The sequence below is a fragment of the Sorex araneus genome, chromosome X (assembly GCF_027595985.1).
Source record: "Sorex araneus isolate mSorAra2 chromosome X, mSorAra2.pri, whole genome shotgun sequence".
NCBI classification, from domain to species: Eukaryota; Metazoa; Chordata; class Mammalia; order Eulipotyphla; family Soricidae; genus Sorex; species Sorex araneus.
In genome coordinates, this window is record NC_073313.1 from 233,881,986 (window position 1) to 234,128,370 (window position 246,385).

The window sequence follows — 246,385 nt, forward strand, 5'->3', positions numbered from 1 at the left end:
CATAGCACTGCCAGGAGTAACCCTTGAGCATCGCCAGGTGTGCCCCCCCACATACAAAAAAAGAAATGTCACAGCAGACATTAGCATATCTAAAGAATATAAATACTTACAAGTCAAAACATTTAAAAGCTCAAGAATTTTACCTAAAGACGGATCTGTGAAACGATGTGGATCATAAAAGCATCTCCACTCTGTTTTCCCTCCCCCTTACCATGAATAATTAGGAAACATCAAGCACTATTCCCCAGTGCATTTAAAATCTTTATCCTTATTCTGATACAGTTTTCTCAATGAATTAAAAAGATTTGAACTGGAGCTGGAGAGATGGGACAGTAGGTAGAGCTTGCATATGGCAGATCTAGGTTTGATGCCCACCATAGAATACACTTCTCCTTTCCCCGCCTCCAGCACCAATAGATAGTTGTGGCCGAAGAGAGAGGGGGGTGGGGAAGCCAATGTTTTGAAATGCAGTAAATCACTGTTAGGTTTTAATTCTTAATAACTAGGGGCTAGAGTAGTATTACAGCGGGTAGGATACTTGCCTTGCATGTTGCTGATTGGAGTTAGATCCCCAGCATCCCTTGTGGTCCCAAGTCCACCATGTGTGATTCCTGAACTCTGAGGCAGAAGTAAGCCATGAACACAGCCAGGTGTGGCCCAAAAAACAAAGACTTAAAATACGTGCCTACTATAGTGCTTGACAAAAGAAGTGGTAAGGAAAAAAGGGAAAAAAAAAAATGGTGGGAAGTTAGCTCAAAGAACTGAGTGGCATGCAAAGATGAATATTGCAGGGAATAACCCTTGAACATCAATGGGTATAGTCCAGGAAAAAGAAATTGAATTCTTTGCTTCTGACAACTATTATTTTGAATCAATATTTTTACAAATGGATGTGATTAGAATGTTTATGATAGCATTACATCTAGTTTGAGAGCTGTACCTTAAATGTGTATAGTGAGTTTGGGGTGTAGGATCCACTTAAGAGAATTATTATTTGGTGTATTAAAATTACCTACAGCTGAAAATAGTTTGAGCCTCCCCTTTCTTAAAAATACTAATAACATGAAGGTTGCTTAAAAGTTATAAAGGGGCGGGGCTGGAGCGATAGCACAGCGGGTAAGACTTTGTCTTGCATGAGGCCGACCCGGGTTCGATTCCCAGTATCCCATGCGGTCCCCTGAGCACCGCCAGGAGTGATTCTTGAGTGCAAAGCCAGGAATAACCCCTGGGCATCGCCAGGTGTGACCCCCCAAAAAAAAAGTTATGAAGGAAACCTGATGGGGAAATAAGTTACCTACTTGTAGACTATTTTACTTCAAAAAGATACTCTATTTTCTGATATTTTAAAAGTAATTTATCTATAAATATACCTTGTTTTCATTCTAATTAGTAATGGATCCTGGCATGGCAAACACTTGATGGGAGGAAAGTAATAGCTGGTAGTCCAGATAGTACTTCTCACTGGACAACTTCAAGAACAGCTATCCAAGTCAGTAAACACATTGCTGCATTATTTCTGCGTTTAATTGTGAACTTCTTATCTGTACTCTTGAAATTGAATAAAATTTCATAAGACTCCTTGTTGAGAATAAGAAACACAATGACTGTTGCTTGGTTGTGATATGCTGCAAATGTTTCAGTGTGGAATTGGTAAAAAAAAAAAAACTAGTTCCTTGGCTTCCTACTTTGCCTCTGTTAATACCAGCAAAGTACTAGATGGGTAAGCCATGAGCAAGACAAGCCCCTGAGCCCTTGCACTATGTCTCTGCCCCCTTGAAAAGTTCTCTTGGGGTTGGAGCAATAGTACAGCAGGTAGGGCGTTTGCCTTGCATGCAGCTGACCCGGGTTCAACTCCCAGAATCCTATGGTTCCCCGAGCACCGCCAGGAGTAATTTCCTGATTAAAAAGCCAGGAGTAGCACCTGTGCATCGCCGAGTGTGACCCAAAAAGCAAAAAAAAATAATTTTTTTTCCTTGAAACCACTTTTATTGTTTTACTCCTATGTTTGACTCCTTTTGAATGACCACACTGTTTTGTTGTTGGCTTTTGGGGATCACACCCAGTGATGCTAAGGGGTTACTCCTGGCATCTGCACTCAGGAATTGTTCCTGGCGGTGCTCAGAGGTCCACATGGAATGCCTGGCAGGGATTAAACTTGGGTCAGCCATGTGCAAGGCAAACACCCTGCCTGCTGTACTATATCGCCCTGGCCCCCATACATATTTTTTATCAATGCCAGTATCTCTGTCACTGTCACTATCATCCCGTTGCTCATCGATTTGTTTGAGCTGGCACCAGTAATGTCTCTCATTGAGAGACTTATTGTTAACTTTTTGGCATATCCAATACGCACAGATAGCTTGCCAGGCTCTGCCTCGTGGGCTCGATATTCTTGGTAGCTTGCCAAGCTCTCCGAGAGGGGCAGAGGAATCAAACTTGGGTCCACCGCGTGAAAGGAGAACGCCCAACCACTGTGCTATCGCTCCAGCCTGCCAGTATCTCATTTTATAAAATTTGAATAATGTTCTCTATACTCTAGAAACTTGCAGTACCCTCTCTGTCAGCCCATAATGAATCATTAAAAAAGACTTCCTGCCAGGGGCCAGAGAGATAGTATAGCAGCAGGGCCCACCAGGGTCCAATCCTCGGCAGGAATAATACCTGAATGCAGAACCAGGAACAACCCCTGGACATTGCCATGTCTGTCCCCAAAACAAAATAAATTTTAAAAATTGAAAATAGGGCCAGAGGGGACCAGAGCAATAGTACAGTGGATAAGATGTTTGCATGTGGTTGGCCTGGGTTCAATTTCAGTACCTCGTATGGTTCCCTGAGCACCACAGGGTGTGGCCCAAAAAAAAATATAGAGCTGGAGAGTTCAGTGGGAAAGATGCTTGCTTTGCACCTGGCTGACCCAAGCTAGATCCATGGTACCTTCTATGGTCCCCTGAGCCCTGCCAGGAGTGATTCCTGAACAGTCTGGAGTAAGCCTTGAGCAGGGTTTGGCTTTAAGGAAATCTCTGTCCAGCATTCCTGACTACTAACCTGAGCAGAGATTTTAGAGACTATCCATGATAATTAGTTCAGGAAAATCACTTAACAAGTAATGATTAAAAACAAAAAAATGGAGGAATGGTATAGCGGGTAGGTCACTTACCTTGCACACAGTCAACCGTGTATAGTCCCAGGCACCCCATAATTGTCCCCAAGCTCCCATAGGAGTCATCCCCGAGCACAGAGCCTGGAGTAAGTCCTGAGAACAGTTGGTGTGACCCTCAACTCAGAAGTAATAGTTAAACACAACTACAGAAGACAATACAAAGTGTGGGAATGAGATGTCCTGATTTCTAGAGTTACCGCTGTATTATTTTAAATGACTACTGGGAGTCTAAGGGAATTTATGGGTTTCTGTAGATTGAACTTGGGTTGGCTGTATGCAAGACCTTACCCATTGTCTTATCACTCCAACCCTAGGTTTTGTATTGTTTGGGGTTTTTTGTTTTGGAGCAACACTCGGTGATTCTTAGAGGTTGCTCTCTCTGGGCCTTGGGAGAATGTATGGTGCCAGGGACCAAATCTGAGTCTCTTATATGCAATGTGTGTGCTCCAGCCCTTTGAACCAGCTTCTCAGTTCCTAAACAATGATGATTTTTTTTGGGGGAGGGAAGGGGCGGAGGTTGTGATGCTGCAGCTGACCCCAGGTCTCCTGAATACAAGGTCCGCAATTTTACCACTAAGCCATATCCCTGGCACCTAGACAATATTTTTAATTTATCATCAATATATTCAAAGAAGTAGAAAAAGCTATCTGAAATTTTAATTTATCATCAATATATTCAAAGAAGTAGAAAAAGCTATCTGAAAAACTTAAGGGGGCTGGAGTGATAGCACAGCGGGTAGGGCGTTTGCCTTGCACGAGGCTGACCTGGGTTTGATTTCCAGCATCCCATATGGTCCCCCGAGCAGCACCAGGAGTAATTCCTGAGTGCATGAGCCAGGAGTAAGCCCTGTGTATCACCGAGTGTGACCCAAAAAGAAAAAAAAAACAAACAAACAACTTAAGGTTTGAATCTGTGGCCAGATTCAGTTCTTTATGAAGCAGAGTGATGGAAATGATAGAATTCCATACTTGGCACTGACCACAGTGATAAATCTAACATTGAATCCATTTCACATGATGCAGCAAAACCATAACAGTAGGCCATAGAGATGTTACAAATGCTTTAGCTGCTGCTAAGTTACAAGCAAAGAGAACGCCACAGGATCTTTGTTTTCTTTTCTGTATTGCATACCTGGGACTTCTGCTTTTGGTAACAAAATTATCTGCCAAATAATCTCTCTAAGTAAGAGCAACTTGCTGGAACAAATATGATTTTGACAACACTGAAACATTAGGAAAACAGCAGTGGCTTAAGGAGCTCACATCCCTGAGCCAAGCAAAGGGAAGTGTAGAGATCAGCCCCTCAAATTACCGTGGAATTTAAGGAAGCAGAGATTTCCAAGCAGTCATTGCATGGGACTGGAGGGAAAGTGGGAATGAGTCCTGTCTAGGAGGATCCCAAATTTTTCCCTGCTTGGTGCCTTCAGGCCTTCTCATCAGAGTGAAGGGAGGGTAACTTCAACTGCCAGCACCTCGTTTTCACCTGTTTCTGAAGCTCTTTTAACATTCACAGCCCACTCTGCCTGCTCACTGGGTTGATGTGCCAAGGACTTATTTTCTCCACCCAACAGGGAAATTAGCCTGGCTAGAGTGGAGACTGCTTGTTCTACAGGGCAGAGACAACTCTGCAGCTAAAAGGACATTCTCTGTGGGTACACCTATGCCCGATAACCTCAAGTAATTGCACCCTCTCTGGCCTTACAAAAGCAAAGTAAGCAGGGATTTGGCTGCCTCAAAAGGTATGAAAGTCTCAGCAATTTGTCAGGGCAAAACTTCTAAACCAGGGGCTGGAGCAATAGCAGAGAGGGTAAGGCGTTTGCCTTGCACGAGGCCAACCCAGGTTCGATTCCCAACATCCCATATGGTCCCCTGAGCACCGCCAGGGTAATTCCTGAGTGCAGATCCAGGAGTAACCCCTGTGCATTGCCGGGTATGACCCAAAAAGCAAAAAAAAAAAAAAAAAACAAAAAAACCTTCTAAACCAGCAGGGCAAGAATCTAGAATATGTTGCAGAGAAAAGAGGTAATAAATAGCAGTATTGGGGCCTGAGGGATAGTACAGGAGGCAAGACACTTGCTTTGTACACAGCTGATCTCAGTTACATCCCCAGAACTACATAGTCTCCCAAACACCACTAAGAGTGACCCCTGAGCACTGAGCCAGGAGGATAGCCAGGTGTGCTCCCAACTCCAATAAAATACCCCAACTCCCAATGACAGTAGTGTCTTCAGTACCAATGATAACACTGCAGGCTTCATAGCTCATTGTCATTAATCTCCTGGTATGCTGGGATCAAAGAGATAATACAACAGGAAGGCTGTTTACCTTACAGGCCCCTGACCCCAGGTTTGACTCCCAGTACCCCTTGTGGTCCCTCGACATCCTCCTTCCCCCAAGAGTAAGCCCTGAGCACAACTGGATATGAACCCAAAGATAAAGCTGAACATCCTGATGTGAGATTTACACGTGTGTGTGTGTGTGTGTGTGCGCGCTGGCCTATGCTCAGGGTGACCACTAGTGGTGCTTCAGTTTCTGCTGTAGCCACACTGCTGGGTTGCTTTGGCTAGACACCAGGATAGAAACGGGCTTCCCAATCATTAAGATCTAAAAGTGGTCCAAATATTTCCTAGGGCTAGGGAGATGGCTCAAAGTGCTGAAATACACCCTTTGCATGCAGGAGACCTGGTTTCCATCTCCGGCACTGCATGGTCTCCTGAGGACTGCCAAGATTAGTCCTCTAGCAATGAGCCAGAAATAGCCGAGAACGGCCAGAAAAACGCCAAAGACAAACAGGCAAAAATCCTGTTTCTACTGTTATGATTGCTAGGGTGGGAGGGGGAAAACATAGATAATTTTTTTTTTTTTTTTGCTTTTTGGGTCACACCCAGCGATGCTCAAGGGTTACTCCTGGCTCTGCAATCAGGAATCACTTGGCGGTGCTTGGGGAACCATATGGGATGCTGGGGATCGAACCCAGGTCAGCCGCGTGCAAGGCAAAGGCCCTCCCCGCTGGACTATCTCTCCAGCCCCGGGAAGCATAGATAATTAATGCTTCCTATTAATTATTTTACCTATTAATTATTTTAAATCTTCATACATAGGGTGTTGCCAATCAGCAGAAACAGCTAAGAGTGGAGATAGATAATATATATTAATATATTAATTATATATGTATATATTGTTAATAATTTTTATTTCTAAATTAACATCATTATATATAACATATTGTACATTAATATATAATTAATTTTTAAATGCAATCTAGTTTTTATTGAAATATACTTAGAAAGGTGTGAGGAGAGAGAAGTACATGTTCTAGAAAGAACACAGGCTTCACCAGGGTGGAAATAAGCAAACAAAGAAACAATGACAATCAAATGAAATACGTGCTCAAGGGAGAACACGAGCTTGAAGAGCAAGTCAACTGTTCCTTTCTAAATCCATTCAGACCAGCACTGGAGCCAGGCCATTCTCACTGGTGTTCCTGGGTTTTGTTTTGGCTTCATGTGGCCTACACTTACTGCTGGAGAAGTTGACAACTTAGAAACATCAACAGATGTAAATACAAATGCAAACACATACACACACACACACATATACATGCACATGTACGTGCACACTCACTCAATAAAAATATGCTTTAGGGGTTGGAGTGATAGTACAGCGGATAGGGCATTTGCCTTGCACTCGGCCAACCCGGGTTCAAATCCTAGCATCCCATATGGTCCCCTGAGCACTGCCAGGAGTAATTCCTGAGTGCAGAGCCAGGAGTAACCCATGTGCATCGCCAGGTGTGACCCAAAAACCAAAAAAACACACACACACACACACACACACACATATATATATATATATATATATATATATATATATATATATATATATGCTTTAGGGGACTGGAGCGATAGCACAGCGGGTAGGGTGTTTGCCTTGTACTCGGCTGACCTGACCCGGGTTCTATTCCCAGCATCCCATATGGTACCCCGAGCACCACCAGGAGTAATTCCTGAGTACATGAGCCAGGAATAACCCCTGTGCATCGCCGAGTGTGACCCAAGAAAAAAATAATGTGCTCTAAAGGACTAAGAGAAAAAAAATCTAGCGTGACAGAAAACTTAGCATGACAGAAAACTTAATGAAGCTTTCCCTTCATATAAAATGACTCCTACAGGGAAAAGAGCAGAGAACGGCAGTATGGATGGTGTTGACAAGGGAGGTAGCATTGATAAAGTGTGAGAGGGGCCAGGGTAAACACAGGCTGCCTACCTCAAACCCCGATTCTTATGCTCTCCAAGGATCTTATGGAAAGCACAAAATACAGAATTCTAAATAAGTTTAGAGGTAAGGGAGGCAAGTAAATGAAACTAACTAGCATCTACCTGGGGATAAAAGGAAACTTTTGAGAAAGGAGAGTACAGTTGGGTAAGGCATTTGCCTTGCATGAAGTTGAGGGTTCAGATACGGGCACCCCAAATGAATAAGGAGTAAGCTGTGAACACTATCAGGTGTGGCCTAAAAACAAAAGGGAGATGTTTAAAAATAGATAAATTCCTGCAAATGCAAGAAAGAGTCCAAAGCAGGGAACAGCAATGTAATCTTCTTATCACCTTCTTCTGGTTTTAGAATTCTAGGTCTAAGGTTCTGATATTTGGCTAGTCATGGGTTGCCATGGTAACTATAAATTATCAAGGCATTGGTGTGTGGTTTTGGTGTTAAAATGTTAAGATTGTATAATAAACCAGCTATCACCTAAGACTGGTCTACCCTTGCTTCCCCCAGGCTGTAATAAAGGGAGAGCTTGCAAGGAGTCAGAAAAATCGAGGAAGTGTTTTACTACTGTAATTTAGGACTGGTGCCTGACTTGGAGTTTCACTCGCTGACAGTACAATTTATTATCATTTCTTACCTTCTCCTTACATCATTCGCTTCGAGGATTTTTGTCAAGGACTGTCTCAGTGAAATAAAATCCCACCTGAAGATACCTCCCTAGACTGGACTTGGTAGGTTTGGTGAGGCCATACCATCACTTTAAGGAGAAAGTAGCAGTGTAGTCAGAAAGTGTGTTTTGGATATCTGACAGTGCTCAGGGCTTACTACTGGCGGAGCTTGGGCAAACATATGTGATGCCAGAGATCAAGCATAGGTCTGGTGGATGTAAGGCAAGCACCTTATCTAGTCCTTATCTACTACCTCTCTGATCATGCAAATAGTTTATTATAAACACAATTTGTCAAGATCTTCAGGGCAAATTTTGCATTTAGAAAACCTAAATGACCAATCTGTGGATTATCACCAGTTTACAAGTGTATAATGGTTGAAAACTTGGGCTGGAGCACCGCTGAGCACCCCCAAGAACCTCTCGAGTGTAGATCCAGGAGTAACCCCCTGAACATTGCCACTTGTGACCCAACAACAACAAAAACTTGAAAACAAATTTAAAGCATCTCAAGTCTGGTTTTTTTTTTTTTTTTTTGGCTTTTTGGGTCACACCTAGTGATGCACAGGTATTACTCTTGGCTCATGCACTCAGGAACTAACTCCTGGCCATGCTCAGGGGACCATATGGGATGCTGGGAATTGAACCCAGGTCAGCCGCATGCAAGGTAAACTCCCTACTCGATGTGCTATCGCTCCAGCCCATCAAGTCTGTTCTTTATCAACAATTTAGGGATTACCTTAAAAAAAAAATAAGTGCTCAATGAGCTAGACCACATGCTTTGAGAGCAGAGAAAATTATAGTTCTAAGCATTTTAAATAACATTGGTTTGTCCTTGCTCCTCCCAAAGGGAGCTTACGTTGTTACACCCATCATAGTACTCCCTAATTCCATCAGGCACTCCTAATCCTGTTTATCTTCAACCTCTCCTTTGTTGCTGCTCTTCTCCTGTTAATCACAAATATCCCCAAACCAGTCACTGTAACTTGTAGGTCAAACCTTCTGAGAGCTCTAGATTTTGTGTATGTAAGTGAAATATTGCTCCTCTTTATGTCCTTTGCATAGTTTTAGAGCAATGTCCTTTGTATAGACAGAATTAATGCTATGTTTTTGTAACTTGGAAGTTAACTGACTCTTAATAATATTTACTTCTGGTCATCCATACTATTTACTTAAGACTCAGTTGCCCTTAGTTCTTAACATCCCCAGTGGTTCCAGCGAAGGACTTGAATAGAACCAAGGCAAGGCGTAAGCTACCTTGGTGTCAAAAAGGTTCAGCCTAAGCATCATAAGAAGTGTAAGAGCATGTCATGGAACTGTCATGTCCCAAAAAGAAGTCCCTTAATAAGGACCCTGCTGGGGTTAGGAAAGACGAACCTGGCCTGAGGTGTCCCTAGGAATAGCCACCCTTCAAGCTTAATATTATATCCTACTGTGCTCATACAAAATGACTAGAAACATTAGTACGATGTAAATTTAATGATTGTTTAAATGGATTATTAGCCAACGAAGGAGAGAGTAGTACACCTTTAGATGGAATCCCACCCTTGGGCAGGTTTCCTATAATCTAGAACGTTGAACCCTTAGATGAAATTTTGTACTTGGGTAAATCCCCTAGAACTTCCTGAGGGAAGGTCTTGAAATGTTTGTAGTTATAATGTTCAACCACACTTATGTGTAACTGCTACCCCAAATCCTTCATGATTTCTATTTAACTAAACCTGTGAGATTTGAATAAATGGTCATCAGCTTGTGGCCCATTCCTTTGTTGTCTGTTGCTGTCAGCCAGCCTGGAGAGGTGGTTCGACAGCATGCACCCACATTTGACTTGCAGTTAGTTTGATGTAACTCAAGTTCAAAGTGAATTAGTAAAACTCACTGCATGAAACTGAAGGTGTATAAAAAACACTCAATATTGTGTGGTCCTTCCTCTCAGGACAAATAGTTTACAGAATGTAGGCCTGTCCCAGTTGTTTCTTATAAATTATACTCCTAACTTGGAGTTAATATCATAACCCTCCTTAGCTTTGAATATAGTGGAAGCAGTTCCAGTGGCATTCCAAGGTTACAGTAATGAAACAATTTAATTTTCCAAAAGAAATCTTTATATATGGTAGAGTCTACACATTTACTTAAAATGGTTCACAGTATTTTTTCCTGGTTCTTGGGCCACACCCAGCAGTGCTCAGGAGTAACTCCTGGCTCTGTACTCAGGAACCACTCCTGGTGGTGCTCAGGGGAACATATGGAATGCCAGGGATTGAACCTGGGTTGGCTGAGCAGTTTACAAACTGCACTGTATCTCTGGCCTGATTCACATTTTCAAGTTTCAAAAAACCGCAAAACCCTCTTGTAGAAAATACTGTTTTGGTTTTTAGGTCACACCTGGCAATGCTCAAGAATTACTCCTCGTAGCGCTCAGGGGATGACATAGGATGCCAGGAAATTGAACCTGGTTCTGTTGCATACAAGGCAAGTGCCCTACCCTCTGTATTCTTTGTCCTCCTCAAAATTTGATTCCTGAACATGCCAAAGAGAAATAAAAAAAAAAAAATGTTAAGGGCTGGAGAGATAGCACTGCGGGTAGGGCGTTTGCCTTGCACGCGGCCGACCCGGGTTCAAATCCCAGCATCCCATATGGTCCCCTGAGCATGGCCAGGGGTAATTCCTGAGTGCAGAGCCAGGAGTAACCCCTGTGCATCGCCAGGTGTGACCCAAAAACCAAAAAAAAAAAAAAAAAAAAAAAAAGTTAAGACATTATATTCTTGACATAAATTTTTTTTTGTCCAAATCCAGCATTCATCATGGATCCCTATCAGGGCCCAAGGGACCATATGTAGTGCTGGAGGGGTGGGATTTTACTCTGCTGTGTGCAAGGCAGGAGTCCTACTACTGCTGCTCTGGCCCCATACCTCACAAAAAATTTAAAAATTACCAGATGCAAACATAAAACATCCAACTGGAAAATTCCTAGGACAACTCAACTTGGTTATTATAATGACTTTAGCTATAATTCCAAGAGCATAACGCATGAATTCATAAACCACTTTCAAAAATTAACTTCTCCACTTCTTCAGAAGACCTGGAAGCCACGCCCATGAATCACCACAATCACGTAAACTCATCTACCAGCCCTGTTAAGAGACTGACAAATTCCAAGAGGGGTCAGACTGACAGAATAGCGTTTTTGCCTTGCATGCAGCTAACCCAGGTTCAATCCCCAACATCTCATTTGGTCCCCCAAGCACCAACCAGGAGTAATTCCTGAGTGCATGCAGAGACAGGAGTAAGCCCTATGCATCACTAGGTGCAGTCCAAAAGGAAAAAATTAATCGCAAAAAAAAAAAAAAAAAAAAAGAAAATCAACTAGCCCCCAAAATTTCTGACATTGTTTTCTGGCTGAGACCTCTGGGGAATCTCGAAGTGTGGGCAGGCAAACTCCTGTTCAAAACCCCAGCAGTCCCTCCGCCCCCCGAATCAGTAATGAGTGCCACAGAGAAACTTGCATGCCCAAAATTCCAGGTACACAGGTCTCTGTTACTGAAAACACCGGCTGGGTGGGCTCCCCACACCAAACCATTTCGGTAAGACCTGGCAGTCATGCCCAGTTACTGGAATTTTGGGGGACGCAATCATACATGTGTGGCTACACTGACAGGGTCTAAATTCTATAACACATTTCAGCAGTAGCACACCAGATTGGATGGGATGGATCTAACACAGAAGCCAAACAAAGCTTGGCTTAACACAGAAAGCTTGCTTAACTTGCAACAACAGCTTAGTAAAACCTTAGTAAGGACTTACTGCCCCACGGTGAGATACACATTTTCAGTTTCTTCTAAAAAATATATTTTTGATTATTCCATTAGCCTTTCAATGGTAATCAAGCAATCTAAAACAAATGATTGTGGGCCTGCTATGAATGCCTATAAACAAATCATCATGAACTTAGTAAACCTTGGTGTGCAAATAAACTGGGTAAAAACTAACTTCTGCTCTGGGAGACATCATAGATGAGATGAGAATATATTTGCAATGGGACTTGTGCTACACAAAATACACAAAGAACTCTAACTACAATAGCAAAATAATTAAATGTCAGCGAGGACAAAATGTACTTAAGCAAACTGGGGCCAGAACTATAGTACAACAGGTAGGACACTTGACTTACAAGTGGCTGACACCAGGGTTTGATCCCTGGGCACTGCTGGTGTGGACCAAAATCCAAAAAGGAGAAAAGCAAAACTGAAGAAGATATCAAGAAATGTCTTAAAAAAAAAAAAAAAAAAGAAAGAACAGTGAAATCGTTTCATCTGGAGAAATATGAGAAGGGATCTGTCTAGAAGAGAACAAGGGTTTCTCAAAAGAGCTGAGGAGACTAATAAAGTAAAAGAAAGGAATTTATATACCGAAGATTGAAATTAAGATGTGGCTCTCAAAACAAGAAATGAACCGAGATGTTTATTCTTTGAAGGTAAAAAGTACTACTAAAATCCAAAGATTGATATAAATTTCATAAACACAATGCTGATTCTGAATAAATCATCAGACAGTACAGTAATTACTGAAAAAGGTATTAGCTATGTACTTAAATCAAAATTTCTCAAACAAAATACAACATGGCAATACAAAATTTAAGAAATCTGCAGAATAACTTAGTATTTAAAAATTAGACTGATACAGTCTATACAAGATCTCTCTAAGAGAGCTATAAATTATATATCTATGTCATTTTTTTCAGGGGGTGAAAGAAAGGATGCTTTAGGGCTTCTTTCAAAGTAATCCTTCTAGATGGATCATACTCCAACATTTTCTCAATGAGGTCAAAAAGCAGCTCATGTTCAGCATCCTGAGAAAGCATAAACTCCTGAAAGAAAAAGAAATATTCAACAGTCATTTCTAATAGTTTGCCATAATTCTATTTCTCCACGAGAAAAGAGGAAAACGAGCTCTCAGTCATTGAAGCAATGACCCATACTTACCTTCAGGGGTTTACAGCGCCTTGAAACATATCGACCAGCAGAACTGTGCTCATCCCAGTCTAATCGATCATGATGGAAATATTTACGTTTCCTAAGAAAAAGCCAATATTTATCTTTATGTTATTAAAATTGTTATTACTGATTTTGGGGCCATACCTGACAGTGCTGAGAGAGGTCCATGCAATGATGAGGATCAAAAAGGGCCTCCCATATGCAAAGCCCTCTGAGCTTTCTCTAGCAGCTATTGAATAAATATCTAGCAAAGGTGACTATCAGTTCTATTAACATCAATTTCAAGTTGTTGTAAATGCTTTTCTAGATACTAAAAATACAACCTAGAGATATTGATCCCCTTAGCAACAAACTCTATTTAAATAAGGAAACAAACATTAATCAAATACACCTCATTGTTCTCAAAATAAAAATAGGTCCAGTAGGACCAGAGAGATAGCATTGGCCTGTGCGTAACCTAGCTGGGTTCTATTCCTGGCACTCCAATCGGCCCTGAACCTTACTCAGGAGTGATTCCAGAGCCAGGGGTAAAAGCCCTGAGGTACATTGCCTAGTGTTGCCCAGATATCAAAACAAAGCAAAAAATAAAACATACCTGGTTTTCTGTATCATATGTCTTGGCAATGGTCCAAGAATCCTTTCCATCATTGCTAAGTGTTCCTTACTATCATGTGTCTGAAATTATAAAAAGAAAATTTTTTTCTACAATGCACATCATTTTTGGTCTTGATACAGACAATAAATTTCTAGTCTAGTAATTATCACAAAAGAGAGATCACTAAAAGGGGGCATTTAAAGCTTGCTACAACTAACAACAATGTATAAAGCCTTACAAAATGATTTCCCTAAATAAGGGTAACCTTTTTGTAACAAATGTTTTAAATAAAAGGAAAATGTACAGTAGGATTACATTTGTAATAACTACAACCAATAGTTTTTAATAAGGGGAAAAAGTTAAGTGAATGTATACTAAGTGTTCACTTAAACAGACATTTCTACAGCACACCAGAAATAGATCACTAATACTTACTGGAAACACTGTAAACCCGAGGTAGTATTCTATAAGAATACATCCTATACTCCAGACATCACAAGGTTGGGACCATCCCAGGGCTGCAAAGTAAGATGTACTGTTAAGAGCTGACCAAAAGGAAGTAAAAATTATGGTATGCTTCCCTTAAAGAGTTAAGGGAAGTGTTTCTCAGAAGAACATAATCATTTTGTTGTTGTTAGGTCACATCCACTGGAGTTCAAGACTTACTCCTGGTAGGGCTCAAGGGACCATATGGGATATCTAGGATCAAATCGGGTTGGTAGTGTGCCAAGACAAGTGCCCTAACCACTGTATTATTGCTCCCCTACACCCTTCCCCCAAACCATTTTTAAGAAATGTCTTCCCCCTTACTCCTCTTGGGCTCTGGTCTCAGGACCTGTAACTGGTGCTGGAGATAGAACCTGGACTGGGTCACATGCAAGGTAAACACTCTACCCACTGTACTATCTCTCCAGCTACAAACCATACATTTTAAGGTACCTGCCAACAAAGAGATAGATCGTGAGAGCACAATACCTAAAATAACTTCAGGCGCCCTATAATGTCTTGTAGATACCAAAGTACTGTGATGTTCATCATCATATGTTGCACTTCCAAAGTCTACAACTTTAATATCTGGATTTATTAAGGTCCGTTCATCACGTTTCTGAAAATCATAAACGGTTAGAAGTTTAACAGTAAAGCATGAAACATACTCATTTAAAGTTTTGAAGAAAATTCAATCAAGAATTACCATTTTGGGATTATATGCCTCTGTATAGTCAGACTGCACAAACAAGATGTTTTCAGGCTTTAAGTCTGTGTGAGTCAACTTATTACTGTGTAAAACTGAGAAAGAAACAAATAAGTTTGCTGTTACTTAAAAACAAAACACCAAAACCCCTCAAACCAAAAACCCAGAACAAAAACCCACTCTAAATGCCCATGCATTCTCACTCCATTCCTCTATTATTTATAGGAACCAGAGTAAAAAACAGTTCCTCAATCATACAATGCATATTGTTTACCACTGAGTTTTATCTGCAGTCCCCATTCTTTTTTTTTTTTTTTTGCTTATTGTGTCACACCTGGCGATGCTCAGAGGTTACTCCTGGCTCTGCACTCAGGAATTACCCCTGGCGGTGCTCAGGGGACCATATGGGATGCTGGGAATCGAACCCAGGTCGGCCGCATGCAAGGCAAATGCCTTACCCGCTGTGCTATTGCGCCAGCCCCTGCAGTCCCCATTCTCGTCCCTTACCTAGCATCCCTTACCAGGGATCTAATCCAGGGCCTCCACATACTCTACTGCTAACTTACATCACCCTGTACCACTCCAACACATTCCACTGCCACATTTTATTCCCTTAAAACAACCAAACCAGTCTGATTTTGTTTCAAAGTCACATTTCTGGATATTATGCCAAGTACTTACAATTCACAGATTTGCAGATCTGATATGCCATCTTTCTGATATGATCCAGTCGAAATGGCAGAAAACCATTTTCCTTAATGAAGTCATAGGTACTAAGTCCTAATAGTTCAAACACAATGCAAATGTGACCATGATGCTCAAACCACTCCAACATCTGGACACAGCGGCTTTAAATACATAAATTTAAATGAGCGCAATTTCTCACAATCCAAATCTTTACACCTGAGGCTATTTTCTAAGTTTGGATACTTACAATGTACTGCTGGGATCTGTTGTATTTAAATGTTCCAAAACTTGTATTTCTGAGCGAGCAGCTTCACAGTATCTATCCACATTTTTAACTATTTTTACTGCCACATGTCTACCGCCTCTGTTGGTTGGGGGAGAGGAGGAAAAAAAAAATCCCAATGATGCCCAATTCCATTTTTTTCTAGCAGTCTTCAAATTTTACTATTTTTACTTTGACTCTTACTTGTTTTCTTGAATCTATGATCTGGCATTTTAAAAAATAAAAAATGTCTTGATAATTCTGGGCCACACAGATCTGAGGACCATTCCTGGTAGTGACCAAGAAACAATGTAGTACAAAGCAAAGCATGTATGCCAGCCATAAACCATCTCCCAATTCCCAACTTTGTCTGTTACATGTATACTATTTTTTTTTTCTTTTTGGGTCACACCCAGCAATGCACAGGGGCTACTCCTGGCTCGTGCACTCAGGAATTACTCTTGGCAGTGCTCGGGGGACCACATGGGATGCTGAGAATCGAACCCGGGTCAGCCACGTGCGAGGCAAATGCCCTACCCGCTGTGCTATCACTCCAGTCCCACATGTAAACTATTTCTAACTACAACTTGGCATAAGCCATTACAATGCTTTTAGAGTAAATATGTCACATACTGAATGACACAAATACTTTATTGGACCATGAGTTACTTCAGGACTTCATCTAATCAGTTCTTACTCATCAGTAATAATATTGAACTGAGTAGCTAAAAAAAAAAAAAAAAGGCTAAGCGTTCAGGGGGAAAAGATGTTTACTTTGCATGCAGCTGACATGGGTTCAATCCCCTGAACGAGCCACGAGTTATCCCTAAGTGCTGAGGGATAACTCAGACTAAGTCCTGAGCACTACCAGGTATGGCCCAAAAAACCCTGAACTATATTAAACCTCAATTTCATTCCAACCAAGACTTTTAATTCATTTCATACAGCTCTGCCATTCAAAAGGGGGAGGAGGGAGACAACAAGAAACAAAGGAAAACTTGCTATTTTAACAAAAATTATGCAATGTGTAAGAGTTCTGAGCTCCAGTTGAACTGCCAAAACAAACTGGTTCTTTAAAACACAACAAAAATCAAAACCTCAAAACCATTGTTAGTGCCAACTATCCTGAAGAGTACGTCACTACCTAAGTAAAACTTTAAAGAGTGGTGTGGGGAGGGCAGGGGATAAGCACCTGGCTGTGCTCAGGGTATACTCCTTGAAGGTTCAGGGAACCATTTGGGGATGCCAGATATGGAAGAAGCTTTACGCGCTCTCTGGCTCCATGAGAGCCACCAATTTAAAGGGAAATCATGGAATGGGAGACAACAAAGACCTTTTCAGATTTAAAATTAAAAGGCCACATGTGCTACTCAGAGCTAGTAAATATGAATAAAACAGTGCAATCTCAGATTAGAAAACTTACGCTTTATGATCGATGCACTCCACTACTTTTCCAAAAGCTCCTTCACCTAAAGTATCAACAATTTCATCTAAAAGAGAAAAACAAATCTGTCACATAAGAAGTGGAAAAACTGTTTACTTATAATAAATGCTAACAATGCCTATTATTCTAGTTGATGTTACAAATTTCTTTATGTCTAGGAAAAATTTTAATTGTTCAACGCTGTCAAAAATACATTAACATTTTTTATGTTTAACTTCATTTTTAAACTAATTTCATTAATCTGATTTACTGTTCTGGAAACTGTTTAATAAACATTATATTTCTAAGGAAAGTAAAAACACAACCCCCCTCCCACCAAAAGAAATGAAAAGCAAACAAAAGAACAGAGAAAGAAAAAAAAAGACCTCCATATCCCTGATATCTTAATCTACATAAAGATTGTTATCTGAAAAGTTAATAAGTGTTGAAAAATATTCTATACATCTTGCACTTAGTACGTCTCCACTCTGACAGATCAGGTGACCCTCCTCATCATCCTCTACACTCCTGGATCTTTTCCTTCGGTGACTCTTCTGGAAACGTCAAGTGGGCGGCACCAAGATCATCCAGCCAATCAATATACCCGAGTGAATTCAGGGCAGAATACGAAATTCATTCAGCGGGGAGATATTCAGGCATTCAGATACACGCCAGGCCACAAACGGTTGGCAGGAGCAATTTCAAATTCAGTCCCCAGAAATTCACAGGGCACATAGTTTATGTTAACAGGAGAAAAACATGGCAAGGAACAGATTTTCAGATAAGATACTCAAAGTGGCAAGGCAACAAAACATAATACAATTGTTTAGGTTTAAAAAATGCTTAATTGTAGCATTCACTGAAACATAATTTTAAGCTTCTAAGTGCTCTAATTAAATACTGTACAACTGTAGGATGTAATATTTACTAGTCAAAGTAGACTTTGGCCAAATTAAAACTGCAAAGCTAATCTAACAAAACAAATAAACAATAAAGTCCTAATTTGGGGGCAATTTTTTTTCTGACAAATATATTATGGAATTTTAAACATTATCTAAACTGACCTCCAACATAATACATCATCCATAATGTTAAAAAAAATCTACCAATGGCCTGTGTAGTGGAAAAAGTTTAGAGCATGCTTTGCTAGAACAAAGAGGCACACTCAATTTTCTCAAACATACAAACATATAATGCCTAGCACATTTTGAAGATTAGGTATCAGATTACAAAAACAAATTAGATTTAAGTACTATATAAATTATCTTACCATAATTCCTACAAACTATCTTGGATATTACATCCATTACTTCAGTGGAATGACAATTAGCTGCCAGTTAATAAAATAAAATAGTACTAAATATGTGCTGTACTTCAAGAATTTTCTATCAATGCAAAAATACAGAAAAGAACTCCTGCAAGTTAAAATTGAGATGACTTCATCTTAAACAGTACTGTTCTCAACCAAACATTAACATGCTTTCCATGTGGAAAATAAAAAAACTCAAATGTTTTAAAACAGCGCATACCCCATGTGAACGATGATGAGAGGCACTATGGTGAATCCTGTGTTTTCCTTTATAGCTACTTCTGCCACTTCTACCAGAGGATTTGCTACTATGGTTCTGGTATCTGCTTTCATGGTCTCTATGGTGATATCCATATTCACATCCTTGACTGTAGTCATTTCTGTATTCATCAATGTACCGTCGACTATGATAGTCTTTCTCATTTATAGATCTGCTTTCTAAATAATAGCTGGAAAAATAAAATTTTCAAAACTTTATACTGTTTTAAGTAGCACTAGTTTTAAGCACAAAAATGTATTTTTATTATTAAAGCACAACAGATACTCTGTTTTGCTTTCAAGGCCCCAACAGGTGACACACCCTCCAGGAATCATCCTGGTCCAGACCTCAGAACCACATCTCCTAGCCCAACGGATACAATATTGTAAGGAAATAGCCCTTTCTTGTAATTGTTTTTTTGGCCCACATCCAGTGATGCTTTGGAGCTGGACAGTCACGTGCAAGGCAAATTTACCAGCTGTACCATTTCTCCGGTCCCCCCAAATAACACGTTTAATCCAAACACCAAGTACCTCCTTACCTATCAGAAGTTTTAGAGTGATTATATTTGCAGCGCTTGTTCTCCTGGGCACTGCTATGTGAGCTCCTTTTTCTTTTACAACCACCGCTGCTGCTCCTCCATTTTCCACAATCCCAATGTTTTTCTTCCCAGTCAGGACAGTAAGTTCTCTTTGAGTGTCTCATCTGCAAAACATACAAGGTGTTTTTTTTTTTTTAACCCCATCCATTCGATGATACCCGCGAGTCAACCAACACCCAACAGTGAGAGACAGGCCTTCGTGGCCAAGTCACTCAAAGCTGTGACTTTGGGGGCTGTTCTTCCAAAGCCAAGTTCAAGTCCCCCGACGACGTAAAACGACTGATAAACCCCGATGCCCGTGTCGTCCCATCGTCTGGTGCTCGGACTTGCCCGCACCGGCCGTGCGAGCGAGGCTTTCAAAGCCCATTACCAATGTCCTTCCTATGCCTGCCTGTTTCCGAAACGGGGACGCCGAAACCCAGACTACAGACACCCGTCTCAGACGCGCCCGTGGGGAAACGACACCACAGCTTCTCCTCAGAGCCGCCTTCTGCACGGTCCCAGGGAGAGAGGGAGGCGCCTTCCTCTCGGAAAGGTCTAGAAGCAAATTTTACTGACCCTCTCTCCTCTGGGCAGACACCTTCCAGAAACGACTGCGTCCACCCGCGTTCTCGCCGCCGCAGCCTCTCCGCCCAAACCCTCCAACTGTCACCCCCAACGCCAGGGGCCTGCCGCCAACGCCTGAAATGTCTCAGTCCCCCGAGTCCGCCCATCCGTTCCCCGCGCCGCGCCGCGCGTCTCTCCCTCGGCTCAGGCTCCCGAAGCTGCTTTTGTTCCACCGCGAGGCGGCAAAGACACTCGCGAGTTTCACGCCCTCCGGGGACCCGGCCAAAAGCGCTCGACGCCCCCGGGTCCGCCCAGGCCACAGCGCCCCGCCCCGCCCCGCCGCCATCTTACAGCGCGTCCCAGGCAGCCGCCGCGGACAACATGGCGACGCGGGCCCGGCCCTCCCCGCCTCCTAGGCGGCCTCACTCCCATCCCCGACGACGACAGGCGTCGAGGGTGGAGGGGGGAGCGCTCCCCGCCGGGAACACTCCGGGGGCGACAGTCTCGAGAACGCTCCGAAAGCCCAGCTGAGCTGCCTCTGTGCGAGTCGGGGGCTGAGGGGGCCGAGGGTGGTCGGCGGAGAGGCTGCGGACAGGAAACCGGCAGGACGCACCCCGCACTCCCGAGGCAGACGCGAGACCCTGACACCGGTCCTCGCCACCCCACGCCTTACCGTCCAGGCCAGAGGTTCCAAGCCGAAACAAGATCGTAGAGCGGGCGCCAAGAACCGAACAGCTGTGAGCGACGCGCTCCCACAACAAAATGGAGCTGACGGCCACAGCGTCGGGACGCGGACTCGAAAACACCGTGACGCGGCCGGGGAGACTCCGCCCCCGGGCGACGCGCGAGGGGGCGGGGCCGCGGCTTGGCGCGAGTCACCGCGATGTGCGCAGGCGCACAGGGCCAGGGACTGGGCGGCTGACGGAGACCTCACAGGCTCCTCCTCCCCCCTCTGTCTGTGCTGGTTTTGGGTAGGCTTCGGGAAAAGCTTCCAAGACTTTTGTTCCTGCATGTTAAAGTCTGTGTTGCTACAACTGCAAACTTCTTTGATTCACACCTACATCAATAATAGCTGATGTTACTTTTGGGATTGGACAGGAAGTACAGTGGTAGGACGCATGACTTGGCATGGTTCTATTCCTCCCCCATATGGTTCCCGGAGCGCCACCAGGACACACAGATCTTTGTGTGTCCCCCAAACCAACCAACAACAAAAACTCAAACAAAACATTACACCACCTGCTTTTGATAAGCCACCCTCCCCCCCCCCCCCACACACACCTTTTTTTTTTTTTTTTTTGACTTTGGCGACAGCCGAGGTTCTGAGGCCAATTTAAACCAAGTTCAAGTCATAACCAGAGTGGAGCTCATTGGCAGAGCACAGCTGGCACGTATGAGCCCCTACATCTGTTCTTCCAGCACCAAACACAACTACGAAACTGCTTTTTTTGATTTTTGTGCCGTACCCAGTAATGTGCAGGGGTTACTCCTGGCTCTGCACTCACGAATTATTCCAGGTGGGCTTAGGGAACCATAAAGGATGATGGTGATCGAAATCAGCTCTGCGGCGTGCAACGTAAGGACCTTAGTCGCTATACTGTCACTCCGGCCCCAAACTGCTTAAGTCTTTAGTCACTGTGGCTCACACACTGAAATTAAGTTAGAAACGAATTTTTTTTTTTTTGGTTTTTGGGTCACACCCGGCGATGCACAGGGGTTACTCCTGGCTCTTCACTCAGGAATTACCCTTGGCGTTGCTCAGGGGACCATATGGGATGCTGGGATTAGAACCCGGGTCGGCCGCGTGCAAGGCAAACGCCCCACCCGCTGTGCTATCGCTCCAGCCCCAGAAACGAATTTTTTTTTAAATTTCACCTTGCTGGGGCTTAACTCAGGATGTCATACGTCATCCTAGACAAGTGCTCTACAATTTCTCAAGCTAGTTCCCTGACCTGTTATAAGTTTTTCTTTCTTTGTTGCTATCGCTGCAGTGACCACACACTTGCTGGTTATGCTAACCTGGAGTCTTGAAACTGATTCCTGTGCTCCCACTTCTGTTTGTAATGCTATAGGTGGATTGCTCTCACACGTGCTTGCCTGGGGTTATACTTCTGGGCTGCTGACATGGTGAGGCATGTATCTGTGGATGGAGATGGGACAATGTCGCTGTGCAAGGGGGCCCAGTCAGTAGAGTTGTCAGAACTGCTTGGTGCATGCTCCAGGGATTGAATTTAGGACTTCATACTCTGCCTATGGTTTTAATAGAAGAAGCCAGGGATGTGGCTCAGTGGTAAAGCACATGCTCTGCATGTATGACACCTGTGTTCAATTCACAACAAACCAAAATTTTTGCCCCCAAAAGTGCACATTTGCACAAGAAAGCACCGTAGATGAACCTACCTTATGCACAAGTATAGGACAGTGGTAGGGGAAAAACACCATGAATACCTAAATATTGACACTGTGGCCAGAATGACCCCAAAGTAAGTATTTCAGAGGAAGAGTAACATGAAATTTGTAACTTCTTGGACATATTTAAAAGCAATCCTACCGGAGGAGACAGCACAGGGGTTAGGCATGCCTCAAACCTGGGTTTGTTCCTTGGCAAGACATGGCTCCTGAGGGTTGCTGGTCATAGCATTGGAGGCCCCTGAGCATGTGTGTGTGTGTGTGGTCCTGGAGGTCGCCTCCATTTCAGGGCTTGAGATGAACAGCATCACATCCTTGCACCCTCGCATTACACTCTATTGAATGACTATTTCAAAGACTAGTGTCAGGTCTCTTGAGTATGACTTCAAATGTGTGGCCAACAATCACTTCTCCAAGCCAGCCGATGGTGACTGACAAAGGAAATGGTAATCAGTGACCATTTATTATTATTTTCATCACTGTCACTGTCATCCCGTTGCTCATCGATTTGCTCAAGCGGGCACCAGTAACGTCTTCATTGTGAGACTTGTTACTGTTTTTGGCATACCGAATACGCCACGGGGAGCTTGCCAGGCTGTTGTGTGGGTGGGATACTCTCGGAAGCTTGCTGGGCTATCCGAGAGGGGCAGAGGAATCAAACCCAGGTTCTCCGCGTGCAAGGCAAATGCCCTACCCGCTGTGCTATCGTTCCAGCCCATTTTCATAGCATTAGTTATATAGAAATTGTGAAGGGTGGGGGTACACATAGTGGGGCTAAACAGTACAGTGATGGGTCTTATTCCCCTGACCCTGAAAGAGCCTCCAATGCGGCACTGTTTGGAAGGATGAGTAAACAGAGGCTGCTAAAATCTCAGAACTAGGATGCATGGAGACGTTATTGAGCCTGCTCGAGCAAATCGATGAACAACGGGATGACAGTGATACAGTGAAAACCCTTTCTTCAGGAGAAGTTCTGCTAGGAGATTAACTCCAGGACAAAAATCTCACCTGGGGCTTCTTGCACTCAAGATTACTAGGAGACCCACCCAAGGGCTGGATTCCATCTAAAGGCAGATTGCTTTCTTCAGGGTAAATTCTGCTAGGAGATTAACTCCAGGACAAAAATCTCACCTGGGGCTTGCACTCAAGATTACTAGGAGACCCACCCAAGGGCTGGATTCCATCTAAAGGCAGATCCTGGGAGGGGAGGTGTTCCCGGCGCGCCTTCCGCCCAGAGATGAACCAAGAGCCGCGGCACGAGAAGCAGAGCCTCCCGCCTACTGACTGTGATCCTGAGGTCTCCTAACCCATTTTGGCACCAGAGCAGATTCTTGCAGCCATCCATTTTGACTGCGAACTGAGCCTAAATATTAGAAACCCAAAACTGCGCGGCCGCTATCGCGGCCGCGCGGACTGAAAGTCTTCACCTTTATCAAGGAAGAGAAATTATTAGATGATGCTTATTCAGCAGGCCTGATTGTTGGGGAAAATTTCCAATCAACAATAGTGAGTCCTGTATGGAAATATGAAATGTACTCAATATATACAGAGAATAATGGGAATATCATCAGCTACTTAGATGGGGGAGGGGTGGGAGGGGGGTGTATCGGGGTTCTTGGTGGTGGAACGGGTGCACTGGTGAAGGGATGGTGGTTTAATCAGTATTTGACTGTGACTTAAACCTGAAAGCTTTGTATATTTTTTGTTTTCACGGTGGTTCAATAAAATATTTCTTTAAAAAAAAAAAAATAAAATAAAGGCAGATTGCTTTCTTCAGGGTAAATTCTGCTAGGAGATTAACTCCAGGATAAAAATCTCACCTGGGGCTCCTTGCACTCAAGATTACTAGGAGACCCACCCAAGGGCTGGATTCCATCTAAAGGCAGATTGCTTTCTTCAGGGTAAATTCTGCTAGGAGATTAACTCCAGGATAAAAATCTCACCTGGGGCTCCTTGCACTCAAGATTACTAGGAGACCCACCCAAGGGCTGGATTCCATCTAAAGGCAGATTGCTTTCTCTTTCCCTTAGCTAGTAATCCATTTGAACAATCATTAAATTTACTTACTGATATTTCTAGTCATTTTGTATGAACACAGTAAGAAATATATTAAGCTTAAAGGATGACTCTTCCCTGGCACATTTCCCTATATATCCCAGACTACAGTCTTCAGGCCAGATTAGTCTTTCCTAACCCCGGCAGGGTCTTTATTCAGTTACTTATTTTCGGGTCATGACAGAGTTCCATGACTATGCTCTTAACTTATTAGTACTTTTTATGGTGCTTAGCCTGTCCATTTTCAATGCCAGGGTAGCTGCTTACCCTGGGTCTATCCAAGTCTCTCGTCAGGACCCTCCTTTTGGGAATGTTAGGAAGTAAGGGGAACTAATGCTTAAGTAAATATAATGGATGCCCAGAAGTAAATATTATTCAGAGTTAATTCCCATGTTACAAAAGCATAGCAATAACCTTTTTCCTGTGTCTATACAAAAAGAACATTGCTAAACCATGCAAAAGACATACAGAAAAAAAAAGCAATATATGATTATTAGTGCCTGATGGAATTGGGTGTGCCTCAGGAGCACTGTGATGGGAGTAACTCAATAAACCTTAGCTCCCTGCGGGAGGAGCAAGGACAAACCAATGTTATGCAACACCTGCTGAACATCATGGAAATCCCCAACACCCTTTAAGAAAGGTGAATTTTATGCTCATGTTTTGCATATGTAAGGCTCTAAGTTCAAGCCCCTGCATTACAATACTTAAAAAATAAGAGAATCTGGGTTGATCAACATTATTTGAGTCTTAGTTATACTTAATATATGGACTAGAATATCAATCACGCAATTGCTTTTTTTTTGGGGGGGGGTCACACCTGGCTCTGCACAGGGGTTACTCCTGGCTCTGCACTCATGAATTATCCCTGGCGGTGCTCAGGGGACCATATGGGATGCTGGGAATCGAACCCGGGTCGGCCGCGTGCAAGGAAAACGCCCTACCCGCTGTGCTATCGCTCCAGCCCCAAGCAATTGCTTTTATGAATGTGAATCAGTCGATTTACTGTGAGCAGACAGCTGAAATCCTTCTGGCTGTAACTGAACAGTCATAAGATTAAGTTCTAAGAACTGAAAGATCGTCATATTGGACCCACTGAATAAAATGGAAGAATTCAGCAGCTAGAGACATAATACAGTGGGTAGGATTTGCCTTGCATGCGACTGACCTGAGTTGGATTCCCCAACACTACATATTGTTCCCCAAATGCTATCAAGAGTGATACTTGGGCAGAGCAGGAGTTAAGTCCTGAGAACTGCTGGGTATAGCCCAAAAACCCAAAGGGAAAAAGGAAGAGTTCTGAATAAAAATTGAGGGATTACCAACCTGTATAGAAACAAAAATTTATGGAAAATATAAGCCTCTATATGAAGCATGAAAAAGGGCCCAAAAAAGATAGCTCAGGAGGCAGGAGTGCATGCTCTGTATGCAAGAAGCATGCAGGAGGGGCCTGGAGCAACAGTACACTGGGGAGGGCGTTTGCCTTGCACGCAGCTGACTCGGGTTCAATTCCCAGCATCCCATAGCACCGCCAGGAGTTATTCCTGAGTACAGAGCCAGGAGTAACCCCTGTGCATTGCCAGGTATGACCCCCCGCCCTAAAAAAAAAAAAAAACAAACCCAAAAAACCCAACAAACAAAAAGCATGCAGGAAGCCTGAACCACAGGGCACTACCATGTTCACTCCTAAGCACAGAACCAGGAATAGCTCCTGAGCACTGCTGGGTATGACCCCCCCAAAAAATCAAACATACAGAAATACATGAAATAATAATGGTAGTAAAAGAATACACTCCAAGAATAGGAGTAAAATATAGCTGTCTTCCCTCGGTACCACTGACTCCTTGTAAGTGGTAAACAAGCAGGAAGATGTGGCAATCTCTGACATAATTACTGCTGGGTAAATCACATAGCTGTGTCCCCTGAATAGTCTGCCAAGTATTTGCCCAGGTCTATTATAGCTACTGAGCAAATGGATTGGCATGAATAGTTATGTCCTTAATGTGTACATCATTAAGAGGTCGGTATGTCTTCTCATTTACTGGCAATTTCTCCAATTCATCTAGAGTCTCCAGACCATCTATTACTCTGAAAGAGAAATAATATAGCACATTAAAATTTTCTCAGATTGACTAACATCCCAATTCCTATAGAAATCCTAGTCCTAAGAGAAAGATACCAAGTTTCACAGTTCTATAAATTCTCCAGTGAATTTGGTCTATATCTTCTACACAAAATCAAGTACAAAATAGATATATAGACCAAATAGATGTGGAGCAAAATTCATTTTTATGACTTTATATGGACTGGAGTGATAGCACAGCAGGTAGGGTGTTTGCTTTGCATGTGGCTGACCTGGGTTTGATTCCTCCATCCCTTTCAGAGAGCCTGGCAAGCTACCAAGAGTATCCCACCTGCATGGCAGAGCCTGGCAAGCTACCCATGGCATATTCAATATGCCAAAAAAAAACAGTTAACAACAAGTCTCACAATGGAGACATTACTGGTGCCTATTCGAGCAAATCGATGAACAATGGGACTACAGTGCTACAGTGCTACAGTACCTTTATATAAAAACAATGGGGAGGAATATTCCCACTAAAGCATCTACTACTGTGTTGTCTTAAGCATCTTAAACTCATCTAACCAAAGTATCTAATATTCTATCACACAGAATAGCTGCCTGGTAGTCAACATAAAGTTGTAAGACTTTCTTCTTTGCTACAGGAAATACAGAGAGAAAGATAGATATACATGTGAGTTCAAAGAGTGTGGGTACGCATGACATGTACATTTGATGGTTGAGAACCACCTCCACAGGCCAGCAATGATGATGGACAAACAAAGGACAGGGGTATAGGGGAATGGAGGAATGGGCCACAGACTGGTTGGTAGTCAGGGATCATTTATTTTTTCTCCTTCATTGCTCTCACCCCACTGTGTACCATATCCCCAGAAAAATGCACACTCATAACAAGGAGTTAATGGACTTGAAGTTTTAAGAATCCCTGTCCTAGGAGTAAAAAAGATGGTGTAGAAGTTTGTTACCTTATTCGCAGCTGACCCTCGTTTGATCCCTAATACTACATATAGTCTCCCAAGCACAGAGCCAAGAGTAACCCCGGAGCATTCTTGGGTAACATCCCCTTGCAAACTCACAAGAATTCTTGTTTTAAATGCTTCACTTTGTCACAAATTCAGTAAGACAAGTTTTTGGTAGTTACTGATTAGTAATTTTTTTGGGGGGTGGGGTCTCACCAGTGGTGCTGAGTATACCACCAGGATTACACCTGACAGTGTTCAGAAATCCATGCAGTGCTGAGGATTGAATCTGGTTCTCCGTTTATGCCAGGCTCATGCTCAAGCCCCTGAATCATCTCCCCAACCCCCGATCAATAATTCTGATGGTGGGTTAAAGGGAAAAATAAAATAAAAGAAGCCTGGGTTATCTACAAACACAGACTGGTAAGTTTTCTATTTTAATTTTAATTTTTGGGCCACATCCGGAGTTGCTCAGGGCTTACTCCTTGCCCCACACTCAGGAATCACTCCTGGTGGGCTTTGCGGACCATATGAAATGCCAGGAATCAAACCCAGGTGATATGCATGTAAGGCAAGTGCCCTACCAGCTGTAATATTGTTTTGGCCCCTGCCACTGGTTCTTGAAAAAACGTTCAGTGTCAGGGATCAAATGCAGGGCTCCCACATGCAAAGCATGTGCTCAGTCCTGAGTCATCTCCCAGGTATCGAGTCTTCTGTTTTAAATTAACCTTTTATTCAAATTATTAACAAAGTCTAAAATTATCTCTTGGTTTTCCTGGTTTACTCATTACATAGTAAATATCTGTCAAAGAAATAGACACTTGACTTCCTCCTTAGAATCCATTTGCCACTTCCTGGCTCTATGCTCAGGAATGACCCCTAGTGATACTCAAGAGACTATATGTGGTGCTGGGAACTGCCTCATGTGGTCATGTGATGTCATCTTACCAGGGCTGGTGGGGGGGGAGGGGGCAGGAAGTTGATCACTGGATGAGGGTTAATAGGTTTTATAGACACTCAAAGAAAAAAACAACAAACCAGATTTTTGGTGGTGAAGGTGCAGTAATTATGGACATCAAAACACTTAAGAAAACACTTCTGTCACCATGTCTATGAATCTCAATTAAAATTCATAACTTTTACAAGGGGGGCAGAGTGATAATACAGGGTAGGTGTTCAATAACACTGGGTTGTCTTTGCTGCTCTCACAGGGAGTTTAAGGTCGATTGAGTCACTCCCACAACAGAGCAAGAGGCAAAACTAATAATCCTATATTGCTTTTTTCTTTCCTTTATGTCATTTGTATGGTTTATTTAGCAATGTCCTTTTTGTATAGACACAGGAAGACAAGTGATGCTATGCTATGTAACTTGGGAGTTAATTGACTCCAAAATAATATTTACTTCTGGACATTTGTATTTACTTGACTTAAGCCTCAGTTGCCCTTAGTTCCTAGCACTACAAGAGCAGGGTCCTGACGAGGAACTGATGAACCCAGGGCAAGCTGTGAGCTACCCTGGCATCAAAATGAGCTAGGCCAAGCGCCATAATACTTAACTATAAGTTAAGAGCATGGTCATGGACAAACTCTGTCATGACCCAAAAGAGGTAACTGAATGAGGACCATGTTGGGGTTAGGAAGACTAACCTGCTTGGGGACTGTAGTCTGGACTATATAGTGAGATGTCCTCAGGAAGAACCAAACTTTGAGCTTGATATATCTCTTACTGTGCTTATACAAAATGACATTGTTAGAAATATTAGAAGTAAATTTACTAAAACTATTTAAGTGGATTACTAGCTGAGGAAAGACTGGAGCGATAGTACAGCGGGTAGGGTGTTTGCCTTGCACATGGCCAACCCGGGTTCAATTCCTCCGTCCCTCTCGGAGAGCCCGGCAAACTACAGAGAGTATCCTACCCGCACAGCAGAGACTGGCAAGCTACCCGTGATGTATTCAATATGCCAAGAACAGTAACAATAAGTCGCACAATGGAGATGTTATTGGTGCCCGCTCGAGCAAATCAATGAACAACGGGATGACAGTGCTGCAGTGCAGTAATACTAGCTGAGGACAGAAGAAAGCAACACACCATGAATGGAATCCCACCCTTGAGCAGATCTCTTAGTGATCTGGAGTAACCTCCTTAGATGAGATTTTGTCCTTGAGTTAATCTCCTGGAGGAGTGGCCTTACCTGTTTATTTTATTTTTTTGCTTTTTGGGTCATACCTGGCGATGCAGAGAAGTAACTCCTGGCTCTGCACTCATGAGTTACTCCTGGCAGTAGCCTGGGGGCCATATGGGATACTGGGAATCGAACTTGGGTTGGCCACGTGCAAGGCAAACGCCCTACCCATTGTGCTTTGGCTCCAGCCCCTTTGTTGATTTGTTAATGTTCAACCTCACCTTTGTATCACCCCCACATGATTTCTATATAAACTATGCTGTAAGGGGCTGGGGAGGTCAGGTCAGATGGTTAGAAGGTCGCCATGGTCACAGTCTTAGAAAAGGTCAGAAGAAGAGACCAGAGACGGAAGAAAAAGACAACAACAGCAGACTGCAGAGCCGAAGAGAGAGTGAGACAGAGCACAATGGCACGGACAGAAGACAGAGGACTTAAGAAAAGGGCACAACACCAAGGTTAGAATAGAGGACAGAAGTTAGAAAAGGACAGACTACCGAGACTGGAGAGATGAGACCCGAAGCGGAGACCAGAGGAGAGACTACAGAGACGAGAGTCAGAGACTAGCAGGACAGATAGAAAAGAGCACGATAGCACACACAGAAGCAGAGCACAAAGGAAGAAGATAGAAAGAGCACAGCAAAGAAGAGAAGACAACAAAACGAGGAGGAAAACAGACTTTGAGGTGTGAGGAGATGGAACTCTGATGACCGACTATGCCTGTGCCGTAAAGGGAGAGATCGGACAACACTGGAGAGTCCGCCCATCACCCATCCTTCGCCTGTTGTCCCAGAAGAGCCTGGGGAAGACACTTCTGGTCCACTGAACGCTGTCTCTTCATCCTGCCTGCTTGCGGGCCTGCCTCTGCAACAGCCCACCACTTCTTACTTCTTATGTATGGTTTTGTTTCTTGTATTGCATGTTGAATTGTGTTGAGTTGTGGAAAACTCAACAGGCAGGATGTTCCCTTGAACGAGGCTGACCTAGGATTGACCCCAGCACCCTAAGTGTTCTCCCAAGTCCTGCCAGTAATGATCCCTGAGCACCACTGGTTTCAAATTATGTCCCCCACCCCAATTATTTTTCCCAGAAAAAGAAAAGATAATGGTATCTACAACTTTGATGAAATAATGGAATCACCAGTCTGCTTTTCAGATCTGCTAGTTGCTATAAAATGCTTTTCTTGATGAAAGAAAACAGATGTTATTTGCTATCTGCATAATGATCCTGATCCTGGTGAAAAAAAAAAAAAGTGCTGGTCCTTCTCTTACAAAGTTAAGATGCTGGGGGGGCTGGAGAGATAGCACAGCGGGTAGGGCGTTTGCCTTGCACGCGGCCGACCCAGGTTCAAATCCCAGCATCCCATATGGTCCCCTGAGCACGGCCAGGGGTAATTCCTGAGGGCAGAGCCAGGAGTAACCCCTGTGCATCGCCAGGTGTGACCCAAAAAGCAAAAAACAAAACAAAACAAAACAAAGTTAAGATGTTGGGCTCTGGCTGACCTGGGAGTGATCTCTAGCACCCAAGCATTGCCAGGAGTGATCCCTGAACGCAGAGCCAGGAATAAGCACTGAGCACGATTAGGTATGCTCTAAAAGTCCTCTCCTCAAAAATAAAAGGGGGGAAAATAAATAAATAAAAGGGGGAAGGTGGGGAGGTTCTGAGAAGTTTCAACTTTCCCATGGTCACCGGACTGGTAAGTTAAGCTGAGGACTTGAATTCCAGGTTTAAATTAAATTTAGATTTAAATTTAGTTTTCACACTGTTTTAGATACATCCTTATATTGAAATTTCAAAGAAAACTGTAAGCAGAATACTCACTTTCCAAATACTGTATATTTCATGTCCAGATGTGGTTGCTTTCCATAAGTGATGAAGAACTGAGAACCATTGGTATTGGGGCCATTATTAGCCATAGATACAACACCTCTAACATTGTGCTGAAAAAGATAGACCAAATTATTAAATGGATTTTTTTTTTTTGGTTTGTTTTGTGTTTTTTGGCACATCCAGCAATGCTCAGGACTTACTCCTCTCTGCTGAAAATTCAGGTATGCAATTTTGTGACTGAAATCTCCAGGCTTTCTAGGGGTTGGGATGGCCTACCTCCCCCTACCTCCCTGTATTTCTGGAAGCTCTGGCAGTCATGCCCACACCCCAAAGCCACCACGCAGTTAAAAATAAAACTATTCTAGCTATACCTTCCAGTAAAAACACTGAATGCCTTGAGCAAACATGATGACCTCTTAGTACCAGTATTGCAAACCAAAATGAGAGTGAGAGAAAGTGGTGGGGGGAGCGCGAGGGGGAGAGCGAGAGAGAGAGAGAGAGAGAGAGAGAGAGAGAGAGAGAGAGAGACAGAGAGAGGGAGGGAGGGAGGGAGAGAGGGAGAGAGGGAGAGAGGGAGAGGGAGAGGAACAGAGAGAGGAAGGATACCTGCCACAGAGGCAGGTGGCAGGGTGAGGGTGGCTGGAGGGAAAGTGGAGACATTGGTGGTAGGCAATGTACACTGGTGGAGGAATAGGTGTTGGAGCATTGTACTAGTGAAATTAAATCACAAACAGCTTTGTGATGGTCTATCTTCTCACGGTGATTCAGTTAAATTTTTTTTTTTTTTTTTTTTTTTTGCTTTTTGGGTCACACCAGGTGATGTACAAGGGTTACTCCTGGCTCTGCACTAAGGAATTACTCCTGGTGGTGCTCAAGGGACCATATGGGATTCCTGGAATTGAACCCAGGTTGTCCACGTGCAAGGCAAATGCCCTACCACTGTGCTATCACTCCAGCCCCAATAAAAAAATTTTTTTAAAGCTAGGCTAGCACTTGTGAATGGTGTGCTGCTGGAATTAAGTATACAAGAAACCAATATCAGTAAGTATGGTAAACCACTAAATCTCAATTAAAACATTTTTAAAAATGAAACTTAAAACTAGGCTAGGAGGCTAGAGAGATAGTACAGCTGGTAGGGTGCTTGCCTTGTCTAGGGCAGACCCAGGTTCGATCCCTGGCACCCATATAGTCCTGGAGCCCACCAGGAGTGAGCACAGAGTCAAGAGTAAGCCCTGAGCACTGTCAGGTATGGCAACAAACCAACAGCCCCCACCCCTCAAATCTGGGTACATGGACAAATGTACCCAAATAAAATACATTATGAATAATTCCATCTTTATTCTTGAGGACACAATAGAGACAACATCAGAGATGCAGGTATATCATGCTCAGGGCTTACTCCTGGCTCTGTGGTCAGGAATTACTCCTGGAAGTGCTTGGGGACCCATATGGGTTTCTGAGTATCAAACCTGGGTCAATTATGTGCAAGGCAAACACCCTGCTCACTGTATTATCACTCCAGCACAACATCATTTTTTAAGCTCCCTCAGTAGATTAGCACTGTTGTCCCATTGTTCATCAATTTGCTCGAGCAGCCACCAGTAATGTCTCCATTGTGAGACTTGTTGTTACTGTTTTTGGCATATTGAATATTCCATGGGTAGCCTGCCAGGCTCTGCCGTGCAGACAGGATACTCTCGGTAGCTTGCCGGGCTCTCCGAGGAATCAAACCCGGGAACACCACATGCAAGGCAAACGCCCTACCCGCTGTACTATCGCTCCAGCCCTCAGTAGATCACAGATGAAAAATTGCAGGTTGGACCCAAAGATGAATTAGTAAATATCAACATTCATGTGATCATGGAATTCCAGTATATAATTTCAGCTATATCTGCCATGTCTTTCTGAAAGGAAGGTATATTTATTTAGTAGTGATATTAACTTGATTACTACAGCATAGCAGCAACTTTTTTTTTTAGCAGCAACATTTTCAAGTGTAAGTGGCAAGAGAACATAGATTTTGAACTGTGTATATACCTTAAGATATTCACTATATTCATCCTCAAACTTCCTGCCCCAAATACTGTTACCTCCTCTTCCAGTACCTATAGTAAAGAAAAACAAAGTATTTAATTGAAATTGAAATAATTTTTTATTTTCTAGACCTTATGACCTCATTTACAGTCTGTCTTTAAACACAAATAAACCTTGTCCTCACAATTTTTTTTTTTTTTGCAATGCTGAGAATGAATCCTGGGTTCACACCTGAAAGATACATTCTACCCTGGTCCAAATACAAGTAAAAGTTCCTATGTTCTCTCTTACTTTCCACATTTTAAATTTATTTTATTATCATTATTACTTTTTGTTTTGGGGCCACACCCAGCAATACCCAGGGATTACTCCTGGCAATGCTCAGAAGACCATATGAGAAGCCACGAATTAAAACTGGGTTAGTTGCATGCAAGGCAAGTGCCCTACCTGCTATATTATCTCTCAGCCCCTGAAAAATTTTACTTCAAAGACCTTAAAAATATCTCTACAAAAGACCAAAAGCACTCATGTTATCAATATATAATTTTATATTTTATATTTCTGTTTCATAGAGCTAGATGCTAAGAGCTCTGCTTAAAGTTTTCTTGCTACTGTGGTGGGGGTGGTGGCAGGGAAGAAACTGAAGACATTGTCATTGTCATCCCTTTGTTCATCAATTTGCTCAAGTGCGCACCAGTAACGTCTCCCATTGTGAGACTTATTGTTACTGTTTTTGGCGAATCAAATATGAAACAGGTAGCTTGTCAGGTCCTGTCATGTGGGTTTGATACCTCGGCAGCTTGCTGGGTTCTCTGAGAGGGATGGAGGAATCGAACACAGGTTGGTCGAGTGCAAGGTGAACGCCCTACCGCTGTGCTACCGCTCCAGCCCAACTGGAGACATTGGTGGTGGAAATTGTACACCGGTGAAGGGATGGATGCTGGAACATTATATGAATTTTTCTTGCTACAGTATTCCACATATAAGATCTAGGTAAGTTCTTTTTCCTCCTTTTTTATCTCTCTTTTTTATACCACATACCTAATTTTCTAAATATTAATGAGATAACTTACCCGTTGGATCTCCTGTTTGAACCATGAAACCCTTGATATTTCTATGGAATATACAGCCACTGTAGTAATTACTGGCACAAAGAGCCAAGAAATTCTGGAGTAAAAGTAACAATTGAGAAATTATTAAAGAAACACTTTTAAGATAAAGAACCATTCAATAAGAACATTTTTTTTTTTTTTGCTTTTTGGGTCACACCCAGCGATGCTCAGGGGTTACTCCTGGCTCCGCACTCAGGAATTACCCCTGGCGGTGCTTGGGGGACCATATGGGATGCTGGGATTTGAACTCGGGTCGGCCATGTGCAAGGCAAATGCCCTACCCACTGTGCTATCATTCAAGCCCCTCAATAAGAACATTTCAAGAGCATTGTTTAATATATGATTTTTAGGCATTACTTTGACAATGTAATGTCACCTAGGCCCCTCGGAGGGGACGGTTTGCCTTTCCCTCCTTGCCCCATGTAGAGCCTTGACAGTTGAAGACCTCTGGAACACAGCCACAGCCATGCTAAAGGCCACTCTCCACACACTTGGATGAGCCTCAAGCATGGAGGGACCGGCAGAGGAACCCAGGTGTGCGGGACCAGGGGCTGAGATCTCCAAGCCTGCTCAGATTGGGACTGGGCCTTCCCAGCCAGACCCCCCATTTTCCAGTAGCTTGGCAGCCACACCCACAAACTGCCCCAGCGCCATGTAATCCCACCAACGGCCAATATCCACACTATAAAACCAAGCTCCTGGAAGATAGGTAATAGCCTTCTTCTCCCTCTTGGAGAACCTGACAAGCTACCAAGAGTTTATTGCCTTCGTGGAAGGGCCTTGCAAGCTTCCCATGGTGTAGTCATATCCCAAAATACAGTAAAAGATATATGCATACCTCTCGGAGAGCCCAGCAAGCTACCCATGGCGTATTCAATATGCCAAAAACAGTAACGATAGGTCTCACTCCCCTGACCCTGAAAGAGCCTCCAGTTGTTGGGAAAGAGGAGTAAGGAGAGGCTGCTAAAATCTAGGGCTGAGTGTAATAGAGACATTACTGGTGACCACTGGAATAAATCGATGAACAACGGGATGACAGTGATAGTGATACTTTGACAATATCTGTAACATTTTATTTATTTATTATTATTATATTTTTAGCTTTTTGGGTCACACCCGGCAATACTCAGGGGTTACTCCTGGCTCTGCACTCAGGAATTACCCCTGGCGGTGCTCGGGGACCATATGGGATGCTGAGAATCGAACCTGGGTCGGCCACGTCCAAGGCAAACGCCCTTCCCGCTATGCTATCGCTCCAGCCCCAACTATAACATTTTAATGGCTTCATTCTTTTTTGGAAATAAAACACATTTTATTTGGAACAAAATACATCTTCAGTAGGGCCTAACAAAAACTACATAGACTAACCTAGCTCTGCATCTCGTAAAATGAGTTTCCCTACTGCTTATAAAGTTAACTAAGTCAGTCTCCTATCCTGGAATGTTTTTATATCTCGTTCCATAGAAATACCTTCATTATATTTTATTTGTTTTGTTTCGCAGCTACACCTCTTGGTGCTCAGGGTTTACAATACAATGTTGCTGCACATCACCAGCCTGGCTCTGTGCTCAAGAATCATCCTTGTAGGAACATATGTAGTGCTGGAGATCAAAGTGGGTTATGCAAGGCAGAAGTTCCTTAACAGCTGTAGTATCTCTCTAATCCTTATCCTTTTTTCTTTTAATAAAAAAATGATACGGAGTTTTTCTTTCGGGAGAAGCCCTTGTTCTCTACTAAACATGTATCTTTCTCTTTCCACATATTTCTCTAAATTTCTTTCATAAAATCTGTTCTTCTTGGGGCCGGAGCAATAGTACAGCGGGTAGAGCATTTGCCTTGCACGTGGCCGACCTGCATTCAATCCCTGGCATCTCAATTGGTCCCCCAAGCACCGCCAGGAATAACTCCTGAGTGCAGAGCCAGGAGTAACCCCTGAGCATCACTGGGTGTGACCTAAGAAAGCACTGTAGCACTGTCCTCCCATTGTTCATCAATTTGCTCAGGCGGGCACCAGTAACGTCTCCATTGTGAGACTTGTTACTGTTTTTGGCATATCCAATACGCCACAGGTAGCTTGCCAGGCTCTGCTGTGCGAGCGAGATACTCTCGGTAGCTTGCTAGGCTGTCTGAGAAGGGTGGAGGAATAGAACCTGGGTTAGCCGTGTGCAAGGCAAATGCCCTACCAGCTGGGCTATCGACCCTAAAAAGCAAAAACAACAACAACAACAACAAAAACCCAAAAAAATCCCCCCAAAACCAAAACAAAAAAGACTTATTCTGCTTCAAACACACACACACAAAGTATGTGTGTTTATGTGTGTGTGTATGTATATATATCATTGTCGTCCCATTGCTCATCGATTTGCTCGAGCGGGCACCAGTAACATCCCCAAGTGAGACTTGTTACTATTTCTGGCATATTGAATACATGACAGATAGCTTGCCAGGGTCTGCAGTGCAGACGAAATACTCTCGGTAGCTTGCTTGCTGGGCTCTCTGAGAGGGACAAAGGAGGCAAACGCCCTATCTGCTGTGCTATCACTCCAGCCCATGTGTGTGTGTATATCTCTCTCTCTATATATAGATGTATGTATGTCTGTGTGTGTATATATATATGTATATATCCGTGTGTGTGTGTGTGTGTGTGTGTGTATATACATATATATGTATATGTGAGTGTATGTGTTAACACTAATGTTTCAGGAATACAATGTTGCTGCACATCACCAGCCATCAAAGTACCAGCATCCCTCTACCACTATCTCTAGGACTCGTTCCTCTTTACGTCCACTTAGCAAACTCAATCCTATAGGCAAACTCTTAGTCTACTGTCAGTGGTCATTGTTTATTTCCCCATTATGTATCTTAAAATGCACATGTGAGATTTATTCAGCAACTTGCCCTCTTTTTTGACTCAGTATGATACCCTCCAGCTCTCTCCTAGGTGTTGCAAACTGCAACATTTCCTCTTTAGTACTCCACTGTGTAAATATATTACATCTTTCTCCATGCATCTGTTCTTGGGTATAGATAAAGTGAGTGCCTTGATTATCTTTTGTACTCAGCTTAAATGTCACTTTCTTGGTCAAGCCTGTCCTTTAAAAAAAGAATTTATTATTCTCTACCTGTATATTTTATACCCTATAAGGCATTTTCAAACCCTAGAATTACTTTATTTTATTTTAGAATGAAGTTCCCCAGACCTCACCTATTTTCTTGGCTAGAATATCAATGCCATGAGGGCAAGTAATAGCTTGTTCATCATTATATTTTAAGATCCTGGAAAGCTGCCTTTCATAAATATTTCTTGAATAAATGAATATACGCAGCTAACACACTCTCTCCCTCCCCCCCCCCCCCTCTCTCTCTCTCTCTCTCTCTCTCTCTCTCTCTCTCGTCATGGGGTGTCAGGGATCAAACTCAGGTTGGCTGCATACAATGCCCTACCCACTGAACTATTATTCTGACCCATATAGCTAGCTCTTATTAGCTAAATCTACCATTTATTTGATTCACCTGCAACATCAAGAAAGATAAATGTGGGACTAGAGTGATAGCATAGCGGGTAGGGTGTTTGCCGTGTACACGGCCGACCCAGGTTCGATTCCTAGCATCCCATATGGTCCCCTGAGCACCGTCAGGAGTAATTCCTTTTTTTTTTTTAGAGCATTTTCTTTTATTTATTTAAAAAAAAAATTTTTTTAATTCTTTTATTGATTCACCATGTGGAAAGTTACAAAGCTTTCAGGTTTAAGTCTCAGTTATACAATGCTCAAACAACCAGGAGTAATTCCTGAGTGCAAAGCCAGGAGTAACCCCTGTGCATCACAAGGTGTGACCCAAACAGCAAAAAAAAAAAAAAAAAAAAAAAACCCAGAAAGATAAATGCTAGTTTTTATTCTGGGTACCCCATATGGCTCCCAGAGCCTGTCAGGAGTGATCCCTGAATGCAGAGCCAGAGCACTGCTAGTTGTGGACCGAAAGTCCCATCTCCCTCCAAGAAGATAAACGGAAAAAGGAAATTTTATCCAAAAATTATGATAGTTGATTGTTCATGACAAAGGTTTTATATACAAATCTTATATATATTTTTTTCATGTATAAAGTAAAATAGCCTTAAAGAAATTTACTTAGAGAAATATGAGAGAGAAAGAGACAATGTTTGAGAGAGAAGAGGGGCTTCTCGTTAGGGAGAAAAAGCTGGGAGTACACATCTCAGGTAAAGATGTGGACTTATCAGCACTGTCGGGTAATTCCTGAGTGTAGAGCCAGGAGTGATGCCTGTGCATCGCCGGGTGTGACCCAAAAAGAAAAAAAGAAAAAAGATGTGGATTTATCTCTACGATGGAGAATGAGCCCAGAGAAATTTCTTCTTGCTGTTTTTTTTTTTTCTTTTTGGGTCACACCCGGCAATGCACAGGTGTTACTCCTGGCGGTGCTCGGGGGACCATATGGGATGCTGGGAATTGAACCCAGGTCGGCCGCATGCAAGGCAAACTCCCTACTCGCTGGCTATCGCTCCAGCCCTGTTGCTGTTGTTTTTAACTTAGATAGTTCAATGTCAAAATGGATATCATAATGCATTAATTCAATGTTTATAGCTACATCTTGGCACTCACCTCACAGGTTTTGGGTGTCCTCTCACAGAAGACTTCTATTTTAATATCACCAACATCTGTATGCAATGTCACAGACTAAAAAGGAAACAGAGGAGAGGAAGGGTATGTGTGTATATGTGAAAAAATAAACAAATAAAAAGAAGACAGAATGCAAAAACAAATCAGATTTCTTCAGATACCTTTATGAATAGTATTATTTTCCTGCCTGAATCAGGATTTCATGGATTATCTGTTCAAATAACAGCAATGACATTATTTATACTCCTTGAAAATTTATTTCAGGGTTGGAGAGAGTACAGGAGGTAAGGAACTTGTCTTCCAGGTGCCTTATCTCCTGTACTATCTGAACAGGCCCACCCCCTACTCAAATCCCCATACCATACATGGTCCGCAGAGCACCACCAGGGGTCATTCATGAACAAAGAGCCATGAAGAGCCCCTAAGGCCTCAAAACAAAAGCAAACAAACAAAAAAACTTCAGCTACAGAATATAACTCCAGAAGATAGATGTGTTATGGTACAATGGTATTTCTGCTATAGACTTGGGAGCAAATATTGTGATGGAAATAATTATTTTAAGTTTGACATTTTCATAATCTGAAAGCAACTTTTATGTATTGTCCATTTTACCAACACTATTAATATTTATTGAAAAACAGCAAGAATATCTCTTTTAAGGGGAAGAGTGGACATCCTTACCTTGTACCCAATGTCACAGATAATTCTTTCAGTTTTCCATTACTAAGGATAATACTGGGGCTGGAGCGATAGCACAGCAAATAGGGCGTTTGCCTTGCACATGGCTGACACAAGTTCGATCCCCAATGTCCAATATGGTCCTCCGAGCACCACCAGGAGTAATTACTAAGTGCAGAGCCAGGAGTAACCCTCGACCATCATCTTGTATGACCCTCTCTCCCCGCCCGCAAAAGGATAATACTGGCTGTTAGCTTACTATAGGTGTAGATGGCTGTTATTACATTAAAGAAGGTTCCTTCCAGAAAAATGTCTTTCTTTTTCTTTTTTGCTTTTTTTGGGGGGATCACACCCGGTGGTGCTCAGGGGCTACTCCTGGCTCATGCGCTCAGGAATTACCCCTGGCAGTGCTCAGGGGACCATATGGAATGCTGGGAATCGAACCCGGGTTGTCTGCATGCAAGGCAATGCCTTACCCGCTGTGCTATTGCTCCAGCCCCGAAATGTCTCTTTTCAAAGTCTTCAGCTTGCCCTTTAAGCTCATGTTCTCTCTTGAACATGTATCTCCGCTTGTCTGTCACTATGTTTTTTTGCTTATTTTCACTCTGGAGAAGCCTGTGTTCTCTCCCCTCACATCCGCCTAAATACATTCCAATAAAAACTACCATGCTTCACAAAAAAGTTTTTACCATTCCCCCTAGAACTTAATTCTAAGAGGGTTATCAAAAAATTTATTTTTTAACTGAAAATAACAATAAATCATCATTGTTTCTCGATCCTTAATGTAGAGACAATCTCTTTCGAGTGCTACTTGCTTTATTTGGTGTTTCTGTGACCCCACATACTCTGATAGTTATTCGCTCCAGAGTTTAGTCTAGTATGCAGACTAGAAGGGTGCATGCTAGTCTGCCATTTCCTTATTCATTTCCCCTTTTGCAACAGTATTTAGCAGTTAAGAGTATTGCAGGACTGTAACCAAGGGCAGGTGCATGTGTTGTAGTAAGGGTGCATAGGGTAAAATCATCATTGATTTCTTCAAGCTCCTTATATCAGAGCAAAAGGATTTAACTAAAATAATCTTGACTATAGTCTTCCCACCTCTATCTTGTAATCAGTCTTTTCCCATAAAAAGTCAATTCTGTGCTTTAAGTGAACACAGTAATTGATTTTAAAGTAATTTTACTTTTTTCTGGCTTTGTTTAGAATCATTAGTTTACACTATCATTTTCCTCTCTTGTTATTAAAATTTCCATGCAGTTTTATTTCCCTTTGTTACATTTCTTAAACTTACAATGAAAGTAGTAAAAGAATTCTATGAAATTTACCATTTTTCTTCTTAATGGTGTCAGGAAGTACTGTTCTTTAGTTGCTCACAGGTGGGAAACGAGTCTCTATTCCCAAAAAGAAAAAAAAAAGAATTAAATTCTCTTTCTTGTCAATGCATTCTTCAAGAGCCTCCTCTCCTGTCCTCCAAGTTAGGTACCTGAAGGTTCTGGGGACTAGATACCAGATATTTCCCTGCACCTGAAACTCTTAGTCTCATAACAAAATTGCGACTAAGTTCCTCACTTCTACCTCTCTGCTGAGTTGGTCAAATCTCTTTGACTAAATAACTCTATTTACTTGGTTTTGGGGCCACACACGCAGATGCTCAAGGATCACTCTTGGCTGTAATGGGGAGATCACATGCAATGCCGGGGACTGAACTTGGCAGTGCCTTGCACAAGGAAAGTGCCCTATTTCAGTACTATCTCTAAGGCCCCTAATAAATTTATTTAAAACGACATTAACTGGGGCTGGAGCTACAGCACAGCTGGTAGGGCGTTTGCCTTGCCCGCGGCCAAACTGGGTTCGATTCCCAGCTTCCTATACGGTCCCCCAGCACTACCAGGAGTAAGTAATTCCTGAGTGCAGAGCCAGGAGTAACCCCTGTGCATTGCCGGGTGTGATCCCCCCTCCCCAAAAAAGAAAGAAAAAAAAAAACGACCTAAACTGGGACACCTACCCTATTTACTTTCTCACGCAGCAGTTGCCACCAGAATATTAATTTATTAAGTCTATCGGTTTCAACACCCTTCCTGCCAGTGTTCAAGCAGTCCAAAGAACTGAAACGCACAGTTTTGTTTTTTAATTTTATTTTTTTATTTTCTTTCAGCTTTTTGGGTCACACCCGGCAATGCACAGGGGTTACTCCTGGCTCAGCACTAAGGAATTACTCCTGGCGGTGCGCGGGGGATCATTTGAGATGCTGGAACTCGAACCCAGGTCGGACCTGTGCAAGGCAAATGCCCTACCCGCTGTGCTATCGCTCCAGTCCCTTAAAAACACAGTTTTAAAATTAGTGAATGAACGAATGACATTACCCCATACTTACTAAAAACCGCTGGAGCAAGCACCACGTTTAAAACAAAAACGAGGCGCTCGTAGACCACCTCGAGTGCAAGTCGGCGTCTTTGGGCCACCAGAAGTTGCGCGCGGAAGTTACTAGACTCCAGAAATGCCCATTATCTGTTTGCTCTCTTCTCCCCTCCTCCCTACCTTAAACCGAACGAGTAGAATTAGGGGAGAGTGTAAGTTATCCACCTGGGACAACCTGACAGTCTCACTAGGACAAAAAGCGCAAGGCGGAACTCCGTGCCGCAACCTCCAGAAGTACCCGTGGGTATGTAAAAAGAGCAGGACCACTTCCGGTGGGGCTTTCCGCCCTCAGTCCCTCCCTCCACGCAGGAACTTCGGCGCTGGCCCGGAAGTGACACGTGAGAGTGGAGGGGGAAATCTTTGTAGAACTGGTGAGTTTGGGCATTTAAGGACGTCTCGTAAGGGGAAGGTTGTCTATGGTTCGTGCGGCTGTGGATGTTTCGGCAGTGCTGCCCTAAAGAAAAGCCCAAGCCGCACGGGATTATTGGGCACTAGGTGGGCGGGGCCCGGACATCTCTTGGTGGCTGAGCCTCCTGGGCTTTTTTATGATCCTGAAATAGATCAGAAGTGAAGTGTGGGGTAGTCGGGGGCCCGAGCGATAGTGCAGTGGGTACCTTGGCTGCGGCCATCCCAGGTTCGATCCCCAGCATTTCTTTTAGTACCCCCACCCCCAACCCACTCCACACCCTGTCCTGTGTGACCACTGAGTGCAGAGCCAGGAGTAAGCCCATAACACCTCTAGATGTGCCTCTGGCTCCCAAATGTGAGGTTGATGAGGTAGTGTAAGATGGTGCAGTGCGCTGCCTGTACAGTGGGCCCTCCTTGTGTCACTTAAAGCTAACCCCCGCCGCTCTGACTGTACCAGATTGTTCTCAGTTTGTGGAGCTGGGCAGCTGGGCGCTAATTCCATCCTGCAGAGGGAGATGCGCGGGGGTCAGTAATTTGTAATACAGCGGTGGCTCGGGTAGTCGTTCTAGTTTTAAATTCCTCTTATCCACCTCTTCCGTGCTCCCTCCCACTGCTGTTCTTGGCGCCTTCAAGCAGGTCCTGATTTGTGAAGTGGAGGTGTTCAACCAGGTAACCCTGTACAGGGGCTCTAGCAAATGTAAGATGGTGACAAACTCAAACCCGTTTGCTGGCCCAGGGGAGACCTCCCCTTAGCTCTTGCCAGATTTGGAAGATTTGGAGCAGTAGAAATTGAGAGCCCATGAGGCCCGGGTGTGCCGGAGCAGAATCCTAAACAGGAGATCCTGGGTTTAATCAGCATTGAAAGAAAAACAGAAAGACCATTTGCAGGTCAATCAAGATTCAAGGCTCCAGTGATTTTCTTTCCTTTTCTCTTGAAGTTCCATAACTCTTGAAATCATATTGAATAAAACTCAAGTCTTGGGCCAAGGGAAATAGTACAGTGGGTAGAGTGTTTGCCTTGCATGCGAAAGACATGGGTTCGATCCCCGGCACACATAGGTCCCTGAGCCCACCAAAAATGATCCCTGAGCACTGTCAGGTGTGGCCAAAACAAACATGAAAACCCCACATTTGAAATACTTTTGCTGTAGAAATTTTGGGAAAATATGCTCTTGGTTAATCATCATTTGGTTATATGTATTTCCTTAAATTTCCTTAAATTACTGAGTACTTTCTTTTTGTGCTTGTAATGACTTTGTTCAAAAACAAAATTATAAGGATTAAATTTAAGCATGGAGTCATCAGTGTTACTATTTGATCTTGAATATGCATTTTATAATTTTGCAGTTTTCATATTTAGAGCCAACCATTTGTTTTTGAACTCCTTGCTATCCTTCCACCTTTTTTCTTTTTTCAACCTTTCTAGTCTTGTATAAAGGTGTCTAGAAGGTTCACAGACTGGGCCAAATGCTCACACATTCACTGCTGCTACCTCTTGAGCAGGCCTTGGATAACAAATATTGGTTTTTGAAACCTTTTGGAGTCTTGATTCTGCATCTTTCTAGAGTGATCCGCCTGTCAGAAATTCAGAAATAACATCAGTAAAAACAGCGAGTTGCAGTAGTAATTAGTTTACCATGCACAATCAAAATGACAGTTTTTAAACTGGAACACACAAATCAAAACAGAACAAAACTCAGATTTACATTGTTAGAAAGCAGTTTATATTTTAGGAGGCAATAACCTTTTTTTTAAATAGTGAATAGCTATATTAGATCTTTTTTTTTTAATGACATGAAATTGGTTAGTTACCTCACCAACTTTGGGAAGCAAGTTAAATTTTATGATTTTTTAGAAGTTTTGTAAGAAATGACTCTGATCTTAACGCCCTCAGCCCAGATGAGATCCGGAGCAGCCGTGCACGACACGGCCCCTCTGTTCCTTAAAGACTATGATCCGGGAGGTCTACTAATCCATTTTGGCACCCAGAGACTTAAAGAAATGTATCTAGACTGTAAACTGAGCTAAAACAACAGAAATCCAAAACTGCGAGGCCACTGTCTCGGCCGCACGAGCTCCTATAATCTTCATTCTCAGCAATGGAAAACAAACTGTCAGATGATGCCTTTTCAGCAGGTTTTATTGGTGGGGTAAAATTCCAAATAATAATAGTCAGTTCTCTGTTGAAATATTGAATGTATCCAAAGTATAGAGAGAATAAAGTGAAAATCATTGGCCACTCAGGTGCGGGGGGTTGGGGGTGGGAGGGGGGTATATTGAGGTTCTTGGTGGGGGAACAGGGGCACTGGTGAAGGGATGGGGGTTTGATCATTATATGACTGAGACTTAAACCTTAAAGCTTTGTAACTTTTGTCACGGTGATTAAATAAAATAAAATTTAAAAAAATGACTGATGTAGTTAGTCTTATAAAATAATCTACATTAAGCTTTGTATGGTAACCATTTAAAAATTTTTTTTCAATTTTATTTTTATAAAGTTGTTCACAATAATTGTTTACATTCAATATTTCAACAGCAATCCTATCACCATTACTTTGAATTTTCCCATCACTACTCAAGCCTGCCCCACAGGCAGATGCTAAACAATTTATTTTGTATTGCTTGTTATGAAAGTATGAGATGCTGCACCTGGAATTCTAAAATTTTAAATAATTGGGGTCCAGATGCATCTCTGCGGCATGCTGCTCTCTTCCAAGAATCATTTGTGAGTCTCTGAATCATGGCTATTAATATGCTTAAATCGCACCCAGAGGCAGTTTTTGGGCGTGCCTGCCAGGAAACCAGAAGGGTGGGGAGATGGGGGGGGAAGGTCCCCCATTCCCAATTCCATGAAGCCTGGAGTTTTCAGTCACAGGTCCCGCATACCTGGGTATTTCAGCGGATTCATTCTTGTGGGCGGCGGGGGGGGGGGGGGCTCAGGACAAGCCTGTGAAGGTTGGCCGTGAGTATGGCAGCAATTGGGTTCTGGAGGTTTGCGGCTGCTGGGTTTCATGTGGGGCATGCGGGGGGATATGCCTGCCCATCTCTGAGGCGCCGCAGTGAAATCAGCCTGGTATGGGGTGGGGAGACATCTCTGCAGTGTGCTGCTTTCTTCCAAGGTTCATTTCTGAGTCTCTGGATCATGACCGTTAATGGTAACGTAACGTGTATGGTAACCTTTTGTCTGTGCAGGGAAATCTCAAGGCTGGTTTCCTTGATACAGGATGCCATAAGAGCCTGTGTTTCAACCCAGGTATATTTGACTGTAGCCCCTTTGACTATATATGTTGCTGCCCCACAAATCTAGGTCATATGTATCTCCTCTGAATCATGTCTCTGTTTTGACTTCAGATGCTCAGTTTTACCTGACTTCTGTATGTTGTCATCTTGTGCACTCCTGGTCCCTACCAAAATCCGTCCCCTGATCTGCAGTTCTTCCCGTTCCTTCATGGATTTGAAGGCTCTTCTTACCTCCTTGAATGACTTTGCATCCCTCTCATTTGCTGAGAGTTGGGACAATGTTGGATTACTGGTGGAACCAAGCCCACCCCACACTGTGAACACTCTCTTCCTAACCAATGACCTGACTGAGGAAGTGATGGAGGAGGCGCTGCAAAAGAAGGCAGATCTCATTCTCTCCTACCATCCACCGATTTTTCGACCCATGAAGCGCATAACCTGGCAAACCTGGAAGGAACGCTTGGTAATCCGGGCCCTGGAGAACAGAGTCGGAATCTACTCTCCTCACACAGCCTATGATGCTGCGCCCCAGGGAGTTAACAGCTGGTTGGCAAAAGGACTTGGTGAGAGCCTTTTGTTCTTCCACTTTTAATAATTTTCCTACAAATGTTTAAAATTTTGGCGTATTTGTTCATAAGTGTTCTGTGTTAGCAATGGGGAACGTTAGACTATTTTAATATATTTTTAAAAATATTGCTAAAATCTGGCAAATGAATTGCATTTGAGAAATTGATCAGAAGAATATTTAAAGTATTCACTTCTATACTAAGCCTCAAGGTTTCTCACTCATGCGGCACTGGTGCTTACTCCTGAAGTGCTTCTTCAGGGGCCAGAGAGATAGTACAGCAGGTAAGGCTTGCACCCATTCACAACTGACCCATACAGTCCACTGATGACTGTTCGGAGTGATTCCTGAGTGCAGAGTCAGGTGTAACTCCTCAGCATCGTCACATGTGATCCCCAAAATCAACAAGAACAAAATGCTTATTCAGTTGAATTGAAAGCTTGAGTATCCCAGAATGTCCTTCATATGTATAGACATCAGAGTTTTACTGAATGCTTATTTATACCCAGCACAATGAAGGAATTCAATATTTGGGGCGGGGGGCACACTAGGTGATTTGAAAGGCAAGCCCCCTACCCGCTGTACTATCGCTCCAGCCTAGTAATTCAATTCAGTCTTACTAGTTTACAGACTTGGGGTAAAAGCTTTTTTGGTTAGGTAGCCTTGATGAGTGTGGTCACATATATCTTGAGCAGTTAGAGCCTGAGTTGTGGCTTATGTGAGTAAAGTTAGTAGTCACAAATTTACCTCTTATCTAAAAGTCAATGAAGCAGAGTTTTCTCTTTAAGCTCTGAGCCTCAATGGACTACACCCATTGAGGCTCAGAGCTTACTCCTGGCTTTTTGCTCAGGGATTATTCCTGGCAGGGCTTGAAGACCATATTTGGTGCCGGGGATTGAGTTCAGGTGGCCTGGTGCAAGGCAAGGCAAGTGCCATACCTATCACTCTTGCCCTGGAAGGAATTTTTTTTTTTTTCTTTTTGAGTCACACATGCTGATGCACAGGGGTTACTCCTGGCTGTGCACTCAGGAATTACTCCTGGTGGTGCTCAGGGGACCATATGGGATGCTGGGATTCAAACCCGGGTTGGCCACGGGCAAGGCAAACACCCTAACTGCTGTGCTATCGCTGCAGCCCCAGGAATCCTTTTATGAATGTGAATTTCTTGTATTTTTCCCCTAATAGTTTATTTTTGTTTCTCCCCTCCCCTCCAAAAGAAAAGTCCCACAAAAATCCATTTTCCTTCACATTTTTTCTCCAGGAGTTTGCACCTCCAGGCCGATACATCCTTCCAAAGCTCTCAACTGTCCAACGGAAGGAACGCACAGAGTAGAATTCAGCGTCAGCCACAGCCAGGACCTGGACAAAGTCATGGCTACAGTGAGAGGAATTGCCAATGTTTCTGTTACATCTCTGTCAGCTAGGTACAATGTATTTTTCACTTTTGTGTGTGTGTGTGTGTGTATTTACAAAGGTTTGTAATAGAATCCTATCACTCTGATATTTAGATTTAAAGCAAATAATTTTCCTAGGGGTCATAGGTTTACAAAGTAGCATCTCATTTGCATGATTTATTTTTTTCCGCTTTTTGGGTCACATCCGGTGATACACAGGGGTTACTCTTGGCTCTGTGCTCAGGAATTACTGCTGGCGGTGCTCAGGGGACCATATGGGATGCTGGGAATCGAACTTGGGTCAGCCGCATGCAAGGCAAACACCCTCCCCGCTGTGCTATAGCTCCAGCTCCGCATGAGGATTCTTGAAGAGAGCAATGGGATCCCTTAAAACAATGAAAACAATGCCACATTGACTATTTTCTGTGTGGAAGGAACCCTACTGCTGACTTAACATCATTTATAGTAGTTCTTTTTTTCACTTTTGTTTGGTTTTGGTCACATTTGGCTGTGCTCAGGGCTTACTCTTAACTCTGCACTCAGGGATCATTCCTGATAGGGCTCAGGGGATCATATGTAGTACCTGGGATTGAATTGGGGGCTCCCATGTTCAAGGCAAGCACCCTCACCTCTCTAGTGTCTCTGTACCCATTTCCATGCTCCTTCACCCCCACACACACACACCAACATTTTGTTTTACTGAGTCTGTAGAGACTCTAACAGTGAACATTTCAAAAAGCTAGCTAGATGCTTCTGATACACAGTTGGAAGGTACAGAAATTCTAGAATACCTGTTTCAGAGTGTGGTTCCTAGACCCACACCATCAGCACCAAAGAGGGACTTTTTAGAAAGGTAAATTCTCAGACCCCAGGCAGACCTGCTGAATGGAAAGCAGATGGGCCCAGCGGACAGAGAAGTCTGTGAGGTAATTTTCATGCATGCCAAAATTTGAGAAACTCTTCTAGAAAGTAGGTCGGTTTGGAATTAAATGCAGTATTTCATGTAATTCTAACTAACTGCAGGAATTTTGTATATTATTTACACAGTACATCTTGCTTATGTTTTTTTCTAAACCAACACGTGACTCTTTCTATAGGACAGATGAAGAAGAAACGCGGGTCAGTCTGAACTGTAATCAGCAGGCTTTGATGCAGGTGGTAGATTTTCTTTCACAGAACAGACAACTTTATCAAAAGACTGAAATTCTGTCACTGGAAAAGGTAATTAACAATCTTACATAATTGTATATTTTGACTTGATATTTATTTATACTTTTTAAGTCAATAGGCTATTAGCTATCAACTAAACAGGTACAAAGTGGTGATTGAGGGTATAATATTCCCTGGACAGCATATTGAGAAATGAAGTGTTTCATGGATAGAAAGATGTTGATGCTTGTCGTTGTCCACTTGGGCTGCTATAACACATTTGGGCCACTGTAACAAAATTCATTTTGGGCAGCTTATAAATAACAGCTCTTTATTTCTCACTTCGGAATACCTAGAAGTCTTAAGATCATGGCAACTGTTGATTCTGAATGGTGTCTGGGAGGGTCACTTCAAACGGTGGAGTTAGGAATCTCTCTGGAGCCTTTCTTTTGTTTGGAGCTGGGGGAGGTGTCCACATGTGGTCATGCTCAGGGCTTACTCCTGGGACTCAGGGGATCATATGGAATGCCAGCGATTGAATCCAGGTTGCCATAAGCAAGGCAAGTAACCTGCCTGCTGTATTATCTCCAGCCTCAACACTTACGTTCTGCATACCAAACTATCTGCTCTGCACCTACCATCAGCGTGTGTGTCTTCTGCTCAGTCATTTTCCACTCTTAACCCTAACCTATCACACTGCCCTTGACAGCAATTTTTTGTCAAGGGACAAAGGGGGGGCCACAGTGGGGTGCAGTGGTTGGAGGGCCACACCCTGCACTGTGCAGGGGTTACTCCTGGCTCTGTGCCAGAAATCACTCCTGGCTGTGCTCAGGGATCCATCAGGGATGCTGGGGTTTGAACCCATATATATGCAAGGCAAATATATGCTAAGATCAGTAAAGCATGTGCACTGTGAGCTTCCAACAGCAAGGTCCAGGCTAAAACTTGGTAATGCAAAGTAAAGGGTGCTGGGAGGGCCCGCTCGGGATGGGAGATACATAAATAAAATAAAATAAAAAAAGAAAAGAGCAGGGGTCAAAGTGATAGAACAGCGGGTAAGGTGCTGCAGTTTTGGGGTGTGTGGGCAAAGGGGCTGAAAACAGACTATAGACAGAACATGATGGCCACTTAATACCTCTACTGCAAACCACAACACCCAAAAGGAGAGAGAGTGTCTCTATACTATCACTTCAGCCCTGATAGTTCTTCTTTCTAAGCTCCTTTGTGGTCTTGCTTCAAGACTCAAGTCCTTGTAAAAGTTGTTTTTCCAGGGCTGGAGCAATAGCACAGTAGGTAGGGCATTTGCCTTGCACATGTCCAAGCCAGGTTTGATTCCCAGCATCCCATATGGTCTCCCAAGCACTGCCAGGAGTGATTCCTGAGTGCAGAGTCAGGAATACTCCTGTGCTTCATCGGGTGTGAGTCAAAAAGCAATAATATATATAAAAAAAAAAAAAAAGGTTTTTTTTTTTTCCTCCTTTTTGGGGTGTGTGGGCAAAGGGGCAAGTGGACGGGAGGATTGGACCACACCTTGCTGTGCTCAGGACTTGCTCCTGGTTCTGTGCTCAGGGATCATTCTTGGTGGGGCTTGAACCCGGGTCAGCTGTGCCCTCTCTGACCCAAAACCTTTCACATTTCCTCCAAGTATTCCCTTCCATGAATCTCAGCTTAATTATCTTGCCATTCCTCTGTGTCCCCCTTCAGCATCTATCTTGTATTTAAACACCTGCCTTCCCAGGAGACTGAGCACCCAGAAGACAGTGTTTTGGTCAGGATTGCATTACCCATTTTTTTTTTTTTTTTTAGTTTTTTATTAGTGAATCACCATGAGGTAGTTACAGATTTACAAACTTCTGTGCTTGCATTTCGGTCATACAATGGTCAAGTACCCATCCCTTCACCAGTGCCTATCCTCCACCAGTGGTCCCAGCATCCCTCCCACCACCCCCACCCCATCCCCTCCACCCCACCCCGCCTCTCTGGCAGGCACTCCCTTTTGCTCTCTCTCTCCTTTTGGGTGTTGTGGTTTGCAGTAGAGGTATTAAGTGGCCATCATGTTCTGTCTATAGTCTGTTTTCAGCCCGCATCTCCCATCCCGAGCGGGCCCTCCCAGCACCCTTTACTTTGCATTACCAAGTTTTAGCCTGGACCTTGCTGTTGGAAGCTCATAGTACACATGCTTTACTGATCTTAGCATTTGCTCTTAGGTCTTTTTGATTTTGGGTCACTCTTCGCAGTGCTCAGGAGTTACTCCTGGCTCTGCACTCACAGATCACTCCTGGTGGTGTTGGGGAACCATATGGGGTGTGGGGGATTGAACCCGGGTCAACTGCAGCACCTTACCCGCTGTTCTATCACTTTGACCCCTGCTCTTTCCTTTTTTTATTTTATTTTATTTTGTTTTGCTTTTTGGGTCACACTTGGTAATGCACAGGGGTTACTCCTGGCTCTGCACTCAGGAATTACTCCTGGCGGTGCTCAGGGGACCATATGGGATGCTGGGAATCGAACCCAGGTCAGCCGCGTGCAAGGCAAATGCCCTGCCCACTGTGCTATCACTCCAGCCCCCTCTTTTCTTTTATAGATCTATTTTCTTGTACTAATGATGGACTATGTTGGTAAATTCCTATATTCCTTTAGCCTCCGCTTCTGCGTACTGGAATGGGACGATTGTGCACCCTGGATGAATCTGTCTCCTTGGCAACCATGATTGAACGAATCAAACAGCACCTCAAGCTGCCTCATGTTCGCCTTGCTCTTGGGGCAGGGAAGACTTTAGGTAAATATGATCGTTTTATTTTGTGTTATATACCTTCTGATGGTGTTAGGCAAAAGTTGAAACTCTTGATTGTATTGATGTATGTATGAAATGCAATGTATGAAAGGGGGCTGGAGAGATAGTACAAGTAGGGCACCTGCCTTACACATGGTCAACTGGGGTTCAATCGCCAGCACCTTCTGCTCAGCACCCTGAGTCTGGCAGATTCCCAGAGCACAGAGCCAGGAGTAAGCCCTGAGCACAGCAGAATGTGGCTCCCAAATCGTGTGTGTGTTTGTGTGTGTGTGTATACATGTATGTGTATATGTGTCTATGTATAATATGTGTGTATACAATATATACGTATACACTCATACGTCTATATTATAGAAAATATTTTAGCAGCTCATAGGAGCGGACGGGTTTACTCTATCAGTCAAAGTCTAGGTTGTGCTATAGGCAACACCTCATTAGCTTAAACAGGTTTGTTTGTTTGTTTGTTTGTTTGTTTTGCTTTTTGGGTCACACCCGGCGATGCACAGGGGTTACTCCTGGCTCTGCACTCAGGAATTATCCCTGGTGGTGCTCAGGGGACCATATGGGATGCTGGGAATCGAAACAGGGTCGGTCGCGTGCAAGGCAAACGCCCTACCAGTTGTGCTATCGCTCCAGCCCCTTAAACAGGTTTTTTTACCTTAGTCACAATCCATGTTCATCTTAAGTTAGCAGTGGACTATGAACTGGTTTTTGTTTTGTAGTTTTTTTGTTTTGTTTTGGTTTTTGCTTTTTGGGACACACCCATTGGTGCACAGGGGTTACTCCTGGCTCATGCACTCAGGAATTACTCCTGGCAGTGCTGGAGAGACCATATGGGATGCCGGGGATTGAACCCAGGTTGGCCGAGTGCAAGGCAAACACCCTACCCGCTGTGCTATTGCTCCGGCCCCTGTTTTGTATTTTTTTTTTCTTTTTTGGGTCACACCCAGCGATGCACAGTGGTTACTCCTGGCTCTGCACTCAAGAATTACCCCTGGCGGTGCTCAGGGGACCATATGGGATGCTGGGAATCGAACCCGGGTCTGCCAAGTGCAAGGCAAACGCCCTATCCACTGTGCTTCAGCCCCTGTTTTGAGTTTTAACACAGTTGCTTAAAAATTTTTTATACCTACAGGTCAGTAAAAATTATTTTGGGGGGTTGTAAAGATGGTACAGGGATTATGGTGCTTGCCTTGGATGTTACTGAGATATATGTTCAAGAGAGAATACATCCTGTATGAGCAAGGCATGTTTTTTAAATAAAATTTGGGACAGGAGAGAAAGCTTTGTGGCTGGGAGCATTCTTGGCATATAGGAGGCCCAAGTGTGGTCGTTGGCACCAAAGTCCCCCACTTACCACTGGGTGTAGATCCTAAAACCAAAATAATTTAATAAGCAATTACACTTGGGTGAGGGAGTAGTAGTCCACACTCTTCCCCTGGGAAACACGTGGTATCCTGGCGGATTGAACCCAGGCCTTCTTTTGCATGTGAAGTATGCATCCCAGTCCATTTTTTCTTTTCAGCATCACATTTAGAATTCTTGCTACAAGTTTCGAAAATTTTGAGGCAGTGGGTGCAAACTCAGAGGTTCTCAGGGCTATGCTCAGGGATTACTTCTGGTGGAAATTGGGGGATCATATGTGGTGTTGGGGATCAAATTCATGTGGCAGCATGCAAGGTAAGAGTCCTACCCACCATACTATCACCCTGGCCCAGATACCAGTTTTAATATTAAAATGAAGTATAATTTTATAATACTGGTCTTGTGTTTATTTATATTGAAGATTCTCAAGTGAAAGTGGTGGCTTTGTGTGCGGGCTCAGGGAGCAGCGTTCTGCAGGGCACAAAGGCTGATCTGTACCTCACAGGTAGGTGACTGTCTTGGATCTTTTCTACCCCTTTTTACTGTATGCTTTCTCAAATTTGGTTTGAACCAACTGAAAATGCCTGTGATCATTGCCACTCATGGAATGCCTAATTGTCTCCTCACAAATATAACTTTTCGAAGCTATTTTTTCATTGTATTGCTTTATGATGAAAAAGAGGCAATTCAAAATGTTAAAAATGTCTCTTCAAACAGTGTTGGGATAACTATAAGTCATGTCGTATGCAAAAAAAGAAGAAAAAGCAAACCCTTTTCTATTTTTTTTTAAATGTAGGAGTACTTCTATTTATTCAGCCATTGATTTAGCTGACTGAAGCTGACATGAACTCCACATTACATTTTTTTCTTTTTTAAATTTGTTTATTGAATATTTATGTGATAGACAATTACAAAGCTGTTCATGATTGGGTTTTAGTCATACAAGGATCCAATACCCATCCCTCCATCAGTGTACATTCCCACCATCAGTGTCCCCTATTTTCTCCAACCATCCCCCAACCTCCCAACCTGTAACCCCAGCCTCCCTCTATTTTTGTGCATTATGGTTTGCAATACAGGTACTAAGAGGTCATCGCATTTGTTCAGGGCATTCAGTATTTTTATCGGGACTCTAAGTCTGGGGCAGCTTTTTAACTGGGTGGCAGCTTTGAGATGTGGACATGACTGACAAGGCTTTTGTAAGTACAGGGAGGTGGGGGAAGGTAGCCCATCCCGACCCCAAGAACGCCTGTATGTAGATTCGTCACAAAACCCGCATATCAAGTTTTCAGCAGACTGTATCTTGGTGAAGTCCATCCTGAGACAGTGGAGTTAGGCCAAGGGCATGGTGGCGCTTTGGGAAGCAAGCAGCTGCAGCGGTGTTGTTCTGCTTGGGTAAGCGCTAGGTAAATCCCCTTTGATTTACCCTGGTCTGTTCAGCCTTGCACGTGCAGACCCCATTCTAGCACCATGCACAAGTCAAATCAAAATGGATTAAAATACTTGAGATCAGATCTGAATCCATTAGTTATATCAAGGAAAACATAGGTCGAGCACTCCATGACATTGAAGCTAGATTCTTTTTTTTTTTTTATTAGTGAATCATCATGGGGTACAGTTACATACTTAACAAACTTTTGTGTTTGCATTTCACTCATACAATGATAAAGTACCCATTCCTCCACCAGTGCCCATTCTCCACCACCAATGATCCAGTATCCCTCCCACCACCCCCACCCCGCCTCTGTGGCAGGGCATGCCCTTTTGTTCTCTCTCTCATTTTGAGTGTTGTGTTTTAGAGGCATTGACTGGCCATTGTGTTCGATCTATAGTCTACATTCGACATGACACGCATCTCCCAACCCGAAAGCTAGAGATTCTTTAACAATTCAATGCCTTTGATTAAGCAACCAGAAGCAAAGATTACAATGGGACTATATCAAACTAAGAAACTCCTTTTTTTTTTTTAATCTTTTTTTTAATTTATTTTTATTTAATTTTTATTTTTTTAAAAATTTTATCACCATGTGGAAAGTTACAGAGTTCTCAGGTTTATGTCTCAGTTGTACCGTATTCAAACACCATCCCTTCACCAGTGCCCATATTCCACCACCAAAATCCCCGGTATACACCCCGCCCCCCACCCCAACTGTATAACTGATGAATTTCACTTTATTTTCTCTTCACCTTGATTACGTTCCATATTTCAACACAAAACTCACTATTGTTGTGGGGAAACTCCTTATTTTGTAGAAGAAATAAGAACCAGAATAAATAGACATCCGTCACACTGGGAGAGGACATTTACCTACCACTCATTTGATAAAAGTTCAACATTGGTAGAACTTTACAAAAAAAGAAAGAAAAAACCACAATAACTCCATCTAAAAATTGAGGTGGGGCTGGAGCGATAGCACAGCGGGTAGGGCGTTTGCCTTGCACTCGGCCGACCCGGGTTCGATCCCCAGCATCCCATATGGTCCCGAGCACCGCCAGGAGTAACTCCTGAGTGCAAAGCCAGGAGTAACCCCTGTGCATCGCCGGGTGAGACCCAAAAAGCAAAAAAAAATAAATAAAAAAAAATAAAAATAAAAATTGAGGTGGGGTGGGAAGAAATAAGCAGAAACTTCCTCAAAGACAAACAGATGGCAGAAGCTATATGTAAAAATGCTCTAAATCACTTAACATTAGGGATCTACAAATCAAAACAAGATACTATGAGCCTCGTACATATCAAAGCACAAAAACAACCAGTGTTGGCATGGTTATGGGGGAAAAGAGACCCTCATTCATTGCTGGTAAGTGTCAATTAATTCAGCCTTTTGGAAAACAATATGGACAACTTCTCAATAAACAGGGAATTGAGCTTCCATATGACCCAGCAGTTCCACTTCTTGGCATCTATCCAACGGGCTCAAAGATTATTTAGAAAATACATTTGTACCCGTGTTCACTGCAGCACTATTCACAATTGCAAAAATCTAGAAGCAACCCAAGTGTCCAAGGAGATGACTGGGTAAAGAAACAACAGTATAGGGAGCCAGAGTGGGTAAGGAGCTTGTTTTGCACGTGGCTTGGGTCCCCATGTATGGTCCCCTGAACCCCACCAAGATTCCTGGAGCTTGAGAGGTAGGGCTCTTGCCTTGCATACAATCAACCTGATTTCAAATGCTAGCATTCCTGAGCATTACCAGCTGTAGCCCAATTTTAAAAAAGGTGTGGGGGGGAAATCCCTGAGCATAAAGCCATTTGGTCTGGCCCAAAAACAAATGTACAGTCAAATACTTTACTATAAAATGAAGTCATGCAATTCATGCTGAGATTAGTCAGTCAAAAGGAAAGGGACAGACAGAGTGATCTCTCATAGGTGGGAGAAACACATTAAAGTAACACATGTGACACCCGTTTCTATCCTTCAGCAACATACACAAAAATCCCTAACATTTTAAATGTACTGGGATGGTGATACAGGGGGTTAGGTTACCTGCCTTGTATCTTCCCAGTCTAGATTTGGTCTCTGGTACCACATAACCTCCCCTCCCCCACTCTCAGGCTTTTGTATCAGCTGAATGGCTTGGATGGTCATCTGGAGTAGCTGCAGGCTACTGAGCACTAGTTGGGAGCCTCCCCACCAGACTACCAAAATGTTTACCTGAGACTTTTCTATGTGGAGAGCCTTTGCTTAGGGCTCACTCTTGGCAGTGCTCAGGGGTCATATCTGGTGCTGAGGATCCAATCTGGGCCGGCTGCATGTTAGGGAAGCACCTTACCCACAATACTATCTCGGGTTCCTCTCTAAAACTCTTAGCAGAAGATCACCTACCATCTTAGTTTCTAAGAATTTTCCTACGTCAAAAGGAAATCTCTTGTGTTTAACTTAGAAATAACTTCAACTCATTTCATGCAGAATTAGACTGGGGTCAATAGTAAAAACTTTGATGCTCACTAAGCATAAAGGTATCTTCTAGGACACAGTTTTCAGTTGCTCGTCCTCAGATCAGTGACAGTGTACAGAAATCTGCTGTTTCATAACGTTACTGCTACGTATGGTATGCCTGGATCATGTACTATTACGAATACGTGTGTGTGTGTGTGTGTGTGTGTGTGTGTGTGTGTGTGTGTGTGTGTTGGTGGGGGGGTGAAACAAAAGTTTATATTGAAATTTACTTAGAAAGATGTGAGCAGAGAGAAAGTACATGTTTGAGACAGAAGCCTGTGTTGACTTCGGCAGTGGAAAAAGGCAAGCAAAGGCCTATATATATATATATATTTTTTTTTTTTTGCTTTTTGGGTCACACCTGGCGATGCACAGGGGTTACTCCTGGCTCTTCACTCAGGAATTACTCCTGGCGGTGCTCAGGGGACCATATGGGATGCTGGGAATCGAACCTGGGTCGGCCGCGTGTAAGGCAAACACCCTACCCGCTGTGCTATTGCTCCAGCCCCAAAGGCCTATATTCTTAGCATAATGTCTTTATTTCTCAGTGGCCCATGTGGTATTTTTCTTATCACTGATCTACAAGTGTAAAAGATCAAGTGTGTGTGTGTGTGTGTGTGTGTGTGCGCGTGTGTGTGTGCGCGAGAGAGAGAGAGAGAGAGAGAGAGAGAGAGAGAGAGAGAGAGAGAGAGAGAGAGAGAGAGAGAGAGAGAGAGAGAGAGAGAGAGAGAGAGAGAGAGAGAGAGCGCTCGCGCCACAACCAGTGATGCTCAGGGCTTATCCTAACTCTGCTTAGGGATCACTGCTGGCTGGGTTTGGGAGACCATAATGTGATGCTGGTGATCAAACCCAGGTCAGCTGTACACCTTACTACTGTACTCTCTCCAGCCCTACCTAGGATTTTCTTATGTATCTGTTACGCTTTCTTAAAGTACCGTATTAGTAGTGGTCATTTATTTCATTGTGGAGCTTTCTGAATTTCACAGAATTGGTTCTGGCAGTATTTCTATACTTCATTAGGTATTTGGGTTTGGAGACTTGTAGGCCAGCCAAGAACTTGAAATTCTAAATGAGATGGTGTTATGTAGGAGGATATTTAAGGCACCTGCATCACACTTCCTAGAATTGTTATGTAAAAAAGCTCTGCTGTATTATCTGTGGATTACAAAATTGTTATTTCTGCTCTTCAGCATTCCAGACTCTACATCAGATATTTTAAATAGTTCCTCTTTGCTTTGTTGGCAGGTGAGATGTCCCATCATGATGTTTTGGATGCTGTGTCTCAAGGAATAAATGTTATCCTTTGTGAACACAGCAACACTGAACGAGGCTTTCTTTCTGATCTTCAAGATATGCTAGGTGCCCACTTGGAGAATAAGATTAATATTATCCTGTCAGAAAGAGACAGAGACCCTCTTCATGTAATATAACACATACAGGAACAATAGAATGACACGGTCTACAATTTGATTGGCTCTCAACTTCATTGCACGACACAATAGTGCAGTTGCTGTTCTGGGAGAATGTCTTAGGTGTACATTGTGATCATAGTGTAGTATATATCGTGTTGGGGCTGGACTGAGCTACCACGGCGAGCCCATGTGTACTGTACCGTACTATGGACAGGAACATAGGGACCCATGAAAATGGGCGAGATTTCTGGTGTGTCCTGACTGGTTTGGATGAAGCTGAACATTTTCCCCCTTCAAGCTGCCTTCAGAAAAATAATTTCAGTATACTGAAAAGAGCAGTTTTCCTTCTCTCACAGAAGCCTGGCTGGTCTTTGACATGCAGATGGTGTTAGCCAGGCCTGACCTTTGATATTGTAAATTGTAGGCTCTGGCCCAGCCTAGTCTTTGGGATGCAGATTCCAGGTGCAGGGCCCAGTTTTGTCTTTGGGATGTTAATCGAAGTGCTTTTAGCCCAAGGGAGGTTTCAGTTTTGGTTTTGCATCTTCTTTCCGGAGGCCTAGATTACTGGCCTGCAGATAAAGGAAATAATGTTGCCTCAATGTTCTTCCTGTAACATCTTTTGATGCCACTGTATTGTGCCCTTTAGGGGTACCATGATCAATAAAAGGAGGTCCACGAGGCCCTCTGCTTTTGCTAAGAGCCAGAGAGAGCCTTAGTCCTCCAATCAATACATTTCTTCCGTGTTCCTTATCTCAGCGCCTCCGACCACACGAACGTTCATGCAACAATATAGATATTGAACTATAAAACTACATCTGCAACTTATACAAGTTTATAAGTTAATGTTTCTTTAAAAAATGTACATTTTTGTTTTTGTTAATTTTTACCAAATGTTCTGTAGTTCATAAATACTACCATGAGAAAGAAAATGTTGATTATGAAATCAAATTAAAGAATATAATAAAAGTATATTTTCTTTATAATAACTAGTAAAGATTGACTAGAATCTGCCTGGCATTCTTGGGAAGTAACAACAATCCTCTGTGCTGTTGTATGGGCCCAGTCCATCCCTAAGTGTGCTTAGCCCCTCAAAAGATTTATTTTTAGACAGTAGTTTTGATGTAGGCAGGTAGATAGGAAAAGGCCCTTGGCAATGAAAATTGAGATTTAGCAGAGTCTCTGGGAAGGAGACTCTTAAGATGTGCAGATTCAAGAAAACAAAAGACCCTGAAGAAACCATCAGCAGACCCTGAGGATAATGGACCCCTCCCCAGGAGGTTCCCCAAAGAAGGCCATCACCACTCCCAACCTCCCTGGTAACCTTAGCAACGAACTTTTACCTGGAAAGAAACCCCATGTGGGTGGGGGCAAGTTGAAGAAACCCTATAAAAGACACCTTGAACAAAGGAAGGGCGTGCATATGCTGCCTGAGCCCATGTGCTGCTTGTGCCATGTGGCCGAGCACATGTGTCGCCCGCATCTCCCCCCTTGAGATGTGTACTTTCATGCTTTCGTGTCCAGTGCTAGGATGTGTGTAGAGCTCTCTCCACCCTTGGAGAAGCCCAAGGTCTCTCTTGAGCGCGAATATTCTTACTATTCTCTCTCCCACTTATTCCTTCCTCCCTCCCTCAGAAACTTCTGAATAAAATCTATTTACTTCACTGCTTGTCTACTCCTGAAATTCTTTTCCGAGAGTGAGACAAGAACCCAGTAACCCTGGGTCCCGTGTGGTAGAGGCGGTTGGGGAGAAAGTGACCGTCTTTCTCCTCCCCGCTTCACGTAAGTCACCCGTGGGGCCCACCGACATCAGTGTCTAGAAGGTGATGATTTCCTTGTGGGGGGGAGGCTGAAGGAGGGGTTGTTTAGGTCATACCTGGCGATGCCCAGGTGTTACTCCTGGCTTTGACTCAGGAATCACTCCTGGCAGTGCTCAGTGGACCATATGGGATGCTGGGGATCAAACCCAAGTCCACTGAGTGCATAGCAAGCACTCTACCCACTATACAATCTTCTAAAACCCAGATAACTCCTTTTAGTACATTTCTATTCCTGTATCACTAAAATTCTATGTAAATTTCAGAATCAGGATTTATCAGATTTGTCAGATTTATCAGAATAAACTACTGTAATTTTCAGGTTTTTATTAAAAGATATATCGCCATCTTTCATATAACCTGCTTTATTGATACTTGGGAAAACTAGCCTTTAATGGTCCTATATATTTAACATGCACTGTACAATGTAATGCATATCATACCTCCTGCCAGCACCAGATAATCTCATTGGCCACCCTCCAGAACTCACAGCTGCTTCTTTTAGAAGGGAGCATAAATTGAGGCTCCCATAACCATGCCACCGGACTCTGTGCCAGAGGCTATTTCTACTCGGGGAGCCCCAGAGTGGGGCGTGTGAGAGCCCTCCCTGCCCCAAGGGACCCAGTCCCTGCAGCCTATCTCCACTGGACCGCCCTCGGCCATGCGACACACCATACTGATTTTTCTCTACCCTCTACCCATTTTCCATAAGATCATAGAGGGATATATATTTCAAAGAGCCTGGTAAGCTACCAAGCTATTGAGAATATCCTGCCTACATGGCAGAGCCTGGCAAGCTCCCTGTGGCATATTCAATATGCCCAAACCAGTAACAATAACAGATCTCATTCCTCTGACCCTGAAAGACCCTCCAATCGTTGGGAAAGACGAGTAAGGAAAGGACGCCAAAATCTCAAAGCTGGAACAAACGGAGACATTACTGGCGCCGCTCGAGTACATCGATGAACATGGGATGACATTGATACAATGAATGTGAAAATAATAGTAATGATGACACCAGTGTGTATCACTGGAAGCTCATACTTGAATGTGGTTTAATTAACCCACGGTGCAGTGCTGGTTTAAGTGTGTTAAGAGTATTAATTTTCTACCAGATGCTGTATTTGGTGCTTATAAACATCGTCAGAACTTACAAACAAGCAAATAGGTATTCTCTTATAAATGAGGAAGCTAAACAGATACTATGAAATATTCCTAAGGGTTTGATATCTGGCATCATCCCAAAAAAGAAAGCTTAAGTCCACATAGATAAGTAATGGGAATTAGGACAGTAAGGCAGTGTGGTTCCGAATCCTGATTACTTGTCTTCTTAAAAAGAAACATATATAATAAAACTGACATCACAAATATGAAATAAATCCTGAAGGAAAGTCTTATTTTATTGGGGATGCTAGAGTGGCAGTACAGGGGATAGGGCCATTGTTTTGAACGTGGCTCATCTGGTTTTGATCCCTAGCATCACATATGTTCCTCTGAGCCCTGCCAGAAGTAAGGCCTGAACACTGCTAGGTGTGACCAAACAAAAACAACAATAAAGTAAATGATTTTACTGGGTGGCAAATTGGAAAAAAAAATTTTTGGTTTTTGGGTCACACCCGACGATGCACAGGGGTTATTCCTGGCTCTTCACTCAGGAAGTACCCCTGGCGGTGCTCAGGGGACCATATGGGATGCTGGGATTAGAACCCGGGTCGGCCGCGTGCAAGGCAAACGCCCTACCCGCTGTGCTATCGCTCCAGCCCCTGGAAAAAATTTTAAATGCTTTCATACTTATTTCTAATTTATCTACATGCCAAAAACAGTAACAAGTCTCACAATGGAGACGTTACTGGTGCCCGCTTGAGCAAAATCGATGAGCAACAGAATGACAATGACAATGAGCTTTACTTTGGTAATGACAAAAGCAAATTCTTTAAAATTCTGTCCAAAATAAGAAAGCATAAGAATCATTTGCTGGACACACAAATGAATCTCAGACTCTAGCAACTTGCTGCAGAGATGGCCCTGGACTTTGCAGTAGGCCTTTTCCGCTGGGCTGCTCCAGACGGGGGCAGGTGTTGTCCTTCCGCCTGCCCTATAGGAGCCCTGTCGGCTGCCATTTTCTAGAAGTCATCGAGAAGCTCCAGATACGAGTGTTGGTGACAGCAAATCACAAGTCTCTTGGGACAGGGGAGGAGTGGGTCCTTCTCCTCTCCCCCATCCCATGGGACTCTGAGATGACGCCACATATGCCCACCTTCTACTTAATCTCTGGCCATGATCCAGAGACACAAATGAATCTTGGACCCGAGCAACTTGCTGCAGCAATTTCTTAGACCCTAATTATTAAAATCTTAGAATTCCTAGAGCCCGTGGCCGCAAGAGCATTATGTTATATTATATAACATTATATCATATCCATGACAGCAATACAAAACACATTTTCTAGCATTGCATTTTCGGCAGGTATAAGGGGTGGTAGGACTGGTCTTGAAATATCGAAGGTAACTAGAGAAAGAGTATTTTGCAAATTCCCACACAGGCAGGGGAGGTGTGCAATGGTGGTGTGGGGGGGGGGGGGCATACCGGGGATTCTGGTCGTGGAAAATGCGCTGGTGAAGGATGGATGTTTGATGACTAATGGGTGTTTGATGACTAGATGATCGAAGCTCAAACATGAAAGTTTGTTACTGTACCTCACGGTGGATGAATTTAAAAAAAAAATCATTTACTTCTTTTGTAGGATCTTTCTCTACCAGATATAGAAATCTACTTGAGAATTTGGGAATCCTAATTTCCAAACTAGTCTTTGTGGTTCATTCATAATACGGATGCACTACAGATTACTAAGAACCTTTAAGAAATGTTCATAAATTAATCTACTAACCCCTAGTATTAATTTGTGGTTGCACAATGAGGTTCACTTAACAATGTGGTGGTCCTAAAGTAGACTATAGACCAAACATGATGGCCACTTAATACCTCTACTGCAAATCACAACACCCAAAAGGAGAGAGAGAGAGCAAAAGGGAATGCCGTGCCACAGAGGCTGGGTGGGGTGGTGGGAAGACAAGGTGGGGGTGGTGGGGAGGATGCTGGGACCATTGGTGGTGGAGGATGGGCACTGGTGAAGGAATGGGTACTTGACCATTGTATGACTGAAACGCAAGCACAAAAGTTTGTAAGTCTGTAACTGTACCTCACAGTGATTCACTAATAAAAATGTTTTTTAAAACAACAACAACGTGGTGGTACTGAGAAAAAATAGGCAACAGTCAAGTTTTCTGAATACACAATGACACAAAATTACACAAAATTAAAACAGTGAATCTGAGGTTTTTCTGGCAGTACTTGTTTGGTTGCACTTCCCTTACAAAATGGGGACCAGAGTGGAAAAACTCAAGAAGCCTTGGTTTAATCCAATTAGAGAACCAAAGGATCCCAAGAAGGCCCAAAGTCAAAGAGGAGAAAACATCAATAAAGGAACTATGAAGGATTGGTGTCCAAATGGAATGAGGTCCCCTCTAAGATTTTAAAGGGGTGAGGGTGCTGTGAGCATGTAGTGCTGAGCATCCAACATAAGGCCCTGCCCATGTCTGGCATGTGCTCTATCACTTGAGCCAGCTTCCCTCCAGTCCCCTTGAGATTATCAACCTGACTTTTTGCGCGATTTTTGTTTTTAGATGATGTAACTGTAATTTTTACCTTCTTTACTGGATTCTAATTAATATTCATAAGTAACTGAAAACACCCTCCTTACAACACCACTTACTATATTTTTTACAGGGTTGCAGAGGATTGAACTCAGGGCCTCACATGCCAGTCATGTACTCTACCACTGAGCTACACCCCAGGCTCCACATTCTTTATAGTTTTTAAAAATAAAGAATTATCAATATATATTTATATATTTTCGGTCACACCCGGAGATGCTCAGGGGTTACTCCTGGCTCTGCACTCAGGAATCACTCCTGGAAGTGCTCCGAGGACCATATGGATTGCTGGGGATCGAACCCAGATCGGCCACATGCAAGTTAAACACCCTACCCCCTGTACTATAGCTCCAGCCCCACCAAAATAATTCTTGTCATGTTTTCTGAACTGTTTTAAGGCGTTGACAGTTGTGTTTTTATTGTTGTTGTTGTTGTTTAGTTATTTTTGGGTCACACCAGGCAATGTTCAGGGGTTACTCCTTGCTCTATGTTCAGGAATGACTCCTGGTGCTTAGAGGACCATATGGGATGCCAGGGATCGAATCCAGATTGACTGCAACCTAGCAGACACCAAAGCAAATACCCTATCTGCTGTACTATTGCTCCAGCCCTGCTGACTGTTGTATGTATCATTGCTCTTCAAATGTGATGGTACACAAGAGAATCTGGAGATTTAGATAAAATGCAGATGATGCAAGAAACAAGACTTGATTCAGATAATGTAAGGAAAGCTTGGGCTTTTCCAAGCTCCCAAGAAAGGCTGATTCATCTCCAAATGTGCGAGATTCTCCTAAGGAAGAAAACAATTACAAAAAGCCCCAGCACAAAGTCATTGATATAACTACTCACCTCAAGGATATTTAGGAGCACACACCCTTGTTAGACAAATCCTCCTGACTCTCATCTCTAATGCTTATTTTGAAAACCACACTTTGCATAGGCAGGCTTGCAGCCGAAGTGTATATGCCAAGACTGTTCTGAATATTTGGCAGAGTTGTAGGTTTCACTTACGCTTCAAGTTATATTTTCCATAGCAATGATATTTTAAATTTACTTTATTCAACACATTCATGATACTATAATGTTAATTAAACCTTTATATTTTATCATCATGTCCTCACAACTGACTATCACAAAGCCTATGTAGTAAAAGGTCAACAAACATGAATGAAATAATTTAACAGCAATTCCAAAAATCAAATGTGAGAGACTCCTAAGGAAGAAATCAAGTAATTACAAAAATTACAAAAGGCCCCAGCACAAAGTCACTGACATAACTATTCACCCTAAAGGTATGTAGGAGCATACACACTGGTTAGGCAGATTCTCATGACCCTCCTCTCTGATGGCTATTCAGGGCTAACAGGATAATACATTCTGAACAATGCCACTGGCTCCACTTTCCAGTTAGCCTAGAGGAGAGGGGGCAGTTAGTAACTATAAAATATAAAGTTAATCAAGACCTCTTAGCCATTCCCAACTCACTGATTTTTGTTATGAATGAAATGTTTATCTACTAAAATGACAAACATGATAAGAACAACCCAGTATCATAAGAACTGATGTAGGAATTCGTTATTATACCAGTTGTAGAATGTAATGAGTTTGTTCTATATCCTGTACTTGTTTTTAGCCTGTTTATTTTGCCATTTTTATTAAGAACAGCCAGAAAATTCTGTCAAGATTTCAGGTTTGTTCAATTTAACAGAAGTAAATAACACTCAAAATTTGAGCATCAAGGAACACTGATTCTGAAATACTACTGAAGAGCATATAATTGTGCTAAGACCTTCATCAGATCTGTAAGAGGCATTATATATTTTTATGAAGCACTCCTGAAATATTTTTAGTATAAAGCCATAATGTACATTTTAAAAAGTGATAATATCCAAATTGGCTTAATTTATTATTAGTAAAGACTATCGACACATTCTGCTTGAAAAGAGCAGACACAACAATTATAAAAATAAACCAGTAGGTATTAAAAGCAAATCCAAATTTTGCACATTAGACCTTAAAGGATCTGTGTGTATACACAAAAACATACACACACACATACACACACATACACACGTATTTACATAGTACATTATTATAGACTAGACATAGCAAAAAAAGAAACGTGCAAAACAGCAAGTATATGCTATCATTTGTCTTTTTAAAAGAAGACAAAGACAACTATTCTTATATGTACATAAGTATCTCTGAAAGGATACCACTGATTGGATCAAGTAGGGCTGAAGAGATAGTATAGCAGGTAGGGTACTTGCCTTGCATGCAAGGAATAATCCCTGAGCACAGAGCCAGGAGTAAGCTGGTCTGCACCACCAGGTATAGATAAAAAGCTAAAAACAAAAAACTACATCGGGTACTAGGAAAGAAATTCACTTTTTATTAAATACCCCTTTTGGTACAAATTTTAAAAAACTTTTTAGAAGAATCATATTCATGAATGATTTGCTTAAATATTTTGATATCTCAGCTTAATCCTTAATACATGGACTTTATGTCACAAAAATATATATTTTTTAGCATTTTGGGAAATAGTTTCATAAAAATAATATACAAAGTATGAAGAAAAAATGTGATGTACTCCATACTTCACAACAATGATATTTTAACTACTTTATTTTGACTTCCAAGTATGACATATTTTAGGGAGCATGAAAGACTATAAGCTGACTGCACTGGCCAAAGTTAGCCTTTCTTTCCAGAGAAATATTTAGGAGGGTTGAAATCATCATTTTAAAAAAGAATTATAGTGAGTTTTTTAGTCAACTTAATAGAGAAATCAAGATCAACTTAAAGGCAGCCATTAATATAATGCTCATTTACTTGTTATTTAAGGAAAGTATATCACTATACAAGAAAAAAATGTTTTTCTGCTTTCATATATGAAACATAATTCAGAACTGTAATTCTCTAGCCTGGCCTCTCACCAGGCCAGGTATTCTGAAGCTGACGACACAGACATTAACGGTTCTGAATTTCACGATTTATTGTCTATGCACTAGTTCCTAGGATGACTGGGTATACGCCCTACATACTTGCTTTGCTTTCTTACTATCCCAACTGAATACTGTGTCACACTCCCTCCCTCTCCCAGACCAGTATGTAGTCCAAATCCAAAAAAAGGAAAAATACTAGATTCAAACTACTCTGCTATAAACTTACATGTGTTTTGTGAAGCAGTTTCAGAAAACAGGAAGAGTTATCTGCCTTCTCCATTATACTAACCAGTTCTGACACACAGAATAGCAAATAAAGCAGATTTATGTGATGTCAATCTTTTTTTTAACTTCACACTCTAGAACAAGCACATTTACAAATAACTAGCTCCAAGAGTGCTAAAAAGTCCTCCAAAAAATTAGGATTATCATCTTGTATAAAGCAATTAAAAAACATCTGATTTCAAATAGTCCCTGAGCATACTATTCACTCTAACAAGTCTCCAGAGAGGTAATGAATGAAAGGCACATTTTCTTTTGAGGATCGTTGTACAGCACTAGAGATGGTACACCAGCCAGGCCAATCAAGCTTCTAATTCATGACATCTTCATCCATCCAACTTAAATTCTGTATACTGGAGGAGATAGTCTGATGTTGGCTGTAAACACAACACTTTGGAGCAGTGGCAACCTTTCCATAGAAAATTTAAGAATACAGGATAGCTTCAAGAATCATCCTCTTCCTTTTCCAGGAAATCAGTCAACGTTCCATTGTCAACGGGAATTAATAAATATTCCACTCCATCAGTTCCCTGTAAGATGGAAAATATCTTCAGTGTTAGTCATTTGTAAGAGATATATCTAAATCCTGTTCAGTAAAAAATGAATTTTATTTTCTTCATATTTTATGTCAACATAATTAATGCAAAAGGGTGTCCTTTTCTTATGTTATGCTGGCTTTCTTTTACTTCAAGGGTCTCTTTATATGTAATTCATGCTTGGAACACTCTTTCCTTCCCTCCCTGATAGTTCTCTCCCGTTCTTCCTTTACATCTCAGCTCAGTGGTCTTTTCTGATCATAATTAGATCAAATCCATGAATTTTAATCCTTCAGAATCATAAACCTACTAAACAGTTAAAACTATATATATTTATATATTTATGATGTCATTTTCATATATATATATATATATACACACATATATATATAATTTGCTTTTTTGGATCACACCCAGTGATGCACAGGGGTTACTCCTGGCTTTGCACTCACTGTACTATCGCTCCAGCCCCTCCTCCAATATTTTTAGCTCTGTGAAAAAAGGAGTTAGGTTTTAATAATAGTGAGTTTTTGTTGAAATATTGAATGTAATCAAAGTAAAGTGAAAGTAAAATGAAATTTACCAGTTACACAGGTGGGGTGGGGTTCTGGGGAGGTGGGGGGGTGAGGGGGAGGTATACTGTGATTCTTGGTGGTAGAATATGTGTACTGGTGAAGGGATGGGTGTTCGAGCATTGTATAACTGAGACTTAAACCTGAAAGCATTGTAACTTTCCACACGGTGATTCAATAAAATAAATTAATAAAAAAAAATTTAAAAAAGGAGTTAAGTTTTATTGTATCCCAATACTTAGTACACTGTATTATATATAGTATGATATGATATATATGATATATAGTGCTCAATAAATATAGACCAGATTAATGAAATGGGGAGAAGACATAAGGGAAAAAAGAACAAAATTACTTGAATTTTCTATTAGTCTGGATAAGAACTCAGTATTATTTTTTGCTCTGTTCAATTTTTACAGAATTCAACTGGTATATTACCTAAATGGAGTCTTGTGACCAATCACAGAGCCTGTTTCATAACTAGATTTGAATCAAAGGCCTACTTTAAACAAGTTATACTATTCCTCACATGCAATGCTTTAATTTCAAAGTCGTAATTACCTTCTTTGTTTTTATGAGCTTGTGGTCCCTAAATTCAGTTAGCTGGGCTCGAAGTGTAAGATCACTATTCACAAGAAATGCCTCGCGACACTGCTGGTAAAAATCTTGAAAAGAAAGTCCTGGAGAGTTCAAAAGGAGAGATAGATTTAAGAAAGAATTTAAAATATGATCACCCACATTAGATACTAATAACAAACAAAAATTTTATTACTGCCATAGTATGTTAAAGAAATTATAAAGTATTAGAAATTGAGCTTCCATTTGACCCAGCAATACCACTTCTGGGAATATATCCTGGAGAGGCAAAAAAGTACAGTCGAAATGACATCTACACTTATATATTCATCGCGGCACTGTTTACAATAGCCAGAATCTGGAAAAATCCCGAGTGCCCAAGAAAAAATGACTGGTTAAAGAAACTTTGGTACATCTATACAATGGAATACTATGCAGCTGTTAGAAAAAATGGAGTCATGAACTTTGCATATAAGTGGTTCAACATGGAAAGTATCATGCCAAGTGAAATGAGCCAGAAAGAGAGGGACAGATGTAGAAAGATTGCACTCATCTGTGGAATCTAAAATGGCAGAGTAGGAGACTAATACCCAAGAATAGTAGTTTATAGTATCAGGAGTTTGTCTCCATGGCTTGGAAGCTAGCCTCACACGCTGGGGGAAAGTCATCCCAGATAGAGAAGGGAACACCAAGTAAAATGTGATTGGAAATCCCGAGCGGGGAAGGAGATGCACGCTGAAAGTAGACTAGGGGTATTGATGGCCACTCAATACCCCTATTGCAAACCACGACAACCAAAAGGAGAGAGAGAGAACAAATTGGAATGCTCTGCCACAGAGGCGGAGTGGGGTGGGGGGATGGGATAGGGAGGTGGGAGGGATACTGGGTTTATAAGTGGTGGAGAATGGACACTGGTGGAGGGATGGGCTCTCGAACATTGTATGAGGGTAAAACAAGCACGAAAATGTGTGAATCTGTAACTGTACCCTCACTGTGACTCACTAATTAAAAAATCAATAAATTATTAAAAAAAATAACTTTTTAACCCCACACAAAAAAACAAATTATAAAGTACTGAAAAATTACTGCCAGAAGAAACAAAACTAGAAAATACTCACATATTAAATACTGTAGAGTGCATTTTTAAATTATAAAAAAAACATTTTGGGGTGTTGGCACACTGAGCTGTGCTCTGGGCTTACTCCCAGCTCTGCTCGGGGATCACTCTTAGTGGTGCTCCCCAGTTCATACAGGGTGCTGGGGAATTGAATCAGGTCTGCCACATGTAAAGCAAGAGGCCTAGCCACTGTACTACCGCTCTAACCCCAAAAGAGTGTGTGTGTGTGTGTGTGTGTGTGAGAGAGAGAGAGAGAGAGAGAGAGAGAGAGAGAGAGAGAGAGAGAGAGAGAGAGAGTGCATTTATTTATTTTTTTTGCTTTTTGGGTCATATCCAGCAATGCTGAGGGGTTACTTCTGGCTCTACACTCAGGAATTACTCCAAGCAATGCTTGGGGGACCATATGTGATGCTAGGGGATTGAACCTGGGTTGGCTGCCTTCAAGGCAAATGCCCTACTCGCTGTACCATTGCTCCGGCCCCAAGAGTACACACACACACACACACATATGTATATATGTGTGTGTATGTATGTGTATATATATATTTGCTTTTTGTGTCAGACTGAGCGATGCACAGGGGTTACTCCTGGCTCTGCACTTAGGAATTACTCCTGGCGGTGCTCAGGAGACCATATGGGATGCTGGGAATCAAAACTGGGTCGGCCATGTGCAATGCAAACGCCCTACCCCCTGTGTTATCACTCCAGCCCCAAGAGTATATTTTTTAAAAGAGAATTCACTGGTTGAAAGGAGTCAGCATGCAACTACTTAATGTCAGAGTTGTTGGGGTTTTTTTTAAATAAGTATTTCATTTAAGCGCCATATTTAGAATACTGTTAATGGTAGGTTTCATGCATGAAACATCCCATCTATTAGACTGTCTACTTCACTCCATCTATTTTAGTGTGTATTTTATTCCATCAACATATGCAGTTTTTTTTATTTGGGGGGAAGGGCACAGCTGGTGATGCTCAGGGTTTATCCTGGCTCTGTGTTCAGGGATCCCTCCAGAAGGGCCTGGGGACAATATGGTGTGCCAGGGATCAAATCTAGGTTGGTCACATGTAAGGCAAGCACCCTAGCTATTGTACTTAGTTCTGGCCCCAATATAAGCAGAATAATACAGAGTGGACAATGCGAAATTCTTTATGAACCGCATCTGGCAGTGCTCAGGACTTATTCCTGGCTCTGTTTTTAGGGATTTTCCTGGCGGTACTCAGGGGATGAAATGTGGTGTTGGATTTGAGCATAAGCTCAAAATAAGTAAGGCAAGAGCCTTACCTGCAGTACTATCTCTCTGGCCCCCTCAATGCTGCCTTTTAAAGACTATGAATAAGAATGGTATCTGAATAGTTATTACAATGTGTGTTTAGGGCATCGGGGAGCATGCTTTTGCAGTTAAGAGTTCTAGGTTTGATCCCCAGCATTGCATGGTGTCTCAAGCACTGCCAGGAGCAACCCCCTGAGCACTGAGCTAGAATTAGCCCCTAGGCTCTACCAAATGTGGCACTGGAATAAAAAATAGCAATAATAAAGTGTTTGCTTAAATTAATACTATTTTTTGCAAAGGAAAGAAAGAAAATCTAAGGTGCCCATTATATGAAATATACATAATTAGTAAACAAATATCCATGGTTAATGTTCAGATTTTAAAAATAAGCTGGGCTTCTCTTTTCAATGTACACTGACAAACAGCCTGTTCAAGAGTGCATCTTTAGGATTACTTAAAATTTTGCTATGTGATAGACACACTAGTCAGAGAGCAAAACATTTACTCACTGCAGTCACTGCTGTGACAAACTATAATGCTATAATAATGATTTCAGAAAATAAAATTCAGAGGTCGAAACAAAAGTCAATTTAATAACATAAATATTGTATACCATTGTAAGCAGAGTTATCCTGGTTTTCCAGCTGATACTTTATTAGTAGCCTGAAAATCCCCCTAGAGAAAAACAAACAGGAATTTTAATCCAGAATGCCAATGTCAAAAGATTAACAGCAAGAAGTAAAATACACATAGAGAAGTTAAAATACATTTCCTGGCTGTACTATTCTATTCTTTTCTTCAAGATACAGCATAACATATCACTGGAGTACTTGAAAAGGAAAAGTTTTTAATATCGTTTTACGATAAATCCAGAAATATTTTTTCCCTCTCCTCATACTACAGGTTAGTTCATTACCGAAAACTTGGAAATACATAATAAAATCTGAACAATATGAAGAGGAAATATTAATCCCAGAACTCTAAAATAAGTTATTAACATCTGCTGTGGAGATATCTGTGAATGCTTTCTTAAATATTTATGAAAATGAGGCAATGAAGAAAAATAAATCCATGCATTTATATTTTTTAGACATGGTATTATATATCATTTATTGACTTCCACATGTCTGAAAAATTCTTCCTTGGGGCCAGACGATAGTACAGCGGGTAGGGCGTTGTCTTCGCAGCCAGCCCGAGTTCCATCCCGGGCATCCCATATGGTCTCCTGAGCACTGCCAGGAGTGATTCCTGATTGCAGAGCCAGAAGTAACCCCTGAGTATAGCCAGGTGTGATCCAAAAAAGCCAAAAAATAAATAAATAAAATTTAAATAAAAAATTTAAATAAAAAGTTCTTCCTAAACAATTGTTACTGTTGTTTGTGTTGCTGGGGATTAAACACAGGGGCCTCACACATGCAAGGCAAGTGCTCTGCCTCTGAGCCTTTCCTGTCACCCCCCCCCCCTTCCTCATGGCTTACTCCTGGGTCTGTCTTCAGTGATCACTCCTAGTTGTGCTCAGGAGACCATATTTGGTGCCAGGGATTAAATCAAGGTCAGCTGTCTGCAAGGCAAGCACCTTAAACAAGTTTTATCTCTCTAGGTCCCAAAGCAATATTTTTGTTTGTTTGTTTTCTTTAGAAGCTACAATCTGTGATGCTCAAGGGTTACTCCTGGCTCTGCACTCAGTAATTACTCCTGGTGGTACTGGGGACCATATGGGATGCTGAGGATTGAACCAGGTAGGCCACATGCAAGGCAAAAGCCCTACCCACTAACTATTGCTCTGGCCCCTCAAATAAATTTTTTTTTTTTTTTTTTGCTTTTTGGGTCACACCTGGCATTGCACAGGGGTTACTCCTGGCTCTGCACTCAGGAATTACCCCTGGAGGTGCTCAGGGGACCATATGGGATGCTGGGAATTGAACCCGGGTCGGCCACATGCAAGACAAATGCCTTACCCACTATACCATCAGCCCCTAATGGACACTGTTTATCAAATTTAACATTTTCCTCAATTTTACATTATGTTCATAAAACTGAACATAATTTTTCATATTTTAAAGCAGAATTATGAGTCTGGAAGCAGTATTAAAGATTTCCAGGAGTCTTGAATGTGGCAAGTATTTAAGAATTCTTGGAGTCTCCCAAGGAGACTGGAGGCCTGGGGGTCCCTCTTGGCAATACCTGGATAATTAGGCTCGTGGTTCAATGTAAGAGTTATAGGATATGGTGCTGTTCAGGCCCTCCAGCAGAGACTGGAGGTACCAGGGATTACTGGGGGCTGCTCTGGAAATGCGCAGGAGCCTCCAGGGCTACACCAGGCAATTTCATGGGACTGTGTGGTGAGGAGATAGAATCGGGGTCAGCCACATGCAAATCATGAACCTCAGCCATTATACTACTTCTCTGGCCCCATGATAAACATTTTAAACTCCTGCATTTTCAATTATATGATACTGTAGTAAATAATTATTATAAGCATATTTTGAAACAATTGTTTTATTATAAAGTAATGCTACTTTACTCCACAGATAACTTTTGGTTAAGATATTTAAAAATTTTTTTTTTGTTTTTATTGTATTTTGGACTGGAGCAATAGCATAGCAGGTAGGGCATTTGCCTCGCAAGTGGCCAACCCAGGTTCGATTTCTCCGTCCCTCTCGGAGAGCCCGGCAAGCTACCAAGAGTATCCTGCCCAAATGGCAGAGCCTAGCAAGCTACCTGTGGCATATTTGATATGCCAAAAACAGTAACAAGTCTCACAATGGAGACGTTACTGTTGCCTGCTCAAATAAATCGATAAACAATGGGACGACAGTGCTACAGTGATGTGCTATTATATTTTATTTTTTAGTTTAATTTTTTTTTCTTTTTGGGTCACATCTGGCGATGTATAGGGGTTACTCCTGGTTCATGTATTCAGGAATTACTCCTGGCAGTGCTCGGGGGACCACCTGGGATGCTGGGAATCAAACCCAGGTCAGCCACGTGCAAGGCAAACACCCTACCCACTGTGCTATCACTCCCTCTAGCCTCCTGGTTAAGATATTTGACTAATTAATATTCCCATAAAATAAACATTAAATAATACTGGGTTTTGCAGAATGGCAGAATGAACCAAAAATTTGAACTATGTTACAAAACCATCAGTGGAGGTCAGCACACATTTAAGTAGTGCTAAAAATATTTATATTACAGCAGTGAAGGGTCTGGTGTTAAAACACTGGACACTTGAATCTCAATCATAAATTACTTCATAACTCTGTAATTCATGGTGGTACAATTAAAAACCCTGAGTGAGCACTACTGAAGACACATCTGACCATAGTCATGGCAACACTATCACATAAAACAATGAAGGGAAGGTCGCAGAATCAGGAAATTAAAATAAACACGTTTGAAAGAAAGTGAAAATTTAAAAATAATAAAACTGAGTTAAAAGTAAATTCCTATGTACCTCTTATCTCTACCCTTCCTTCTTTAAGTACTATCGTCAGTACTATACTGAAATAGGTATTTCTTATTTTCACATGTATAAAAATTTTTATTTGTGTGTCAATATAAATTTGCATACTTATTTTTTTTTAAGTATTGCTTTACACGCTTTTTTAATTTATCCTCAACAAAAACATACAGGTCTGCACAAAAACCAACATCACAACACTGTTATATACAGCAGTCAAATTCCTGGCTGCCAATACTGTTTCTATATCTGTTACAACTCTAGACTCAACTCTGATTGCTTTATGACTGTATTATAATAACTGCATTACTTTAAGGTTTTTTCATTGTGTGTGGCTTTATCTTTTCTTTTGTTGCTGTTTATATATATAATGGTAAATATGGCTACCACTGCATAATGTTTGGAATAAAAGGGGATGGATTAATGTGTATATTTATTGTGCCAGACTGGAGTGATAGCACAGCAGGTAGAGCGTTTCCCTTGCAAGCAGCCGACCCGGGTTCAATTCCTTCGTCCCTCTCGGACAGCCCAGCAAGGTACCAAGAGTATCCCGCCCACATGGCAGAGCCTGGCTAGCTACCTGTGGCATATTTGATATGCCAAAAACAGTAACAAGTCTCACAATGGAGACATTACTGGTGCCCGCTTGGGCAAATTGATGAACAACAGGACAACAGTGCTACAGTGCTATTTATTGTGTCATTTTGAACAGGAATGTCCTTATGGGGCTCTTTAAACTCTTTGGGCTGCCAGAGAGAAAATATAGTGGGTAGGGCGCTTGCCTTGCATATATATGTTTAATTCCCAGAACTATATATGGTACCCCATGCCTCAACAGGAGTGATCCCTGATCAAAGAGACAGAAGTAAGCCCTCAGCTCCGCCAAATGTGGCCCAAACACCAAAGAGAAAAAAATATTGTTTGGGTCTGGGAATGTGGCTCAGTGGTAGAGCACACACTTGCTTTGGAGGTGTAAGACCCTTGGTTTGATCCTCAACACCATAAAAGAATTTAAAAAACAAAGACACCAAATTTTCTATAAAATTTAAAACATACAAAAATTATTTACACATATATTTAGATCTAAAACATTTCTAGCGTGGGAGGTATTGCTAGCTTTTTATTTTTTTAATTTTTAAATTTTTTGCTTTTTGGATCACACCTTGTGATACTCAGGGGTTACTCCTGGCTCTGTGCTAAGGAATTGCTCCTGGCAGTGCTCATGGTACCATATGGGATACCAGAGATCGAACGCAGGTCAGCCACACGCAAGGCAAATACTTTACCCACTGTACTATTGCTCAAGACCCTTGCTAGCTCTTTAATTTTGTTTTGAGACCACAACAACTCATACTAAGAAGCTATTCCTGGTTCTTTGCTTAGGAGAGGCTCTGGTGGTTCTCAGGGGTAGCACAAGAGATTTCTGTTTGTTTTGGGGTTACTCCTGGCCCTGTACTCAGGGATTACCCAAGGCAGGGCTTGGGATGTGGATACCAGGAATTGAACTTGGGTGAGCCATGTGCAAGGTAAGCACCCTGTCTACTGTACTATTGCTCTAGCCCAGTCTTAAAATACTCACAACAGCAGGGCACTTGCCTTGTACATGGCAATCTGAGTTCAATCCCTGGCACCCCACTGGGCTCCTGAGCCCTATAGGAGTGCTCACTGAGCACAATGAGGTGTGGCCCAAAAATTTAAAAAAAAGAAAATTTTAAAAAGAACACACATTTTTCCTCTTCTACTTAAACCTTAAATATCTATTCTCAACAAACTTTGTTGTATTTCAACACTGTTTTCATTAAAAACATGTACAGAATTTCACTATTTTTTTTTGTCAGTTTTTTGTTTTGGGGCCACAACCAGCAGTGCTCAAGGATCACTACTGGTGGAGCTCAGGGGACTATATATGGTGGTAGGAATGGAACCTTGGTTGGTCTCATGCAAGGGGAGTGAGCACCCTACTTGCTGCATTCTCTCTCTGGCCCAGAATTTTACATTTTTGAGATAAGGACAGTTTGGTACCAAGAACTCTTCTAAATGATTAATAATTTATGTTTGTTGCCTTATGTGGTATCCAGATATTCATATCTTCTATTAATTCAGATATGCCTTTTGGTTAGGAGGCTCAAAGGAATTTACTGGAGGGACAGTATGCAGTGGTAAAGCATTTGCCTTGCATGTGTGAGGCCCTGAATTTGGATCCTCAGCTCAGCCAAAAAAAAAAAAAAAAAAAGGTTCCCTAGAGACATTACACAAAGATTTTGAATATATAAGCTTTGGAGCTCAGCAGATTTGGACATAATCTCTGTGCCATTAACTGTAGCACTGTAGCACTGTCGTCCTGTTGTTCATCGATTTGCTCGAGCAGGCACCAGTAGTGTCTCCATTGTGAGACTTGTTCTTACTGCTTTTGGCATATCAAATATGCCACGGGTAGCTTGCCAGGATCTGCCATGCACGCGGGATGTTCTTGGTAGCTTGCCAGGCTCTCCGAGAGGGACGGAGGAATCGAACTCAGGTCAGCCGTGTGCAAGGCAAATGCCCTCCCCACTGTGCTAGGGCTCCAGTCCACTCTGGTCCCTTAAACCATAAATTAAAAAAAAAAAATTGTTTCAAGGGTTGGGGCTGGAGCGATGATAGCACAGCGGGGAGGGCATTTGCCTTGCACGCCGCCCGACCCGGGTTCGGTTCCCAGAATCCCATATGGTCCCCTGAGTGATTCCTGAGTGCAGAGCCAGGAGTAACCCCTGTTCATCGCCGGGTGTGACCCAAAAACCAATAAATAAATAAACAAACAAACAAACAAATAAACAAATAAATAGAATTGTTTCAAGGGTTGGAGTGATAGGACAGCAGGGAGGGCATTTGCCTTGCTTGCAGCCAACCTGAGCTCAATCCCCAGCATCCCATAGGCTCACCCGAGCATTGCCAGGAGTGATTCCTGAGTGCAGAGCCAGGAAGAAGCCCTTAGCATTGCCGGGTGTGATCCAAAATGCAAAAAAAAAAAAAAAAGAGAAAAGTTTTTAAAAAAGTTTTTGTTTTTTAAGTGAGGGACATACATTGAGTGCCCAGGGGATCAGGGGGTGCCAAGGACGAAATTCAGGCTTCCTGCATGAGGAACCTGTACTCAGCCCATAGGGTCGCCTCTCAGGTGGCAAGATATATCTACTGATGACCAGTAAGCCCCTGACCTGCAGACCTATTCCATACACCCAAGATCACAAGGAAATATCCCAGGTGACCTACGCACCACCAGGTGAGGCCCAAGCCAACCTGCTCCCCGCCACAATAAAAACAAAAGTGACTGGAGCAATAGCACAGTGGGTAGGGCGTTTGTCTTGCATGTGGCCGACCCGGGTTCGATTCCCAGCAACCCATATGGTCTCCTGAGCACCTCCAGGGGTAATTCCTGAGTGCAGAGCCAGGAATAACCCCTGTGTGTTGCTGGGTGTGACCCAAAAAGCAAAAAATAATAATAAAATAAAATAAATAAATAAAATAATTTAAAAAAAAAAAGTGACCTGAGGATGATTCTCTACCAAGTGAGCTTATGCCTTAAAGAATTCGAATGGAAGAAAAAGAAAGTGCTTGGAAACATGACTATCACACTTCAAAAGTAGGCACAACGGGGCTGGAGCAATAGCACAGCGGGTAGGGCATTTGCCTTGCACGCGGCCAACCCGGGTTTGATTCCCAGCATCCCATATGGTCCCCTGAGCACCGCCAGGAGTAATCCTGAGTGCATGAGCCAGGAGTAACCCCTGTGCATCACCAGGTGTGACCCAAAAAGAAAAAAAAAAAGTAAGCACAACTACAGACCTTAATACTGATCTTGAAGAGTTGGATGATAGTACATTAGATAGGGTGTTTGCCTTGCATGTGGCCAACTTGCATGTGGGTTTAACCCCTGATCCCTGTAATATGTGATTCCTGAGTGCAAAGGCAGAAATAAGCCCTGACCACCCCTGGGGGTGAGCCAAAAACCAATCCCTCCCACCAAAAAAAAATATAAGTCTGTGAAGATCATGAAATGTGCTCCTTCATGTAAAGGACCCCATATTTAAATCAGAATGTTCAAATGAAACTTTGAAAAAAATGGGGGGCTGAAAAGATAGTACAGAGATTAAGGCACTTGCCTTGCACACAGCTAACCCTGGTTTGATCCAGGTGTCACAGGTATTTCTGTGAGCACAGAGCCAGGAGTAAGCCGTGAATATAATCGAGTATAAACCAAAATCAAAGAGAAAAAATATTTTAAAAGAACATAAAATAAAAATCTAAGCAAAAATAAAAAGCAATTTTAAATAAAAAGAACTTATGATAAATAATCAATGAATTATAATATCCAATACACAACTTAAAATGTCTAGGGCTGGAGAGACAGTACAGCAGATTGAGAACCTGCCTATACCCAGGTTCAGTTCATTGCACCCCATATGGTCCTCTGAGCCCTGCCAGGAGTGATCCCTGGGTGCAGTCAGGAGTGAGCTCTAAACACTGTCAAGTGTGGGCCCCTTCCTGGCCGCCCCCCAAAATAAATAAAATATGCATCAAATTTTAAGTAAAATCTTCTATCAAATGCTTCCTTGGCAATAGGACTGTCTTTTTCTTTTTGGGGGGAAACCCCAGCAACGGTAGTGAGTTGTGTGTTGAAACATGGAATGTAATCGAGATAAAGCGTAAACGAAGTGAAACTTATCACGTACAAGGGTGGGGACTGGGGAGGTGGGAGGGGGCGGCAGATATACTGGGGGGGTTGGTGATGGAAGATGGGCACTGGTGAAGGGAAGGGTGTTTGAGTATTGTATAACTGACATAATCCTGAGAACTATGTAACCCTCCACTTGGTGATTCAATAAAAAAAAATTTAAAAAAAAATCTTCCAAAATTCTTTTACCATGTTATAGGCGTGGGGTAAGGTATTTGACTTGCATGCAGCCAACCCAGTTTTGATCCCTAAAACTGGATATGGTTCCCCAGGTACCACTAAGGGTAACTCCTGAAAACCAATGGGTATAGCACCCCTAATTCTTTCATGTCTGTATTTGACACTCAAGTGCTTTTATTCATCTCATGTGTGACATAATAAAGTATATAAAAATTTATAAAGACAAATGTTATATTCTTCTTGCTTTACTACTGGGCAATCTAGTATTAAGCAGTTTATATTATACAGTATTGGAAACTACTGTTATTACTATTTCTCATAGTTCTTCAAACTAAGGACTTAGTAATACTTCAGTATCAGTATTAAACCCTAGCTGTGAACATTATAAAATACACTGAGTTTCCTTAAAAAGAAACGAATTCATTCTTACCTTGCATTAGGGGTAAGGCTTCTTAAGACATGAACTAACGAACTAAGTGGTAGTGATCCAGACTGTTTAACCAGGAGAGAATTCTCATAGGAAGTTTCTTCAGTGTAAGGACTATATGTAGTAGTTTCATACCAGAGCCAGTTATAAAGACTCTGTTTTGCATGATCCCACACTAGAGAACAGGATCAAAGAAAACAAGAATTACTATTTTTATATAGTTATACTACTATATTCTACTCCAAGAATGAGAACACACTAAAAATAAATTCTGCAATCAGAGAGACACCTCATCAGGCTTTGCATATGAGAGGCCTAGGTTCAATCGCCAGAACCACATGGTCACCAAGCACTACTAAAAGCAGCCCCTGAACACAGAGACAGGAGTACCTCTAGAACCACTGGATGGAACCAAACAATACAAAAAACTTGTGGTTGCTCAATGAGCTGAAAGCAGGCTTTGCATGTAGGAGGCTGAGGAATCAATCTATCTGAACTGCCACCTCACAATCTTATTTCATTGTTAATTAACATCTGCTTAGATGTTAAATATAAATTTAACTTTTTATTTTTGGGGCCATATCCATTGATGCTGAGGGCCTACTCCTGGCTCTGCACTCAGGAGACCACCTGGGATGCCAGGGATGAAACCTGGGTTGGCCGAATGCAAGCCAAGTGCCTTACCTGCTGTATTATCACTCTGGCCCCCTAAATACAAATTTAAAATTTATGAGTATAGGCCAGAAATCAAGAGGCCAAGCACATTCTTCACATGTAGGAGGCCAGGTTTTGATCCCTGTATTACATTATTCCCTGAACGAAATCAGTAGAGACTCTGAAGCACAGAGCTGTAGTAGTCCTGAGCATCACCAGATGTGACACAAAAATCAAATAATAAAAATGAAATAAAACAAAACACATGAATTTTATCAAGGCATTCTTTTAAAAAATTTTTTAGTAACTTAGCATTTTGCACCAGAGAAAAAAGTGCAGCAGGTAGGGTCCTTGCTCTGGTCCCAATATCAAATCCTTAAAAAATTAAGCTCTGAACAGGAGAGAAAGCTCAAAGGCATGCTTTATGGGGAGACGGTAGGCATGGAGTGGGCGAGAAACTGGGCATGGATTCAATCCCTGGCACTGCATGGTTCAAAGCAGTAATATTGTTCAAAACAGTGATATTGCCAGAAGCAATCCCTGAGAATCAAGCTGGAAGTAGTCCTGGAGTACTGGGTGTGGCCCCCAAACAAACAATTTTAACAGACCAATAAATGAATAAAGTCCTGAATCAGTTTGAGAACACCTACTTTTTTGGCAACCCATGTAATTTAACATAAAACAGGAGATATACTGAAAAAAAAATTGTGGGGGCTGGAGCAATAGCATAGCGGGTAGGGCGTTTGCCTTGCATGCGGCCAACCTGGGTTCAAATCCCAGCATCCCATATGGTCTCCTGAGCACCGCTAGAGTAATTCCTGAGAGCAGAGCCAGGAGTAACCCCTGTGCATCGCCGGGTGTGACCCAAAAAGAAAAATAAAAAAAGAAAAATAAATTAATTAATAAATAAAGGCTACTACAAATTTAAAAAAAAATTGTGGATTAAAAACATAAGGAAATTAATTTTCTGGGGCTGGAATGCTAGTACAGTAGGTAGTGCATTTGCCTTACATGCAGCTGATCCAGGCTTGATCCCCAGCACTCCTTATGATCCCCCAAGTCTGCCAAGAGTGATCTCTGAGCACAGGAGTAAGCCCTGGAGTAAGCATTGCCAGGTTTGGCCCAAAGAATCAAAACAAATAAAACTTTAAAAAATAACAATTTTCTAAGACTAATCTCAAGAAGGAAAAACAGTGATATTAGGGGGTCAGAGTGATAGTCCAAGAAATAAAGCATCTGTCTTGTAAGTGACTGCACTGGCTGCAACCTTTTGAATCCCAGCACCACATATGGTGCCCTGAGTACTGACAGGGGTCACTCCTAAGCAGAGCCAGGAATAGCCCCCAAGAACTGCAGGGTGTGACTCAAACACAACCATCACACCCCCCTTCAAATTTAACTTACTGAGAGGAGCATTGAGGTGATCAATAGATGCTATAAGGTATATGTTATGTAAAGATGACAACTGTCCAATAATTTGCTGGCTTTTGTCTCCTCTCAACGTTTGACTATCCAAATTATGGATGAGAAGAAAGAGTTTTAAAGAAGAATCTAAAAGAAAAGACAATTATTATTTGTAATGCTTATTTTAAAAATCTACTGCAAAGACTACGCATTAAAGAGTGTATCCGGGATAGGATGAGGGCTTAAGGGTCTAGAGCACATGCTTTGCACGCAGGAGCCCCACATGTAAGCCCAAGCACTATCGCTGGGAGTGGACCAATAATACATCAAAGTAGTACAGGACAAAATAACTATTACACAGAAAAATGAAATATATTTGATAGGATATGTCAGTCACTCAAAATAAGCAAGACATTATTCAAATCTTAGGAAAATATTTATTTTTAAAAAAATTTTTTTTGGGTTTTGTGGCCACACCTGGCAATGCTCAGGGGTTACTCTTGACTCTGCAGTCAGGAATTACTCCTGGCAGTGCGCAGGGGACCATAGAGTTCAAGAGACTTAATCTAGGTTGGCCACATGCTGGACAAGCATCCTACCCACTGTACTATAACTCCAGCCCCTCAACACCTAAGACAATTTTAATAGAAAGAGAAAGAAAGCTGGGGTGACAGTCCACAGTATAGGCTTTCCATTTTCAAGGCCAGGGTTCAATCTTCACCAGGGGCAACCCCTGAGCAGTATACTAGAAGAAGCTCTTGAAGCTCTATGAGGTGTGTTCTCAAAACCAAAAAAAAAAAAAAAGAAGAAGAAATAGAAATTGTTGAAAAAAATAAAAGAAATAAAAGAGAGAACCAGAATGTTTAGACAAAACTGGACTATTAAGTACTTGAATCAGATCACAAATAAAGCAGGTTTAATATAGGATAGGAAATAGGGCAAGCAAGATAACTGTGAGGCTGGAGGTAAATCTGTGCATGCAGAATTGTAAGGTGAGAACAAAAAAAAGTTTTTAATTATCATTATGAAAGAATATAAAGAATTTAATTATCATGAAATCCAAAAGAAACAAGAGGAAATGGAGAAGTACTAGAATGATGCTCAAAACTGAGGTCCGAGAGGTAAAATATGATAAAAGTCAACAAAGAGAGCAAGATGTAGCTCAGTGGTAGAGGAAGTGCTTTTCATGTCTTAGACCCTGTGTTAGATCTCTGGTACCATTGGAAAAAAAGTGAGTGAGAGTAGGAAGATAGCTTAGTGGGCTGGAGCACACATAGGCAGCTTGGGTTCCATCCCAGGCATCACAAAGTCTCCTGAGCACCAAGTTGGAAGTAGCCCCTAAGTACCACCGGTATGGTCTAAAAAACAAAACCCAAATAAAAAAAAAATCAATGGAAAAAATAGAAAGAAAAATGCAATTATCAATACCATTTAAATATTAAGAAGAAATCAGGTAAAGTGCAAATGGCAGGATATGTCTGCAAAAACTCTGACCTCCTATTAAACAGAGAAATATAAAGACTGTGCAGGGGGACTAGTTAGGTTTTTCTCTTAAGATGGAAGACATCTTACATGTTTAAAAACCTTTGGTAAGTCTCTCAGGGGACTAAGAAATGGGACATTTGGCATTTATGAAAAGGATGAGCCTTTTAAAGAAAATAAGCCAATTTCTCTATTGCAAGTAGAGAACATGAGAGACAAATAATGACAAAGATTCTGAGATAACACATTTTGAACATGGATATATAATTATTCATTATGTAATTTAAAGCAATTTAAATATATAATTATACTGTAATGACAATCATGATTATAATATTCATACTAAATTTAGTTATATTTTATGCAAATGTATACTCAATTCTATATTATAAACTGTATATACTGTATATAAACATATGTATAAATGCATCCTAGTAAACTTATGTATGTTCACACAATGACTTAAACACCTACTTTATTTAAATCTTCTTTTGGCTTTGGGGCCATACCTTGCAGTGCTCAGGGGCTACTCCTGGCTCTGTGCTCAAGAGTACTGCTCCATATGTGATACCAGGGATTTGAAACCGGAATGGCAGGATGCAAAGCAGGTACCTTATCTACACTCCCTGGCCCAAGGGACCTATTTTAATGAGCACCTATTTAAACAGGCACCTACTTAATCAGTTGACCATCACAGTGTTAAAACTACTTTTAAATTTGGTGCATGAGGGACTGGAGTGATAGCTCAGCGGGTAGGGCGTTTGCCTTGCACGCGGCCGACCCGGGTTCGATTCCCAGCATCCCATATGGTCTCCTAAGCTCAGCCAGGGGTAATTCCTGAGTGCAGAGCCAGGAGTGACCCCTGTGCATCGCCAGGTGTGACCCAAAAGAAAAAAAAATTTTTTGGTGCATGGGATCAGTGCTTAGGGAACCTAGTGTTTATTTCTATCAGTGCTGGGGCCCTCAGGGATAAAGTCAGAGGTATTCAGGGGACATGGGGTGCTGGGGATTAAACCGAGAGTTTCTGTAAGCAAGACATGCACTCTAGCCCTTTGAGCTATCTCACTGATTGTTTTTTAAAATTTTAATCAATGACTAAATGACAGTTGTTAAGCTGTAAATAATTTCGTCTGTTTGTATGCTGGCACCCAGCACTACTTATTGTCTACTCCCAGCTCTGTGCACTGACATCACTCCTGGTGGTATTTAGGAAATTATGAGAGGCCGGGGATCAAACTCTGGCTTCTTAAATGCAAAGCATGCCCATTGAACTATCACTCCAGCTTCTAAATAATTTCATGTCTAGTTTTCTGAAATGTTCATGTAACCAAAATATTCACACCAAAAATTTTTTCCTGTTTCAGATTTTAGTATATGAAATTATTCAAATGCAGTGATATGTACTCAGAATAAATAAGAATGTTTTAAAAAGTATAGAACAATATAAAAGTACCAAAGATATACTGCTAATCACCTAGATCATTGCACATTTGCCAAACAAAATCTGAAAATTATTCTGAAATAACAGACTCTGAATATAGAAATTCAAGGTAGTATGAGTAACTCTTGTCAGATTAGTGAAGTTTACACACAAAAAAAGTTCATACTAACATAAGAATAAATAGAAACAGGTGTTTTACTTCATTGTAAAGCTAGAGGATCAGATTCATGTTACCTTCTTTAAATTTGTTTATTATCCATTCTAGCTGGTCCAGCACACTGCGGAAAGTACCTATATGATCAAGGACTTCTTCTGTTATAGAATTCAAGATCTATATCATAAAAGCAGAAGATGTACATTGATTATAACTTATTTTATCATATAAGATAGATATAACTAGCAAATGAATCCCTTGTTATCACTTACAAATGAGTTTGGATTTTTTTCATTAAGTCTGGTAGCTCCCTTTAGAAATTCTACTGGTACTTAAGTATATTTAATTCATTTTTTTGCATACATTATCATTAAAAAGACACAGGAAAGAATATCTAAGGAATAAAGATAATATAAATGGCCCTCCTGCTTTCAGCAACATGAAAAATATTAGAGAACTATAGATTTACCCAAGGAACCAGACCATAAATGTTGTGGACACTATAAAAAAGACTGGCTAATAGCCAGCACCTAAAATATTTTAGTTTTAAAATTATTACATATTTGTATTATTTTTAGAGTATTAAAATGATATTTTTGGGTCACACCGGGCAATGCACAGGGGTTACTCCTGGCTCTGCACTCAGGAATCACCCCTGGCGGTGCTCAGGGGACCATATAGGATGCTGGGAATTGAACCTGTGTCAGCTGCGTGCAAGGCAAATGCCCTACCCGCTGTGCTATCGCTCCAGTCCCATACAGTATTAAAATGATATTTAAGCAAAACAAAATTGAGGTCCCCATCATCCTATTCTTCGTATCTGGTGTAGTGAAGAAAGCTGAAATTCCCCTAAGGTTTAAGATATTATTTGTTACATGGCAGAAAATTCAAAGATGGGGTTTCAAAGCTAGAAGAGCTGTCTATGTCTACACATGGTCTTAAGGATGTGCAATCCTACTAGTATTAAGGTTCAAACCAAAAACCTTTCAGTTGAATGCTCCAGAATTGGAAACAGCATCTTCATTAATGTGAGAGTACATACTGACAAGGATATACTCTACCTTTTAACATTTTTGAAACTTACTGATTTCACACTGATTCCAGGAAAGAAGCCATTGATGACAATATGAATGGAATCCTGCAGCATAGTGGTCCGAAATCTTTCTAGTAAATCTCTCTTAGAACCCAAGCCATAAAGCACAACATTGAAGCCCAGGCTGTTAGGAAAGATGACATTCATTCATCATTAAACAGTTCATAATGATTTCTAACTTATACAAGATGAAAGCACAATTTTGTTTTGTCGCCACATAGGACAGTCCTTGGGGCTTACTCCTGACTCTGTGCTCAGAGATCATTCCTAGAGGGGGTTCTGTGGACCATTTGTGGTACCAGGGATAGAACCCAAGTCAGCTGCATGCAAGACAAGTACTTTACCCACTGCAGTATTTCTCCAGCCATAGTGAAAGGTTATGAGTATAAAGTGCCATGATCTTTTTAGAAATACCATACCAAGTGTAGGGAATGCATAGGAAGGAAGAACAAAACTGTTTAAGACAATGGACTTCAATAAAGTTTTACAGAGAAAAATATAAGGTGGTAAGTGATTGATAGGTCACATTATATAGGATTTAAAGTGGCTAGATATGGAATGTGAGGAAAAGAGAATATTTTCTTTCTTTTTTTGGGGGGGGGGAAGAGAATATTTTCAAATGTTTTTTTGGCACTGGCAACTACATGAATGAAATGATAATTCATTCTGCTAAGCACTGCAGCAGAAGGGAATGGTAGATGAAGCTAAGTTGTAGATGGCATGCTTCACATGTTTGAGGCCCTGTGTTTCATTCCTAGTACCAAAATATCATGTACATGCTGAGTGAAATGAGTCAGAAAGAGAGAGACAGACATAGAAAGACTGCACTCATCTATGGTATATAGAATAACAGAGTGGGAGACTAACACCCAAGAACTGTAGAAATAAGTACCAGGAGGTTGACTCCATGGCTTCGAGGCGGGCCTCACGTTCTGGGGAAAGGGCAACTCAGAGAAGCGATCACCAACTATATTGTAGTCGAAGGCCATGTGGGGGAAGGGAGTTGCGGGCTGAATGAGGGCTAGAGACTGAGCACAGCAGCCACTCAACACCTTTATTGCTAAATAGAGAGAGAGAACAGAAGGGAATGCCCTGCCACAGTGGCAGGGTGGGGTGGGGGGGAGATGGGATTGGGGAGGGTGGGAGGGACGCTGGGTATACGGGTGGTGGAGAATGGGCACTGGTGAAGGGATGGGTTCCCGAACTTTGTATGAGGGAAGTATAAGCACAAAAGTGTATAAATCTGTAACTGTACCCTCAAGGTGATTCTCTAATTAAAAATAAATAAATTAAAAAAAATATATATCATGTACAGTATTTATGGGACACAGTCACATGGAAATCTCTGATGAACATTCAAATATCCATGTCTAAGAGTGAGGCACAAAATAGATAGGACAACAGTTATGGGAGTTATACACCTACAAAAGCAATCAAAGCCAAGACAGATAATGAGATAATCCAGAATACCATGTTCTGGGGAACAAACAAGTTCAACTCTGTGACTACTTTACTAAGGCTAATAAGAAACAGTATTTATTTGATGTTCTCTAGCAATGTAGGATAGCTTAAAATAGAAATGTAAAAAAGAAATAAAGACCCCAAAGAGACCAAGGTAGAAGTACCAATTTGGGGGGGCTGGAGTGATAGCACAGAGGGGAGGGCGTTTGCCTTGCACCAGACCGACCGGGGTTCAAATCCCAGCATCCCATATGGTCCCCTGAGCACCGCCAGGGGTGATTCCTGAGTGCAGAGCCAGGAGTGACCCCTGTGCATTGCTGGGTGTGACCCAAAAAGCAAAAAAAAAGTACCAATTTGGGGGTGCTAAGGCAAAGGAATTCAGAGAATTAGCAATTCTATAGAAGTAGTTGGCTATGGTGTAGTTTGGGAAGCAAAACAAATCAAGTTATCAGAGTTGATAAACAGTAGAAATAAGAATTGGTGGACAAAGGGATGATACTAGAATGATGACGTTAGAAAAGTTGCTTTATAAATTTATAAACATACAGTATTTACAGGACACAGTCACATTGAAATCTCCGATAAACATTCAGATATCCATGTCTGTTTAAAAGTGAGGTACGAGTTAGACAGAACAACAGCTATGGAAGTTTAATTTATCAAAAATGATCCATAGGGGCTGGAGTGATAGCACAGCGGGTAGGGCGTTTGCCTTGCACGCGGCCGACCCGGGTTCGAATCCCAGCATCCCATATGGTCCCCTGAGCACCGCCAGGGGTGATTCCTGAGTGCATGAGCCAGGAGTGACCCCTGTGCATCGCCAGGTGTGACCCAAAAAGCAAAAAAAAAAAAAAAAATGATCCATATAGTTTTTGAGAGAACTAAAGTTCTTGGAGAGAAATTAATCATTCTCTAACTAGCATTACCTCGGAAGAGAGTTGGCAAAAGAAAACAGCTGAGAAAACTGATTTCTATGCTCTTCCTGTCTGTGCAGTTGTCACTTTATTTATCCCAGTGACTATGGAACTCTCAGTGCTCAGATTTACTTTAGTATATACTTTTTGTTTTCTTTTGGTAATCATACCTGGCGGTGCTTAGGGATTACTCCTGGTGGGGTTCAGGGGACCATATGCGGTGTCAAGGAGATAAAACCGGCATCAGCTGCATGCAAGACCTTACTCTTATATTTATGCCAGTCCCTTAACATACATTCAAAACACTTTCTGTATTAAGATCCCTTTTTAAAAAAGTTTTTAATTTAATTTATTTTTGTGTCACACTCGGCAATACTCAAGGATGTTACTCCTGGCTCTTCACTCAGGAATTGCTCCTGGCGGTGCTCAGGGGGACTATATGGGATGCCGAGGATTGAATCCAGGTCAGCAGTGTGCAAGAAAAATACCCTATCCACTGTACTATTGCTCCGGTCCCATATTAAGATCCTTTTGAATTCTCTGGTATCCCATAAAGTATCCTGAGTCCTGCCAGGAGTGATCCCTGAGCACAGAGCCAAGAGTAAGCCCTGAGCACCACTGAGAATGACACCCAAACCAAATATATATATATATATATATATATAATTACTTTAAGCTTTATATATATAAACTTTATACATGTGTATATATATATTTAAAGTACTAAATACATATATTAATGTATATACATTTATAGTAATTATAGCCAAAAAAATTGCTTTTAACTAAATCATGAAATGTCTGGAAAGAAAATAAAATTGGAAAACTATTTGAAGAAATAGTTTCAAGAAATAGTAAAATGTTTATAGGACATATAATATAGTCTCACAAAATTCTGGAGATTTGTGACCAGAGAGATAATACATTAGTCAGGGCACTTACTTTCCACATGGTTGATCCCCAGCACCATAAATGAATCCCTGAGCACCAGTGGGTGCAATCCCTAAACGCAAAACCAGGAGGAAGCCCTAGACACAGTCAAGTGTGTACCTTCCCCCACACCCCCAAAAAAGGCTGGAGATTTATAGTTCATATAATAGAATGAGAATAAAAGAAAAAATATTCCAACAATGGAGTTGGGAGTAGCCGCCCCACACACAGCCAGGTGTGGACTCAAGACCCTTCCTTGTTCTACCACCAAAAATCCATAAAAATAAATGAAAGACATATTCTTTCAATTAAAAAACTCTTTGAAAAACTGGCTTAAAATATAAAATTTATTACTTCTGATCATGTTTTTAATTATGTGGGACTACATGATACTCAAAATCGTTAAAAATTTTTAAAGAACTATCCTCTTTCTCATTATAAAAAGGATAGATGCTTATTATAAAAATTTCATAGTCCAGAAATATATGCAAGAAACTAAAATCCTGACTGTACTAAGACAATTACTTTTCTTTATTATCTCGCCACTAAACTTGATATATAGATTAATAAAATTGATGAGCTTATATTTTTTATTTGAGAATATTGTTTCTATGCCAGCTTTGAATAATCAATTTTAATTATTGCAGTCATCACTTTTTGTGTTTGCTATGAATTTGTAACTAGTTAACTAGTTCTCTCCGTAGACCGATTTTAAGTAGCCTACAAAATTTAGCCATTTATATTAGCAAGGTCTCTGTAGAAAAGATTTAGTTTTTCAGTGTAGTGTCCTGTCTTAGAGTGGTATTTCAAAATTATATACATCCAACAACTATTTTCTTACAAGATTGGATTGTACAATTAATAGTCTAATAAATTCAAATACTACAAAAGGAAACAGACTTGATTTTCAAAGGATAAGCATTATCAGTATTTCTTTATATATGCATATATAGGATCATATATGTATGTGTTAAATATACTTATATATTTAAAGGAGCTGGAGTGATAGCACAGCGGGTAGGGCATTTGCCTTGCACGCAGTCAACCCGGGTTCGATTCCTCCATCCTGGCAAGCAACCGAGAGTATCCTGTCCACACGGCAGAGCATGGCAAGCTCCCTGTGGCGTATGACAAAAACAGTAACAAGTCTCACAATGGAGACATTACTGGTGCCCGCTCGAGCAAATGGATGAGCAACGGGATGACAGTGACAGTGATTACTCCTGATATAGTAGATTTTCAAGTAGTTTTATGAGTAATATAATTTGAAGAAAGGTTGTCTTACTAGTGGCTTTAACATCTGACAGAATTAGAAAAGACAAAAATCCTACAGACTACAGATTTTCTTAGAAAGGGCATATAATAATGTGACATTTCTACGCCTGAATTATGAAGTTGGGAAAACACCATTTCCCCCCCAATTTTTTGTTTTCTTTTTGGGGCTTGCTCAGGGGTTACTCTGGGCTCTGCACTTAAGAATCATTTCCAGTGGACTTGGGGGCCCAGAAAGGATGCCAGGGATCTAACACAGGTCAGCTGTATGCAAGGCAAGCATCCTACCCATTGTACTACCTCTCTGGCCCCCTCAACTCTTAAATATAAATAAGAATTACTTATCAGGTTTACTGCAAAAAAGTAAATTATGGTAAGCTTCTTTGATTTTAACACACCTAACATAAATATATACCACTAATTTTATGAGTTTACAATAATAGTACTTACTGTAACTGCAACATCCATTTATGAAATAATTGTTCATATCGTTGATTTAGTTGTTTAAGTTCAGCAGAAAAGGAAGGAGGAACCTTGCTCAATAAGGTACGTAAAGTTTGCTATAAAAAATGGAAGTGAGGAAAAAAAATCACTCTCAAACCAATACATCAAAACAATTCAAATATTTCCTTGGCGGTAGAGATTAAAAGAGGTGTCATAAATAAAATTATTAAAATATTATTTAATCTTGTTTGGTAATGGGTGCAATAAACAAATATACATATTCTTCAAATATGACTTATTCTGTGTGTGTGTGTGTGTGTGTGTGTGTGTGAAGTGCTGGGGATTAAACCCTAGTCTCATGCATTCAAGGTATGTATTTTTCTACATCCCTGGCCTAATTATCTGCTGACTTGAGATTTTTTAATATATTTTTTAATATAAAAATGTTTTAACAGAAAAGTTTTATCTAGAACCACTAAGTGTACAGCTTTAATCTTTAAAATGAAATGGGTAAGGTGATTGCCTTGTATGCAGCCAACCCAGGTTCAATCCCCAGCATTCAATATGGTCCCCCAAACACTGCCAGGAGTAATTCTTGAGTTGAGAGCTAAAAGTAACCTCTGAGTACCATTGGGTGTGGTCCAAAAAACTCCAAACCATCTCCTCCCGAAAAAAAATTACTATGAAAAAATTATCAAGCCTACGTTTCAGTTTTAATAACAATCCAGAAAGGATTAACTTATAGATTTCACCAGCTTTATACATTCTGTACAATCATCATGTATACCCCACCCACTCCCCCAAGTTATTTGAAGCAATCTGTCAACACAGCTATTATGATTGATGATATCAATATGTCATAAATATGTATTCATTGAAGCTATCTGGCTGCATCTAAAAAAAAAAAAAGGTGGAGCAGCAAAAATCCTATCATCCTACTAAAGCTGTGTTTACCAAAAAACCAAAGCTATACTGCACGTACATAAGTTAAAGAAAAGGAACATAGGAGTTGGCGCTAAGTTAAAGAAAAAGAACATAGGTGCTGGAGCAATAGAATAGTGGGTAGGGGCATTTGCCTTGCATGTGGCTGACCCGGGTTCGATTCCCAGCATCCAATATGGTTCTCCAAGCACCACCAGGAGTAATTTCTGACTGCATGAGCCAGGAGTAACCCCTGTGCATCACGGGGTGTGACCCAAAAAGAAAGAAAAGGAACATAAAATCAAGAAACGAAAATAAAGCAAACTAACTGTTTTCCTTGAAACAAATTCATTTCTTTGGTGGGGGGAGGATGGATAGGTGGGGATTGATTTGGAGTCATATCCAGTGGTGCTCAGGGGACCATGTGGTACCACATACACAGCAAGTCAACGCTTAAACTATCAAAAAGCCCCCATCTGGCTTTTTGAGCCAAATTTTTACCTAACCTCTCACCTGAGTCTCTATTAATGAATGAGTCATATAACAAAAACACAAAATACACAACTACACAGTACCATATGACCTTGTTCATAAAGGCTCACTACCTATTGAGACTATTTTTAGATACCTATTTATCTCTTTTGCATAGTTTGTGAACTGTCAAAAGCTGGTATACTTTAGAAAACTGCTCTAAACTCTATTTTTAGAGAACAATAAAATCTCGGTACTCTGAGACAATAACAATATCTCCTCTTCCCCTTTTTTCTGGAGCTGTGTTGAATCCAGGGCCTCATATATGCAAGCAATGCACTATATCACTGGGCTGTATTCCAGGCCCTAAAAATCTCTTTTCAACTTGATTATCAACTCCACTTTACATTATAAACTTATCTCATTTCAAAGGTTCCCTCTGCACTCTAAGGAAGGTTAAAGTCAAAACCCAACAAGTATAACTGTATGCTATTTCTATAAAATGTAATACTGAAATCATATAGTGGGGCTAACTAAGAGCACTAGGTAAATTTTCTGTAATATCAATATGTAGAATGTTCTCCACTTTTTGGAAAGATTTGTAATTGTGATTTGTAACTGTAATTTTTAAAAAAATTTTTATTAGTGAATCACCGTGAAGGACAGTTACAGGCTTACAAACTTTCGTGCTTGCATTTCAGTCATACAATGATTGAGTACCCATCCCTCCACCAGTGCCCATTTTCCACCACCAATGGTCCCAGCATCCCTCCCACCACCTCTACCCCGTCCCCTCCACCCCACCCTGCCTCTGTGGCAGGGCATTCCCTTTTGCTCTCTCTCTCCTTTTGGGTGTTGTTGTTTGTAGTAGAGATATTAAGTGGCCATCATGTTCAGTCTAAAGTCTACTTTCAGCCCGCGTCTCTCATCCCGAGTGGGCCCTTCTAGCACCCTTTACTTGCTGGTCCCTTCTCTATCTAAGCTGCCTTTTCCCCCCAGTATGTAAGGCCTGCTTCTAAGCTGTGGAGTAATCCTCCTGTAATTAAAGTAATTAAAGATAATACTTATCTCTACTACTCTTGGGTATTAGTCTCTCATTCTGTATAACTGTAATTTTTAATTGAAATAAATTACTGTAACCTGAACATTAATTCAGTTTTTGTTTTATGAGCAGTATGAAGTTCAGTGCAGATATAGGTTAAATGAAAACAGATATAACTTATCAAAAAAAAATCTGACATTTATGATTAATATTAAAACAAGCAAGAAAAAATACAAAAAGTCTTACCTAACAGAATTTTAATTGATTGAACTATTTAATGTATATAAGAAAATTTTAAATGTATTAGTTATGCCACAGCAATTTGTGTTTTATCTGATCAACACTTGTGAATAGTCATAATTCTGCTTGTGAATACTCTTCAAATGTGAAACTTTTTTAACTCACAAGAAAAGTTTAGAAAATAATTTTTGCAACATACCTGATCCAGTTTAGCCCTCTTTAATTTCTGTAGTGTTCTATCGGAGGTTAAAACTTTTGAACTGCTATGAGCTTCAAAATATTCTTCTACTAAGTCGTTCTGAAAGTAGAGACACAGCCAAGTCAGTCTTCGGATACAAATATTTGTTTCATATCAAAAGTAGAGAGCCAGGGGCTGGAGCAATAGCACAGCGGGTAGGGCGTTTGCCTTGCACTCAGCTGACCCGGGTTCGATTCCCGGCATCCCGTATGGTCCCCTGAGCACCGCGAGGGGTGATTCCTGAGTGCAGAGTCAGGAGTAACCCCTGTGCATCGCCAGGTGTGACCCAAAAAGAAAAAAAAAAAAAAAGGAGAGAGCCAGAGAAAAAGTACAGTGAGCGCTTACTGTGTTCTATCCCTGGCATCCTACATGGTACCGTAAGCCCACCAGGTGGTCTTGAACACAGAGCCAGGGAAAACCCTTGAGCGTCGCTGGGAGTGGACCCACAACAAAATACAAAAAGCAGATAGTAATATTAGCATAAAGTAGAACATAAAATTATTTGGTAATCAGTATTGCCTTTGTGAAGTGATGATACAGATTAAAGAACAAGAGAATTTAATTTAAGTTTATTAATGAAAGGGAGTAACTCTTAGGATCACTAATGTTAAAGAAATGGGAACCCAGGGAATGGTTCAAAGGCAAAAGTATGACCATGGCAATAACAAAACATGTAAGTATGAGGATGCAAGTTTGATTCCCAGAATGCTGCACATATGCAGTAAGAGAGATTTTTTTTTTTTGCTTTTTGGGTCACACTCAGCGATGCTCAGGGGTTACTCCTGGCTCTGCACTCAGGAATTATTCCTGGCAGTGCTCGAGGGACCCTATGCGATGCCGGGAATCGAACCTGGGTCGGCCTCGTGCAAGGCAAATGCCCTACCCGCTGTGCTATCGCTCCGGCCCAGTAAGAGAGATCTTAAACCCACTGAAACCATGAGTGTATAAGAAACAGTACTGAAAGTGGAGGACCCACTATAGCACTGTAACTAATGATGAGTGAGTGCTTGTGTATCTCTCTGGCCATGGCAATAACAGCAAAGGAGAGGGGAGTGAGAAGAAAGAAGGGAAGGAAAGGAAAATTAAAGAAATGACTAAAGTAATCTGAAGTTGTACAGAGTAGGGTACTTGCTTTGTACCCCAAATGGTCCCTGAGCCCAGAAAAGTGATTCCTGGGTGCAGAGCCAGGGTAAACCCTGAGCACCACTGGTGTAACCAACAAAACCCCAAACAAACAAACAAAAAAATCAAAATTTGAGTGAAGCAGTCTGTTCCCAAAATCAGTGCCTAAGTTTCAACATAAAATCTTTACCCAGACTTATAAATGGCTTTATAGAAAGACCACACCTCACATAGCCCTAACAAAATACTTTAATATTAGTACAACAAGTGAAAGTGAGAATAAAATCAATAGCAAGGTAAAAGATTTTCCCAGTATGTCAGTAAAAAGGGCACAAGGCAGGATTTCCACTGTGAAGTGTGCTCGTACCATCCTGAACAAGACAAACTCAGGACAGCTGAACCTTGAGAGAATGGGTTCCAGCATTCAGAATGGAGACGCATCCCTCGCCTGCTGAAAAAGCCGGGACCCCCTCAGACTTGCAGCTGCTGGGACCTGGGAAGCAGCTCTCCTCATCTCCAGGACCAGCCCTGCCCTTCTGGCTGGGGCCCACACACAGGCTCCAGAGTCAGTGCCCTTTACCTACCCTGGTCCTGAACAAGCTGCCTTCCCACCTGTCATACTTCCCTGACCTGGTGAGGCCTGGCTGAGGGGCAAAACTGATCCACGAAGGTGGGGGTGGGAGAAGGGAGAACCCAAACCTGCTGTTGCTTCCTCCGTCTTGGCTAACCCCTGCCCCACTGAATTCGTAACCATACTCAAAGAGTTCCCCAAGCCCGAGATAAGGGTCAGTAAGGCCCTAACACACCGCCCTCCCTCCCACTGCGGCCTGCCCACCCCCACCCACTCACATAAAGCACTGTTTACACCCGCAAAAATAAATAATAAAAATAAAATTTTTAACAATTCACTGTATCACTGTCATCCCGTTGTTCATAGATTTACTCGAGTGGACACCAGTAATGTCTGTATTCCTCCCAGCCCTGAGGTTTTAGCAGCCCCTCCTTACTCATCTTTCCCAATGATTGGAGGCTCTTTTGGGTCAGGGGAATGAGACCTTTCATTACTGTTTTTGGCATATTGGATACGCCACGGGTAGCTTGCCAGGCTCTGTAAGGGTTAATATCCAAGATATAAACACCGATAAAACATTACAAGAAAGAAATCCAATCCCATCAAAAACATGGGGAAAAGGGATGAATAAATATTTTTTTCAAAGAAGAAATACAAAGGACCAAAAGGCATATAAAAAATATTCTAGATCACTAATCATCAGGGAGATACAAATCAAAACAACAATGAGATATTTTCTCACTAAAACTAGAGACTAGCACTCATTGAAAAGAACCACCACCAGTGTTGGCATGGATGTGACAGAAAAGGGTCCTTCATTCACTGCTGGTGGGATTGTTGTTTGGTTCAGCCTTTTTGGAAAACAACAGGGGTATTCCTCATAAAACTAGCAACTGAACCACCATAGGAGGCAGCAATTCTGCTCCTGAGAAGGGCCCAAAAACACAATGTAGAAATACTTCCACACTCCTATGTTCACTGCAGCTTTACATACAATAGCCAAGATCTAGAAACAACCCAAGTACCCAAGGACAGATAACTGGATCAAAAAGTTATTATATATACAATGAAATTCATCTCGGTCATGAAACAAGATGAAGTCATGCAAGTTGTGGAAACAAGGATGGATCTGGAAAGTAGCACTGTAGCACTGCCGTCCCACTGTTCATCAATTTGCTCGAGCGGGCACCAGTAACGTCTCCACTGTGAGACTTGTTACTGTTTTTTGCATATCAAATACGTATTTGGCATATCATATTTGATATGCAAAAAACAGTAACAAGCCTCACACAATTTGATATTTTATTTTAAGAATTAAAAAAAAATAAAAAGGTATATGCTAAGTAGTAGCCTACCATTGCCCATTCAATATTTGTTTAAAATCTCCTCTTCATATACCTTCATGTAACCCTCAGTATAAACTAAAGTGGTATTAATAAAATATATGCAGATGGGAAAGAAATCTCAGTAATATACAAATAAGAGAATTCATAATTATGAAAGCAAAAACAACAAAAAAATTTATGTTAATTCCTCCACTCATTCTCTTCTCTTAAAGTAGCTTACCTCTGAGACCTTACAGTTGTTTTTTGTTTGTTTGTTTGTTTTTTCTTTTTGGGTCACACCCGGGCGATGGACAAGAGTTACTCCTGGCTTATGCACTCAGGAATTATTCCTGGTGGTGCTCAGGGGACCATATGGGATGCTGGGACTCAAACCCAGGTCAGCTGCATGCAAGGTAAATGCCCTACTTGCTGTGGTATGGCTCCAGCCGCCAGAGACCTTACAGTTTTTAAAGTTAAAGTCTCTCTCTTTACTTACTGTATTATCTCTTTTTATTTTCTTAGAACGTGTTTCGTTGCAAACAGAAGTAGGAACCACTCTATTCTGAGTGTGAATCTTTTTATTCAATATGACTTCACCAGTGTCCTCTTCGTATTCCTGTGTAACCCCTTCATCATCCTCTGAGTTAGAAGCAGAATACTCACTTTCACTGTCAGAATGAGATGCTGTATCTGTAGGGAGTAGGGAAAGCAGGGAAATTGGGTAAACTGAACAGTCTGACAAGAGGCATCACTGAATGATGTAAAGAACATGTGCTTGGGCTAGAGCAATAGTACAGTGGGTAGGGTGCATGCCTTGCAAGCAGCAGACCCGAGTTCGGTCCCCAGCATCACCTAAAGTCCTCTGAACACCACCAGGAGTGATTCCTGAGTTCAGACCAAGGAGTAATCCCTGAGAACAACCAGGTGTGGTCCCAGAACAAAACAAAACAAAACAAAAGAACATGTGCTCACAAAAGTTTTCGACTTGGTTTTATCCAGTTTTACTTAGGATTCCTCTCAGATCTAGTTATTCACATTTTCTTTGCACCATTTCCTTGTTTGTCAACTGAGGCTAAGAGTGCCAAATTTAACAAACCATTGCAAAGATTATTCTGAAATGTACATAAAGCAACTAACAATGTATTAAATATAAGATGGTTTCTGCCAAACCATCTTATATGGCAGAAACCATCCAACATTCTACATCCTTCTTTCTTGTAAAATAATACCAATTTAAAAAAATGCAAATGTTCACCTCCTTGGGTAAACATGGAAAACAACTTTTCTTGTGTCAGACACTTGCTTTCCCAGTCTCTTTTGCAACAAGAGTTTAACTTGAAACTTGAGGGGAAATCTGCATGAATCTTCTGGGAAAGATTTTCCTTGCTTGAAGAACGGAAACTTTGTTTATATCCTTAAAGTTAAAGAAATCAAGGCCAGACCAATAGTACAGCAGGTAGGGAGCATGTCTTGCACGAGGGCAACACAGGATTAAGTCACAGAACTACACATGGTACGTTAAGCCCTACCAGGAGTGATACCTAAGCACAAAGCAAGGAGTATGCCCTGAGTATCAACAGGTGTAGTGTAAAAACGAAGGATAGGGCTTAAAAACATTTTTTTTAATAAAAGAAGTCATTAGCAATATGAAGTACTAATCCTAACTATGAAAATGTGACTCATACCACAATAGCTGCTTCCATGCCTACAGCTGGACTCCAGTGCCTCACAAGTAAGCTCTACAAAGATGCCAAACTATACAAAATTTCAGGTACATTGGGTTTTTGGCTGAGAACTCTGGGCCATCGCAGAGTGGGGATGGGCAACTTCTCCCAGCCCCAGCCAATCTCCATACTTCCAGAAGACTGGCAGCCATACCCTTATTCCACCACGCTGCCATGTCAGCTCTTACCCAGTTAAATATTCTGGATTTTATGGATGTTTACAGCTGTGTAATATCTCCAAACTCTACAATACTAACATCCCAGTAGGAACACACCAGATTGGAAAGGAATGTAATGTAGAAGCCAAATAAGCTCGATTAATGAATATTAACACAGAAGGCTCAAGTAGGAACAAAAGTTTAGTAAATCCTGACAGGATTTAATGTCCCTATAATGAGACAACAATTTTCACTTATTTTCTTTTACTGAAGTATTTTTTTAAATAATTCCATTAGTAATTTAATGGTAACAAGCAATATAAAACAAATTATTTTGAGCCTGCTATGGGGGTAGGCCTAAGTGGTGGTTGGGAAAATGGGAAGAAAGGGAAGGAAAAGACAGTGCTGGTGAGATTTGGTGGGAATGCCTGTAATAAATGCACCATGAACAACTATGTTAACCATGGTGTTTAAATGAAGTAGAGAGTGAAGTAGAAAAAACTAAAGATGAAAAATGCAAACATAAGGAATAGGTCTTTCATTACACTACTAAATTACTACATCAGCCTGAAACTGTGTATTCCTAGACCTCTTATGATGTAGGAATACAACTACAGTAGGATTTTCCATTGCTCCCTACACTAAAAAAATAATTCTGATCCAACAGTCAATAAATGATGACTACTATTATACATACTACAGACAAATACATACCTCACTACAGAGTTGATACATGATTGAAAAGAAACCATTACTAACTCTGCTATTTACCAGAAATAATAAAGCTAGTTTATGTGTATTAAGTAAAGATAAACCTAGTTTTATCCTCTGACCTCAATGCACTGTTGATTCCCAAGTATCAGGCTCATGGTCCCTGGAGAGAAAATATTTCTACTTTATTTTTATGAGTATACTACGTATATTAGTTTTAACAAAGAAAGAGAGGTTAAGGGCTATAGAGATAGGCCCAGGTTTGATTCCTGATACCTCATATGGCCAATTGGAGTCCCACCAGTAGTGACCCCTAGAGCACTGCTGGACATGCACCCCCCGCAAAAAAAGGGCAAACAAAATACCAAGTAGTCTAAGACTAGATTCTGTGTCATCTTTTATTTTTATTTTTTATTTTTTAGCTTTTTTTGGTCACATCCAGTAATGCACAGGGGTTACTCCTAGCTCATGCACTCAGAAATTACTCCTGGCGGTGCTCAGAGGACCATATGGGATGCTGAGAATCGAACTCGGGTTGGTCACGTGCAAGGCAAATGCTCCAGCGATACTTAATCGTTATTGCTCCTTGTTTAGATGCTTCTGTTTATAAAAACTTAGTGGAAAATAAAATACATACCATTTCTTTTCCTTAGATTACGAGGTGTTGTTGGCTGCGATTCACTTTTGTCATTATTCTGCTGAAAAATAAAAATGTATTATAGCTTAAATAGCAAAATAATAATGAACGCATGAAAAATAGTGATAGATCTATGTGAAAAAAGGTTAGGCAGAAGAAAAAAAATTTTGTTTTAAATAGACATCAGAATTAGACTAGTTTCTAGAAGACAATTAGAGATAAATTTATCAGAAAGAAGATATAAAGTAGAACAATAAAAATAATACTATAAATTCCAGAGAATTCCTAGAGGGATTCCAGTAATTGTAATTATAGATATTATAAAATATATGTTATTTTTACTTTTCTTTATTTTTATTTCTTGGGCAACACCTGGCAGTGCTCAGGGATGACTCTTGTCATGGTGCTCCCTGGGCCTTCAACAGTCAAATGTTGTACTTTAGCCCATTGTAACTCTGGCCCCATTATTTTCTTATTAAAAAAAGCCATATCAAATCTTGTTTGTTTTTTTGGGTCATACCTGGCAATGCTCAGGGGTTCCTCCTGGCTCTGCACTCAGGAATTACTCCTAGCAATGCTGGGGGACCATATGGGATGCCGGGGATCAAGCCCAATCGGCTGCATGCAAAGCAAACACTATACCCGCTGTACTATCGCGCCAGCCCCAGATTATCAGGGTCTTTTTTTTGCATTTTTCACCCATCAGAAAAACAGAATGCTTTTAAAAAAAATCTAGAGATAATTAGAAAGCAAAGGAACAGATCCTGTAGTGAACAAAGCATAAGTTCTTTTAATTTTTTAGAAACTTACTGTTGGTGACACTGCATGAGAAAAAAAACAGATTTATATTTTTCTTCCGTTTTTAAATCTTTAAGACACCTTGCCAAGGGATAAAATATCCTTTCTCTTGCTCTCCAGGACAAACAACTTGCTTATCAACTAATAGTTTACTTATCCAGGTTCAGTTCAAGACCCTCTATTTAATGTGTTCACCAATCCTAAAAATGTCAGGAACTTATTTAAAACCTGTTGGTGTCCAACTTCAAAGATGTGCCTTAAGCCCTTAACTCCTACTTCCAAGTGTATTAAGACACCGTCATAGTAATGTTTCTTTTTATAGTAGATAATACCACTGATGGTTTTTAATGGTCTTTTGTTTAATCATCTCATTTTCTGATGGTCTGGTAGAAGTGGTAACAACATCCATTATTATAATTTTTGGTTTGTCTGTGTGGATTTTTGGCTTTGGGGCCATACCTGGCTATGCTCAGGGCTTTACTCCTGGTTCTGTGCTAAGGAATCAGACCTGGGGTGCTCAGGGAACCACGTGGGGTACTGGGGATCAAACCTAGGCAGGCAACTTCCAAGGCTACCTGTCTTGTCCTACCTGCCATATTATCTCTCTGACCCCACTATTACACTGTTTATCTACAACTTGAAAAAAAAAATGAGCTAATACAGATCACCGTTAGATTATGGAACTGAGTTTTATTCTTTTATAGTGACTTAACATGACTAATAGAATTTAGGGAAAGCATTATTAAAGACAAAGGAGGCTCTGGCATATCTAATTTTACACCTAGACTTGCTTAAGTAAAATATGTTTGTGCAGGCGATAACCATAGTCCTAAATATCTATACTCATTATCTAAGGGATGAGTCATGTTTAAATTTCTTGTCACCCAAGCCAGGCACTTTTATCACTCATATACACAATATCTGAGATATGCTTATGTTCATTTAGACTTGTCCAAATACAGAAAAGGCCACTTGACAAGGCATATGAAAAAAAAAAAAATCACAAAAACATAAAGGAGATGAAAAAAATCACCAACTTCTTTAACCTTCCCTGAAATAAGTTTACTAAAGCCGACAAATGTAAATTATAAAAGGCAAGATTAATGTATTTGATGGATCTTGTGATCAATCCCCCAAGAAAAAACAAATTATAGAATAAAAGCAAAATAGTTGCTTAGTGGTGAAATGTGCTCTTTACATGTATGAGGTCCTGGGACTTGTTCCCCAGTACTAAAAAGCAAACAAAAACACATTTCTAGGCCAGCTCTACTAAAGTAAAAATATCCAGTGACAGCTCGTCTTCCCCCCCCCCAACCCCATCCCCCTTTTAAAGTATGGGATAGAACCTAGGGCCTCACACATGTGCTCTATCAGAGCCGAATATCCAACCTCCATCTGGAGTCATTTCTGACAGAGTAACAGGCACAGTAAGGTTGAGAAAATCTAGCTTTATTTTCAAATTTTTGGTTTCCTCCTGCAATGAATTTATTTATTTATTTATTTATTTATTTATTTATTTATTTATTTATTTATTTATTTGCTTTTTGGGTCACACCTGGCGATGCACAGGGGTTACTCCTGGCTCTGCACTCAGGAATTACTCCTGGCAGTGTTCAGGGGACCATATGGGATGCTGGGATTTGAACCCGGGTCGGCCGCGTGCAAGGCAAACGCCCTACCCGCTGTGCTATCGCTCCAGCCCCTCCTCCTGCAATGAATTTAGACAACTGACTTCTCAGAATATTTATCTACAAAAGTTGGGTATTTAATCACTCCTAGGAATATATCCTGGAGAGGCAAAAAGCTATAGTAGAAATGACATCTGCATTTGTATGTTCAGTGCAGCACTGTTTACAATAGCCAAAATTTGGAAAAAAAAACCTGAGTACCAAAAAACAGATGACTGGTTAAAGAAACTTTGGTACATCTACACAATGGAATACTATGCAGCTGTTAGAAAAGATGAAGTCATAAAGTTTGCATGTAAGTGGATCAACATGGAAAGTATCATGTTAAGTGAAATGAGTCAGAGAGACAGATATAGAAAGATCACACTCATCTATGGAATATAAAGTAACAGAATGGGACACTGACACCCAAAAGTAGTAGAGATAAAGGCCAGGAGGTCTGCCCCACAGCTTGGAAACTGGCCTCACATGCTGGGGGAAAAGGCAGATGAGAAAGAGAAAGAAACACCAAGTAGAGAATGTTGGGAGGACACATTCGGGTTGAAAGATACGTGCCGAAAGTAGACTACAGACCGAACATGAAGGCCACTCAATACCTCTATTGCTAAGTTGGGTATTTAAACTATAAAGCACTATGTAAACTGAGAGATGGAATGGGTATTTTTTCATCATATCCTACTCTGAAGCACTAAGGATTTTGCTTATTTTTGAGTAAAATGCTTACCTTTGACCGAACTTCATCTGAAGCAGAATGTCCTAAAGAATAACACAAAAAAACATGACTAAACACAAAGACTTCCCTTTTCAGTACAATCTTAAGACAAAATCACAAAGGCAAAACTGAAATTTTTACCCCAAAACCACCACAAAGTATTGAATTCTCAATCTCCAGTAGAGGCTGACATATCACTATTTCAAGATTATTACTTCCATGGTGACAGCCCTAGCCTACATTTCTGTAGCACTTAATTTTTTTAAAGGAAACAGTATTCATTATTTTAATTTTTTTTTTTTTTTGCTTTTGGGGTCACACCCAGCGATGCTCAGAGGTTACTCCTGCCTCTGCACTCAGCAATTACTCCTGGTGGGGCTTGGGGGACCACATGGGATGCCAGGGATTGAACTCGGGTCACCCATGTGTAAGGCAAACACCTTACCTACTGTATTATTGCTCCGGCCCTTCATTATATTTAAAGTATACTGTTTAATAGAGTGGGAATAAGCCACTATAAAACAAGTACTCCACAATTCTCCACAAACTACAAGACTTCAAAACCTCAAATAGCTTTGTTAAAGCAAATCATTCATGAGTACTCAGCTAATAACTCAAAGAAAATGAAAAAAACAAAACAAAACTGTAAGACTGTTTCCCAGTCAGTCTTGTCAGTCTACACATTATCAATCAGTTTATTCTTCCCTTTATAAAGCTAAATATGCACATACAAAGGCACAGAGGTAAAGGTATATCATGACACTGTTGGCTCAATCTCAGAACAGAAGAAAATATATTTTTAAAAACTCAGCAAACTGTAAACTTGAAAATACAATAAAAATTCTTCTTAAAGGGGCTGGAGTGATAGCACAGCGGGTAGGGCGTTTGCCTTGCACGCGGCCAACCCGGGTTCAAATCCCAGCATCCCATATGGTCCCCTGAGCACTGCCAGGAGTAATTCCTGAATGCAGAACCAGGAGTAACTCCTGTGCATTGCCAGGTGTGACCCAAAAACCAAAAAAAAAAAAAAAAATTCTTCTTAAAGAACAAAGTTTGTTAAAATCTTGCCCTTGCAGTCATTCATTTGTGGGATATAGTATGACACTAATATCCAAGGTGAGGGTAAACAGAGGCCAGAAGGACAGGTCAATGGTTGGAAGCTTGCCATAAGAGTGGGGAGGGGGCGGGGGGGGTGTGAAGGTCACAGGTAGAGGGAGGGAGGGGGAAGAAGAGGGGGGAGAGAGAGGGAGAGAAAGAGAGAGAGTGAGAGAGGGGGAGAGGGGGAGAGAGAGAGAGAGAAGAAAGGTGCCTGCCATAGTGGCAGGCAGTGGGATGGGTGGGGTTGGGGACAGGAAGGAAACTGGGACCACGGGTGGTGGGAAAAGTACACTGGTGAAGGGACAGGTGCTAGAACATTGTATGAATAAAATCCAATCATGAACAACTTTGTAAATGTGTATATCACTGTGATTCAATTAAAAAAAAAGAAATGAAAAAAGAAATTCTTACCCTTGCTACTCTGAGGAATGTCTGTGATAATTTCAGGATCACTCTTTAAATCAAATGAAACACTTTTTCTTGGTGTTTTTGCTAGTTCAGAAGCTATAAACATATATATAAAATAATAAAATGGGGAAAATATTCACATTATTCACATTTACTTAACTAAATTCTTAAAAAGAAACCTGTACTATTATCAAAAGTAAATAAATCTAGTAGCATTACGAGTACTACTGTTTTTAATCTTTGTTCGGTATTTAAGTCTTCAATTATCAGAAGTTCTCTCAAAAAATAAAGGACTAACTTTGACCTTAGTGCTTTCTCTAATTACTATACTTTCTCTTCTTCCTTCATAAGCCTATGCTCCCTGTATTACATATATGAGAGATACAGGCTTGCTAGTGGGCAAAAAAGGTCAGAACATAGAATCTAAATCAAATAAAAAGTGTATATTTAAAATTATATTTGTAAAAGCACTTTAATCGTCCACAAAATGTGCTATCTTTTACTCTGTATCTAAAATGATGTTAATACCATGAGTAGCACAGAAACACAGCATTGAGCAAATGTTTCTTCAAATGGACATCAACACATGGTTTCTTTTTTTTTTCCTTTTTGGCTTTCTGGGTTTTTGGGTTATATCCTATGATGCTCAGGTGCTTACTCCTGGCTCTGCACTCAGAAATTACTCCTGGCCAAAGATCGAACCTGGGTCAGCTGCGTGCAAGGCAAACAGCCTACCTGCTGTATTATCACTCCAGTCCCAAAATAAATGGTTTCTAAACAGAAGGGCTATTTTACTATTTAGAATTTTTTTGGTTTGTTTATTTGTTATTGGCTGGAGAGGGGCAGGCCTTGGATCAAACTCAAGGTCTCATATATGTAAAGTATGAACTCTACACTGAGCCACACCCCCAATCCCAGAAAGGGCCATTTCAAATGAAAAACACATTATCTTTAGGGATTTTGTTTGTTTAAGCCATATCCAGGGGCATCCAGACTTACTCTTGGCACTATGCTCAGGGGATCACTACTGCTGGGGAAGGGGTGTACGATATACGGTGCTAGGGATCAAACCTGGGTTGGCTATGTGCAAGGCAAATGCCCTACTCACTGTACCACTGCTCGGGTCCCTTATCTTTAATGTTTCTCAGTTTTCTCAATAAGTGTAATTTTTCACTTCACTCTGAATGTTTACACAGTCATTATGAGAATGAATGCATAAAAATACATCACTTAAAACATATCTAGGGACCCAAGAGAAAGTACAATGGATTAAGGCACTTGCTTTATATGCAGCGGATGTAAGTTTGGTCATAACCTATTATGACCCTACCAGAAGTAAATGCTGAGTGCACAGATATAGTAAGCCCTGAGCACCACTAGGTGCACTCCCAAAACAAAAACCGACAAAAAAACAGAGCTGGTAACAGTCCCTGACACAATAGAGTGTGATCCAAAAGTAAAATGAAGCTTGTAATCTAGCTGAGAACAGAAGACATTTTAAGCATGGAATGAAAAAAAATAAGAGTTTTATTTCATTTTTTATTTTGAGCATCACCTGGCTCAGGGGCTACTACTAGTTCAGCAATCAAGAGTCACCTCCAGCAGTGCTCAGGGGACTGTGCAATGCCAGAAATAGAACTCAGGTGTTCACACAAGCAAGGCCAAGTGTTCTACCACTGAACATATCACTGGACCCAGACTTAAATACACTTTATAATATGTCAGCCCTTATCATTTTTTTTAAATCATTCTTTTGGGAAATACAATTAAATGATTCTGACAGGAAAGTGTTAAATATATCTTCTTTGAAAGAGTAAACAGTGAAAACAGAAATCAGAAAAGCAACATACCTAACTTAGTCATCTTTTCAGAGTGTTTACTATTTTGAAAAGAATAAACTTTATTCCCACCGTCAAGAGTAGAGCCATTTTTCAAGGATTCTGAAAGAGAAAATGCAGCATGAATTTAAGAAAAATGAATAAAGTTAATCGTAGGGAAAATACATTAAATATTTTAACTACAAACTTAAGATTGTACTCCTTACTTTGTGCATTAAGTTTTAACAATTTATACATAAAATATACAACAGACTAAGACTATCTATAAAAATTTTTAAACAAAATAAGAACTTGCTACTGCAATTTAACTGTTTGGCACAGAGAAAGTCTGAATTCTTTATAATGTCAATAAGCTAGGAGATGGTTCAAAAAGCTGGAATGCATGGGGCTGGAGTGATAGCATAGCGGGTAGGGCATTTGCCTTGCACTTGGCAGACCCTGGTTTGATTCCCAGCATCCCCTATGGTCCCGTGAGACACATAAAGCAAAAAAAAAAAAAGCAGCTGGAATACAGTTTTGCCTGTGGAGGACAGATTTAAACATGGTCCCACAGGCACAGCATGGCCCCTAGATCATCTAGCTGGAAGGACTCCCCAAGTACCACTGGATGTAGTTCCTGCCCAAGTGTCAAATAACTTCTATGTAGACTAAATAAAAATCTGTGGAAATACTTGAAGGAAGTATTAACTACAATTGTTTCTAATTAGCATGTTGTTTATTCACAAAATGAAGGAGAAACCACCAAAAATTTGAGAACATGTGAAAAAAAAAACCACAAAACCACACTATACTCAAATTGCACCAAAATATCTTAAATGACTTAAACATACTAAGAAATAAAACTGGTGGGCCGGAGTGATAGCTCAGCGGGTAGGGCGTTTGCCTTGCACGCGGCCGACCCGGGTTCGATCCCCGGCATCCCATATGGTCCCCCAAGCACTGCCAGGAGTAATTCCTGAGTGCAGAGCCACCAGGAGTAACCCCTGAGCATCACTGGGTGTGACCCAAAAAGCAAAAAAAAAAAAAAAAAAGAAATAAAACTGGTGATTCCAAATGACATATTACTGACATAAAAATGAAATTAAGTAAGTAAGTAAATAAATAAAATGTAATGCTGTTCTTCAATCAACTAACCTACATACAAAAACACATTATGTGAAACAAAATGTTTAAAATATATAAATTGTTTCTATGATTTTCTGGTTCTGGTATTTTGATTAATAAACAATGGTTCAAATCATATTGGCTAGGAAGACTCTACTATAACATATAAACTTCTTAGTATTTAGGGGCTAGAGTGATAGTACATGAATTAAGATGGCTGCCTTGCATGCAACTGACCCTTGTTCCATCTTCATACAGAGAAACTCATTCCATCTTCTTATAGGGACTGAAGAAACTTATAGGTAGGGTGCTTGCCTGGCATGAGGCTGATCAGAGTTTGATCCAAACAGCCCATATGGTCTCCTGAGCACTGCCTGGAGTGAACCCTGAGTACAATAAGCCTGGGCACTGCTGGGTGTGGCCCCAAAACAAGGTAAAACAATGACAAAAACAAAAGAAGTCTAAAAGAAGGAATCATATATTACTTATAATTTAGAAGCAATACAATTCAGTCACCAAGGGTTTTTTGGCCCAGAGAATAATCTTACAGAATTTAACATTAGCTGATGGACATGGAGAGAATCATGCTGAGTGAAATGAGCCAGGAGGACAGATATCATTTATTTGTGGAATGTTAAAAAAAAAATTAGTATGAGACTAATATCCAAGGGCAGGAAAAATAGGGGCCAGAAGGACAGGTCAATGGCTGGAAGCTGGGCAGTTAGGATAGAGAAGGGACCAGTAGGACAATTATAGTTAGAAATGATCACCCTGGACAAGAACTAATGTTGAAAGTAGGTAAAGGGATATACATGATAACATTTCAGTATCTGTTACAAACCATAATGGGAGACAGAGAGAAGTATCTGCCATAGAGGCAGACTGGGGGGTGGGGACCAAAGGTGGGGTGGGGAGAGGGAAACTGCGTACATTGGTGTGGGAAATGTATACTAGTGAAGGGACAGGTGTTAGAATACTGTATGATGAAACCCAATCATGAACAACTTTGTAACTGTAATCTCGCTGTGATTCAATTAAAAAAATTTTAATTAAAAAAAGAACTTAACATTAGCTATGTTAAATTTTTGTTGTTGTTGTTGTTTTGGGGCCATCCCAGCAGTGCTTAGGGCTTACTCCTGACTCTGTGCTTAGGGATCATTCCTGGAGGTATTCAGGGAATCATATGGGGTGCCCAGGATTGAACCACACACAAGCAAGTGCCCTACCCACTGTCTATCACTCCAACCTCTTAGTCATATTAATTTTTTTTTTTTTGGTTTTTGGTTTTTGGGTCACACCTGGCGATGCACAGGGGTTACTCCTGGCTCTGCACTCAGGAACCACCCCTGGCGGTGCTCAGAGGACCATATGGGATGCTGGGATTTGAACCCAGGTCGGCCGTGTGCAAGGCAAACGCCCTACCCGCTATGTATCACTCCAGCCCCTTAGTCATATTAATTTAAACAGAAATAACACTATGAACTCATATCCATTAAAATGATTAAGTAAAGTGTTGGTGATGCTCTGAAGGAAGTTCATCATATAACTGGAGGAAATATAAATTGATGTAGCTGCTATGAAAAATAGTATGGCATGGGTTTGGTATGCAGCTTATGTGGTAGAGTACAGTCCCACATATCTATAAGGTCCTGGGGTCAATTCTGGGTCACAATACTTCCCACTTCTCATACTGCCAGAAGTATCCCCGGGGTCTCTATCACCACGGAACATGGCTGTCATGGGAATGGGGAGAGGGGATCGGGGAAAGAGTGACCCTCAAAAAATTAAAAATAGAATTAATATGACCCAGCAATTCTACCTCTAGGAATATGCCCCAAAGGATTCAAATAAGAGTCTCAAAGAAATATAATATTCAGGGAGACTGGGACTAGGGGTGAGAAGTACCTTGTTTCTAGTCTAGTGCCTTCAAGAAGGCACTTTGACTATTCTGGAACATTCCCATTTGTTTACCTCCAAATACCAAATATGCTCTGGGTGCTAGTGTGTGAAAAAGGGTGGAAGCACTGAGTTTCTACTACACATATATTACTACTTCTATACTAAGAACCCAGGTGTGTGTAATTCCATCAACGACCAACATCCAGAGACTTAAAAGCAAGCTCCCAGAGTGATATCTTGTAGTCTACTTCTCCCTCTGGGAGAAACTAGCAAGCTTCTGAGAGTTTCCTGCCCACAAGGGACAGCCTTGCAAGCTTCCCATGGTGTATTCATATGCTAAATCCAGTAACAAGCTGGATCTCATTCCCCTGACCCTGAAAGAGCCTCCAGTGGACATCCTTGAGAGATCTCAGGGAACGGATGAATTGAGAGGTTACTGAGCGCTCTCGAGAAATCGATGATTAACAGGGATTTTGATTAATGGGGATTTGGTGATACTAAGGAACACTTTTAAGAAGACAAAGGGTATTTTTTTTAAATTTTCATTTTGTTTTGTATTTTGGGCCAGATTCAGCAGTGCTCAAGGCTTACTCCTGACGCTGTTTGTGGATTACTCCTGGTGGGCTTAGGTGACCGTAAGTGGTGCCAAGGATCAAACCTGAACTGGAAGAGTGAAAGGCAAGTATATTGCTGGCTGTACTATCACTCCAGCCTTTGAATATATTTTCAATGTCTTTTTAAGGTCTAGAATAGAATGTAATAAAGAATTCAAAGTTCTATGCAGAATACAAACTAAAACTGACAGTTGTCTAGCTGTGGATACTGAGAGAATCCACCCTGTCCAGTAGTCCTACTGAAGTAGTCAGAACTTAAAAATAGTAAAGATGGTGAATTCGTATTCTTGTTCTGTGTTAGTACAATGAAAGTAAAATTGAAGGGGTTCAGAGATAGCTCAGTGGTCCTAAAGGGAAAGAATCCTCAAGTTCAATTCCCAGCACCACCCTTATCTTCCAACTTCGACCTATGGAGTGTGGTCCTCAATCCATGGAACCACATCAAACTGATCTTCAGCATACTATAACCAAGTGAGCGTGAGCACCACAACTAAAGTGTGATTCCTCACCCCTACTATGAACAGCTACATAAGTGTTTGAATGCTACAACCAAGTGTGAGTAACGTCAGTCATAGCAACAATGACAGCATGAGGAATAAATAAATAAAACCAAAAAATGCACATCCCATTGCTTAATTTACCAGTCTATGCATCTTTCAAAGCAATTTTATTTGCTACCAGAAATATGTATATGTTCCCCACCCTTCATAACCACCAAGTACCTTGAACATCTCTTCCTAAAACATCCACATAGTTCTGATCTTTCAAGACTTCCTTTTCATCTTCTTCCAAATCACTTTCTGGTTTCTTTATGATCTTCTTTGTGACCAAAAGCTGGGGTCGTTCCCTTTTTAATTTAGTTCCTATAAAAACATCCCCCAATGAGAATATGACAGGCATAAATTCTTACTAAACATTTTATATGTACATAAGTAAACAACACACACTACTGATGTTTTGTCTCTGATGAAAGAACTGACCAGATCGCCACATTATGTATAAAGAGTAATAAAAATGTTTCTGAAAATATATTTTTTAAAATATATTTTTAATTATATTTTTTAAGTGTATTTTGGGAGAGGCACAATAGTCCACATTTTACTAACAATGGGATATTATTTATTTTGCTATTATTATTACTATTGTTTTGAGGCCACACCTCATGGTGCTCAGGGCTTACTCCTGACTGGACCATATGGGATGCCTAGGATGGAACCCAGGTTGGTGCCTCTAAGGCAAACACCTTGCCTGCTACACTATCTCTCTGCACAAGCGTCATAATTTTTAATTTTCAATGAAGTTTGAATGGTGTAAACTAAAAACTTGAACTTTACAATTTTATTAGACCAAATATTTTGTGCAAGGCTTTTGTTTGGGGACCATATCCAGCAGTGTTCAGGGAACACTACTGGTGGAACTTGAATAACCATACGTAATACCAGGGATCAACCCAAGTCAGCCACATGTAAGGTAAGCACCCTACCCACTGTATTATAACTCTAGCTCCTTGTGCTGTTTTTTTAAAAAAAGTTCAATAGTTAAAAAAAAGGGTTTAGTCAGAGCAATAGTACAGTGGGTAGGGTATCTGCCATGCAGTAGGCCCAGGTTTGAGTCTCAGTATCCCATATGGTATCCCAAGCCAACCAGGAATGAGCCCTGAGTGCCGAGCCAGAAGAAAACCCTGAGCACTGCCAGTTGTGCCCCTCTACCCCCCACAAACCAAACAAACAATATTTAAAAAAGTTAAATAGTCCATTGGCATTACGTAAGTATCTATTTAATTATATAATCACTACCTCCTTCTCTATCAAGAATGTGATTAAGAACATCATCATCTCCCACAAACTGAACCTTCAGCATCTTGTCTTCCTTTAATTCCAGTTTATTCATTGCCAACCTAAAAAACAACAGCATACTCAAAAGCGATGAAAATTTCATATCAACCAAATAAACATTCACATAATGAAAACATTATTTGTAGAACATTTTTAAGTCTTAAGTATGAAAAAATATATATAATTAAAAAAATTAAATATACAAATATTGTGTATGTATATGTATGTTTTGCCAGGCACCAAACTCTGGACCTCACATATGATGGGCATATTCCTAGCCTTGCAAAGCATATTACACATTATTATAACAAAAATTATGCTGATTTTTTTTTTAAAGGTACATCCTCCAGTGTACTGGGAGGCACTAGTTGCCAATTCTGGAGATACTCAGCCCAGAGGTACAGGCATAAGGTTTGGTGCTAGCAGGCAGTGTTTAAAGGCTACCAAGGCCACAACCAGTGATGCTCAGGAGCCAATAAGTACCAGGGACTGAAGACTGAATTTGGAGTGTGGCATATGATGAACATGTGCTCTACAACTTAAGCTATCTCTCCAGACATTTAATATATATACACATATATATTAATAAGAGACAACTCTTCTTTCTGAAAAATGGAAGAAAGAGATGTTCTGAGAGTTGGAAGGAATAAATCCAGTCAAGGTTATCATCATCATCATCATCATCATCATCATCATCATCATCATCATCATCATCATCATCCCGTTGATCAAGGTAATTAAACTAAAACAGAAAAACTTTTCTGAGTGAAAAGAAAGTTCTATTCAGTCTATAGAAAAACTGTATAATTGGGCCCAAAGCGATAGTACAATGGGTAGGGCATTTGCCTTGTATGTGGCCGATCTGGGCTGGATCCCCAGCATCGTCCCCTGAGCACTGTCAGGATTAATTTCCGAGTGCAGAGCCAAGAATAACCACTGAGCATCGCTGGGTGTGGCCCAAAAACAAAAACAAAAAACAAAAGAGAAAATCATATTGCTATAAAGAAGGTGGTTAAGTCAAGAAAGTTTAGAAAAGGGGTAGGCAAAACAAAGAATAATGGTTTGTAAAGATACAGCATGTGGTACTTCACTGATGACCTAACAAGTCTGAATTAAATAATTCATAAGCATCTCCCTTTATAATTACTGCAGCTTACTAAACAACTTTATGGTTATGAATATGGCTTTGGTAACTATGTAGCAAATACTTGTTTGCAATTCTTAGAGTTTGGCAAGTTAAAGTTGGTCAAGTTTTGCTACACTGATGAAACACAGTTTCAGAGTTTATTTATTTAAATACTTCAGTCTGTCCCCCTCTGAGAGCTCGGCAAGCTACGGAGAGTATCCCGCCTGCACAGCAAACCCTAGCAAGCTATCCGTGGCGTATTCGATATGCCAAAAACAGTAACAACAAGTCTCACAATGGACACATTACTGGTGCCCGCTTGAGCAAAACGATGAACAACAGGACGGCAGTGCTAACAGTGACAAGTGCTAAGTTCAGTCTGTATTTTTTTGGGGGTCATGGGCCACATCCAGAAGTGCTCAGGACTTACTCCTGGCTCTGTGCTCAGGTATCATTCCTGGCAGGCTCAGGGGACCAAATGGGGTTGGAACCTGGGTCAACCAAATGCAACGCAAGTACCCTACCAACTGTGCTATTATTTTGGCCCCCAGTTTCAGAATTTATAATGCTCAAGTCCTAAAACCAATTGATGATAATTCCAACTAACAGCTCGACAGGTTTACTCCAAAGTGGGTTCTTCTTCTCTTTTTTAAGCACTGTTTTTGCTTTTTTTCCTGAAAATAGAAACTATTGACTGTCTTTTTCATCAATCAGTTATTTGAATGCAAAAAACTTATTAAATGTTGTCACATTTTCTTTTCTTCTTTTTTTTTTTGTTTTGGGGCCAGATCCATTCTCTGGGAGTTGCTTCCATCAGTACACAGAAGACCACAGAGTGTAAAAGATAAAAACTTGGGCTCCCACATGCAAAGCATGCACTCCAGCACTTTGAACTATCTACCACCACAGCCCAAATTTTCTTTGATTAACTGCACATTGAAATGACTGGTCTCAGTTTTCATTTACCTTTCAAGATATTACACATTCTGCAACTGGAAAACTCAGTCCCCTGTAACTGGGAAAAAAATCTGTCAGGGTCTGCAAACTGGAAAAGGAAAGCAACCTATAATGTTTATGAATTTCAACAAAGACACCATAAAGTCAAAGTAATTATGATTATATAAAAGTACAAAATAATCATTATTAATGTTTTGGTCAAAAAGCCGTAAAGACAAAAGATCTGGACTGAGAAGTCGGAAACTGAAGGAGGAGAAAATCTGAATGTTTAGTATGTGTTAGGCAAATTTGAATATTTTGTATGTACACATTCTCAAATCCTTATTACCATTTTTAGGCTTAAGTATAAAGATAACATTTTATACCTTTTTATTATGGTACCAGGGATCAAATCCAGGTCTAATGCACGTGTTTCTGAGTAACATCAGGGACTATTTTGGGCTCAATGCTCAAGAGTTCTATCTAGTGGTGCTCGGGGTTAGGGGAAAGGTGTTATATGTGGCTTGAGTTGACCACTTTGAAGACAAGCACTTTACTTCCTGTCCTAGCTCTCTGGCCCTAAATGACAGTAGGAGATAGACATTAGGGCTATCTTTCTAGCCACAATACTGTTTTTTATTATGTTAAATTTGGGTGAATTAGAAAAAGCTAAACACAGTTTTATCAATATTTCTATTTTTAAAAAGAAATATTTTCTTTGACATGAAAATTTAGTTGGGGGGCACACTGACAGGTTCTCAAGAAGCTATTTCTGGATCTGTGCTCAGGAGTGACTATATAAAATAATTAAATGGTGGCTGGAGAGATAGCATAGCAGATAGGGCACTTGGCATGCATGCAGCTGACCACATAGGGCCCCTTGAGCCCCACCAGGACCCACTAAGAGTCAGGTAGGCACATTCTGCTCAGCTGACTGCCTCCAAGAGTTGCTAGGTCTTCTGAGCCCTGCTTGAGTGAGGCCCCCTCACATTTTTTTCCAAGGAAAAAATTGAAACATTCTAGATGACTAGAACCCTAGGCAATTTGTGTATGGAATGATACAAAATATACCTAGTTGAAGACTATCTGTCATGGAAGGAGAATGTGGTGATCTTGGCCACAACCCAGCAGTACTCACTGGCCACTCAGAGCTGACGTCTGAAGGTGCCAGGGATCAAATAAGGGCTGGTCCCATGCAAGGCAAATACCTTTACCAATGTACCACTATCTCTCTGGTTCAAAATTTGCCTTATTTGTGACATAATGAATTTATATGTATATTTCTATTATTGGACGAATGGAGATGTTACTGAGACCACTCAAGAAAATCAACAAACAATGGGATAATGATGATGATGATGATGATGATGATGATGATGATGATTTCCTTTTATAGATTTTTAAGGCATCTTATTATATGATTCAGAATCACCAACCTCAGGAAATTTTTACAAAGGAATCATTTTTCCCCTCCTCAAACAATTTCTAGAGAAAGGAAAATACACTAACAATCACAATCAAATGTAAATACTTAAAGGTCATCTTGAAGGCACTTTTTTTTTTGGCTTTTTGGGTCACACCTGGCAATGCTCAGGGGTTACTCCTAGCTCTGCACTCAGGAATCACTGCTGGCGGTGCTTGGAGGACCATATGGGATGCCAGGGACCGAACCCGGGTCCGCCACATGCAAGGCAAATGCCCTACCCACTGCACTATTGCTCTGGGCTCTTGAGGCACATTCTTGAGTATTTTTACGTGGAATACATACAGTTAACTAGAAGGCAATACAGTGGTACTAAGATACACTCTCCTTTGAGTCCAAACCACGAATTTAAGCATATCTTGTCCTCACACACAACTGACAGGTTGGATACCCTATACAGCATATCCTGAGGATTCCAGGAGTGATCCCAATCCCTGAGTACAGTGAGGTATAGCCCAAAGCCCACCCCCACCAAAAACCAAACAAAACTCTAATTGTTAAGAGAAAAATGTGACACAGATGAATGTTAAAGCCATCAACTTTAAATCAGATAAGCTTGGACTCCATCTTAACACAAGTGTATGACTATTAGCAAAGTCATGATAATTAAGCCTAGAAAGTGAACGATATTGCTAACAAATATTCGCAATGATCAGCATTTGACTTTAAATGTTAACCACAGAGTCTCAGGTAGTTTTCTCTAGACCCTATCCAACAGAAAAAGCGCTCAATAGAGTAAGGAGCTGGCCTTGCACCTGGTAGACCCGGGTTTGATCTTGGGCACCCCAAATGGTCCCCAGAGCACCACCAGGAGTGATTCCAGAGCGCAGAGCCAAGAGTAACCCATGAGTATCTGCAGGTGTGACCCAAAAAATGAAAGAGAGAAAGAAAGGACGAGAGAAAGAGAAGAAAGGAAGAGAGAAAGAGAAGAAAGAAAGAAAGAAAGAAAGAAAGAAAGAAAGAAAGAAAGAAAGAAAGAAAGAAAGAAAGAAAGAAAGAAAGAAAGAAAAAGAGAGAAAGAAAGAAAAGAAAAGAAAGAAGTGCTCAACAAAGGAATGAATGATATCCACGATCTGACGCTGCGAGCCAGGCAAGTCTCTGCCCCTGAGCTACATCGTGACTCAAACAACGTCCACTTCATCAACCCCCACTGGCAGGTGCTGGGCCACGCCGTTTCCCTTCAGACTGCAAATGAACTCAGGGGAGATGGAAAGATGCTACTAGGAACTCAACCGTAAAACGCAGAGTAACACTTCCATATCCTTTGCACTGCAAAAGCTCTACCCAAAGACCCAGGTTTGGCAACATTACAAGCCAGCGTTGTCCTGAACAGTCCAGGATGACTGATTCGGCTAACGGGGCTCACTGGAGACTCCCAGGCGCCAATGGCACCAAAAAGGGTCTCGCTCTCGTGATCTTTTCCTTCTCGGGCCCCAGTAGAGCCTACTCGTGCCACAGGACACTTGGCAGCTCTCACGGACGATGCTTCTAATTATCTTTACCGGTCCGGGGCTCCTTACGCCAGGAACCACTTGCACGGGGAGCAAGCGGTGCTTGCACGTAAGGCCTATCAGTCCCTGAGGTACCGGTATGTCAACGGTCTTTTCAGAGGGCGCCTCTCATGCCCGCAAGAATGTATGGACTTCATCCTGGGCTCCTTCTGAAAATCTGTCGTTTGTGTCGCCCTAGCTGGGGTCCCAAAGCCCGCAGGGTTAGGGGTGGGGTCACCCTGGCAGGGGCAAAGAGCGAGAGGCGCCCGGGGCCTCTGCTCGGACCGCCACGGGGAAACGCTTAACCTGCCCGCAACACGACTCACCTCTCTCCCCCGCACTAAACAGGGGAAGGGGGCAAGATGCCAGCCGGCCCAGCCACGCACCGCTAGATCTCCGCCCCGCACGGCTCGGGACACCTCTCGCGTGTCGGACGCGATTCCACTGAGGGGTCGTCCCAGAGGAGTCAGTCACCTGTGGGAGAAGATAAATTCCAGTAAACAGTGCCTCAGCAGGGTCGCAGGTCCAGGCAGGGCAGTCCCGGAGGGTGGCTGAGGAGGGAGGAAAGGCCTATCTCCAACACAGCGAATCTCCCGCCCTGTTCGGGGGCGGAGTCCCGAAGAACCAATAAGAAGCGGGAAAAGTCTAGAATGACGTTTTCCTTAGGCCAGTCGACAAAGACCTTCCCAGTCCCACCCACCAAGAAATGTGAGGACAACGAATCCCTGAGCTCAGGGTTGCGGGCTTTTTCTCTTTCCGTTTCCGGGGAGAGTGCATGTGGGTTAGAACTGGGCGATTTACGGAACTGAGCTGTATCTTCTAAGGCGGTCTTAAAAAGATTTTTTTGTTGGTTTGCCTATATACGTTCTTTTGGGGGAAAATGACAATAGCGCCGTTTTTGTTTTTTTTTTTAAGTTAGCCTCATTTGACATGAAAGGTAGGGTTCCGTGCATTTCAAGGGTTTGGGGTAGGGAAGAAGTGGAGGAATGCATAGAATTAAGCTCATGTGTGCGGCCCTTGCTACGCGAAGAGGAGAACGGGCCAGACACTGAACATGGATATAGGATCAGATTGCTCATGGCGTAAAGAGATGAGAAAATAAGAGTAGGAAAAAGAGATAAAGAAGATAAAGAATGGACTTGCCCGCTCACGTTTAGTATTCCCCACACTAGCAGTATTATTATGTGGGACTCATTCATTCAAATCAAACCTCCAGGGTCGCCCGCACACCCAGAACCCGTCTCTGTCGGATTAATAGACACTGTAGGAGAAGATATTGTGCGAACATCATTAACTTGTGTAATATGGAAAGTCCTGTGATTATTGCACCTGGTGTTAGAGCATCTAATTAAAGGATAGAAGGTAACGAACAATTTCCTTGTAGGAAGAATTGTTTAAACTGAAATTAGAGATTGAGTAGACATTAAGCCAGGCAAAGAAAGGGTGAAATTCTCCAGACAGAAGAATCAATACAGAAGCTATCTTGAAGCTATCAATACAGCCCGAATCAATACAAGAAGCTATCTTGAAGAGACAAGTGAAAGGGGAGTACAGCGGGTAGGGCATTTGCCTTGCACACGTGGGACCCCGATTTCAGCCCGCCAGGAGTGATTCTTGAGGTCTGCCGGGTGTGACCCAAAAGAAAGACAAAATTACGGATAAAATGGATGTTTAGTGATGAACTTATATTTATGTGTGTCCCAGAACAACCAAATTAATGTTGCACTTTTAACAAAATTAGAAATTTTTAAAAACTCAACTGGTGGAATCTTTTTCTAATGAAGATGAGTCAAGTAATAAAAGCAAACCCAGGCTTGGTAGATAGCCTTCCATCATTTTCTTCTGAAACTGCTAATCCCTCAGCAATTTTGGATTAAGGCATAAACAGCAAGCTATCTATTTTTTAAAAACTAATTTGTATTGCATGAATCTGAAATAAAAGAAAAATAGGGGCTGGAGCGATAGCCCAGCGGGTAGGGCGTTTGCCTTGCACCTGGGCGACCCGGGTTCGATTCCCAGCATCCCATATGGTCTCCCAGCACTGCCTGGAGTAATTCCTGAGTGTAGAGCCAGGAGTAACCTCTGTGCACTGCTGGGTGTGACCCAAAAAGCAAAAAAAAAAAAAAAAAAGGAAAAGAAAAGAAAAAGAAAGTTTTGGTCTATAAGGAATAACAGACATAAGTAGTGTATAGAGAAGAAAAGAAGGCCTGGTGTTTCATTAATCAAGTTCCAAGAGAACATTTAAGTTTCTCTGGAAAACAATATACCGGGGTGAAAGTATGAGGGAATAGGTACACATTACTAAAAAGACCGTGAATTGTAATAATGTTGGCTCTTTCGTATTTTGGACTCTGGAAAGAAGATTTTGTTTCACATGAAACAGTTGAACTTCACCTGAGAAATTTTAAGGATATCTGAAACTTATGCAATTAAGTTATTTTGTCTGCAAAATTAAAAATCAAAGATACAGTTGTCACAGTAACATAAAGATATTTTATATGTTAATTTTACTCCTATCTTCACTTTGTAGTGTACATACAATTTTATACATGGCCCAAATGTATTTTCTTTAATTTAATTGGATATGATATTTAGGAAGATGAACAACTCAAATTCAATCAAAGATCAAATAAGCTGTATTTTTTTATACTGTACAAAATAAAATTTACATTCTTAATGTAACTAGATACATCTAGGGAAAAATTACACATCTCTCAAGAAACACAATATTTAACATCTTAGATATATTTCTGCATCGCAGATTGTACTTTATACATCTTTATTTACAATAACTTAAAATATTTGTCATCTCTGGCAGGTATTTACAATGTCAACAGTGACTACATTTCACATTTCAACAATCAACAGCATAAACCAGTTCAGTAAGACAGTTTAATATAATGGCTTACATGCACCAATAAGTATGATTTTAATGTGTTTTTTCTTCAGCTCTGAAAAAAATGAAGGTTTTAACTAGTGCTAGGTTGAAAGGACACCCACAGGTCAGTAGAGATCTTTTTTTTTTTCATGCCTATCTCATTCAATTTTTACTAGCACTATTTCTGAGTAACAGGGAAGTTTTTAAAAAAATGCTACAGGTTGATGCTGGTTAAAATAAAAATAGTGGGAAAATAATCTTTGCATCATATAAACTGTTTCACTTAACCAGTTAAACTGAATGTAAAGCCAGCATACTTCTTATAAAAAGAATAAAAAAGATTCATTGTAAATTAACTGATAAACATATAACAAATACTTTAAAATGACACGTGGAGCATAGAGTATTTACTGTCATTCAATAAAACAAAAAAAACCGCAAAACCTACATACATAATTGTTAGAAAGTCAGTCTTCTCTTTCCAAGTTAACTTGGAATATTCATTACTTTTTAACCACTGATATGGAAAAGTTGCTTATAGAGCCTTTTAGGAACATCAGATAAAATATTGTTTCACATAAAATATTAAGTTTCCTCATTTTTAAAAAAAACATCAGTTATTTTAATTTTATTGGTCTATAAATCTGAGTATTTTAGCTTTTCTTTTTTTTTTTTTTTTGGTTTTTTTTGCTTTTTGGGTCACACCCGGCAATGCACAAGGGTCATTCCTGGCTCATGCACTCAGGAATTACCCCTGACGGTGCTCAGGGGACAATATGGGATGCTGGGATTCGAACCCGGGTCGGCCGCGTGCAAGGCAAACGCCCTACCTGCTGTGCTATCATTCCAGCCCCGTATTTTAGCTTTTCTTAATCTAATGTTTTTTAAAGGAAAAAACACTCGTGTTTATGTACATAAATTATGTAAACATAACTTTTTAGCCAACATTAAACCTGTAAGAAGTAATTGCTATTGCCCATTTAAAAAGGTGCATTTCCAAAACTTCTTCCTCAATCCTCTTTTTTTAAAGGTCACAATATCATACAAAATAGCCATTTTAGGAATTCCCCCTTGGCCCCATATTTTTTATTTTTTTAATTTTTATTTATTCTTTTTTTTTTTTTTTTTTGCTTTTTGGGTCACACCCAGCGATGCTCAGGGGTTACTCCTGGCTTTGCACTCAGGAATTACTCCTGGCAGTGCTGGGGGGACCATATGGGATGCCAGGAATTGAACCCGGGTCGGCTGCGTGCAAGGCAAACGCCCTACCCGCTCTGCTATCGCTCTGGCCCGGCACCATATTTTTTAATTCAATACTGAGGAGCAGAATCCTTCTTGTGAGTTACTTCTTATGGCACATTCATATGCTATAAGGTGTAACATTAGACCTAACTTTTACCTGGTATTTTTCGTTAAAAGAGGAAAAAGTTGACATTTTTACTATCAAAATCTCATAGGTAAATTATAAATGGAGGAAGCTCCTTTGACTCTTATTTTCCCCCTACAAAATAACCCTTCAAATTAAAGGGATCTATTCATTAACAGTTAAATACTTTAAATTTGTGTTTGGTTGATATATTTTCTTTGGTGAATTTTTAAACCAAAGATGGAAAGACACTCAAATACAGAAACCTGATTGTTATCAATTATGTAGTTGGGGAATAGATTGTCCAGTTCACTGCTCTTTGGGAAAGAAGAATTTGTTAAACCTACCTCAATTTTTAAAAATTCCATTTATACTCTATTTCTAATTTGAGGCCTAAACTATATAGAACATAATAGCATTATAGCAGACATTGAATGCATCTTAATTTGTAAACAATTTTCCAAAGTCTAGAAGCAAAACAGAATCTCTATTCATGTACTATGCTGCCAAGTTGTTTCACATCATTCCCAACTTTTTGGTAACTTCTGCCCTGAACTGTTTGCTCTGGTGTATATTTCATATATGGCTAATAACTAAGACCACAAAAATTCTGAGAAGAATAAAAGCTATCAAAGTTTTGCGGTTGTGTGGTTAGGTACAGAAGAAATGTACCAACATTAGCAAAGAAGGTTGCATGATGATGACTCTTGGGATCACCAAATTTCTGGGACCACCAAAAATCTAAGTACACACAGATTGACTTAATAGTATTTCCTCTGTATGTTCAGTGCCAGTATGATAATTAGGCACATAGGTAATACTAAATTTTTATGTTTTACATTATCAACATTGACCACCTTGACAATGAAAAATTGCCAATCTGGTTGCACATAATTTTCAATGTTAAGTGTTCATTTGCATTCAACATTCTTATGATATGGCAAAAGATCTAATTTTTTAGAGTTTAAGATATCAATTTCTAACTGATTTTCAAGTTTCTTAAAAACTTAAAGCGTTACAAGTACATGTCTAAACCAATTTAGCGGTTTGAAATATGAGGATAAAAATTGGACTTGGAAGATAAATAGCCTCATGTTCACTGTTACATAGCCATCATCTAGAAAAGTTGCTCTAAAATTCTTACAGGCTTTCCAACCAGTAGCATGATGTATTAAGCTTTTAAAAATTGAAAATGAGTATGAAACAAATATTTTAAAAATGTTAATCTTACTTTGTAATCAAAAATAAAAAATGGAGAGACCTTCCTTGCCAGTGTTTATAGAATACTGCCCCCTAAAGACAGATATTATTTTTTTTTATTTACAAATGAACATGCAGAGAATTACATGGACAACCATCAACAACTAAAGAACTAAAAATGGACCCATAAATTTCTCACAACGTGAAGGGAGGAAAATACCTTACTTCTTTAAAATAGTCACAAAAATAGTGCAAACAAAGTCTGAAAAAAATTATTTTCAGTATTCCAGTGTTATAATTAAAGCTGCTAAAGGGAATTTGAGCATATAGGTGGGAAATATTGGGTGTTACTGACACTATGTTTAAACACAGTTCATATGGTATATACACTTTAAATGATGTTATAACCTTTCTACCATGAAATAATCTTCCTACTTTTTAACCACATAGGGAAACGCTGCTTATAACTATCTGCTCTAAGCACTAGTGAGGCTGTTTCTTTTGACAGTAAAAATTAATGGAATAAACTTATTTAATCCTTTCTATTGTGCAATAGAGTTAATTCACCACTTAGGTGACTGAAAGCTGGCTGATTTGAAAACTACTTTAAAGTAGCTAGAAACATTGATCAAAGCTATTTCATTGGGGTTTGTTTTTCTTTTTTGCATTTAAATATATCCTCAGAAATAAAATCAACTATAAAATGGCAGCATACAACTGTTATGTGGCATAAAATTATAAGGCATAAATTTGAATAAGAAAAATGTATCTTAACTATCCATCCATTTACTGTATAGTTACCTATGTTTCCAATACTTACTCTTCTTTGTTTACTTTTCTATATTTTTTTCTAGATTTAATACTTTTCTTAATGTGCTATGATTTGCCAACTAAATGGAAGAAACTGTAAAAAATGAAGAATGTTACATAACATGTTGCAAACATGTTACATATCATGTTTAGCAAATAGGAGAAAGGGAGGCAGTTTGGTATCAATATTCATTAGTGTGAGACAAGAATTTGATTCTGGCTCTGCTTCTTAATTATGTGATTATTATAACCTTTTTTAGTCTCTTTCCTGAGGATGGACATGTGTATGGGTTTACAGGTTTTGGGAGACTAGCTAGATTATCTCTTGGGTTTCTTTAAGCACAAATTTTTGACACATAAATAGGCACACAATAATTGATAATAATTGGTGGTGAGACTGTCAGGATTACAAATTATAATCATTACTATCTTAGCCCCAGGAATCTCAAAAAAAATACTTTTCATATTTTAAAGTCTTACTTCTAATTTAGCTTCTCACTTTACATTTTCTCTTACTTTATAATAATGTGACTCTAAATTGATGTCAGAGTTCCCTAAAACCTTCAATTTTAATATTTCTTAGCCCAAACTGGCACAGATGGCATCAAATTGTTAAAAATAAGTCTTTTCTCCCTAACTTTTATATAGATTAACATATTTTTTAATGGAAGTTAAGAAGTATAAAGTTATTAAAGAACAAAATATGCCCTTTGGAAGGAGATGCCTGGGACCACATGAGTGCCGAGGTTTCAAGGCGACGTGCGAAGGCAAGTGTTTTAACCTATGTACTATCTCTCTGGCCCCTGACAGATTTTTAATAATAATGAATATCTAAAAAATTTTAATGCCAATAAATAATGCAAATAAATTATTAAAAACATCTTGGAAAATGACTTAAGATTTGCTGAGCTCATCAATTTTCACATAAAATCAGTTCTATTTTATGGTCTGACTATGAAGACTGAACCAGATTAAACATTTTTTATTGGGGGCAAATCATATCATTTAAAATAATGGAAGGTGGGACCAGGGAAATAACTCAAAGGACCAGAGTACAAGTTTTGCATTGGAGGTCCTGACTCTGGTCCCTGGCACCACGGATGTCGTCCTGGTTGGCCCCACTGGGCTGAGCACTGAACCTTCAGGCCTGTACTGCTATGCCAAGTATTGCCCTGCTGGCTTCCTAAGCACTAACCTCCCTCTCCCCAAAAAAACTAAAGAATGGGGCACAAATGTTAAAGTGTCCTTAAAAAACTATGGTTGTGCTGGGGCTGGAGTGATAGCACAGCGGGGGCATTTACCTTGCACTCAGCCAACCGGGTTCGATTCCCAGCATCCCATATGATCCCCTGAGCACAGCCAGGAGTAATTCCTGAGTGCAAAGCCAGGAGTACCCCTTAGCATCCCTAGGTGTAACCCAAAAAGAAGAAAAAAAAAAACCTATGGTTGTGTAAATGTATAAATAGAGACATGAAATTTCTAGACTGAAAATATATTTCAAAACTGCAATTCAGGTAATGTATTTATCTCTGGGGGAGGGTGTGTATGGGGAATGGGGGAGGGTTGGTTTCTGGGCCACCCTGTGGTACATGTGAGATCATGGAGTGCCAGGGATCAAATCTAGGCATCTCATGCAAAGTACACATTAAGTTATTTCTCTGGCTCTCAAGTATAATTTATTTCTAACAAACCAAATGGAGAACTTTGGGGGAGGTGATGGGGATGGTGCTCAGGGATCTATGTGGTGCCAGGAAATGAACCAGGGACTCCACATGCAAAACATGTGCTCCAGTTCTTTGAGCCGTCTCTCCAGGCCATTACTTTACTTTGGTATTATTTGGTATTTCTTTGTGCTTTAAAATCACACTGGACCTAGATGCCAAGAAATGCACAACTTTCTGAACTAAAACCCTTCCATTTCAAAATCAGACATTCCTGACATACAGTGACTGACTACAGATAAGATTTTACTCTCTAGTAAGTACAATATCTTTTCCTTCATACCTAAAACTTTGCTTTCTTAATGGTATTAATCTTTATATAACATTTATCTTGGCTGCTTTTAAATTCTTCTCATTCTGACATTCCTTAATTAAAAGAAGCAAGGGATATCTAAAATATGTTTTTGTGATATATACATATAAACAACACACATATACATACTATAAATCAATAAATCTCTATTTGACCAACATTTTTATATTTATCCCAGACTTTGGCAATGTAGTAAATACTAGTTCCCATTTTCATATGAGCTGAATGTTACACATCACAAAATTCAAACAAGGATCTCATTCTTATAACAATTCTAAAAGAAAGTTGATTTTAAAAACAAACAATAATTATTAAAATCAAAGAGTGGGAGTGATTTTTAGATATGAACAAACAAGAGGCATTTTTCTGGTTACTTTATTTATCAAAACCTGTTGTAATGTTCATTGGAAGAGAAAATTTCAAACTTTGTTAATTAGGAGAATACTTGCTTTCTACAACAAAGTATATATATATTTTTTTCTTTCACAATGATAAAATTAAAATGTCAATGGACAAAGCAACAATAGCTCTGACATATTTTGTGAAAGGATAATGCATAGCAGTTCAAGTCATAATATACAGATTATCAAAAAACAATATATTCTCTTTTATCTCATTCAAGCATTAGAGCCTGAGACCCGGTGGAGTTTATAATAAGATTTTATCCAACCTTATCAGAACTGAATCAATATTTTTTAACTGATAATGCATTTTTGGTAAACTTTTAGCAGAGTTACCAAATACTACTTACATACATTCAGCATCTAGCTTACTGGCATGATTTCAAAATTTTATAAAAATGAGAAACTTTTGCAGATATACTGATTAGAAGGTACACAAATTGCATTACAATAAACACAAAGGCAGTGTGGTCCTTATAGGAGAAATGAAGTCAGTACCCCCTGGTAAAAATGTTCTATAAAAATGTGTCACCTTGAAGCATCAGTGTTTTCAGCCAATTATCTGTCCCTGATGTATTTCCTTGGAGTATATGATCTATCAGGACTTCAGGTTTCTTAATCCAAAATATCTGACTGAATTTAGGTACATCTAAAAAAGCAGCTTGAAAGGGTTTCTCCAATAATCCAACATCACAGAAAGTGGGTTGAGAAATCCCTCTCTTTACCTGAAGACGTACTTATTCTACTTCAGTCATCAGCTCACAAAAGGAAAAGAAAAAAAAATCTATCAAAATTTCCCCTCATACACACAATCCCACACAAACCTAACACAAACTGACCCATTCCCTCCCCCCACCCCCATCCCCCAGCACCAAAATGTCAATCATTCCTAAAATAGAACATGCCCCTTGGATTCTCTGATTTGTTGGTTGTTCAATCTTTAAGGACAAAAATGCCTTAAAGTCCTTGTGGGGAGGAGGGAAGACAGTTAATAATGACTAAAGAGCCATTGAGAAAGTGCATTATCAATTACACAATCAAACTTGGGCCCTGTCCTTCCTTGGAGGTGGCCAAAATTTGATTAGAATGTCTCAGTAATTGAACATTTATATCCTTGATAAAGAGATGGGGGGAATAGAGCCACCCTCATTTTAATGAAAAAGTGCAGCACTCTACCACCTTTCCCCAAGCTTCTCAAGAAAATGATTGCACAGACTCAGAGAAGTCCAAAAGTCATAGCAGAATCTCTGAGGCACTCCTGGTTAAGAGAGAAAAAATATGATCCAGTGATCTTCATAGTTTATAGATTATGAGAACAAACCCGTTTTGTTTTTTTAAAGAAAGCCAAAGAATCATTTCATAGGGATCATAAACACCATTTCCTCTAACATATCCTCAGTCTCACAGTGTTGAAATGGGACCGATCAGCCTACGATGGGATTGCACATCACCCAAGGAGAAAGGAAGGCATGAAAAATGCAAACATTCTGTACTGCTTCACAAACACATTTACAAGGAATAGGTGAAGATAGAGAAAGGAGGGGGAAAAAAACCTTATTGCTGTTTCCATACAAAATACAGTATGAAGATTCCTAAACTAAAATCAAATTTGATTATGATGCCTAGTATTTTCACAATGTGGGATGAAGTATTTTTCTTGCGCAATGAAATGTTCAGTTTTAAAGGTAAGCAGAAAGATGAGAGAGGATGACAAAACTACACCTGGGATATTAGCTGCATATTGAAACTTGGGGATCGAGACTGCTTGGTTAAGGGAGCCCCTGAGCTGAGGAGCTCTTTGTTTTCTCCAGTTTGCCCTAGTCGATCTTCTTGTAGACTGATAGTTGAAAATCGATTAGCACTGTTAGTTGCTAAATTAGTAACTCCCTCAATGCCAACCCCAATGCTGGTACTTGCTTGACTGCCATTTACATAGTCAAATGATTTACTTGAGGAAGCACTGGCTGTCCGGATTAGCTTACTGGTTTTTGGCACCACCTGGCCAGCAGGTAGGCTCAGGTGTTTCTTCATAGGTGTCAGCTCAACTGAATCTACACTAGGATCAGCTGGTTGCTGTACATACTGCCTTCGAACTACTGAATCTCGAGGGCTTTCACTGGATTTGATGGCAGAGGTTTCTTTATCCTTAGCTGAACGCCCAGTTGCTACTTTCCTTAAGCTTCCCCTTTGAGAAGATGAAGATGGTTTGGTCCCCACTGGCTGACTGCTGAGGGAAGCTCCAGATGAAAATCCTTCATCTGCATCATTCAGGTTAAGAGATTCCTCTCCTCCATTTACACCCTCAGCACCTAAAAAACAAATCAGACAGAATCAGCAATAGCTAAATAAACAAGCAGCAGCTGTGAATAACAACTCAACTGACCTCATCTCTCAGGCAGTGCTTGCAATAGATTGGCAATGGCCTTTTAGTATCAATACCATCCTAAATAATTTAGAAAAAAAAAAGCAACCTATACAAAACTCTTACACAGAATTTTAACATTATTTATTTTGTTCTTTTAGTTTTTTCAAGCTTTGATAAAATTCTTCAAATAATATAGCATACTATCAAATATTAGATACATAAAACTACTTTATGTAAAATGTGTTATTGTAAATTTTGATAATATATTCATGTCAATTTGAAGTTACTATCTCTATTTGAAAAACAATTTCTTCCTTAACCCATCATAATATGGTGTAAAAGCAATCTCCTTGCTAGTTACCAAAAATAGTGCCCCAAACTCACTTATTCCACTTAGCCAACCTTTTAACTACAGTAAAATTTTATATTTATTCAACAGCAAACTGCTTCTAAATGTCTTAAAGAAAGTCTTTAACTTGGACACTTTTTTTTTTTCTTTTTGGGTGACACGCAGCGATGCTCAGGAGTTGCTCCTGGTTTTGCACTCAGGAACTACCCCTGGCGGTGCTTGGGTAACCATATGGGATGCTGGGAATCGAACCCGGGTCGGCCGAGTGCAAGGCAAAGGCCCTACCCGCTGTACTATAGCTCCAGCCCCACTCCCAAAATTTTTAACTTGGAACAAGTAAATTTTCTGACTTCAAACTAAAAAATTATGCTTCACTTTCAGTAACATCTTAATCACATTGTCTTACGGACATAAGTTAAGCACTGGTTTCCATATTGATCAATGTGCAAAAAAAAAGTTTATTATCAAGGCTAAGAGACCAGTCTTGGTTTTTTTAAGGAGTTAAGGATTTTAAAACTTTTAGTAGTTTGCATTTCTAGCATTTTAGACTTTCAGTACTGAGATAATCATAATCACAAAAGACTACAGTGTCATTATGTATTACCTAGAAAATAATATTATTTTTAATTTTTCTAAGAATGGAAAAGAGTACATGGTTTTAAGTTTCTATGAAGATTTTTCTTACCTACTATTTAAAGTTTTACTGAGAAAGTTAATACATTTGCTTCTTCCAGAAACTGATAGCAGTTTGCTACTTTATTAAATATATTTCCCAAACTGCATGAAAATATAATCTGAATTTACATACATATATCCATATTCCAGTTGGGTAAAGTGTTAGGTAAGAAATCTGAACAAATATGACTTAAAGATTACCTAAATAAAATATTTAAACACAATATTTAACGTAATACCTAGAAAAATTAATTTTTTCCATTTGGATTATTTCCCTCCTTCCAAAGAAGAATAAAATAAGCTATCTTTAAAACAAAAGGCCATCTTGCATTATATCCAGCAGTTTAGTCCTTAATAGTCATGCAGAGCCATATGAAGTGCAACTGACACTTCTCTCAACTCCTTCTTCAAAAAAAGTTATATGGTTTTGAAACAAAAGCTTCAAATTACATTAATATATATCTTAGCAATTTACTTACAAGTTGTTTAAGAACTCCAAAATGCCCAAAAGAGTTACTAGTTCAGAAATGACAGAAGGAAAATAAAACTGATATATATAGAAATACATCACTTGGTTTATATATAATTAGGAAAGGAGACTGAGAGAGTGCAAGTTCCTGAATCTTGCCACATGCAGACTTGATGCCCAAGCAACATGATCATAAAAGAGATGATAACATAAAAGTCACCATGCAAGAGAATCTATCAATAGTTAACATAAGAAGAATTGTTATTTCAATGTGATGGAATCCTAACTACACTTATCATAGATGTTGTCCTCAGTTTCGGAATAACTTTACAGTCAGCTTTAAAAGTCAGAAATAAAATGTTACTTGACAATCAGAATACATTATATCCTCCCTTTGTTCAACATAAAATGATTACAATTTTAACTGTAAGAAATTAATACTATTATACTGAATTACAAATTCCTTTAAAAATAAATGTATCAAAAATACAGAAATAAATATATCAGTGTTTATCCAAGAGCTCCAGAAAAATAAGATTTACGACAACTTCTTTTTAGTTTGTTTGTTTTTGTTTTGGGGTCACACCAAGCTATGCTCAGGGTTACTTCTGGCTCTGCACTCAGGGTTCACTCCTGGTAGTGTACCACGTGGGATGCCAGGAATTGAACCCAGGTCAGCTGCCTGTAGAGCAAGTACCCTACCTGTTATACTCTTTCTCTGGCCCCAGATTTACCACAACTTTTTATTTTTTAATAGTTGCTTCCTTTGCTTTAAGAACCTCAAGAGATTAAAAAGGCAGTCATGTCTCGCACTTTTCCATTCTAATTTCCTCCCTCGGTGAAAAACAATACTATTTATGGTAAATAAGGACAGTTAATGAATTTTCTATTAATATTTAAATTTCCCTATAAATTTAGCTTCTATTCATAATAATTTACACTTATTACTAATTTAGAATAAAGGGAAAGAATTGGGGGGGGGGGGCAACACCCGGCACTGCTCAGAGCTTACTCCTGACTCTACTCAGGAGTCATCCCTGGTAGTGCTCAGGGGAACATATGTAGTGCTGAGGCTCAGACCCAAGTGGGCCATGTGCAATGCAAGTGCCCACCTGCTATACTGTAACTCCAACCTTGGCAATGTAATTTTTGAGAAATTTAAGATACACAAAGGTAAGTTATTCCTCAGTTCCTATACCACCCACATTCATAAAATGAAATTTTTACCACTGATAAGAAACTATACCAAAATGGCAATTTTAATATTTAAAATCATGTGAAGGTAATTACTATTTTGGTTCCTTAATATTTTTTGGTTTTCAGGCCACACCCAGCAATGCTCCTGGCTACTCCCAGTGCATTACTCCAAAGACAGTGCCTGGCTGTGCTTGGGGGACTATGTAGTGCTGAAATTCAAACCCAAGCCTCCAGCATGTAAAGCATGTACACTAGCCTTTCGTATTTTGGTCCTTTTTTAGAGTATGAATAGAGTATGGCTTTCAGTAAGTTGAAAGAAAAGTTTCAGCTTAATACCATTATTTTATAGAATATCAAGAGTATTACATTTGTAATGTAGTATATCATTTAGCACAAATACTCCAACATTCTATCAATGATAGTACATATACAAGCTTCTGTAGTCATCAAGAATATCGAGAAACAGGCTGTTGTTCAATTTAGGTCAATTTTAAGTTTGACTCTATTCATATACTTATTTTTATGTCTTTCTACAAGATAAAAGTGACTCACAAGAATAACAAAGAGATACAGAAAAACTGTAACGGGAAGACTGTATCTTTCACAGTCATTTAAACAAGAGTCTCTGCAAAGCAGCATCAACTTCTTTCAGGCCCTAGATCATGCACATGCAATGCCATTAAATGAAGTAAGGTCAATTTGAGCACAGTGCCAAGGGAACAGAGGGTAAATTTAGATTTTTACTGAGCATGCTCAAATTTCTAATGCATCAAAGAGCAAGAGACTTCCCTAAGGTGTAAGGTAACTGCTTCATGTATGTTTGATCTTTAAAATATGCAAAAACATGTAACCTACTTTTGAATTACCTACTATATTTCATAAATTAGTATAAAGCTTCCATAGTAGCAATACATTAAATAATGAAAAAGGTATTGTTACAGTTCCCTCTTTCACACAGTTAACTATGGCATCACATGTTAATTAGCCAACAAATATTTTCCAATCAGAGAGAAGAGTTTTTACATTAAGTAGTACTGGGAGGGACAGAGGGGCGTGTAAAAAATATTCTCCTCTTAAAATACCTACAGTGTAGAAATAAAGATTTATTAGGATATGCCTGACCTCTAAATAATACATTTCCGTTGTCTGAGAGCTATAAAAGGCAACAACTATTTATAATAGTGATTAAGTGTAATGTGCCCAGAGAAGCTTATAGAGGAAAGATGATTGTTCACTAAAAATAGACAAACAGATCAGATTTTACAAAACCATCAATACTGGTTTATTCTATCAAAGAGATAAGAAATTCTTGTTAATGAACCACCCTGAAATTAGACCTTAAATGATTGGCTCTACTTTAATACAATTTCTGAAAGATGTTAATGTTTTAAATTTCCTCATAGTTTTAAAGAGTTATAAAAATGAAATCATTTCTGTAAGGCTCATGTCTATTGGGTGCATTTTCCCTTTCCTAATGTTAGAATAAACATGCTCAGTAATGAAAAAAAAAATCCCAAGCATTTGCATATCTTTTGGAGACAGGCCTCTGTCTTATTAATAGCCATGCCAAGCTGTTTGTTGATTACACAAGGATGCAGACTCCAGGCTAGCACAAATGGTAACTAAAGATTGTACCTGACCTGGTGCTAGGCAAATGGGAAGGTATGCTTTGCAAGAGGAGCTAATACACCCTGGGATACTGGAAACACACACTAGAATGGAAAGATGCTCTGCTTGGGGAGAGAGGAGAGCCAGGATCCTTCTCCAGCAACTGCCTCACTGACTTCTGCCTCCTCATCTCTGTCCTACCCTCTGTTGTGGCTGCTGCTGAGTTGGGCTCCGGTGAGCCGTGCTCAGGGGTCCTGCGCACCAGCACCTCCCCCTCTTGCACACGTTTGATCCCTAGGTCAGTGGAGCCGTGTTGGATCGGGGAGCCAGGAATACTCGAGTCAGCCTCGTTTGAGAAGTCAAAGCCATCTGGGATTCAACATATAAAATTTTAGTGCTTTTGAGCTGCTCTATTCTTTTCTGAGCATTCTGACCCAGGTAGATTAGAGAATGTATATATGGATATGTATAAAAACACAAACACTGTTTATATATTTTTATGTGTGTGCACGGCATGCACACACATAAGGCAGCAGATGAACAATGTGAGGTTTGGAAATGAATAGAACAAAAAATAGTGATCATTAAAATGGCAATTAATATATCTTAGGCAAGACAACTAAATCATTCAAGTATGCTTATGAAATACTGCTGGATTCAGCACTTAAAAAAGCAAAGATAGAAATCTAAAATCCATAACCAATTTTTTTTGTGGATAATTTGTATCATATTGTTAGTAAAATTTCTCCCACAATGCTCATACATGCACCTTATTTTCCCAATATGGTAAAAAAATTCCATTATTACTAGTACAAAATAAGACCCACCCAAATTGATCATATTTTGTTTTAATACTCAGAAAGTACTCTAATATCTTTCTACTTTATTAAAATATATATACACACATATATATGCATATGCATTCAGACATTGAAACCATAGTTTAAATGCTAATTTTTAGGAACTAAGCAATTTTACTTTATATAAAGTGTTATATATAATGTATTCACAAAGTCATTTAAAAAAAAAACTGTGATACATTTGTGTGAATGAGCTATAGGAATTTTGTATGTACCTTCTCTCCTCCACCTATGACGACGGATTGAAGCTGTTGTAATAGCAGTCCGAGAAATCCTCGGCACTGTTGGAGTGACTTCCACTTTAAGAACTTTCTGGCCTTCTTGTGAAGAATCCGGAGCATCAAATGGTAATGAATTTTTCATGGCATTAGCAACCTAAAATGATATAATATGAGTCTATATATATTTAAACCAATATATAGCCTATCCTTATTCTATGTTTCTTCAACTTTTTAAATATGTACTCAAAAAAGTTGCTCTATAAAATATAAAATCTAAAGGAAAAATAATTATTTAATATTTGAACCCTAACATAATTAATATTTAAATAGGGCAAGAGAGATTAACAGAATTGGCACATACTTTGCATGCTGGAGGCTTGGGTATCCCTGGTACCATACTGTCCCCCAAGCACTAAGCTGGGAGTAGCCCCTAAGCACTGTCAGGTGTGGCAAAAATATTATTTTAAGCTTCTGATTTTCAGATAAATAATATGTAAACTTTAATCTCTGATTAAAAAAAATAAAATGTTAGTCTTTTTCTCTATTCCTCTGTATCCATCACACACACACACACACACACAAAACCAAAACTGATGGTTCAGAATTTAGATATTTATGTGATTAAAAAATAAAAATCAAGGGGTTAGAGAAAAAGTACAGTGGGCAGGGCACTTGCCTTGCATGTGTTTGACCCAGGCTTAATTCTGAGCACCCCATATTGTCCCCAACCACTACTGAGTGAGATCCCTGAGTGCAGAGCCAGGAGAAAGCCTGAGCATCATTTGATGTGGCCCCCAAACCACTTCCTCCTCACCTCCCTCAAAAAAAAGCCAATTTTTAGGATTTGTACCATAATTTAAGCACAGAAAAATCTTCCTTCTATAAAAATTTGGGCGTTTGTTTCTTATATGAAAAAAATTTAAAGCAGTTCTTTAATTTATCTGAACTCTAGTTTGATATGTGGCAGGAGATGACTGTTAGTATGTTATAAACCTTTTTTTTTTTTACACCAATGCTTTCGATTGTCCCTTCTAATGCATACTAAAATTTTTCCCATTAATTCTTCTTTCAGACACATGCATGTTTAATAAGAAGTAAATTATAAAGGCCAAAGAAGTAGTAGAGCAGGCAGGGAACTTGTCTTGCACATGGCTGACCCAGGTTCAATCCCTGGCAATCCCTGATATAACATATGGTCCTTTGAGCACCAGGAGAGATCTCTCAGTGCAGAGCTGGCACCAACCTGAGCATAGCCAGATGGAGCCCCAAAACAAAACAAAAATATCTTTAAAAAATAAAAATAAAGAGTAAACTGAATAGCTTACCAATAGTGGTTGAGAAAAGAGTTCTAGCTGAGCTCTGTAAATGATGTCATCAAGGACTTCCTGGCCTAGCTCCCACTGTCCATTGTACCTATGAAGAAGTAGATTGTTTACTATCTTTAGTTAACATCTTTACTCTTCAACAACCACCTTTTTATTATTCCAAGTCTGCTACTTTGATTTTGAAACAAAATAAAATTCATATCAATTCATCTATAAACTTACCCACTCTTTCTTACAACACAAAGAGAATTTCAAATACTTATATTTAAAATAGTTTATGGATTTTGCTTCATAGAAATTGGTTTTGATCATGTGTTGATATTTAGGCTAATCTATATCATGTACAATGAAGAAAGGAAGTTGTTTATTTTTTTAAAACCAATACTTTATAGGTTCCAACTTATAGGCTATGCTAGTTATTGTTTGGCTATATTTTAAACTACTCAGAATACTATGTACAATTATATGTCACCAAATTCAACAACCTAAAGGAATTGTATGACTGCCTAAAAACATACAACCTATGAAGACTAAATCAAGGAGAAATAAATTTGAAAAGAATAATTACTAGTAAGGAGGTAAATGAGTAATTAAAATCTACCAAGTATTTAGATATTTGTCATCATTGTATCACTGTATCACTGTCATCCCATTGTTCATCAATTTACTCGAATGGGCACCAGTAACATCTCTACTCGTCCTGGCCCTGAGATTTTAGATATTTATCATATATTAAATATATATCCTTGGTTTTATTAGAATGTCCGTATATCCCAACCTACAAATTCCTTATCAAGATTATTAATTCCTTATCAAAATTCCATTGGCATTTTAATTTAAAAAATCCACCAAAAATTTTTTTTTCCATCTTAAAATCTGTATGGAACCCGAAGTCCCAACAGGCAAGGCAATTTGAGAAAAAATAAGCCTAAAGTCTTCATACTTATGACTTTTAACTATATTAAGCTTATAGCAATGGAACATTTGTTATTAGCAGTAAAGCAGACTAGGATATCTATAAATGGAACAAAGGAGAACCCAGAAATAAGCCTACACACATGGTCAATTAATTTACAACAAAGATACCAAGCACACAAAATAGAGAAAGTATCATCTCTTTGATAAGTGGTGCTGGAAAAAAAGGAAAATTATATGCAAAATAATTAAAGTGGATTATTTTATATCATATGCTAAAAAAATGAACTGGAGACTTGAAAATATAAAATTCATAGAAAACACAAACAGAAAGTTCCCTGACATCAGTCTCAATGATTTTCTCAGATTCCAAAACCCAAAACGAAGACAACAGGAGCAAAAACAAATGGGGGTGCAGGGGGTGCTGGAGCGATAGTACAGAGGGTAGGGGATTTGCCTTGCAAGTGGTAACCCGGGTTCTATCCCTCCCCTGGCAAATCAAGCAGGGGACATCAAACAAAATCAAAGAAATCACCCACAAAGGGGGGCTGGAGAGATAGCACAGCGGGTAGGGCGTTTGCCTTGCACGCGGTCGACCCGGGTTCAAATCCCAGCATCCCATATGGTCCCCTGAGCACGGCCAGGGGTAATTCCTGAGTGCAGAGCCAGGAGTAACCCCTGTGCATCGCCAGGTGTGACCCAAAAAAGAAAAAAAAAAAAAAAAAAAAAGAAATCACTCACAAAATGAAAAGTCAACACAGATTAAGAGAAAATATTTACAAATAATTTATCTTCTTAATACGGGGTTATATCTAAAATATTTTTTAGAACACATATACGTCAATATAAAAATCAAATAATTCAAATAAAAATGTGCAGAGGATGGGCTTGAGAAAGCTCATCCTATCTGTTTGGGTTCTTTCCCTTGCACTGCATAGTCTCCCCAGAGCACCAAGAGTGATCCTCGAGTTCAGAACCAGGAGTAGCCCCTGAGTACTGCTGGGTGTGGCAAAAAGCAAAAAAGCAAAAAAGAGATCTGAACAATTTTTTCCAAAAGCAACAAATGGCAAAAACAGAACCAGTGATATAGCTAAATGGAAGGCCAGGATAGATCCCTGGGACCATGTGGTCCCCCAGTACCGTAGGGAGCAACCCCCAGCAATAAGCCAGGAGCAGCTCCTGAATACTTCCAGGATATTAAACAATCAAAACACAAATGTCTAGGGCCGGGGCGATAGCGGTGCACGCTCTGCCGAGATGCAACTCAAGTGGCCACATGTTTATTTGTGTGGCCGCTCTGCTGCTGATGACCACGATCCAGAAGACAGCTAGACTACTTTTGGTACCAGCAACTGCTTCCACCAATGTCTCTACACTGTGAACTAAGCCAGAGCCCCAGGAAAGGAAATGATGCAATTTCTAACATAAATCTCACTGGACTTAACTACTAAAGTACTAAAATGCAGAAATCCTAAACCTAAAAAGACTTCATATCTCTTCATTCTCAGCAATAGAAAACTATCAAATGCTTCTTTGTCAGCAGGGCTGTTTTTTTTTTTTTGAGGGGAAACTCCAACAACAATAGTGAATATTGTGTTGAAATATGGAATGTAATCAAGGTAAAGAGAAAATGAAGTGAAATTTATCAGCTACGCAAGCGGGGGTGGCGGGTGAGGGGGTGGAAGGTATACTGGGGTTTTTGTTGGTGGAATATGGGCATTGGTGAAGGGATGGGTGTTTGAGCAGTGTATAACCGAGATAAGCCTGGAAACTGTAACTTTCCACATGGTGATTTAATTAAAAAAAATTTTTTTAAAAACCACAAATGTCTAACACATACACAAAAAGATACTCAATAAACTAATGATGAAGGAAATGCGAATCAAAAACAAAGAATGTTGGGGAGACAGCTCAAAGACAAGTGAACATGTTTTGTAAGCAAGAGGCCTGGGTCCAATTTCACACACTATATGGGCCCCCCATGCACTGCCAGGCAGCATCCCACAGAGCTGAACAGGGAGAAGCCATCAAGCATCACCATCTGTGTGGCCCCAAAACAAAAAACTAAACCACAAAAGAAATTATTACCTCACATCTGTAAGAATGACTATTATCAAAAAAGGTAAGTATTGGCAAGAATGTGGGGGAAGCAAGTCCTATGCACTGTGATGGGAATGTAAATTGGTGCGAACAATTTGGTTTGGTTCTTCAAAGAACAACAGAATTATCAGATCATTTAACTATTCCAATTCTAAGTATTTATCCAAAGGAAATAAGTAATTCAGAAAAAACTAAGTGCCCATCAAAATATGAATAAAGAAAACATGGTATATACACATACATAGGAATATTATTCTGCCAAAACAAAGAAGCCACTGCTGAGGCTTTGATGAATCTTGAGGCTATTAAATATAAAAAGTAAGACAAAGACAAACAATGTACAGTGTATTTTATATTTGGAATTTTGTCTGAGAACATTCAAATTCCCAATTACTTGCATGCGTTGAGCATGACGCTGGCAGTTCTGTTGTCTGAGTGGACAGTTCTGTTGTATGATGCCCAGCACCAAAAATTTTTTTCTGGCCACACAGCAGCCAGGTTTGTGGAGGCACTGCAAAAAGGGTGTGGTCTGCAGTTAAAAATATAGGCAAGTTCCATATATAGGAAGTGAGACCTCTAGTGAGCATATATGGAATCACAACAGCAAGCACAGCTATCACCATGAGGAGACTCATGGAAGAAAGTCAGCTCTTAATGAGCCCATGTATAAAAATGGCACAAAAGAATCCAAACCCTAGTGAGTTTCTGATACGTGACTTGTGACAATCACTAAAGCTAAAAATATGCAAGTACCACAGCCAGACAAATGTGCAACCCCCCAGTAACTAAAACAACATCTGTAACAGCAGTGAAGAAAAGGGGAGGAAATAAAAATAAGTAATTTTTTTAAAGTATAAATTTCCAGGGGCCGGAGCCATAGCACAGTGGGTAGGGCGTTTGCCTTGCACGCAGCCGACCCGGGTTCGATCCCCGGCACCCCATATGGTCCCCCAAGCACTGCCAGGAGTAATTCCTGAGTGCAAAGCCAGGAGTAACCCCTGAGCATCGCTGGGTGACCCAAAAAGCAAAAACAAGTATAAATTTCAGCACATAATTCCTGGCAATATATATCATGATAATTAGATCTTTTTTTGTTTTGTTTTTCTCTTCTGCTTTTTGGGTCACACCCAGCGATGCAAAGGATTTACTCCTGGATTTGCACTTAGGAATTACTCCTGGTGGTGGTTGGGGGACCATATGGGATCCTGGGAATCGAACCGGGGTCGGCCATGTGCAAGACAAACGCTTACCCGCTGTACTATCACTCCAGCCCCTCTAAGAGATTAGATCGTAAAAGTAATCACCAGGAAAAAAAAATTTAAGTACGTGGGGTGATGGATGCTAAAGTATTTATTACCATTTTACAATATTTACATACATCAAATCATGACTTTTACACCTAAACCAAATAAAATGTTGTCAATTATATCAATAAAAATTCTACTTTTAGTATATTAAAAGTATACTGCTTTCAAATACAAAGTATGTATTTTGAAAATTTGTATTACAAAGAAGCAATGGTGTCCGTTATAGAATAGACTGTTATGAAGTGATAAGAAAACAGAAATAAATTTCTAAACAGTGGGGGAAAATTCACCTCATTTCATATCCCATGTACTTACATGGCATAATAAACCCCTGTGAGAAGTTGCACCATAAATTCTGGATCCAATACTATTCGACCACAGAGTTCTTTCCACTGTTTTTCATTTTGTCGTGGAAAACCACTCACACAAACCCTAGGAAATAAAGTATCATATGTGAATTCCCAATGTATTTACTCAAGAAATATTTACTGGTTATCTGCTATCTAACACTCACTGTCCTAGACCTAGGCATATTGTTCTAAACAAGCAGAAAGATGAAAAGTAAATAAAAATTCAATGTGTCCTCAAAAACATATTTATACTGGAGCGATAGCACAGCAGGTAGGGTGTTTGCCTTGCAAGCGGCCAACATGGTTTTTTTTTTTTTTGATGTTTGATTAAATTTATTATTTTGATATGTTCTATATGTTAGACTTTACATTTTTATTAAAACAAAAGAAATAAAAAGTGACTATTTTCTATATATGATTTAAGCATCATTTTAAAAATGTCTATAATTTTTTTTTATATTTTTATTTTTTTTTATTTTTTTTTAATAATTTATTTATTTTTAATTAGAGAATCACCGTGAGGGTACAGTTACAGATTTATACACTTTTGTGCTTATACTTCCCTCATACAAAGTTCGGAAACCCATTCCTTCACCAGTGCCCATTCTCCACCACCCGTAAACCCAGCGTCCCTCCCACCCTCCCCAATCCCATCTCCCCCCCAACCCACCCTGCCACTGTGGCAGGGCATTCCCTTCTGTTCTCTCTCTCTAATTAGCTGTTGTGGTTTGCAATAAAGGTGTTGAGTGGAGCGGCCAACATGGTTTAATTCCTCCATCCTTCTCGGAGAGCCCAGCAAGCTACCAAGAGTATCCCACCCACACAGCAGAGCCTGGCAAGCTACCCATGGCATATTCGATATGCCAAAAACAGTAACAAGTCCCACAATGGAGACGTTACTGGTGCCCGCTGGAGCAAATCGATGAGCAACGGGATGACAGTGCTATATATTCTAGTGAATTATATCAATAAAGAAAACATCTCAAACATTTAACTCTTTCACAATCATCCTCAGAGGCTGGAGCAATAGTACAATGTGTAGGGCATTTGCCTTATTTGGTTATTTGCTGCTGTTATTTTACTTGTTTTTTGTTTTGGGGTCACACCTGACGATGCTCAGGGGTTACTCCTGGCTCTGCACTCAGGAATCACTCCTGGAGGTGCTCAAAGAACTATAGAGGGCACCAGAGTTCAAATCAGGGTCAGCTGCATGTAAGGCCTTACACATTGTACTATTGATCCAGCCCCTGTTACATTACTTCTTAGTCTGCTTCTCCATTCCCACCCATCTCCTACCCCTATTGCTCGTACACTGTTTTACACTTCAAGGTCAAGGGGGGTTCTTAGCAGTTTAAATTAACTGCTCCCAATTAACAAAAGAGTTTTGTCATAAAGAGAACCACACTTTTCCCCTCCATTAACAGAATAGCATGAATCTGAGTACAGCATTTGTGACCCTTAGGAGAGGCCATGAATCTGTGAGTCCTTCTTCCTTGTATTGCATCCTGTGTCATCTCTCCTCTCATACATGGGTGGCATCAGTGCTGCTTTCTATGTTGGAAAGCCTATTTAGCAAGAAACTTTGGGTAGTCTTCAGCAGTCAACAAGAAACTGAAGCCAATAGTCCTACATCTAGAGGAACTGAATTTTGCCAACAAAAGTGTATACTGGGCTAGAGAGAGCCTTTGGTGAGTTGGGGCAAACGCTTTCCGTGTAGAAGGCACAGGTCAGCCACAAAAAAGAGCATATATTTCCCCAAGTCTCAGGAAAGACTACAACATCAGTAGACATTTTTTTAATCTCTGCAGTTCCACAAATCAAATTCAGGTCTCATGTAGGCAAGGTATGTATTTAATCCTTGGCTACATCCCTGGTCCTTCAGGTGACATCTTACCTGCAGCCTTGTAAACATTAAGCAAAAGGATAAACTATCCCATGATTAGACTTATGAACCATAGAAACTGGTAAGCAAGGAACGTATGTCATTTTAAACAGACAATTTCATAGTAATTTTTTTTTTTTTTTGCTTTTTGGGTCACACCCGGCAATGCACAGGGGTTAATCCTGGCTTTGCATTCAAGAATTACCCTTGGCAGTGCTCAGGGGACCATATGTGATGCTGGGATTTGAACCCGGGTTGGCCGCGTGCAAGGCAAACACCCTACCCGCTGTGCTATCGCTCCAGCCCCTCATAGTAATTTTTAAGAAGGTAATAGAAAACCAATACAATCCTTCCTGGGGGTGAGGTGCGCTTGGTTTCCTCAAATGAGAATTAGTAGTAGGTTCCTTCCAGAACTGAAATTCTGTGACTAATATTTTCTATCTATAAACTAATTTATAGCATTCTCTCTCTCTCTCTCTTTCTTTTTTTTCTGTCACACCTGGTGATGCACAAGGGTTACTCCTGGCTCAAGCACTCAGGGATTACTTCTGGCAGTGCTCGGGGGACCATATGGGATGCTAGGAATCAAATTCGGATCGGTCGTGTGCAAGGCAAAGGCCCTACCCACTGTGCTATAGCTCCAGCCCCTTAACTTTCTTTTTCTAGAGTAAACATTTAAATTTTAGTCTTCCTGCACTCATTTGTGGAGTATAAAATAACATCACATGAGGCTGACACCGAAGGACAGTAGATACAAAGGCCAGGGGGATTGCCCCATAGCTGGAAGCCTGCTTCATGAGCAGAGGGGAGAAGGCAGATGGAATAGAGAAGGGATCACTAAGAAAAGGATGGCTGGAGGAACCAGTTGGAATGGGAGATGCATGCCCAAAGTAGATAATGGACCAAACATGATGACCTCTCAGTGTTTGTGTTGCAAACCATAATGCCCAAAAGTAGAGAGAGAGTATGGGGAATATTTTCTGCCATGAAGGCAGGGGGAGGGTAGGTAAGGGGTGGTATACCCAGGATATTGGTGGTGGGGAATGTGCACTGGTGGAGGGATGGGTGTTTGATCACTGTGAGATTGTAACCCAAACATGAAAGCTTGTAACTATCTCACAGTAATTGAATAAAATTTAAATTTTTTTTAAAAAAATAAAATATTTTTCATATTGTTAAAAATAAATAAATAAATTTTAGTCTGTATTACTGTAAGTTCTGATTTTATAAAGACATGAATATACAACTACAAATGAGATAAATTGTGTTCGTGCTGATTTCTTAATCAATGCAGACAATCTGTGAAATTTACAAAAGAAAAGATTCTCCACAAACAGAACTATATATTGAAACACTCAAAATGATTTACAAAAAATTGGCATGCAGATGGTTTAATATATAGCTAAACTATGAGAATGACCTTGACATATATTTGTCAGTTAAATGAAGGTTAACGATATTTATTAGTCTCACCTGGAACCCATCTGACAAAGGGACTGGTAAGATGAAGCAGGCATGTATACAATAGCAGAATTATAACACAACATGAGAAAACTCAGCACTTCAAACCTAGAAAAACAAGAAGAAGGATTACATTTGTTTGTGTGGGGGCCCACCTGGCAGTGATTTGAGCTTACTCTTGGTTCTGCACTCAAGGATCACTCCTGGTAGGGATACGGGAACCAAATGAAGTGCCAGGGATCTAACCCAAGACAGCTGCATGCAAGGCAATAGCCTTACCTGCTGTATTATTGCTCCAGCATTAGGATTATAGTAGAGATTATAATAAATGAGTTGATTTACCATTGGATGATTATAATAATGCCTTAACTTTGATTTCTCAGATTATAGTATCCTCTAATCATTTTTCTATTTCCATATTCCTTATTAAAGTTATTATCTCTTGCTTCTAGCTACATTGCTGTTTCAAAAAATAAATCATTAAGTTTGAATAGACAATTCCCTGGATCGGTATAAATCCACCGTTGTATTCACTGCAATTATAAAGCCTGAATGCATTATGGCATTACAAGATCCTTTAAAATCCACCCACAACCTACCCTTTTCAACCTTAATTCCCTCCCTGCTTACCACATACAACACACTACACCAATCTTACCATTCTGTGAATATGACATAACTTCTCATAACTGCTTGCTTTTGCACATCATTCTTTCCTAGAATATACTTTTAGTTCATATTTAATTAATTTATCATTAGTTAATACTATGGTATCTTGGGAGTACAGCTTCACACCTAATTATGGATATAAAATTAACTGGCCTGCCACCAACGTCTAGTCCCAGTTCACATTCAAAAAAACGCCCCTCCAACAATACCACCCCTTTCTCTTTGGGAGCCATCACAGTTTTCATTGAGACTACGAATTAGTTTTTTTGTTGTTGTTACCAGTTTATTTGCCAATTCATACTCAAGAGTACTGAACCTATCTGGTAATTGTCTTTCACTTCTTTACTGATTTCACTTAGCATACTCAACTCAAATTTCACCCACTTTGTCCCAAAAGTCATGGTTCTACTGAGTCTATATACCACCACTTCATTATCTAGTTTTTTGGAGGAGGAGAGATGTAGGAGGGAGGGGAACTTTGGGCCACAATTGGCGGTGCTCAGGGCTTACTCCTGACTCTAGGCTCAGGGGACCTAGATTCAGGGGACCAATGGAGTGCTGGGATTCAAACCCGGGTCAGTCACATATAAGACAAGCACCCTACCCTGCCATCTCTACCAGCCATCTCTCCAGCCCCAAGTTCCTAGTTGCAACCCAAGATGGAGTTACTGAAATTTTTAAACACTACTTTAAAATAAACGTCTTTATAATTTATTGTGGGTAAATGCTCTATTTATTTACCTAAATACTTGGAGTCCCCTTTTCTTCCAGAAAAGGGGGATATGAGTTGAAATCTGCAAGAACCCGATCTAGTCAGTCATCTGGTTGTTTTTTTTTTTTCTTTTTGGGTCACACCTGGCAATGCACAGGGGTTACTCCAGGCTCTGCACTCAGGAATCACCCCTGGCAGTGCTCAGAGGACCATATGGGATGCTGGGAATCGGACCTGGGTCGGCCGTGTGCAAGGCAAACGCCCTATACACTGTACTATTGCTCCAGCCCCTAGTCAGTCATCTGTTAATGGGTACTTAATTCCATGTTTTGGCTATTGTGAATAAAACCTCTTTAAACAGAAGGGCACAAATACCCTTGCAAATTAGTGTGTTCATATCCTTTAGATAAATCCTGGGAGTGTTACCATTCTTACTTCATTATTTTTAGCTTTGAGGGGGTTATGCCCCAAAGTGCTCGGAGGCTAGGAGGCTATTCCTGTCTCAGCATTCAATTACTGTTCTTGGAAGTTTGTGGGGACTGTGGGTACCAAAACTAAACCTAATCTCTTACATGCGAAGCAAGACTTCAGTCTATTAAGCACTCCTTCAAGTTTAATTTAATTTTATTTATTTTTTTTGCTTTTTGGGTCACACCTGGCAATGCGCAGGGGTCATTCCTGGCTCATGCACTCAGGAATTATCCCTGGCGGTGCTCAGGGGACCGTATGGAATGCTGGGATTCGAACCTGGGTCGGCTGCGTGCAAGGCAAATGCCCTACCCGCTGTGCTATCACTCCAGCCCCCTCAAGTTTAATGTTAAAGAATCCATTACCACAGAAGCCACACCATACTCACTAACAGAGTAACAGAGTCCCATTTTCTTTACACAGTTTAGTCCTCACAAGTACTTATTGCCTATCTTTTTACACAGGCTATTCTCATAGTGGTTTTATTTTAATTTCCGTAGTAACTGATGTTTAACCTATTTTCATGATGTTGAGCATTTTTCCACTTATCTATGTGTCTTCTTTAGAGAAGTGTCTATTCAAGTATATGGATGTTTTGAGATTGTTCACTGGCTTTTTGATGTTGAATTGTGAATTCTTTATTTTTTTTGGAGTGGTGGTATAGGTTTGAGGGTGTGAATACAACGGTGGATTTATATCAATCCAGGGAATTGTCTATTCAAACTTAATGATTAGTTTTTGAGGCAACAGTGTAGCTAGAAGCAAGAGATAATAACTTTAATAAGGAATACGGAAATAGAAAAATGATTAAGGATACTATAATTTGAGAAATCAAAATCAGTTAAGGCATTATTATAATCATCCAATGATGATGGAGGAAGATTTGGTCCTCTTCTTGTCCCACTGCCTTCCCCCCAGTTGTGAATTCCTTTTTTTTTTTTTAATTTATTTTATTGAATCACCAAGTGGAAAGTTACAAAGTTCTCAGGCTTATATCTCAGTTACACAATGCTCAAACACCCATCCCTTCACCAGTGCCCATATTCCACCACGAATAAAAACAAAAACAAAGGCAAAAACAAAACAAACAAACAAACAAAAAAAACCAGTATACATCCCACCCCTCACCCCCCAACCCACCCCGTACGTGAGTGATAATTTCACTTCCTTTTCTCTTTACCTTGATTACATTCCAGATTTCAACACATAACTCACTATTGCTGTTAGTTTCAAAACAGACTCTCTATTTTTGTTGGAATTTATCCCCTAGTTGTGAATTCTTTATATATTTTGGATATTAATCTTTATAGGATGTATGATGCACATTTATTATATTGCTTTTCCTGTCTTGGGGCCACACCTGGCAATGCTCAAGGGACCATATGGATGCCAGGAATCAAACCTGGTTCAGCTGAATGCAAGGCAAGCACCCTATCCAGTGTATTCTCTCTCCAGCTCTAGGCTGTCTTTTATTTTTCAGAGCTAGAAATTAAACCCAGGGTCTCACACATGTGCTCTTCCACTGAGCCACACGAAACAAAATAAAAAGCCCAACAAGAAAAAGTTTTGCTTTTGTGGTTGTTTCTTTAGCTGTGTAAAAAGTTTTCAGTTTGATATAGTCTCATTTTGTTCTTGCCTTTGTTTCCTTTGCAAACAGAGATGGGTCTCAACACAAAAATCTAATGTTGAGGTGCCAGAGTGTATACCTTACCTATGATTAAAAAAAAAAATTAAGGGGCTATATCCGGTGCTGCTCTGAGGGCCCTGGGGTGACTCCTGACAATGCCCAGCAGAGTAGGACTGGTAGTGCAGTGCTCAAGCTCACTGGTGCGTGGGAATCACCATATCTACCCTAAGGTGCTGGGGAGGTTACAGTGCCAAGGATCAAACTTAGGGTCTCTCATATGTTAGATATGTATTCTACCACTTGATCTATAGACCCAGTCCACATGTTCTTTGTATTTTATGGTTCTGGATTCAATGTCCAAGATTTTTATTTTCCATGTGGTATCAAGTAGTGATCAATATATTTTTTGCATGTAACTAGTCAGTTTTTCAAGACCATTTATTAAAAAGGGTTTTTTGGTTCCCTGTTGTGGATTAGCTATCCATGTGTGGGTTATTTCTGAGCTTTCTATTCCATCCCAGTGTGCCTGTTACTGTTTTAAGATCATACTATAGTAAAAACTATTCTTCCAATTATTCTTAGTAAAAATTATCCTTCCAATTCATAAGCACATGCGCCTATCTACTTGTATCTTTCCTTTGTAATGCCTTAGAGGTTTCTGATTTACTTTGATATGCTTACTGTAAGATAGTTTTTCTTTTTTAACCACTTATTCTGTGCTTAGAGTCTGAACCCAGGTCAGTTGTATACTATCTCTCTGGCACAAAACTGTTAATTTTCCTTTCCTCTAACTACATGTTTGGGTAGAGAAATGGAACCAAACGTATACTGATTTTTATATCATGCCACTTTACTAAATTTATTATTTCTAATATGTACTTTATGGAGTCTTTATGATTATCCACGTATATTTTTAACATCATCTACAAGTAGCAATAGTTTTATATCTTTTTTGTTTGTTTGGGGGCCATACCTGGCAATGCTCAAGGGTTACTCCTGGCTCTGCATTCAGTAATCATTCCTGGAAATGCTTGGGGAACCATATGGGATGTTGAGGATCAAACCCAGGTCAGCCATGTGCAAAGCAAGTGCCCTACCTCTCCCCATACTATCTCTCTGGCCCCATTCTTCCCAATTTTTAATATCATTTTCTTGCTTAACTGCTTGAACTAGGGCTTCCAAAAACAACCGTTAAAAAGTAAAAATAATGGTGGAGTGTGGATATTCATCCTGGTTTTGTTTCAGATCTTAAGGGAGAAGCGCGCAGTTTTTTATCACTAAGTATGTGTGTTGTGGGTTTGTTATGTGTGACCTTTATTACATAATAAAGTAAAAATATATTTTTTTCCATTCACTTTTTGAAATTTCACTGTTTAATTCTTTTTGGCTTGGGGAGGTGGTGGTGGTCACACCCAGTAGTAGAGCTCAGGGGCTACTCCTAGCTTGGTGCTTGGGGTCATCCTGGTGATGTATGAAGTTCTAGAGTAAAATTAGGCCTCTTGCATACAAAGCATGCATTCCTGGCCATTGAAACATCTCCCAGGTCCTAGCTAAGAATTTTTATCATAAACAGATGCTGACATTTTAAAGATGCTTTTTCAGCATCTAGTGATATGATCAAATTATTTATTATCTTTACTTTTGTTGGTGTGCTATACTACACTAATAAATATGTTTATGCTGGGCCATCTTTGTTTTGTTTTCTTTTTTTGGGTCACACCTGGCGATGCCCAGGGGTTTCTCCTGATTCATGCACTCAAAAATTACTCCTGGCAGTGCTCGGGGGACGATATGGGATGCTGGGAAATAGAACCCGGGTCGGCCACGTGCAAGACAAACGCCCTACACGCTTTGCTATCGCTCAAACCCCTGAGCCATCTTTGTATTCCTAGGATAAACCTTATTTATAAGGGATTCTCTTGATGTATGGTTGGGTTTGATTACTCAAGACCTTAAGATTTTTTGCATCTGTTTCATCAGAGATATTAAATTTAATTTTTATTCTATTATTTAGTTTAGTTTAGTTTTTTGTTTGTTAGTTTGTTTGTTTGGCATCCCCAAGCAGTACTCAGGCAGTTCAGGACTAATCTGCAGCAAAACCCAACAAAACTGGATGGTTCACTAATTAGGCCAGCCCTATGATATGCTGCTGCTCTTGGGTCATCAGTGCTGAGGGTCTCCATAGCTATATAGTGCTCAGGGAGTTTTGTGGTGCTAAGGACCAAACTTTGGGCCATGTACTGAAAGGCAGGCATCCTGAGCTATCTACCTAAGCTCAGATCCTTAAGCTTTTAATAATTTTTATGGAGTGACTGATTTAATGCATAAGGTCTGTTTGCATTGCTATTTGGAGCTACTGTGGTGCTCACACATGAGATTATTGGGGGTTACACCTCAGGTGCAGTGTTCTGGAGATCTGTTTCAGCATGAGTCACATCAACAGAGCTGCTAGACTGCTGGGCACAACTTGTGGGTGGCACCTAGGTTCAAATGTTTTGCCAAAGTTCAAATGCTTACAAGGGAGTCACTTTAGTCACTGAGTCATCACTTGGGTCTCTGAATTAATCACCTAGTTTTATCAGTGGAGTGGGTCATGGGGAGGAGTTGGAGTCTTGGTCAATGCTGCTCAGGGGCTAATTCTGGCTCTGTGCTCAGCTGTGCCAGGCACTGAAATGGCATAATGGCATGCAAAGCAAGCCATTGCTATTTTTTCCAGACCCTGAGAAATAGCTCCCCATATCCTTTAAATAAATGGCTTTTTTTTTCCTATTTGGGTCACACCTGGCAATGCACAGGGGTCACTTCTGGCTCTGCACTCAGGAATTACCCCTGGCGGTGCTCAGGGGACCATATGGGATGCTGGGATTCGAAACTGGATCGGCCGTGTGCAAGGCAAACACCCTACCCGCTTTGCTATCGCTCCAGCCCCAAATGGATTATTTTTTAAGTGAGTCAAGATAGTTTGTAATGAATAAAATTTACTTAGATGTGAGGGCTAAGAGAGAGGAATACATGCTGGTTTAATAGAGAACAAGGACTTGAAAGAGTAAGTCTAAAAAGATGAATTTTTATGATGTAAATTTCTCAAAGATTCATTTAAGTAAATAACTGAAAATACACAATTAGTAAAACAATTGCAGATTTCTCAATATTAATAGCATCAAATCACAAGGCCTAAGCAATACAACTGCGGGTAGGGCACTTGCCTTGTACACAGCCAATTTGGATTCTATCTCTAGCACACCATATAGTTCCCAAATCCCTGAACGAAGAGCCAGAAGCCCTTAGCACCTCAAAGAATCATCACTAAGGAAGCATTCCAAAATGATGTTAGGACACATGGGAAATCACTGCATTCTCTAGCATGTGTAAGACTGGAAAGAGTAAAATACTTGATCAAAGTTCAATTATGATATTTTATTGATGATTAAAGCAAATTAATCAATTTTTGAAACTGATTTTATAGACCCTTAATTAATTTTTAAAATTTAAAATGATTTTAAAATAAATTTTAAAATTTAAAATGGACCTGGGACTGGAGTGATAGCACAGCGAGTAGGGCATTTGCCTTGCTCGTGGCCAACCCCGGTTCAAATCCCAGCATCCCATATGGTCCCCTGAGCGCCGCCAGGAGTAATTCCTGAGTGTAGAGCAAGGAGTAACCCCTGTGCATTGCCAGGTGTGACCCAAAAAGCAAAAAAAAAAAAAAAAAAAAAAAATTAAAATGGACCTGGCTCAGATTCTGATTTTTTTGGGGGGGCCACACCCAACGATGCACAGGGGTTACTCCTGGCTCTGCACTCAGGAATTACTCCTGGCAGTGCTGGGGTGGGGGGGGGGGAGGGCATATGGGATGCTCAGGATCAAACCCAGGTCGGCTGCATGCAAGGGAAATGCCCTACCCGCTGTGCTATCGCTCCAGTCCCAGATTCTGATATTTTTTATAACTTTTATTGGAATGACTGATCTAATGTATAGGGCCTGACCTTGCCATAGAGGATGCTTGCCTTGTACACTGCTGACATAGGTTTGACTCTCAGTATCCGACATGGTCCCCTAAGCACTGCTAGGAGTAATTCTTAGAGCCAGGAGTCCACTAAGCAGTGTGGAGTGTGGCCCAAAAACAAACAAATAAGAAATAATTTAAAATTTATTTTAATATGGGCTGGAGCGATAGCACAGTGGTAGGGCGTTTGCCTTTCACGCGGTCGACCCGGGTTCGATTCTTCCGCCCCTCTTGGAGAGCCTGACAAGCTACCAAGAGTATCGCACCCACACGGCAGAGCCTGGCAAGCTACCCGTGGCGTATTGGATATGCCAGAAACAGTAACAAATAAGTCTCACAGTGAGGGCCGTTACTGGTGCCCTCTCGAACAAATCAATGAGCAACGGTATGACAGTGACAGTATTTTAATATCATTTAAGGAATTCATTTTATAACTCTAGTATTATAAGCAATAAAACAAGAATAAAACTTTACTGTGAACACAAGTAATACAGTTAAAAATAATATCACTAACATTATGGGCCAGGTACTGAATTAAGAATGTTTTGGTATCACCTCATTTATTCCTGACAACTGCCATGTTGTTAACCATACAAGGTGGCTTTGGTGCCCAAAGAGATCTGATTTTTGCCCTTTGCTTCTGGGAAATTACAAATCTGATAATTTGTTTAGTGTGGAGATTAGTGACACAGGGTCTCTCTCTCTTTTTTTTCTTTTTCTTATTTTTTTTAATTGAGTCACCATGAGTTACAGTTACAAAACTTTCATGTTAGAGTTTCTGTCATACAATGATCAAACACCCATTCTTACACCAGTGTACATTTTCCACCACCAATGTCTTCAGTATCTCCCCCTTCCCCCCATTCCATGCCTCCCCCCACCTCTATGGTGGACAATTTCCCCCACACTCTATCTCTACTTTTGGGCATTATGGTTTGCAATACAGATACTAAGAGGCTATCATGATGTTAGGACACATGGGAAGTCACTGCATTCTCTAGCATGTATAACATTGGAAAGAGTAAAGTGCTTGATCAAAGTTCAATTATGATGTTATTATGATGGCCCTTATTCTACTTTCAGCACACATCTCCCATCCTGAACGATTCTTCCAACCATCACTGACTTAGTGATCCCTTCTCTATTCCAGCTGCCTTCTCCCCCAGCTCATGAGGCAGGCTACCAACCATGGAGCAATATTCCTGGCCCTGTCTCTACTGTCCTTGGGTGTCAGTCTCATATTACTTTATATTACACAAACGAGTGCAGTTATTCTATGGCTGTCCCTCTCTTTCTGACTCATTTCACTTGGCATAATACTCTCTATGATCATCTACTTATAAGCAAATTTCATGACTTCATCTTTCCAAACAGCTGCATAGTATTCCACTGTGTAGATGTATCAAAGTTTCTTTAACCAATTGTCTGTTCTTGGGCACTTGGGTTGTTTCCAGATTCTGGCTATTGTGAACAGTGCTGCAATGAACATACAGGTGCAGATGTCATTTCTACTGTGCCTTTTTGCAACCTCGGGACATATTCCCAGAAGTGGCATTGCAGGGTCATATGGAAGCTCAATTTCTACTCTTTGAAGGAATGTCCTTATTGTTTTCCAAAAAGGCTGGACCAGTCAGCTTTCCCACCAACAGTGAAAAAGCATCCCTTTCTCCCCACATTCATGCCAATACTGGTGGCTTTTGTTCTTTTAAATGTGTTCCAGTTTCTGTGGTGTGACAGGGTCTCTTTATTGATAAAGTCCAAGAGCTATGGCTAAGTGGAAGGCTATAGTAGTGCAATAGTGATGGAATTAAGGTGAAAAACTTCAATGACCTTAACTGACCACTGTGGTATATTCAAAGATATGGATATTGTGTCCTGGCAAAGTTTTTCCTATCTAATATTGTAAACAGAGGCATGCAAACTCACTTGTTTTCCAGATATTAAATGAACATAATAAATGGGAAATAGTAATACTCTCTAAGTCCACAAAGTAAATAATTTTCTGCACAATATTCTGTGGCATACAGACTGGGAAAAGCCAGTGTCACCAGCAATAACTTCTAAAATTTGGGACCAAAGTATTTCCATTTGAGAGAATACTATCTTGTCATTAGATACTAATCAAAACTGCCCCTGTAGAGGGGAATAAAGTAATCCTGAAATCTGAAATACCCATTAAAATTTGGTGATTTCAGAAAAACACAAGTAGTGTCAGAAGACTTTAATAATAAAATGGAAACAACATATACAGGAATATGCTACCAGGGGAATGCTTAAAGAGGATCAGAACACTCCTAAGTATGAAGTCTTTATTTTTCCTAATGAAAATTTTGGCACAAGCTGGCAAAAAACTATCATCACCTGGATAGCAGCCCATCAATAGCACTCTGTTGAGTTTATGGATGGTAGTTCTATGATAATGGACTATATGCTGTTTGGAAGGCTGAATGAGAAACATAAAGACAAATTAGCTGGATGGGTACACTTAACTGAATGCTGTATGAAATTTCACTTACTGATGGGTAATAATAGGCAAAGGCCTTGACTTATGGTTAGGCAGGACAGCTAAAAATTGTCCATATGAGGAACTAACCTATGGAAATCATTATGGGAATTAGAGGAGTATATAAAAATAAGGTGTATCTATGCCTATCAAGAGACATCTTTTTGAGAAGTAGGAGGTGATTTGTAACAGGACATACATATTGCAGCGTGCCTGCCTGAGATTACCACCTAGGTCATGAAATAAGTGAACATAGCTGTACTAACTGATTTCTAAGACAGCTGAATTTAGAAAAATTCCTTGTGCACCCTCTGAGGTACAAAATGCAGTAAAAACTGCCGTGTTGAGGCTGAGAGATAAGAGAATTTCCTCCACAATCACCTATGGTACTGTATTGCTGACAGAACATTTTTTTCCTGTTCCTTTTGTTTTTTTCTGAGAGCCTGGAGAGAAACCCTGGATTTATGGACAGTTAATCTTCCACAAAGGAGCAAGGTGCATGAAGTGGAACGAGGAAAGCCTCTTTAAACGGTGCTGAGAAAACTAGTCACATGCCAAAAAATAAGTCTCTTAAACAATATACAAAAGTTAATTCAGGGGCTGGAGCAATAGCACAGCAGGTAGGGCATTTGCCTTGCATGTGGCTGACCTGGGTTTGATTCCCAGCATCCCATATGGTCCCCTGAAAACCGCCAGGAGTGGTTCCTGAGTGCAGAGCCAGGAGTAACCCCTGTGCATTGCCAGGTGTGACCCAAAAAGAAAAAAAAAGTTAATTCAAAATGAGTCAGAGACCCAGATTTGGCCTAAATCCATAAATTACAAAGAAAATATAGGCAGAACTCTCCTCTCCACAGTAATGACTTCAGAAGCATCTTTAAGGATTCAATACAACTGGCAAAATAAAGAAATGTGACAAGTTCAAACTACACAGTTTCTGCACTGTGAAAGTAAATGACTAAAATGACATCCAAATGAATGGGAGAATATATTCATCATACATCTGACAAATATCCAAGATATTTAAAGCACTCACAAAGCTAAACAACAAAAAGTCATGAAAAAATGGGGAAAGGAGCAAAAGAGATGTTTCCACAAAGAAGACATACAAATTGTTTAGAGGAATATGAGCAACTATTCAACTTGTCACCAATCATCAGGGAAATGCAAAGACCTACTTCATAAAGTCTGAAAACAACCAAGGCTGGTGGGGCCTGGAGAGAAAGGAACCCCATTCACTGTTAGTGGAACTGATGCCTAATTTAGTCTTAATGTAAAACAGTATGTTTAATTATTTTAATTAAAAATAAAGAGGCCAGAAAGATTGCTCATTAGGCTGGGTATATGCTTTGTATGCAGGAGGCCTGAGTTTCATCCCCAGCACTATCAGCAGAATTTCCATCCACACAAGCCAGAAGTAATTATCAGTATTTCTATAAATCATTATCTCAGTAACTAAAAACGACAAATGCACACAAAAAGTTTGATTTGCCCCACTGTGAGGAAGAAACCTACATAGAAGTGTCTTTGTTTAGGATATGGGGCTGACCACATCTCAAATTTGTAGGTGAAGGTTGCCCATACCAGAAAAAACAACCATATTATTTGTGGTGGGAGTTCTCGGTAATATAGTATCAATCAATTAAGTGGAAGATAACAGCAACTTGGTGTAAAATCAATTTAATCAATCACGCTTAAATAATGAAGTTCAATTAAAAAGTGGACACTAGAAAAATAGCTTAAAGGACTGAGCACATGCTTTGCATATGGAAGTCCTGGGTTTGATCTTTGCAACACATAACCCCTTCAGTACCATTAGGAGTGAGCAACTCATACCTAGTGGCCCCTAACCATCAGGCATGTGGCATAGGCCTTAACTCCCCAGTTCTGCAAATGAACAGTAAAGTTTTTCTAAGTCTAACTTTATCTATGCATACTGTCACACACTGATGCCCAAAAGATTAAATCCTGAGTCCATGGTGTGGACAATGAAGGTATATATTTGGGTTTTGTTAAGGGAGGGGGCCACACCCCGGTTGCTCAGATGCTTTTCCTAGCTCTGTATTCAGGTATAACACCTGGTGATGTCAGGGCACCATAGATGATACTGGGGTTGAAATGGTGTCAGCTGTGTGCAAGGCAAGAGCCTTACCTCCTGTATTCTCTCTTGGATTACTCCCAGACTCTACCCTATGTAGTGATTTTTTCAGATGCATCATTTCCTTGTAATAGACTGAGTATAGTTAAGAGTAGTTTTTTGTTTTTTTTTTTAAATTTTATTGAGTCACCATGTGGAGGGTTACATAGTTCTCAGGATTATGTCGGTTATACAATTCTCAAACACCCTTCCCTTCACCAGTGCCCATCTTCCATCACCAACCCCCCCAGTATACCTGCTGCCCCCTCCCACCTCCCCAGTCCCCACCCTTGTACATGATAAGTTTCACTTTGTTTATGCCTAGTTAAGAGTAGTTTTGACAAACCCCCAAAGCTGCATCTAGTGCAGAAGTGAGAGCAATTTTGGTGGCTAAGCATTCAAACTTTGCAGTCATTCTTTTTAAATTCAGGTACTACTATTAATTCCATTCTACAAATAAGAAAGCAAGATGTAGAGTAGATAAAGTGCCTGAGAAGACAAGCTTCTTCAATGAGTGCGAGAACACAGACCCTAATCTGGCTAACTTCATGCTTGCATATCACCACCCACCTCTTTTAGTTTTACACTGCTTTAGAGAGTATAATCCCAACAATGCACCAAGATGGGGGTACTTAACTTCGGTGATATTATTTTATGAATACGACATTTATTTTTTGGTTCCTTCTTATATTAAATTTGAACCAAAGTAATTATAGCTAATTATGTAAGTATAAATTAATAATTATTACTGTTTATAAAGTTTTGACCATTACCTATTTTGTGCAGTAAATGTTTCCCTCTGAGGATGAAGATCACTATAAACAACCCTGATGAGATCATGCTGACATAAGGCCCCTTCTGTCAAAGCCATGGATCCGATTGTTGAGGGCTATTAAGAATAAGGTAAAATTGAGTACTATTAGAAATAAGATAAAATATGAGATTATTATCTCTAAAAAATATTCCTGTCATATAAATATATTAATTTTGTTTCAAACAAACAGCAGTTTTCAGATCATTTTTTCTTTCAAAACACTTTGCTTTTTTTTTGCTTTTTTGGGCCACACCTGGCACTGCACAGGGCTTACTCCTGGCTTTGCACTCAGGAATTACTCCTGGTGGTGCTCAGAGGACCATATGGATGCTGGGAATAGAACCTGGGTCGGCCGCGTGCAAAGCAAACGCCCTACCCCACTGTGTTATTGCTCCAGGCCCGTCCCCTTTTCATTTTTAATCATACACTCTACAGTTCTTTCTGGAAATTATTTGTGATATATGGAACTGAAAAATATGATATTTAAAAAGATAAAATGAATTTATACTGAGAATACAGAATAGAAATTGCTAAGAAGATTCAAGGGCATAAACACATCAATTTTATTTGTGACCCAGAATTCAGAGGAAAACTCGTTATAAGTATATAGTATAGCCAGTATTGAAAGTAGGATCTTGGGGCTGGAGTGATAGCACTGTGGGTAGGGCATTTGCCTTGCACGCAGCCAACCTGGGTTCGATTCCCAACATCCCATATGGTCCCTCAGCACCGCCAGGAGTGATTCCTGAGTGCAGAGCCAGGAGCAACCCCTGTGCATCGCCGGGTATGACAAAAAGCAAAAAAAAAAGAAAAGTAGGATCAAATGTCACTGTGATAATGACGTAATCGATTTCATGTATTTAAACTTTGAAAGAACCATTAATTCATACTTGTTTTACTATCATCCATTCTTATTTCATAACACAATACAGAAACTTAATTAAAGTCTGTTATTCAAGACATATTCTTAAGCTAAAACAAGTTCTGCCTAATAAGAAGCATTCTATTTCCAACACAAAAACAAATCCCCGAGAAATTAATTAAACAAGCAAATACTTGCACAAAGATATGAGACTATAAAATACTTTTTGTGGATATGAAAATTAAAATTCAACTAGTGATGTTTCTTTAATGCTTTCCTCACAATCTTACATATTAAAAACCACTATAAAAAAAAAACACTATAGAGGGGCTGGAGTGATAGCACAGCAGATAGGGCATTTGCCTTGCATGCGGCCAACCCGGGTTCAATTCCCAGCATCCCATATGGTCTTCCTGAGCACTACCAGGAGTAATTCCTGAGTGCATGAGCCAGAAGTAACCTCGTGTAATGCCAGATATGACCCAAAAAGAAAAAAAAAAAACACTATAGAAGTATGAGTCATAATATATTTTCTTAAAGAGAACATGCAGGAATTAAACTCAACAGAAGTAGCTACACTGTTTAAGTATTACTTACCCAAATAAAAACAAAAACTAAAAATGAATATTACTGAATAGTTAGAAAACTTAAGACTCCTTTATAAAAAAATTATTATAGTGCTAATATTTTTCTAGTCATTTTCTAGTAAAATATTAAAAGTTTATCAATGTAACAGCTGATTTGTAATTAATATACAAGCTTTTAAATGTTAACATTTTCAAAATTCATAAAATCAGACAGAAAATCACATTAATGAAAGAATTAAAAAGTAAACAAGAACCAGAAAAAAAACTTTCCCATTAATTACTTTCTATCTCTTCAAACAACAGCTCAGGTTTATATCACTAATTAAAATCATCCAAGTGTAAGAACCAGATCAGTAAAGATGTGGTAACATTTATCTCTGGTAAGAAACTTGCTTTATTTTTTTTTTTTAATTTTTTTTTTCTTTTTGGGCCACACCTGGCAATGCACAGATTGAGTGCAAGGCCACACCTGGCTTTGCACTCAGGAGTTACTCCTGGCGGTGCTCAAGGGACCATATGGGATGCTGGGAATCGAATCCGGGTCGGCCGCGTGAAAGGCAAACGCCCTACCTGCTGTGCTATCACTCCAGCCTCACTTGCTTTATTTTTTTATTCAATAAAATTTTAAATAATTTCCTTTTTTCAATCTTACCTCATGATATATTGAAGGCTTGGATAAAGAAGGGATAGTGAAAGATAGAACTTTATTGTTTCCGTCTTTATCAGCAATTTCCTACAATTAAAAAAGTTTTAAAGTCAAATAAACAGATGAATGTATCATAAAAATATAGTTATGAATATTTATTTTAAAATAATTATAAATAAATAATAATTATAAAAAGCCAGCTCATTCCTGGCTCTGCACTCAGGAATTACTCCTGGAGGTGCTCAGGGGACCATAAAGATGCTCAGGGAAGGAACCTGAGTGGACAAGTGAAAGCCAAGTGCCCTAACACTGTCCAGCATACCTTTCCTAATCCATTAGCAAACTTGTTCAATTTGGAGATCAAGTTATCTTTTGAGAGATATTGTGTGAAATACTATATTGAGTCAAGTATGATGAGGACATAAAGCAGATACTCACAGGACAGAGAGATTTTAAGTGATTAGATTTATTAGAAACACAACTGAATTAAATAGATTAAATTAGCCAAGAGATCTATACTTATTAAAAGAGTACAATCTTGATTAAAAGAAATTGCTAGTTATTAAGCAATAAACCAATCATCTGACATAAGCTATATGTTACCATACTTTGTCCGAGAGACAAAAAATAAGCTCATATTTAAGCGATTTTTATTGAAATAATAATAAAATGAGTAGGTGAGCCATACTGGTGCTCCTCAGGGGACCATGAGGTGCTGGGTATCAAACCCAGGGAACCACACCATGAGTTCATAGTATTTTGAGATATCACTCCCAAGCCCATAAGAAAATTATTGCAATTTTGTAATTTTTTTTATTTAGTTAGTTATATTTTGGTTTTTGTTGTTCTTCTTAAAATTGGGGGGAATGGGTCTCAAAAACCCCCAGTGCTAGGGGATTACTCCAGGCTCTGTGTTCAGAACTATTCCCAGCAGTGCTCGAGTTATCACTGCAAAAGTGGGAGGGTGTGTCTAAGATGAAAATCGGCTTCATTACAGGCAAAACATATATTCCACGACTGAGTTATATCCTCCCACCACATTGTGTGACTTTGAAAAGCACTTCATCTTTCATTTAAAAAGACAACAGTGTCCTTTATTTCCCTAGACTCTGGCAACAAGGATATTTCAGAGAAAAAAATGTCTGCTTACCAATGCCAGCATTTAAGACTGAAATGCTCCTGCAACTCCTTTTTTATTTTTTACTACAGATTTTATTTATTTATTTATTTATTTATTTTAGCAAATCAATCCAACAATTTATTAAAATATTATCCACCAAGATAAAGTGGGATTCATTACACACATGACATAGATACAAGAGTGGGTGTGATATATATAAGATTTGATTTATTATAGGAGTGCTCAGTCGTTACTCCCGGCTTAGTTCTCGGGGCTGCTCCTGAAGTTGATCAGAGAAGTATGCTTGCTGGGAATCAAACCCCAGCCTCTGGCACAAAAAATTATGCACACTCACTCTTTGAGCTATCTCCTACCTTCTATCTCCTACCTTACTTTAAATTTCTCCTAAAGCTCTTATCAGTGTATGTAACTGGCATAAAATATATAGAAGTAGTCCTGGAAGACAAGTGGTCCAAGTTTGAGCAGTAACACAGATGAAATAACAGTAATAAACAACTATAATAACCAAAGCACACAGAGTCAAGAATTTCCCTAGAGGTCACATTTCTGAGCTTAACATATCATAAGAGACTACCAATTATATGAGAACAATGGTCATACTTCTAATTTTGGCAAGTAAATGAGTTTTTAAAAAATCTCCGTAGAATTATTATTTAACCTCTGTGTAGTCCAACTAGTCACAACCAAAACTACACCACTGTGTCTCAGAGAAATTTCTATGCTGGGTGAAAATGACACTATTATTAAGCAATAAAACTATTGTTTAATTCTTTCAATTAAGCCAAATACTTCTGGTTTATCACAGTACCTGTGGAGAAAGGTGTTCTGAAATTTGTTTGAAATGAGGGCAATTTGTTTGAAATGGGGTGACAGAATGATAATTCAATATACTATGTCATATTACAAATTATCATTATTTTCTTTTTTGGTTTTTGGGTCACACCTGGCAATGCACAGGGGTTTCTCCTGGCTCTTCACTCAGGAATTACTCCTGGCGGTGCTCAGGGGACCATAAGGGATGCTGAGATTAGAACCCGGGTCGGCCGCGTACAAGGCAAATGCCCTACCCGCTGTGCTATCGCTCCAGCCCCAATCATTATTTTCTTTCTCAAGCATTCTGCTACACAAAATATTTTTGCTTCATGTGCTCCACTATTGAATTTCACTACATTAAACAATTTAATAGAAGCACTGTAGCACTGTTGTCCGTTGTTCATCGATTTGCTTAAGCGGGCACCAGTAACGTCTCCATTCTGAGATTTGTTGTTACTGTTTTTGGCATATTAAATACCCCACGGGTAGCTTGCCCGGCTCTGCCGTGCGGGTGGGATACTCTTGCTAGCTTGCTGGGCTCTCCAAGAAGGATGGAGGAATCGAACACGGGTTGGCCATGTGCAAGGCAAACACTCTACTCGTGGTGCTATCACTCCAGTCCGAACAAATTAAGAGAAATAATACCTTAATGTTGAACAAAATATGAAACACTAAACTTAATTTTCTTTTTAAATATATATATAAAATGGAGGTGGGGGGCACTCCTGGTGTTGCTCAGAGCTTACTCCTGGCTCTGTGGCTCAGGAATCACTCCTGGCGATGCTCAAGGGACCAAATGCAGAACCAGGGATTGAACCTAGACTGTCTGCAAGGCACATGCCTTATCCCTTATACTACCTCTGTGTTCTCTAAACTCAATTTTAAAACAATATATTTACTAAGGACCTTTGCGATCACTAGAGGAAATCATGATATATCAAGCAAATTTCCTGGTTTTAAGTATTTAAATGATTTGTTTAAATTTTGTTGGGGCCAGAAGTGATAGTGGAGTAAGTAGGGCATTTGCTTTGCATATAGCCAACCCAGATTCAATCCCTGGCATCCCATATCCCTCAACCACTGCCAGTAGTGAACCTCCTGAGTGCAGAGGAGCCAGGGGTAATAACCCCTGAGTATCACTGGGTAGGACCCAAAACCATAATAATAACAACAACAACAACACTGTAGTACTGTCCTCCCATTTTTCATTGATTTGCTCGAGCGGGCACCAGTAACATCTCCATTGTAAGACTTGTTGTTACTGTTTCTGGCATATCGAATACACCATGGGTAGCTTGCCATGCTCTGCCATGTGGGCGGGATACTCTCGGTAGGTTGTTGGACCCTCCAAGAGGGACGGAGGAATCGAACCCAGGTCGGCTGCATGCAAGGCAAAAGCCCTACCCACTGTGCTATTGCTCCAGTCCGATAATAATAATAATAATAATAACAACAGCAACAATAACCAGCAGAGCCTGGCAAGCTACCCGGCAGAGCCTATAAGAGTATTCAATATGCCAAAACCAGTAACAAGTCACAAGCAAATCGATGAGCAACGGGATGACAGTGATACAGTGATAGTGAATAATAATAATAATAGTAAAAATAGATTTTGTTGTTCAGGGGCTCACAATGCATTTGATGAAGTGGTCAAGGGTCACATACTTGGCTATGGAACTGGAGCTCACATGTGGCAATGTGGGGCAAAGTTCAGGATCAAACTGGAGGTCACACACATGCAATGATGCGAGGTAGTACTTTGCCCATTGAACCACATCCCTAAGTCCACAAATTTTCTCCTTCTATAGAAGGAAAATATACAGGCAAGTTACCCAAATTAAAGATATTTGTGCCTAGACCAGACATACATTTAAAAATTTTACTGCTGGTATTGCTACCACTTATCTTCCTCTCCCACTTGTCAACAACAGGGATAAACATTTACTAAATACCTCAGGCAACATTCCTAATTCTTGATTGCTTCTTATTCAATGTTTTGTTTTACAAATAAGGCATTGAAAGTGAAGACAAGGGTTTGCTCTTCAAGCCTGTGTTCAAGTCCCTTGAACATGTATCTAGCTTGCTTATCTGCATGCTTCTTTGTGTGCCTATTTCTACTCTATATTCTCTACAGAATTCTCTAAGAAGCCTATATTCTCTCTTGAACACACACTTCACACTCTCTACCCTAGTATCTGAGATATGGTGCTGGTGACAAATGAATGAATGAATAATAATTAAATTTAATAAAGATAAGATATAACCTGCCCAAATTTGAGTAAGTGGAAGGGTGTGGTTCTGAACAAAATATAAGTGATCCTAAACGCCATTTCTCTCCTCAAATTTGTGTTCTAGTGAGGAAAATTATTTCTAACAAAAATTCCATTTTTGTGTATGACACTAGGGATTCTCACTCATATCTTATCCATATTGCATCCAGCATGCAATTTATCACCGAAGTCATAATCCAGGTCTCAGTAACAAGTATTAGGGTAACAACTGCTGCATAGTAATACTTACTGTGAGACTCAATATTTTGTGAAGTGCTTTACTACTTCTCAACTTTTATTAAGTGAGCTGTTTATTTACAATCAGTGCTGCACAAACTGAGTACCATAAAGGGAAAATTTTTAAATGTTTAAGGTGTTTAAGAATTCCTATTAAAAGAACAGAATTTTATACGTAATACAGCTTCAAAACTATAATCCTGCATTAAAAATAAAAAATTTTAATGCAGAACATTTACAAATACTGGTCAAATAAAATCATTTGAAAAATGTTATAAAATGTTAATGTTGCTAATTATAACAGTTTCACTTATTTCATGAAATGTAACAGTAACTACTTAATAAACACCTACATGTATTTCATTTAGGTAGCTATTTCAGCAGCCATTTCAATTTCTTTTTCCCTAAACAGTAAGTATAATTTCTTCAAATATTATTTGAAGAGGACTTCAAAAAATACTCAGAAGAGATCTGAGAGATCAGAGACTAGATAATACCTTGCATGCAGCTGACCCAGGTTTGATCCCCAGCACCACATACAGTCCCTTTAGCCACACCAGGAGTGAGCCCTGAGCACAGCCAGGTATAGCCCCAAACCTCCCAGGAACTCCTACCTCATACACAGAAGTCTGAGGTAATGACACAATGAATTAGAGCACGTGCTTTGAACACAGGATTCCTGAATTTATTTTTGGTTTGGGGGCTATACCCAGAACTGCTCATGATTAACTCCTTGCTCTGCTTTCAGGGATCAGTCCTGATGGTGCTCAGAGGATCATATGTGGAACTGGGGATCAAGCCTGGGTTGGTCGAATGCAAGGCAAGCACCTGACCCTCTGTACTTTGGCTTCATCCCCAGGAATTCAGAATTTGATCTTTGGTACTGTGTGGTCCTGAGCATCACAGAAATAATCCACAAATACTAAGCAAGGAATAACCCCTGAGACTTCTGGGATGGTCTAAAAAAACAAAACAACTTAATAAAAAAATCACTTAGGGCTAGGGATGTATATCAGCAATTGGGCACAAGTCTTATATGGGAAAGGCATGAATTTCTTGAAGGGTAGGTGGACTGGGTGGACTGAAAGGGAAACAAACTTAAAATAAAATTTCCCAAACTATAGCTTTAAACTTACCAAATTATAAATTCCTAAGAGAAGTGCTTCAATACAACCATTACTTTGTCTATCTCGGCTAACTGTAAGCCGCAAATAAACCCACATCAATTCTGGCAAGAACTGTAGTGTGAACCTCTTAAGACGAACTTCAGAGCTACGATAAAGCTCAAATAGCTGGTGGCAAACAGGTTCTAGAAGCTAAAAGGAAAAAAATACACTTTAGTTATTTCCAGTCTTTGGTTGTGACTATTTTTCAAAGAGACAACTACTTTCGTATTTTTAAAAGTAACTCTCAATATTAAATTTCTGCATATTTTAATCAATGCAACCTAGATTCTGCTAACTCTATGTATAAATTGGTCTATATACTAAACTGACCAATCCACTATAAATACTGTGTCCACATAATAACAACGTAACTTTCAATACACCACACTATTAGATAACTAATTTTTAAACAATGTTTATATTTGAAGAATTTTTCCTGTTTCTTGCCAACCTGTATTATCCTTTAATTTAAGAAGGTTTCTACTAGAAGAAAAAAAATTTAAATAAACTAGATAGAAATAAACTTTAAATCTTCACTAGGACTATGACTCAAACAAAATATATACTACTAAGTATGAGAAAGGGTTTTGCTAGCACATACTATTTGGGCACCCAATTTAATATTTCAATTATATGCAAATAAAACAAGTGGATTACTTTTATTTTTTAAGACTAACTTAAAATCTATAATGTTCAAAAGATTTTGAAAAGAAGGAAAATACTTAAGATTTTTAAATTTTTCATGATACAAAATGACTTATGACTTCATGATCTTGAAAATTGAAAACGAGCAGTTAAGCTTATTTAATAAACATCTTTATTAAAAAAATATTCATGTTTCAGATCTTTTCAGTAAGATTCAAAATATGCCTTTCTAAATTTTACTGTTCATGTTATTTCTCATAGCAACAAGAATACAAGCATATGTAAGACTAACTACAGATAGCAAAGAAATAGATTGACTAAAATTATTACTGTTTACAAAAAATGGAGGGTCAGTACATGAGCCAGGAATAACTCCTGAGTAACGCTTGGCTGGGTGTGACCCAAAAAGAAAAAAAATACTATTTCTTTTTTAAAAAAGAAATGAAGAATAAATTTTTATATGTGCCCTATGTGGAGTATATGTGGACAGTTTAGAAGAGAGATAGCTTGGAGAGATAAACTTGGTAACATAGACAAAAAACTGTGGTAGGTGGCCTTTAAAGGGTACTTGTGAGGTGTTGGAATATGTGCACTGGTGAAGGGATGGGTGTTTGAGCATTGTATAACTGAGACTTTAACCTGAACGCTTTGTAACTTTCCACATGGTGAATTAATAAAAGAATTAAAAAAATAAATAAAAAAAAATAAAGGGTACTTGTGAGTGCATCATAGTCTTTACTGGATTAGAAGTTCATTTTTTAACTAATATTACATAGTTCCCCAAAAGTATCCTAAGTCCAATGTACCATAACAATATTCCATATATGTAAAACATTTACTTAAGTGCCTGATCAATAAGAACAATCAAAACATAATAGTAATTACTAATCAGTTCTGATATTTCTCCTTAACAAAGTAATTTCTCCAGAGAAATGGGGCTATATACCCTTATGCATACTCGATGCATATTCAGAATTGCCTGGATTTGAATCAACTTGAGGAATGGGGTTTGGCTAAGCCCAGTTGTGCTTGCTGCTTGCTCTTTCTTCAGGGATCACTTCTAGGGGGTTGGGTGGGGGTCAGAGCTCGAACTCCATGAGGAAGGCAAGTATCCTGCCAGCTGTACTATAGCTCCAGCCCTTGTTCAGTAACCCTGGCCGAGTTGCTTTCCCTCTTTGTGCCTCAGTTTACTCATGATATACCAGAAATAATAACATTATTTATGTCTTCAGCTTACTGCCAGTCTTGCATGATTTACTCTACTTAGGTTTCGAACAATCCCTGACACATAATAAATTATAAGCTACTTTCTCAAGTTCATTTAAATGCTAAAAGGGAAAAGCTGTGCATTTATTATGTTTAACTTTGAATCGTGAAATCACAAAATTTCAACTTGAGGTTCTATCTGTCTTCTTGATTTATGTTTGCTTAATTTATTGCAATTTAATAAATTTCTTTGAAAATGTTAAAAAAAAAAAAAAGGAAGGAGAAGTAGCAGCTGGCAGTCCAATAACTTTCATCAGGCAATACTAAAAAGTAAGACTTCAGAATTTTCCAATGCTGTCTTGCTAACATTTTTAATCCAAAGCATCTGTTGCTAATTTGTCAATAATAATATTGAGAACTATTGTTGCTATCATGCCATCATGTTGCTAATTTCTCAATAATAATAATAATAATAATAATAATAATAATAAATGCTTCTGACCTCCCTTAAATGGTACTAAAATCCATTGTAGAGATGTTACAAATCATTAACTGGTTTCTAAAATCATAAAGATAACTGCCACCTTCCCTAAACTGAGCAACCAGTTTTGATATAACTACTACAAAACACGCTACCTGATCAACATATTGAGAACACTTTTGATAGAAAAATGCACTGGAGCCCAATGACAGTGGGTTACAGAAGGGATATAAGGAGAAGAAATAGGGATCAGAAGTCAGAACCTATCAATGCAATAGTTTATAAAATCCATTGTGAAAAAGGACAGATATAGGGTTAAAAAAAAGGCAAATCAAAGTACTGATCTACATCTAACAAAAACTGACTATGTTTTACCATAATCCACTCATCAGGAAAGAGAGAAAAAAAAATCAATGAATGAAGAAAAACGGGAGAGGACACCTATAAATAGTCTTTGAAGTGGCTGGTGAAGTCTGGATTCAGACCTAGGTAGAAAAGATGGTCTTTGATATAACTTGTACTCTTAGAGCTGAAAGGGCAGAAAATTGGAGCAGGAGAGAGTAGAACAGTTGGGTAAGAGGCTTGCCTTGCACGCAGCTGGCCAGGCTTTGATCCCTGGCACAGCATATGGTCCTGAGCCTGCCATCAGTGATCTCTGAGCACAGAGCCAAAGTAAGACCAGCACAGCTGGATGAGGCCCAAATACAAACAAACAAAAGCTAGGAAAGTGTTGGTTGAGACAGATTTGAATGAGAAGTAACAGGAGTTCCCAATTACTTCCTTCTTTTTTTCAAAGACACAGAAAGCAAGGAAAATGTGAGGAGAATGAAGGTTAATAGTATGAAGCAGAAGGAGGTATACAATTAACAGTGCAGCAGTGTACCAAGAAAGTAAAGCAAAACTATAAGGCAGTATTAGATGCCCACTTGAGATTTTTTTTGTCCTGCAGTGAAGAAAGTCAATAAAAATGTGTTTCTTCAGTCATATTCAGCTACTCAGATATAGGCATGAAGTAGCTAGAAGGCTGTCTCTTACTTAGCATTGAGATTTTTCCAAAGAATATGAATTAAGAGACTAAGGGGTAAAGGTGCTAAGAACATTTGCAAGGGAATTACTGTAATGATGGAGCATGAAAATTTACTTGAGAAAATAAAAGACATTTGATCAGAAGCGGAACAGCAATTGAAACATGAAAAAGCTGTAACAGCTAGCTGATTGGATGGCAATCTCCTTCCAGTAGGAATATGTTAGACTGACTAAGAGATCTGAAAGGACAGAAGTAGAAAAATAAAACAATATGTTATTCTTGAGATTAAAACTTAAGCTATAGTACATGTTGGTCAGGACATGAATATTAAACTTCTAGGAAATATCTTCAAAAAGCCCCTTTTGATCTTTAAAACTAAAATGCTAGAACTACAATAAATTTTAATTAACACTATAGACGCATGTGACAATATTATGAAATAATTTCTTAACTAAACACATTTGTTTCAGAATATAATAAAAACAACTAAAAGGACTCCGCTTCTAGGACCAAAGTCCAGAAATACCTTGAGACTCTATAGAAATTAAGGTTCTGTTTTTTTTTTTTTCTTTTTGGGTCACACCTGGTGATGCACAGGGGTCACTGCTGGCTCATGCACTCAGGAATCACCCCTGGCGGTGCTCAGGGGACCATATGGGATACTGGGATTTGAACCTGGGTCGGCCGCGTGCAAGGCAAACGCCCTACCCGCTGTGCTATCGCTCCAGCCCCAAGGTTCTGTTTTTTTGAAGTACAAACACACAGAACTTGGCAAAAGAAAAAAATACAAATTTGTTCTGGAAACTGGCTAATTATAATAATAAATGCTGGATTTTGAGCCAGGATCTCTCAAGTTTCAAATTTTCCACCTCAAGAAATGATATGGTCACATATTAATATTTGAAGTATGAACATAAGGTTGGGCTGGAGCAATAGCACAATGGGTAGGGCATTTGCCTTGCACGCTGCCAACCTGGGTTCAATTCCTCTGTCCCTCTCGAAGAGCCTGGCAAGCTACCGAGAGTATCTCGCCCGCATGGCAGAGCCTGGCAAGCTACCCATGGCGTACTCAATATGCCAAAAACAGTAACAAGACTAAAAACGGAGATGTTAATGGTGCCCGCTTGAGCAAATCAATGAGCAATGGATGACAGTGACAGTGACAGAACATAAGGTTATCTGAAAAGTTTTACTTGTTATCAATGCTTTCAAAGTATAAAGAAAAAAAGGAAGCTAATACTTATAATGTACATGTGAGTCCTAATGAAAGGATGACACTTTTTAATCTTAACTTCATATTTATTTCACCATTTTTTGAATTAGTATTTAAGTCTAATTAATATTTAAATCACATCATGTACATGACCAAATACTAAATTCCATGGAAGAAAAAAATACAGCTGATATGACTGCTGCCCATGAGGAGCTCATAGTATAAAGAGAAGGCACAAAACAAATACATTTTAATGGACAGTCAGGTATGGGCCAGCAGTGACGAGACATGCGGGGCCTCATGGGATGGGGGTGGAGCTGGCCGTTTCCTCCCTGCCCCACCAAGACCCCAAGTCACCGCCCATGAATGGCCCCTCTGGCTACTGATTAAGCTGCTTAATGGTCGTAATTCCAGAGACTCTGAAACAAATCTCAGAACCCAGCGGCTTTTGGCAGAAATGCATCCAGACTTCGCATTAGGTTACTGGTGCCAGGTGGGAAAAGATGCCATTCCACCACCTATTCCCCCTGGCAGCTTGGTGGCCATCATCTTCCAGAGGCTAATGGACAGTTAGGTATGGGCCAGTAGTGACGAGACACACGGGACCTCACAGAATTGGGGTGGAGACGGCCCTTTCCTCCCCGAAATGAGACCCTGAGTCGAAGCCCACGAAAGGCTCCTCTGGCTACTGATCAAACTGCTTAATGACCATGATCCCAGAGACTCAGAAACAAATATCAGAACCCAGCGACCTTTAGTAGAAATCCCTCCAGATTTAATTATTAAGTGACATCATATGCTATTCACAATCAGCAGTAGAAAACAAATTGTCTAATGTTGCCGTTTCGGCAGATCTGAGTGTTGGGGTAAAATCCCAAATAATGGTGGGTCTGGTGTCGAAATATTGACTGTAATCAAAGTAGAGAGAGTAGTGTGGAAATCATCTGCCACACAGGTACAGGGTGGGTGTGGGATAGGGGGTATACTGGGGTTTTTGGTGGTAGAAAATGTGCACTGGTGAAGGGATGGGTGTTTCATCATTGTATGACCAAGATTTAAATCCAAAAGCTTTGTAACTGCTCTCACAATGATTCAATAAATAAATTTATTTGAAAAAAAAACACAACAAATGCATTTTAATAAGCAAAGCTTAAATGTTAAGACAGTGCAAAACAAGGACTAGGTAATACACACATCCATATTTAAAAAGAATTTTGAACACTCCTGATCAAGAGGGCTAAACATACACGTATGTTACCACACCTTGTAAAAAGTTATGAAGTTATAAAACATTCATCAATACACAGCAAGAGGAAAAAAAGAAGCAAATGAATCCTGCAACTGCTGCTATAAATAGCAATAGATGCAGCCTAACTGAGAGCCAATCCAAGTTTAGGATATAAGAAAGAGAAGTCAATAAGCAAGCTTTTAGTGAGAAGACGAAAACGAAAGTGCACTTTTAAGTTAAGCTGCTGGTTAGGAGATGATTACCTGAACATCTTCAAACTCACTCCAGTATACAGCAGAGGCACTCTTGGAGGATGTATCTGGGAAGATAAGAAGCTACTTTCCTGTGTGTTCCTTCCATTTTCATTTAAAATCACACATGAATCCAGTGGTGATAAATCTATGTCAAGCTATTGTGTTTAATGAAAAAATAATGTGTGTACTTTGTATAAATTAAAATAAAGATTTAGTTGTGAAAATTATTTCCTTCCATCACAAAATTGAGTAATAAGAAAGTCTTTGTTTTGGGGACACACCCAGAGGTGTTCTGCACTCAGGGATCACTCCTGGGGGACTCAGAGACCATAGGATAGAACCTGGGTCAGCCGCATGCGAGGCAAGTGTCCTACCCACTGTACTATCACTCTGATCCTGAAAGTCTTATTAAACTAAGCTTCTTGATCTTGTTATTTAGACTACTGCATGTAAAAGCTTACTCTGCTCAGTTCTGATCTAAATTTATGAGCAGCTTCAGTTCATATAACCGCTTGAGATCATTTATTAGAGTGATCACACATAATTCCACTTTGTCAACAAAATGAGTGCAAATAATAATAAAAATAAATCTGTGTGCAGTTAAAATCTGGCTTCCAAAACAAGAATCAGAAAGGTTTCCAATTAAATAATATATTGAGCTGACAGTCACTCAATTCAAGAATGAAAATATATTGTCCTCAATAGAAACTATTTTAAGCAAAACATTTAAAAATATAGACAGGGAGAGCATGGAAAAAGCCAAAGCAACTACAAGAATAAAAAAATAGCAGAAAGTAGTTTCCTAGTCCCATAAAAAGAATTTTTTTAAAAGAGAGAGAAAATTCACAAGTTACATAAAAGTCGTATTACACGTTTTTCTCTTATTATATCAAAACTATTTTTCTTATAAACTCTCCTACCTCATTATCTGAATCTTGAATAACTTTATAGAGGGCTGGTACCAGTGACTTTTTCCGGTGAAGAGTTGCTGCATAATTGGTGATCTGAGTGTCAGGTAATGCCTATAAGAAATATCCCAGGAAAATGAAGGTAAATTTATTATTTTGGAAGTCAGGAACTTAACTTCATATGCCCCCTTAAAAGATCTGTTAAAGCATCAACCCAGAAAAGTGAAAAATAAGTATTGTAAGTAATAGCCATGAGGGACCTAGTGGCATGGCACAGTGAGGTCACAAGTTCAATTCCAGGTACAATCCTGTATGGCTGAGTGCGATCCCAGCAGCACTGTCATTGAGATTCCCTATGTCACAACTGTTTACTCTTCAGAGCACTGCAAAATAATGTGAAAACATAAGAAACAATTGCATCTGAATTCAAGCAAGCACCACAATCAAGGTGTAACTAGTGGGGAAAATACCATAACGATTAGTAAACAAATTAAAATGTTGTATAATTTCTTAATCCTAAAAAATAATTAAAAATAACATACCAAGATTTTCTGAAATGGGTTCCTTAGTCAAAAAATAATTTATTTCAATTCTGATAGCACAGTGGGTAGGGCGTTTGCCTTCCATGCAGCTGACCCAGGTTTGCTTTTTCCGTCCTTCTCAGAGAGCCTGGCAAGCTACCGAGAGTATCACGGTATCTTTTTTAAAAAGCTAGAAACCTGGGTCTGGAGCAATGTATTGCGGGTAGGGCATTTGCCTTGCACATGGCCAAGCTGGGTTCAATTACCAGCATCCCATATAGTCAGTCCCCTGAGCACTGCTAGGAGTAATTCCTAAGTGCAGAGCCAGGAGTAACAGCTGAGCACTGCTGGGTGTGACACATTAAAAGCCCCCCCCCACACACACACACAACAAAAAATAATAAACAGGCCCGTGCAGCTAATAAAGGCATTGATCTGTTTAAAAAAAAAAAAGCTAAAAATCTGTTATTGACATTGGTTTCATGTAACACCTTTAAAAAAAATTCCTTCACTGAGACTGGAGTGATAGCACAATGGGTAGGGCATTTGCCTTGCATGCAGCCAACCCGGGTTCGATCTCCAGCATCCCATATGGTCCCCTGAGCACTGCCAGGGGTAATTCCTGAATAAGCCAGGAGTGACCCCTGTGCATCGGCGGGTGTGACCCAAAAACAAACAAACAAAAAAATTCCTTCATCCCTTTCCTACTTCCTTTCTTACTGCTATTGTTTTGACAGGAAGTTGGTGGGGATGAAGATTTGCACATACTAGTCCATAGTGGTTGCGTATTTTTTGCTATGGAGCTGGCCAGGGATCACATCAGGTAGTGCTCAAACACTGGTCATAGTGCTCACTAAAGTTTTCACTCCTTTAGATGTGATGTTCACAACAAGTACTGGCCAGAGGTCACAATTCCTTGCCAAATATGCCCCATTTGTTGTTGTTGTACTATTAGCTGGAGAGGAAGGGTTACACCATTGTTGTGCTAATATTCACACACACCTGGCTGCAGTGTAGTCAGCAACTGTTTATGGTGCAGGGAATGACAGACAGCAGAACTGCTGCCTAAAACAGCAGAGCTATGCAATTGGCACATGTAGTACATTGGAGATGCGAACTTATGACCATATCCTTGCAAAGCAGGTGACCTAAGCCACTCCAGTATTTCACTTTTTCTTTTCTTTTTTTTTCTTTTTTTTTGGCTTTTTGGGTCACACCTGGTGATGCACAGGGGTTACTCCTGGATCTGCACTCAGGAATTACTCCTGGTGGTGCTCAGGGGACCATATGGGATTCTGGGAAATGAACCCGGGTCGGCCGCGTACAAGGCAAACACCGTACCCGCTGTGCTCTGGCTCCAGACCTCTCTTTTCATTTTTTTTTTAATTTCACATTGTTTTGCTTTGGTGACCACACCCAGCAGTACTCAGGGTTTACTCTTAACTCAATGTGCAGGGATCATTCCTTGTAGTGTTTGGGGGACCTTGAACTAGGGCCAGCCACAGAAAAGGCAAGTAACTTACCTCCAGTCTTCTTCCACATTCCTTTTTGATTATTTAATTTTTTCATTTTTTGTTAGTCTGCTTTTTAGGTTACACCAGGCAGTACTCAGGGGTTACTCCTGGCTCTGCACTCAGGAATCACTCCTGGTGGGCTTGAAGGATCATGTGTGATACCATGATCTAACCCAGTTTGGCTGTGTGGAAGGCTACCTGCTGTACTATTTCTCTGGCCCTTTTTATATCTTGAAAGTGATGGGACAAGCAAGCAAGATATGTATTTAAGGAAGAACAGGGGCTAGAAGAGCAACCCCTCTTCCACTTTATTATCTCCAATACAATTTACCTTGAATTCTGATAACCATTCTTCCACAACACCACGTTCAGATCCCAGCATCTTCTACTTCTTCTATGCTTTAATAACTGAAAGGGAAAAAAAAAGATGCTGAATTTGAGGATAACATTGCTCACAAAAACCATAAAGGGTAAATGTGAATCCAGGAAATAAGAGGATGAGTTTGATCCCAGGCACCACATGGTCTTCTAAACATTATCAAGTACAGCCCTGTCAGTCCTCAAACATTGTGTGGAGTGGCTCTGGATGTCTCCTATGCCATCAGGACGGCCCGACTGGTGCCCAGCACTGCCAAGCCCATGCAGCAGTACACCCTCAGACCCTGGCACTGAATTGCCATCTTATTTGGCTAAAAAAAATCCCTGGAAGTGCCCCTAAGCATTCCCAGTAATGCTGAAGAGGTCCCTCTCAAAAGATAACTTTTGTGTGTCTTTCATTAAAAGAAAAATTTTGCTTATTTTATTCATTTATTTATTCTGCTTTTGAGGACTATACCTGACAATGCTCAATGTCTGGTTTTATGTTCAGGGATTGCTCTGAGCCTTGCTCAAGGGAACAGACTATATTGCAAATCAAGCCAGGCCCTCCTGAATATAAAACCTAAGCTCCATGCACACAGCCTGTTGAACTATTTGTCAGGCCCCAAACTTGTATATTTTAAGATAAGGAGAAATACTTTTAGAGCAGAACTGAATTAAAGAAAAGCTGTGTTTTTTTTAATGCTTTTATATTCTCCTCAATAACAATTCAAAAGAGCAAAAATCAAGCTTACTGAGTGGAATTGAACTGTACATTATCCATGACAAATGTACAGACTATTTTGAGAGCTTTTATCATGTACCTGAAATACATTAAACATGACAGAATAAAGGATGTGAAAGAAATGGCAAGGCTAGAAAAACTAGTTATTACTCATAAACTTGAAGAAAGACATCAATAGCAACACAATACTACTAGGAGATTTCACCACTGCTATATCACCTCTCGATAGATCAACCAAACAAAAGTTTAGCAGGACATACTTTATCTAGGGAAGAAATGGAAGAAAGGGGCTTAGTAGATATATACAGGATGCTTCATCCTCAAAAAGCTGAATACACATTCTTCTCAAGTATGCATGGGACATTCTCCAAGATAAGTCACATGCTGGTCACAGAATATACCTCCATAAAATTAAGAAGACAGAGATTATATCAAGGATCTTCTCAAACCATGATGTGCTGAAATAGAAGTGAATCACACATACAAACAGAAAATCAAATCAAATACCTGGAAATTAAACAGCTCACTACTGAACAACAAACAAGTGGCTTAGAAAGGAAATAAAAAGATTTCTGGAAACAAACGAGAATAAAGACATGAGTTCCCAGAACTTATGGGACATGGCAAAAGGTGTGTTAAGAGCAGAGTTTATAGCTCTACAAGCATTTCTCAGGAAGGAAGAGTGAGCCCACAGAAGTAACCTAACCTCACAGCTTAATATCTTGGAGAACTACCAACAAAAGGAGCCCAACCCAGGCAGAAGGAAGGAAATAATAAAACTAAAAACAGAAATTAATGTGATGGAAGTCCAAAAAACAATCCAAAAGATCAATGAAACCAAAATCTGATTCCTTGAGAAAATAAACAAGATCCATAAACCTCTAGCAAGACTCACAAAGAAAGGGAGGGAGAAAACCTTAATAAACAGAATCAGAAATGAAATGGGAGACATCACAACAGAAACTACAGAAATTCAAAGGATCATCAGAGATTACTTTGAGAATCTTCAAGCCATGAAACAAGAAAACCTCGAGGAAATGGATAAATTCCTGGATTCCTATAGCCTCCTCAGACTGAATCAAGAAGACCTGGAGTACCTTGAACAGACCTATCACCAAATTGAAATGGTAATAAAAAGTATCCCCAACCACAAAAGTTCTGTCCCAGATGGATTCACTAGTGAATTCTTTCAAATCTTTAAAGAGAACTTACTCCCAAACCTTTTCAAGCTTTTCCAGGAAATTGAGAAATCAGAAACACTTCTGGTTTCTACGAAGCAAATATCACCCTGATACCAAAAACAGACAGAGATACGACAAAGAAAGAGAATTACAGGCCGATACCCCTGATGAAACAGACGCAAAGATCCTCAACAAAATACTAGCAAATAGAATCCAATGACTCATCAAAAAGATCATGCACCATGACCAAGTAGGATTCATCCCAGGGATGCAAGGATGGTTTAACATTCACAAGTCCTTCAACATAATTCATCATATCAATAAAAGAAAAGATAAAAACCATATGATCATATCAACAGACACAGAGAAAGCATTTGACAACATCTAGCACTCATTTATGATGAAAATTCTCAGCAAAATGTGAATTGAAGGAACTTTTCTCAATATAGTCAAAACCATCTACCACAAGCCCACAGCAAGCATTATTCTCAATGGGGAGAAACTAAAATCCTTCCCTCTAAGATTGGGGACAAGACAAGGTTGCCCACTCTCATTACTCCTATTCAATACAGTACTGGAAGTTCTTGCCATAGCAGTTAGGCAAGAAACAGATATCAAAGGCATACAGGTTAGAAAAGGAAGTCATGCTATCATTATATGCGGGCGATATGATAGTATACTTAGGAAATTCTAAGGACTCTACAAAAAAGCTTCTAAAAACAACAGGTTTGTAATAGTAAAGAGGCAGGCTACAAAATCAACATTCAAAAGTCCATCGCTTTCCTATATACAAAAAATGAAAGAGAAGAAAGATATTTTTTAAAAATCCTGTTCACAATAGTGCCTCAGAAAATCAAGTACCTCAGAATCAGCTTAACTAAAGAGGTGAAGGACCTATACGAAGAAAATTACAAAACACTACTCAAGAAATAAGAGAGGACACTAGGAGATGGAGACACATCCCCTGCTCATGGATAGGGAGGATTAACATTATCAAAATGGCAATACTCCCAAAGCATATACAGATTTAATGAGGTCCCTATAAGGATACCCATGGCATTCTTCAAAGAAATAGACAAAACACTCCTGAAATTCATATGAACAATAAACGCCCATGAACAGCTAAAGTAATCCTTTGGAAAAAGAAGATGGGTGGCATCACTCTCCCCAACTTCAAACTGTACTACAAAGCAGTAGTAATTAAAACAGCATGGTACTGAACTAGAAACAGACCTGCAGACTAATGGAACAGAGTTGAATATTTTGTCACAGACTCTCAAATATATGATCACTTAATCTTTGATAAAGGAGCAATAAATGTAAGTGGAACAAGGAAAGCCTTTTCAACAAGTGGTGCTGGGGAAATTGGACAGCTACCTGCAAAAAAAAGAGTACTCTGACCTGTCTAACACCAGGCACAAAAGTCAGATGAAAGGAGATTAAAGACCTCAATATCTATAAGGTACATGGAGGAAAATGTAGGCAGAACCCTCCATGACACTGAAGCTAAAAGCATCTTTAAGGATGAAACACCACTGTCCAAGCAAGTGGAAACAAACATAAACAAATGGTACTACATTAAACTAAGAAGCTTCTGCACCTCAAAGGAAACAGTAACCAAAATACAGAGAGAGCCCATGGAATGGGAAAAATATTTACCTAATACTCATCTGATAAGGGGTTAATATTCAGGATACACAAGATACTAGAAGAATTGTACAAGGAAAAAAACCTCCAATCTCATCAAAGTATGGGGAGAAGTGAAAAGAAGCCTTCTCAAAAAAGAAATACAAATGGCCAAAAGGCACATGAAAAAACGGTATACATCGCTAATCATCAGGGAGCTGCAAATCAAAACAACAATGAGATATCATCTCACACCACAGAGACTGTCACACATCCAAAAGAACAAGAATAACCAGTGCTGGTGCGGATGTGGAGAGAAAGGGACTCTCTTTCATTATTGGTGGGAATGCCGACTGATCCAGCCCTTTTGGAAAACAATATGGGCATTCCTTCAAAAACTAGAAATTGAGCTTCTATATAACCCCACAGTACCACTTCTTGGGAATATATCCTGGGAGTGCAAAAAATCATAGTAGAAATGACATCTGCACCTGTATATTCATTGCATCACTGTTCACAATAGCCAGAATCTGGAAACAACCCGAGTGCCCAAGAACAGAGGACTGGTTAAAGACACTTTGATACATCTACACAATGGAATACTATGCAGCTGTTAGGAAAGATGAAGTCATGAAATTTACTTATAAGTGGATGATCACAGAGAGTATTATGCTAAGTGAAATGCATCAGAAAGAGAGGGACAGACATAAAGTGTCTGTCTGTGGAATATAAAATGAGACTGACACCCAAGGACAGTAGCGACAGGGCCAGAAATATTGCTCCATGGTTGGTAACCTGCCTCATGAGCTGGGGGAGAAGGTAGCTGGAATAGAAGAGAGATCATTAAGTCAATGATGGTTGGAGGGATAGTTTAGGATAAGGAGATGTGTGCTGAAAGTAAGTAAAAGACCAAAGGCCTCTCAATATCTGCAATTCAAACCATAATGCCCCAAAGTAGAGAGAGAGTACGGGGGGGAAATTTTCTGCCATAGAGGTAGGAGGAGGCGTGGAATGGGGGGAGGGAGAGATACTGGGGACATTGGCAGTGGAAAACGTACACTGGTGAAAGGATGGGTGTTCAATCATTGTGTGACAGAAACTCAAAACGTGAAAGTTGTGTAACTGTATCTCATGGTGATTCAATGGGGAAAAAAATGAATGAATAAATAAATAAATAAACAAACAACGTGTTCTACCATAAGCTACATCCTCGATCTGTACTCATATAATATTTTTTAATTTATTTATTTTTAATTAGTGAATCACCGTGAGGGTACAGTTACAGATTTATACACTTTTGTGCTTATGCTTCCCTCATACAAAGTTCGGGACCCCATCCCTTCACCAGTGCCCATTCTCCACCACCAGTAAACCCAGCATCCCTCCCACCCTCCCCAATCCCATCTCCCCCCACCCCACCCTGCCACTGTGGCAGGGCATCCCCTTCTGTTCTCTCTCTCTAATTAGCTGTTGAGGTTTGCAATAAAGGTGTTGAGTGGCCACTGTGCTCAGTCTCTAGCCCTCATTCAGCCCTAAACTCCCTTCCCCCGCATGGCCTTCAACTACATTATAGTTGGTGATCCCTTCCCTGAGTTGCCCTTTCCCCAGAATGTGAGGTCAGCCTCCAAGCCATGGAGTCAACCTCCTGTGTACTCATATAATTTTGAGTAGCACTGTAGCACTGTTGTCCTGTTGTTCGATTTGCTCGAGGAGGCACCAGTAATGTCTCCATTGTGAGACTTGTTTTTACTGTTTTTGGCATATCGAATACACCACAGGGAGTTTGCCAGGCTCTGCCATGAGGGCAGGATACTCTCGGTAAGAGTATCTTGCCTTGGGAGGAATAGAACCCGGGTCAGCTACATGCAAGGCAAACGCTCTACCCGCCGTGCTTTCACTCCAGTCCATAATTTTGACTAATTCAAAATTTTAAATAAGCCTGTATTATTTTCAAAATACAAAAGGCAGAAAAAGGTTTTGGTTTTAATGTCCAGAAGCTAAAAACAAAGGCAGGAAAGATAGTTCCGTGGATAGGGCACTTCCTTTGCAAACAGCCAACCCAGCCAACCCAGCCAATCCAGGTTGGATTCCATCTGGTCCCATAAACACAGACAACTTGGATTCGATCCCATATGGTCACCTCAGCATGTAACTAAAGCCCTGAGAACAATTGGGTGTGATGCCCCAAACAGACAACCAAAAAAAAAAAAAACAAAACAAAACCTGAAAAGTAAGAACAAGAACAAGAGGACAAACATCTTGGGATGAGAAAAAAAAGTCTCCAAAGCAACTAAAACAAACACCTTTAGAAAAAAGACAGTACTTCTTGAGTGTTTCAGATTCTATACTAAATTCTGCCTAGAAAAAAAGATTAGCTTTCTTTTAAATAAAACTAATTTTGGGCCGGAGCGATAGCACAGCGGGTAGGGCGTTTGCCTTGCACGCGGCCGACCCGGGTTCGATCCCCGGCATCCCATATGGTCCCCCAAGCACTGCCAGGAGTAATTCCTGAGTGCAGAGCCAGGAGGAACCCCTGAGCATCGCTGGGTGTGACCCAAAAAGCAAATAAATAAATAAATAAAACTAATTTTATTTTTGTAAACTGTTCACAATAATTTATTACATTCAATTTTCCAACACCAATCCCTCCACCATTACACCTTCCCACCACCATTATTTTGAAGTTTTCTGACCAACACCCAAGCCTGTCCCAATAGTAGGCCATAAATAATTTAATTTGTTTTGCCTGTTGTAAATAATTTGCTAAAAATGGTGGGAAAAAGTTTCCTTAAAAGAAAGTGTGTGAACATTGTTGTATCTCACCCTGGAGCTATTTATTTAAGCACTTGTATAAGAGATTACTAATATAGAAAACCAGGTTTTCTAATTTCAGCTCCAATTCCAAAATAATTTTTAAATATAACCCATTACACTCAGTAGGCCAGGAATACAAAAGAAGAGTAAGACTTGTCGGGGCCGGAGCGACAGCACAGCGGGTAGGGCGTTTGCCTTGCACGCGGCCGACCCGGGTTTGATCCCCGGCATCCCACATGGTCCCCCCCAAGCACCGCCAGGAGTAATTCCTGAGTGCAAAGCCAGGAGTAACCCCTGAGCATCACTGGGTGTGACCCAAAAAGCAAAAAAAAAAGAAGAGTAAGACTTGTCCCTTATTTTCAAATAGCAAATATTTTTAAGATAGGCTGATTTTTAATTCAAATAAAAAGTTCAATCCCTGGTACTACATATGGTATCTTGAGCCCCTCCAAGAGTGATCTCTGAGTAACACCAGGTGTGACCCCAAAACCAAAACAAACAAAAGGGAAATCAAAGATTAAAAGAAATATTTAAAAAAAAAGAACAGGGGCCGGAGTGATAGTACAGCAGATAGGACATTTTTCTTGTACATGGTTGATCCAGATTCAATCATCGGCATCCCATATGGTCCCCTGAGCATCACCAATAGTGATTCCTGAGTGAGATTCATGAGTAATCCCTGAGCATTTCCAGGTGTAGCCCAAAAACAAGGAGGAGGAAGAGGAGGAGGAGGAGGAGGGGAAGAGGAAGGGGGAGGGGGAAGTGGGGGACAGAGAGGGGAGGGGGAAAAGGAGTAGAGAAAAAAAGGAGGAAGAGGAGGAGGAGGAAGAAGAGGGGGAGAGGAGGAGGAGGAAGAAGAGGAGGAAGAAGAGGAACAAGAAGAAGAAGAAGAAGAAGAAGAGAAGAAGGAGAAGAAGAAGAAGAACAACAACAACAACAATAGAGTCAAAGTATGAATCTCACTCAGACTCTGATTCAAACAAAAAGAGCACAATACAACTGGAGAAAATAGAACGTACTAGCATTTGATGACATTAAAATAATGGGAAAGTTAAGCTTTTTTTAGGTTTGATAATGGCATTAGGTTGCTCAAAATAGTACTTATTCCTTACAGATACAACCTGAAATATTTACTAGCAAATGTAATGTCTAAATTTTACTTTAAAATATGAGGGAATGGGGTTGGAGTGATAGTACAGTCAGAGAACAGGGCACTTGCCTTGAATGCAGCCAACTCAGGTTTGATCCCCAGCACCACGTATGGTTCTCCAAGCCTGCCAGGAGTGACCCCTGAGCACAGAGTCAGGAGTAAGTCCTGAGCACAGCCAGATGTAGATTCCACACAAAATAACAGAGGGTTGAGGAGAGATGAGTAAACCAAACAAGGGTGATGCATTGAGCATAGATGAAATATACTGGCTATGCGCTGATAAGCATAGATGTGAAGCAATAAGTACAAAAGTTTCATTAGACTAGTCTCTACTTTGTTAACAGGCTTGAATTGTTTCGACTGGCCTGAGTGATAATACAGCAGGTAGGATGCTTGCCTTGCACATGGCCAACCCAGATTTAATCCCTGGCACTCCTTGGTCCCCAATCCCTTCTAAGAGTAATTCCTAAATTCAGAACCTGGAATACCCCCTGAATACTTCCAGGTATAGCCTCCCCAGCTCCCCCCAAATGAGAAATTATGTCATAATAAACCATATATTTTTTAGAAGACTGATGAAATGGGGTCAGAGTGACAATACAGCAAGTAGAGTGCTTGCCTTGTCATGGCTTATCCAGGTTTAATTTTAAGAATCCCATATGCTGAACACCAAATAAAGTGTATTTGGAGGACCTGCTCAGGTTGGGAGATGCACGCCGAATATAGACTATAGATTGAACACAAAGGCTACTCAATGCCTACTATTGCAAACCACAACACCCAAAAGGAGAGATGGAATAAAAGAGAATTCCCTGCCATAGAGGCGGGGTGGGGGGGATGCGGTGGGAGTGGTGGGAGGGATACTGGGATCACTGGTGGTGGAGAACAGGCACTGTTGGTGGGATGGGTACTCCATCATTGTATGACTGATGCAAACACAAAAGTTTGTAAGTATGTAACTGTATCCCACGGTGATTCCTTAAAAAAAAAAAAAAAAGAATCCCATATGGTTCCTTAATCCCCACCAGGAGTGATCCTTGAGTGTAGAACCAGAAGTAAGCTCTCAGCAGTTGCATGTGGCCCAAAAAACAAAAGAAGAAAAAAAAAAACAAGAAATATTGCTGAACTGACACTACAAACAAACCAAGATAGATGAGATATAAAACAATGATTCTTAATCCTAAAGGTGGACTAAGCAGAACGTCACAGACCTTGATTTATGAGCAAAATTATGGATTCCTACTTAAAAAAAATGACACATATGGTACCTACACAATACAATTTTACAATTTCAGGAGTTCATACATCTGAGAGACTAAGAGACATGGGCTCTCAAATTAAAAAAAAAAAAAAAAGGAAAGAAAAGAAAAAAAAGCATGGTGACTGTGGCACTATCAGGAGTAACACCCAAGTACAGAATACTACTGGCTATAGTCCCAACAAAACTCAACCCTCATTCATGGTGAAGAACTAAGACACTTAAAAAAAACTTCATGGGTCCAGAGAGATAGTACAGCAGGTAAAGCGCTTGCCGTGCATAAAGCCAACCCAGATTCAATACCTGGCACCACACATGGTTCCCCCAAGAACCACCAGGAGTGATCCCTGTGCAAAGAACTAGGAGTAAGTCCTGAATTGAGAAATAAGAGAAATAAAGATATATTTCCTATGTAGATTCAGAATCGTTTAGTCACAATTATAATGACTTTTATTTAGTCAGACATAATACAGAAATCTGCTTTATATGGGTTCTTTAAGAGGTGGGAATGGGTATGCCCAGGTCTGGCTCAGTGCTTGAGGGACAGTGTAGTACTGGGAAGCAAATCCACTCGCAAAGCATGTTTTCCAGCCTTCTCCTCAGCCCCATATATAATTCAGATCATTTCTTTTACTGTATTTTATATCCTTCCCATCACCTAGCATTTAAAAATTAATTTTAAAAACAAATCTCAAGCCTATACTCCAGAATACAGCTCAATTCAAGCCATTCTGTCACTTTCAGAGTCACTGTCACTGTCATCCCGCTGCTCATCAATTTGCTCAAGAGGGCACCAGTAACTTCTCCATTGTGAGACTTGTTTGTTACTGTTTTTGGCATATGAATACACCATGGGTAGCTTGCCAGGCTCTGTTGTGTGGGTGAGATACTCTCAGTAGCTTGCTGGGCTCTCCAAGAAGGGCAGAGGAATCAAACCCGGATCGGCCGGGTGCAAGGTGAACACTCTACCATCGTGCTATCGCTCCAGCCCACACTTTTAGAGTATATAGCCAAAAGGATATTGCAGAAAATTATCTTTTTGGAGACCATGGAAATGACAACCTTATTCTTAAGTTCTGACTATAACACAACAAAGTAATAAGTTTCTGGAATATGATCTGAAGCTCAATAACTAATTGCCAAAAAGGTAACTTACTTACAAGTGTTAAAATTATAAAGCTATATCTTAGCTAACAGCATGTATCTTTTACGAAAACTATCAATTTATAGTGAATTAGAATATAAGAGGAAGATGCCTAATGGTTAAGAAAAACTGGCTCTTATGCTAGATTCCCTTAGTCTGAATTCTAGCTCAATGACCTACAAGCTACATGTCTTTTGAAAAATTACTGAACTAAGCTATTGCCTCTACTGAAGATAATTACTTAAGTAAACAAATTTTGTTTTGTTTTCAAGATTAAAAAAGTTACGGGGCGGGGCCGGAGCGATAGCACAGCGGGTAGGGCGTTTGCCTTGCACGCGGCCGACCCGGGTTCGATCCCCGGCATCCCATATGGCCCCCCAAGCACCGCCAGGAGTAATTCCTGAGTGCAGAGCCAGGAGTAACCCCTGAGCGTCGCTGGGTGTGACCCAAAAAGCAAAAAAAAAAAAAAAAAAAAAAAAAAAAAAAAAAAGTTACGGGGCATACAGTGGGCCCTGGTTCAATTCCTGCCACTGCATATGCCCCAACCCACCCCTCTGCAAAGCTCAGGAGTGAACCCTGAGTAAGCCCTAAGCAACAATAGACAGACAGACAGACAGACAGACAGACAGACAGACAGACACACACACACACACACACACACACACACACACACACACACACACACATATACACTCTCCCACTCTCACTCTTTCCCTTTCCTCTTTCTCTCAATTTATCTGATATAAAAAAACTAAGATCAACTTTAAAAGGTTTCTAGTGAACCAAAATTATTGAATAATCTAAGCTCTGGGTATCAGGGGAACATAATAAGCTATAAAAATAATTTTCATATTGCAAATTTTCAAATTAGTTCAACAACATATGAAGATATTCACAGTAAAAGTTAATTTTTAAGTTCTTTAGACAGGCTAATATAGCAAATTTCCTAAGGGTTTTCCCTTAGATTTGCATTCCCCAATCTAGTAACCATGAGCCACATGAAGCTTTTCACATTTAACTTAAAAAAAATGGAAGAAAAGAAAAAAATCTAAGTAGATTTTATTAATTCAGTAATTGCAAAGTTTAGGCAACAAAAACAGAAGAGAAATTATTGAAAGGGAAACATTTTCAAAAGTAAAATTCAAAGGCAATAGTTAAGAATTAATTACTTCAAATCTTCAGATAAAACTACTTACTAAACACAGTACCTACTAAGGGTTACTGAAAATGCAAACACGGCTAAATGTATGGGAAATTCATTTAACCCTACAAAATGTTAAATTCTGTAATTTTTACCTCTGTTCTAAGATCAGTTTTCTAAAGGAGGAGGTGGCACAGGAATGCAGCAGAATTCAAGTGTGGAATTCATTTGTTGAGATTTAAATATTTTCCAAGTCTATAAAAAATGAAAATGAAAAGCTGTGAAATATTAAAATAATATTGAGAAAGTAATACAAAGGAGAGAGAACAATTTCATCAGATACTTTAACTGAAAAATATATAATAGTTTATCTAACTGAAAAATATAAATATTCAAAAATATTTGTAATAACTGCATACATATACTTATGTACCATCATTAAACTTAATTTGAAAGCTATCAGGTAAGATGAAATGTAGATGATATTTATCTTAAAATATGGCATTAATAATCTGTCAATCCTTGAGCAGATTATTTAAATTATCTGGAACTTCACTTGAACAAACAATAATATTAAGTTCTAGTTGAAAATGCTATGAATCTAACTTTTGTAACATGTTATAGCACAGACACATGCAAATAATAATTAAATTTTTAACATGCAGTATAAAACTAAGCATAAATAATAAGTATCAATGGCTATAATTTTAGATACTTCACAGAACTGAAAATTTTATTATTTTTAAGACAAAAACAAAATGCTATTTAATTTATTGGCACAAAAGTAAACTAAAAGTTCTTTTTTTAGTCAATACAGTAATTTTCAAATAACTAAAAGTATACTTTCCTATAAAATAGCAACTATTTTCATGTAGTTGATGACCACTTTAAGCTCTATTTCTTTGATTCAAACTGTATGGAAACATTAATTATCTCTGCATGGTTTGCTGAAGTTCAGAATCTTTTTTTCACTCTGTTTAAATTATCTAGTATTTGTCAAGCTACTCTGTAGCAATTTGAATAACATCTTCCTCACCAACTCCAAATTCAAACATCTAGGAGGATTTTCAAGCTCTAACTAGATTTTTAATGAACTTATCCAAGATGCTTAACACATGGCTTTTACCGTTGATTACTCTCAGGAAACTGAAAAAAATAAGAAAAAATCAGCTCCCTCTCCACTTATCTCTGAAGAATTAATATAGAACCTTAGTAACTTGATTTTCAATTCTGGTACTAATGCCCTTTCTAAAATATCCATTTTAACAAGACCAAGATAGAGCTTACAGGGTTAGTAATGACAAGCACCCTACAAAGAGGAAAATAAAGATACTGATGAACACTCAGAAAGAACTAAGGTAAAGGATAATAAAATTAGATACTTAACCTATTTTATCTGCATACAGAAATATGGTAGAAAGAAATAGGGATTAGAAGAAAAACTCTGGGGGGTCCAGAGCAATAGAGGGTAGGGTGTATGCATTGCATCCAGCTGACCCAGATTGGATCCCTGCCATCCCATATGGTCCCCCACGCCTTCTAGGAGCAATCCCTGAGCACAGAGCCAGGAATAATCCCTTGTGCCTGCCACAGAGGCAGGAGGTGGAAAGGGGTAGGGGTCAAGGGAGGGATACGGGACCACTGGGGGGTGGAGAATAGGCACTGGTGGAGGAATGGGTAATTGAACATTGTTTGACTGAAATGCAATCATGAAAGTCTGTAGGTCTGCAAATGTATCTCACGATGATTCATTAAAATAAAAAATAATAATAAAAAAATGGTTTTTTAAAAAAGGAGTAATCCCTGAGCATTGCCAGATGTGGCCACCACCCCCCCCAACCAAAACCAAAACCAAATCCAGAGAAGATAACATAGGATTCAGTAGCGTATGCTTCGAGAAGGATTCAGTTTGATCCCCAACACCACATGCCCACCCACCCCCCAAACCAACACTATGGTGGGTCTAAGCAAAACCACGTTCTTGGGCCCTGGCATTGAACCATGTGGCCTAGTTGGCCACGCAGTACCAATAATAGCCCTCAAGACCTTTGAGCACTGCTTAAAAGGCCTCCCATATCCCCCCAAAAAATTAGTGTAGCTATTATTGCTTGTATCACAGATTTCTGATGATCAGACATATATTCTGCTTTTTTTCTTGTATTTTCTAACTTGATTTCAGTAACTCATGAAAAATCTATGTTGCTTGCATTTGAATGACTTCAATGTACTTTATACTTTATGTATCTCAAAGAACCACAAAGATCATGAGTATCATCTATATATTTTAAATGCCTGAAGTCAGTGAGACAAAACTCAAGACACAAGAGTAGCTTGTACAGGGGCTGGAGCGATAGCACAGCGGGTAGGGCATTTGCCTTGCACGCGGCCAGCCCGGGTTCAATTCCCAGGATCCCATATGGTCCCCTGAGCACCACCAGGGGTAATTCCTGAGTGCATAGCCAGGAGTGACCTTTGTGCATCGCCAGGTGTGACCCAAAAAACAACAACAACAAAAAGAGTAGCTTGTACAGAGGAATGAAAAGGAAATGTTGGATGGTTTGGTTAGAGCGGTGTTGCAAGCTTATCTGGTCTACTGCCCTCTTTCCAAGAAACAAACAAACAAAACCTCACTGGGCACCCCCTTGGAAATCTTCCTTCTTAAAATGAACAAGCAGAAAGCACCCACAAAGTCATATCAGAGGCTACTGCTACTACTACCTACTTCTACCTCCTTAGACCATTCTAGCACTACTGTGTGTACTATGTGAAGTGCAATAAATAGTATTAAGAGGCATATATACAGTCTTGTTGAATTTTGCTGAATCCTATATACTGCTCAGTATAATCTGCAACAGGAAGAAAAACAGGAGGAAAAAGGACAAAAGGAGTATTTTTGAAAAGATACACAAGAATTTGAACACCTTGGGAAGGGGCTCTTACTGTCTAGGAAGCAGGAAGAATAAGATAGCTTTCTCAGAGCTTAGCGTTCTGAAGCATAGGGTCAACTGCCAGAGTTGGAAGCGTTGCAGCAGGCTAACTTCACAACCACAAGGGGAACCTCTGTAGAAATGGAGCAATGACAATCTTATTTTTCACTGGTGTGATCTCTCCAAAGGTGCTTGAGGTGTTGCAAGAAGTGTGAGAGATCAAACTCATGGCCTCATATACCCAGGCAGGCACTCCTCGAACCTTGACAATCTTCATCGGGCTAAGGACACATATGCTCACACACTAGACTCTCAATCAACTAGTAAGATGGTAAGTAAATTCCTTAACAGATACAACAAGAGACAGAAGGAATAGAAAGATAAAACACAAAAACACGAAACAAAACAAAAACCAAAAGAACAAATAAAAAGAAAAAATTTGTATTATGTAACTTTAACACAGCCCTAGATAAATAAGTTTCTGATTACATATGGAAGTAACGAACCTCGTTTTAGTTCATGTAAAAAAAAGAGAAATCCCAAAGGGAAAAAAACAAAACAACCCTGAAAGAAAAGTAGAACTGTCTGAAGCCTCTATGGTTCTTTTAGAAAGTATTTGGCATGCAATTTTTTTTTAATTATAAAATACACAGGTGACAAAAAAAACTGACCAACAATGAGAAAATTTAAAGAGAATCAGAGACATGGATTATCTTACAATGGATTTAACATTTAAGTATGATTATATAGGGGTGGGGGAGGGATACTGGAATCATTGGTGGTGGAAAATGGGCACTGGTGGAGGAATGGGTACTCGATCATTGCATTACTGAATGTAAGCAGGAAAGTTTGCAAGTATGTAACTGTACCTCAAGGTGATTCACTGATAATAATTTAAAAAAATAATTATATAAAATAACTGTAACTTACATATTAAGGAAAACAGTAATGAAAGGACAAAACTGAGGAAAGTTGAAGAATTTTACCAGTAAATTTGAATCTATAATAATAAAGACATTATAATATAGGACTGAACATATAAAGTTTAGAACGAAATAGACTGGTTGACTGCAAATTTACTTTACACAACACACCATTTGTTGAAAATTTAATGAAAAAATACCAAAACTACAATCTGAGTAGAAAAATAAATAATTATGGGGGGAAAATTGGGGAAACACAGGTCTAGGAAAAATGTGAAACCTGTTCAAATGTCTAATACACATATAACTAAAATCTCAGTTATTATAAAAAGAAGGTGAATGCAATATTCAAAAAAAGAGTAATCCAGTTTTATAAAACTAATGACAAAAATTAATTTAGGAACTCCAGATATTCTGTCAACACCAAGTAGAATACAAAGAAAACTATAACTATGACATAATCAAAATACAAAAGAAAAGAGTGAATGAAAAGAAAATGTGTAAAAGCAGCACAGAAAAAATAGTTAACCTTCAAAGAAATAGTAAGGCCGTAAGTAACTTTCTTAACAGATACAAGAGACAGAAGGCATAGTTAAAAGGGACAAAAGAAAATAAACACCAATCTAAAATATGATATCCAAAAGGCCAAAGATGTTGTTCAGTATTAGAGTATACCTACACTTTATGAGGCCCATGTCAAATATTTGAAGCGCAATCCTAATAAAATAAAGAATACAAATAATCCTTTAAATTTTTGTTTATTCATTTATCAGGGGTTGGAGAGTTGCGTCACACTGGGCAGTGCTCCCAGGGTGGATCATTACTGGCAGTGCTCAGGCCTATATGCAGTGCTGAGAATTCAGCGAGGGTTAGCTGCATGCAAGGCAAGTGCCTTAACCCCTGTACTATCTCTCAAACCGACTTCAAAAATTTAGGTGAATTCTGAGAAGACAGCAGAATAAAGAGCACCGAGAATCTGTCAACATCTATACAATGATTACACCCGAAATACCTGTCTGATATAACTATTTTGGAACTCTGGATTCTACTGAATGTTTCCAATTTCCATGGAAAGACTTGTGGTTCTAAATTTTAATTGCTATTAATTTTTATCAATATCAGCACTTATAATAACAGATATCCACATCCTACTCTAGCCACAGGGCAAATAACTGCATAGTATGCCTCTAGAACAGTTTGCAGAAATAAGAATGGCGGGTGGGGGGGGGAAAGTACTGCTAAACAAATGTCTCAGATGTACACTCTAACCACAAAAACTGCTACTTGTGATCACAGAAATGCAGGCACAGAGTCAGGTAGCCACTCTGTTGATCTCTGCTCATTGATTCAAACTTCATCCCTCAGGCTCAAGTAATTTTGAGGTAATTAAGGGTTAGGAGCATTTTTCCTCCCTTCGTTTTTCTTTTCCCCTTTTGTAACCTACCTGTTAAAGACAAGAAAGCTCAAAAACAACTGCACATATGTGAGGAAATAACAAAAGTCCACGTGTTCTCAGAAAAAAAAGACCCACGTTCACATCACAGGCTTCCCTTTTTGATTAGAGACAGAACGGAACAGGCTAGAGCTGTAGCTCAGTGGGAGAATCTGTGAGTCACATGTATGAGGTTCTGGATTTGATCCCCAGAAACCAAACCAAATGATAACAATAAATCAAGAATAATAAAAATTGTTTAAAAAACTTGAGAAAGACAAAACTCTAATTTCCAGGGTTAACACATTAGATTAAAATATCTAGCATTCAATAACAACAAAATCCACAAGCATATGAAAAATCAAAATAGGGAAGTGTGACTCATTCAAAGGAGAAAAGGTTAACAGAAATTACCTGTGAAAAATATCCTGACTGCACATATATTACAGAAAAACTTAATCTCAATCAATCTCAACAGCAATCTCAAAAATAAATGGAGATTGAGGGAAAGTAAAGAAAATGATCTATGAACAAAATGGATAAAGAGAAAATCTAAATAAAAATGAGAGACATTATAGACCCAGGGATATGGTTTAGTGATACAGTATCTGCCTTATAAGCATGAGGCCATGAGTTTGACCCCTAGCAATATCCCATAGCACTGAGTTCAATCCCTGGCACCACAACAAGTGTGCAACTCCTAGTAAGCACCAAAACCAAGTGTGAAAGGACTGCAGTCAAGTGTGCAACACCTGGACACTGCAATATCAACAAAGGAAAGGGAGGGAAAAAAAATTCTAGATTTGGAAATAGATTAAAATGAAAATTTTAGTCATAGGATTCAAAACTGATTTGAGTAGGTAGCACTGTAGTCCCATTGTTTATCGATTTGCTCAAGCGGGCACCAGTAATGGCTCCATTGTGAGACTTGTTGTTACTGTTTTTGGCATATCGAATACACCACGGGTAGCTTGCCAGGCTCTGCCGTGCAGGCAGAATACTCTCGGTAGCTTGCCGAGCTCTCTGAGAGGCATGGAGGAATCAAACCCGGGTCGGCTGAGTGCAAGGCAAACGCCCTACGCACTGTGCTATTTGAGTAGGTAGTAGAAAGAACCAGCAAATTTAAAGATAGGAATAATAAAAATTATAAAAATTGAGGTAAAGAAAAGAATTACAGTAAGATGAAAATAATCTAAGGTAGAGTTCATGCACTCAGTACTCCTACATTTTAAAAAAAGAAGAAGAAGAAAAAAAGAAAAAGAAAGCAAGGGGGTAGACAATGTCCAATAAAAACAAACCCTTAAAACTGTGATGATAGAGGGGCTGGAGTGATAGCACACAGCGGGTAGGGCCTTTGTCTTGCATGCAGCCAACCCGGGTTCGATTCCCAGCATCCCATATGGTCCCCTGAAAACTGCCAGGAGGGGTTGCTGAGTGCAGAGCCAGGAGTAACCCCTGTGCATCGCCAGGTGTGGCCCAAAAAGAAAAAAAAAAAAACTGTGATGATAGAACAAAATAGGTTTGGGGGGACTAAATAGAAAGAGTCCTATGGATAGTAGTGGAGGGATGAGTGTGGTGTGATTATAATAAACTATTGAGTTTATTGAAAAAAAAAAAAGAATCTAAGGGATTTGAGCGACAACAAATGGAAAAATATCTGAATTGTGGGTACCCAGAGGAAGAAAACGGAATAGAGAAAACATCAAAATAACGGCTAAAAATTCCTAAAATTTGATGAAAGACATGTCATAAATTACAGGACAAATACTGAAGAAAACTTCTGAGAACTAAATCCTCACCCTAACACAAAGCAATAGCAACTTACCATTAGAAAAATGTAAAGACTGAAGTGAACTGACGATAAAGCTGGTAATAACAAACTCAAATTCAGTTCAACTTCTTACTAGGTTGATCCAAACCACAAACACTAATGGAACTATACTTATTTTCAGACATAAATATAATTTATGTATCCACTGTTCTGCCCACAACATCTGGTTCAGGGATCTGTGCTTCATTTGGTCCCTCAGCCCTGCCAAGAATGATCACTAACAACAGAGCCAGGAATAAGCCCTGAATATAGCTGGGTGTGATCCCTCCCCCACCACCACCAAAAAAATAAAGAAAAGAAAACGGAAATTGAAAAGCAGTATGTGGTTGTTTGCCATGCAAGACCAGAGGTGTAAATCCATGGTTTGACTAGATGACTCTGTGACTACTATTTGCTCAACATGCTGATAAACTACTGGCTGTGGCTCTATTTGCAGGAACAGAAATTATACCTTGACTCAAAATATACTTCCTTTCACCAAAGCTAATTTATCACTCCATATATCAGGCTATCTCATACTTCCATTCAAGGCAAGGAGCTCATCACTGCACCACTGCTCTGCCCCATAATTTTCTTAAATTACTCTATTTTGGTATGCCTTTCAACTACCCATTCACTTTACTACCATACTCTTCTTTTGGGCTGGAGAGATAGCACAGTGGGTAGGGCGTTTGCCTTGTACACAGCCGACCCGGGTTCGATTCCTCTGTCCCTCGCAGGGAGTCTGGGAAGCTACCAAGAATATCCCGCCCGCACGGCAGAGCCTGGCAAGCTACCATGGCATATTCGATATGCCAAGAACAGTAACAACAAGTCTCATAATGGAGATGTTACTGGTGCCCACTTGAGCAAATCGATGAACAACAGGATGACAGTGCTACAGTGCTACTCTTCTTTCAAGATTCAAATCAGTGGGGCTAGAACGATAGCACAGCAGGTAGGGCGTTTGCCTTGCACGCGCAGCCGACCCAGGTTCGATTCCCAGCATCCCGTATGGTCCCCCAAGCACTGCCAGAAGTAATTCCTGAGTGCATGAGCCAGGAGTAACCACTGTGCATCACCGGGTGTGACCCAAAAAAGCAAAAACAAACAAATAAACAATCAAGATTCAAATCGGAAAAGGGAATATCACTCATTGGAATACTGTTTGTTCTTTAAGACTGTCATCTTGCCCCCCAGGTTAGGAGGCCCTACAAAGTGGAGGATTAAGCAGGTGGCTGCCAGACACCCAAATCTGGCATACACAGCCCTCAGTCCCAAGAAATCATGTGCATACAAAGACATCCTCATTCTCATCACCAAGCCACACAGTAACACACAAGAAACACCTCCAAAAGTCACAGTGGGTTATTAAGAATATCCCTTTACCTACTTTTAACCCTCAGATATTGTCCGGCTTGATCATTCCCAGCTATTATTGCCATACTGATATCCTCTATCTTATCTACCCTCAGCCCCACACGTACTTGTGGTTAGTTCCAACCACTGACCAGTCCTCCTAACACCAATTTTCCCTGGCCATGGAGATTAGTCTTCTACTACATATTTTTATATGCCACAAATGAATGCAGTCATCTATATCCGTCCCTCTCCTTCTGACTCATTTCACTCAACATGATACTCTCCATGTCCATCCATTTATAGGCAAATTTCATGACTTATTTTTTCCTAACAGCTGCACAGTATTTCATTGTGTAGATGTGCCATAGTTTCTGTACCCATTCATCTCTTGGGCACTCAGGCTGTTTCCAGATATTGGCTATGGTGAATAGTGCTGCAATGAACATAGAGTGCAGATGTTGTTTCTGCTGTATGTTTTTGGATGCCCAGGGTATTAAAAGTAGGTAAAGGAATATTCTTGATAACTTTTCAATATCAATATTGCAAACCACAATACTCAAAAGGGGAAGGACAGAGGGTGAGGGCAGGAGGGAGGGACGGGAGAGAAAGAGACAAAGAGAAGAAAAACACCCGCCATAGAGGCACCCAGGGTGTGGGGGATGATAGGAGGGAACCTGAGAACACTGGTACTGGGAAATGTACACTGGTGGAGGGATGGGTGTTGTAATATTGTATGACTGAAATCCATTCATGGACAGCTTTGAAGAATCTACCTCACAGTGCTTCAATAGAGTTAAAAAAAGAAAAGTCACCATGGGAAAGCAACAAAGAACCTCACAAAGCTCAGTGACCGAAGATGGTAGCCCTGATGACTCAACCAGTAATAATGACCCAAATAATCTCTCTGATAAGGACTTAGAGAGGAAATATTGAGGATGTTTAAGGAGCTCAAAGAACGGACCATCACAAAAAATAAAAACATAAGAGATATCGATATGACAGCAGAAATGAGAAAATTACAGACAGAAATGACAACTGGTAGGTGAAACTTGGGCAGGGGGCATACCTGCCAGTGCTCAGGGGTTACTCCTGGTTCTGTAATCAGGAATTATTCCTGGCATGCGCGGGAGCTCATTTGGGGTGACAGGGATTGAACCTGAGTCATCTGTGTGCAAGGCAAACACCCTCCCCACTGTACTACCACTCTGGCCCCTGGTAGGAGAAATTTTAAAATTCACTGCAAGGCCTCACAAGCAGAGTAACACTGCTGAGAACAGAATCAGTGCGCTTTAACCTCCAGACAACAGAAGATGGGGGTGCCTCAAAATAAACAAACAGCTGACAAGCGAACTTTGGGATGAATTCAAGAACAACATAAAAATAAATAAGTCCCTGAGAATCAGGAGGGCAACCCTGATGAAGAAACAACAGTTAAAGACATCACTGCTTGCTTTTTTATTTTTGCTTTTTTTTTCTGGGGGGGAATGGGGGTCACACTCGGCGATACACTGGGATTACTCCTGCCTCATGCACTAGGAATTACTCCTGGCAGTGCTCAGGGGACCATATGGGATGCTGGGAATCGAACTTGGGTCAGCCGCGTGCAAGGCAAATGCCCTACCCGCTGTGCTATCACTCCACCCCAAAGACATCATTGCTGAGAAGTTCCAAGAACTGGAGAATACACGCATGCAGATCTAGGAGGCCCAAAGGGTACCAGCTGAAAGAAACACAAATAAAAATACTCCAATACACATCCTAATCAGAATGACTAAAACCATAGAGATAGAATACTGAAAGTAGCAAGATCAAAGAAGTGTCCTTAAGTAACACTTAAGGAATGTTGTTCTTAAGATTTAGAGCAGATTTATCAAATGAAACCCTCTAGGCCCAAAGACAGTGGTGGGATATAGTGGAAAACATGAAATGAATGCCTCAGCAAGAATACTTTACCCAGCTAGACTCTCATTCAGATCTAAAGGAACAATACACAACTTCACAGATAAACAACTCAGGAACTTCATAGGCTCAAAACCATCTTCACAAGAACTAAAGAGTCTACTTTAAGACAAGACAAGTCCCGCAGGAATGGAAAGAGCTATGTTTAGAGTATCACTTTTCACTCAAGTGAGAGAAGGAATCTGGAGTTCCGACCTCCATCAGCGGTCAAGAATCAGGGACGCTGTCTCATTTGCCAAGGCGTCAAAAATCAGATGGGCTGGACACGTAATTCACGGATTCAGAGACGACCACTGGACTAGAGCTGTTACCGACCGGATTCCACAGGACATCAGAAGACTGCGTGGCCGCCCACCAACAAGATGGTCAGACTTCTTCATCAAAACCCTGAATGAATGATTTGAGGCTCTTCCTGTTCCTGGAGCAAGCAGATACCATTGGGCTACACTAACACTCGACAGGGCAAATGGAGACGTTACTGGCTCCCACTTGAGCAAATCGAAGATCTTGGGATGACAAGTGATACAAGGGATACAAATGAGTCCCACAAACACACCAAACTCTGCAGAAAGATTTATGACAATCTCTCTCAAAGCCATTGGGTTAAATGCACCAATTAAAAGACACAGGATATCTTGGTGGTGGAATATGTGCACTGGTAAAGGGATGGGTGTTTGAGCATTGTATAACTGAGACTTTAACCTGAAAGCTTTGTAACTTTCCACATGGTGAATCAATAAAAGAATTAAAAAAAAATAAAATAAAACACGTTCTAAGCAAAAATAAATAAATAAATAAATAAAGCTAATAGGTGAACTGAAAAAAATAAAAATAAAAAAAATAAAAAATAAATAAAAGACACAGGATGGCAGAATGGATCAGAAAATTCAATCTAACATTATACTTCCTACAAAAAATACATTTGAATAGCCAGAGTAAACACAGACTCAAAGGTTAGAAGTCAATTTTTCACACAAACCCCCTCAGAAAGGCCAATGTGGCCATACTAGTATCACATGACATAAACTTCAGGCTAAAAAAGGTTATAAGAGCAAAGGTCATTTCTTAGTGATCAAGGAATATGTACATCAGGAAAAACTCACCCTCCTACACTTATATGCACCTAGTGAGATACCAGAAGAATACTTAACTTTTAACAGACTTCGAGGAAAGGCACTGATAACAATGGAATAATAGGTAGAGACTTCAATAACGCTGTCATTTCTTGACAGAATAACTAGACTAAAAGAATGTATTTCTTTGAAGGAAGAAGTGGAAGAGAAGAGGGGGTTTAGTAAATAAACATATATGATTATATGTATATATATAGACATATATATGACTTTTCATCCTCAAGAAGCTGAATATACATTCTTCTCCTATGCCCATAGAACACTCTCTAGGACAGACCACATGCTGGGCCACAAAACATACCTCCACAAAATTAAAAGCAGAGAAATTATATCAATTATCTTTTCCGACCATGATTCACTGAAAATAGAAGTTAATCACAAAAGAAATGGAGAAACTTAAATATCTGAAAATTAAATGGAACTGAAACTCAATCATAAACAACTTTGCAATTGTATATTTCATTGTGATTCAATACAGTGTTTTTTTTGTTTGTTTTGCTTTTGGGGTCACACCCAGCAATGCACAGGAATTACTCCTGGCTCTGCACTCAGGAATTACTCCTGGCGGTGCTCAGGGAACCATATGGGATGCTGGGATTTGAACCCAGGTTGGCCGCGTGCAAGGCAAACACCTTACCCGCTGTGCTATCACTCCAGTCCCTGATTCAATAAACTTTTTAAGAATCCTCCAACTACTTTATTTCTTCCACCTTATATTAAAAATGTGTATAATATTGATCTGAATCTAAAAACAGTAAATATGCAATTTTCTACTAAAATATTCAAATCAGTTAAGTCAACTTCTCTATAAAATCTGTTTGGGGAGGGGCTAGGGGTGATTGGTGGCAGGAAGTGGGCACTGGTGAAGAAACTGGTGTTGAAACAATGTATGCCTGAAACCAAATCATGACTAATCATGACTAATTTTATAATCTCAAAATCACTTTTAAAAAATAAATTAAAAAGGGTAAAAAAGTATTTTCTTTGCATACAACTTTATCAATTCAAAGCTTTTCTTTTCCCTCAAAAATTCTCAACCTAGACTCCAGTCTTCAAGAATGCGAATAGAGGGGCTGGAGAGATAGCACAGTGGGTAGGGCGTTTGCCTTGCACGCGGCCGACCCGGGTTCAAATCCCAGCATCCCACATGGTCCCCTGAGCACGGCCAGGGGTAATTCCTGAGTGCAGAGCCAGGACTAACCCCTGTGCATCGCCAGGTGTGACCCAAAAAGCAAAAAAAAAAAAAAAAAAAAAAAGAATGCGAATAGAACTGATAAGCTTTAAAAAAAAAAATTATATGTTTGTGGGACTTCTCTCCAATATGAAAATTTGGAGTGTTTGCGGGACTTCTCTACAATATGTAAGTCTATCTAGTAATCTTTACTTTAATCTCTCTTCAATAATCTCTACTTTCTATGTTTCATTTGATTATAAATGTAGGTAAAGCAATAACAAGAAAAACAGAAAGTCTGACTTGGTCACCAAAACAAGAGTATTTTTACACCAAATTATAGGTGTTGCCATCTTCAAATTGTCATTTGAAAATTTGTGTTCATCACTACATCATGAAACATTTCCCCAGTTAAAAGCTTATATCCCACTCTGGATCAAACCTAATTTCCAACAGCAGTCTTTCTTATCAAAAGCACACAAAGTATTGAGAACCTCTTTTTCTTGGCTAGAGGGAAGGAAAACCATCCCCATCTCTTCCACTTAGAAAGAACATCAGAGTTCTACCTTTAATATGTTCCCCCAAAGGGGTTGCACCTTCTCTCTAATTTGTCTCTTATAAATTGCTGGGGTCAGCAGAATCATAGTGACAACCAGTCCTAACATCCCACAGTTCTAAGTGACTTCTATTCTCGAAAGCCTAGGTATAGGCTTTTAAATCCTATTGAAACAGGAGAATGGCCAGTATAAACTGACCTAGATGGAAAGGATTCAGAAAATGGTAACAACTGACCTAGATGGGGAAGAAATCAGTAGGCTTTGTCTCCTGTGCAAACACTGCAAAGCATGACAAGTACAACATCTTTCTTCCTTTAAGCAAACATCTATGTGCTTATATAGAACTAGTATCTACTGTGTACTACCCTCTTCTTATTATTTTTTGTGAGTTTTTTTTCCCACACCTGGATATGATCAGGGCTCACTCCTGCTTCTGTATTCAAGGGTCACTTCTGGTGGGGCTAGGGGTACTATACGTGATGCTAGGGATGGAACCCAGTTAGCCACGATCAAAGAGAGTATTTACCCACTGTACTATCTCTAGATGCCCTATACACTGTCCTTTAACATGTCAACATCAACCAGCTCCTCTTTCCATCTTTTATCGGTATCCATTTTTAATCAGATGTTTCTTACAAGCTCTCACACAAAGCCCAAAAACTAGGTATGTTTATGCCAACAAAGTTAGTGATTTACAAACACTGGGTACCAAAATATGAAAACAATAAGGTCCACTTAGAACCAGAAGAATGAACTAAGTGACAACAGCTAACCTCCAATTTCATTATACAATGATTATAATAATTTACATGATAAAAATCACAACCACTCATGCCTTTACAATTGCTATGACAACCCCTGGAAGCAACCAGAGATAATTAGATTCTGGGTAATGCTATGACTCAAAAAAACCTTGCTCATCTCTGAACCTCATGCTTATTCTATCCCCCATTAATTTACCTCATTTCTGTACCTTTATAGGTTTTGGCAGGTATAGCAAAACTCTTTGTAGAGTATGCCCACATTCTGAGTCGTGGGTATACTCTAGCTTTCAATAAAGAGTCAGTCTATTTAGAAACAATGCTACACTCTTTAAGCTATCTTAAAGGATCTGAAGGTTATATACAACAATCTATACTCTGATTCTTGAGTATATACTTTGTCTTTGGGGCGGGGGTGGGGATAGAGGAGACGGTGTGGAAGAACCTTAGGGTCAAACTCAGCAGTGATCAGGGATGCCTTCACCCAGCTCTGCACTTAGGGATCACTCCTAGAAGTGCTTGGGGGCCATATGTGGTATATACACTTTAGCCAAATGCAAGGAAATTCCTTATCTCTGCATTAACTCTCTAGCCCTATAGTTTGCCTTAATAAATTGCTTTCTGTAGTTTATTTTTGACTTGTTCTCAAAAATTTATTTATGCTATTAAGTCAAGAACCTGGACCTAAAATAGGGAGGACAGCTCAAAGGGCTAGAGTCCATCCATCTATGCCTAGCACATGGAGGCCCCTGGTTTTTGTTTTTTTTTTTGCTTTTTGGGTCACACCTGGCGATGCACAGGGGTTACTCCTGGCTCTGCACTCAGGAATTACCCCTGACGGTGCTCAGGGGACCATATGGGATGCTGGGATTCAAACTCGGGTCGGCCGCGTGCAAGGCAAACACCCTACCGGCTGTGCTATCGCTCCAGCCCGGAGGCCCCTGTTTGATTCCCGGCACCAGATAGTTTCCACAACTGGTGGGCCTGAGTAGCACTAGACCGAGTATCAGAAGGACTGGTCCTGGCACCTTCCACCTCTTGGGAGAAAAGACAAAGATCGAGAGAACAAAAGGAAAAGAAATAAGGGGACAGAAGAAAGTGAATAGAAAAGAGGGGAAGGGAAGCAGAGGTAGAAGGAAAGGGAAGGGAGTAAGTGAGGGAGAGAGGAAAAGTTCTGGACTCTCAGGGCAGCTTTAGCCCTGAGGAGGCTTTTCCTACAATTAGCAATCCATAATTTCTTTGAAGGGTGGTGGGTGGAGCTGGTCTGCCGAATTCTAGGACAGTCAGGCCAGAGGTACAATAGAGCCCAAGGATGTGATGTTGCTCAGCCATGCAGGTGCCCCAGCCCACACACGTAGGCTACATCCAATGGTGTTTAGGGGCCTCCAGGGCTATAGTGCAAAGCTCAAGGGGGCACACAGTGCTAGGGATGCAATCTGAACAGGCCGCATGCAAGGCGGCCTAACCCCATCCTCTCTCCAGTCCCCAAACTGAAACTTTTCTAAAGCAGGAAGTATGTGTTACTTATTTATCGGTATTTTTAGTCCTTAACAGAGCTTAGCACACAGCAGTTACTTCATGTCTAATGAAAGAAAGGCTTAAGAAACTGGCAACCAGAAGCAGACTGAGCAGAGAAGACAGTAAGCAACTATGGCAAAGATTACTAGTTCCATCAAACACAGATTCCCATCCCCACCTGCAGTCCACTGATCGAGTGAATATACTCAGATAAAAGGTGAACCTCACAGCAAAGTAAAGTCAAATGCTTTTAACTTCTGCTTTATTAAGTTATAGGAATTCTAGAAAAATTTTCTTCCTTCCTTTTTTACTTCCATTCACTTCCTTTTTCACTTTTTTTTTTTTGGTCTACATGCAGCAGCGCTCAGAGGCTACTCTTTGCTCAGTGTTCAGAGGTCACCCCCAGCAGTGCTCAGGGGCAAATGCAGTAGCAGGGTACAAACCCAGGCCACCGACCTGCAAAGCATGAGCTCCAGCCTTTGGAGCTGTCTCCCTGGCCTGAGAAAAGTTTCTTAAAATATGAGAGGTATACACCCCTTTTATCCTTTTACCTTTCTTCCTTCTTTCTTCTGCTTAGAGCAGGGGTAGGGAACAGCACTGATGAAATATATAGAGCCCATAAAATCATGTGTTCTGGTCCTGATACATGTTGGGACAGAGAAATATGTTTCTCACTCTGTAAGTGAATATCCAAATGGCTCTTGGCAGGAAGAAGATTCCCAACCACTGACCTAGAATGCAGATGTGACAAATGGATATCCAAACTGCATTCTGTGTTCTAGATATTGGAAGCCACATTCTGAGAAGCATAAAGAAATAAAGCTGAGTCCTTCACAACAATATGAAGTTGCCATATCAGACCTAGTTGCCTATTTCTGAATCCCTCCCCCCACTCCCAATACCAAGAATGAACTACTATTTTGTTTCATTATCCAGAAAAAGAAATATGAAATAAGCATTTCTTATTTGTAGTAGCAACACAATTTCTGACAAGAAACTGAAACAAATCCATGGTTTAAAATGCCAGTGGTGATCTCATCTATGTTCCAATTTAATGCTGATAAAGTATTAAGGTACTCCTAGTAAATGATATGTACAACAAAAACTCAGACTGAACAAAATGTATGTACTCTGTATAGATAGTCCAGCTGCCATTCCAACTCAGATGGAAGAGAATTAGAGTAGTTTAGAACACTCAAAAAATTATAATATATTTGTCTATAATATATATGTCAGTAAGAGGGAAACATGAGCACGAAAATGTATAAATCTGTAACTGTACCCTCACAGTGATTCACTAATTAAAAAATAAATAAATTTAAAAATATATATCTGTCTATCACTGTCATCCCTTTGCTCATTGATTTGTTCGAGCAGGCACCAGTAACGTCTCTCATTGAGAGACTTATTGTTACTGTTTTTGATGACAATAAGATAATTACCTGCCAACATTTGAGAGTTGTTCTAGAACGCCAATGGCTTATAAAACTGTATAACTTATCAAATTTTAAAACCAACTTACAATAAAATAAAAGTGAGAAAAATTTGATAGATTTATACAGGCTACTTTTTAAAAATTTTTTTTTTTTTTTGCTTTTTGGGTCACAACCCAGCTCAGGGGTTACTCCTGGCTTTACACTCAGGAATTACTCCTGGCGGTGCTTGGGGGACCATATGGGATGCCGGGGATCGAACCCGGGTCGGCCGCGTGCAAGGCAAATGCCCTACCCGATGTGCTATCGCTCCGGCCCCTATACAGGCTACTTTTTAAAATGTTTTTAAAGAGGCTTTCTCTAGATTAGCCTGTTTTAAGGAAACTTAAAACTCAAAGGAAACTTTAAGTTCTCTGGAAACAGTGCTATAACACAACAATCAGATAAAGCTGATCCCCCCCACACACACTATGCTACTGATTCTACTTCAAAAAGATTTTGAACCTGACTTCCCGATTTGCCATTTAATGTCTTTTGTATCTATTTTTGTTGTCACATCAAAAATTTTCTGGCAGGGGACTGTAATGGAAAATAAACTAATTTCTCTATAGACCATTTCTTGTTTCTCCCCAAATTCATATATTGATTGACTGCTAACCTGCAATGTGATGACATTCCATGCATGGGCCCTTTCAGTGTGATTACTTCATGAAGATAGAGCTCTTCTAAATAGTATTAGTACCATGATAACAAAAAAAAAAAAAAGCCTAGAGACCTCTCATTCCTTTTGCATGCAAAAGGATACATAGTATCTCCATTTTTTTAAAGTAAAAGTCCAAAATGAGATTTAAAATGTTTTCTAGTCTCCACTTCTTTCTACCTGAACTAATTTGTGAATTGCTTTGACCAACAAAATACAGTAAAAGGCCATTACATAAATCCCCAAAGAGAAACTCTCAAAGAGGCCTTGCAGCCTTGAAGCTTCCAGCTTCACCATTTCAGAATGAAAACAAAGCAAAGAGGTCAGAGTTGGAAAACGGCTAAAGAACTAATCATGGCCACCTTTCAAGCATCTTTCCTTCCTATAGCCTCCACTGTCCTACCATTTGTCCTATCTCCTATCACAATACCATGCCATGGCCCTTCATTTATACAATTTTTACTCATGACCACTCAGAATATTCTGGTAGCCACATGAGGCCATACTGCCCCCAGTTGAGAAATACTGATCTAGATCATCTGCCTTTTATGTTGGGGTTGGGAGGTGGTCATACATGGCTTATTCCTGGCTCTGTGTTCAGGGGTCACTCCTGGCTATGCTCAGGGAACCATATGTAGTGCTAAGGATTGAAGCCGGGTCAGCCACATGCAAGCAAGTCCCCTACCCACTGTATTTATTACTGCTCTAGACCTAGATCATCTGTCTTTAAGACCTCTTTAAACTATTTCCCGTGGTTAGAGTACCAAATAGGATTAGTACCATGATACAAAAGTAGAAGGTATTAGTGAGAAAATAGTTAACAGAAACTAGCAATACTACAAAGAAGGGTATATGAACAAAGTATAAAAGGTAATACCAGGTTCCAGTTTCAGCCAAGTAGATAGATAAAAACAAAAATTCAGCAGTCCCTCAGACAGATTAGAGGCCAGTTCCTGCCTTGCAAGTGTGAAGGTAAAAGGGTTTGTTGTTGGTGTTGTTTGGGGGCCACACCCAGCAATGCTCTGGGGTTACTCTTAGTTCTACTCAGGAACTACTTCTGTCACTGCTTGTTGGGGGGGACTATAAAGAGTTCTGGTGACCAAACAGGGTTGGTTGCATGCAAGGCAAGCACCCTATCCATTGTACTATTTCTCCATCTGAAAATACAAAATTTATCCCTAGCACCAAGTATAATACCAACAGCACCACTTGGGAATCCCCATGCCACGCAGTGTGTGGTTTCTGACATACCACAATCAAGTGTAAAAGCAATGCAAATAAAACGTATGACTCCTGGTGAACACTACAACCAACTATGTGAGGTCCAGTGTACACTGAAAACAAAATATGCACAAATAGCAAAACTAAATTGTGTGAGCTGTGGCGAAAAAAACTAACTCTGTGTGACTATGACCTCCATTTGTCTAAATATAAAAGGTGTGTGGAAGAAGCAGGTAAAGGAAAAAACCCAATTCATTTTTAGGTATACTGTACTTGAGGAATATGAAGGTCATATTCATCTACCAAGCAATTAGGTTTATTGAAAAGAACTGGAGAAGAAGAGAAGTCACTGGATTAAGGCTACAGATTAGAAACCACCAGATGCTGAATATATGAGCACAGAAAATCACAAAATTTAACAACACAGGCCTGAGAAGCAGGAATAATTATTTCCTCTACTTCGCCCCACCACAAACAATAAAGTAGGAGATATTTTGATAAACTGCAAATTCATATTAACTTTAGATTATACAAGCACTTTTGTCTAAGTTATATGATCATCTTACAAAGTAAAAAGGATTCTTTCCTCCCCACATCCTTTTTCTTTTATACAGAACAAACTAAATGATCATCTTATAAAGTAAAGGATTCTTTCTCCCCACATCCTTTTTCATAAAACTAGAACTAAAAAAAAATACATACCTAGACATTCAATAAACTAGCTCTACTTACCATATTTTATGAATAATTTTGTCAGATACATTTCACACTTAGAAATTAATTTATAATCAAACTCACATCACTTAATATATAACTGTTTACTTCTTTCTCCAAAAGTCAATCTATTCAATTACTTTTTCTCATGCCATGGCAAAAGAAAATTCTTAAACAGAAAGTATAGAATTCATTCACAAACATGAACCATGAATTTCTAAACAGGACCCATATCAAAGTCAATATATATATATCATATGTATGATATATATATCATAGTCATATATATTATATATATCATAGTCATAACTCCAAGTTTGAATATGTACCCTTGGGATTTGAACAAAATGGAGGTTAGGGTACCAACCCCTGCCATCCTCACTCCATATACAATTGGAAATTCACAATTCGGGGGTCCACTCTGCAGTACGCTAAAGTTATCCCTGAGGTACTGAGAAGAACCATGAGATGCCAGGGATAGAACACGGGCTTACTATATGCAAAGCATGCCTTTAGCACAATGAGCCATCTCTGCCCAAAAACATGATAAAGAACTTTTAGCTCTGCAAAAACTTAATACTAATAAGTATCCATTTGATTAGATATCCTACCAATTAAATGAAACAGTCAAATAAAACAGTTTATATACGTATTATATGTTTTCTTAAACTAGAAAAAAGACAATGTTATTGAGAAAATCATAAAAGAAATATATGTTGTGTATTTTGGTTTTTTGGGCCATACCTGGCAGTGTTCAGGGTTACTCCTAGCTCTACTCTCAGGGATCACTCCTAAACGGCTCAGGGGACCATATGGGGTGCTGGAAACCGAATAAGAATTGGCTATGTGCAAGGCAAATGCCCTATCTGCTGTACTATTGCTCTAGCCTTATGTTGTTTTTTTTACAAGAAAATACCTGTTCAAAAGGGACCAGTGTTGTTAAAAGCCCTGTTAAAGAGTAAACTACAAGTGAGTGAATATTTACATGAAAAATAAGTATTTATCATTATATCACAGCAATATTGAAAAATATTTGATAATGGAAACTTTTGATTCTTATTTTCCAATCTAGTTTATTTACAACAGGAGATAGGTCACAGAAATATTAAAAGAACAAGATATAAGTAAATATCTGTACATATTAGCAAAGGATCTGAATTACAAAAGAAGCTAGGTTTATGAAAAGTGGCTAAAAGCCAAATAAAAATTAATCCAAATTCAGGACCATAAGCTTATTTCTGGTAACTTTAGCTTCGAGATATAGTAACAGATCTCAGTTATCACTTGGTGAAAATGTATAGAATTATAAAGCTGTTGCTGGCTTTGGCAGCTCTTTCAAGTTAATATACTGGTTCGTATCACAAGTGTGAGAGTCTTGAATGAGATCAATAATTCTAAAGTGAAAGCAATAGTGAACCTTGTCATATAGGGAATTCTCCTTCTTCAAAATATATTTACCTCCCTTCATATTAAAATCTAGAGGGTAAGCAAAAATGATATAATAGACATATGTGTACTTAAAAAATTCCTTGGGACCAGGGCAACAGTACAATGGGTAGGGTGCTTGCCTTGCACATAGCCAATCCGGGTTCAATCTCTGGCATCCCATATGGTCCCTGAGTATATGGTCAAGGAGTAATTTCTAAGAACAGAGCCAGGAGTAAGCCCTGAGCATTACTGGGTGTGGCCCAAAAGCAAAAATAAAAATAAAAAAAATCCTAGATTATTTTGATATAGGTAACTCTCCACTTTCATGGAAAACTCCTTCATTAGATCTATGTTCTACACTGTGTCAATCAGTAATATCCAAAAATAGCATAACTACAGTGTGACAAGAGTTCAGCAGAAGATGCTGCAAGAAAGGGGCTATATTCACACCATCCTTAAGCCACCTGCACTTTCTGTGCCAACTCCCTCCAGAATCCATTAAATTACATTTTAGAGAAGAGCAAATAATTCAGTTCATCATCCTAAGAAAAGTACATGGCCTACTAGCCAGATAACAGGATACAAGAAGCTATTTTGGACATCAAAAGACTAAACAGACACAGAAAGAAGACTAAAAAAAAAATCCTTACATTAAAAAAAGAATGAATTCTTTTTCATTGAAAAATGAAATATTTAATGAAAAATGGTGAATAATTCCTTACATTAAAAGTAAATATTCTGTGCAGCTAATATGTTCTGCCCATATTTTATTCTTCTCATTTCTTATTGTGAAGCACTATTTTTTATATGACAAACCTCAATCAAAATACATAACTTCACTCAAGAACTTAATAAACTATTACAAGACACAGAAACTGTATGTTCCAATCAAACCTAATTTTACAATCAAACCTAAATCCATATGGCATGGCAAAATTGCTTAGGATTTGGATTAAGAAACAAGCATTCAAAGGTTCATTTTAAGAGAAAACACTATACTTCTGCATACCCCCTGCTTCCAATTCTGTACAAACAGCTCCCATATGGAAATGTGCCCCAAAAGGACTTATAATGAGATAGTGAAATATTAATTTTGTTCTAATTCAAAGTGTTTATTTTATCATTTGGAAATTTCCCACTGTGTTAACTTTATTATATTCTACAATGACACCTACTGGCCATTCAAAATCTGCCATTAGTTCTCTTAAGAGAGCGCTAGCAAACTGGGTTACATAATAAGAAACGTACAGCCAGACAGACAGACACACACACACACACACACACACACACACACACACAGAACACACAGCCATACACAGACTATCCTGAATAAAGCAGCAATTTCTAGGTACCTGCACTATGGAATTGTACCTAAAATAGAAGCAGAAATATTCTTTGTCGCTGTCAAATTTTTATCTAATAAAATATCTCAGTACTCATACAAACATGTAATAAACTCTAGGATACCTCTCCCACCAAATAGTTAGAAAAAACCTGTAGTGTGTGTTCTGGAGTACACTATGATAAACTATTATTGAGGGGTAAGGGGAATCACTTGTTAGAAAGCCTCACAAGCATTATTAAAATAAGCTCAGGAAAACTATACACTTGCTAGTACTGTATCAGTCGTTATCTTTTCATCTAAAGGCAACATTTCAAACAGTTTCTATTTGAGCAATTTTATAATATTCCTTTTAAAAACATTTCAAAAAAATAAAACACAACTGTTTCCAGTGAGCTATAAAATAAAAATCTTTCAGTAATCTTTCCTTCCCATAACACATATTGATTGAAATTTCTACTTTAATTCTGCATTTCATGTGTAAACTATAAAAACTGAGAATATAATTTATAGTTAATGCCTGAAAATATTTCATCTCAGAAGATGTCATAGTTTTCGAATCTATGAAATAATCAAGAAGTAGTTTCTAGACACAAGAAAAAATTGCTTGGAAAAAAAATCACTCCCCCCGCCCAACCCCCATCTTATTTACTTAGACAGTCCCTACCATTCCCAGGGACCCAGAAATCTATCAATTTATTTTCTAGGCATTTTACAACTTGCACTTACCTCCTACTCTATAAAATTTTGAGGGTCACCACTTTTCCTGAAGATTAAAACAGAAGAAGTTTTATCAGCTTTGACCTTCAAAATAAACTTACGAACTACAAAAATATGGACCTATGCACCTGATCGTGTTCGTCTCCAACGAACATCTCTGTCAAGCCAGGTCCAGATTCTGGGTTACGCTCTTCGTGACTACGCTACCCTTCACGCTCCCGCGCCTGCAGAGCTCGATGGGGGGGCGGGGGGAGGGCAGACGGGGCGGGGGTGGGGGGCAACTATTCTGGCACCTCAACGGATTACCAGACCTCCTCGTCCAGGAGAGACCAACCTAGTTGTTTGGGTAAAATAATCGCGAAGGATTACATAATGTATAGCCAGAGAGTTTCAAGGATCTGACAACCAGCAAATAACATTCTGTTCCGCTCCCTGCTCGCCACCGGGAGCAATGGCTCTAACGAAGCGATCCCGAGGATTTCTCTCAGGTGCCTGCAATGCCGCGTTCTTCCCTCTCCCCCGAGTTCGTACACGGAATTCCTCCAGTCCTCACGACAGCGTCTTGCTCCCGCCTCTCTCCTTTCTCCGCCGGCGCCACCGCAGCCCCCGCGTCGCTACATCGGGCTCAGCCCCCACCCGCCGTGTTCTCACGACCCTCCCAAGCTGCTACCTGGTCCACGACAGGCGCCAGAACCACCAACTCTCCGATAAACGCCGTCCCCGACTACCCTCGTCAACTGCCCTCTGTAATTCCTGCCACCCGAGAAAAAAGAAAATCTATCCAGATCAGCACCGTGCGTCTCCCCCCCCCCCCCCCCCCCCCGCCTCAAAGACCGCGCCACCGCCTACCTGTCACCCCGCTGCCTCCGGCTTCTTACCGCCACCGCCTCCCGCTGCAGGCTGCCAACTGCAGCGCAACAAGCGGCCCTCCCATTGGATGATTTCACACTTTTAACAACAGCCTCATCTATTGGGCACAGGATGTCTAAGACCCTCCTCCCTGTGCAGGGTCTAAGGATTCCGGGCTCCCTGTACGGAACATGTCTCCCTTTCCTCATTCTTCAGCCCCACCCACAATCTCTCTTCATTCGGCAAGTCTGTGGGTTCTCAGATGTAGAGCGAAAACACGCCGACCTCATCTTCCTTCACACCAGCGTCACTCGGTCCAGGACTCTATGACTCAGGGCCGGAACGTTAAATGGTTTCTATGCTTTCTTGCCGTAAGGTCCTCGAGGTGACAACTTCCGTTTCCTGTTGGCTCCGGCTGGAGGGTTGAGTTTTGAGTGTCCTGAGAGGTCAGATTGCTGTCAGGTAAATTAGATAGCTGTGGGGATACCTTTTGCTTGGGAATAAGAACTACTCTGTCCTGGGAGTTTTAGACTAGGAGAGACTAAATGGTAACGAATGCTAAGGGTGTGTGTCGTTCAAGGGAAGGAACCAAGAACCAGTAGTAGAGACTTAAGTCCACAGAAGGTGCAGTCTGCTTGTAGGTAATTACTGAGCATGATAAGTCCAGGTACCTTTCCCTCTCTGCCGACACAGCACCCCTCCTGCACTGTATTTAACTTTTAATGGAAAAAAAAGGCGGAAAAAATCTCAAATTAAAAATTGGTAAATTCGGAGTAACTGCAGTGTCTTTTCACTAAAGCATCTATAGCTTTCAGATTTTTCTTCTGTGAATCTACAACACGTTGTGAAAGTGAAAAAAGCCGGATGCAAAATGCCGATCATTTTTAGGGTGATTACTATTTTTAAGTTGAGTGTAAATCAGTGGATACATCGTCTAACATCCTTAGAGTCTTCGCAATTTTTTAAATGACGGAAAGTCGGATAGCACTTTATGTGGTCTTTGATAAACAGTTAAAAATATTTGTAAGTAGCGTATCTTGTTGTTTCCTTTTAATGGAAGCTGACTTAGCTTCCTTACCGTTTGTTTTGTTTGGGGGCCATGCCGGGTGGTCTCAAGAAGTACTCCTCCTGGCTGTATGTTCAGTTATCACTCCCAGGGGGTTTCAGGATACCATATGTGGTGTGCGGTACCGAACTTGGTTCGGTCACGTGCAAGGCAAGAGCCCTGTCGGCTGTACTATCTCTCCAACCACCCCCTCCAAGCCCCTATTAATAAAGTTTGATTTCCAGCAAACTTACCAGTTCATTCCAAAAGTGAATAGGTTTTTTTTTAATTGCATGATCACAAGTTCCTTATTTCTTGAATTTATTTCCTCACCAGGTTTTTAACAACTCTGAAACTAATCGCCCATTATTGAATTCTTGACATAATTTAGGCCATCTTATAAATTTTAGATTTTATTGTAAAGTATATGTAACAGGACGGTGTGTAAAACTTAAGTACATTTAAAAGGACTATAATTAAGCAAATGTTCATTAACCCCTTAGGTTAAAAAGAAAATGTTGCCAATAATTTAGAACTTTCATTCTCAAAAGAGGTGATTTTTCTTCAAAGAAGTGAATATTGGTTCTTGCATGGGGTTGGGGTGACTAGAAAAAAACTTTAACTACAGTAGTTTGTGGTATCTTCTAAAGCCTCTTGGAAGAGCCTGGCAAGCTACCTATGGTGTATTCCATATGCCATAAACAGTAACAAGTCTCACTGGTGCCCACTCGAGCAAATCGATAAGCAACAGGATGACAGTGATACAGTGACAGTGATTGTAGGGCATATAAGTTGTTTATCATTTAAGACTAAAGGAAACAATATGACTAAAAATAATATTCTTACATATCTTTATATCTTCTAAAGTCCTTGTTCACTTCCAAGAGTGTCTCTGAACCTGTGCTATGCAGTAAAAATATATTGGCAGCCATATATGTAATTAAAATTTTTTCTAGGGGACTGGAGGGACAGTACAATGGGTAGGACATTTGCCTTGCACATGGCAGACCCAGGTACGATTCCCAGAACCCTATGGTCCCCTAAACACCGCCAGGAGTGATTCCTCAAGTGCAGAGCAGGAATAACCCCTGAGCATCACAAAAAAAAAAAAAAATCCAGTGACAATATTGAAATGGTTGCATAAATGACAGATACAATTTATTATATGTTCACCTTCCCAGGAATTTAAAATATTTAACTTGTAATCAGCATTATTAATGAAATATTTATTTTACTTTTCTGAGAAATCTTTCAAAATGTCTTTTATAATTGTTGCTTTTTTCACAGTATAAACACTTGATCTGTGTTTAGTTTCTCCTCTAAGATTTACAATAGAAAAGATCTGGGGGTTTTTTTGTTTGTTTTTGCTTTGATTTTGTTTATGGACCACAACTACACTGCTCAGGACTTACTTCTGGCTCTGCACTTGGGAATCACTCCTAGCAGGGCTTGGTGGACCATATGGAATGCTGGGGATCCAACTCAGGTCAGCCATTTGCCAAAGTGCCCTACCTGCTGTATTTTCCAGCCCAATATAGTTGAGAGGATCTGTATACCCAAAGTGTTCCAAACTTAGTCTTTAGAATTTTCTAATAACTGAGAATCCATTTTAAAGTTTAAAACTGGGGGCTGGAGCAATAGCACAGCTGGTGGGGCGTTTGCCTTGCACACGGCCGGCCCAAGTTCTATTCCCAGCATCCCATATGGTCCCCCAAGCACCGCCAGGAGTAATTCCTGAGTGCATGAGTCAGGAATAACCCCTGTGCATCACCGGGTGTGACCCAAAAAGAAAAAAAAAATAAAGTTTAATTAAAAGTAAATAAAAATTTGACTTTCCCAATTGAACCAGTCATATTTTAAAGTGCTAGTGGCCACTAATATTGGGTAATGTGTGTAGAATACAGAAACAGAATGCTAAACCATAATACCCAGAAGGAGAGAGAGAGAGTAAAACGGACTGTGCCTGCCACAGAGTCAGGGGCACTGGTGGAGGGATGGGTACTTGATCATTGTATGACTGTAACGTAATCACGAAAGTTTGTAAGTCTGTAACTGTATCTCATGGTGATTCATTTTTTTAAAAAAAAAGAAAAATAGATTTGCTAGGTCACATGGTATTCAGATACCAAACTTTTCTAGGATATGCCAAATAGTCATTCATAATGATTATTCTAATCACAGTGTCATACTTGAGTGTAAAAGTGGGAGGTATGTCACAATGTGTTTTCCCCGGTTCTTACAATCTTACAAAGTAGTTTTACAATACTGTTATATGAAGAAACTGAAGTTGATAGAAATTAAATGATTTGGCCAAGATATTACAGTTCTTAATTTGATGCCAGAACTGTATGGAAGTAGAATCCCAAACATTTCTTTAGGGGACCAATATATCTTTGTTTGGACCAGAGAAATAGCTCAGTTGGTTGAAATACATGTTTTACATGCAGGAGAAAGTACACATGATATGGAGTAAAAACTTGTAAAAGGAGCATGTATTAGAAGTATGCAGGCAACTGGCATTAAAACACAGCTTAGGCCATAGCTCAGTTGGCTGGAGTGCATGTTTTGCATAGAAGAGGTCCAGGTTTAATCTCCAGCACTGCATGGTTCCCTGACTACCACTAGGAATGACCACTAAGTATTGAGCTAGCAGTAGCCACTGAGTATCTCCAGGTGTGTCCAGAAAACAATAGGGGGAAAAAATATGGAGCTGAACGAGCAGAGTAGTTGCCACCACAGTGGATGAAACGGAGGCAAAGAATGAAGCAGGTGGTTTCAAAGATCCTTAGAGAAATGCTTAGAGAGAGCTCTTTATTATTATTATTATTAATATTTTTGTTAGGTTTTGGGTTTTGTGCCATACCTGGCTTACTCTTGACTCTGAGCTCAGGAATCACTCCTAGAGGGCTCAGGGTGCCAGGGTTTGAACCCAGGTCAACCACATACAAGGCAAGTGCCCTTCCCACTTGCTTTTTAGAGCTATTGCTCTAGCTCCTGTTATTAATAGTTTTAATCCCCATACTTCTTTGTTGGTGTTGATATTGCTGTGATAACCAGAGTCAAACACACCAGACTGATATTCTGGATCTCACATGTCCAGTTTCAGTGGGCACTGAGATTTATACTCCCTCATTGCAGTGCTTACACATGTACTCACCAGGAGTTGTACTCTGCAATTGAAGCATGCCAGTTATTGTTGTAGTGGTCTCCAGGGTAGCTGTGATGCTCGCACACATACTCATCAGAGGCTGCATTTCCTGACCAAGGTGCTTTGCACATCTTTGTAGTTGCAGTGCTCACTGGCTGTTATACCTCTTTGTAAGTGCCTTTGTACATGTGGTTTGTGATAATCCAGGATAGGTTGCAGGATCAAAGGTACTCAACTGCCACGAGTGCATGCATGCACATCTGATGACATCGGGATTTGGACTCATGGCATACTCTTGCCGAGCAGAAGTTTTAAGCCACAGAATGTTTCATTAGGTCCTCTTCATTTTCTTTTCTTTTTTTTTTTCTTTTTTTCATTTTGGGTCACACCTGGCGATGCACAGGGGTTACTCCTGGCTCTGCACTTAGGAATTACTATTACTCCTGGCCATGCTCACAGGACCATCTGGGATGCTGGAAATCGAACCCAGATCGGCCGCATGCAAGGCAGATGCCCTACCCGCTGTGCTATCATTCCAGCCCCTCTTCATTTTCTTTTAAGGGTGAAAGCTACCAAAAGTAGTGTTACTATCTCCACAAATATAAACATTAAATGTTCCCCTATTAGCTGTGATTATGTACAACCTCCCTTATCTGTTCTGGGAATATTGGAGAAGCAGCGACCCAGCAGTGCTCAGGGCTTACTCCTGAGTAAGGTATCTGCTTAGGTATCATTCCTAGTGATGCTCAGGAGACCATTAATGGTGCTGAGAATTTGAAATGGGTTTGGCCACATGCAAGGCAAGAAGAGCCTTTCCTCCAGTACTGTCTCTCTGGCCCTTTGGTTTTATGTCTTGACCCACAAAATGTATAATATGTTCTGTCTCTTTGCAGAACAAGTCACATGATTGTTAGGTGTTTTTTCTTTTTTTTTTGCTTTTTTTTTTCTTGGGTCACACCTGGCGATGCACAGGGGTTACTCCTGGCTCTGCACTCAGGAACTACTCCTGGCAGTGCTCAGGGGAACATATGGGATGCTGGGATCTGAACCCGGGTCGGCCGCGTGCAAGGCAAATACCCTACCCGCTGTGCTATCACTCCAGCCCCTGTTAGGTGTTTTTTTTAACCCAATAATGCATTCTCGATATGAAAAAAAAAAAAATAAGGTGTTTTTTTTAACCCAATAATGCATTCTCGATATGTAGCAAAATAATATGTACAGAAGTATTCAGTACACAATGTACAGAAGTTTTGATATGCATATCTGTGCCTATGTGTAGGATAACATTGGTTTGTCCTTTCTAACTTGCCACAGGGAGCTTAAGTTTATTGGGTTACTCCCATCATAGTGCTCCCATTCCTCTTTGTTTATTTGTATCCTCTTTCTTTGTGCTCTGCTTCCCCAACAGGTCAATCTCCTTTATCTCCTAATCAGACTGTTAACTTGTAAACATTGCTTTTCTCTTCTCCTTAAGTCCTTTGCATGGGTAATTCAGAGCAGTGTCCTCTTTGTATAGACACAAGAAGACAATTAATACTTTGTTTTTAACTTGGGAGTAATTGACTCCAAATGATATTTGTTCCTAGGCGTCTGTTCTCTTGACTTAAGCCTCAGTCGCCCTTACTTCCTAGCATCCCAAAAGCAGGGTCCTGACGAGGGACTGGATGGACCCAGGGCAAGCTGTTAGCTACCCTGACAATCGAAATGGGCCAGACCAAAGCGCCATAATACTTAACTATAATTTAAGAGCATGGTCATAGACAAATTCTGTCATGATCCAAAAAGTAGCAACTAGACTAGGACCCTGCTAGGGTTAGGAAAGATTAGTCTGGCCTGAGAACTGTAGTCTGAGATCTATTGCGAGATATCCCCAGGAGAGCCATCCTACACACTTAATGTATCTCTTACTGTGTCCATACAAAATAACTAATATTAAGAAATAGAATTAAGATGTTAATTAAGTTATTAGACTAAGGAGAGGAGAAACACCCCAGGTGGTATTTCCACCCTTGAGCCTGATTGGCTATCAGAAAGAGCTTTGATATGTTGATTCTGCTACCCCCAATGTGGGGAGTTGGTGAGAGAAGAGAAAGAGACCAGGGCATTGAGTAGGATCCCAGAGAGATGAGCAGGAGAGACAGGAGGAGATTGAAATGAGGGGCTTAGTGAGGTTGGAACTGGCGCATGGAGAAAATCGAATAAACTGTAACTGATCGCCAACGAGCCTGGCGGCCTCATTTCCTCCTTCGTCCACCTGTGGCATCCGCCATCCCAGATGGGGAGCAGCGGCCCTAGACCACTGAATGCAGGCGGGGAGAGAGCTGAAGGACTTCCCTAACCACCTCGGGATTACACACCTATGAAAGGACTAAGAAGAAGGAAACAAAATTGCTTAGAAGTTCATTGTGAGGGCTATAAAATCAAGCTACGAGCTTTAAAATCTAGTATCATTTGTATTTCTGACCTTGGAGTTTCATTGTCTTCATCTGTATGATGAAGGCAATTATAATTTAAATTCAAAATTGTTTTAGGAGTAACTGAATTGATACTGGCATTTCTCAGAGATAATATGGGTGCAGTTCCAAGTCATAATAAAGCAAGTCACATGAATTTTTATTGTTTTCTCCTTGGTGTATAAAAACTGTACACTATAAGTCTGCAGTAGCAGACTTTAATGTGAAAAATAGTGTACATAATTTATTTAAAATCTTGTATTGCTTTAAAAATGTTAACCAAGTAATAATTTGCTGGTGGTATATTTTGTATAAAATCCACTACAAAGTGCCAGGGCCGGAGCACCATGTACAGCAGATATGGCGTTGGCCTTGCATGCAGTTTGCCTGGGTTTGACTCCCTACATCCCATATGGTCCCCCAAGCACCACCAGGAGTAATTCCTGAGTACAGAGCCAGGAGTAACCCCTGAGCATCGCCGGTATGACTGAAAAAGGAAAAAAAAAAAACAACAAACATAAAAAAACAAAGTACAAAATACATGAGATACAACAGTAAAATGAAGCATGTTTGTACATGTAAAGAGCATTGATGTAGTGCATCTGGCACTTATGCACAGAAAGTACTTTATGAAGAAAGAAACCACATAGTAAGTGTTGTCTCTTGCCTCTTATTTGTGGGATTTCTAATCATCTTTCTTTTTAGTATTTTGGATATTTACTGTGTAAATAATTATTTCATAAAATCTCTGAACTCATAATTTTTGAGTGTTTATATTGCCTTTTAAAAATATAAATATTCTCCTTTTTTTTTCTGTAGACATGGCACATGGACATGGACATGAAAGTGGACATGGACATGGTCATGGTCATGGTAAAATGGAACTTCCAGATTATAGACAATGGAAGATAGAAGGGACACCATTAGAAATTGTTCAGGAGAAGCTTGCTGCACGAGGGTTAAAGGATCCATGGGCCCGGTAAGAATAATAACTACATAAAATTTATCCCTGAGTGTCAGTATCTATGTCCCTTTTTAATGTAGTCTCTCTGTGGTTTCTTTTATTTGTTCTGGTTTTAATTTTTTGCAGTGCCAGGGATTGAAAGTGGGCCTCATGTGTAAAGCAGTCACTCTTCCAAGGAGCTACATCCACCGCCCTATAGTTTTTAAAAAATAATCAAAAATTTTTTTACTGTAATGTTTTAACATGACAATTAAAATATTTTTATACAGCAAGTATATAATAAATTTATGTATATTTCATATGTGATTATGTAACCATCATCAAAGTCTATAAAGAATATTATTATTCCCAAAATTTTCCTCATACCCTTTTGTTCAGCTGAATAGCAAGAGTCCTATTCAGCTGAACATCTCCAGCCTTTTTTAATATGGTGCATTATTATTATTTTTTTTTATTGAATCACCATGTGGAAAGTTACAGAGCTTTCAGTCTTAAGTCTCCGTTACACAATGCTCAACACCCATCCCATCACCAGTGCACATTTTCCACCACCAGGAGCCCCAGTATACGTGCCCCCCCCCACCCCCTCCTGTGTAGCTGATAGATTTCACTTTACTTTGATTACCTTCAATATTTCAACAAAAAACTCACTATTTTTGTTTGGAGTTCCCCCCAAAGTCAGACCCGTTGAAAAGGAACCATTTGATAATGTTTTACATTGCTGACAATTAAGATATATGAGGTCGCGCGGTTTTGGATTTTTGTATTTTAGTAACAAAATCCAGAGAAATTCTGCCAGAAATTGCATCACTGCAAGCTTTTACTTCCCTTTTGTGGTGCTCATAAGAAAAGCCGAGAGAGAAAAACCCTTCTCTCCTCGCGCCGCATGTGGCAGTGGCTCAGTTCATAGTCTAGAGACATTTCTGCGAGCTGCTGGTGCCCAAAGTAGTTTAGTTGGCCTCTGGGATCATGGTGCATTTTTTTTTTTGCATCCTTAGCAAGTAAAAATGTAGTTTACTTTATTGTTTGTTATAGCACACACTAAAAGAAAAATTCACAATCACGATCACGAAATCTCGTTAATTGTCGATTTCTCGAGCCGGCACAGTAACCTCTTCATTCGTCCTTTCCCTAGGATCTTAGAAGTCTCTCTCGACTCGGCCCTCCCAATGATGTCGATGGTGCATTATTTTTATTGATTTTTTTCAGATACTAAAACTATTTTGCATTCCTGAGTTGAAACATATTACATTATGACATGTTATTCATATATATATATATATACACACACATGTATAAAAAAACTGAATTCAATTTGGCATTACTTAGGGCTTATTCCTAACAATGTTTAGGGAACCATATGCAGTGTCAGGTATCAGACTGGGGTCAGCTGTGTGCAAGGCACTCTCCTTAACCTTATTCTCTTTCTCCCCTCCCTCTCCCCACTCCCAACCTCCCAACTCCCCACCCCACTCTCTCTCTCTCTCTCTCTCTCTCTCTCTCTCTCTCTCTCTCTCTCTCTCTCTCTCTCTCTCTCTCTCTCTTTCTGTCTCTCCTCTCTATTTCTTCCCCTCTCCCTTCCTTCTGTTCTGTCCTTCCACTTTCCCCTCTCCCTCTCCCTCCCTCCCTTCCTCTCCTTCCTTCCTGATTATTCTCTACTTCTCTGTTCAGGATACTTAGAGGAATGATTACCAGGTTAAGGATTCAGTCTGCTAAAATTTAAGGTGCTCTGACAGGGGAAAGCTGTGATATTCTTGAATATATAGTAATAATAGTAATAGTAATTACTTGAGTAATAGTGTCAATGTTACATACTCTGCCAAAATGCATCACACATTCTGTTTAATCTTCATAATAAAACTGTTGGACTGGAGAAAGTAGTATAGAGATTAAGGAGCTTGCCTTACATGCAAACAACCTTAATTAGATTACCAGCACCACATATGGCTCCCCACAGATCGCCCAGAGTGACTCCTGAATAGAGCCAGGAGTAGCTCCTAAGCACTGCTGGATTTGAGCACACACACTCTGCACACACACTCCCCTTGTCTTCCCCAGCTGCCAGATAATACTGTAAGTTACATAGTAATCATTTTTGAGTAGATGCAACATCCTCTACATGTTAATTTATCTTGCCTGAAATAGCAAATAAAAGATTAATATTCAAGTTTCTAGCTTTCTCATTCTATAGTTGGCTAGTATGGACATACTGCTGATTTGTGATAGATTGGACAAAAGTACATAATATTCTATAAAATTCTGTAGAACTATAATGACTATGACATGTGAGATCATGAGGTATTTTTCTTCTATATATAAACATGGTTGGACTGGAGCGATAGCACAGCAAGTAGGGCGTTTGCCTTGTACACGGCCAACCCGGGTTCAATTCCTCCTTCCCTCTTGGAGAGCCCGGCAAACTACTGAGAGTATCCCGCCTGCACGGCAGAGCCTAACAAGCTACCCATGGCGTATTCGATATGCCAAAAACAGTAACAACAGTCTCACAATGGAGACGTTACTGGTGCCCTCTCGAGCAAATTGTTGAACAAAGGGACAGTAGTGCTATAGTGCAGATATAAACATGGGTATGAGACCTAATTGTCCTATGCTACAGAAAGACTGAATTCTATGGTGATCCACATAATAAGATTGCATTTAAATCTGTCAGAAAGCTGAAAATCAAATATTTCGCTCAACATATGTGATGATAATTTTTTCTTCTTTTTTTTTCTCTCTAGCAATGAAGCTTGGAGATACATGGGTGGCTTTGCCCACAATGTTTCCTTTGTTGGTGCAATATTGAAAGGATTCAAATGGGGATTTGCTGCATTTGTGGTAGCTGCAGGGGCTGAATATATCTGGGAGTCTCAGAATAAAGATAAGACTCATCACTGAAGAAAATCCCTGGAAATATCTTAGCTTTTTCACTCAGAAAAAGATTTCTTCACTGTAACTGCTTGCCTCTTTGTTGCTTAAAGAATAGTAGTAAGGTTTAATAAAAGGTTAAAGAAATAATAGTGTCAGTTTTGTGATTCTTTAAGAAGTTTTCTCAGGGACTGGGAGATGCTCAGTGGTCAGAGGTGATGCAGAACATGTATCTGACCTGAGTACAAGCCAAGGAGTTACTTGCCCCTATCCTTGGCACCACTGGGTGGAACACTTGAGGGCCCCAAACACTGCCAGCTTGACCCTGGTGGTCCTCAGCACCAGAGGCCCAAGCCCCAACTCCACATCTTCAAGCCTTTTAATCCGGAATTTTCTGTTTGTTTTTGGCCACACTCTGGTTCTCAGGGGCTACTTCTAGCTCTTTGTTCTGGGGCTATGCCTGCTAATGCTCAGGAGACCCAAACCAGATTTGTGACTATATCCACATGCAGGACAAACTCAACATCTGTACTGTCGAGCCCTCATCTTAATGGTTTGTTGCTTTTTTGTTTTTGTTTTTGGTTTACACCCAGTAATGCTCAGGGCTTACCCCTGACTGCACTCAGAGATTACTGCTGGCAGTGCTCAGAGTACCATATGGGGTGCCAGAGATTGAAAGTGGGTCAGCTTAGGCAAACCTGCTTAGGCAAACACCATACCTGCTGTACTATTGTTCCACCACCTTCGTAATAGTTTCAAATATACAGCTCAATAATATTAACTACATCCATAATGTACAATTGTCATCAGCAATTACTAACTTGATCTTTTTATTTATTCCTCCCCCTGCATCCCTGTGCAAACACCAAGGTTTGCGCTCCTGTGGTGCTCACACATGCTTGCCAGGGGTCACAGTCCCTGACTGGCACTTAAAGACCTTAGTTATAGTGCTTGACAGGTACTACACTTCTATTTGGGAATTTACACAGACCTGACTGTGGTGTGACTGGAAATCATTTGCAGTACCAGGGGTCACAGTAGAGCTACCTACCATGTACAAAAAGTTGCTAGATCTTGGTCAGCAGATGGACAGCAGGAATTTGAGTTTGTGAATATGCTTGCAAAGCATGTGTTCCAAGCTGGCATTTATCTGACTTTTTCCTACTGTGGTCCCTTTCCAAACTTGTTTGCTCCCTGCACTCATCACCCCATTCTATTATGTGACACTCTAGTCTTATGATGTGACTCCCCATTTATGCAATTTTCAGCTGTGGTCCTCTTGGAATATTCTGAGAAACTGCTTAACTCACTGCCATTCCTGCTGGCCTACTTCACCGTTTAAAAATGAAAGTCCAGGAGCAATACTACAGCAGCTAGGGCAGCCAGCAGCCTGCAGGCAGCCAGCCCGGGTTCAATCCCAAATATTTCATATGGTCCCCCACACACTCCAACAGGAGTAATCCCTGAGCAGTCAGGAGTAAGCCCTGAGCAACACCAAGTGTGGCTCCAAAACCGAAACAGTTTCTTTAAAAAATTAAGTTCAGGACCAGATTGATAGCATGTAGGTTAAGTCACTTACCTTGCATGTGACTGATCACAGGCTCAGTTCCCAGAGCACCATCAGGTGCAACTACCAGACAAATATTTTTTTTAAATAATAAAATCAGTGATCATAAGCAATAACTTTCCAACACTCCACCAGCTCCTGCAACCAACAACCTAACTTTCTGTCTCTGAATGTGACTGATACAGTGGAGTCATATCACAATTGTCTTTTCTAACAGTAAATTGCATTTGTATCATTGAATTTTTTATTTTAATCGGTTAAATCTCTAAAGTTGAAATTTAGAACTCAATTTATTGAATAGGGGTATGTTTTTCTTTAGTAACAAAGCTCATGGAGCAATGCAGAGTCTCTTGCCCCCCACACCTGGCTGTCTTCACTGGGGTCCCTTCCGGGGGGATGGGTTGAGTTGCCCTCCTCGCCCCGAGCAGAGCTCCAGCAGCCGAAGACCTCTGGAACCCAGCCACAGCCATGCTCAAGGCCCCTCTCCACATGTTCAGACGAGCCTCACACATGAAGGAACCGGCAAAGGAACCCAGGTGTGCGGGACCCAGGGCTGAGATCTCCAAGCCTGCTCTGATCGGGACTGGGCCTCTTCGCCCAGATCCCCCATTTTCCAATAGCTAGGCAGTCACACCCAGAAACTGCCCCCAGTACCGTGTAATCCCATCAACAACCAACATGCAGAGACTATAAAACCAAGCTCCTGGAAGCTCCCAACATCATATAGCCAGTTCTCCATCTTGGAGAACCTGACAAGCTACCGAGAGTTTCTTGCCCACATCGGAGAGCCTGGCAAGCTTCCTGTGACATATTTATATGCCAAAACCAGTAACAATGATGGGTCTCATTCCCCTGAACCTGAAAGAGCCTCCAATGTGGCACCATTGGGAAAGACAAGTAAAGAGAGACTTCTAAAATCTCAGGGCTAGGACAAATGGAGACGTTACTGAAACTGCTTGAGAAAATCAACAGTCGACAGCATGATGATGATGATAAACAAAGCTCATATAAGACTGATGTGATTTTTTTCTTTTATTATAAATTTCTTATTTCATAGGTGAAAGAATCACCAAATAGATGAGACAGAGTAATTCCTAATAAATTGATGATGTAATTGAAATGTGGAGTGGAGTCATTAAAATAATTGCAAGTGTTGGGGCTGGAGTGATAGTACAGCGGGTAGGGTGTTTGCCTTGCACACAGCTGACCTGGGTTTGATTCCCAGCATCCCATATGGTCCCTTGAACACCACCAGTGGTAATTCCTGAGTGCAGAGCCAGGAAGAACCCCTGTGCATCGCCGGGTGTGACCAAAAAGCAAAAATAAATAAATAATAAATAATAATTGCAAGTGTAGATAAGCAAAAGAGCTTAATGGGAACAGAAACCAATAGAATAAATAGACAAACTATTCTAGTTCAAGAATTAGCATTCTAATTAGAATGCTAATTCTTGAACTAGAATAAATAGTTGAGGTGGCAGGTAGCAGGCTTGAACTTAGTCGTGTCAATAATTTTGGTAAATTTAAATGGTCTAAAATTTAACGTATAGGGACAGAGAGTACAGTGGGTAAGACACTTGCCTCGCACACAATCTGTTTGATCCCTGACACCATGTATGGTCCGCTGAACCTGCCAAGAGTGATCCCTGAGTGCAGAACCAACAATAAGCCATGAACAGACAAGTAACCCCCAAACAAAAAATTAACAATAATGAAATTTAGCATATAGGGACCAGGAGAAGAGTTGTAGCTTGTGAAAGGTTCTGACTTCACTCGCCGTTACTGCATGCACCCCTGAGCACCTCCACGTGTAGCTCTGGTGGCTTCCCAAGCACCTCTGGGAATTCCGCCACAAAAGAAGTATTTAACTCCTATCTTCCATTGAAAGATACTAAAAGTTTCAGAGGGGAAAAGACCTAGTGTTATGCTATTTGTCTTTTCTAAAAAATTGTTTTTAAACATTGAAAGGGGGAAGAGAATTCTTAGGAATCCCCCTCTCATGCAACAGTTCTTGCCCATTTTTTTTTCCTTCTCTTAAATAAAATTTTAATCTGAATTCAAAATTAAAACAAAACACTGAAAGGACAGAGGAAGGCGGGGGATAGCCCAAAGGGCTGGAAGCCCAAGCCTTGCATGCACAACCACTGGGTTTGCTTTCTAGCACCACATGTTCCAACAGGTACAAGCTGAAAGTGACCTCCAAGCACTGCTGGGGGTGGAACAAAAAATAAAAATCAAAAAATTATAGGATAGAATAATAGAAAAAGATGCACTGCAAACACTAGTGAAAAAATATTGAAGTGATTATTGCCAAACAATAGATTTTAGAATAAATGTAAACAGGTACATTTCATAAAATAGGGGTGTCAGTTTATTAAGAAGAGAAGATAAAGATCTGAGGAAGAGGGACCTCAGTGGGTTAAGCACTTGCTTTGTATGCAGGAAGTCCTGGTTTGATTGCCAGCCCGGCAGAGTCCCCGAAACTTCTCTAAGAGACCCCGAGCACAGAGTCAGGAGTGGCCCCAAGCACTGCTGAGTATGCCCCTCCCCGCTAAAAGGGAAGACAGTATACTTGCTCAGAGCTTCAAATACCAAATACACCTAAGATGAGAAAGTGGTAAGTCTGCAACTATAGTTGGAGATTTTAACATTTCTTTCTCAATAATTAATAGAACAAGTAAAATGAAAATTAGCAAAGCTACTGAAGACTGAACAGTGCTATCTACCAGCTTGATGTAATATTTATAGATCAAAGAAACTAGAGCACTCATTCTTTCCAAGGACCCATGGAACAAGTACCAAAGCAAACTCTATTCTAGATAAGAGAATTGAAATAATTCAAAGTATGTTCTCAAACCACAAACACAAAAACTAGATGAAAAATTCATAGCACAGGGATGACGCTAAAGCAAATGCTTATGAAAAATCCACAAATATTTGAAAATTAGATAGCACACACTTGTAAATAACTTGCTTAGAAAAAATAAGATGAGGAAAATTTTAAAATATTTTAACTTAATATAATGAAAATTTTACAATATCAAATTTTATGGGATAAAATTAATAAGAACTCACCTCTTGTCAGAAGATGAGGATAAAAGAAAAGAATCAAAAATAGATTTGGGGCTGGAGTGATAGCACAGTGGGTAGGGCGTTTGCCTTGCATGCGGCCGACCCGGGTTCGATTCCCAGCATCCCATATGGTTCCCTGAGCACCGCCAGGGGTAATTCCTGAGTACAGAGCCAGGAGTGACCCCTGTGCACCACCGGGTGTGACCCAAAAAGCAAAAAAAAAAAAAAATAGATTTAACGGTTCTTAGAAACATGGAAACAAAGGCATTTATAACTTGGTCAGTAATTATGATGAAATTGGCAGTGCCTTTAAGGAAACAAACTTAGGGTAGAGGAGATGGCTCAGAGGACTAGTGAGCGCACTCTGCATGGGGCAGGCCTGTGTTCAATCCTAGGCGTCACATTGTTCCCTGAGAGCTGCCTGAGCCCAAACAGGAGTAGCATATAAGCAGTGCTGGGTGTTGGCAAAAAAAATGATGAATGAATAAATTAAAAAATAAAGAGGTGATCTGACAAAGCTCATGCAAGAGATAGATAACCTGGGCACTGGGAGATAGTACAGCACCCAACTCTGGTTTGATTCCCAGCACCACATGGTCTGATGTTTGGTTTAGTCCTAGAGTGTCCCCAGGATGACTCAAACCACAGGGCATCTTGGGGCCCTTGCATTGATCCTGTGGCCCACTTGGCTGAGAATTGCCAGTTAGATCTTCTGATAGTACTTGGGAGGTGCCACCACCCACCCCCATCCCACTTCAAAAGAAAAAGTAGCACCGTAGCACTGTCATCCCATTGTTCATCGATTTGCTCGAGAGGGCACCAGTAACGTCTCCATTGTGAGACTTGTTATTACTGTTTTTGGCATATCGAATAAGCCACAGGTAGCTTGCCAGGCTCTGTCATGTGGGCAGGATGTTCTTGGTAGCTTGCCGGGCTCTTCAAGAGGGATGGAGGAATTGAACCTGGATCAGCCTCATGCAAGGCAAATGCTCTACACAAAAGTAGATAATTTAAATAGTCATACAGTTATGAAAATGAGTGTTTGGTCAATGGAAAACAAGATGGGAAAGTGAAAGAGCACATACTCACTGGTAGAGAACTTATCTTCCATGTAAGATAAGGTCAAACCCTGAGCTTGACCCCTGCTACTGCAAAAAAAGGAAGAAAAACAAGATAGAAATTTCAGTCCACTGGATTTAAAACACACACACACACACACACACACACACACAATTGCATTACCAATCATGCTTCATGGAACATTTACTATATAGAATAAAGATTATTTTGCTTTTGCACATTGAGTTAATTTTTTATATATCAGAATTTTTGCTTGAAGCTAGGAGTAATATTTTTTTATATTTGTTAATTTGAAGATTAACAGAATTCCTTAGCTGCAAAACATACAAACCATTGTTGTCTCAGCTGTTGCCATTGCTTGGACCATCACCAATTAAATGTGATATTTAATCATTGTTTAAATGTCTGGCCAGAGGGCTGGAGCAATAATACAGCAGATAGGGTGTTTGCCTTGCATGCGGTCAACCCGGGTTCAATTCCCAGCATCCCATATGGTCCCCCTAGCACCACCAGGAATAATTCCTGAGTGCAGAGCCAGGAGTAACCCCTGTGCATCGCTGATGTGTAACCCAAAAAGTTAAAAAAAAAATGTCTGTCCAGGACTGGAGGACTGGGAAAAATAGGGCTGAAACAGGTTCCTTGCATGCGGAGCCCTGGAGTGAAATTCCAGCACTATATGGCTCTCTGAGCACACTTGGGTATACCCTAGCACTGCTTGGTAATCTTCCCAAAATGTCTATGACCAAAGAACAGCAACCTTATTAAAAATAATGCTACTTATATGTGAGGTAGCCTTATAAATAATTTTTATAGATAACTTATTAGAGTATTATTAGTCCCATTTTTGTGTGTAGGGCCATAATCAACTAGCCAAGTTTAAGATGGCAAAACTAGTAAGTTTTACTGTTAGGTCTTGAATCCAGGGCTCACTGGATTTAAAACACACACACAGACACACACACACACACAATGTTGCATTACTAATCGTATTTCATGTGAGACATTTTCAAAATGCCATAAAATTCATCTTGGGATTTCTTCTCATAACAACTTTCTAATTTGGCTTATAAAAAAGTAGGAATTTTTGTTTGTTTGGAGGTCACACCCAGTGATGCAGGGTTATTTATATACAATTACAAGAGCTTATAAGAGATCGGGGACACTCCTGACTCTACACTCAGGAATTAATCCTGGTAGTGCTCGGAGGACCATAGAGTATGCTAGGGATCGAACCAAGGTCCACAACATGCAAGGCAAACCTTCTACTCATTGGGACTGTCGCTCCAGCCCCAGGGGGAATATATTAGATCATACAATGGAGTGAAAAGAGAAACAATTTAAATATTTATTTTCATGTTTAATAAAAGTGGATAATATTTAGCTAATGTTTTATATACAGACTGACATTTCCTTACTTGGTGGATAATGACACATAAAATTGTCACATAAAGTTTGTGGGAAGTCATCCTAAAGAGAAAGTTCTCTCTGAAGGGGCAAACAAAGGGACTTCATGCAAATTATTGCAGCTTGTATTTTATGTGTGGTTGGTGCATGAAATTAATTATTTATTAGTTTCATCTAAACTTCTATTAAGTAGGTAAATAACTTTAAAAATTTTGTTAAGGGCCGGAGCAATGGTTAGTAGGTAGAGCACTTGTCTTGCACATGGCAAGAACAAGGAGTAAGCCCTGAATATTGCTGGAAGTGGCCCCAAATAAATATTAAAACATAAATATTCAAAATAAATATAGAATTTGGTTTTTGGATGGATGAATGATTTTGAGTAGGGTCTAAGGAAGCAGAGATTCACTCTATATAAATGTCAGGAATTAATTATAATTCTAGATTGAACATCTCAAATGTATTTATACAATGACAGTTTGTCTGGGGGCCACACCTGCTGGTACTCAAGGGTTACTCCCATGCTCAGGAGTTGCCTTCAAGGATCCAAACCCAGGCCTCCTGCATGCAAAGCTCATGCTGTACCCCCTTGAGTTATCTCTCTGCTCCACTTCCAATGATTTTGACAATGATAGACTCGGGAGGTAGCTCAGGAGCTGGGCACATGCTTTGCACACAATAGCCCAGGTTCAATCCTTGGCACCAAATGATCCGCATGGGATCAGCCCCTGAGTATTGAACTGGAAATAGCTCCTCAGCAAAGCCAGGTGTGGATCAAAACCAAAACCAAAATTTTTTTGGAAATAAGATGCTGATAAGGTTAACATTTAATATTAATTTTGCAAAAAAAAAGCAAAGAAGGAAATAAAAACTATACATGCTCAGTAAAATTACTAGGTCATCTGGCAGCAAGCATAAACATAAAAACTTACTAGATAACTATCATAATGTAATTATGAAGAAAGGTCAACAGAGAAGAGTTAAATATGAATTTGGACTTTTGTTTGTACTATGAACCTCACCCTAACAAAATATCCGTGTGTTAACTTAATGCGTTAGTATATTAACAATGATAGCATGTAGTCATCATTAATCAAATACTTAAGAAATGGGCTGAAGAATTAGTATAGTGGGTAGGGCATTTGCCTTGCACATGGCCAACCTGGATTCGATCCCTGGCATCCCATAAAGTCCCTGAGCACCGCCAGGAGTAATTCCTGAGTGCAGAGCCAGAAGTAACCCTTGAGCATTGCCAGTTGTGACCCAAAAAGCCAAAGAATAAAAATAAATAAATAAATAAACACATACTTAAGAAATATTTCATCCTTGGGCTGGAACAATAATATAAAGGTAGGATGCTTGCCTTGCATAAAATTGACCTGGGTTCAGTCCCTGGAGCCCTAAATAGTCCCTCGAGCCCCACAAGGAGTGATCCATGAGTGCAGAGTCAGGAATAAGCCCTGAACACTGCTGGATGTGGCAAAAAAAACAAAACAAAAGTAAAAATAAGTTTCATAATTTTTTTACCTTTAATTACTATATTTGTCTATTCTTAATGTACATAATGATGATGATATGTACATAGGAAATGTTTTTAAAATGGAATTTAATGTAATTTTATTATATAAACCCAGGTAATAAAGCAACAAAACTTAATTGTTCTTTCATAATTGCCTCCAGATTGGAATAGAAGTTTCAAAATTTGATATAGTCCTTATGAGTCCTCAAAATCCCTAGAGTTACAAAGTATTCAAATTCAAATCTTTGCCCTAAATAGAGTGGAAGGCCTTAGGAAGTTTCTGGTTTACCTCAATATCAGCTTGTGGGGAAAAGGCTTTTTTCTTTTGTTCATCTATTGTTTTTCGATCAGAACATCACTTCAAGGGGGTTCAGACTGAGTACAGAGGGTAAGGTGTTTTCCTTGCGCATTTCCATGGCAACCCCAACTGTGGTTTGATCTCCGGCATCCCTTATGGTCCTCTGAATCCCACCAAGAATGATCCCTGTATGCAGATCCAGGAGTGCCCTGAGCACTGCTGGTGTGACCCCTCCAAAACAAACAAATAAAAAACCCCAAAAAATTCCTCCAGGGATAAAGCATTAGCCCAATGGACCAAAACACTGCTTTTTTTGTTTGTGTTTGTGCTTGTGTTTTGTTTTGTTTTGTTTTTTGTTTGGAGACCACACCTGATAGTCCTCAGGGCTTACTCCTGGCTCTGCACTCAGGAATTACTACTGGCAATGTTCTCAGGAGACCATAGTGGATGGGACCGAGTCCAGGTTGGCCATGTGCAAGGTAAATGCCCAACCCACTGTACTATCTCATCTGGCCCTGGAACACATGCTTTATACACAAATGGCCAAGGTTTGACCCCCCAGTATCACAGAGCTCCCTGAGGCCCCCACAGAGCCAAAAGTAGCACCTGAACACTACAGGTGTCATCATAAATATAAATAAACCAGCTTCAAAAACTCAGATAACTAAAGATAAATTCACATTTGTGAAACCGTGGTTTCAGTCCCCCACTTCCCAAAACTAAAAAAAAAACGCATCCTATGGAAATTGCATTTCATACAAGTGATTCTATCACAAAAAAGCTGTTGCAAAGAGGAATTTAGTTTAGCATTATATTCTATTTTATACAAAAATGTAGATATTTTATATTATTCATAAAATGTTTCACTATTTCCTTAAAAATGCCAACCCATATAAAAATTATTAAATGCCATTTTGCATTATATTGAATTATCTTTGATATGAAGAAACAATTTAAAACATAGTTTTAGCAATTAGTTAAAATTTTTAAAAATTCCTTGTTTCAAGATCTGCATATTTTTCTGTTTAATCTTTTGCATAAAAAAAGTGAGGTGCATAAAAAAAGTGAGGTGCATAAAAAAAGTGAGGTGACTCTTTTGAACTCTGGCCTCCAATTACATAACTAACTAAAAGAAATTTTAGTTGTTGCTAAGGACTTAATTTCTGGGAATCTATTACAAAATAGCAGCATTATTTTGTGCACTTTAGGTAAAAATCTAGTTTGGGACCACTTGCAAAAGTCATATAATTTCATTTCATGTTTTAAAATTGCCCAAAGAATTTCTAATAGTCTTCCACATGGGTTCATAGTTGAGTTTTAGATTTACAATATTGCACCGCCAATTCCAACAATAGTGTCAACTGCCCTCCTTTGGTGTTCCCAGGTGCCCTCCCACAACCCGTGCTTTCTTGACAGGCACCTTCCTAAGTTCAGTTGTTAAAGTTTGGGTCTCTTGATCTCAGGTTTCAGTGTTATTGACTGCGTAGCTTGGGTATGTGGCTCTACTATTCCTTTTTTTTGTTTGTTTTGTTTTGTTTTTGGGTCACACCCGGCGATGCACAGGGGTTACTCCTGGCTCTTCACTCAGGAATTACTCCTGGCGGTGCTCAGGGGACCATATGGGATGCTGGGATTAGAACCCGGGGCGGCCGCGTGCGAGGCAAACGCCCTACCCGCTGTGCTATCGCTCCAGCCCCGGCTCTATTATTCCTTAACACCACCTTTGTACCTGATTTCCCTCACCTGGCCCCCATTGCTTCTCATTTGTCTCTTGTCTCCCTCCCCTACACCTTTCCTTCTCTTGCTACTCTGAGGACAAGGTTGATCTGGGCATCCCCCTTTTAAAAGTAGATTTTTACCACTTCTAGTATTACTAAATTATTAACATTTTATAAACCAAGCATTTAGGAGTTGGGCAGGTAACTCAAAGACCGGAGCACAGAGTCAGTCCTGGCACTGCAGGATAGGAGGACTTTAGGAAGGACCCCCAGAAATACACCAGAGTAGCCCCAGTAATACAGTTAGCGTTCCCAAATCAAAAATTGTTTAAGAAGTGTTTATGGGGGCTGGGGCTGGAGTGATATCACAGCGGGTAGGGCGTTTGACTCGCACCCGGCCGACTTGGGTTCGATTCCCAACATCCCAAATGGTCCCCCGAGCACCGCCAGGAGTAATTCCTGTGCATTGCCGGATGTGACCCAAAAAGAAAAAAAAGAAGAAGTGTTTAGCGGGGCTAGATCAATAGCACAGCGGGTAGGGTGTTTGCCTTGCACGCGGTCGATCCAGGTTCAATTCCCAGCATTCCATATAGTCCCCCAAGCACTGCCAGGAGTAATTCCTGAGCGCATGAGCCAGGAGTAATCCTTGTGCATCACTGGGTGTGACCCAAAAGAAGGGGAAAAGAAAAGAAGTGTTTAGTGCCCTCCAAAAATGTTTTACCTACTCTAATTTTGATTACTCAATTCCCAAACTAAATTTGGAAATAAAAGTATTGAATTTACATTCCTGCTGATTGGGTAATCCATTGTCTTTTGAAATTAGCTTATTTTAAATATATCGGTCAGGTTTGGTTTTTTTTTTTTTGCAATATTACAGAATGACCAAGAGATTATTTTTAATTTTTGCACCATATAGTTAAATGAATTAGACAGCCAAGAGAATGCTTTTGTGATTATAGCTCTTCTTGTGCTCCGTGTATATTTTATTTTATTTATTCTCTTGCTACACAATTTTTATGGCAAATACTAGCTGTGCAGGAACATAAGACTGAGGGCCAATTCTGTGGCTCATAGTAACCATAGCAATAATGTCCTAAAAATACAGTAAGCCTGAGTTGGTGCAGATGGGATCATCTTACCAAGGAAGAATCAGGTTCACAGGCTCTGATATTAGCTGCACCTCAGAATTCCACGTGGCAGTAACATAACACAAGAGCATGAGAGCTTATTACAGATACAGATCAATAATAGATCTTATGTTAGATCTTATATTTGCACCAGAGTAGTGAAACAAAACTGTATCATTACTCTTCAAGCCCATGTACTCTCTTGAACAACTATCTTGCTTGCTTGTCTCTATGCTTCTTTGCTTGCCTGTTTCCACTCTTGAGAAGCTGGAGTTGTCTCTTCAACACATACTTCTTCCTTTCTCTCCCCTCACATTTTTCTAAATAAGTTTCAATAAAAACTATCTTGCTTCACTAAAAAAGTAAATAAATAAAAAGGTATCTATCTAAAACTGTAGTAGGCTCTCAATAAATTCCAATTATTCTGAAGGTTGCAATTCATCTATTTAACAATATAGGGATTAAACTAAAGATATTATTTCCCTAGTTTACAAGCTATAAATTGTATTCAACTGTATTGTATTCCTTATATTCAACCTGAGTTTCTGAGCAATACTGTCATTGTCACTGTCATCTGGTTACTCATCGATTTGTTCGAGCGGACACCAGTAACGTCTCTCATTGAGAGACTTATTGTTACTGTTTTTGGCATATCCAATACACACAGGTAGCTTGCCAGGCTCTGCCGTGTGGGCTCCATACTCTCAGTAGCTTGCCAGGCTCTCCAAGAGGGGCGGAGGAATTGAACACGGATCCACCGCGTGAAAGGCGAAAGCCCAACTGCTGTGCTATTGCTCCAGCCCCTGAGCAATACTAATTCTAGTATATCAGTATCTTCACTTACAAATAAAGAAAAAATTGACAACTTATAACAACTATATACTCTTTTATTGCACTTATGATGTATTAAAATTTTATTGGTTAAATTCCCTCATTAAAAATTATTTTTGATGAGGCTGGAGCGATAGCACAGCGGGTAGGGCGTTTGCCTTGCATGCGGATGACCCGGGTTCGATTCCCAGCATCCCATATGGTCCCCTGAGCATGGCCAAGAGTAATTCCTGAGTGCAGAGCCAGGAGTAACCCCTGTGCATCACCAGGTGTGACCCAAAAACCAAAATAATAATAATAATAATGATAATGATAATTATTGTGACTTTTTGGGTCACACCCAGTGGTGCACAGGGGTACTTCTAGTTCTGCACTTAGAATTACTCCTGGTGATGCTCAGGGGGACTATATGGAATGCCCGGGATGGAACCCCGGCTCGGCAGAGTGCAGGCAAGCACCCTACCCTCTGTACTATCACTCTGGCCACTTGTTTTTGTTTTGTTTTGTTTTGGTTTGGGTTTTTTTTTTTGATAAATCAAGATCTTTTTTATTGAAATTTATTTAACATAGGCTTCTCCAGAGTGAAAATAGGCAAGCACAGAAACACAGAGACAAGCAAGGGAGAACACAGGCTTAAAGACCAAGTCTCATTATTGTTTTGTACTCCCCTTTCCCCCTTCATTGTTTTTGATGTCTGCCATGATCACCAGAGGATGCCCACATAGCTGTCTGTGACGCTTGGACGTTTTTAGCTAATGATGCTGGTTGGAGTCATACACTAAACTGAGAGCTTACACACTCAGCCTCATTGCTCACCATGTTCACATTGCTTTCGTTGTGGGAGCTTGCACGTGTCTTGTGTGATTGCTGGGGATCACACTCTTAGCGGAGGCACACAAGTTATGACTGGGGTGCTCACTGGGGTCACACTCTTGGCTGAGGCACACAGGTTATGACTGGGGTAATCACCAAGGATTGTAGTGGGACTCACACGTGTCCCCTGAGCTGGCATTTCCTGACTGTGTGATATCACACACACATCATTTTTAGTTTATGGTGAAAGCTGGGGTTCATACCCTGGTTTGTGGTGCTTGGACATATGTGACCGCAACCTGTTGCTTGCAGCCTCAGAGACAACACACAGAGGGGCCCGCACCACACTCTTCTGTAGGACACCAGAGATTGGGAAGTAGGCTCTCTCATTAAACCATGGACTCCCTGAAGACAGGACCAACGTACTGAATCTCAGTAAATTTAGAAATATATTTCATTAATGTATAGTAGGGCTGGAGTAATAGCACAGTGGGTAGGGCATTTGTTTTACGCACGGCAGACCTGGGTTCGATTCCTCTGTCCTTCTCACAGAGCCTGGCAAGCTACCCGTGGCGTGTTCCATATGCCAAAACCAGTAACAACAAATCTCATAATGGAGACGTTACTGGTGCCCACTCGAGCAAATTGATGAGCAATGGAATGACAGTGATACAGTGAATGCATAATAAACATGTATTATTACTTATCATACATATTATTATATAATTTACATGTAAATTATAGATATATTTGATCACCAGCTATAGATCATGTACTCCATGAAACTGGGCTGGAGTGATAACACAGCAGTAGGGCATTTGCCTTTCATGTGGCCGACCTGTGTTTGATTCCTCCGCCCCTCTTGGAGAGCCTGGCAAGCTACCAAGAGTATTGTGCCCACATGGCAGAGCCTGGCAAGCTACCCATGGCATTATTGGATATGCCAAAAACAGTAACAATAAGTCTCACAATGAAAGACGTTACTGGTGCCCGCTCGAACAAATCGATGAGCAATGGGACGGCAGTGGCAGTGACAGTGACAGTGACTCCATGAAACTAAAACCAGGCATTTTCATTATTAATTTTCTCATTTCTTCCCTGATACTCATTTTGGGTGAAAATATCTACCAAAATAAAAAGAAAATTGTGAGGGGCTGGAGAGATAGCACAGCGGGTAGGGCGTTTGCCTTGCACGCGGCCGACCCGGGTTCAAATCCCAGCATCCCATATGGTCCCCTGAGCACGGCCAGGGGTAATTCCTGAGTGCAGAGCCAGGAGTAACCCCTGTGCATCGCCAGGTGAGACCCAAAAAAGCAAAAAAAAAAAAAATTTAAAAAAAAAAAAAAAAGAAAATTGTGTTCCTGAATTTGTTTGGCTTAATCCTCCTTGGGAATACTATGAAAGCCAAACTACCCACTCTGGTTTATTTAAGGGTTGTACACATAGGCCAAGGATTCTACATAGAAATTTAGGCTTTGTTTATACAGAATCCGACTGTGTAAACAGAATCCAAATGTTTTTAATAAGGATTAGTGTGATCAGAAATTTGTGTATGTGGAAGGCTTAATTTTTTACAAAAGTATTTATCTTTAGTATTACTGCTCATTCCATTCTGCCTTTTATCTCCTGCACTTTTATCCCCAACCTCAGTTCCATTGTCAGAATCCTAGGGTTATTCTCAATTATCATTTCCATTTCCTTTCTTATTTATTTATTTTGTTTTTAGGGGCTACATCCAGTGGTGCTTAGGACTGACTCCTGTCTCTACATTCAGTGATCATTCCCAGCAAGGTTCAGGGAACTCTTTGCAGGTGCCAGGGATTGAACCCTCATTGACCACGTGAAAGGCAAGTGCCCACCTGCTATGCTGTTTCTACAGCTACCTTTTGTTATGTACCAGAGTCACCTTTTATTATATACCACATATCAGTGGTATAAAAGTGGTATAAAATTATACTAATTTTTGTCTGGAATGTTAATTTTTTTAATGACAAAGGTAGAGGTAAGCAATAAAAAATAATAACTTTGCAGGAGCCCAAGAGACAGGGCTCTCTATGGTGAGTACGGTGCTTGCCTTGCATTAGACAACCCCAATTCAATCCAAGTATAGTTCCCTAGACCCCAGTAGGAGTAAGTACTGTGCACAGAGTCAGGAATAAGTCCTGAGCACAGCCACATGGCTCCAAAACAAAACAAGACAGAAAAATAACTGCAGGCATGGGAAATAGCACAAAGGCTTGATGTGCATACTTTGCATTGCAGGAGTTTCAAAATTATCCCTGGCATGCCTGGTGACCCTGTCATGACAAGCTATAGCCCCTGAGAACAACTAGGTGTGGTCCCCGGTGAAAAATTAAGTCTGGCATAAAACAAAAGATGTCTGAAAGTATTTCACGTAACTTTATTTGTACAAAAATGCCTTTGTGCCAGTTAAACTAATAGTTATTGCCCAATTTGGATTGAGGCACAAGAGTATTTCTTATAAGGCATATTTCAATTCAGAGTTACATAAGAAATGTCATCAAAATTCTCGGTTTTCAACTTGTTGAAACTTTCATAACACCCAGTTGTATCTCAAAATTGCATAGAGTTGAATCACATGGTAAGAACATTTAAGTTATTCCTGGAAAAATTTTAAGAAAAACATAGGAATGGGGGTTGGCTTAACTGGCATGAGTCCTAAGCTCTGGGGCAGAGAGCACTTACTGAAATAGGCCTAGAGAGGGTGCTGAGAACCAAAGCCAGAAAATTCTGTCCAAATGGATTGTTGCAATTAAGAACAACATAAGCATAGTTTAAAATGCAAGGAGGTTGCCAAGCCAGGCAGGAAAAGGAAATAGATAGAACAATTTTGGTCAACAAGTGACAAGCCATCTAGAAAATGCTGATGATAACTGGTGATAGTATGCAGCTGAATTTCTTGTTTTAGGGCTGATCTTTTTCATTCAGAGTCAGGAATGGTGCAGGCCTAAAATTTTCTGTCTAGCAAATTTCCAGTGACACTGCATCTTGTGTTCCATCAATTCCTACCCAAGAGGCAAGTTAAGGAACAATTGGACTGGTCAGTTACAGTGAGGTATATCACTGATTTTCAACAATTGATCATGCACTGCAGCATATTATTTTTGTTTTTCATTTTTGTCGTTGTTGTTTTGGGCCACACTCGGTGATCTTCAGGGCTTACTCTTGACTCTACACTCAGGAATTACTCTTGACAGTGTTTGGGAATTATATGGGATTCTGGGAATTGAACCCGAGTCAGCCACATGCAAGACAAATACCCTACCCACTGTACTATCACCCTGGCCCTATTTATGCTTTGTGTGTGTGTGTGTGTGTGTGCACATGCATATTCAGTGCTCATTGAATTTCTTTGATCTATGGGTTTATTGTTTTTACCTAATTTAAATTTTCAATGATTTCATTGTTCAGGTGTTTTTTTTTTTCTGTTCACCTTCCTTCAGTGACTCTAGTGACATCTAGAATAGGTTGCTTAAAGTAAAGCTTTTGTGACCATTTTTAAATTTTTTATTTCAGTATTTTTTCCTGTGTGTTTCATTTTGGATAACTTCTATTGCTATGTTTCCAAATTCACTAATCTTTTACTTCTCGGCATTCATGTATTTATTTTTTTTTCTTTTTGGGTCACACCCAGCGATGCTCAGGGGTTCCTCCTCACTCTGTACTCAGGAGTCATTCCTGGCGTTGCTTAGTGGACCATATGGGATGCCGGAGATCAACCTGGGTCCGCCTCGTGCAAAGCAAATGCCCTCCCCGCTGCCCTATCGCTCCAGCCCCATTCATTTATTTTTTTTTTTTTTGGTTCAACCTCTGGCACCCATATGGTCTGTGTACAAGGCAATGCCCTACCTGTTGTGCCATCACATCCTACCCCTGGGCATTGTATCCTACTCCTGCATTTAGAGTTTTAATATACTTTAATCTTTATATCTTCCAGGCTTTGATCAGCATGCTCCACCTTTTCACTATCTTCTTGAACAAAGGAAGTATGGTGATTGTCACTGTCATTGTCATCCTGTTGCTCATCGATTTGTTCGAGTGGGCACCAGTAACGTCTCTCATTGAGAGACTTATTGTTACTGTTTTTGGCATATCCAACATGGGTAGCTTGCCAGGCTCTGCCACTCGGGCTCCATACTCTCGGTAGCTTGCCGGGCTCTCTGAGGAATTGAACTTGGGTCGGCCGCATGAAAGGCAAATGCCCAACCGCTGTGCTATCGCTCCAGCATGGTTATAGTATCTATTTTAATATCTTTTTTATTAATTCTATAATCTGTAATGTGATTTCAGGGCCTGATCTTATTGATAGATTACTGTAATTATAGATGTATTTTTTCACTTGTAATTGTTTAATTAAATGACAGACATAGTGAACTTGACATTGTTGGTGCTGGTTATTTCTATGCCCCATTGTACTATTGCTCTGGCCCCTGTGTAAATAATTTTAACCTTGGGCTGAGATGCAGCTAGACTATTAGCACAGTTTAATCCCTTTGAGGAATGTCTGAAGCATTGTTATGTGGCACCAAATAAGCTTCAGTCTAGACTTAATTTTCTCTCTACTTTGTAATCCACGAATCATAATATTTTTCATTCTGTCTGTCTGATCAAATTTGAAATATTCGTATCCCTGAGTTTTCAGAATTATTTCTTCTGTTCTTTTCAGGTTGTTATTCCTCAGTATTGGGTAGTATTCTTCCTCATATACAGATTAATTCACAGCTCAAAACTTGAGTTTAGGGGACTGGAGTGATAGCACAGCGGGTAGGGCATTTGCCTTGCACGCGGCCGACCTGGGTTCGAATCCCAGCATCCCATATCACCCCTGAGCACTGGCAGGGGTGATTCCTGAGTGCATGAGCCAGGAGTGACCCCTGTGCATCGCCGGGTGTGACCCAAAAAGAAAAAAAAAAAAACTTGAGGAGTTTCTGTAGAGCCCTGAGCAGTCGCTTTGCATCAATCTTGCTTGCTGTGTTCTCTAGCCACTTTGGCTTCCTTAGACTCTCCTCTGTGTAAGGAGACTACATAGAAGTGTCTCTCTGCCTCTTTTCCTTCTCTCTGTGTCACGGTCTGCAAAGTTTCCTCTTGATAGCAAAGATATAACTTTAGATTTTGCCTTTCTCAAGCATCATTTCCTGCAATGCCCAAGGTTCAATGTGGAAAAACTGTTGTTTTATATCTTTTGTTTCAGTGATTTTTCAGTTTCAGGCAGGAGGGTAGGCCAGGCCTTCCTCACATTGATAAGAATCAAGTTTACAGCAGAACCACCAAGCCGTGCCCGGCTGCTTTTGAGCTGCTTTACATCCTGAAACTTACGTGGTGGGATATTTGCATAGAATAGGGTAACCCACCCTCCCCAACCCTCCCCCACCAAGTTTATTCATTCTCTCAACATGTATTTAAACACTATGGCAGAGATAGCTAGCAGTCCTCTGAAAATCTATTCTTATCTTTGTTATGGAATTGTCCTTGGGAAGTGACTTCTAAGTCAGGAACTACATTTTCCAGCCTCACCCACTTACTATTGCACCCGTATCTCAGTGCTGTGGTGTATCCAGTTTGAAGCAATGGAATTTGGGTTGTGCAAATGAAAAAGCAAGTATGGAAACCAGAGAATGCAGCAAGTAAGGCACTTGCCTAGGTTGCAGGCCAGAGTTCAAACCCAAGCAGCACACCAGGTTCCCCTGAGCCTCGTCAGGAATGATCCCAGAGCACAGAGCCAGGAGTAAGCCCTGAGCATTTCTGGATGTGGCCCCAAAACCAAAGTAATAAATAAAAGAGTTATGTCTTCTTCATTTTCTTTTACCTTCTGCTAAATGAATGCTTAGCATACCAACTCCCCTGGCAATGGTGAAGTCAATGGTGAGGCATAAGACTATCTCAATTCCTGAAATCAATGCATTTTTTCCCCCGACCCTCCTTTTTTTTAAAATCAATGCATTTTTAAGGGAAGCTGCCCACCAGACGCACCTGAATTCACGAACTACGTAATGCAAAGTAAATTTCAGTTGTTTTACACTACTACAAATTTGGGGTACTTTGTCAAAAATGTCAGTGTTACCCAGTTAATTTGGGGGTCTACCATGTGCCAGGCACTATGCTGAGTGTGAGATGCCCAGTGGGAAAAGTAGGTGGATGGAACTCTGGTTCACGGTTATTGAAATTAGTCAAAAGGATAAAATCAAACTAATCTATATATCCACATCTTGCAAGCCCCTTCCTGGTTTATTTCTTCCCAGAAAAACACATCTTGTTTTCTATTTTATTTTATTTATTTACATTCCTTTTTAAATATTGAGTCACTATGAGATACATAGTTACAAAGTTGTTCATGACTGAGGTTCAGTCATACAATATTCCAACACCCGTTCCTTCACCAGTGTACATTTCCCACCACCAATGTCCTCAGTTTCCCTCCTTGATTCCACCCCCACCCCCAGCCTGCCTCTATGGCAGGCACTTTTCTTTTCTTTTTAAAAAATGTTTAAAATTGAATCGCACTGATATACATAGTTACAAAGTTATTCATGATTGGATTTATCATATAATGAACACCAGTCCCTTCACCAGTGTACATTTCCACCACTAACAATCCCAGTTTCCCTTTTGCACCAGCATACCTCGGTGGCAAGCATCTCTCTCTCTCTCTCTCTCTCTCTCTCTCTCTCTCTCTCTCTCTCTCTCTCTCTCTCCCTTCTGGACATCTGGTTTATAAAACAGGTACTTAAAGGTTATCATGTATATCCCTTTACTACCTTTCAGCACTCAGTTCTTGTCCAGAGTGACCATTCTCAACTATCATTGTCATTGTGGTCCCTTTTCTATCCTAACTGCACCCCACCCCCGAAGCTTCCAACATCTTGCTTTTATTTTTATTTATTCCATCTTGCTTTTTAATACCCTAACTTCAGGGAATATTTTCCTTTGATACTGTGTTTATTTTTACTACTATTTATATAGTAACGGCTTGTGTTTACATCCTTCCCTACAAGTACTAAGTCATTTGTCTGCTTCCTGTTGTGGTTATCATTGCAGTTACTAGAGGGCACACATACACTTGGTTGTTATGCTCATCATTGGTGTGAAACATCAAATTGCAGTGCTCCAATATTTGACATTGGTGTTCACTGAGGGGGCACACACCTTTAGTTGTGGTGTCTATGCACATGCCTGCTGGGGGTCTCTTTTTCAGTCCATGCACATTCTGCTTTTTATAGCACCACAGTAAATCACAGGCATGATTGTCAGGGCTTGCATTTGCTGGTCGTGGGGCAGGCTTGCATCTCATTTTTTAGTTTTAGTGCTTGTTAGTCTCTTTAGTTACAGTGCTCACACACACACACACACACACACACACTTGTATTGTGTGTATGAGCTGTAGTGTGCCCAGAAATCACTGTGACCACAGGGATTGCAGACAGCAAAGCTGCCAGGTGCTAACTGCAGAACCCTCAGGGACATGCCCAGCAATGCATGATATTCTCCTGCCTAATCACCACACCTCTAACATATACAAGAGATGGAAATTAAATATACAATATTATCTAGGATATAAGCCATGCTAAATTTCCTTCATTTGTCCAAAGCTGCATTTTTGTGTGAAGCAAAATATTTTTTATTACCCACATGACGAAGGGGTTGAGTACTGTCAACTACTAGGTCTGATCCTGCCAATCAAGGGATCATACTTCAAGGATGAGGGGTGGGTTGGGAAAAGCTAGCATTACATAAGGTTTTGGGTTTTTCATTTCTTAGCCACATTAAAATATTTGACGAGGCTTCTTAAATGCTTTAATAAAACTTGTCTCATTGAAAATCTATTAAGTTACAGATCTATTAAGTTACAGATGCTGGTGCAGCCCAGATTGGATATTCTGTCTGACTTCAACAGAAGACACATGGACAGACCCATTTTCTTAGGGGGCTCCACCTGTGACCTGAAACTTGAACCACTTTTATGAGGAAAGAGTCAAATGATTTTTTTTCACCCCTGTTTCCCTGCTATAGTTGGAGGCCCCTGCTGAAGACGGGGGATTGGTAGGTACAAATGGAGAATAGGAAGAGTGAGATTAGGAATAGGCCTAAAGAAAGGGAATTTCTTTAGGCCTATTCTAGATTTTAGGCCATACTAGATGATTATCTAGTATGGATTATCACAACAGTGGTACCTGATAACCAGGATGACCGAGGCCTGCTGGATCAGAAAGGAATCATCTTTCTGGTTTAACCCAAAAACCAGAAAGGAATCATCTCAGCATCCTCTCACTGTCTTAATGGCCACTCTTGGGACAGAAGAAATGCTAACCCACCCACATTTGTTAAAAAGGTAATAGGAGAAAGATTTCAACCTTCCTTAAGAGTCCTTCTTAGGAGACTTCATTCAAAATCTGGGAGCTGGGGCTGGAGTGATAGCACAGCAGATAGGGCATTTGCCTTGCACGTGGCCGACCCGGGTTCAAATCCCAGCATCCCATATGGTCCCCTGAGCACCGCCAGGAGTAATTCCTGAGTGCAGAGCCAGGAGTAACTCCTGTGCATCGCCAGGTGTGACCCAAAAACCAAAAATAAATAAATAAATAAATAAACAAAATCTGGGAGCCCCCCATCCATAATCCTTCCATAATCCTTGCCCTTCCCTTAAATAAAGTCTTCTCTGATACCAGAAAGATAAAAGAAATGGGTCAAAGACTTGATTTCACTTTAAAAAGATGGAAAATAAGCAAGGAGAAGATGCTCTAGCTCTTATCAGGAAGATGCAAATTAAAAGAATAAGATACCACTGCACAATTATAAAATGGCCAAAATCTGGAGCACTGTCACCAAAGGCTGAGGGGAGGTAGCTGTGTTTCCTAAAGTGGACAATGCCGTCTCCTGGGAGGTGTTGGAAAGAACCAGGGGGACAATATTAGAGTCTGGAGCAATTAGGGGGCCCTTTCTATTTGTTCCCTTAAAGATGGTAAGTTTCTGGTGGGCTTGGGGGTGGGGGCACTGAGTAAACTATTTCATGTGAAAAAAGGCTGGTAGGGCAAATATGTTTGATAACAGAACAACAGGAATTCTCATACTTTGCTAGTGGGAATTAAAAATAGTGAAGTTGTTTTAGAGGAAAGTTTGATGTTTAGTTTTGTTTTTCTTTTTCTGTTTTTGAGTCACATTGGCCAGTGCTCAGTGTTTCCTTCAGCTTCTGAGCTCAAAGGTCATTCCTGATAACCTCAGGGAACATATGAGATGCCGAGGATTGAACCCAGGGTCAGCCAGATATGAGGCAAATGCCCTGTCCTGCATTATTTATCTCTCTGACCCCAAAGTTTGTTGTTTTTCTTACAAAATTAAATATGCTGAGACTGAAGAGATAGTACAAAAGATAAGGCACATGTTTTATCTGGCTGTGACCCTGGATCAAATCCCTGGTATCATATATAATATCCTGAGCCAAAGATTTCTCCTGATACAAAGCAAGGAATAATGCCTGAGCACTGCCAGACATGGCCCCAGAACTTCCAAAAATACAAAAACAAAAGCTAAAACTGAATATGCTCTTTCCATATGGGCCAGTCATTGTGTTCTTGGTAGTTAGCCAAAGCAGTTGAAAACATATGTTCACACATAACCTGCACATAGATGTTTATAGCAGATTTATTCATAATTGCCAAAACTGGGAAGCATCCAAGATGTCCTTCAGTAGGTGAATGAATATAGAAACTGAGATACATTGCAAAACCACCAGGTAATGGAAAATTTGTTAGTGCTTCAAAAGATACGAATTATTGTCATGTAAACACATGAGGACACTTATTTATCTGTTAACTTTTTTTTTTTAAGAGGGAACTTGTGTTTTTATTTTAAAGAAGTCTGGGGTTTCTGAAGTCCGTGTTGTGCTGAAAGACGTGGACAAATTCACTCATCATACACATTTCTGAATTTCTTTAGGCTGAGGTCAGAGGTTATTTTCCTCAGAAGACTTTCAGGCTGCCGATTCCAGCACTGTAACTGCCAGTGTCTGCTTCTCCCAGAAATAAGGTGCCAGCAAACGTACATGATCAACCCAACACGTCAGGGTCTCTTACTAGAGATCAGCAGCAAGGCAGCCTGTCTGTGTCCCCATAACCAGCAGACAACTCCCACTCTGGCCACTGAGGGCGCTGATTCCCCTTTTTTGTTGTCTTGGTGGCAGGACTGTCTAACACATCCATCTTGCCTTTTCCACTGTGGGACTGGGAGAGCTTGATATTGCCTTTAGTGAACTAATTTATTGACTCTTAACCTTCCTGTACTATTTGGTAATCTTTAATCCAAGTCTAAGGGTTTATAATCATTCAATACTATCTATTCTCTTGTTTTATTTCTCTATACACCACAGATAACTGAGATCATCCAGTACTTTCCCTTTTTCCTCTAACTTATTTTATTTAACATGATACCTTCCAGCTCTGTCCAAGTTACAGCAGATTGCAATACTGGTCATATGATTTTTCAACCTCTTAAAACCTGTTTTCCGTTAGTGCAATAGGAATTATGATCTCTTTAAAACAAGTACAATGAGTTGATGTGGAAAGAGCATGCTAGTCTGCCCAAGCTAAATAATAGCTGCCGCTTCCAGCATGCCTGCTTTCCAACAGTGACAGCCCTTCTCAAGTCTCCTTCTGTGCCCTCTAGGAGCATGTGTGATGATAGGTTGTCCCCGGAAGTCCATGCCCATAGACATGGGGAAATAGGCCTGTCTCAAATCTCTAGTGAGACACTGAAGCTTTGGGTACTATGTTTTCTTTCCTGACATGCTATCCAACACTCAATAATGAAGAAGGAAAATCCAGAGTGCACAAGCATGTACTTCATTTTAGGAAACAGTTCCTCTCCGTGGAGCAGGCTGTGGCAAGTAAGGAATCATATCAATATGACACAGCATGCCACATCAGTTCCTAGGCATGGCCTTTGTTTATGTCACATCCCCCTTCTGAACCTGCGACATTGCTGGACCTAATGGTGACTCTGGGCTTTGTTTATGTTTCCTCTGACCTTTGACTGTCTCTCCCTATCACATCCTGTACACAGCACATTCCTTTAGTGCTGTGTGCAGACAAACAACGCCAACAGAGCATGGGAGGACTCAGAGGGACATGGGAATGAGAGAAACACAATACAGATATGTATGGTCACCAGGAAGTAATTTTTATGGAATTTAACCAGGAAGATAATGAAGGAGATGACTGAGAGTGCTAGAGTTCATGCTCTGCATGTGGAAGCCCTGAGCTCGATCCCCAATACCACATGGTCACTTGAGCACCAGCACTGCTGGGACTGACACCCCACCTCCCTCCAGCACTGCACTGAGGCTAGCCCCTGGGCTATAACCTAAAGGGTGAGACCTCTATACAGAACAACACTTAAAATTCTGGTTAATCTAAAAACAAACAAACAAAAAGACAAGAACAGAATCATTATCTAGGGATCATATAAAGGAAAGGAGAGGCATAAAAAGAGTAGGAAAAAATGATCAGAGGTGGAAGGCAAATGAAGAGCTGAGGGCTAAAGCTTAGGAGAAAGGGTTTCAATGGGAAAGAGAGCAGTCAAATGTCCAATTAAGGTGAGATAAATCTACATATTAGGGAACATCAATCTTTCTCCATGACATTCCTTTCTTTTGGGGCAGGGACGGTGGAATATACCCAGAGACTGCTCAGGGTTTATTCCTGGCTCTGCATTCAGTGTCACCCCTGGTGTGGCTCATCGGACCCTATACAGTCCTCGGGATTGAGCCTGGTTGACTGCATGCAAGATAAGCACTTTACCCACTATATTACCTCTTTGGTCCCTAATGCTCTTACATATTCTGGATACTAGCTTTTTCTTAGATATTAGATTTCAAATACTTTCTCCCATTCTGTGGGTAGCCTTTTTATGGGGATCCAGCCCCTGAAAAGCTTATTCTGTTCCCCACTGGATAATCCTTAGCACTCTTGATGAAAAACAGTTGGTCACACAGGTTAATTTCTGAACAGCTCTTACTTCTGTTTTATTGAGCTACTGGTTGATCCTACAGGTTTATCACTACTAAGATACTTTACACTTCTTTTGTTAAATTTATTCCCAGGTGTTTTATTATTTTTAAAAACTTTATTGGGGCTAAAGAGATGGCATAGCTGGCAGGGTGTTTGCCTTGTACCTGGCTGACCCGGGTTCAGTCCTGGCATCCCATATGGCCCCCTGAGCACGGCCTGGAGCAATTTCTGAATGCAGGCCAGGAATAACCACTGTGTTCAAAACCAAAAACAAACAAAAAAAATTATCAAGGCACTATGGTTTACAAAGTAGTTGAGTTTCAGGCATATAATGTTCCACTACTACTCCCACCACCAGTATCAACTTCTCTCCACCCATATTAACAGGTTCCTGCCTCCTTCTCACCCACTCAACCCACCTCCTAGACAGGCACATTTTAAAAGTTTGCTTGTTGTAGTTTAGATCTCACATTTTTAAGAGTGGTTGAACTCTGTGGCTTAGATAAATACATATACCACATCTCTACACAACCAATGTACCCGATGTACTCAAGGCCCATGACCCCCTAAAATTTTATTATTTTTATGCTATTGTAAATGGACTTGTTTCCTTTATTCCATTTTTGGACTTTTTATCATAAGCATATAGAAGTAAAACTAATTTTTATATACTACTCTTTTTTATTCTTTTCTTTTTTTTTCTTTATTGAATCACAGTGAGATACATGGCTACAAAGTTGTTCATGATTTGGTTTCAGTCATATAATGTTCCAACACCCATCCCTTCACCAGTATACATATCCCACCACCAATGTCCCCACTTTCCCTCCTGCCCTGCACCCGACCTACCTCTATGACAGGCACTTAGCACCTCTCTCTCTCTCTCTCTCTCTCTCTCTCTCTCTCTCTCTCTCTTTCTCTCCCTCCCTCCCCCTCCCTCCCTCCCTCCCTCCCTCCCTCCCTCCCTCTCCCTCCCCTTTCCCCTCTCCCTCTCCTTTTGGACATTATGTTTTGCAATCAGATACTGAAAGGTTATCACGTATATACCTTTACCTACTTTCAACACTCAATTCTTTTCCAGAGTAATCATTTCTAACTATTATTGTCATGCTGATCCTTTCTCTGGTCTAACTGCTCTTCGCACCCCACAAATTTGTGGCAAGCTTTCAACCATTGACTAGTCCTTCTGGCCCCTGTTTTTCCTGGCCTTGGCTATTAGTCTCATACTATATATTTTTTATATTCTACAAATGAGTGCAGTTATTCTATATCTGTCTCTCTCCTTCTGACTCAATTCACTCAGAATGATACTCTCCATGTCTATCCATTTATAAGCAAGTTTCATGACTTCATTTTCCCTATTAGCTGCACATTACTCCATTGTGTAGACATATCATAGTTTTGTTTTGTTTTGCTATCTAGTTGCCTGTTCTCGGGTACTCAAGTCGTTTCCAGATTCTAGCTATTGTGAACAGTGCTGCAATGAACATGTGCAGACGGTGTTTCAACTGTATTTTTTTCTGGGCCCCCAGTGTATATTTCCAGAAGTGGTATTGCTGGGTCAAATGGAAGCTCAATTTCTTGCTCAATCAATATATTGCCACCTGACTGAATTTGCTTCTTAGTACTAATCACTTTTATCATTTGGGGGGCTTGGGGCTACACTCAGTGGTGTTCTGGTGCTATTCATGGCTTTTTCTCAAGGGTCATTCCTAGCGGTGATTGAGGAACTGTATGAGGTGCAGAGGATCTAACTGGTGAGTGCCATGTGTAAGTCAAGCACTTCAACCTCTGTACTACCTCTCCAGCCCTGACTTCTGCTTCTTTGCTATGGTTGACACTTCCAGTACAAAGTTCAACAGTACTGGAGACATCAAACATTCTTGTCTTACTCCTGATCATATAGGGAAAGCATTCAGTTTTTCTTTGTGTGCAATAGAGTTTTTTCCCCCATAAATGTCCTTTATAAAGTTGAGGAAACCCTTTCT

General features: G+C 40.1%; 6 protein-coding genes across 25 annotated transcripts; 2 read left to right on the top strand and 4 right to left on the bottom strand.

Moving 5' to 3' along the window:
* Nucleotides 1-12,529: 12,529 nt before the first annotated feature.
* CLK1 (CDC like kinase 1) lies at nucleotides 12,530-20,888 on the bottom strand. 2 transcript variants are annotated; one of them, XM_004601266.3, is made up of 13 exons: nucleotides 20,638-20,888; nucleotides 19,359-19,522; nucleotides 18,779-19,007; nucleotides 17,713-17,803; nucleotides 17,250-17,316; nucleotides 15,812-15,928; nucleotides 15,559-15,725; nucleotides 14,878-14,972; nucleotides 14,661-14,790; nucleotides 14,121-14,203; nucleotides 13,686-13,765; nucleotides 13,079-13,169; nucleotides 12,530-12,963 (listed from the first exon to the last, which is right to left on the bottom strand). In XM_004601266.3, the coding sequence occupies exons 2-13, from the start codon at nucleotides 19,520-19,522 to the stop codon at nucleotides 12,820-12,822; spliced, it is 1,458 nt and encodes a 485-aa protein (XP_004601323.1). In that variant the 5' UTR covers nucleotides 20,638-20,888; the 3' UTR covers nucleotides 12,530-12,819. The 2 variants fall into 2 exon arrangements, with proteins under 2 accessions (XP_004601323.1, XP_054978503.1); XM_055122528.1 differs by lacking the exons at nucleotides 17,713-17,803; nucleotides 19,359-19,522; nucleotides 20,638-20,888 and having other exon boundaries at nucleotides 18,779-18,917.
* Nucleotides 20,889-26,229: 5,341 nt separating this feature from the next.
* PPIL3 (peptidylprolyl isomerase like 3) lies at nucleotides 26,230-42,574 on the bottom strand. Its single transcript, XM_055121572.1, has 7 exons — nucleotides 42,320-42,574; nucleotides 41,271-41,336; nucleotides 39,250-39,324; nucleotides 34,592-34,685; nucleotides 33,522-33,589; nucleotides 31,476-31,594; nucleotides 26,230-26,516 (listed from the first exon to the last, which is right to left on the bottom strand). Exons 2-7 carry the CDS (start codon nucleotides 41,271-41,273, stop codon nucleotides 26,390-26,392), a joined length of 486 nt encoding a protein of 161 aa, XP_054977547.1. The 5' UTR covers nucleotides 41,274-41,336; nucleotides 42,320-42,574; the 3' UTR covers nucleotides 26,230-26,389.
* A 64-nt stretch (nucleotides 42,575-42,638) lies between these two features.
* Nucleotides 42,639-59,359, top strand: NIF3L1 (NGG1 interacting factor 3 like 1). The gene is made up of 7 exons (XM_004601267.2): nucleotides 42,639-42,734; nucleotides 46,123-46,574; nucleotides 47,838-48,000; nucleotides 49,068-49,191; nucleotides 51,760-51,898; nucleotides 53,700-53,783; nucleotides 58,461-59,359. The coding sequence occupies exons 2-7, from the start codon at nucleotides 46,148-46,150 to the stop codon at nucleotides 58,643-58,645; spliced, it is 1,122 nt and encodes a 373-aa protein (XP_004601324.1). The 5' UTR covers nucleotides 42,639-42,734; nucleotides 46,123-46,147; the 3' UTR covers nucleotides 58,646-59,359.
* A 5,832-nt stretch (nucleotides 59,360-65,191) lies between these two features.
* On the bottom strand, nucleotides 65,192-118,261 carry ORC2 (origin recognition complex subunit 2). 13 transcript variants are annotated; one of them, XM_055122658.1, is made up of 18 exons: nucleotides 117,999-118,261; nucleotides 114,730-114,772; nucleotides 112,599-112,699; nucleotides 111,525-111,665; nucleotides 107,198-107,287; nucleotides 105,351-105,443; nucleotides 103,854-103,885; nucleotides 100,644-100,704; nucleotides 97,910-98,103; nucleotides 94,357-94,455; nucleotides 91,490-91,599; nucleotides 86,454-86,586; nucleotides 85,450-85,546; nucleotides 82,293-82,439; nucleotides 80,238-80,409; nucleotides 72,070-72,131; nucleotides 69,054-69,172; nucleotides 65,192-67,914 (listed from the first exon to the last, which is right to left on the bottom strand). In XM_055122658.1, the coding sequence occupies exons 3-18, from the start codon at nucleotides 112,690-112,692 to the stop codon at nucleotides 67,828-67,830; spliced, it is 1,731 nt and encodes a 576-aa protein (XP_054978633.1). In that variant the 5' UTR covers nucleotides 112,693-112,699; nucleotides 114,730-114,772; nucleotides 117,999-118,261; the 3' UTR covers nucleotides 65,192-67,827. The 13 variants fall into 13 exon arrangements, with proteins under 13 accessions (XP_054978633.1, XP_054978632.1, XP_054978635.1 ...); XM_055122657.1 differs by having other exon boundaries at nucleotides 114,730-114,778; XM_055122660.1 differs by having other exon boundaries at nucleotides 114,730-114,778; nucleotides 118,147-118,200.
* Nucleotides 118,262-120,285: 2,024 nt separating this feature from the next.
* HYCC2 (hyccin PI4KA lipid kinase complex subunit 2) lies at nucleotides 120,286-208,547 on the bottom strand. Of its 7 annotated transcripts, none has more exons than XM_055123551.1 (14): nucleotides 208,474-208,547; nucleotides 207,634-207,670; nucleotides 184,669-184,768; nucleotides 173,429-173,505; nucleotides 171,075-171,176; nucleotides 164,071-164,250; nucleotides 158,480-158,560; nucleotides 156,338-156,453; nucleotides 143,458-143,553; nucleotides 140,068-140,184; nucleotides 135,431-135,518; nucleotides 134,100-134,259; nucleotides 133,226-133,393; nucleotides 120,286-128,670 (listed from the first exon to the last, which is right to left on the bottom strand). In XM_055123551.1, the coding sequence occupies exons 4-14, from the start codon at nucleotides 173,477-173,479 to the stop codon at nucleotides 128,078-128,080; spliced, it is 1,752 nt and encodes a 583-aa protein (XP_054979526.1). In that variant the 5' UTR covers nucleotides 173,480-173,505; nucleotides 184,669-184,768; nucleotides 207,634-207,670; nucleotides 208,474-208,547; the 3' UTR covers nucleotides 120,286-128,077. The 7 variants fall into 7 exon arrangements, with proteins under 7 accessions (XP_054979526.1, XP_054979525.1, XP_054979527.1 ...); XM_055123550.1 differs by lacking the exon at nucleotides 208,474-208,547 and adding an exon at nucleotides 208,295-208,412; XM_055123552.1 differs by lacking the exon at nucleotides 208,474-208,547 and adding an exon at nucleotides 208,156-208,175.
* A 245-nt stretch (nucleotides 208,548-208,792) lies between these two features.
* Nucleotides 208,793-219,101, top strand: NDUFB3 (NADH:ubiquinone oxidoreductase subunit B3). Its single transcript, XM_004601270.2, has 3 exons — nucleotides 208,793-208,935; nucleotides 215,939-216,098; nucleotides 218,825-219,101. The coding sequence occupies exons 2-3, from the start codon at nucleotides 215,941-215,943 to the stop codon at nucleotides 218,979-218,981; spliced, it is 315 nt and encodes a 104-aa protein (XP_004601327.1). The 5' UTR covers nucleotides 208,793-208,935; nucleotides 215,939-215,940; the 3' UTR covers nucleotides 218,982-219,101.
* The last annotated feature ends 27,284 nt before the right edge of the window (nucleotides 219,102-246,385 follow it).

What these genes read in the sequence shown, in the direction of transcription:
- CLK1 (XM_004601266.3), bottom strand. Translation starts at nt 19,522, where the DNA reads ATGAGACACTCAAAGAGAACTTACTGTCCTGACTGGGAAGAAAAACAT. An exon ending in AGGCATATAATCCCAAAATG is followed by an intron (nt 14,791 to 14,877) that starts GTAATTCTTGAT and finishes TATGATTTTCAG; the next exon opens with AAACGTGATGAACGGACCTT. An exon ending in GGCGCCTGAAGTTATTTTAG is followed by an intron (nt 14,204 to 14,660) that starts GTATTGTGCTCT and finishes CTTACTTTGCAG; the next exon opens with CCCTGGGATGGTCCCAACCT.
- PPIL3 (XM_055121572.1), bottom strand. An exon ending in TCAAACAGGAGATCCAACGG is followed by an intron (nt 33,590 to 34,591) that starts GTAAGTTATCTC and finishes TCTTTACTATAG; the next exon opens with GTACTGGAAGAGGAGGTAAC. An exon ending in AAATATACAGTATTTGGAAA is followed by an intron (nt 26,517 to 31,475) that starts GTGAGTATTCTG and finishes TTTCTCTTTCAG; the next exon opens with AGTAATAGATGGTCTGGAGA.
- NIF3L1 (XM_004601267.2), top strand. Translation starts at nt 46,148, where the DNA reads ATGTTGTCATCTTGTGCACTCCTGGTCCCTACCAAAATCCGTCCCCTG. An exon ending in CTGGTTGGCAAAAGGACTTG is followed by an intron (nt 46,575 to 47,837) that starts GTGAGAGCCTTT and finishes TTTTTTCTCCAG; the next exon opens with GAGTTTGCACCTCCAGGCCG. An exon ending in GTTACATCTCTGTCAGCTAG is followed by an intron (nt 48,001 to 49,067) that starts GTACAATGTATT and finishes CTCTTTCTATAG; the next exon opens with GACAGATGAAGAAGAAACGC.
- ORC2 (XM_055122659.1), bottom strand. Translation starts at nt 112,692, where the DNA reads ATGAATAAACTGGAATTAAAGGAAGACAAGATGCTGAAGGTTCAGTTT. An exon ending in CATTCTTGATAGAGAAGGAG is followed by an intron (nt 111,666 to 112,598) that starts GTAGTGATTATA and finishes ATGTTTTTATAG; the next exon opens with GAACTAAATTAAAAAGGGAA. An exon ending in AAATGGATGTTGCAGTTACA is followed by an intron (nt 86,587 to 91,489) that starts GTAAGTACTATT and finishes CTTTCCTAACAG; the next exon opens with CCTGGGCTTCAATGTTGTGC.
- HYCC2 (XM_055123551.1), bottom strand. Translation starts at nt 173,479, where the DNA reads ATGCTGGGATCTGAACGTGGTGTTGTGGAAGAATGGTTATCAGAATTC. An exon ending in AGCCTTCAATATATCATGAG is followed by an intron (nt 156,454 to 158,479) that starts GTAAGATTGAAA and finishes TATTCTTAATAG; the next exon opens with CCCTCAACAATCGGATCCAT. An exon ending in CTTTGTCAGATGGGTTCCAG is followed by an intron (nt 140,185 to 143,457) that starts GTGAGACTAATA and finishes TTTATTTCCTAG; the next exon opens with GGTTTGTGTGAGTGGTTTTC.
- NDUFB3 (XM_004601270.2), top strand. Translation starts at nt 215,941, where the DNA reads ATGGCACATGGACATGGACATGAAAGTGGACATGGACATGGTCATGGT. An exon ending in TTAAAGGATCCATGGGCCCG is followed by an intron (nt 216,099 to 218,824) that starts GTAAGAATAATA and finishes TTTTCTCTCTAG; the next exon opens with CAATGAAGCTTGGAGATACA.